The sequence below is a fragment of the Bos mutus genome, chromosome 26, assembly GCF_027580195.1.
Source record: "Bos mutus isolate GX-2022 chromosome 26, NWIPB_WYAK_1.1, whole genome shotgun sequence".
Lineage (NCBI taxonomy): Eukaryota > Metazoa > Chordata > Mammalia > Artiodactyla > Bovidae > Bos > Bos mutus.
Genome location: NC_091642.1, coordinates 8,413,925 through 8,702,282, shown reverse-complemented (window position 1 = coordinate 8,702,282; position 288,358 = coordinate 8,413,925). Strand labels below are relative to the sequence as shown.

The 288,358-nt window shown below is 47.2% G+C and overlaps 2 protein-coding genes and 1 pseudogene across 5 annotated transcripts; 1 reads left to right on the top strand and 2 right to left on the bottom strand.

The window, feature by feature from the left end:
• Window positions 1-56,184: 56,184 nt before the first annotated feature.
• Window positions 56,185-85,253, top strand: GPR26 (G protein-coupled receptor 26). The gene is made up of 3 exons (XM_005895082.2): window positions 56,185-56,852; window positions 67,407-67,520; window positions 81,920-85,253. The coding sequence occupies exons 1-3, from the start codon at window positions 56,185-56,187 to the stop codon at window positions 82,149-82,151; spliced, it is 1,014 nt and encodes a 337-aa protein (XP_005895144.2). The 3' UTR covers window positions 82,152-85,253.
• Window positions 85,254-102,396: 17,143 nt separating this feature from the next.
• Window positions 102,397-107,914, bottom strand: LOC102265232 (polypeptide N-acetylgalactosaminyltransferase 11 pseudogene; annotated as a pseudogene).
• Window positions 107,915-132,803: 24,889 nt separating this feature from the next.
• CPXM2 (carboxypeptidase X, M14 family member 2) lies at window positions 132,804-268,785 on the bottom strand. 4 transcript variants are annotated; one of them, XM_070363521.1, is made up of 14 exons: window positions 268,318-268,784; window positions 257,283-257,381; window positions 235,747-235,856; window positions 213,855-213,994; window positions 175,891-175,975; window positions 174,759-174,909; window positions 166,419-166,507; window positions 157,069-157,192; window positions 155,350-155,546; window positions 154,087-154,266; window positions 146,881-147,178; window positions 141,557-141,696; window positions 139,593-139,692; window positions 132,804-134,138 (listed from the first exon to the last, which is right to left on the bottom strand). In XM_070363521.1, exons 1-14 carry the CDS (start codon window positions 268,625-268,627, stop codon window positions 133,885-133,887), a joined length of 2,277 nt encoding a protein of 758 aa, XP_070219622.1. In that variant the 5' UTR covers window positions 268,628-268,784; the 3' UTR covers window positions 132,804-133,884. The 4 variants fall into 4 exon arrangements, with proteins under 4 accessions (XP_070219622.1, XP_070219625.1, XP_070219623.1 ...); XM_070363524.1 differs by lacking the exon at window positions 268,318-268,784 and adding an exon at window positions 259,780-259,878; XM_070363523.1 differs by lacking the exon at window positions 132,804-134,138 and adding an exon at window positions 134,448-134,584 and having other exon boundaries at window positions 268,318-268,785.
• Window positions 268,786-288,358: the final 19,573 nt, after the last annotated feature.

The following is a 288,358-nucleotide window of genomic DNA, read 5'->3' as shown; positions in this document are numbered from 1 at the left end:
TCCTCGAGGCAGCCCCTCAAGTGTCCGAGTACTGAGAGGTGCAATGACTTGCTTGGATCCTGGGGGTCAATCCACCTTCATCCTAAGGAAGGTCAGGGCAAGCATGAGAATCAAGTGTGTTCCTTTTAGTTGGAGACAGTTGATTTACAGTATTGTGTTAGTTTCAGGTGTACTGTACAGTGGTTTAGTATTTTTGTAGATTATACTCCATTAGACGTTATTACAAGATAATGGGTATGATTCCCTGTGCTATAACAGTATATCCTGGTTGCTTATCTATTTTATATGCTTCTCTAATGGCTCAGAAGTAAAGAATCTGCCTGCCAGGCAGGAGACCTGGGTTTGTTCCCTGGGTCAGGAAGATGCCCTGGAGAAGGACATGGCAACCCACTCCAGTATTCTGGTCTGAAGAATCCCATGGATGGAGGAGCCTGGTGGGCTACTGTTCATGAAGTTGCAAAGAGCTGGACGTGACTGAAGCGACTCAGCACGCACACACGCACACACACACATGATATCTGTCCACGCTATATTTCCTGCTTGTCCCTCCCACCTTCTCTCCCATTTGGTAAACCCAAGTTTGGTCTCAATATCTGTGAGTTAGTCCTGTTTTGTAAATGCATTTTTCTGGCTCCCCACAAAGCAGCTCAATCAGACATCACTTTGCTGCCCAGTCTCTCCACTCTTGGATGAGCCTTTTAAAACATGTGACTGGTAAGTCCTAATCTGAACTTTAGGATTGCATGAGAAGAGATAGAAATCTAGGAGTGAGTGTGAAAAGCAGTTTCCCAAATAAGCAGGACCACTTTAGTTCTTGAGTCTAGAATGGCAGTTGATGGATTCGTCCAAAGGCTGCCTTGGAGAGGAGCATTGGCTTGGGGTGGTATCAGGTGGGATGTTTAGAAAGAAACAGGAGTGTTGGTTAGTCAAGCAGAAGTTCATTAAAAGAGCACCTATTCCATCTGCGAATTCCCAAATAACAGCTCTCTCCTCATGTGCTGTCTTCTTGGGCTGTACTCTCAGCCTCCCCACTGCCCACCGTGCTGGGACTGAGGGCCGCTTTCTCCTGGGCAAACGCCTCTGCTCCCTGGTTCAGCAGACTCCCTCCCTGGGTCAGCTGTGCTTGTCATTTTAATGAAACAATTTATAAAAACTGATGAAATAAGGGGCTTCCTAGGTGGCGCTAGTGGTAAAGAACCCATCTGCCAATGCATGTAGACCTAAGAGATGTGAGTTTGATCTCTGGGTTGGGAAGATCCCCTGGAGGAGGAAATGGCAACCCACTCCAGTGGGCTACAGTCCATGGGGTTGCAGAGAGTCAACACAACTGAAGTGACTTAGCACGCATGCATGATAAAATAAGAAAGCCTGAAAGAGAGTGGTTTCCACAAAAACTAAGTTTAATTCTTTGGAAAGTCTCTTTCTATCAAGGGATCTCACTAAAAATAACTGCAATTGAATTAGGCATGGGCGAGATGGCTTTAAAATATTGAGGAGAGTTGTCTAAGCCTAAAAATATGTGCACTTACAAGACTTTAAGTTCTCATTTATTTTAAAGAAATCAAAATTGGAAATTATAGGCAGTGTGTTTGGGGCAGGCTTTATATAAGAAAGAAGGCTGTGAACTCCCAGCAAAGGGCTTGGTCTCAGAGAAAAGCTCTGGGTATGCCATGAAGTTCTTGGCTAATGAATGATGTAGGTTTTAAGTTAAAATATAATAAACTGTTTAATGTGTTATTGTTTTATGATGGAGGGGAATTGTAAACATCATGATGGGTCATGTACTGCTCACAAAGGAGGTCAGGTTTTCCCTGCGGCAGTGGAAAGCCCCTGGAGAATTCTACACAGGCAGTGACGTGAGTGGTTCGACTTCCCAGGTAGATCGCTGACTTTGTCCCGGGGCTGAATTGCAGAAGGTGGGGGTGCAGAGATCAGAAGAAAGAGATTAGCAAAGAGGCTAGACTCTGGGATGCGTGATGAGTCTTGAATCAAGCAGATGGAGATGGGAAGAACAGGACAGAACAGAGAAATATTTGGGAGGTAGAACAGACAGGATGAGGTGTTTGGATCTAGGCGGTTGTGGGCTGGGTGACTGGAGATACCTCTAATTCATTCTTGGGAGAGATTCCTCTTCACTAACAAGGACCAGGCAAAAATGTGATTGAAGCAAGACAGGAGTTGGTGCGTGCTCTGTGCTGTGGCTCAGATGAAATTCCTCTTCCTGTCTGTCTTCCCAGGACTAGCATGTCCTTCCAGATCCACATGGAAGTGTCCAGTTCTTGGAGCCCCATCCCAAATGGAACTGATCCCCTAGATGGATCTGCAGTCCTCCTCTATCGCAAGCTCTTACATTATAGCACTGAACTTACTACCTTGAATCCTAGAGTTACTGGTTTGTTCATCTCTCTTTCCCACTAAATTGTGAGCCTGAAACCAGAGGTAACATCTTCCTCAACTTCACACCCTTGATTCACAGCCCAAAGTCAAGCACGTTCTGACACCTCAAGCAGCTATGATTAGTCATAAACTAATCAGCAGTTGTCATCTCCCCAGTGATTATTTGAATTATATCGGTTTCTCCATCTACTCTACACATTGCCATAGGTTCTCTGCTGATAGTAATTTTCATCAAAAATTTATCAGTTCTACCTTACCTCCTACATCCAAAAAGGATATGATCCAACGGCATCGGTGGTATATAAAACACCATAAGAGTTTGTTGTTGTTCGGTCGCTAAGTCACATCTGACTCTTTGTGACCCCATGGACTGCAGCACGCCAGGGTTCCCTCCTTCACTCCTGGAGCTTGCTTAAACTCATGTCTGCTGAGTCAGTGATGCCATCCAACCATCTCATCCTCTGTTGTCTCCTTCTCCTCCTGCCTTCAATCTTTCCCGGCATCAGGGTATTTGTCAATGAGTCAGCTCTTTGCATCAGGTAACCAAAGTATTGGAGTTTCAGCTTCAACATCAGTCCTTCCAATGAATATTCAGGGCTGATTTCCTTTAGGATTGACTGGTTTGATCTCCTTGCTGTCCAAGGGACACTCAAGAATATTCTCAGAGTGTTAAATCTGTGCAAACCATGTATAGAGATTAAAAGATTATGCAAAGTTATCAGAACCTAAGAATATTGTTATTTAGCATTGAATTTGTTCTTAAGATTCCTGACTACCCAATGCTAAAACGGCAATTAAGCAATTTTTCAAAATCGTGTTTTACCCAACAGTTCCATAGGATGGCAACAAGCCATGTTAGTGGGAGAGAGAAGACCAGAGGGTACCCTGGGGGTTCTGTTCCCAAATTAGTTTAAAAAGTTAAAGATGGTCTTTTTATTAGAAACCTTCCTGAGGCTTGAATATGTCCAGGCAACATCCTGAATCTCTCGGTGCCAGGTATGGGGGTTGGGTGGGGGGAGAATTTAACCCTTCGTCTTGGCACTTAATTAAATCTCCCAAAATGTTGCTCTATGGAACCCCGGTCTGGGGAATGCTGGTTGAATGCAGGCAGGAACACTGCAGTGTCAGGAGAGGTGGCTACAATCTAATCATTAAGAGCCCTCAGGCAGATGAGCCGCTGTTTCATACGTATGGGCTGGTTAGAAAATTTCCCCTTCTGTTCTGTGCATTCTTTGTCCCTCCATTTTATTTAAGGTACGGTTTTTAAATACAGTAAAATCCCCCTCCCCTTTCATGTTCATTTCTGCCAATTTGGACGAATGCATGCAGTTGTGTAGCCACCATTACAACCAAGGTACTGAGCAGTTTCATCACTCAGCCCCGATTTCCTCGTATGCCTTTATAAGCAAGCCTCCCCCAAGACCCCTGGAAACCACTCATCTGTTTTCTGTCTCTACAGCTTTGCCTTTCTAGAATATCATATAAATGGAATCAGGCAGCATGGAGCCTTTGGAGTCAGTATAATATTTATGAGTTCACATAAGTTTTGCTTCTCAATGGCTCATTGTTTTTACTACAAGTGGAGAGGAACAATCTCCATCGATTATCCGTCTACCAGTTGAAGGACATGTGGACTGTTCTTGGCGATTACTAAGAAAATTCTTATAAACATTAGCACGTGCATGCCCAGTCGCTTCAGTCACGTCCAACTCTTTGTGACCCTATGGACTGTAGCCCACCAGGCTCCTCTGTCCACGGGATTCTCCAGGCAAGGATACTGGAGTGGGTTGCCATGCCCTTCTCCAGGGGATCTTCCTGATTCAGGGGTCAAACCCACATTTCCTGAGCCTCCTGCATTACACTGAGCCACCAGGAAAACCCATAAACATCAGTACATAGGTTCTTAATTTTTTGTGAACACAAGTTTCAAATCATTTGGGTAAATACCTGGGAGTGGGAACGCGTGGGAATGCTGAGTTGGGGATGAGCATGTGTTTAACTCTGGAAGAAACTATTACACTTCTTCCAAGGTTGTAAGCTTCTGTTCCATAGGAGAGCTGGGGGAGCAGGGTGGTTTTTCTGCCCTCTTCCTGCTGTCCCCTCCCTTAGGGAGCCCCACCAAGGAGACTTTTGAAGGTCTCTGGCCCCTAGTCTTTTGTGTGAGCAGCAGAGGAGGTTTGTGGAGGACACCCGACCCGGGTAGGAATCCCCCTTAGGTCTGTGCCCACCTCCCTGGTCATCTATAATTCTTTATTTACCTACTCGGCCTTTAGCAACTACCTAACATTTTAGCTGAATTCTCCTAAATGGTGTCCCTTTACACAGGTGCTCAGAGCGCTGTCTGAACTTGGAAGTACCAGCCTGTCCTCAGATGTCTGGTTAGTTGGTTGCCCTGTGACCAGGGCTCGCTGGTGGGTTCAGGAAAAGATGTGACCCTGCAGACTGCCTAACTCCTAAGGATGGGAGCAAGCCTCTCTCCAGCTCTCTCCATCCTCTATGGAAGCTGGAAGTCCTGCGGGTGAACATCTAATCATGTGAACTTGAACCCTGGTGTACCTTTCTCCTCTGTCTCAGGGGTATTCAGAGAAAGAACAGGTGAAATCTGCTGGAAGATGACTTGTTCATTCAGTCAGTCTTTATTGAGCCCTACTTTGAGCCAGGCGCCGAGCTGGGACTGGAGATTGAATAGTGAATTAAGAGGGCTTGCTTGCCCCCAAGTAGCTTAGGCTAGTAGCGAGGCAGATGCATAGTCAGTGAGGAAAGAGTGATGCAGCGAATGTGGTCCAGAGGGTAGGAAGTGGGAGGTGTCCCAGAAGCTTCCCCAACGTGAACCTGGCCAGGGGGCACAGGGTGGGCTGTATCAGTGGCGAGTGCTGTTCACGTGGTTGGAGCATGGACATGGCATACCAGGGGGTTGGAGAGAGTTGAGTCTGCTGTGCTCAGCAGGCTGATTCATGGAGGGGTCAGAGTGTGGCTTTGGGAGGCAGCTGGGCTGTTGGGTCTGTAATCCTGGCCCTGCCACTTAGAATTTGGGTGGCCTCTGAAACACCACTTAACTTCTCTGTTCCTCAATTTCCCCTTCTTGGAAGTGAAGGTGTGGCAGCACCTACCTGAGACCCTTGTGAGGGGTTAGGGGTGTGATGACCCGGAAGGCACGGAACTCAGGGCTGGGATTATAAGAGCTCCAGGATTAGCCAGAGTCAAGCAGGAGCCAGACTCAGAGGGGTCCAGAGAGCCACCCTACAGTGCTGGGTAGCGTCTTGAAGGAGTGGGGAACACTGGAAGTTTTCAAGCAGGAGAGTGAAATGATTAGATTCACTTCAGAAGATAAATCTGCCTGGAGAACTGGTGGAGGGGTTGTGATGGAAAGATATCAGAGACGTGGAGGGCACTGGGGAGGCAGAGTTGATGGGCATCTGAATCAAGGTGGTGGCAGGCCTGGAGAGGGGAGTGGATGGGTTGGAGTGGATGGAATGTGGATGGAAAGTGGGTGGAGTGGATACACCTGGCGCTTGACTTAAAGAAAATGTGAGGGCAAGAGAGGAGCCAGGGAGAGCCCAATTTTCTGTCTATGGAGGATGCTACATGCGTACAGGAAGGAATAGAGATGCTCTTAATACTCAGAGCAGGCATCATGTCTTCTGAAGTTTTACATTCTCTGAGCCACATGTAGCCCCCAGAATAGAGAATGTTTTAAAAAATCTGTCAGCAGAAGGCTTGCCTTCCCCACTGGTGAGTCATCAAGGTAAACCTAAGTGGAGATCTTTAAACATCTAGCTGGGACCTCCCTGAGCTTCTTTTAACTCATCATTAAATCCCAAAGAGAAAGGTACATGAAATGAAGGGAAAGTACAAAGAAAGTACAATGTAGCAATAAACTTCTCTGGAAAAAAAAAATCCAGCACCTTATAACAAAAATGCAGTAGTTTTCTGCAACTTGCGTCTCTGCCATGACTTTAAGGCATCCTCCTATTTCATGTTGTGTAAAAGATTGTCACTGCTGGGGAAACTGACAAGAAAATCATATCTTTGGAAGTTTGATAAAGCGGATATTGTCTTTCACTTTTCCCTTGAACTTAGTCAAAGAGGTTCCCCAAGACACAAAAGTCATCTTTTCTTTACGTCTCTCCATCTCCAACACCCATTGTTCCCTCTGCCACCCACTCCAGTCAAATATTTCAGCTGTAAAATTGGCATGATTTCAAGGTCAAAAATGGGTTCATTTTCCCTCCGGTGAAAAGTCACACACACTCATTCAATTTATAGGAGGTGATTACGATACTTTGTCCTTCAAAATGCCTTTCTGGCTTATAGTAGCACCAGAAGAAAATTCCTAAACAACCCTCTTTGAAATTCATTGTGTCTGAAGAAAGATCAGGAACAGCTTTTTCCAATAAGACATTTATTCTGCTATGTCTCTTGTGTTCAGCCAGGAACAGTCATGAGTAAATTGAGAGAGAGACAGATACAGAGAGAGACAGAGACACAGAGAGGGCTCCTCTGAATGATAAAGATGAGTGTGTTCTGCCCAGGTTTCTCACTCCAAGTTCCAAGGCTCCTGACGGCTTGTTCTGAGGCTGACTTGTGTCCCACACCAGCCAGGTGATGGAGGGAAACTAGTGTGATGGGCTGTGGGGATCCTTCAGGATGGCCTGCTGGCAGGATGATCAGATGTAGCCTAATGCTGAAGGTGAAAGCAATAAGATGCCATCTTTGTGGAGGAGCCTGGGGAGGAGAACATAAGGGATCAACTGGGACCTCAGAGGAGCAAAGGCGGCTCTCATCTGGAGCTCCAGTGATGTCCCCAGAGGTTGGTGGAAGGACTCCATTCAATTCTCACAATGCCTCTGCAAAACGGATGTCACCATCCAGCTTGCAGATAAAGAAAAGGCGTTCTGAGAGGTTAAGCAAAGGACCCAAATCAAGAGTCAAACTCAAGTCTGTCTTTTCCAGAGCTGTTACTTGTGGTAGGAAGAATAATGGCCTCCCGACGATGTCCATGGGCTTCCCTTGTGGCTCAGCTGGTAAAGAATCTGCTTGCAATGCAGGAGACCTGGGTTCAATGCCTGGGTTGGGAAGATCCCCTGGAGAAGGGAAAGGCTACCCACTCCAGTATTCTGGCCTGGAGAATTCCATGGATTGTATAGTCCATGGGGTTGCAAAGAGTTGGATACGACTGGACGACTTTCACTTTCACAACAATGTCCATATCCTACTCTCCAGAACCTGTGAATATGTTAGGGTTCGTGGCAAAGGGAATGAAGGTTGCAGATGGGATTAAGGTGGCTAATCAGCTGACTCTGAGATGGCAAGAGTCTCCTGGATTAGCCAGGCAGACCCAATGCAGTCACAAGGGGCCTAAAAAATGGAAGAGAGAGGCAGAAGAGAGAGAACTAGAAAGATGGCAACTGGGCAAGGATGTGACCTGCCATCTCTGGCTGAAGATGGAGGAAGAGGGTCATGGACCGGAAGGGCAGGCGACCTCTGGAAGCTGGGAAAAGTGAGGAAAGAGACTCTCCCCTAGGGCTTCCAGAAGGAAGACAGCCCTGCTGACGCCTTGATCTTAGCGCAGTAAGACCCGTGTTGGACTTCTGACCTCCCATGCTGTGAGAAAGTAAAATTGGTACTATATAAGTCACAAAATTTGTGGTAATTTACTGTAATATCAACAGAAAACCAATACATTATGCCACACCCTTCACATGAATTCGTTTTTTAGCATTTCAACAGACATTTCATGCCTGGAGAACCACGGAACTTGAACAACCGAGGCAGGGGAGTCAGGCTGCTTGATTCAAGTCTGTGTTCCACTCATTACTAGCTGTATTACCTTGGGCATATTGTTTAAAATTTTATAAGCCTCCAGTTTTTATTCTGCGTAAAATAGAAATGATAAAAATGCCCTGGTCCACAGTGGTGTTGTGAGGGTCAAATGAGATAATTCATAAGAACGGACTTGCACGGTGCCTGCTGCAGACCAAGTGCTCACCAGAGTGCAGTTATCACATTTTATCATCAACTTCTTCCCCATCATATGATGCATGCCCATCAGATCCCCATCCTCATTAAAGAGTCTCTGTGTGGGGTGGGGGAAGGTACTGGGACCTGTGGGGGTGAGATGCGAAGGGACAGTTGAAGCCTTACCAGCCCCATGTCCTGCCTCTGTAGACATCTCTCTGTGGCATCCTCTCACTGCAACTGGAGCTTCCCCATGGGTTAAGCTTGGGTCTTTTGGAGACAGGACATGCTCTGGGTTGGGTCTGGGGCACGTTGGCAGGCATGTCTTCATGTACACCTCTGAGCTCTGCCCATCTGTAGCTCCTCCCCCTTCCATGCCCAGCCCCAGGGCCCCAGGGACCGAGGCCTTCCCTGGCAGCAGCCCAAGAAGAGGTAGGGCAGAGATGCCTCATTCCACGAAGGGAAACTGAAGTTCAGATTCCCAGAGAGACCGTCTCTGGGGTCTTGCCAGCTTTCTAGAGATGACATAATTGACTCCAAGTCCTTGAGCTTAGCCTCTGTTCTGGCACCACCCCCCACACCCCTGTTCCCATCCCTCACCTCTTGGCTCAAGGCCTCCATCCATCAGGATTCCTGGCGCTGCTCTAGCCAACTGGAGCAGAAAGGGCACCCGATTCAGCAAGCAAGAATTTGCAGAGAATTCCAGGAGAGGCAGTTGGGTTGCAAGGGATGGGAACCACAAGTTCAACTTAAAAAGAGGTAAAGATGACTAGGGGGCAGCCCTGTTAGGGTACCACAACTCCAAGGACAGAAGACCAAGTGAAGCTGGGTCTCTCACACGCTGGAACCAGCAGAAAGCTGCTGGAAGGCCAGTCTCACCTATCATCTCAGACAAAGCAAGTCCTGCCTGCCTCGCTCCTCACTGGACATCTGCTGTAGAGCTCATCACTACTATGCCGTCATTGCTGCTAGGTCACGGACAGGATTGGATATATTAAATCATGTGTTCATCCTGGTATCTCTGATTCAAAGTCAAGGCCAGGGGGCTCTTCCTCACCTTCCACCACCCCAGATTTGATTCTCAACTTCTTTCCCAGTGAGAACCCTGGTTCTCAAGAGTGTCACTATATGTGGTCATCCGCTTCATCCCATGATATACTCAATACATCCAACAGCCTCACCACTAGGCTTAGTGTTAGTCGCTCAGTTGTGTCCAGCTCTTTGCAACCCCATGGAGTGTAGCCCGCCAGACTCCTCTGTCCATAGACTTCTCCAGGCAAGAATACTGGAGTGGGTTGCCGTTTTCTTCTCCAGGGGACCTTCCCAACCCAGAGATTGAACCTGGGTCTTCTGTATTGCAGGAGGATTCTTTACCATCTGAGCCACCAGGGAAGTCAACAGTGTCAGACCTACCACATTGTTACCACTACCAACAACAAACCTGCTTGCTGTTCTTTTGTCGTTAGGATATATTGCAACAGGGGTGTGCGTTCTGGGGACTCTCTTCAAAGGCAAGGGCAGCTTTACTGCTTCAACCGACAAGGCACCGAGAGATCTTGCCAGTCTGCCTCTGCCATGGGTGCCTGCGCACCCTTAAGTTCAAACACAGCCCTGGATGGCATGCACACAGTGCTCCATGGTAAAAACAGAGGGGCCGGACCCTCAGGAAGCTGGGTTAGTCAATGACACTATTTGATCTGGTGTTTGTAGCCAAATAGAGCTTCAGGGGTATAAGATGTCCCCTGTGGTCTGGTCTCAGGTCAGACACCTCTGGAGGCACAAGAAACGTGTCTGCAACAGACAGAACATATAGTTTCCTGAGGGTGTCTGAGCCTGAGCTCACTGGCTGGCAGCCTTGCTGAGCTCCCAAGCTTGGGCCCATTGGAAGCCTCAGGTCTGCACGGCCCTTACTCCCCGCATGCCGAGCTTTCTCCACCCTGAATGGACCTCCACTTCTGGATCTGAATGGATGATCACCCCATGGGGCTACTCTCCAGAAGTACAGAGGGGTCAACGCCTGGAGGGGCAAGTCTGGACTCAGAAAACAGAGCCGGGAGGGTCAATTCCTGCCACATTCTCCCTCCAGGGAATGGAGAGTAACTGCTAATAGACACAGGCTTGCTTTCTGGGGTGATGAAATGTTCTAAAATTAGATTGTATCGATGGCTGCACAACTCTGAATATGCAAAAACTACTGAACTGTACACTTTAAATGGGTGAATTTTGTGGTATGTGAGTCATATTTCAATAAAGCTGTTATAAGTGAAACAGTGAGATAAATATATGTTATTTTTAAAACATATATATATGTATGGACACATACATAAGGTAAGATGTATATAATGAAAGATATATATGTGTATGTACATATATATGTATATATATGTTTCTGTATATATATAGAATATATATATTATATATATTTATTATATCTATTATATATATAAATACATACAATTGTGTTGATTATTTGGATATGAAGAACAACATATATAGAAAGAGGTTACAGCTGTTTATTGTTTTTTGGTTCTCTTCTTCCTACTTTTCTGCAAAGCTTTAATTTTTAAAAATAAAACTGGGGGAAAGTAAACCTGCCATCACAGGACTATGGGGAGGAAACCCACTTTTTTGAGTCAGTCAGTGGTTTATGCCCGGTTAGGACTCTGCAAAGCCATTCACTTGACTGCTAACCATTTGGGCCCTTGCCAAATGATCCCAACCCCAGCTACATGGCTCCACAATTCACAGTCAGAAAATTCAAGCTTTCAAAGCTGGATCCTGCGGGCCTGCCAGTCAGGGCAGCAGACTTAGTGAGGACTCTGCCTCCTTAGAGTCCCCTGGTGCACCTACTAATCATGAGGATCCCAGGGGTGGACCCCCTGCGTTAGAACCTCTGGCCAGATGTCCACAGGTTGAACCAGCTCCCGAGACGTTCTTGTGCCCATTCATGCGGCGAAGCTCTAGATGAGTGGATTGTTCAACGTGCTTTTGCACCTTCGTAGAACGTGGGTTTTGAGGATACATAGCGAAGATTCTAGGTCAGCATAGACAGCTATGGGTATGCCTGACAAATGCAAAATGCAGTCACCCCACCCCACACCACCCCCGGAAACAGACACTGTGGATATTCCCAGAGACACAACTGATGTCACGTAGCCGACTTGTCAGAAAGGATTCTTCTCAACACCGTTGCCTCAGGAAACATCGGGGTTGTCCCCCGGGTCCCAAGGGCATGCCTGTGGAGCAGTAAGAACAATGAGCTGGCAACACCCCAGATTTTATGCCCCCGACTTGGGGCAAGAATGGAACCCGGGAGATGCTCACGGGTCACCGCATGTGTTTCCTCCCACACATCTCCCCCTGGTGCCCGACAGCAGGGGGATGACTCAGCTGCCTGAGGCTGCCACCCACCCACAGGACACAGGTCTCAGGAGGGGCCCTGAGAAAGGATGCCTGCAGGCGGCTTGCTTCCTTAACATCCTGGTGCTTGACCGAGACCAGCCCTGTTTTTCACATCTTCTTTGTCAAGGTATTGCCCCTTCCTTCATACCTACCTCTGACTGCGAGTTTGATTAGTGACCCAAAATATTATCTGTGATGATCTGTAGGCCTCTGACAAGGGTGAGAAAAAATGATCTCATTAAGTCCTCTTTTTTTTTAAATGTTTAAATAAGATCCACTCAGAAGAATTTCAGGTTATGCTCCATTGAATCAGAAGATGAATCTTGGCAGATGAGAGACATTTAAGTCCATTTGCAAAGATTTGTTTACTTGCTGTTGAGATATATACATTTTTTAACAGCCAAGTAAGACCCCAAAGGGCTTCCCTGATGGCTCAGATGGTAAAGAATCTGCCTGCAATGCAGGAGACCCAGGTTCAATCCCTGGGTTGGGAAGATCCCCTGAAGGAGGAAGTGACAATCCACTCCAGAATTCTTGCCTGGAGAATACCATGGACAGAAGAGCCTGGTGGGCTACAGTCCATGGGGTCGCAAAGAGTTGGGCATGACTGAGCGACCAATACTTTCACAAAATCCCAAAGTACTCATTGCTTGAACTCAGGTTTGTGAGAATGGAGAAAGAATCTTCCCAATCAGAAAAAGGAGTTTTGTCTGGATAATCTTACGAAGTTTTTTTGAGGGGGAAAATATTAAAATATAAGTAATTGCTTGTGTAGTGGTATCATTAAATGGCACCAGTGAGGTTCCTGCTGGGCTTGCCCCCTGCTCTGAATTGTCAGGCGACACTCTCCTCTCGAGGTTTCTCCTGGCTGATCACCCGGGCAGGCTGGCTGTCCTGAAGGATAGGCCTCAGAGGAGAGGCAGGTCTGGAACAGAGTTCAGGGCCCTGCCCTGGCTGGAGAACGGGCAGGAAAACGATGGCTGCAGCTGTTTCACTGAGCCTGGCTGCATCAGCGGGACACAGGAGCTGGGGACAGAAGGAAGGCTTTCTCTTTTCCCCACCTGCCTTCTAGGGGGTGGTCAGCAGCTTGAAGAGTTGTTAAGGGGCAGTTGGGATATTTAAATAGAGTGAAATTTGGTGAAAGTTGGATCTAGTCACGTAAATTCTTAGCAAAACAATGTGAGAAGTTTCTCACAAAAAATCTTTGGGTTATGTGTATAAAATCAACCTTACTAGCTACCCAGCACCTTCTCTTTTTTGCTTTTTCCTTCTTCTTTCTTTTCTTTTCTTTCTTCTTCTTCTTCTTTTTTTTTTTGCAGCACTGTAAGGCTTGCAGTATCTTAGTTCCCTGACCAGGGATCAAACCCGTGCCCCAAAAGTGAAAGCACCAAATCCTAAGCTCTGGACCACCAGGGAATTCCCTCCTCAGCACATTTTTAGTAGAGCCAACCTCATCATCAAAATCTTGTCTCCTGCTTCTTGAATCATTATCAGGGCCTGTCTGACTCACAGTGCTCCCTTTCCTGCAGTATATGAAAGTGTTGTCTCTCAAACTATGTAAATTGCCAGGCCAGCTTAGATGCAATTTTTTTCCAGGAAACCCACCATGATTGCTCTATGGAGAAATTGTATCTTTCTCTTTTAAACTCCCATAATCAATCATTCTGATAGCTCTCTCTCTCTCTTTCTCTCAGTACGATTTAACTGGGTGCTTGCTATTTTTATTTTTAGATCACTCTATTACAGTTTATCTCTATATAGGTTATATGTTCTCTACTAGAATCATAGATTAGCATGCTATTTAAATCATCGGCAGTAGCTTTATAGTTAGACAGGCATATGTTGGAATCCTGGCTTTACTACTTAGTGGCTGGACTTTGGGTAGTTTTCTACTTTATATCTCGGTCCCTTTTTCTGTGAAATGGAGAGTTATGGACTGAATATTTGAATATGCCTCCCACACTTGTGTGTTGAAACACTTACCACCAGTGTGATGCTATTAGGAGGTGGGGGCCTTTAAGAGGTCATTAGGTATAGATGAGGTTATGAGGATGGGGGCCCCCACAATGGGACTGATGACCTTATAAGAAGAGACCAGAGAGTTAGCTCACTCTCTCACCCATGTGAAGACACAGTGAGGAAACAGTTGTCTGCAACCCAGGCAGCTGGGCCTCACCAGAAACCATATCTGCTGGTAGCTTTATCTTGGACTCCCCAGCTTTCAGGACTGTGAGAACAAATCTCTATGATTTAAGCCACTCAGTCTGTGGTACTTTGTTATAGAAATCAGAGCTGACTAATACAGGTGTCTAATAAGAGTGCAGACTTCCTAGGGATTCTGTGAGGTTGGATGATGCAGATATGCTTGTGAAGATTAGAAGATGGAAGGGCGCGTAGAAGATGCCCAGGGCATGCTGGTCATCCTTGTCAAATTGTGATCTCCTTAAAGCACAGACCACAGCTTGTTAACTCAGCTTCCACCCTACAATGCAACGCCTATCAGTGTGCCTTGCTCTTAGCAGACATTCAGTGACACCTTGCTACATCAAAGAGTGAATTATGAATTAATAATGAAATGAGATCCTCATCTGCTCTTCAACTTGGCAAGTGTGCCTCCTCCCCAGAAATTCCATGACTGATCCTAGATTTTTCAGCTGCAAGCACATCTGGCTCCTGATACTCAAAAGGAAAGGTTCTCAGTGAAGCTTCTCCTCCACATTCTCTCTGAAGAGTACTTGGACAGTGGCCCAAGGTCATTCTAAGAATTTGCAAAGACCAGGAAAGAGGAAGGGAATGCATAGTAAATGCATTTGACTCTGTTTTGAGCACTGTATATGCCAATTTCTTTATGTTTGTTTCTCATTTCAATCTTTAAGACAGTGTTGTTATTCCTTTTTTGTTTTGTTTTTGTTTTTTGGATAAAGAAACTAGAGCTTCAGGAAGCTAAGCAGTTTATTTAAAGTCACACAGAGATAAAGTGGCAGAGTAGCATTTGATAATCATCAAAGTGACTCCAAAACCTTACTCTGCCTTCATTGTGGGTCCCTGTGTCAGTGACAGGGCCAGCATTGGCTGCCTGATTAGCTAACCCACAATTCACAGCTGAAGTGGCCAAATAGAGATTGAGAGAGGGCAAAGCTGGTGCCTGGAATGAAGGCCAAGACTTGTTTAAATCAGCAGACAACAAGCTTGGTGAATGGTAAGATCCTGCAGAAGCAGGGAAATAGTTATCGTGTGTGTTGGGGGGTGGGGGGTGGAGGGGTACAGTCAGTACCACGGACAGCTCCCCAGTGCTTCCTACTGAGAGAATGTGGGGGTACCCTGGGAAGTTCCAACCCTTCCAGATAATTGTCTTAAGTGGGCTCTGCTTAGAGAGACTTGTGGAAAGAAACCCAGCTCCAGTCTTCCTGGAGAGTGAATCTATCAATTATCACTGAAGACTGATGATGTCTTTACTTTAGAGCTGAGAGTGGGTGAGGGGCTTGGTTGGGCTACTTGGAAGTCAACAGGCTGATTAAAGATTTTCATGGACTGGACTCTCCCCCATTGGCCTCCAGTTCCTCCAGGGCACAGACCACGCTTTGTGCAGCAAGGGGTCCCAACCAACTGCCTCTTAGCCAAGATCTTGGCACATAGAGTGTCAGGAGCTCCTGGGAAATGTCAAATTTTGATTGAGTAACAAAAGAACCTTTAAATTCCCAGACTGAAAGCTGGTAACTGGCTACAGCTCCTTAAACAACATTCCTAAACCTCTACCTGAAATATCCACAAAATTTAGACAAAGATGACCAGTCACAAGAGCACTGAAAACTAAGATTGATGCTATGTGAGCTGAGGCTAAAATCAAAGCAGATGGAGCTCAAACAGCAAAACCTATCGAGGCTTTGCCTAATGGGATAGCAAATCACAGACAGTTGCCAAACTCCCCTACCTCCCACCACACACAAGCCACACATACACACACCTCACACACACCACAGAAAAACCACACACCCTCCTACACACAAGCCACACACACACACACACACATATTAAACACACACCTCACACACACCCCATACTTCACACACACACAAACACACATGAACGTTGCACATATTTCACACAAACCACACACAAACCATACACAAACCATACACACACATTACATGCACACCTCACTTACACACTCTCCATATTATACACACACACTCCATACATCACACACACACCACACATCACACTAACCACAAACAAAGCAAGGAGGGGACTTCAGAGACTACATTTAGGTCATGGCATCACTTATGATTATTACAGAGCAAATTAGTTGAAATGAAAATCTTTAGGTAGCAAGCTAATTCATTACTCAGCGTTCAGCCAGAGCTCCAACTGGAAAGGATGTTGTTTGCCCCACAATTTCTCCTGTTGTCTGAGTTGTACGTTGACAGGTGCTTGGAGTGTGCATATCAAAGTTGGCTGAAATTAGTAACTGAGGCTAAGCATTTCCAGACAGACCTAGATAACAGCAATGACTGGATTTGGGGGTTTCCACTGCATCATCCCCTTCTCTGAGCTCCCTAAGGTAAGAAATTAGGCAAGATATTCCTTGAAGATACTTACACAGAAGAAAATCAAGATGTAAGATGTGCCCCTAGCAGAGTCCCCTGGGGAAGGACAGGACACCCTGGATCAGCCCTTCCCTGGACCCGGATGTGATGTTGTGAGAGTGGCCGCCTGCAGCAGAGGCCAGCCTTGCCTCCTTCTCAGGTAGCACCTTAGAAATTGTAACAAACTAACACAACATTGTTAATTAACTATACTCCAATATAAAATTAAACTTCAAAAAATGAAATTGTGATGTAAATTCCAGTATTTCCAAATGGCTTAGGGATTGGCTCCTAGACTGCCAACGGGGGAGGGCTGCCCTGCAGAGTAGGAGAGAGAGGGGGCAGGGGAGCAGGAGGCTGGGGGCTTGAAAGTGTGTAGAGCTGCGCTGCTGGTGCCTCGCCTGCCTGCTGGGCCATAACAGCAAAGGCACCACATTGTGTTTGGGAGGCAGCCAGGCTTTTTGCATCATGGCCCATCCATCATCTCAGTAACAAATGCTTACCGGGAAGTAATTAGGAAACTGCATTTTTTTCACCACATAGATGAAAGGTGCAGAGATGTGCAGGAGGCCTTGGATACTTGGCAGCCTGGATAAACTTATTAAAAACAGTTTATCCTAGGCTTCCCAGGTGGCTCAGTGGTAAAGAATCTGCCTGCCAATGCAGGAGACCCAGGTTCGATCCGGAAGATCCCACATGCCACGGAGCCCGTGTGCCACAGTACTGAGCCTGTGCTCTGGAGCCGGGAGCCATAACTGCTGAAGCTCGTGTGCCTGAAGACCGTACCCAGCAACAAGAGAAGCCTCGCAATGAGAGGTGGGTGCATGAGTGGCCCGCATACTACAAGGAGTAGCCCCTGCTTCCACAATGAAAGAAAAGCCTACGCAGCAACGAAGATCCAACAAAGCCAAAAATAAATTAACAAATAAGATTATTTTTTAAATATATTTTTTAAAAACAGCTTATTCCTCCAGGAAAAAATGGACAAATGCAATTCTGCCCATCCTTGGAGGTGGTGGACCTCGGAAAAGGCTGCTGAGGTTAGGAAAGGAGAGGTCTTTTCCCGCCTCTTTTGGAACATGACATCCTCTCCTTGGCCTCCACACAATCCTCCACTGAGGAAAGTCAAAGTCATTGGTCAAGGCCAAGAGGCCTGTTGGACATGGCCTGGGAGATAGAGGCTATAGAATCAGGATAAAGGATCTGAACCTCTCCTATTGTACCCTTGCCTGGTAGGGCTTCCCTGGTGGCTCAGACAGTAAAGAATCTGCCTGCCAATGCAGGAGACCCAGGTTCAATCCCTGAGTTGAGAAGATGCCCTGGAGAAGGAAATGGCAACCCACTCTAGTGTTCTTGCCTGGAGAATCCCATGGACAGAGGAGCCTGGTGGGCTACAATCCACGGGGTTACAAAGAGTCAGACACGACTGAGTGACTACCACCCACACACACGTATCTTCCGGTACCCTCACCTGGAAGCACTTCCTCTCTTAGAATTGTGCACTTCCTCTCTTAGAATTGTTCACTTCCGGATTGCTCCTTTATGTTCAGTGCTTCTTTTGGTTTGGAAGCCAGCGATCATCTTCTTAGAAAGACAGGAAGGGACTGGCTGGTGATCAGAAGGAGAGATGCTGTTCAAGGTGCTTAAGACAAGTGGAGGGGGTCCTTGCTGCTTTGCTCACCCAGCCCAGCTCACTAGAGTTGGAGACCAGAGAGGGACCTCAGGTTTCCTCTGCACTCAGTGTTCCAGTGACAGCAGAGGAGCTTCTTGCATTTCTTACAAGGGGTTAGTTTTCAGATCTGGTGCTAAGCCCTTTCCTGGACTCATCATGTAAATCATCAGGACCATCCTCTGGGATGGGGATCCCTGTAACTGTGGGAGGGTCAGGACCCTGGCTCTCCCTGATCCATCACTGGCCATTCTCAGGCCAGGCCATTTCAGCTCATCATTACCTGTGCATCAGGTATTTTTTTAATGGCATTTTCCCATGTCCTTTAAAAAATAATTTTACATATTTACTGGCTGTGCCCTCATTGCTGGCTCAAGGGCTCAGTGGTTGCAGCTCCTGGGCTCTAGAGCACAAGCTGAGTAGTTGTGGCGCACAGACTTAGTTGCTCCATGGTGTGTGGGATCCTCCCGGATCAGGGGTTGAACCCGTGTCTCCTGTGTTGGCAGGCAGGTTCTTCACCACCGAGCTACCAAGGAAGCCCTGGGTCAGGGATTTTAAAGATTAAGAAACTGAAAGTCAAAGAGGCATGGAACACGCCAGGAGCGACATGGACAGTAAGTCAGGCAAGAACTCAACTGAGGTGTGGCTGCCTTCGTAGCTCATGCTCTTTTACCCCAGATTCACTTCCTTACCTTCAGTTCAGTGCTAATCTTGGCTCTGTCACCAGCAACCCCAACTTCTCTCTGACCCCATCACCATCTCTCAGATGCAGCCAGGAGCTCAGTGGTTCATACTCAACCTGCCCCTGAGATTCTCACCCCCAGACCATGTGAACTTTGACACATTAACTGACAGTCTCCTAATCAATAAGTACACAATGCACATTAAATAAAATGATATATGTATAGCCTTCATTCCAGCATCTGATGCAGAATTGATACTCAATATGTTCTGCTGGGGGTGGAGGGGTTATTATTATTACTGCTGCTATTGTTGGCAGTTCTGTGTATCCGGCTTGTCCCGGTCTCACCAGCTGGATGTGAACGCCAGAAAAGCCCCGTCCTGCATCTCTGAGACAATATTACTGAAATAGACAGCTCAGTGATGTGAAGAAATCACATTCCAGAAATCACAGCTTCTAGCTAACCTGTAAGCTACAAAGGTTAAGAACAGTTTAAAAAAAGGAAGAGAGAGGGGAAAATGTCTATTTTTATGTCTTGAGACAGACAGCCTTAGCAAAGTAACAGGTCCTCTGCAAAACGCTTTTTGAAAATAAGTTTCTTATTTTAGCTTAATGACATTCCAGACTGAGCCAAATGATTAAATATTGAAACGGGACTGGCGATCTTGAGTTTCATCCGCTGATCAATTTAAGATGAAGCTGCAAAAGGGGAAAAAAAAACATGCAAATGTCAAATAACCAAATCCAAGTGAAGTCTGAGCCTTTGTAAAATGTCACAGGAGGTACCGGGAGCATTTATACATTATTTTTAACCAGAAGGTAAAACACAGAAGGAAATGATCAGGACTTGCCCCCCCACTCCCGCCCCCACCAAGTTCTGCCTGGGAAGCCAGTGCTGCTGAGAAAGGTCATCCTTGTTGACTAACAGAGGTACACGGTAGAGGATCAGAAAGGCCATAAGTAAAGTCATAGACACAAATCCCGCCTGGACTTCTTTCTGTGAAGCCAGCCAGCGCCTGGCAGGTATCAGAAAATTCAGGGCAGACAAGAGAGGAGTCCACACACTGGGATTCACAGCTGGCCCCTGTGGCTCAAACCTAAGCCCAACTGCATCAGCATTTGGGCCTGACAAACTAGGAAAACCAGCATCACCACCAAACCCCACAACTGTGGCAGTTTTCATAAGAGCAAAAGACTGAAAAAGTCTAAATGTCCGTGGGGTTAGGGAGTTGAAGAAACCATGGTATACTTTTTCAATAGAATCCCTTGCAAAGGAATGAGAGATTCTTTCCACTAAATTCCCTTTTGCACTGTTTGAATTTTTAATGTGTGTTTATATCACCTTTAATATGATAAAATTAAAAAATTAAATTAAAAAATAATTAAGATTAGCAAACAGGCCGAAATCCAGTCGAAAGAAGTCAAGAACTGCTTTTTATTCAAGCTGTCTTCACCCTGCCTTTGCCCCTAGCCTGGGTCTGCATGATGTTGAAACAAATGATTTATTTGGAGAGTTGGATCCAAGTAGTTCAAGAATCAAGCTATGCAAACTGTGAAATTAACTTGCCCAAAGAGATGTCCCAGCAGCCCTGTCTGGACACCTGTTTATGTTAAAACTTGATCAAGCAGCATGCACAGCCCGGCTGCCTGCTGGAGCCACAAACTGGCTTTGGTCCTGCAGGTACAGCAGATGTGAGTCCCTCGGCGTTGACTGGAAGACAGTGGTCCGTCTGGACCAAGAGTGTTGTCTTCTCTAGTTACAGAGGACTGGTAACTAGAGTTAGTTGGAGTGCGGTTTATTTCTTACTTCTCAGCTAGCCGCCTTGCTGGGATTGAGAAAAGAAACATCTGATGCTGTCTGCTCAGCTGATGACAGAGCAAGTTTCTGACATGAAAAGAAGAAAGCAGGATGAAGCCCTCCCAACCCGGCTCAGGAATGAGGGAATGAGCACACAAGCAGTCACATGATAGTCACAGTCTTGGCCTGGCGCAGACCCTGACCGCTTTTGCTGAGTTCCCAAATAAGGCATTGTTCTTTTCTTCACTTCCTGGGAAGGTAACAAGAGATAGCTGAGGAGTAAGTCCAACAGGAATTGGTGCATTTTGGATGAGAGAGCCCCAAAGAGGGTGGCGGGTGAGTCAGAAGGACCCAGTGATGCCTGAGTTAATTCAGTGGTCAGAGGCAGATGCTGCTAGTTATCAAAAAGGAATGTGTTTTCAAAACCTTTTTTTTTGAACTAGTTATAGGTTCACTGCTGCTGCTGCTGCTAAGTCGCTTCAGTTGTGTCCGACTCTGTGCGACCCCAGAGACAGCCCACCAGGCTCCCCGGTCCCTGGGATTCTCCAGGCAAGAACATTGGAGTGGGTTGCCATTTCCTTCTCCAATGCATCAAAGTGAAAAGTGAAAGTGAAGTCGCTCAGTCGTGTTCGACTCTTAGCAACCCCATGGACTGCAGCCTATCAGGCTCCTCTGCCCATGGGATTTTCCAGGCAAGAGTACTGGAGTGGGGTGCCATCGCCTTCTCCAGCAGCTGCAAAAATGTGTCATGAGGTCCGAAGTTCCCCTCACCCCACACCACCAGTGTTGACCTCTCATAGCACTGCAACACAGTAGCACAATCCGGGGGTTCACACTGGGGCAGCCTCAGAACACACCCAGAGTCCACCGGTTTTACAAACTCCTGCTTGTGTGTGCACGTGTGTGTCATTCTATGCAATTTTACCACACATGTGGATTTGTGTAACCACCACTGCAATCGAGACATGGAGCTATCCACCGCCACAAGGCTCCCTCCCCTCAGCAACCTCTCTCTACTGTTATCATTTTGTCCTTTTGAGAAAGTGCTATAAGTGGAATCATACAGGATACAGCCTCCCGAGACTGGCTATTTCCCCTCAGCATGATCAGAAACGGAATGGTTTTATAAGAACCAATCCTCCATATCAATTAACACAAGTGCAACTCAACAAGCCTTGCAGTTTGGCTGTCTGATTTACGGTAAGCTCTTAATAGGGAAGAGGCAGTCAGTCCACAAGTCAACCCACCATTGACTAGGGGGAGATGATTGTAAATAAAGAAGAAAGAGGGAGATGATGCCAGCCCTGATGAGGGTGAAAATGATGAGGATGATGACGGGCCAAAGGCTAGAAGCAGAGAAGGTGGTGCTAATGATGGCAGAGGCGATGGTCACAGCAATGACAGCTATGCCGATAATGAAGGCGGTAACGACCCTGGCGATAATCGAGGTGCTAAAGACAATGTGAGTGGACACAGTGAGGGAAGGATGAGGATAAAGGCGATGATGTGATGAGGAAGACTTTAGAGTTTACAAAATGCCACAGTTTACATTGTCATATTCTCTCAACAAAGCAGTTAGGGTGATTTCATTTCGCAGGTGGGGAAATTGAAGCAAGAATTAGTGAGTGGTTCAAGGCACTTACTGGTAAACATGAGAGCTAAAGGAGACAGACTTCTTGGTCATTCCTGGGAAACCACTTTAGCTCACTTAGATTCTTCCCATGTTCTCCCTCCTGCCTGTGAGAACCACAGGGCTACAAGGAAATGCCTGCTTTGATGATGAGTAATGAACAGGAGAATGAAAAAGCTGACTTAAAACTCAACATTTAAAAAACAAAGATCATGGCATCTGGTCCCATCACTTCATGGCAAATAGATGGGGAAAAGGTGGAAACAGTGACAGATTTTATTTCCTTAGGTTCCAAAATCACTGCAGACAGTGACTGCAGCCATGAGATTAAAAGATGCTTGCCCCTTGAAAGAAAATTTATAACAAACCTAGATATTGTATTAGAAAGCAGAGATATCACTTTGCCAACAAAGGGCCGTCTAGTCAAAGTTATTTCCAGTAGTCATGTATGATGTGAAAGCTGGACCATAAAGAGGGCTGAGTGCCAAAGAATTGCTGCTTTCAAACTGTGGTGTTGGAGAAGACTCTTGAGAGTCCCTTGGACTGCAAGGACATCAAACCAATCAATCATAAAGGAAATCAACCCTGAATATTCATTGGAAAGACTGATGCTGAAGCTGAAACTCCAATACTTTGGCCACCTGATGCAAAGAGCCTACTTATTGGAAAAGACTCCAATGCTAGGAAAGATTGAAGGCAGAAGGAAAAGGGGGCAACAGAGGATAAGATGGTTGGATGGCATCACTGACTCCATGGATATGAATATGAACAAACTCTGGGAAATAGTGAAGCACAGAGGAGCCTGGCTTGCTGCAGCTCGTGGGGTAGCAAAGAGTCAGATATGACATAGCGACTCAACAACGACCACAATGACATACCATTGCAAAGGCAGTAGGGGTAGGGGGAACTGGGATTCCTCTGTCCAAAAAGGGATCATAGCTCAGCTCCACCTCTGCCAACTTTGCACAGATCTCTAAGCCCTTCCTTCTGTCATATCCAGTCTAGAGGACATAGCTCATCTCATACCTCCTCAAAGACCAAGAAGACAGTCATCTAGACCCAGAAGGCAAAAGGCTTCATAGCCACACATGCATTGGTCTGAGAGCCGTGGCTGGTCACAAAGAAGAAATGATCAAACAAGTCAGTAGTTTGTTTCCACAAACAAGGTGACCGAGTCCATGGGGAAGGAGAAGGAAGGGGAGGAGGCGATGGAGAAGAACTGGGCAGTACTCCAGCCAGTGGGTAGACCCAGAGGGAAACGCGGGATAGCGGATGACTCATGAGCCCCAGCTCACCAGGTGATTTTTAAAGCTGCTTTAGAGCATGTCTGCAGGGTTGATCTCAACGCTTGCATCTTGCATTCTTAGTCATCAGTCTGGAGGCTGCCCTTCATTATTTATGAATGCAGCCAAGAAGAGTGTGGTTGTTTGAATTGTGTCTGTGTCCTCAAAATCCAGCAGAGAAGAGAGAGGTGGCCAGGAAGGGGAACCAAAACATGGCCCAAAGCAGATGGTAGAAAATACAGTGCACCTCCCACGCTGTGGGCCCTCAGGGGTGGCGGCGACACGGAATCAAATAGGTCTCCCAGCTCCCCGCCATGTGGGACGTGGTGGGGAGCCACTTGATGCAGACAGGAAACCCACTGGAGAAGGTCCTGCCACCTTGTCTCTCAACCACTTCTCAGGATGTCCTTGCATCTGTAACTATTTCAGCACGTGCACTCAGCCATGTCTGACTCTTTGTGACCCCATGGACTGTAACTTGCCAGGTTCCTCTGCCCATAGAGTTTGCCAGGCAAGAATACTAGAGTGGGTTGCCATTTCCTACTCCAGGGGACCTTCCCAACCCAGGGATAGCCTCTTGCATTGCAGGTGGATTCTTTACCACTGAGATACCTGGGAAGCCCAATTTGTGCTACAGAGTTTCCCATTATCTGGATTTTGCTCATCAAATCCCCATGGATTCAGAAACTTGTTTTTCTGTTAAAGTGGTAGTTAGAATGGGAGACTTTGTCAGATTCTGATTCCTTTTTTTTTTTTAATATTTATTTATTTGGCTGTGCCGGGTCTTAGTGGCTACATGTGGGACTCTTGCTGTGGCCCACAGACTCTTGTTGTGACACAAGCTTCGTTGCCCTGCAGCGTGTGGGATCTCTGTTCCCAGCCAGGGATGCCTTGCAAGGCGGATTCTTAGCCAGTGGACCCCCAGGGAGGTCTCTCTGGTTTGATTCTATTTGGTTTCTTTTTCTTTTTCTGGCAAGACTACTGTGTTCTTCCAGCAGAAAGCACATAATGTTGGCTTTCCCCCATGCTGTGATGTTAGCCATCACAGAGAATCATTTGTTCTGGTTTCAGAGGACAAAGGTAAATTCGTGGAGGACATGAGGAGCAGAAGGGCATTCCAGGCGCAAGTCGAAATGAAAAGTGCATGACCCGTCTGGGACTCAGCACGTTGGAGCAGAGTACGCCCTAGGCAAGGGGGTAGGGGGGAAGCTCAGCAGGGAAGCTCAGATGTTCCAGAGCCTGGACCTTATGTCGACGGATGATGGAGAAGGCAAATGGCCACAGATGCCATTCCACCCCAGGAAAAGAGGAAATGGCTCCTCGTTCGATCGGTTCTGCTGTCATAGGAAGCTAGGGTCACACTTGGCCCACTCAGACCAGCCTCTGGATGGCTGCAAACAGTCCCCTATTCTTACGAGGCCAGGGTTGCTCCTTGGCTAAAACTGCCATGATAGAACTTGTTCCTCTCTCAAAAGCACCATCATCTTTGAGTCTGGCTTAGTCTGCTCGTGGTACCACACCAAAACACCGCAGGCTCGATGGTTTAGCAGAGATGCACTGTCTCGCTAACGCCACTGTTGGCTCCAGCTTCACCATTTATGAGCTCTGTGACCTTGTGCATTTACGCCACCTCTCTCCACCGCAGTTTCTCATTGGTAAAAACCTGAACAAATTTATTTTTAAAACATGGGATTCCTATTTTAAAATCAATTTTCCTAAGGTATCATTTACGTACAACAAATGCACCCACTTCAGTATCAAGTTCGATGAGTTTTGACAAATGTGTATTGCCCAGGCAGCCACCACCACAATCAATATAAAGACCATTTTCATCCTCAACATTTTCCTTGTGACCTTCTATCAATGTTATCCCAAACCCCAGCCCTAGCCAACCCCTGCTGTGCTGTCACTACAGTTTCGGTTTTTTTCTAGAGTTTCCTATAAAGAGAATCGGGCTTCCCTGGTGGCTCAGCTGGTAAAGAATCTACCTGCAATGCGGGAGACCTGGGTTTGATCCCTGGGTTGGGGAGATCCCCTGGAGAAGGGAAATCATGTACTCGTGCTCTTTGGTTTCTTTTACATGGCATAATGTTTTTGAGATTCACTCGTGCTGTTGGATGTCAGCAGTTAATTCCTTTTTATTCCTTTGCAATACTCCAGTAAGTGAATATATCACAGAATGCTTGTTGATGAATGTTTGCAATGTTTCTGCTCTGTGGCAATTATGAATAAAGCTACCAAGAGCATTGTATAAAATATCTGTGTGGACGAGGACTTTGAGAGAAAATTCATACAATTTTATTAATAGTCCTGACAATATTTTTGCATCCAGAACAGTTTTATCTTAATAATAAACACACCCACATTTAAAAGAAATTGCCATAAGATTTAAAAGGACATTTTAGGATTTCCCTGGTGATCCAGTGGTTAAGACTCCATGTGGACTCAGGCTTTGATTTTTTTTGGGTAAAGACTTAACAGTGGAATGGCTGGGTGTTATGATAAATATATTTTTAACTTTTAAAGGAAACTGCTAAATTGTGTCCCAAAGTGGGTGTATCATCTTACATTCTCACTAGCAATAGATAAGAGTTCCACGTGCTCCCCATCCTTATTAATTAACACTTGATATTGGCAGTTTTTTTTTTTCCATTCTGTAAAGTCTAAAGTGGTATTTCAACGTGGTTTAATGTCTGTTTCTTTGATAATCAGTTGACCATTTTTTACGTCATTTATTAGCCATTCATGTATCTTTTCTTGTGAAATTTTTTGTTTGTTTGTTTGTTTATTTTCATTTACTTATTGCCACACTGAGTGGCATTTGGGCTGTTAGTTCTCTGGCCAGGGATTGAACCCATGCTCCCTGTAGTGGAAACACAGAGTCTTAACCACTGAATCACCAGGGAAGTCCTCAAATGTCCTTTTCAACCTTAGGCCCACTTTTTAAAATGTGGGTGTGTTTGTTATTAAGATAAAAGTGTTCTGGATACAAAAATATTGTCAGGAACATTAATACAATTGTATGAATTTTCTCTCAGCATGTGGCTTGCATTTTAAAATTTTTCTTAAAGCTAACTTTAGAAAATGAGTTTTTAATTTTGATGAAGTTCACCTCATCCATTTTTAAAAATGGTTTGTGCTTTTATGTTCTGTTTAAGAAATGTTGCCTACTCCAAAGTAGTGAATATTTTATTTGATGGTTATTTTTTTTTTGTAAAAGGCGTACAGTGTTTGCTTTTAAATCTAGGTCAATGATCTTCAAGTTTAACCTTTGTGCTTGGCATGAGGTAAAAGTCAAAATTCATTTTTCTCCATATGTATATCTGTTTTATTCCCATACAATATATTGAAAAGACCATCCTTTCCCCATTGAACAACCTTGGAAGCCTTGCCAAACTTTAACTGATCACATATGTGGACATATTTCTGAAACCACCTTTCTAGTTTTCTATATATCTATGCTTGGACCAGTATAACAGCCTCTTAGTTATTTTATTACCGTGGTTTTACAGCAAGCTTTGGCTTTGAAATCAGATAGTGCAAATTCTCCAATTTTTCCAAAATTGTTTTGGCTATCCTAAGTCCTTTATTTTACCAAATAAATTGGAACTCCTTAAATGGTTTAGGAAAATATTAAAAGTATCTAGAGGAAAAATATCTATTACCTTCAAAGAATGAAAAAAATTATAACAATGACCCAGTCCTCAGTGGTGAACAGGAAGCCAGGGGGTCAGGGTTAGGGTCTTTGTCTTTTACAAAAAAGGAAGGTGACTCAACTGATCTAATTTTTGAAAAAATTCTTTTTTTTCCAAAAAATCTTAAATCCTCAAAATACTGAGGAATTTGAATCTGTTCACTAATCCTGCGTCCATGATTCTGAATGTTTATATCATAATATATGGTAGCATAAACAGAATTTATATTTTGTGTTTAATGAATATAAATTTGGAATGTGTAAAAATGCTTAACTTTTTAATCTCATTAGCAAAGTAGAAACAATGCTTTTATTATAGGTACTTATTTATCGTTTTATAATTTTTCTTTTTAAATGTTCTATAATCATGGAGTCTTACTGTCCATAGTAGTTAAGGCTTAATTGTTCCCATATTTCTGTTTCTTACTGGGTGCTTTTTTAGAATCACCTCCATCTTAGAAAGATGGACTTTTTATTACGCTCCTTTTCCTGAGTACAGAAAAATTACTGTAGGAAACCATTGTGTCACCAAACTGCTTACGTAAGCTAAATGGAAAAAGAATATATAAGATTTTTCCTTCATATCAGTTGAGAGTTGTGTCTGAGTGGAATGATTGAATGGGATATTTTTAACTATTAAGGAATCGTCAATGGGAAATAAAACATAAGGTTACCCCCCAAAAAGTGAAAGTAATCGGTTAGGAATACATATATATCAGGGAAATACTCATAAAAAGAGAGCTGGAGTAGCTATATTAGCTTTAAACAAAATTAACTTTAAGGCCAGAAGAAAAGAAAAAAAGCATTAAGGATAAAGAAGATCAATGTGTAATGGTAAAAGAAAGGGTTCCCTGAAAAGAAATAACAATTCTAAATTGGTACCTATCCAGTCATATAGCCTCAAAATGTATAATAATAATAACAAACGGAAAGAGCAAGAAACCATCCATCAATTTGGCAAAAGTTTTCATTTTTTCCCCTATGTGGCGGCTAGCTGAAGGAAATATAAGTTTCAATAACTTTGGAAGCAATTCGGCATCATTTACTACAGCTGATGAAAAGAAGCCCTCCAGCCCTGGGTCTGCTCCTGGGTTCCCTGCCAGAACCATGCCCACTTCTGCACATGAGCAAGAACAAGGGTGTTTATTCACCGAAACCTTGCTTGAAATAAGGGGAAAATGCATACTGCCCACGTGTACCTTGACTGGACAAACTGGGATATTCATATGACCGAATAACATACAGCAGCTTAAAATAAGTGAATGGACTGATCTCAGTAACAAGGTGGATGAATCCCCAAAACATAAAGAACCACAGCAAACAGCCATCATTGTTTATTGGGTTGCTTTCCCTGATGACATTTCCTCTGACTGATGGCACAGGGATGGCTGCCTTCCCAGGGTGGGTGATCAGGGCCTGGGCTTGTGGGCACATCGCAGATGCTACCAGTGTGTCCTCTGGAGACACGCCTCCATCAAGCACCGTGCCCCCTCTCTTTGGAGGGCCCTGAACACAACAGCCTGGGAGTGGGTGCTTCTGGTGGGGATGCCCAGAGTAGGTGCCTAGAGAAACTTCCCCTTGGAGATTCACAGCACTGGGGAATGACTTTTTAAATCATCCGGTGCTCCCACCCACATTCTGCAGGGAGAGAGAAGACTGGGGGAGGACGCCGTCAAGGCCAACAAACGCTGCAGAGTTCCTGTCATCAGGTCTGCGAGCAGCAAGCGTGGCTTCCCATGGTCAGGCCAAGGTGGCCTTCACAGCTTCCCAGGGAGGGATCAGACTTCACATTAACACTTGCCAGGTGAATGTGCTGGGCTGAGTTCTGTGTGTTTGCAGTTCTTCCAGACTGGTTCACCTTCAAAAGACATGCAGAGCAGAGACGGGCCTTGATCAAAACCACCCTGCTTTAATGTTTACGTCGTGTTTTCTTAGCCAGACCCCTTGAGACAAGAGTCTATATCTTATTCCTTGTATCATCTATTGGGAAAGTGAGTGACAGTGTTGGTGCTCCATCCTGTCTGACTCTTTGCCACCCCATGGACTCTAGCCCACCAGGCTCCTCTGTCCATGGGATTCTCCAGGCCAGAATACTGGAGTGGGTTGCCATTCCCTTCTCCAGGGGATCTTCCCAACCCAGGGGTTGAACCAGGGTCTCCTGCATTGCAGTCAGATTATTTACCATCTGAGCCATCAGGGAAGCCCAAGCAGTACCTGGCATGGTTGTTGGTAGCAAAGGGCACTCACCCATCAGTGCCTGGTGGTTCCGCGTAAGCTCACGCACATATTCATGCATTCAATTATTTATTCATGGGTTCAATTAATGATACTGAATACCTGCTCTGGGCCTGGCCCTGAGAATGTAAAAATGAAGAAGACATGACTGAATCCTTGAGGAGCAGAGTTCAGCAGAAGATGCAGATGCAACACAATTCTGTGGTGCCAGGATGGATGCTGGAGTGTGATGGTCAGTGCAGTGCAGCTCAAGGAAGGAACCTGGGGAAGGAGTATAGGGCTGAGGGGCTGGGTGTGTGATGAAGGCTTGAAAATGAAAGTACATTTGAGCTGGGTCTTTGCAGTGGGCCAACAGAGAGAAGGAGAAGACTTTGCAATCACAGAGAAGTACGTGAGATCACTGGGGCTTCCCATGTGGCGCTAGTGGTAAAGAACCCACCTGCCAATGCAGGAGACATAAGAGACATGTGTTCGATCCCTGGGTCATGAAGATTCCCCAGAGGAAGGCATGGCAACATACTCCAGTATTCTGGCCTAGAGAATCCCATGGACAAAGGAGCCTGGTGGGCTAGAGTCACAAAGAGTCAGAAACAACTTAGCGACTAAAGTCCATGGGGTTCCAAGAGGGTGGACCCAACTGAAGTGACTTAGCTCGGATGCATAAGGGATCATTGAGGCTTCCCTGGTGGCTCAGATGGTAAAGAATCTGCTAACAATGCAGCAGACCTGGGTTTGGTCCCTGGGTTGGGAAGATCTCCTGGAGAAGGAAATGGCTACCCACTGCAGTATTCTTGGTGAGAGAAATCCATGGACAGAGGATCCTGGTGGGCTACAGTCCATAGGGTCGCACAGAGTTGGACATGACTGAGTGATGAACATTTTCACTTTTTTTTCACAAGAGATCATTAGTTAGTGAACAAATAATTTCATGTGCCTGGAACATGGGAGGAGAAACTGGGTTGACGGAGGAGAGGCTGGATAGGGAGATGAGGCTGGGCCTTTGGGCTTTTGGGTTGGAGCTGCAGATACTGTGCTGAGGAGGTGGGACTCTACTACACAGACAGCAGCCACAGGCATAAAGATTTGTGGTCACAGAGGAGGGGGACACAATCCAATGATGGTGTGGCCAGTGATCAGGAACAGGAGGGACATCAGGAGACCACTGTATGCATCCAGGCCTGAGATGATGAAGTCCTGAGCAGCGATGCTCAGTTGGAAAAGGGAAAGGCGCTCTGGTTGGCTGAAGGATGCTCCCAGACTCTCAACTTGTCCTTTCTTATGCATTATCCAGGGGAACAGTCCTGCTCCACATCAAGCCGGTGATGTTTCCAGACTCCTCAAATCCCACTTGGACTTCCTTCCTCATTTTAGAAAAGAGTGACACTTAGGGGATGCTGAAATCACCCTGAAGGATGACTCATCTCTTGAACTCCCTTGGCCTCTTCAAGTACAAGCTTAGGCTGGCTCAGCTTGACCCCAGGCTGTATTAACTTAAAAGATGAAAAACTGTAGTCATTTACTTAGACAGAGAGGTAGCTTTGGAAACACATTCTCTCAAATTGTGGGTTGACTTTGCATCAGGTTGGTCCCATAATGGGTGATTAATTGAGTTATTAATAGTTATGCGTGGCTGGAAGTGTTTGAGCAAAAATGATAACTGGCAATTTGAGGAACACTTGAGAGCTTTTCCCACTGGGTGATGCTAAATGGGATCAACTCTAAAGCTTGAAAGTCTGATAATTTTGTGATTCTGTTGTCCAGAGAGGAGGTAGAAAAACCTTGCCCTTGATGGGTTCATGTCCTGAAGGCTTTAACTCATGGCTGCAGGGCAAAGTTGAGTTTCTAATAAAGTTTTATCTGCGTGATATGAAAAGCTTCCAAGTGGAAACCAGGGCTGCTGGTGACTCACGTTATTGAAATATCTTTCTAAGCCACAGGAACTCAAGGATGAGACACACAGTTCACTGCCCAGAAGGAGAATTTAAGCAGGGAGAGTCTGTTGAGAATAGCTCCAGTTTTCCCTGTGCCACCTTTGATATATTCTTGCCTTTTCAGCATCCCCTAAGGGCCACTCTTTTCTAAAATGAGGAAGGAAGTCCAAGTGGGATTTGAGGAGTCTGGAAACATCACCGGCTTGATGTGGAGCAGGACTGTTCCCCTGGATAATGCATAAGAAAGGACAAGTTGAGAGTCTGGGAGCATCACCAGCTTGGTCGTCCCCAGGATAACTTGCCTCTACACATAGGAAAGAGGTTTTGCATCATTTGAGTCGAAAATTCCTTGGAAACCAAGTGGAGAAGAATAAAGATTCTCTCCCCATTGGATGCAAGTTTGGCTTTCCTGGAGTTCCACGTTTTCTGGCCACCACAGTGTATCCTGGGATAGAGCAAAACAGTCATAATTTCCTCAGATAATTCGCAAAACTCTTATCTTGGCTTTTAGGTCCACATTCAGAGGGTAAATACAAGGACGACCATCCCCCAATTCTTGGGGGCACTGAGGGGGCTTGACATGTGTCCCCATCCTCAGCAGACACTGTCAGGCCAGTGACTGTCATGCTCTGAGAAGAGAGGGCAGGGCCACCCCATGAGCTCAGGGGACCTGCTCTGCTTGCCCCCAACCACGCTCTGCAACTTGCCCTGTCTCCTTTCTGTTACACCCTTCCTAGGACCTGGTGGGACCACTGCTGTTCCACTCACGCCCCGGCACTTCCCCACCCCTGAGACTCAGCCTCCTTGAGAAATTGACAGTCAATTTCTCAAAAATCCTGTCACTGGGAACTTGTCTCCTCTTGCCTAAGACTCCACAGCATTCACGTGTTTGTCTTTCTTTACACGGAGCCCTCTGCCCCATCCCCACTGTATACCCTTGAACTCTACCTGCAAAGTGCAGTTGAAATGCTACATTTACCCAGAAGACTGGTCCTAATCCTCAGTTGAAATGAAACTTTTTGGGGGGCTCATATAACCTATTCTACCTTTCATGATGCAGTGAAGCCTCTCTGCCCATATTACAGTGACCCAAATACAGGTCCCGTATCTAAGTCACAAGCTCCTTGGGATCATAAACAGAACCTTCTCTGAACTGATGTCTCTAGCCCCAAGCATCGTGCCGACTATATAGTAGATACCTCAGTAAGGAATATGGCACACCTCTGATCCCTCTGGATACCAGAGTGTTCTATTAAGGACAAACGTTACTGTGGACAGGTCCCTCCAAAGCTACGGTGGATTTGCCAATATGGTCATGATCAGATAGCATTCTTTATATACAATCATGGACTTTAAACTTCCTTTTAAAAATCCTATCAAAATGAGTGTCCTTTCAAGTTTATGAAAAATTCATTTTTCCTTTCATGTTATGAAAAATCCATTTAAAGATGATATGCACTCAAGGGAAATAAATACAGCAAAAAGGTCTTTGCAAACACCTCTGGGCTGACATCAGCTTTGCATAAACTCCAGCCCACGTGCTCCAGGCCGTTTGCCTCTAATGACAAAAACAAACAGCCTAATGAAAATAGAAACAGTCTGTCAATTGCATGGTGAGAATTTGCCTAAGTATTTGAAAATATAATTGGGCTATATTTTTACAGGTCTAATCAAATGTTTTCTGTCCCAAGAGCTTTGGCAATTATTGGCCACGAATCAAACACAGGATATCTGAGGAAGCTAAACAGGGCACAAACTTAGTACTTTTCCCTGGCATTAAAAATGGAAAAGGACTGAAAACCAGAAAGCAAAAAGACGCGTTTGCCTGCACTGGGCAAAGAACAGAATCAAGCAGTTTAATCGGCCCCAGAAAAATGGAATATGAGGAATGTTTGCAAAAACTTCCTTATCACCTTTGCCTGCAAATCCCATCTTCTCCCCAGGTTTACTCGCTTCTTCTCAGGCTGGAAGCTCAGGCACTTCTCCAGGAGCTGTGAAAAGTACCCAGCATCTTCCCTGGGGCTGCAACCAGGTGCTCTGAGGTGGGGCTAGGACTGACACGCGCGGACAGCACTCCAGCTGCTGTTGTTCTTGGTGAAGTGCGAGAGCTCCAGCCCTGCGCCTTCCTCTTGCCACCCAAGCAGACCCAAGGGGGTCTACTGTCACTGGTCAGAGCAGAGGTCAGTGTCCTTGCACAGGGCTTTGGCGCTGCGGTTTGAGCTTCTGTCCCTTTGCCTGCCAGGAGAGAGAGCGAGAGAGACTGACATTTACAGAATCCAAGACGATTCCTCCCTCGTTGCTCCTGACAGGCTCCTTTCAGAAGTGAATGCCGAATCCCTATCTTTTAAAAAGAGATTTGGCCCACGCAAAACTCAGGGATCAAGTTGCTGGATGTTTTTACCCCTAATGAGGGAAGTTCAGCTGCTTTAACAGCCAGTTTCTGCACACTGAATTGCCTTGGTCATGCTGTCCATCTAATTTATGCCCTCAGACTGCTGGGCATGCAGGATGGGCCAGCATTTAATATTAGGAGGTTTTCTCTGGATTTCTCTGATCTCTAGTCTGACATGAGGCTCTGTCACCACCTTCCTTAAGTGGGACTGCTGGGTCAGATGACTGCCCACCTGGGGAGAGCTCTCTTGGGGGACCTAGAAGGGCAGCTGAGGTGGCTCCACGTGGCATCCCAAACCTTCAGAAGCAAAGGAAGAAATGGGGGCCTTGCACTTCACCAGCAAACCTCTAAGATACAGAGCCCCGTAAAGACAGCTCTCAGTGTGTGTATAGCTGGGCTCAAGCTCCTGGACACAGGATAGACCCAAGCCATGGAGCTGGCAACATCCTCAACGCCCCCAGATCTTATTGAACAGTTAGCTGTTCTCTTACAAGAACAGGACAGACTGTCAGCTGTAGATGCTCTACCAGGGTCAAGGCTGAGAGGATTTTATGATCAGTTCCAGTCTCTCTCTCACTCCAAGTAAACTTACAAATAACTCGAATGAACGGACAGACCTCAGGAGTGGGGGTTTCGAGTCCTTTAACCTGAGATGGAATCCTGGCTCCACCCCTTGCTAGAGACAACCCGAAGAGGAGAGTTTCAGTGTTAAGCTGTCCCCAACCCCTTCTGCTCCTGTTCACTCCCCCTTAATAGTTTCTGCAAAGGGCTTCCCCGGTGGTTCAGTGGTAAAGAATCCGCCTGCCAACGCAGGAGACACAGGTTTGATCCCTGGTCTGGGAAGATCCTACGAGCAATGGAACAACTAAGCCCATGAGTCACAACTAGTAAGTCTGTGCTCTGCTGCTGCTGCTGCTAAGTCGCTTCAGTTGTGTCCGACTCTGTGCGACCCCATAGACGGCAGCCCAGAAGGCTAGAATACTGGAGTGGGGTGCCATTGCCTTCTCCGAAGCCTGTGCTCTAGAGCCTGGGAACCGAGACTACTGAGCCCGCGTGCCACAGGTACTGAAGTCCGAGTGCCCTAGAGCCTGTGCCCCGCAGCAAGAGGCAACTAGAGAGCAGCCCCCGCTCGCCGCAACTAGAGAAAAGCATGCACAGCCCAGCATAATCAGTAAAGTATAGTTTTTAAAAGTCCCTGGAGGATGCCCCTGGGCTTTTCTGCTCCTGCAGTAGAGATTTCCAGCCATTTTCAGGTGAAAAAAAGGAAAATACAGACCCCAAGAACTTCTGGTAGGTGCAGCCCACCGCCTGGTGACCCAGAGGCAGAGTTATTCTGAAGAGCAGCCAGAGGGGCTGGCCCAGGGCCAAGGCCACCTCCTTGCTGTCCTTCTACACCTTCTGGGGTTCCTGGGGGTGAAAAGGAGAGAGACCGACTCAGTGACCTGAAGGCCCGGCCACTCATTAACATTCTGGATAAAGAGGACTGAGAAGCCGCTTCTTCTCCTTAGCAACTTGAGTGATGCGTGCTGTCTTCTCTTGTGCCACCAACGTCCCATCCACAGACCCCTCCCAGGCCCTTTCTGAGCCTCCCAGCAAAAACACAAATCCTCTTTGCTAAGTGCGAATTCCCTGCCAACACACACCCAGGGAGCCAGGACGCGCGTGTATTTAGCACATGCGAGACACGTGTTGTGCTTTCAACAGGCAGGTGCTGACAGCAGGCGCTGTCGGATAGGAAACTTGGGGTGGGGTGGGGGCGCTTGGGCTGGGGGTTGGTAAGAGGGGACAGGAAGCAGTGTCCCCTTTCCAGGACACTGCAGTCCCCTCTACAGGACAGGTAGAGTTTTCTGTCCTGCAAGTCAGTTTCCTGCCCCAGGACCTGGGAGGCGATAGGAGTGGGCTAGACTGCCTGAGGCACGAGGGTCCCCCTTCTATCTAACACCTGCTTGTGGGGGCCCCAGGATCCTGGCACCCGGGCACGGCCACTCACCAGCCTGCAAGCAGGCTGACCACCTGCCGTGGCTGCACGGGGAGGAGGGCTCCAGTACGCCCACTCGAGCCGCACTCTGCACCCTACAAGGGGCACGACCACAGCCTCGGGCAAGTGACTGACCTTGGTTTCATTCATCACTTAAGACCACGTTTCCTAATCATGAGACGATGACGATAAGTAATGACAATCAATGGTCATCACACCTTCTTTTCCCTGCCTCTACACGCCGCCCCCGCCCCCTCCAAGTATTTGCGCTGGCCACCTCCTTCTGATCTTGTTCAACTTATCTTTGCACTTCAGGGCAATGTAATAAGAATTCCTGGCTTGTGTGTTTGCATACCCATTAACTCTTTGGATCCTTCAAACTGGGAGTGGATGGTTTATTGTTTCTGTGTGACTGGCGAGGAAACAGACGTGGAGAGACTAGGTCACTTGGCACAGGACGCAGAACGGAGTCCCCATAGTTCAGGTTCACGGATCACAAGTCAGCGTTTGTGCTCTCTGCCTCCCCCTGGTGGAGGTGCAGGGAGAGGCGCTGCCGTCGGGAACTGCACCCCACCCTCCATTAGCCGCGCGGTCCCTACGTCGCTGTTGACGATCTGTTATCCAACTCACCACCCACCACCACCGGAATTCGAGCCTCCCAATGTCACGCAGTGTTTTTCAGCAGTAACATCAACATACCTTGTTGTAAAAGAAGCAAAGATACAAGAGCAAGTGGCATTGGAGACCAAACGTCCCTCCTTGGCTCCCCGACCTAACACCTCCCCCATCCAGGCTCCTCTGTGAAAGTTCTAGAACCTCCTTCCAGCCCTTTACCCGAGCATCTTCGCGTATGCTCATGTGTAGGTATCAGTTCACTTCGGTTCAGTTCGATCTCTTAGTTGTGTCTGACTCTTCGTGACCCCGTGGACTGCAGCACGCCAGCCCTCTGTCCATCACCAACTCCCAAAGCCTACTCAAACCCATGTCCATTGAGTCGGTGATGCCATCCAACAATCTCATCCTCTGTCGTCCCCTTCTCCTCCCTCCTTCAATCTTTCCCAGCATCAGGGTCTTTTCAAATGAGTCAGTTCTTCACATCAGGTGGCCGAAGTATTGGAGTTTCAGCTTCAGCATCAGTCCTTCCAAAAAATATTCAGGACTGATCTCATTTAGGATGGACTGGTTGGATCTCCTTGCAGTCCAAGGGACTCTCAAGAGTCTTCTCCAACACCACAGTTCAAAAGCACCAATTCTTGGCTCTCAGCTTTATGTTGTTGCTGCTGCTGCTAAGTCACTTCAGTCGTGTCCGACTCTGTGCAACCCCATAGACGGCATCCCACGAGGCTCCCCCATCCCTGGGATTCTCCAGGCAAGAACACTGGAGTGGGTTGCCATTTCCTTCTCCAATGCATGAAAGTGAAAAGTGAAAGTGAAGTCACTCAGTCGTGTCCGACTCTTAGTGACCCCATGGACTGCAGCCCACCAGGCCCTCCGTCCATGGGATTTTCCAGGCAAGAGCACTGGAGTGGGTGCCATTGCCTTCTCCGTTATGTTGCTAGACACTATCTATTATTCTGAGAACTGACCTCCATAACGTGTCTTTGGAGCCCTCTAAATCCACTGCCTCATTTTTAAGGCCTCTCGTGAACATGGTTGATCTCTGTCTTCCCAGTTCCCCCATGACAGACATTTAGATTGCTTCTTCTTTTTTTTTTTTTTTTTAATTTGAATGTTATAACGATCACTGGGGCTTCCTGGGTGGCTCAGAGGGTAAAGAATCTGCCTGCACTGAAGAAGACCCGGGTTCAATTCCTGGGTAGGGAAGATCCCCTGGAGAAAGGAATGGCTACCCACTCCAGTATTCTTACCTGGAGAATTCCACGGTCAGAGGAACCTGGTGGGTTACAGTCCGTGGGGTTGCAAAGAGTCGGACAGGACTGAGTGACTGACGGACACATAATGACCATTCTAGACAGTGGTTTTGGTGCCTATGAATGAAAATGTCCACATTACACCCGTTTTACAGATGAAGACAGTGAGATGGGATGAGGTGAACAGATTTCCTGGGACCAAAACATGGGTGTCTATAATCTTCCACCAAAGCTCTGTTCTTCAGAGCCCAAAGAAGAGAATTCTGGGACTTTCACAGAACAGGCAGATCTCATTGTCACAGGGCATTGGGACCACGTGTTCTTCCTTCATCCATGGCAGCCAGCCTGAGTCTCTAAAATGTAGCTCCGCTTGTAGCACAGGCTCTTTATTTTGCTCCTGGACACTGCTGTCATCAGTAAGGAGTCCACGGCTCTCAGACGCTCCCAGAAGTCTGTGCGACCCATCACCCCTCCGGGGCTTGACCCAACACTTCATCCCCTTGGGAACAGCCTCACCATCCTCCCCCGTTTCCCTCGGGCTCTCCCGCGCCGCCGCATGGCTGTAGGCCTTAAACTTCCTCTCCTGTGCCGCTGCTCACCTAGTCACCTTCCCTCAGCTCTCAGGTCCCCTTGGCCTGTCACCTCGCCCAGGAACCTCCTAGAGTCCTTCGCAGACTTTACCGCCCCAGACTGCAGCTCTGTGCTTGCCTGCCTGTCCACACCAGCCTGGGAGCTGCTCCGGAGTAAGGACGCTCCCACCGCGGGTTTACTGGTACATCCCTCGAGGGCTCTCGGCCTGATAATGACTGTGGGTTTGTAGCACTAATGGACACACACTTGCATTCATGCCAGAGTCACACTCTGCTCTCTGCCTGGTACCCTCAGAAGTTGGGTATACTCAAGTGTCACTGACACTCCCACTTCAGTGCCTTGGGACAGTCACACGGACACAGAGTAAGGTCACTTCAGTTGGCTTTCTTTTTGCTGCTAGAGTAGCCAGAGGCTCAGGGTTTCCCTCAACAGAAGGGGGAGAGACAGAAAGGAAGGAGACCAATGAAGAGGGAGAGATGATCGGGAGAGGATGTCTCCACTGAAGATGTCTCCAGACACAGGAACCTCGGTGGCTGTGAATATTGCCTACTTAAAGACAGATGTGTTTGGAGGCCATGAAGCAGGGAATATTGAAATGGGTGGAGGCATTGGTGCAGGACCCCCTCCCAGACCCCAGCATGAAGGGAAACAGAAGCACAAGGAAATGTGGTCTCATGATGAGAACCTCCCTGAAGCCTAGATACTGAGAGGACCAGCACCCCGGAGCAACTCTACCTACAAAGACCTGGGAGATCTGACCTTCTGATGTCACTGGCCCATCTACCTGATGCTGGTGGTTCTGTAAACATCAGCCCTAACAAGACCCTTTGAGAGCTTGCTACCCACACACATGTCCCAGTGTCCTCAGCACCTGTATTCAGCATCATTTCTGCAGCAACATAGTCCTGGAACGTGGTTGTCATCATCCGCTGTGCAGTTGAACACTGGAAGTTGGAACTTGGAGAGATGAGCCTCACGCCCATAGGCTCGGGAGGTCTCTGTCTCCTGGCATTGCCGCTGGGTCCTCAGAGTCCACGGAGGCTGCAGACAGAGCCACCACGCCGTTTCCACTTCCCTTCCCCTCCCCTCTCTCCCATCTTCCTCTCTCCTCTGCTATGTTCTGTGCCAAGTTTCGTCCTCGGAGCAGACTCCGTGGGCAGATGTTCCTAGGAACATACTGTCCCCAGGAGAAGACCCGCTGCCCTTGTGGAAGGGTCCGTGCAGCAAAAGCAGATTGAATGCTCGGGGACTGGGATATTTTTGATTTTGAGGCAGGTGGCTGAGGCAGGATAATCCCTAAATTTAGAGAAATGTGTAAAATGTAGGCTTTAGACTCTTCTTGGGGGAAGACTTCCTGCCTGGGAACCGGGCATTTCTGAGTCCCTCAGCTGGCAGCCCAACTCAGCTTCTCACCAGTGAATTTGCAATGAGTTTCAGGGCAATGAATGCCCGTCCTTCAGGAGTGGTTCAAACATTAGAGTCATGCAAAAGTTCCTCCATATTCCAAGGGGCTGGATGGTAGTGTCCAAACTATAGAGGAAGAAACCAGAAGAAAGAGAAAGGCCAACACATCTGAGAGGGCAGAGGGAAAAAATCAGAGAAGAAATTATCTGTCAAGAAACAACCAAAATTAAAGGGAAAAAATGGGGTTATAAGAAAGCCAGGAGAGAGGAGAATAAATTAATGATGTCATAAGGAAGCAGCTGGAATCTAGATGGTGTGTTTGTCTGCAGGGAGCCTGGCATGGTTTCCTTAAGTCTGCATCACTTAACTGGGACTTTGCTGAGATAACGGAGACCTAGAGACCTAGCAAGATGCCCTGAGTGGTTCTGTAGCAAAGGCTGCTTTGGACAAGTCAGCTCTAGAGAACATCATTGGGGCAATCAGGGAAATCAGAGAAGGGTCTGGGTGGTAGATGGCATACAAACATTCTGAAACCAAGAGCAAAGTGGAGATTGTTTACTGAAAAAAAATCAGATTATGAAACATTTTGTGCAGAATGATCTCATTTAGGTGAAGTAAAAAAGGAAGAATATGTACTGAGGTGTTAATGGTGGAAAGCTCTGGGTGGTAGGAATGTAGAAAGTTTCATTTTTACTTTCCCTTGACTATATTTTCCATTTTCTCCAGCACACGGGCAGGGAGATGGACCTAGCCTCTTCAAGCAGTCTGTGTCACTCCACTGAACTAACAGGGACCTAGGAACATAACAATATGCCCTGAGTGGTCCTGCAGAGCTTCTGAAACAATGAAAGATGAATTTAAAAACTAAACAATTTAGGCAACATTACCATGTTAGGTGGCGCTAGTGGTAAATAACCCACCAGCCAATGCAGGAGACTTAAGACATATGGGTTCGATTCCTGGGTTGGGAAGCTCCCCTGGAGGAAGAAACGGCAACCCATGCCAGTATTCCTGCCTGGAGAATCCCATGGACAGAGGAAGCTGGCAGGCTACAGTCCATGGGGTCACAAAGAGTCAGACATGACTGAAGTGACTTAACATGCACGCACGGAAAAGAAGACAGTACCCTGTGCATCTCCCTGGCTTCTGGAAGCTGCACGCCATCCTGGTGTTAAAACACCCCTGAGCTCATGGCAGCATCACTCAAATCTCTGCTTCTATCTCCACGTCTGTCTTCCAAGGGTCTGTGTCTCTGTTCAAATTCCCTTCTACTTACAAGGACACCGGGCGTCAGATAAAGGTCCACCCTTTATCCATCCATCCACCAGGATGACTTCATTGTAGCTAACAATATCTGCTAAGAACTTATTTCCAAATCAGGTCACATTCTGAAGTTCAGTGTGGACGTGAACTTGGGGGAAAGGGAACATCATTCAACTCCGTACAGGTGAGGAAACTAATCACCTACCTGATTTTGCTGTTTGAGCTTTAAATGAGTTAGTAAAGATAAGGCACTTAGAACCATGCCTGGCATATAGAAAGCAGCATCGAAGTGATGGTGATGAGATTCCTTCAGCTGGAATCTGAATCTGCCTGCTTACCCCGCAGATATGCACAACCAGGAAGATATTCAAAGCCGCAGAACAAATAGTCCAATCATAAACATTCTCCCCATTTTATTGCTATGCCTGTTTTTATTCCTTGTGGATTGCACTCCGCATTCCATGATAGCTTGAGCCCCTACGGCAGGAAGTGGTAAAGTTGGAGGTGGGGAGCGGAATGGGGTGATAATGTCCACCAGGAAGCCTCCTTGGTCCTTGGGCCTGCTGCATTTGGTCACCCTCTCCTCTGCAGGCCATGATGTGGCCTAGCCTCTCTGGCCACACCGCTCGGTTCTTACAATGCTGTCACTTCCTGTTGGCATCCTGTCACTTCCTGTTGGCATCCTGTCACTTCCTGTTGGCATCCTGTCACTTCCTGTTGGCATCCCGTCACTGCCTGTTTGCCGGCACAGGTGTCTCGGGTCCCAGGAAGCTCAACTGCACTGAGTCTCCGCAAAAAACAAGGGCCTCCAAAGGGAATTGTAGCTGCCTTCGTCATCCCTGCCACTGCCACACCAGGGCTGTAGGTGATCCTGTTAGAAAAACCACCTCTGACTTTTAGCCAAACTGGAGGCAAATACACTTTACATCTTGGCATTTCCTCTCAGCCCTGTAAGAGCTCCCACTTGAAGTTTTTTATGTGCAAAGCTGATGTAGAGAGAGCAGCAGGGTGAGAGGTAGGAGAGAAGGTGTGATGAGAGCACAGTGGTCCGGATCGGCCTCCAGGTGTCTGTGGGGCACAGTGACTCCCTGACTTGAGGTGACGTGGCACCCATTTCCTGCCAACAGATCTCCCTTTTTGCCAAACTAGTTCAAACTGGGATGCTGCCCATTACAAACAGGATGTCCAGCCTAAAATAATTGGCTATATGCTTGGGACTTGAGGGTAGTCCCTGTCCCCTTGGGATTGATTTTTTTTTTTTTGGAAGAAAAAAAAGAGAAAAGAGAAAACTGAAAAAATAATTCTAGATGTAACCAGAGTTATGAAAAGGAGATACATGGGGGACAGTGTGGTCTGATGCTTGGGTTTTAATATACTCCTTTGGGCTTCCCTGGCTCAGAGGGTAAAGCATCTGCCTGCAATGAGCAAGACCCAGGTTCAATCCCTGGGTCAGGAAGATCCCCTGGAGGAGGAAATGGCAACCCACTCCAGTATTCTTGCCATGGAAAATTCCATGAACTGAGGAGCCTGGTAGGCTACAGTGCATGGGGTCGCAAAGAGCCAGACACGACTGAGTGACTTTCTTTCTTGTTTCTATAGGAAAGAAAACAAAGAAAGAAGTGTGTGTGTGTGTGTGTGTGTGTGTGTGTAAGAGAGAGAGAGGGATTAAACACAAAAACAGCATCCTGTCCACCCCAGCTGAATATTCAGAAATAGTCCCCAAATCTTCAAAAACAACAATGTGCTAAGTCACCCAGGGTTTTATTTTTCAGGTGTTGGTGGGTGACAGGTGTTCTCTAAATCCAGCTCTTTTGTCAACTCCTCAGAGTGTTTCTAACACTATTTCACAAAGTAAAAGACTGGTGATGGAGAGTGGAACGTCCCCCGGGCCAGCCAGGGATGGGGAAGGTGGGGGTGCCACTCACTACCTGAAGGGGCTTGTGCCTGGGGACATGGCCGCGTGTCATGCTGCCCAGGGAGCCTAACTGTGTCCCAGCAGACAGTCTCCAGTTCAACAGGAGCAGAGAGCATCTGTTTGTGCCATTTGTGTGTGGTTAGTGACACCTATCAGCTTAAATCTAAAGCGAGGTTAAAAAGAAAGGAGTGTGGCTCCTTCCCCCTGCAGTGCTGGAGGTTCCTCAAAGGCTTCAGGTGTTCTCACTCTGTGCATTTGCATAAAATAGTCCTTCTGTGGAAGATGCCTTTCCTTGTAGGAAAGTTTCAGGGCTCACCCCAGACGTTATCTGTTCCCTGGGCAGGCGACACATCATTAGCAAGCACCTTGAGTGCCAGGGCTGTGGCATCTTTGAGCTCTCAGTGAGGTCCAGAGGCACTCTGTACTTTATTGAATGAAAGAATGGGAGAATGGATGGATGGGTGGATGGATGGATGGTTGAATGGATGGATGGGTGGTTGGATGGAAGGTTAGATGGATGGATGGATGGTTGAATGGATGGATGGATGAATGGATAGATGGATGGGTGCATGGTTGAATGGATGGATGGATTGGTGAATGGATGCCATGTGGGAAAGTGAATGTGATTGCTTTAAGACAGCTTCTTAGAATTAGCTTAAGGACACAGAACTGATTCCTAAGTCATCAATGAAAACTAGCTGCAAGCTTCTGAAGTGACAGACACTGTTATGGGGCAAGCCTTTCGCAGATTCTCTGGGGTTGATAGCAAAGCCCCATGCCCTGAGGAACCCACTGCAGCCTACATGGGCCTTCCTGTAGGAGCTCTATTTCTTTCATAAGAAAAAAAAGCTTCTTGATTCCCATATGGATGTATATAGCGAGCCTCAGCAAAAAAAAAGATAAAAACCAGCACAACCCAGAGGAACCAAGAGCTCGGGTCTTGTCTCAGCGTTGTGTGACTGGATGTAAGGGTTGGGGGTTCCAGTAGTTGGAAGTTGCAGGGATGGGGTGGGGCCAGTCTAGGATTTCGGGACCATCAAGTTGAAGTTCATTGGCCCTTTGTCTGTTTTCCTGCACTGTACCCACTGATGGAGAAGACGTAACATCTGAAACTGCCTTCAAGTCCCATGTAGATGCAACGCAACGAAACCTGGAGAGAGTGAGTGAAAACTCCCAGAAGTGCCTAGAGGAAGCGGTCAGCAGCAGTGAGCCTGCTTTCCCCCGTTCATGTGCTGACCCTTCTGTTCCCTCTTTTAACTGACTGAAGAGATGGCCTGGAGACCGCTCAGGTGGCAAAGAATGTGGGCTTTGGAGCTAAACAGACTGTGGTCCTATCGATGGACCTACTGATTCTTATTGTATTAATAAACCCTGGGCCAGTTGCTTGATTCCTCCCCAAATCCCTCTGTAAATGGGGATAAAAACGTGCTGTGAAGTGGAAGGATGAAACAGCAGGAAAGACCCTGATGACGCCCCCAGCCCTCGCCACTGTTCTGACTTTATATTGATTAGGGGAAAGGGAGCTGAGAGTGCTTTCCAGAGAGGACCTCGGCTTCCTGAACAAAGCTGAGAAGGGGTCTGAGTGCTGGGGGTGTAGGAGATAGGAAGGCGAGGGATTTTGCAGGAACAGAAGGAGATGGGGGATCCACAGGAAGCCAAGAACTTGTCTCCAGGCTCCTCTACCTGAGCTGCTGTGAGAGGAGCACCCTCAGGAGCTGGTACCGTCTCAGCCAGGATAGCATCACATCCAAAGTGGATATATTTAGTAGATATGTGTTAAGTCATTTCAGTCGTGTCTGACTGTGTGACTCTGTGGACTGTAGCCTGCCTGGTTCCTCTGTCCATGGGCTTCTCCAGGCAAGAATACTGGGGTGGGTTGCCTTGCCCTCTTCCAGGGGATCTTCCAGACCCAGAGATCGAAACCGTGTCTCTTAAGTCTCCTGCATTGGCAGACAGTTTCTTTACCACTAGTGCCACCATTTAGTAGATAAATAAGGAATAAAAAGACAGTCAATATAATTACTCAATACAGAAGTTCAAATTAAAACTACACTGAGATACTTTTGCCCACTATCAGAATGGATATCTTCTAAATCACGGACAGTACCAAGTGCCAGTGACTATGCAGAAAAACTTGAGCTTTTGTACATTTCTGATAGTACTGTGAAAATGTCACAACCATATTGAAAACCAGGGTGACAGTGTTTTATAAAGGGAACATTTCACAAGCCTTTCTATGAGGCAGCATAAGCCTGATACCAGAACCAGACAAAGCCAGTGGAGGAAAACAAAACCATGGGTTGACATTTCTCAAAACACAGATTCAAAAAAACCTCAAAATCTTAGGAAGAAGAATGGTCCACTAGGAATGCAGAGTTGGTGCAGCATTAAAGAGTTAATGAATGCATTTCCTTAGCCTAACATCATAAAGGAGAGAATACAAAGACTGGCACTTTCCCCAAGTTAATCTATGGCTTTGATGTCATCCAAGTCAAAAGTTCAGCATTTTTTGTTTGTTTGCTTGCTTATTTTGGGTTTTATGAACAGTGTAACTTCAATATAAGAGGCTTCCCAGGTAGCTCAGTGGTAAAGGATCAGCCTGCAACATAGGAGACCAGGCTTCGATCCCTGTGTCGGGAAGATTCCCTGGAGAAGGGAATGGCTACCCACTCCAGTATTCTTACCTGGGGAATCCCTTGGACAGAGGAGCCTGGGAGGCAGGGTAAGTTCAATATAAAGAATTATTAACTACAGTTAGGCTACTCGGTTCCACTTTTCACTTTGATGCATTGGAGAAGGAAATGGCAACCCACTGTAGTGTTCTTGCCTGAAGAATCCCAGGGACGGGGGAGCCTGGTGGGCTGCCGTCTATGGGGTCATACAGAGTCGGACACGACTGAAGCAACTTAGCAGCAGCAGCAGCAGGCTACTAGGAAGTAAAGGGAACTCTAAAGATCAGAGGAAGAGTAGGGTTGGTTTTTTTTGAAACATGATAAAAGATTTAATTTCTTTTTCACTTGTGAAGATACTTTTCCCATTAGAAAGTGAGAAAATAAGTTATCCAAATTTATAAACCTGCATAGGAATTTATAATGCCCAGAAAATTGATGTTTCCAAATATCAATTGTTCCCTAATCTCCCTCTATAAGCCAATCCAATAAAATACCCACTTTTCAGCATGTTTTCTAAACACTAAATTGGCAAGCCGATTATAATGTTTATATGTCATCAAAGGACATCTTTAAGAAAAGGAACAGACAAGCCATGGGATAGGAAAGTAGTGGAAGCACATAAATACAACAAATGTCTCCTGTCCAAAGTATATTTGAAAGCTCCTACAGCCCAATAAGAGAAAGATCAACTGCCTGCTTCAATGTTAGCTGCAAAGTAAAATTGTATAGGTACTTTGGAACTCTGTTTGGCAGTTTCTTGTAAAGTTAAATATAAATGTAGGCATTTACTGAAGGGAACTAAAACATACGTATGCTAAAATAAATTGTACAAAAATGTCCACAGCAGTTTTATTCAGAATATCCCATAAAACAGGTGTCCATTGTCAGAATATGGCTAAACAAAATGTGACATATTCATACAATAGATTTCCGCTCAACAACAGAAAGCAATGAACTAGCAAAATACAGAACAGCATGGATCAACCTGAAAACTAACATGCTGAGTGAAAGAAGCTTGATATAAAAGAGCACACACCGTATGGCTCCATTCATATGAAATTCTAGAGTTTGCAGAATTAATCAAGAAAATGGCAGAACAGCAGTTAGCTCTGGGGTGGGAGGGGGTGGTGGACTGACTGGAAAGTGGCCTGAAAAAACTTTATAGGCTAAAGAAACATTATGTATCGTAATAAGTGTATGGATAACAGATGATGTATTTATCAAAACTCATCACTGGTATGTGATTTGTGCTTTCACTATGTAAAGCAAACCTCAGTAAGAAAAAAACTCCTTATAATAAAAAAAAAAATTTAAGTGGATCTTCACAGGAAAAAAAAAAAAAGATGCTTCCAATATTGCAGTCACAGCATACGAACAGAATGACTTAGGAGATCTTATTGGCCACTGAAGTGCCTCACCGTTGGGGAGTAGGGTGAGGGGAGGGCCCAGTCATCCACTCCCGTCTGCCTGGATCAGCCTAGGGGGAGACCCTTTGGTAGGACCCTCAGGCACCAAAGCTATGACATCTGGTTGGGGGAAGAACTTCTGATGCTGACAAGTGGTGTCTGAGAACATGTGGTCAGCCTTGGGTCTGAGGGCAGCACCTCCCTTACTATAACAGCCCCACCCGCACCTCTCTGCCATAAACTGATAGTTTGGTTTTCCATAAAGGGCCCCTCAGTGTTCATACAAAGGAAATAATGGATGTTTCTTGCTTTTAAAATCTTGCTCAGCCTCAGAGTTGTCATTTAGCGAAAGAGATTTATGTCTGCCTCAGTTTCCTACATCCCCAAACCACTTTCCATAAGAAAGCATCACCTTGTGCCAGTCTCCCAAATCTCCCCACCCTCTCCCTCTCCCACAGAGTCCAAAAGACGGTTCTGTACATCAGTGTCTCTTTTGCTGTCTCATATACAGGGTTATCGTTACCATCTTTCTAAATTCCATATATATGCGTTAGTATATTGTATTGGTGTTTTTCTTTCTGGCTTACTTCACTCTGTATAATAGGCTCCAGTTTCATCCACCTCATTAGAACTGATTCAAATGTATTCTTTTAAATGGCTGAGTAATACTCCATTGTGTATATGTACCACAGCTTTCTTATACATTCATCTGCTGATGGGCATCTAGGTTGCTTCCATGTCCTGGCTATTATAAACAGTGCTGCGATGAACATTGGGGTACACGTGTCTCTTTCAATTCTGGTTTCCTCAGTGTGAATGCCCAGCAGTGGGATTGCTGGATCATAAGGCAGTTCTATTTCCAGTTTTTTAAGGAATCTCCACACTGTCCTCCATAGTGGCTGTACTAGTTTGCATTCCCACCAACAGTGTAAGAGGGTTCCCTTTTCTTCACACCCTCTCCAGCATTTATTGTTTGTAGACTTTTGGATCGCAGCCATTCTGACTGGCGTGAAATGGTACCTCATAGTGGTTTTGATTTGCATTTCTCTGGTAATGAGTGATGTTGAGCATCTTTTCATGTGTTTGTTAGCCATCTGTATGTCTTCTCTGGAGAAATGTCTATTTAGTTCTTTGGCCCATTTTTTGATTGGGTCATTTATTTTTCTGGAATTGAGCTGTAGGAGTTGCTTGTATATTTTTGAGATTAGTTGTTTGTTTGTTGCTTCACTTGCTATTATTTTCTCCCATTCTGAAGGCTGTCTTTTCACCTTGCTTATAGTTTCCTTTGTTGTGCAGAAGCTTTTAAGTTTAATTAGATCCCATTTGTTTATTTTTGCTTTTATTTCCAATATTCTGGGAGGTGGGTCGTAGAGGATCCTGCTGTGATGTATGTCAGAGAGTGTTTTGCCTATGTTCTCCTCAAGGAGTTTTATAGTTTCTGGTCTTACATTTAGATCTTTAATCCATTTTGAGTTTATTTTTGTGTATGGTGTTAGAAAGTGCTCTAGTTTCATTCTTTTACAAGTGGTTGACCAGTTTTCCCAGCACCACTTGTTAAAGAGATTGTCTTTAATCCATTGTACATTCTTGCCTCCTTTGTCAAAGATAAGGTGTCCATATGTACGTGGATTTATCTCTGGGCTTTCTATTTTGTTCCATTGATCAATATTTCTGTCTTTGTGCCAGTACCATACTGTCTTGATGACTGTGGCTTTGTAGTAGAGCCTGAAGTCAGGCAGGTTGATTCCTCCAGTTCCATTCTTCTTTCTCAAGATAGCTTTGGCTATTCGAGGTTTTTTGTTTTTCCATACAAATTGTGAAATTATTTGTTCTAGCTCTGTGAAGAATACCGTTGGTAGCTTGATAGGGATTGCATTGAATCTATAAATTGCTTTGGGTAGTATACTCATTTTCATTATATTGATTCTTCCAATCCATGAACATGGTATATTTTTCCATCTATTCATGTCCTCTTTGATTTCTTTCACCAGTGTTTTATAGTTTTCTATATATAGGTCTTTAGTTTCTTTAGGTAGATATGGGGAGGGAGGAGGGAGGAGGGTTCAGGATTGGGAACACATGTATACCTGTGGGGGATTCATTTCGATATAGGGCGAAACCAATACAATATTGTAAAGTTAAAAAATAAAATAAAATTAAAAAAAATAAAGCATCACCTTGATGTCTCTAGCAAATCTTTCTCTCTCTGTCTCTGTCTCTCTCACATGTACACATACATGCACACACACTCACACACACACAAATGCACACACACACTATCTGTGTCCCTGAATGCACACACAGAGCAGGGCTCGCTAAGCACACACAGATCCCTAGGTGTGGTGAGCTGAGCCCTTGATTGTTCTGATCAGGCACAGAAAAGGAATAGAGAATGCCCACCCCAACACAGACCTCCAAAGCTGGAGTGGCTCATGGGCTGTAGCTGCACGGCAGCAGAAGGCGCTGAATTCCAGCCAAACAGGGAAGGAAGGCCCACGGTGCCTGTCTCTCCCTCCTTTCCCTGCCCCCTCTCCCCTTACCCAGTCCCTGGTGACATCCTCATGCAGCCTAGATTCACGTGTGAGATTGCCTCACCTACCCAATTCATTTCAAGGATGGGGAGTCTGAGTTACACATACCAACAGCTAGGGGCAGTGACTAGACCAGAATCCTGAACTCCTGCCTTCCAGGGTGCCGCCTGCTGCATGATGCTGCCAGCCCAAGGTCTCTTTCTCATCAGAGAAGTGGATTAGAAATGCTAACAGGAATTTCTAAAAGGAATGCTTGTTAGATAGCATTGGAAAGTGGTACTCAGATCAAGGGCTCCTACCATGCTGAGGGTATGATGGGACCACTGCCCCAGTCCTGGGGTGGGGGCACAACTAGGGCAGCTTCAGAATCACCAGGAAAGGGTGTCTCCCTTTCAGACCACTGGGAGCATATACCCACAGAGGGCAAGACCCCAGGAACAGCCTGCAGGAAGCCCAGCAGAAGCCAAGTCAGGCCACGCATAGGTCAGGGAGCATCCCAGCATGAGCTCTGTGCTGTGTATGTTATAGGGGCTGCGAGATGGACAGAAGACGTGAAATGGTTTCAAAATATCACACATCTCAAAATGATATGGTGATATAATTCCGTGATCATAAGCATGAGCTTTGGATTCCAACAGACTTCTCTCTAATACAGCAGACTTCTCTCCAAGACTTCCAATACTGCTTCTCAACAGACACAGGGCCATGAGCCTCAGTTTCTGAGTATGCAAAATGGGAGGAAGTGGCCCAGAATCTGCTAAATAAATGAGAGCTGGGCCTGGCTCATTTTTATTTTATTTTACTAATTTATTGGCCGTGGCTGTGTGATTTGTAGGTTCCCAGTTCTCTAATCAGGGATCGAACCCAGGCCCTCATCAGCGAATGCATGGAATGCTAACCACCAGACCACCAGGGAATTCCCTGCATCATTTTTAAAGACGTGACTTCAGAAGTCAATAGACACAGCACCTGGAGGCCAGCGCTGGGCTCCACAGCCAATGTTTCTTTGAAAATGATCAGAGGACAGGCGAGAGATTGGGAAAAGAGGAGCTGTCCACTGTCTCAGTGCTGAACTTTCTGGACTTCAGTCCTTGGCAGGAGCCTCCTGGCTTCCAACTGCTTAGGTCCCCTGGTCCCAGGAAGTGGTTGCAATGAAGTAGAGACAGGAGTGGGACAAGAAGCTTAAAGAAATAGCTCTTTCTGAACATTCTATTCCTGAGGATACATGACAAGCTCCACTGCTCCACTGCACCTCAGAGACAGGAAATGAACAGAGGCTAGACAGCCTTAGAAGTCAGTCCTAACTCCGAGAAGCCATTGTTCATGGACTGGTTCAGCGCCTCACAGCCTAACACTCAGGAAGATCAATCATACACTTTTGTCCTCCTGGAGCCCATGCAGGTTTCAAATAAAGGAGAGGCTGCCGCCACGGACAGGTTTAATGGATTTTCAAGGCAAAGTGCAAGCCTCCCTGGCTGGCTCTGTGGACAATGGTAAGTTCAGTGGGGGAGGAAAGGCCCCATATCTGGGCTAGGCAGACTCTAGCTGGACTGAAACTCCTTCTGTTTTCCCAGCTGTGGGGGCAGCTGTTGGTGTAGGTGGTGGAGCCCTGAGCTAGGTAAGGTGGGGAGGGAATTGTCATTCCAATCTCAGCCCTGCCACAGGCCATGAGATCTTGGGCAAGCTACTTAGCTGGAAGACTGTCACCCCATCTGCAAGTGGAATGGCAGTCCCTCTCCTATGAACCGTAAGGCCTGGCCCACAGGGAGCTCTCAGACATGGTTACACATATCCATGATCACTTACTGACTTCCTACGCGCCCCCCAGGTGGCATGCAGCCCAAGGATCCCGTTTAGAAAGGGAGGTTGAGGAGGGGAGAGTGAGAGTGATGGCTGATCAGGCATCACCAGGAGAGGTAGAAGCAGGGGTGTTCAATCTGTGCATCAGAACAGAGTCATGGTGATTACACACATAGGTGCTGAGTCAGACGGGAATCCCTCCATAGTTCTGACACGCTGGGCAGCCACTTAACCTTTTCAACCTCAATTTCCTAAGCCATATGGTGGGGATAACTGCAGTCTCTGATACAGGGCAGTGGTGGAACTTAAATGAGATTATATAGACAGAGGGTCTGGATGACAACCAGCCTCTGACAGTTGACAAGCATTCCATACATCCTGTGTCCCCTCAGACAGAGGTGGCTCAGCTATTCCCAGGAGATCACCAGGAGAGGCTGTCAGGTAGCTGATTTCTTCCTCCCTTCTCTGGGCCCATTTCCTGCTATGCCTGGACTATGGGGGCTGGGACAACCATGGAGACTGAGAAGTGACAAAGGCCCTGCCCAGAAAGCTAGTTCCTCTGATAACCAGCATGTGAGCCAGAGGCTAGACGATCCCATTGGAAAGACTCTGCTCAGTTGATTCTGCTTGCCCAGCTGGAGGGCTGGACCAGGAGGTGTGCAAAAACAACCTGCCTGGGAAGGAACCACGAGTCTGGGAGTGGGCAGCAGCTGGCAGCAGAGAGAGAGAACACTGGACAGTGAGTCATGGCCCTGAGCAAAGGGAGCATCTCTGGGTCACTCCTTGGCCCCCCGGGGTTCTCTAGGTCACATGAGGTAGCGGGTGTGTAAGTGTTTAGAAAATGCAGACCTGCTGGGAGACTCAGGGACGTGTCCCTATAGCAGTTAGAGGTTTCAGGGCCTGGAAGCTGTCATCTGAAAGGGACTGACATTTCTGTCCTTCAGTCTGGCATTGGGCTGGTGTCTAGGATTCACCGCCACCTGCCTTTTCAGCCTTTCTGCAGGCCTACCTTTGCTCCAGAGCCACAAATACACACCAGGCTTCAGCCTCTGGGCTCACACTTAGGCACCTCCCTCCCCCAGAACACAAGTTTCCAGGCTTCCCCTTCACTTGCAGAAATCCAGAATCCTCCATTCCCCAAAGGGATGTGTTCTCTGTAGCTACTTCAGTGAGACCTCTCTTGGGGCATTGGTGACATTTTGGTGACAGTTTGTATAAACCTTTCCTATCTGTCTCAAGATAGCTGTGGAGAGGGCCACTCAGTCTCTAACATCTCACTGTAATTTATGAGTCATGCGTGTCTGTGTTCAAGCACATGTGTGTGATAAACTGTGTGTGATAAATACAGTGGGGAGAACATGTTTATTGTCCAATAGATGTGGATTCCAATTCACACAATGACTCTACCTTCTTAGTTAGCTTACACTGCCTTATTTATGGGGCTTCCCTGGGGGCCCAGATGGTAAAAAATCCACCTGCAAGGCAGGAGACCCAGGTTCCATCCCTGGGTCTGGAAGATCCCCTGGAGAAAGGAATGGGTATTGATGCCAACTTGGAGTGACCTTGAGCAAATTAAGGACATTTCTGGGTCTCAGCTCCTTTGCCTCATCAAGTTGGGATCATGATATCTGTGTTGAAGGGTTGAGGCAAGGATTCCCAAGGACATGTCTGTATATCTGCCTCCGTGTGGAACTATAGTAAACCATCAAAGTGGGTGAGACTCAACCCTGCTGAGCCCTCCCTCAGGGCTCAATGACAGCACTTAATGACTCATGTTAACACTGTCATGAATATCCCATCACTTCTCTCCAGCTCAGAGAAGCCTGACATGCAGATCTGGCCACAGTGTAGCCTCCTGACAGGCACACTTCAGGCCCTGAAGATTCATCTCCTGGTTATGTGGGCCCCCTTTCCTGAGGAGCAATAGAAACCTTGTATCAAAGCCTGGACACAGACAGGCATCTTGCTTCCTCAGTGAGTGTGACTCATTGCTGGTCTGGAGCTGTCAGACCTGTGCTCAGTGAAGCCCAGCCTGGGAGCTGAGGACCTGGTCCCTAAGGAGACCAGCCCTCCCACAGCATGCCCACCCCCCGCACCTGGCCCCACCCCAGGAGCAGGAAATACTGTTCACAACCAGAAGAAAATGAGCTTCTTTTCTTTAAGAAACTGAGTTAAATGTTCTGAGTGGCTTTCTGCCATTTTAACCTTTCAATATTGCCTTTAAAATCTCAGGAAGCAAATGATTTTCAAAATGATGTATGGTGTGTGTGTGTGTGATCCTTGGTTTATGGCTGCTGCGCCTGGTTACCTGATCACCAAGATCATTTTGATGTTGCAAAGTTGAGATACTTTCTAGTTCCAGACCAAGGACACTCACTTGAGAAAGTGACTGAGGACCTCTGGAATGTGCAGAAGGGGGGCAGCATATGGAGTTAGAGATGATGGCTTCCTCCCTGACCAGTTCTGTCACTTAATCTTTTTGAGTCTCAGTCAAAAATATGGATGAGAAGCTTTTTTTTTTCTTGTCAATGGGCAGGGATGAAATGGAGTGCAATAATGTTTGGACGTGTCTTATAAACTCCACTGTGCTGTAAGAGACTAGTTAACACTTCACTCTGCACTTCCTACACACACTGGTGACCCTCCAGCAGGAACCTCCAGGCCAAAGCATTAGGCCACTGCTGGAGGAAGTACCACGTGATGAGTTGGCATCCAGCGCCCCCACCTGACTGCATCTCCTGGACTTTGCTCCTCAGGGCATGGTCATGGACCACCCTCATCAGTATCACCTGAACAACTCATAAGAATGGTCGGTTTGGGTCGGTCCCAATCCGGCCTCAGATTCGTGACCCAGGAATCTAACTCTTAACCAGCATCCCAAGTTTCCCAGGTGATTCTGATAAACCCTGAAGTATAAGAAGAGTAGACCCAACAGTGCTCAGAGCAGTGTTTAGCTCACGCGTTTATTCCACAAACAGTACGTGGTCACCTGTCTCTTGCTAGGGGCTACTTGTGGGGACAAAGTCTTTGGGAGCAGGGGAGATACGCAATTGACTATCTCACTCTGATGCCAAGTATCTAATGAAGACATATCCAACCCTGAAGTCAGCAGGCCACGTGATGCGCCAAGCAATGAGGAGATGGCTGGCTTCCGGTTCATTTCCTCCTCTGGTGGGCACAGCTCTGCATATACAGTGTCTTAGTTATTTCTTACCAGAACCCTGAGAGGGAAAGAAGGACAATGAGGCTCCTTGAGGTCTGGTAACTTGCCAGGATCCTGTGACATCAGTGGTGTATTGGTAAAGGTTCAGTCATAGGGTAAGATGGGGAGCCCAGATCCACACACCCTCCCCCAAGATCTTTTTTTTTAAGATTTATTTATTTTTGCCTGCACTCGGTCTTCATTGCTGCACGCGGGCTTTCTCTAGCTGTGCCAAGTGGGGGCCCTTCTCCAGTTGCCGCGCACCAGCCTCCCGCTGTGGTGGCCTCTCGTTGCAGCCTGCAATCTCCAGAGAGCAGGCTTCGTAGTTATGGTGCACTGGCTCAGCTGCCCCTTGACATGTGCGATCTTCTGGGAGCAGGGCTTGAACCTGCGTCTCCTGCATTGGCAGGCGGATTCTTAGTCACTGGATCACCCTGGAAGCCCTCCACCTGGGGCCCTGACAGAAACAGGAGGGCCACAGTCGGTGCACTCTTTCCCGAGGAGGAGCTGGGAGCCTGCTTGCTCAGAGTTCTCAGGGTCTCCACCAAGCCACACCAGCCACCCTCCTGCCCTTTTTCTGAAGGGTTCCTGCAGGGTGTGGCATTCAGGTCCCTCACAGACTGGAACCAGCTGCCCCACCAGACCCACAGCACATGGTGTGTGGGCTGGCAGAGGGCCACGGGGAGCCTGGGCTGGGAGTGCTGAGTTATCAGCCACCCCAGGGCTCTGCTGAGACTGGCCTTGGACAAGCAGAACCATCCATCCACCTGTGAGCGCTCAGGGCCAGATAAAGCCCTCTCTGGACTAGGGGATGTCTCAGCATCACCCCAGTAGGCTTGAGGATGCGGCTGAAGCCCAGGCAGAAGGGCGGTGGGAAGACAGCCCCGTGAACCAAGCGCCCCCAGGGGTGTAGCTGCTGCCCCGGGGACAGGATGGGGAGGCCTTGAGAGACATCAGGGGCCAGGGGCTTGATCACAGAGGTTGGAGAGAGGTGTGTTCCTTCCCATTTCGGCAAACGGAGCCCACCTGAGCTCCCCCCGCTCAGCCCACAGAGGGAGAAAGTTCAGCACTGCGAGGCTCCGAGGGACAGGTTGGGCACGTCCACGTCTGGCCAAGCTGGCGCTGGGGCTCGGATGGGTAGCCCTGAGGCATGAAGGTGCCCAGACATCCCTCCCTTTTCTCGGGCAGACTTCCTTGACTCAGCCTGTCTTTGACACACATTCGGGGAGGATTGGGGAGTTGGGGGTGGGAGACAGGAAGCTACCAAGAGCCAATCACCCCGCACCGGAGCCTTCAGGGCTGGTTCTTTCTGAGTGTGTGTGTGCGCGCGCGCTCGCGCGCCTCAGCGGAGAATTTCTGTGATAGAAGCAGCCAGATTCTGGAGTGAGCCAGACGAGAGGAGAGGGAAGAACAAGAGGGGAGGAGAAAACTGGTGAGGGGTGCGAGAGACAGACGGAGAGAACAGCAGTGGGTGAGAAAGCCCAGCAGAGGGGGGAGAGAGAGAAAGTGGAGAGGAAGGCAGAGAGGAAGAGCGAGGAGAGCAAGCAGCGGAGAGACGCGAGGCAGAGAAAGCAAGGTTGCAGGAGGGGCCGCGGAGACCGAGACGGAGCGCGGAGGGATGGGGTGAGAGGCGGCCGCCGGAGCCCGCAGTCCGGGATCCGAGGGCGCGCAAAGCTCCGGGTTCGGCGGCGCAGGGGCGCTTGCCCGGGAGGTGGCGCCGGGCTCCGGGGTGGCCGCGCGCCCTCTCCGGGGGGCGAGGGGCTGGGGGAGCCATGGCGGCGGGGAACGGGGGGCGCGGGGCGGCTGCACGGCCGCCGAGGGGCTGAGCCGGCGGCGGGCTGCGCCATGGCGGCGCGGGGCGGCGGGCCCTGAGCGCCGGCGGCGGGCGCGCACCATGAACTCGTGGGACGCGGGCCTGGCGGGGCTGCTGGTGGGCACGATGGGCGTCTCGCTGCTGTCCAATGCGCTGGTGCTGCTCTGCCTGCTGCACAGCGCCGACATCCGCCGCCAGGCGCCGGCGCTCTTCACCCTGAACCTCACGTGCGGCAACCTGCTGTGCACCGTGGTCAACATGCCGCTCACTCTGGCCGGCGTCGTGGCGCAGCGGCCGCCGGCTGGGGACCGCCTGTGCCGCCTGGCCGCCTTCCTCGACACCTTTCTGGCCGCCAACTCCATGCTCAGCATGGCCGCGCTCAGCATCGACCGCTGGGTGGCCGTGGTCTTCCCGCTGAGCTACCGCGCCAAGATGCGCCTCCGCGACGCCGCGCTCATGGTGGCCTACACGTGGCTGCACGCGCTCACCTTCCCGGCCGCCGCGCTCGCCCTGTCCTGGCTCGGCTTCCACCAGCTCTACGCGTCCTGCACGCTCTGCAGCCGGCGGCCCGACGAGCGCCTGCGCTTCGCCGTCTTCACGGGCGCCTTCCACGCTCTCAGCTTCCTGCTCTCCTTCGTCGTGCTCTGCTGCACATACTGCAAGGTGCTCAAGGTGGCCCGCTTCCACTGCAAGCGCATCGATGTGATCACCATGCAGACGCTGGTGCTGCTGGTGGACATCCACCCCAGGTGAGGACGCGGGGCGGGGGACTCGGTGGAGGCGCGGGGTGGGAAAGGGGGTCCTTGACTCCCCCCACGCTCCATCGTGCAGCTTTGTGCAAGCCCCTTTAACACCGACCCTCCGTGTCCTCTTTGGAAAACTGAGGTAGGGGAAAGGGGCAACGTTGTGAGTCTCAAGACAGGTGCTTAGAGTATCAACCAAGCAGGACCTCCCAAAAGGTGGGTGAGATATGAATGCATACATTCCATGACTCATGGGGATGGAAACCACAGAGAATCGGAACTTTGCTGGGCTTCTTATTTTACATGTGTGGTGTTCACTTTAAGTAACAGCATATATGGGAAGGCAGTGATCTCTGTTCACTGTTGAAGGCCTTTGCATGGCTCTCATCAGGCCCTGAGAGCCTGACCAGGATGCTTGGGGTGCTGCTAAGAGGTCTCAGACAGCAGGGTGATGCTCTGCTGGCTCTTTCCTTTCTCTGGTGCCTGGCACTGCCTCTGTCTCCTGCTTGTGTGTGTCTGTGTGTGTGCGTGCAATAGAGAGAGAGAGGTAGAGGGAGAGGGGGAGAGAGAGAGAGTCCTGGGCGGCCCCTTCCTCTGCGGTCCTTAAAGGAGCCTCTGAAGGGCTCTGGGTCAGGCTGGGGAGGTCCTCCTGTCCCTCCCAGACAACGCCCTCTGGTGTCTTCTGGACTTGGAGTACCTGCAGAGGGAGGGTGTCATCCTGAGACTCCCATGGTGAAACCTGCCCACCCACCTCCATCCTCCCCTGGCTGCTGTTTCTCAGGAAGGCAGCTCGGGGTGGGCAGTGTGGGTTAGGGTGCCTCCCTCTCCCCACCCCTACCCCAGCAAGTCCTACCATCCCCCCACCCCCACCCCCACCCCCACCCCCACCCCCAGCCTCTCAGGGACAGAAGGCGGAAAGACTCAGCTGAGCTGTCCTGAGAGCACCTTGGCTTTCCTTACAAGCAGAGGGAAGTGAGGAGGGAAACTGCTGCTGGGTCTCTGTTCTGTAGACTCTGCTATTTTATGTCCTGATGCTCTGGACCCTTGAAAGGGGGTTTTGGTGTCAAGATGGCATGAAAAGTGAGGCAGGCAGAGAGGACCAGTGCATGGGAGGCCAGGGGCCAGGGAGGGAGCTCCGTCCCCAGGGTGCGAATGCCTCCCGGGCCGGGAAGAAGCAAGCTCCTAGGTGAGGGGAGTCAGTCTGACCAAAGGCTCCTTCAGTTCTGAGTTCTTCTGCGCATGAGCAAAAACAAAGAGAAGACCTTGAGCTTCACGCTGTCTGAACACAGAAGGGCATGTAAGCCTGTGTTCCCTGTTCCCCTCAGGATGGTCCTTCCAGATTACATGCCGGTCCAGAGCTTCTAGTTGCAGAATCTTCCTCCCAGAATCATGTACACTACGTCCCTTGTGAGAGACACCAGGGCGTGTGAACCATGTATGAAAATGTGTGAGCTCCACACACACAGGCTTACGTGCTTGTATGTCAGCTCCCTGTGTAACAGACCACAGGTGTGCACCGACACAAAGACTCGCCTTGCCTCGCAGCACGTGGCCATGCATGGTCAGTGTCACCTAAGGATCGCAGTGCTGTTCCCCTTCCCATCACCCTGGGGTGAGAGGACCTCACTTGAGAAGGTGCGTCTTCCCTAGGACATTCACGGGGAGCGCTCTAGAAGCGGTAGGCAGTGTTGTTGAACTCCTGGCACTTGAATGAGTGAGCCCACTCATTGAGAATCTAACAGTGGAGGAGGGAATCAGCTGGGAAAGGAATCAGTTCTTATTTAGACCAGTACAAACCCCATCGCCACCCTCCCTTCAACTTCCAGAACAGGAGGACGGTGGCTCCTTTTCAGCCCATTTAAGATGCTACTCAGTCTTGTCCATTTCTTTGTGACCCCATGGACTGTACCCTGCCAGGCTCCTCTGTCCATGAAATTTTCCAGGCAAGAATACTGGAGTGGGTTGCCATTTCCTCCTCCAGGGAAATCTTCCCAACCCAGGGATCAAACCTGCATCTCTTGTGTCTCCTGCATTGGCAGGCAGATTCTTTACTGCTGTGCCACCTAGGTCAGGTCCAATCTTGCAGATGTCTAACGGACTCCAGGTCAGACACCACGGAAAGAGGTCCCAGGGGAGTTAGGAGAAGAGGCAGGTGCTCTGCTGGCCTCCGGGCCTCTCTTCCCTCCTCCGCGCCCTTTCAGGTGGATGCTCACTGCTTCTGAGCCCCAGGAAGCCCTGAGGAAACCCTCTTCCCAGAGCCCTGGGGTCCTGCAGGGCCAAGGAGCAAGAGCAGCCTGCAGTAGGGAGAGGAAGGGCTTCTGGGAGATGGTGGGGATGGATTGCCTTCTGCTGATTCCAACAGGCCCTGCTGGCGGAGGCTGGCCAGAGGTTGCAGAGGAGTGGGCAGGCACGACTGCACTGTCCTTTCAGTGACCACAGCCCGCCTTTTTCTATGGGGTCCACTCCCAGAGGGAGAGCGTGAGCGGTGGCCTCACAGGAGGGCACCAGGTCTTGGACAGTGGATCCTCAGGCTTCTTTTTTGAAGGTTCCAAACTCTTCTTCCCCACAAGTGAGAAACGGCAGAGCTAGCTCCAGGGTATCGGAGGAGGAGGCTGCCCCTAGTCCCCCCATCCTCCGGCACTAAGGCTTCAGGCAGCTTCCAGGGCCAGTTGGTCCTGGGAGCTGGGGGAGTCCAGTCCCGATCAGTAGAAGTCAGGCTTCCTTGTTCAGGGTGGCAGGTTATGGTGATTTTGTTCACCAGAAGATTCACTTCACAGCCACCACCCTGCTGGCCTCCTGGGACTTAATTTTGAGTTTTCCCTGAGGCCCAGGGTGGCATTTGTCAGGAAGCTCCCGAGTGATGCCGGCTCTTCCTGCAGAGCATTTGACAGGGAGGATGACGGGCTGGATTCCTCTGCTTCAGCACCACCTCAAGGTCAGGGACTCTCTGCTCTAAGTTGAATCAGGGACCCTGAGAGACCCCCCCTTCTCCCATCTTTCTGGAGTGGTCTCTTGGGTTACTGCTGTCACAAAGGAATTGGGAATTACTAATAGTTTTTACCCACCTGGTCTCTAACCACTCAGTCTACTGGGTTCAGTTCTCCCAGATCACAACTTGGAACCGATTATAGTCAGATCCTATCTCTGGTGCCCTCAGGGACGCCGATGGGGAGCCCTAAGGGGGGGCCCTGCATGGGGGGCCCTGCCTGGGGACCCCTGGTGTTGATGCTGCAGCCCTGCTCTCTGCATGTAGTTGAAGGCACCACTGGCTGGCACAGGTTCATGACTTCAGACTGGACCTTGGGTGAAACATAATGCATGCTTGTGATCAAGGGCTATAGGGTGAGAGCTGAGCCAGAGGGTGTCAGAACTGTGCAAAGCTAGATGGAAGGGCCCTCCCTGTGCTGTTGATTTTGTAGATGAAGAAGTTACGACCCCCAGGGAAGAGGGGGCAGTTGCCATGTTTAACAGATCTAGATTGTGGGTCCACCCCGGCCTGCCCCCAAGGTTTATGGATTATGCGGCAATAGTACAAATGGAGTTTCACAAGCCATCTACGTGAATATTGAGATTTTCTAAATTCAACTTCAGTTCAGTTCAGCTCAGTTGCTCAGTCATGTCTGACTCTTTGCGACCCCATGGACTGTAGCACCCCAGGCCTCCCTGTCCATCACCAACTCCTGGAGTTTACTCAGATTCATGTCCATTGAGTCGGTGATGCCATCCAACCATCTCATCCTCTGTCATCCCCTTCTCCTCCCACCTTCAGTCTTTCCCAGCATCAGGGTCTTTTCCAATGAGTCAGTTCTTCACATCAGGTGGCCAAAGTATTGGAGTTTCAGCTTCAGCATCAGTCCTTCCAATGAATATTCAGGACTGATTTTCTTTAGGATGGACTGGTTGAATCTCCTTGCAGTCCAAGGGGCTCTCAAGAGTCTTCTCCAACACCACAGTATAAAAGCATCAATTCTTTGGCACTTACAAACTGTTAAATGAAAGATGTTCTAACCTTCTGCCTTGAGAAGTACACATTTATAACGCTTTGCAAGGCTGGGTTCAAACTGAGGGTTCTCAGGTTCCTCGGACGTGGTGAGGAGAGCAGAACTGGCTTTGTGCACACAGCCCACCTGCCTCGTCTCCCAGCCTGGCTCCCCCAGCTCAGAAAGGGGCCTCTGTTGTACAAGGTGGACACTGCAGGATCTGCATCCACATGTTGCTCACAGATGTCATGTCTCTGGTCTCCAGCTGAGCACAGAGGTGGCACAGTCCACCCTTAGGAGGATGGGGCCAAGGAGGATGGGGCCAAGGATGGTGCCTGCACACCTTCTGGAAGCAGGACCAGGGCATTTGGGCAAAAAATTCCATATTTCTAGAGTTTGGTCAGGTGGCACTGGTGGTAAAGTACCAGCTTGCCAATTCAGGAGACACAAGAGACTCGGGTTTGATCCCTGGGTTGGGAAGATCCCCTGGAGGAGGAGGGCATGGCAACCCTCTCCAGTATTCTTGCCTAGAGCATCTCATGGACAGAGGAGTCTGGTGGGTTACTGTCCACAGAGTTGCAAAGAGTGGGGCATGATTGAAGTGACTTAGCGCACACACACACACACACACACACACACACACACACACACACAGCTTGGTCTAGGATGGAGCATGTGGGTTCTGAGTGTGCCCATCCCCTTAGCTCTGAACTCTTCATTTCCTGGGGAGGCCTGGATCCCTCAGTATCCAGGGCCCAGGACAGGCCCCCACCTTTCAGGTCTCAGGGCAGGATTGCTCACACCAGTCCTGACCCCAAGCTCGAGGCTTTTCTCCACCATCAGTCAACCTGTTTCCTAGCCTTTTGTTTCATTTTCCAAAAAGCCAGAAGGCAAATCCAGATGTCTCTCTGAGTCCTGGGCCAGCTACTGTCCTCTGGGGGTCAGTCAGGACCCACCCCCCACATGTTTTAGCCACAATCACCTCATGTGCTGACTTTTCAGATATCCCCAGGATAATCCATCCTTCTGCCCCATTCCTGAAGCCTCCTGGGGAACATGTCTTTGACCCCACATGTCACCTGGAGAGCCCATCTCCTTTTGGCTCAAGGGAATACTGTGTCTTGTCATAGCCTTTGGGACCAACTCTGCTCCCCCCGCCCCCCGCCCTACCCAACACACACACACACACACACACACACACACACACACACACTGGCACTGTGCTTGCACTCTGGGCCAATGAACCTGGCCAAGAGAGCTTCGGGCCTCTCACCCTCTGCGCTGCATGGGAGCCCAGACTCAAGCTCAGATCTTACTGGCAACAGTCTGTAGTCACAGTGTGCTCTCTCATAGATACAGGAAGAGAAAGTTTGCAGTGGGAGGGAGTTTGGGGGTTCAAGGCAGTGCTGGGCCGTAGGCATTGTTTCCTAGATACATACTGAGTGATTAACACTTAGGATCCACACTGAGTGAATGCTGACTCTGAGTCAAGCACTGTCTTAGCTCCTTCCGGGCTGTTCACTTAGATAAACTCAATAGGATCCTGCCACACAGGTACTTACCTTGTCCCCATTTTAGAAATGAAGAGGCTGATGCACAAAGAGCTGTGTGACTTGCCTAAAGCCGCACAACAGGTCAGTACAAGAAGCATAGACTTAAGCCCAGAGGTCTGGCTCTGGCGCTGCTTGTGTGCTGACCACTCAGTATTAACCAGAGAGGACTCTCGGCCATGGAAGGGTTCACAGCTTCACATTCTATTGATAAGCCTTGCTTTGTCTGAAAGGCTCAAGATTCTTAAGTCTCAGCTTTAAAAAAAATCTGTGCTAGAGCAGATTTCTACTATCATCACTTTTGATAAGGTCACTTTAAAATAACTGAGTATTAATTTTCTTAAGGGTTGTTCATTACTTCAGATGGCATACTCTCGTTACGTTTTTCTGGGTACAAGATGTTGAGCTTCGTAGTGTGGGAACCCAGAAAAGGAATGTGTCTGTGGAGTGCCTGCTGTTTAATCCTTCTCTCCTGTACAAAGCTTTGCAGGAACAGATAAAATGAATTCCCCACAGGCACAGGTTTTTACAATGAAGAGTGACCTTGATCGTGCTAGCCTCTGAAGGGTCTGTTTTATTCCTCGGAGAGTCCCTGAGATGTTTCTGTTTATCTTTCTGAGGACCTTCAAAGCTTTAATGAATGTCTGTCTTTAAATATTCCTCAAGGCTCGGGGGCAGGATTGTCTGCTGTGGTGGGAGGAAGAGATGCTGCTCTTGGGGAGACAGTTGGGTCCTCAGACCCTCAGCAGGAACCCAAGTGCCCCCTCAGGGGTGGGGTTGGGGGGAGCAGAGGAAGCTTCTCTCTCCTCCAGAGCTGGGTAGCAGATGAGTCACTTAGTCTCTGCTAAGTGGCTGCTCTAGCTATAGGCCTAACTGTGAAATCCACCTCCGATAAATGAGGAACCAGATTCAGAGAGGTTGAGTGACTTCCCTGAGGCCACACAGCTGTGAGGGCACAGCTGGGACTAGGACACATAGCCAGAGCGTGCTCACTGATCAGGGTTACTCTAAAATGTCTGAGAAAAGGAAAACATGGCTGGGGGTCACACCCCGGAGGAGGGCCAGCTTCCAGTGTCACCACCAGATTCTCTGGTGCCCCTTGATGAGTCATTTACGGTAAATGAAAGTGATCCTCATTTTCAAGGAGATGTCCAGAATCCTGTACTCCTTCCAGTGGGTGAGTGTACTGTGATGACTCGGGACTCCTAGCTCAGCCCCCACATCTGCAATTCCTACACTGATCACACTGAGTTTTGAGAGAAGGATTTCATTATTAAAACAAGAGGTCCTGTGTTGTAAAGAATGTACCAGACATGCCACGAGGGTGACTGTTGTTCTGATTTGCCTGGGACTGTGAGGGCTCCCAGGATGTGTGACTTTGAGCCTGAAAATCAAGACCGTTTCAGGCAAACCAAGACGGGCTGGTCACCTCACTGCACCCAGATCTCCAGGGTGGGGACCCGTGCCTTCTCTCCATGCCCACTTATATATGCACAAGTCACAAGAGCCAGAGGTCTTTGCAAGAAGATGCTACAGACACCCAGGTGTAAATGGAAAGTGAAAAGATTTACGATGACTTTTGCTGTGTGACTTTAGGCAAAATCGCCCTTCTGTTCTCTGCCTTCTTGGTTGTATGCTTCAGATTTTCTGAATGAGATGATGTACACAAATCCTCAGGGAGGTGTAATGACCCCAGTGAGTTGGCAGGTGACACTCAGAGTCAGATGACCTGGGTTCAACTACTGCCATCACTTAGGGAGACCAACCATCCTGCGTTGCCCGAGACGGAGAGTGGTCCTCAGATGTGGGATCCTCAGTCTGAAAACCCAGCAGCCCTGTGTAAACCATCCAGGCTGCAGGACTTTCAGTACTAAACCCGGGACAGTCCTGATTACCTGGGGCAAGTCGGTCACCCCACTGCCGCCCTTCTCCCGATCACTGTGCGATCTTGAGCAAGTTACTTAACTTCTCTGTGCCTCTGTCTCATCTGAAAAAGTGAAGATTACAGTTTATCAGTCCTAATCTCATAGGATTGGGATTCCCTGGTGGCTCAGACGGTAAAGCGTCTGCCCGCAATGCAGGAGACCTGGGTTCAATCCCTAGTTCGGGAAGATCCCCTAGAGAAGGAAATGGCAACCCACTTCAGTACTCTTGCCTAGAAAATTCCATGGATGGAGGAGCCTGGTGGGCTGCAGTCCCTGGGGTCGCAAAGAGTTGGACATAACTGAGTGACTTTACTTACTGTATTATAGAGATGTGAGTATCAAATCAATGAATGCAAATGAACCCCTATCACAGTATCTAAGATAGCATATATATTAAATCAAGAAATCAAGAAATGTGGGTGGCTACTGATATGAGTGATTAGAAATTAATTCATGATGTTAGTCATGAGTAATACATTTCAGCCAGTATGAAATCTGTCTGTACTGGGCCAGACTCCAGTTCTCAACTTTCTAAATTCCTGGAAGGATACAGTCAACGGAGGAAAAAAAATCTGCAGGAATTTTAGGGGAGCAGTCCAAAGTAACATAGAGTTGTCCATCTGTGGCTAGAAATCTGACAAAGAAGAGCCGTGATTAATTAGTAAAATGTTGGTTCTTGTGGAGGGAAGGGGAGGCTGCCTTGGTGTCCATGCTGCTCACGAGCCTGGCTCATGAACATTCTCCCCACTCCTTGCTTTCATTGAACAGACTGACCTATTTTGGTATCAGGTCACTGCAGCCTGGCTTCCCAGGAGGCTCAGTAGTAAAGAATCTTCTTGCCAATGCAGGAGACACAGGTGATGCAAGTTCAGTCTGGAAGGCTTTGCGAGGCTGTGTTCAAACTGAGGGTTCTCAGGCTCCTCAGATGCGGCAGGGAGAGCAGAACTGGCTTTGTGCATACAGCCCGCCTGCCTCGTCTCCCAGCCTGGCTCCCCCAGCACAGAAAGGGGCTTCCATTGTACAAGGTGGACATGGCAGGATCTGCGTCCACATGTTGCTCACAGATGTCATGTCTCTGGTCTCCAGCCGAGCACAGAGGTGGCACAGTCCACCCTTAGGAGGATGGGGCCAAGGATGACGCCTGCACACCTTCTGGAAGCAGGACCAGGGCATTTGGGCAATAAATTCCATGTCCCTAGAGCTTGGTCTGGGCTTGCCAGGTGGCGCTAGTGGTAAAGAACCAGCTTGCCAATGCCGGAGACACAAGAGACTCGGGTTTGATCCCTGGGGTGGGAAGATCCCCTGGAGAAGGAAATGGCACCCCACTCCAGTATTCTTTCCTGGAGTATCCCATGGACAGAGGAGTCTGGTGGCTACAGTCCATGGGGCCGCAGAGTCAGACACGACAGAGACTGAACATGCACTCATGCACACATTGCAGCCCTGGCCTGACTTCTGCCAAGTTACCTTTCCTCCTGATGACTCTGTCCACAGTCTGCTTCCCTGTCCACTTCTGCAATCATGTCATTTATTTTAATGTATGCCTGTGGCCGATTCATACTAATGTATGGCAGAAACCATCACAATATTGTAATTATCCTCCAATTAAAATAAATCAATATATTTTTAATTATAAAAAAATAAGTAAAAAGTAGGAACACATGGCCACATTGGGCCTGTGATCTGGAGGACGTGATGCCTCGCTTGTGGAGATGGACAGCCCGGCTGTTGCGCGTGCATTTTGCTGAGGCTGCAGGAAAGGGGTTGCAAGAACCGCTGCTCCCAGCTGGCCTAAGATGTCAGTTCTCGAAAGGTGGGGAGCAGAGCGGAGTCAGGAACAGGGTGTGGTTAGAGGTGCAGGTGAGCATCCTCAGAGCTGTGTCCCTGATTCTCCAGGGGCTTAATGGTCCTGTAGCTTCACCGAGCTTCATCTCTGAAGGAATCAAGTAACTTCTTCAGTCACCTGATAATGTCATGTCTGTAGCCCTGGGCTTGCTGGGGCTTTGGGGTGGAAGAAATAGGGCTGAAGGTGTGGAGGAAAGGAAGCCCGGGCCACAATGCATACAGAGTCCAGGCTGCCCCAGCTGGAGGGTACCTGCCTCCAGTCACCCAGACACGCATTCAAATTCTGCAACCGCTTACCAGCTGAGCAAATCATTTGGCCTCAGTGAACTCAGGGTCTTCATTATAAGGCAGGGCAAGTAACACTTACCTGGCAGGATCAAAAGATAAAGAATTAGAGATAATAATTAGATAAGGTAAAGGTAAGAACTAGAGATACTACCTAGGGAGTGTGTTTATTTGCACTTGCTTGGGCACTGTGCTAATTGCTTTGTATGCTTCAGGCATTTAATTCTCAAAGCAGCCTTTTGCAGCACTTTATTTTATGTCATTTTTTTTAATTGGATAACAATTGCTTTATAATGTTGTGTCAATTTCTGTTGTACAACGAAGTGAATCAGCTATATGCGTACATACAGCCTCTCTCTCTGGCGCCTCCCTCCCACCCCACCCCCATCTCGCCCTCTAGGTCATCACAGAGCACCAAGCTGAGGTACCCCCGTTGTACAGAAGCTTCCCACTAGCTTATCTGTTTAGCACATGGTAGCGTATACATGGACTTCCCTGGTGGCTCAGATGATAAAGCATCTGCCTACGAGGCCGGAGACCTGGGTTCGATCCCTGGGTCAGGAAGATCCCCTGGAGAAGGAAATGGCAACCCACTCCAGTATTCTTGCCTGGAAAATCCCATGGACGGAGGAGCCTGGTAGGCTACAGTCCATGGGATTGCAGAGTCAGACATGACTGAGCCACTTCACTTTCACTTCAGTGTATATATGTCAGTCCTAATCTCCCAGTGGGTCCACCCTCCCTTGCCGCTGTGTGCAGAGCTTTGTTGTATTACTCTCCGTATTTTATAGATGACGACCCAGTGATGTCAGACAAGTTACCCCAGGTCACATGCTTAGAGCCTAGTTGAGCTCGTGTCTCTCTGGCTCCATGGCCAAGTTCCCACTCTCACAGCCACCACCTGCACACGTGAAAGTGAGTCCCTGTGCCTGGCCGCCCGCCCCGTGACTCACCTTCTCCCCCTCTTGTGCGCAGTGTGCGGGAACGCTGTCTGGAGGAGCAGAAGAGGCGGCGGCAGCGAGCCACCAAGAAGATCAGCACCTTCATAGGCACCTTCCTCGTGTGCTTTGCGCCCTACGTGATCACCAGGTGAGCTTGGCCGGCGGGCCCAGAGCTTGGGGCGGCTGGGGTTGGGCGCAGGGCTCCAGAGAGCCACGTGGGCCTCGCTTGGCCACGTGTTTTCCAGAGGGTGGATCGGAGGATGAGAATGAACTTGATAGATGAGGGAGAAGGAAGCCATATGCTTTTGCTTTTCAGCCTCAGATTCTTCTGGATTAAACTTAAGACCAAAAGGTAGTGAGACTCCCCACTTGATTGCAAAGCACATCATTCTAACGTTCAGTCCCCAAACCCAGGAAGCTCTAAAGGAGGAGACAAGGGAGAAGAGATAGGGGAGAGCAGCCTGCAGGGTGTGGGTTCTTACTGCCAACCAAGTGCAGGAGAGCCCCGCCTGGAATCCCCAGCCCAGACACCCTGATCAGCAGGTGCCACCTGCCCAGGGCGCAGGGAGCATGCTCTGTGCCCAGCCAGACGGGCCCTCCCGTCCACAGCTCCAGGATCTGCCTCTGTGAGTCCAGGCGTCGTGGCTTGTCACGTTCTCTCCCTGTCCCCATCCCCCATGCCAGCCAAGGTTGCAGTATGATGGCCTCAGGGCTGTACATTCCAGAAGCCAACCTCCTCCAACTACAGAATTTTCCTTACATGTTGTAGCCAGAAAAAAAAAAAAAAAAAAGTATTACCCGCTCAGTTTTGCTCACTGGAGAGGAAACACCCCTGCACACACAAATTTGTATCCAAAATGGCTTAACTATTTGGGAAGATGAAAACAGAAAGGATTTTGATGTTCTGTTGGAAAGTGGATGTTGAGCCTGGCAAGTAGGAGCTGTGCAGGGTTTTGTGTGCATGTGTGTGTGTGTGTGTGTGAAAGAGAGAGCATCCCCCAGCATCCCTCAGCCTCCCCTCAGCATCCCCAGAATCCCTCAGTATCCACTGCTGCTGCTAAGTCGATTCAGTCGTGTCCGACTCTGTGCAACCCCGTAGACGGCAGCCCACCAGGCTGCCCCGTCCCTGGGATTCTCCAGGCAAGAACACTGGAGTGGGTTGCCATTTCCTTCTCCAATGCATGAAAGTGAAAAGTGAAAGTGAAGTCGCTCAGTCGTGTCCGACTCTTCACGACTCCATGGACTGCAGCCTACCAGGTTCCTCCATCCATGGGATTTTCCAGGCAAGAGTACTGGAGTGGGGTGCCATCACTAGCACCCCCATTATCCCTCAGCATCCCCCAGAATCCTCCTGCATCCCCCAGCATCCGTCAGTATTTTCAGTATCCCCAGCATCCCTCAGCACCCCCAGTATCCCTCAGCAGCCCTCACCATCCCCCAGCACCCCCAAGCATCCTCCTGCATCTGCCAGCATCTCTCAGCATCCCCCAGGACCTCTCATGACCTCTCAGCATCTCCAGTATCCCCCAATATCCCCCAGCATCCTTCAACATCCCCCAGCATCCCTCAGCATCCCCAGTATCCCCTAGCATCTCTCATCATTCCCTGTATCTCCCAGCATCCCTCAGCACCCTGATTATCCCCCAGCACCTTCCTGCATCCTCAGGTGGCTGGGACCTGGAAAGGATGCCCTGCTTCACCATCCCCCAGAGAGGGATGGTGCTCCAGGGAGGAGAGGCTCACTGTGCCCAGGTCCCTCTGTCTCTCCCTGTCCTTCCTCACACTGAGCTGAAGCCTGGCTCCCCATAGTTCCACCCACGCTCCCAAACCTGCTTTCTGCAGTCCAGGAGGATGTCTGTCCCGGGGGACCTGCTGATGGGCAGTGAGCCGGGCTCCCCCTCAGCAGCACCTGTCTTCTCTTCTCCAGACAGCACAAGCCCAAAGCATCTCTCACTGTCTTTTCTGTGGTAGCCACTCCCTCTGGGGGAAGGCTAGTGGGCTTACCTCTCACTTTAAACATAGGACATCAGGCTGTCTGCAGATCTCTGGATGAGTCTGTCCTGAGCAGAGCAGATCCATCAGTTCTACCTTCTAGAACTACCCACGAGACCTCAGCCCTCCTGACAGTCTGTGTTGTGAGTGGGGGTATCCTGTGCATCGTGAGATGTTGGCAGCCCCTCTGTCATCTACCACTGCCCACCAGCAGCACCTCTTCCCTCCTGCTCCCCGCTTTTGACAACTAGAAACATCTCCAGACACTGACAGATCTAGGCAACCTGGGGACCAGAAACACCCCTGGGTGGGAGCTCCTGGTGTAGGTCTGCCATATCTAGCCAGGACGTCAGAACTTGCAGAGATGCGGGTTTCTGTGGGACACGAAGCCCAGGCAGAAACACAGGAGAGTGGGTTTCCATTGCTCTCCGAGGGTGGGCTGCAGAGTTTGTCAGCTTGGGCTCTGGAGTTCAAACTCCAGCTCCTCTACTTCCTGCTTGCTGCGTGACCTTGGGCCAGTGATATTGCCTCTCTGAGCTTCCAACCTGTCATCTATAAACCAGAAGTGAGCAGTGCCTGCCCCTTAGGGTTGTTGTAAGCGTTCAAGGGCTTCAAGCCTGGGGAGCGTGTGTGTCACGGGCTTGGTCTGGATGTGTCCACCCTCCCTTCTTTACATACCGCACCAGCCACAGTGCCTGGCCTGGGACTGGCTGGCGTGTGAACTAAAGGGGCCTAGATAGAGCAGGGAGAGATGAATCAGGAAGGGAGGGCATGCGGATGCCCCTTCTCTTAGCTCCCACAGTAAAGGGGACTTGTAGGCTAATGAGGTGAACTTGAACCCTCAGAGGACAATAGGTAATTCAGCTCCAAATTTAAGCTATTGGATTTTTCCCTGGCTTAATCGCATTTCCCCACAAAATTTTCCTTTTTTCTGATTATAGCTTGCTTCCCTCTAATGGTGCCCAGAAAAAAAAACCGTTTCAGTGAAATTGACAGTCGGTTCACAACTCAATATGTTCTCTCCAAATGGACATGGTGCATTTGGACTTTAAAAAAACACTCATAAAACTGTTCATCTTTTGTGGGGACAGATGGCAACTTACAGGGGAGGAAAAGAGATGCTTAGGAAACCTCTGCGAAACCCTCCCCACCCCCACTGCCACCACCCCATCTGGCCACTGCCTTGACTTTCCTGTGTGCACAAAGGAACCATCCTAAACCAAGCTCAGAAAACATGCAAGGTCAGCTCAGTTGCGTCCGACTCTGTGACCCCATGGGCTGCAGCACACCAGGCTTCCCTGTCCATCACGAATTCCCAGAGTTTACTCAAACTCATCGAGTCGGTGATGCCATCCCACCATCTCATCCTCTGTCATCCCTTTCTCCTCCTGCCTTCAATCTTTCCCAGCATAAGGGTCTTTTCAAATGAGTCAGTTCTTCACATCAGGTGGAAAGGCTGAAAGTATTGGAGTTTCAGCTTCAGCATCAGTCCTTCCAATGAATATTCAGGACTGATTTCCTTTAGGATGGACTGGTTGGATCTCCTTGCAGTTCAAGGGACTCTCAACAGTCTTCTCCAACACCACAGTTCAAAAGCATCAATTCTTTGGCGCTCAGCTTTCTTTATAGTCCAACTCTCACATCTATACATGACTACTGGAAAAGCCAAAATATGCAAACATCCCGTCATTTCATTTTGCCACGCGTTTCCCCAGCACCTTCTCTGTGCAGAGCCAGAAGGACACCTGCAGGGGAGGCATGGCCTGGTGGGGCTCTGCAGGAGACCTCCTGTGAGGGGGGCACGACCCTGTAGATACGGCGCGCCTACGTGGATGGAGCGCCCTGACGGGGCATCTGATCGGGAAGTGTCTCAGACTTCCAAGGCATGACCGAGTGAAGTGGGCGTGGCTACACAGGGGGCAATCCCAGCAGAAGGGACATCGGGGGCCAGGTCTAGATCCCCACAGGGGAGCCACCAGCCACGGGTCCCACTGAAATACTTGAATATGACTTGTCCAAATTGAAATGTGCCGTAGGTATGACATGCATGCTGGGTTTCCAAGACTTAGCATGACTACACACACACATACATATTATATATATATATATATATGTACACACACACACACACACACACACACATATATATATATAAGATTCCTGGTGGCTCAGCAGTCAAGAATCTGTCTGCAATGCAGGATACACAGGTTCTGTCCCTGGGTCCGGAAGATCCCCTGGAGAAGGAAATGGCAGCCCACTTCAGTATTCTTGCCTGAAAAATCCCATGGACAGAAGAGCCTGGCGGGCTACAGTCCACAGGGTAGCCAGAGTCAGACACGACCAGCTACTAAACCACCAATATATGTATAGTTAAAACTTTTCATATCAATTCCATGGTGAAATGGTGCTATCTTGGATATATTGAATTACATAAGGTTTGAAGTTAACAGAACTTCACATGTTTCTTTTCACGCCTGAGGCTCACCTTCTTCTTCTGTCGGACAGTGCTGGCCTCTAGCCAGAGACTCTGGGGTCCAGGCACACCCGTGTTCTTACTCCCAGCTCCCTCATCCCCTTTACCTCTAGATCGTTCTTTTCTGAGCAGGAACACCTTCGTTCCTGGGATGGTCCTTCTGGCCAAGCTGCCAGAGTGCTCAGAACGCCTCCTGCCCTGTCCAGCGCCCTGCTCAGCGCTGCTCATCTAGACGGGCAAGAATGAGCAGTGGCTGACTCAGTGGCTTCCTCTGAGGGTCAAGTGCATCGAGGCAGGGGTCCTCGAGGGTCTGAATGAGGGGACGTCAGGTCCCAGCACAGAGTAACAGTAGGGACTTTGTGGCCAGCAGATCCTTGTGGCTAATCCTCTTGAAATGACACCCATCTTGGAACCACCTTCCCCTGCCCACGCCCTACCCCCATGCCCCTTCCATGACTGAAGACAGAAGAGATTCCCACAAGGGGCCTAGCCTTTGTGATAGCAGGGGCCCCGGCACACCCCAGGGAGAGGGACACATGTGAACTTGCTCATCACATGCAGGGGACCTTCTGGGCTCCGGCTGTGTGCTGGGTAAGTCCAGGGTCACACCTGAGCTACCCTTCCCGTGCCGGGGCAGCAGAACTGCTAAAAGAGGTGAGGTGGGGTAGACCGGGGGTGGGGCAGAATTTGCTCTGACCCCCACCTCCAAGGAGCTGGACCCAAACTCTCCCATCGTACACTGAGTCAGGGCTGAGAACTGCACACTCATTGTGGGGAGAAGTCAGACTCTAGGAAGGAATGCATAAAATACCCATGCACGGCCTTCCTCGTAGTGTACCTCCCACCATCCCCAGGACCGGAATCAGGGCCGCTCATATTTTTGGTGGCAGTTGATTCTTCTGCTGTTCTTCCCAAGCTGGCTTCCGAGTGTGGACATAATCTCCCTGGTCTCAGAAGTGAAGTCAGGCTCTGCTCTGAAATGCAGCTGAGAATTTAACTTCTTGCAGATGATTCCCCATGGAGAACCTAGAGCCATGGGTTATGGAAATGGTAGTTTCTCTAGCAGCCGCTCATCCAGGGAGAGTGAGCTGGTTTCAGGCCAGTTGGGATCCACTGCACGTGGCAAGCCAGCACAGTTGTTGAGATGGATTCTGAGGCCAATCCTGTGAGTGACTCAGCCAGGGTTCCTGCCAGGGTCTGCCTGGAGCCAAAGCCCACCCATGGGTCCCCTTGCCCTGCGTGGAGGCTTCTCCTTCCTCCCAGAGGATATAGGAAGACACTTGGTGCCGTGACCCACTCAGAACCACAAAGTGCAGCTTCTGCGATGATTAAGATCAAGTTGCTCGAGTGGTACTTAAACCCCTCATTGAGCCATCAATACAGACACTACTATTTCCGGTAACTCCACAAGGACAACCTCCGTCTAAGCAGCCTGCATTACTACTTCTCCCCCTCCGATCTTATTGGGGGAAGACATGTGCAAGCCTGTGGGTTGATGTTAGATCAGCCGTGGGAAGCGCTGGGAGCTAGCAGAATCAGAACATCAAGAAAGAGAAGGGGCTTGTGCTATGACGTCTGCCCCCGATTTGAGCTGATCAGGAAGGTCCAGCTGGCGGGGGGCAGATCCCTGCTCCTTATCCACAGTCTGTTCACATCTGCCTGATAACTGTCTCAGATTGGGAAGCACCATTCTTGGGTTAAGAACCACTCAAGTCTTCAAATAAATTCTCAGACTTCCCTTATTGGAGGATGTGGGGTCTCTATAACCATGCATGTGTGCTAAGTCGCTTCAGTTGTGTCTGACTCTTTGTGACACTATAGATTGTAGCCCTCCAGGCTCCTTTGTCCATGGGACTCTCCAGGCAAGAATACTGGAGTGGGTTCCATCTCCTATTCCAGGGGATCTTCTCGATCCAGTTATCGAACCCTCGTCTATTATGTCTCCTGCATTGACAGGCAGTTTCCTTACCATTAACGTCACCTGGGAAGGCCCTTTATAACCATACCTATCACTTATTCATGAGAAATGCTGGGCTGGAAGAAGCACAAGCTGGAATCAAGATTGCCAGGAGAAATATCAATAACCTCAGAAATGCAGATGACACCACCCTTATGGCAGAAAGTGAAGAGGAACTAAAAAGCCTCTTGATGAAAGTGAAAGAGGAGAGTGAAAAAGTTGGCTTAAAGCTCAACATTCAGAAAACGAAGATCATGGCATCTGGTCCCATCACTTCATGGGAAATAGATGGGGAAACAGTGGAAACAGTGTCAAACTTTATTTTTGGGGGCTCCAAAATCACGACAGATGGTGATTGCAGCCATGAAATTAAAAGACGCTTACTCCTTGGAAGGAAAGTTATGACCAACCTAGGTAGCATATTGAAAAGCACAGACATTACTTTGCCAACAAAGGTCTATCTAGTCAAGGCTTTGAGTTTTCCAGTGGTCATATATGGATGTGAGAGTTGGACTGTGAAGAAAGCTGAGTGCCAAAGAATTGATGCTTTTGAACTGTGCTGTTGGAGAAGACTCTTGAGAGTCCCATGGGCTGCAAGGAGATCCAACCAGTCCATTCTAAAGGAGAATAGTCCTGGGTGTTCTTTGGAAGGAATGATGCTAAAGCTGAAACTCCAGTACTTTGGCCACCTCATGTGAGGAGTTGACTCATTAGAAAAGACTCTGATGCTGGGAGGGATTGGGGGCAGGAGGAGAAGGGGACGACAGAGGATGAGATGGCTGGATGGCATCACTGACTCGATGGACGTGAGTCTGAGTGAACTCCGGGAGTTGGTGATGGACAGGGAGGCCTGGCATGCTGCGATTCATGGGGTCGCAAAGAGTTGGACACGACTGAGTGACTGAACTGAGTTGAACTGACTGATGACTTATTCAACACCTATAATGTAGCCAGGATATACCAATACCTGCCCTGTACAGCTCTCCTTCAAGGTGAGTGCTAGAATCTCCATTTACTGAGGATCAACAAGGTGAGATGAGTGGCCCATGGCCATAGCAGTAGCAACTGGCAGATCCAAGGGTTCAAGGCCAGTACCAAGCCTGTTGGCAAAAATTTAGCCCTGTGACCATGTTACATCTCCAAAGCCTGTGGACCAGGTGCTGAAAATATAGAAATGTTTGTCCACAGGCTTTTGATCCAACTTCTAGGCCCAGGCATCTTGGCATGAACCTAAACATCCAGACTCCTGTGGGTAAACGCCAGGCCGGTGAGTGAGTCCTTTCACTAGAAGCAGCAGTGTTTGCATGGAGTCACCTCTGACCTCCCACCAGACTGACAGCAGCTTGTGCAGACCTGGAGTCGGGCCCAGAGGTCATTACTACTGGCAGCTGGAGTCATCAGCAGATTTAGGTGGCCCGGCGCTGACCATGCATCCTTACTTCTCAGATTCCCACATTGCACCAACCAACCAAAAAGCCCCTTGCACCTGGATTTTGGGGCATGTCAGATGACAGAGGAACGCACTGGAAACCTCCACCCTCACTCTTTCTATTTGTTTGGCTGCGTTGGGTCCTAGTTGTGGCACACGGGATCTTCTGTTGCAGTGTATGGACTCTAGTTGCAATATGTAGGCTCAGTAGTTGGAGCACGCGGGCTTAGTTGCCCTGGCGTGGCATGGGATCTTAAGGCGTGGTGTGTGGGATCTTAGTTCCCTGGCCAGGGATCAAATCCATGTCCCCTGCATTGGAAGGCAGATTCTTAACCACTGGACCAGCAGGGAAGTCCCCCCCACCCTCACTCTTAATAAGGGTCACTGCCTTCTATTCACACACTTACACCAAAAGCCCCAGTGGGCCAAGTCTGGCTTTTTGCAGAGTGTGTGAGCAGGGTGCGAGGATCTGCAACAGATTCTCATCCAGAAACTCGACTTACACTTTTTGGAATTAAAATGCACTTTTTAGAAGCATTTGTAAGGCTATTGTCTCCCCAGCGACATATGCTTACAAGTAATTATGATTATCTCAGATCATCGGAGTGGGGCCTCGAGGCCTTTGTGGATCCGACAGCAGCATTATCGTGGCTTTTCAGAGTCATGGAATTATGACAGCAGAGGGCTTTAATATGCCCAGTGTTAATATTCTATTAATCAAAGGCCTTTTCCCTGCTAGTGGCTCATGAACATTTAAAGCTCAGCTTGTTGTTTAGTTGTGTCCGGCTCTTTTGCGACCCCATAGAACATACCCCATCAGGCTGGCTCCTCTGTTCATGGGATTTCCCAGTTAAGAGTACTGGAGTGGGTTGCCATTTCCTTCTCCAGGGGATCTTCCCGACCCAGGGATTGGATCTCCTGGATTGCAGGCAGATTCGTTACCAGCTGAGCCACCAGGGAAGCCCAGCCTGTTACTTATGTATCTTCAAATACACAGACCAGATTCTCCAGAAGTCTTGAGAAGACACCAGGCTTGCTTCCCAAAGGATGTTCTGTGGCCCGTGTTGCACTTGGTGCACAGCATGTGTGTGTGTGTGTGCATGTGTGAATGTGTGTGTGAGTGCGTGTGTGAGTGTGTGCGTGTGTGAGTGTGTGTGTGAGTGGGGGAGAGATGATATCATGGAAGTGTGAAGAGGGGGCACCAATTTACCACTTTAAATTCAAGGGTTGAAAGTGAAGGCCTTTTCTAACCTAGAACTGACTCAAGGAGCTGGGAGGTGCCGCCTGGCACCCACAGTCCAGGTTCAAATCCACCCCCCACGCCCAGGCCACGTGGCCTCAGCCTGTCACTCTGCCTCAGGTCCTGCCCTGTCGTGTGAAGGGCAAGGGACGCTGCCAGGGGGACTTGAGACCCTGTTTGTGAAAGTGGCTGTCAAAGCCCCGAGCCTCTGAGGACCCAGAAGAGAAGCTGGGTCTGGGATTACTGGTGTTACCGGTCTTCTTCTCTCCCCCAGAATTTAGTTACTTTGCAGATTCCCATCATCGAGCAGAGCTGAGACACTGGTTTCTCCAGGAGGAGGGAGGTTGGAGACTGCCCAGGAGTCCTGGCAAGGGTATCTCCATTCTCCTCCCGGGACCAGGGTGGCCAGGCTGCCAGGTGGGGTCTGAGAGCCCTGTGGGTGAAGGCCGAGGGGGCGGCTTCCCAACTGTCAGCCCTCTGCTGTGACAGCCAGCACAGAGACCTCCCTGGGACCCAGACCAGAGGGCCTTGTGCCCAGAGAGGGGAGATGCTCCCTGGAGGGGTCCCCCGGAACAAATACAGAGCAAAGAGGATCCAGAGGTGGGGACAGGCAGGTAGGTCAGGGCCACAGGTGTCTGCTCTGGGTCACCTTGAGTCAGGTAAACGCCCATCTCCACACTCAGCTTCCGACTTGGCAGCAGCAACATCCTGCAGCATCTCACACCTCCCACCCCAGCCAGGCTGTGCCCCAGGACCCCCAGGGGCTCACTGCCATCTCTGAGCCACGTGAGATGCTCAGGAAAGCGGACTCCTGACCTCCCCTCTCCCTTAGTCCCCAGCCTGACCAGCCGCCCAGCTGTTGCGCTCTCGGCCCAGGGGCTCCTCGGGGGAGCTGTGTCAAGGTTGTCCAGGACAGGCTGGACATTCTAAGCACAGAAGTGTAAATGTTTCCCCGGCACACTGCCCGATGGCAGAGGTTTCTTGGGCACATGCCTCAGGCGGGACCTGGAAAGTCACCTTGGTGCTTACTGGACAGTGGGGGCAGGGGGCAGGGAGCCCTGCTTTGTAGGGAAAACACCCTTCTCCCTGGAGGGGAAGGGCCAGTGCCCTGCTCCGGGGGCTGTTGACCTCTGCTGACCCCAATGTCGACCCTCGGTGCCCACGGGCTCCAGGAGCTCCAAAGGGTTTGGTGCCATGTTGGTGTTATGACCAGGGGCCCATGAACAACCAGATCCTGCCTAACACCCTCTGCACAGCCACAGGCTCCTCAGTGACGTGGGTCTGTTTCCCAGCCCTGCCGCTGTAGCTAGCTGCCACTCACTGAGCGACTTCAACAGTAGAACTGTGCAGCTTCAGTTAGAGGCCGGAAGTTCAGGATCAAGATGTCAACCGGGTGGGTCCTTCTGAAGCTGCCAGGGTGCTCTTCCAGGCCTCCCCACTGCCCCCCTAGAGTTTCTGATGATTTACGTGCCATCTTTAGTGTCGCTTGGCTTCATAAGCATCACCCCATCTCTGCCTTCATCTTGCAGCATTCTCTCTGCGTGCATCTGTGCCCAGACTCCCCACTTTTGTAAGGACACGGTCATCACATGGGCTTAGGGGCCCACCTTCTCCAGCAACTGATTACACCTGCAACAGGCCTGGTTCCAAATAAGGTTCCACTCTGAGGTGTTGATTGGAGAAGGAAATGGCAACCCACCCCAGTATTCTTGCCTAGAGAATCCTGTGGATAGAGAAGCCTGGTGGGCTGCCCTCTATGGGATCACACAGAGTCGGATGCAACTGAAGTGACTTAGCATGCATTGGAGAAAGAAATGGGAACCCACTCCAGTGTTCTTGCCTGGAGAATCCCAGGGACGGAGGAGCCTGGTGGGCTGCCGTCTATGGGGTCGCACAGAATCGGACATGACTGAAGCAACTTAGCAGCAGCAGCAGCAGCTGAGGTGTTGAGAGTTAGGACTTCAGCCTATGAATTTGGGGAGACATAGTTCAACCTACAACAGGGGGCTAGGGCGAAAGGAAACCAAGTCCCCCTTAATTAACTAACACCTGAGCCAATAACCCCTAAACTCAGGGCTCTTGGGCCAGACCTGCGGGCAGGGGCAGGAGAGCGGAGCTCAGTAATCCATCATGTGCAGTAGCAGAGAGGAGAGGCAGAGCGTAGCAGGCCACATTGAGCACGTGGTGACCCTGCTCACGAGGAAACTGTGACTGATCAGAATAATAATGTCCCTTTCCTGGAGGGGAGGGTGTTCGGAGGAGGTGGCTGGACCTGGCATGAGAAGACGGGCTGGAGCGTTCCCTTGCCCAAAGGTCATCTGGGGACCACGTGGCCATCCCCTGCCCAGATGTGAAATTAGAAAGAAGCAATTGTAGCAACACAGAAACCCCTGCCCATTCCCCTAAAGCAGTGGGGACTTGGAACTGTCAGAGCTGGAACAGAACAAAGCCAGCCACGGTGGGCACATGGCAGGGGGGGTCCCCATGCACAGGAAAACCAGAAAGCAGGTCAGCCAGCACATCTGGTCACGGAAGGTCCTAGGTTCACCTTGCCCGGGGGCCCTGTGGGAGCAGTGCCCAGGCCCAGGCTGATCTGAAGCATCTCTTTGCCTGGAGGCCTTGGGAAGGCCAGATGCTGGCTTTTCGGAATAGAAGTCCTGTGCACTGTGGACCGGGGGTGACCGAAGTGCTGGGTGGCACATAGCAACTTCACAGAAAGGGAGTTCTCAGGGCCGGGAGGGACCCCAGGATTCACCCTGTCCAATCGGCGATGTGGAGATTTGAATCCCAGCGTGGCACCCAAGCAAGACGTGGGTCGCAGTTAGATGCAACTGGGCTTCCCATTGAGGAGATGCTGGCTCGCTGCACAGTCCCTCTGAGCCTTGATTTCCTCATCTGTAAAGTGGGATGAATGACACCCATTCTGCAGAGGGTAACCGTAAGGTTAGAGAGTGTGCACATCTCATATTTGGCCCAAAGGAGATACGCAACTGGGAGTTGTTATTACTGAGCCAGGCATGTTCAGACTGGACATAAAATCTCGGAGAAGCAAATGCAATAGATTTTACCTCTTAATTATCTAAATGGTGAAATTTTAAATTGTCCTCAATAACTTTATTCTGTGAAATCTACAGAACCTGCAAATAATGATTTTGATCTTGCTGGATGGTTTGATGCTATTTGGCTCTTAATAAGTTCTCCTACTGCTGCTACTGCTAAGTCGCTTCAGTCATGTCTGACTCTGTGCGAACCCATAGACATCAGCTCACCAGGCTCCCCTGTCCCTGGGATTCTCCAGGCAAGAACACTGGAGTGGGTTGCCATTTCCTTCTCCAATGCATGAAGGTGAAAAGTGAAAAGTGAAAGTGAAGTCGCTCAGTCCTGTCTGACTCTGAGCAACCCCATGGACTTCAGCCTACCGGGCTCCTCCATCCATAGGATTTTCCAGGCAAGAGTACTGGAGTGGGGTGCCATCGCCTTCTCCGAATAAGTTCTCCTAGGAGAGCTCAAATGCTCAGACTGAATTTATCTATATGGAGAAAACTAGACATTTTGGAAAAGCAACCGGGCCTTGCATAGCAACAATACATTGGCATTCAGCTATTTCATTGTTATTATTAGGTGTGAATTCTAGACTTAGGGGTTTTGGTTCCCTTATGCTCATCACTTCCCAACATAGATTTCTTAAAAGTACAGATTTCCCAAATGCCAACAGCTCCATTTTTCCCCATTCAGGCTTCCAAGGAGAAGAGCAGATCATTGGCCACATTTCCCCTCAGGATGGGAGGGCAAGGGCAGAAACAGGATGCCAGATAGAAGGGCCTTAGAATGGAGACATCAAGGATCTGTTCAAAAAGGGAATCATTGCAACAGGGAATCTCACCCCATCAGCGTCCTTCCTCCTCCTTCCCTTCTTGAGCTCGTCCTCATGACCTAAACCCAAAGAAGCCTTCAGGAAAATCACTCAAGTTGGCAACACAGGGTCAGCCCAAGCTCGGTGATTTCGGTACCTGGGTTCTCACCTGGGCAGCCCTCCATGCTGAAAGCCACCCTGCCTTCCATCCTGCCGACCCCTCCCTCACCCCACCTCCCAGGAAGGATACAGATGCCAGATTCCAGTCTGAGCACAGTTAGTGGATCCTCCTCCATCACGGACTTGCTGTGTGATGCTGGGCAAACTCTTTCCCTCTCTGGGCCTTGATTTCCTCATTTGACAGTGGGTGGGGAGAGGGTAATTATTTCCAAGCTCCCTCCCAGTTCTGTGGCCTTTCGTACCTTCTATTAATGCTGGTTAATGTCCAAATATGGCCAAAGGTTCTGGACACATTTGGAAGAGAAGAATTAATGTCCTGATTTGGAGGGAATTCCCTGGTGGCTCAGACAGTAAAGAACCTGCCTGAAATGTAGGAGACTTGAGTTTGACCCCTGGGTCTGGAAGACCCCCTGGAGAAGAGAATGGTTACCCCACTCCAGTATTCTTGCTTGGAGAATCCCATGAACAGACTCTGCAGGGCAGGCTACAGTCCATAAGGTCGAAAAGAGTCGGACATGACTGAGCAACTGACAATTTTACTTTCTTTCCATTTACATAGAGGAAGGCTGTCACTCCCTCACAGCATGACCTTAGCACTGTTGAATGGAGTTGTCGGATGGGTTTCAGAACCGAGCCCCTTTGACACAGAAGCCGCCTCTTCCCTCACCTCCTCCTAAAGAATGAGGTCACGTTAGGGCATCCCCTACTGCTGCTATTGCCAGGGGCCCCCAGATCCCAGCCCTGGAAAGAAGCCTTTCTCACCAGCAGATTCTTCCCTGCTGTGAGACATACTTTGAGCTTTGCCGAATATTTGGAAAATTGTTCTCAGCCCTTCCTCCCAGGCAACCTCCCTTGGAAGGCAGAGCTAGGATTTGGAGCAAAGAATCCCATCTCTTCTGGCTGCAGTGATCATAGAGATGATCTTATCCGACTTCTCACTTTTCATGTAAAACATCCAGGCCCCAGGAAGGGAAATGACTTGCCCAGGGTCACAGAGCAAGTCAGCAGCAGAGTCAGCGCCAGTGGCCAGGATGCAATGAAATCGAGTGCGTTTCTCAGATCACCTTGGGTTCCCGAATCAGACACACCTGAGTTCAAATCCTGCCTTTGCAGTTTACTGGCAAAGTCCCTAACGTCCTTGGATGTCGATTTCCTCACCTGTAAAATGGAGCTGTCTGAACTTCCAGGGTTCCGTGACTCACGTGTAATATGTGTCACTAGCACAGTACCTGGCCTAAAGGAAGTGCCTGGTGGGCGGCCACCGCGTTAATGGTTGTTACTGCTGTTGTCATTGTCACTGGAGGAGGCAGCCTCAGAGACTCTGAAGCTCCGACAGGAAGCCGGGGTCAGGGGCTCAGGCCGGAGCGCCGCATCGCCCCGCTGTGCTCTCATAACCCGACATCCTCCCGGTCTCTGTCCACAGGCTGGTGGAGCTGTCCTCTGCAGTACCCATCAGCTCCCACTGGGGGGTGCTGTCCAAGTGCTTGGCCTACAGCAAGGCCGCGTCCGACCCCTTCGTGTACTCCTTACTGCGACACCAGTACCGCAAGAGCTGCAAAGAGATCCTGAACCGGGTCCTCCACCGGCGATCGCTCCGCTCCTCCGGCCTCACCGGGGACTCCCACAGCCAGAACATTCTGCCGGTCTCCGAGTGAAGGACGTTGCTCCGCTGGAGAGCTTGGAAGGAGGCGGCTGGTGAGAAGAAGGGGAGGGCGGGATCGGGGCGCCTGGGTGGACACCGCCAGCCACCACCACCTCCAAGCCTAGGGATGCTGGACCCCCGGCTCGGGGCGGCGTTGAAGCCTGGTTCCTGGTGCCTGCAGGGCAGACATTGAACTGCCCCTGTTTATCACCAAAGGATGACCAAGGCACGTGCTGTGTGCTCTGGCTTTTCTTTCTGAGAAGCTCCTTTGAGCTCTGAGACTCAGCAGAGACTCCCAGGAGTCACTCCCAGTGCGGTCATGATCAAGGACTCATAATGCTGGTGGCAGGTGGGGAAGCATGGTGTCCACCGGCTTATGCACCCCAGGACCATTGGGCTCCATGCTGAAAAGAAGCGGCGACCTCTGTGGGCCATCGGTCACCCCGGGAGTGAGGTTGGCAGTGGCCATTTGGGCCCAGGTCTGACATGGCCACATGCTGTGGTGGCTGCTGTAATCCAAATATCATTCCGCTGGTACTAACTCAGTTGTGCTCAGCTGGGACCTCGGGCCCCCAAGCCCAAGGGGAAAATGTCTAACAGCTAGTGTTACCCAGCTGTGGCTGACAAGTTGCATTAGACATAGTTCTATTGGATTCACCTTTTTTCTCTCTCTCCCCTCCCCCTTCCCCAAAGCTAACATGTGTGTGCGTGTGTAGACAACCTTAGCATGAAAATGGTTTTCAATAGGCAGGTACTACATGCAATGATGTTCTTTGAAGTCTGACCCAAAGTCACCTTCTTCTGATTCACATGTCATAACTATTGGAGCCAAGGAGAGGGCAGAGGAACGTGCCTGGCAGGTCCCCAAACCTCAGTCTGTGACTTGAACTCGCAGGAAGCGTTTCACCTTGTCTCACGTGTCTTGTCGGGCATGTTCTTTGAGGTGATTGGAGAAGAACAGACCTGAGCAGGTTTTTAGCCTGATTTTAAAGCACCTGGTTCCATCATCCCTAGGGTTCAATATCTTAGTTTCTGTAAGTCATGAACAGACAGTAGAGGCTTCCCAAGGTGATCCAGAAAGTGCTCTGGGCCCATGATGGGACAGTGAATTTTTACCGAAAACCATAACTCAGAAACTATGCCAATCCACTAGCAGCCGCCATCTTGTTCTCATCAAAACAAGGCGAGTGGGCCAGGCTCTGCCTGTTTGCCTTTTTATCATTTCGAGTGACTTGTGCATGCTGAGAGCAGTTATTTTTCCATCCTTCACTCTAACAAGTGACTCCTCCAGGGTGGAAAGATGGGAGCAAAAGGCTCAGAGGGCTCATTCTCCCCTTCCTTTTCTGGGCACAGCCTGACTTTGGAGATGTAGAAGGGAGGACCCTGTTCCACAGGGACCAGCCAGGAGGAACCTGATGCTTTTCACTGCTGAGTGGCCCCAGTATCAAAAAATAGCCAAGTGTGTGCATGTTTGAAAAGATGGTGTCTTACTAACCGTAGCTCCTCATTTAGAAAACAAGTCACTGAGCCTGGCCTACTCTTGTCTCGATTCTAAGTTTCCATGGAGACCGATGTAGCCTTGGAAGCCTTGACGCCTCCCCGTCGCAGCTGGAGGTATGCTCACACCTGCTTAGAGGAGCCAGTGGCACACAGCCCTTCCCAATTCCGTGTTCTGGGACATCACCTTGGTAGCTTGAAATCAGCCACAATGGGCATATTTATACCGTGAAAGTCAGCAAAGGCTACAAACCAGGCCCTTTTCTCCACTGAAAACTCATTGCTAAGCAACTCCCAGCACATCACTGCCCATACGGGACTTTGTGTGCTCCCGAAACAAAATTGCTCTGGTTCAGAGCGCTTTTGGCCCCTCAGGTTTCAATCACAACAGGTATTCACTTTTGTTGCGCTTTCCTAGCATCAAGCAGCTGTTCCCCCTTCGCTGTCCCAACCCCCAAAGCATCAGTGAGGTTGAAGACAGGCAAAGAGCCAGGAAAATGTGCATCATTGAATCCGACCGTCTCTCTTTCACACAAATGCTCTTTGGGCAGCGAAGGAGTGGTGACCCAGTGGCTGAGGTCAATAGTCAGATTCAAACAGTCAAATAAGTTTTCATCAACATCAGGTTGGAGGAATAACTGTCAACTCCTCTTCCTGCTTGCTCTGTGCAGGCAACAAATTATACTCCCAGAAGCAACTTGATCCCTTCCACCTCTTCTTTAGCTAAAAAACAAGATCTGTCACCTATAACGCCACACACGTTGAGAAGAGGCATTTCGTAATTTATACTAAACCGTAGGACTGCCAACAAGCCAACAGAACCAGTTGTATTAGCATCATGGTGACAGTCCCCCAAAGACGCCAGCTGATTGGGCACTTCCGTTATTATTAGGACACAGGTATCAAAACCCAAGGAGAAGTGAGAAGAAGATCACTTCATTAGTGACCAATAGCCACCAACTCTGCTAGGATTACCTTGAGATAAATGTTTATATTCATCTGTATACAGTCTATAAAATTTCCCCAGCTTCATTATTCCCAAGAGAATTATCTACCTCGTTTGGTAATTTATCAAGTGTCACATGGATTTCTCAGGTAAAACTTAGGAAGGTCCAGATCAGCATCTCTGTGAAGGGCCTGGGATGACTTCCTTGACAGCAGCCCAGCGGAAGGCTTGATGTTGAAGGCCTGAGCTCTGGTGGACAGCTGGGCTGAGTGTGAAAGCGTTTCAAGAAGCTGGAGAACAGAGCCTAGAATGGAGAGGATCTCAAATCCTAAACCCACATACAGGGCTCAGTTCCTAGCCCAGCGTGCTCTGAACTTATAGGTTTAAACTCCGCCACAATGTCTTTCTCAGTCACTCTGCAACTCCAACTTTTCTTTGTGCTGCTTCTTGAAGGAGGGGATTTCCAAGCCCTGGGACCCACAGTGGGTGAGGGTCATGGCTTTTGGGGTTTGTGTGTCTCATGGTCAGCTGACCTCCCAAAGATGTTTCCCTGACAGCCTGCCTGTTTTTCCAGAGAAGTCACAGCAGCAGGGGAGGAGGGGAAGTTGCCTTGACTCTTCTCACACCGACTGTACCTTCCTTCTAGAACTCAGCTCAGCCTTCTGTCACCGTGAGCAATAAACCTCTGTCCTCATGTTTGTGAAATTAGTTTCCTTTCTCATGATGCCTTTCTTTCTGAGAGAGGATGGAAAGATCAGGCCACATCCAGGTCCTGGTTGCGCTCCTTTTATACTTCTGTGCCCATGGATGATGTCTTTGCAGGACTGTACTGTGACCCTGTGGGGGTGGAGTGGACCATGGGCTGTGCATATTTAGAATTTACTCCAATTCAGCATCCACTCATTTACCTATGATTTTAATGAAGATATTTTATCAGGTGCCAAAAATTCTTGCATGCGCTCGTGTCCTTTGGACCACAGGCACCAGGGGGAGGAGAGAGGTCCTGGATGTATTGGGGGCTCCTGCTACTTTCCTAAAAGATCCACAGCATCTGTAATGAAGTCCTCAACGAGCTAGCCTTACCTCTGGCCAGCTGCCTTTGCCCTGTTGGTGGAAGGAAGAGATGTAGGGACCTCAGTCTCACTCCTGCCTCTCCAGTTGAGATGCAGCCACAAAGTCAAAGCCCTCCTTCCGCCTCCTTCCACACATACAGGTCAAAGGAGCAGGCCCTGGGCATTTCTGGGAACCAGCTATCTAGGAAAGAGGAATCCCCATGAGTGGAACTGCCTGCCTTCCCAGGTAATTGCATCAGGAGGGGAAAGTGGCTAGGACGTGAGGCCCCGCTCAGCCTGACCTGGACGGATCACTGTTCAAAAGCAGTGGCCTGCAAAGGTCCAGGGAAACCGAGTTCTGGAGAGGTTGGAGAGCGGCCCACAGCAGCCACGGATTCCAGCCCAGCACTGCAGGAATGCCCGCCTCTCACTCTGACATTTACAGAGCACCCTCTGTGTGTCCAGCCCTGGGCTGGGTCAGGCTCTGGGGAGACCGGGATTACTCTAGAGAATGGAGGCTGAGGCTGCGCTCGTGGGTTGTGCACAGGGCCAGGGGCACAGTGGGAGGGCTGTCACACTGGACAGTGGGGAAGGAGGGTTTGGGAAGGTTTCCCAGAGGTGGTGACACTGGCCTGAACCTGCACTGGGGAAGGTCATGTGACAGGACACGAAGGAGGCGTGAACACATCTGGTGTGGAGTTTGGTGGGATGAGAGCTAGACGTGTGTCCAGGAATGAGATCACGTGTGTGCTGAGGAGGTGACGTGCCTCCTGAGACAGAGTGCACGTGATCTGTGACCCAGGGGAGAGTGTCGAGGTCTTGAACTTGGGAGTTCCAAAATTAGAGCTCTTTTAGAAAGAAGACATGGGGGGAAATCCATATAATTTAGCTAGTGAAAAAGAGAAGGAAGAAAGAGAAGAAAGGAAGGAAGGAAGGGTGGGTGGGAGGGTGGGAGGTGCTGAATTCATTGCATTTCTTTTGTGGAGCATCCACGTTATACAGTGAATTGGGGGCCAAGCAAGATTCATTCTTAGGAAGCCAACCTCGTTGACCAGGCGCATCCGCTGATAATACACCTGAGAGGGAATGAGGCTATGTCTTCAGAAGGGTATGTACACATTCCTTAATGACACAGGGTCCACGTGGGCAGGGCCCATAACCCCTGGGGACAACTGGAGGAATCCACAGCAGAAACAACCAGATTTGCAAAAGTTACCCTTGTGCCAAGTAAGTTTGGCCACCCTTCCACCCTTCACACTCACACCCGTCACATTCACACCCGTCTCTGGGGGCGGAGCGAGGGGGTGTTCAATTTGCTCATGTGGTGTGTCATGTAAATATGCATTTAGCACTGACATTCCAACATTAGGCATCTACTCAGTCTTAGCAGTGTGATGTTGTTCAGTCGCTCAGTTGTGTCCGACTTTGCCACCCCACGGACTGCGGCACGCCAGGCTCCCCTGTCCTTCACCATCTCCTGGAGTTTGCTCAGAACTCATGTCCGTTGAGTCGGTGATGCCATCCAACCCTCTCATCCTCTGTTGCCCCTTTCTCCTCCTGCCTTCAGTCTTTCCCAGCCGTGTGAGTTTATCACATATACCCACATGTAAGGGACTTTTGAAATAATGTAAGTTTTTGACTCAAAAGACTGTTTTTGTGCCTTTTGGAGCACATGCGCTCTTAGGAACACTGACTTGGGGGCATTTCCTGTATCCTTTCTCTTGGAGGCCCAGTGACTATAGTCAGTATCATACTCCTTGGCGTGGAACAGTGGTTGCACATGTGTGTTTTTAATACGTTTATTAATTTACATATTTAATACTCATTTATTTATTTTTGGCTGCGCTGGGTCTTCATTGCTTTGAGGGCCTTTTTTCTCCGGGTGTGGTGAGAGGGGCTTCTGTCCTTTTGTGGTGTGAGGGCTTCTCATGGCAATGGCTTCCCTTGTGGAGCACGGACTCCAGGCACACAGGCTGCAGTACTTGCAGCACATGGGCTCCGTGGTTGTGGCTCCCAGGCTCTAGAGCACAGGCTCAGTAGTTGTGGTACTCGGCTTAGTTGCTCCACAGCTTGTGGGATCTTCCCAGATCAGGGATGGAACCCATGTATCCTGCCTTGACAGGTGGATTCTTTACCACTGAGCCACCAGGGCAGCCTGGTTGCACGTGTTTAATAGAACCTGAAGTTCACATTTCGAAGAGTCTAAAATCTGTTATTTGGAGACAGGAATCCCACACTGAATCATTAGAGTCAGATTAGAGTCATCAAGGCCTCTGAAATACCCCCAGATGATTCATAGGGGCTGTATTTAGGGAGTATCAGATGCTACCACAATGGTGCACAATCGACTGATTGACCTGGGCCAGTCAAATTCCCAATGGCCAGATCAGAGAGATGGCTCCCGCCTGCCTAAAATACCAAACAACCAGCCCCCACAGGCTCAGTCCACCATGGCCCAGCATTCAAGCCATGTATGCCAAATCTTTGCTTGGATTATCAGTAACCAAAGCTCATGCTGTATTCGAATGCCAAGTTCCCTTGCAAGTTGAAATCGTTCCAAACCTCAATGACCCTGTTTTACAGGTGTGTAAACACACTTCGTCAAGTATGGAACATTTGAGGGACATTTAAGGAGTTTGGTGTCTCGCCAACCCCACCAGGATTTCTTCAGGGGAAACCTTGCAAGTCCAGGGACAAATAAAAGAGCTGCCTTGCCATACCCTCATTACCAACCGGGGCATTTTTATAAACACTGGGATAGGCCAGTCTGTGTTTTCTTAGGCTAGTTTGCAAGAAGGAATTCAGATCTTTGCTGTTTGGATGCTCATTGTCTATTGTGCTGAGGCAGCTCCTTGGAGGTCATAAACCTGTCCCTCTGCTGTGGTGTCCTGTGGAGCGGATGCCAGTGGACAGTTTCAGCCACCCTATTCCCCGGTTGCTCCGCCTGCAATGCAGGAGACCCAGGTTTGATCCCCAGGTGGGAAAGATCCCCTTGAGAAGAAAATAGCAACCCACTCCAGTATTCTTGCCTGGAAAATCCCATAGACAGAGGAGCCTGGTGGTCTACAGTCCATGGGGTCGCAAAGAGCTGCACATGATTTAGTGACTAAAAACCACTGCCCTGTCTGAATATCCACCCTCCCTAATGGAGCACGGCCATCTCCCACACACAGGTTCATCCTGCCCCTGTCCAAATGGGAACCACCCACCTTCCTGCAGTAGGCTGGTTAGATGCTACCCTTGGAATCCTGGTAGCTCCAAGTTATGAGTGCACCCAAGTTGAATTCTTTGCTTTCCTTCACTTTTCATGTGTGCGTTAGTCACTCAATCGTGTCCGACTCTGCAACCCCAGGGACTGTAACCCGCCAGGCTCCTCTGTCCATGAAATTCTCCAGGCAAGAATACTGGAGTGGGTAGCCATTTCCTTCTCCAGGGGATCTTCTCCACCCTGGGATCGAACCTGGGTCTCCTGCATTGTAGGTGGATGCTTTACCATCTGAGCTACTAGACTTCTTTATTTGGGAGGAGGCGGGGGTTGTGCAAAGTGAGGTGGGAGGACTTACACTATCCCTAGCTTGCGGAGGGGAGGGGGGGTTGTCCAGAGAACAGAAGGGAGCCTGCACTCAGGAAGCCTAAGGTAGGTGCCAGCTAGTTCAGCATTCCACATGGAAATGTACTTTATCTTTAGATGCTTCAAAATACTTTTGGAAACTGGGATTTAGAAAGACTGAAGATATTTTATTTTAAGGGGACAGAGGGAGCTGCAAATGCCTGGCTCCTGTACGATGTTCTGTCTCTGAAGTTAAACCTATAAGAAAAGGGGTAGACATCTGCATGCTTATGCTGGACCAAACATGCCCATCACCATGTGCCCCTGCGACTCTGCTTCCCTGCAGGCGTGCATATGGGCAACTATTCACCAACAGCTGCAACCCGAGCATAAAACAAGCGAAGCAAAATGTTACCGTCCTCTGTAGTGTTTGTCTCCATCAGAGTTTTAGCTTTATTTTCTCCTTTTATTAAACAGAAATACAGCTCCATTAAAAATAATTACCAGACGCCCTCCCCATGTGGCACTGTTAACCTTTCCTGCGATACACTTGCCAACAGCTGCTTTCTGCTGCAGTGGGACTCAGGATTGGAGAATCCAAGGCCAGTGTTGCCTGCTGTGTTTACAACGGCTTGTGTTTAGTGCATACATATCAAACTCTGTAATAAATTTTTATGAGAGAATTGAGAGTTCCTACAGGGGAAAATATGTATTGAGATTCTGTCCAATAAAGCCTCCTGTTATAAAATCTCATCCACACTTTGTTGACCTGGTATGAATGTAGTTTTTATTACACACAAGTAAATTGTCAGAAATGGCAATTTCATAATTTCGTGGTGGGAGATGTTTATATTACTTTGTATTTACCTTTCTGTCTTCTATTCTGCATCCTCTTTTCTCTCCCACTGTCACCACCTCAGATGCCCCTCGCCCTCACACAGCCTCCCAGGGATAGCACTCATCCTTTGGGACCATTTCGTACCTGTCCAAGCCCCCAGCAGCTACCCCTCCCGTACACACCTGCCCACACCTGCCCAGGGACTGACTGCCTAACCCTGGGAGACCTGTTCCCCACCCCCCAAAATATTCAATACCAGGCAACCTTGGCCACTTTTGACCCAGTTACTTAGGCTTTGCTCGATAACTCGTTGCTGCTCAGACTCCAGAAGGAGAGCAGGAAGGACCTCCGAAGGGAAGAAGCCCCTCATCTGATGATCGCCTGCAGTGTGCTGGGCCCTGTGCCAGGCACCTACCACACGCTGAATGTGTGTTCCCCCAGAATTCATGGGGTGCTTCCCTGGTAGCCCAGATGGCAAAGAATCTGCCTACAATGCAAGAGTACCCGAGTTCAATCCCTGGGTCGGGAAGATCCCCAGAGAAGGGAATGGGTACCCACTCCAGTAGAGTCCTGGAGAGTTCCATGGACACACAGAGCAGAGGGGCCAGAAGTCATATGTTGACCCTAATCCACGGTGTGATGTCACGAGCAGGTAATGAGGGTGTAACCCTCATGAATGGGACTGATACCTTTACAAATAAGACCCCAGGGAGCTCTCTTGACCCTCAGCCACTGGGGGACACTAATGTGAACTCGAAGACACTATCTGTGAACTGGAAAAGCAAGCTGTCACCAGACTCTGAATCTGTTGGTGCCTTGATCTTGGAATTCCTAGCCTCCAGAACTATCAGAAATAAATTTGCACTGACTTACTGTGTGACCTAGGGTGGCTTAATTCTTACCCCTATATTTCAGTTGAGGAACTGTGATGGTTAGTTTAATGTATCAACTTGGCTGGATCATATCCAGATATTTGGCTAAACATTATTTTCTGGTAAAGAAACTCCCTACAATGCAGGAGACCTGGCCTCAATTTCTGGATCAGGAAGACCCCCTGGAGGAGGAACTGGCAACCCACTCCAGTATTCTTGCCTGGAAAATCCCATGGACAGAGGAGCCTGGCGGGCCACAGGGTGGCAAAGAGTTGGACACGACTGAGCGACTACGTGATGTGATGTGGTTATTTTCTGGGTGAGTCTGAGAGTGTTTCTGGATGAAAGTAACATTTGACTAGGTGGGCTCAGGCAATTGGTTTACCCTCTCCAGTGTGGGTGAGCATCATTCAATCCACCGAAGGCCTGTGCTGTGCTATGCTTAATCGTTCAGTCGTATTAGACTCTGCAACCCCCATGGACTGTATGTAGCCCACCAGGCTCCTCTGTCCATGGGGATTCTCCAGACAAAAATACTGGAGTGGGTTTCCATGCCCTCCTCCAGGGGATCTTCTCAACCCAGGGATCGAACCCAGGTCTCCCACATTGCAGGTGGATTCTTTACCATCTGAGCCACGAGGAAAGCCCACTGAGGGCCTAAATAGGTCAAAAAGGAAGAAAGAGAAATTTACTCCTTCCTGCCTGATAGCTTGAGCTGAGACATGGCTCTTCTCCTGCCCTTGGCACCCCCCTGGTTCTCAGGACTCTGGACTTGAACTGAATGACACCACCATCCTCCCTGCTTGCAGATAGCACACTGTGGGGCCTTTCCAGCCTCCATAATTGTATGAGCCAATTCTTTATAATAAGTTTCCTTTCATACATACAAAGATACGTGTGTGTGATTCTATTTCTCTGGAGAATCCAGACTGACACAGGAACCTACAGGGGTGGATCAGCTTGTGCGAGGTCACAGGGCTGCTCCATGAAAAGCCAGCTCCTCCTCTCCCAGTCCCAGCAGAGTCCCCCAGCATCAGTATCCTGCTACTCTTCACTGTGTCCCTTTTTGCTGACTCCCAACAGGAGTTAAAAATGAGTATTTAGCAGATAATGAACAGAGGAACCTGGTGGGCTACAGTGTGTAGGGTTGCAGAGTCGGATGCGACTGGGGCCACTGAGCACGGGTAGCACAACTTTTTCTCACTATGGTTGGTGGCTGCCACTGTGGGCAGTGTTGATATTGCCAATGGAAAGGAAAACTTGAATAAAAATGAAGATTTACACAAGCCACATTCCATCTTGACCCCTAGCTTATTTGATTCGACCTTGTACAAGGCTTTTTCCTCTCTCAGCTCTAAATTCCCAGGAGGCACAAGTGGTAAAGACTCCCCCTGCCAATGCAGGAGACGTAAGAGATTGGAGTTCGATCCCAGTGTTGGACACAACTGAAGCGACTTAGCATGCACGCACACGTGGTATAAGGTTAGACGTATGTCAGTGGAAAGCATTGAGAGTCCAGAGATAGACCCCACGTATATGGTCCACTGACTTCAAAAAAGGCGCTAAGAGAGCTCAACAGGGAAAGGAGAGTCTTTTCATCAAATGGTGCTCAAAGATCTGAACATTCACGTGCCAAAAGAAATAATACACTTTTGTTCCATACTCCATCCTGTGCACTGTGCATGCATGCAAAATCGTGTCCAACTCTTTGCGACCCCATGGACTGTAGCCCGCCAGGCTCCTCTGTCCATGGGATTCTCCAGGCAAGAATATTGGAGTTGGTTCCCATGCCCTCCTCCAGGGGATCTTCCTGAAATAGAGACTGAACCCTCATCTCTTGTCTCCTACATTGGCAGGCAAATTCTTTACCTCTGGCTCCACCTGGGAAGCCCTGAAACACGTTATCGACCCAAACATAAAATTTACAAATATAAAACTTCCAGAAGAAAATGTAGGAGAAAATCTTTTTAACTTTGGGGCAAAGATGTCTTTGATAGAATACAAAAGGCATGACCATAAAATAAAAATCTGATGAATGGTCTGCATCAGAACACCATTAAGAACATGAAAACAAGCTACAGAATGGGGAAAATATTTGCAATACATGTGTCTAGCAAAAAAAAAAAAAAGGTATCCAGACTGTATAAGACAGCCCAATAAGAAAGGGCAAAAGAGTTAGACTCCTCCAAAGAAGTCTCTCATGACTCACAGACACAAAAAGACAGTCAGCGTTATTAGCCGTCAGGACAGTGAAAACTAAAACCACGATGAGAGGCCAGCACACAGGGAATGGCTGAAATTAGAGACCGAGAGTACCCAGTATTGGGAAGAAGAGAAACCACTGGGGCTCCCATACATGATTGCTGGGAACGCAGAATGATGCAAGCTCTTCGGAAAACAGTTTGGTCATTTCCTATAAAGGTAAACATACACTTATCACATAACCCAGTGACTCCACACCTGGATTCTTTCCTAGGATAAATGAAAACACGTGTCTACAGAAAGACATGCCAGTAGTGTTCATAGTAAATTTGTGATAATCCAAAACTTGACACAACCCACACATTCATCAACAGGCGGACAAGCAGTTGGGGTATATTTTGTAGGATTCCATGTTTATGAAATGGTTGACTCAAAAAAGACAGAACTAGTCTATAGTGGGAGAAGGCAATGGCAACCCACTCCAGTGTTCTTGCCTGGAGAATCCCAGGGACGGGGGAGCCTGGTGGGCTGCCGTCCATGGGGTCGCACAGAGTCGGACACGATTGAAGCGACTCAGCAGCAGCAGCAGCAGTCTATCTAGTGACAAAAAGTAAGTCGACATTTACTTATGTTTGGGGTAGTGGACGCAATAAAGAGGCACAAAAAAACATTTTGGGAGTGATAGAAATACTGTGTATTTAATTGTAGTGGTGGTTCTCGGGTATATTGTCTTAACTAATCAGACTGCATGCTTCTAATTGGTGCATTTTACATAACAACGTGAGTATGTTTAACACAGCTGAACTGTACACTTGAAAATGGTTAACATGGTAATGCTTATGTTATTTGTTTTTTTGCCACAATTTTTAAATAGTGAGCATATGGTAAAAAAAAAAAAAGATGCATTTTATTTCATATAAATTAAAGCTGAATAATGTCAATTTAACAAGTGAAGTTATATATCACTAGAATCTATTCTAGCTCCTGGAAATATTGACAAATACTCAGATTTTTTTTTTACCATTATTGACAATTCTTCACTTTTCCACAATACCCCATTTCAGAGTCATCTTAAGATGACTTCAGAAGTGGAATCCTTAAAGTTTAATGTACGGCGGACTTGTTGGCAACCTGCGAACCCTGTGGGCTCATCCAAATAACATTTTTTAAAACGAATGAATACACAATATTTTGAAAGAAAACAATCATATTAAAATTTTGCCAAAATATTTTCATATATGTTTGCAGTATAGTGATATATGTGCTTTGCTATTAACACATTAATAACAAGGAATAGTGACAATCTCAGAATTTACTATCATTTCAAAAGATGAGCCCAAACAAGATTTGGAATATCTGTGTTGCGGTTTTTCAGTTGCTCAGTTGTGTCCGACTCTTTGCAACCCCATGGACTGCAGCACACCAGGCTCCCCTGTCCTTCATTGTCTCCCAGAGTTTGCTCAAACTCATGTCCATCGAGTTGGTGATGCCCTCCAACCATCTCATCCTCTATCATCCCTTCTCCTCCTGCCTTCAATCATTCCCCAAATCAGGGTCTTTTCCAGGGAGTCAGTTCTTTGCATCACATGGCCAAACTACTGGAGTTTCAGCTTCAGCATCAGTTCTTCCAATGAATATTCAGGGTTGATTTCCTTTGGGACTGACTGATCTCTTTGGAATACCCGTATCAACTGTAAAATGATGTGAAGTTACCTGTGATTTCCATTGGTGATAAAGTTATAGGCTGACTAACACCCCCTATAATCTAGTAACTGAAGGTAATGCTTAAATTTTAGTGAAAACAAGGACATTTTCACCCAAATTCATAGACTGGATTCTGTCTATGAAATGCAGTTTGGGGGATGGGCAACAAGGGCATGAGGAGGGTTCATCTAGAAGTCTCATGGAGGGCTGGTTTAACCTCCCTTCTCTTTTAAGTAGCTTCTCAGAAATGGGGTACAATGAGGGGGGGGTGGGTCTCATGGACTTTCCCTACTCTGGAGTGCTCACCTCCTGCAGAAACTTGAGCACTGGCCTAAGGATGGATTGGCTGAGTTCAGAGTGGTGTGAACTGGTGTCCAGGCTCTCCTGGAGGCAGGCTGGACACAAGGCAGACCCTCCCTCTCGCCTCTCACACGGTTCCAGTGCCCCCAGGTGGGTTACATCACAATGGCAGGACAGGACCACCCCCAGAGCCTTCCCCCCAACAGCTGCCCCTCTGGCTCTCCCTGCCCTCGAAGGTGGCCTCCACCCAGGGCCCTTGGCTTTGCCTTCAAAGTGCTTTGCTTTCTGCCCTGAAAAATTCCCCAAGGAAAAGAAAGACAAAGTGGTGGTTACCTGCTGAAATTCCTGACAGGTTTACCCTGGACTGAGGCCCAGGGAGGGGAGTGGACCCGGCTTGGGTCACCAGGAAGCAGGTGAAGGGGCTGGGACCTGATTCAGGTTCAGGCTGGCCCGCTCTCTCCTCCCCTGAGACGTGGGTGTGAAGGAGGCCCAGCATCACAGCGGGCTCCCAGGTAGCCTGTCTCTTGATGCACAGGTGGTTAGAGGTAGGGCGGGCCTTGGAGATCACCAGACATATTTTATAGATGGGAGAAAGGGAAGGAGGAGGAGAAGGGAGGAGGCGCCAGACTACACTACCAGCTGGAGGTGACAAAACACGACCTTGGTCCTCGGTTAGTGGTTCCCAAGCCTGACCAGGTACCAGAATCCCCTGCAGCAATTGTTCTAAACACAACTTGTGGGGCCAGTCCCAAACCTGCACGTCAGAACCTCTGCCCAGGGGCCTGGCGTCTGCCATGTTGCTAAGCAACCCAGGCCCTCCAGTGTGTGGCCAGGATCAGGGACCATAGCCTTGAGCCATTCCCCGCTGTGCCCTTGAAGGGGCTGGGTGGGGACCTCTGCAGCCTGCACTGGGCTTTTGTGGTGTGGTGGGCAGACAGGAGGGCAGGAGAATGTTCTTCCCTTGGGGCGGGAGAACGGACCTCAAACAGGTGCTAGTTCAAGGAAAACTGTAAGCCTTGACCCTTTCCTTTTCATTGGGAAAATCTAGACCTAAGGGATGCGGGGCAAGGGAGGGGATGGCAGGGGGACTTCCTTAGGTAAAGCATCATTTTAGCTCTCCGATTCTCTCTATTAGGTCCAAAGAAGGTCACCAGCTGCATCTTATTCATTTCTATATCCCAAGCGCTCAGCCCAGAGCCAGGTACACAGCAGGCACTAAATAAATGCTCCTGCAATTGAATTTCCATTATCAGCTATACTGCGTGAGAGGCGCTTTCATGACAGATTTTTTTTTTTTCTGTCACCTCTTGAGTTTCTGCAGACACCGGGAGCCACTCAGAAAGCTGCATTCCAAGTCAAAATACTCATTATGACACATGCTGTTTGCAGTTTCCACAATCCCAGTCATTACCCCATAATGTGCATGAGAAAACAAGCTGCTCTCGGAAACACAGCTGTGTGCCCGAGGTCAGAGCCTTGCTGCCACAGGCAGTGACCTTTCTGGGCGTTTATCTGTTGACCATGACCTGGCCAGTGGATCTTCAGCCAGTCAAGAGCCAGTTATGTAATTGACCTTGCCAGTTACATCTCGGGAAAGGTCAAGAAGCCCAAGGACCCCAGGGGCGAGAATTACCACCCTCTAACCCCTACATATGACCAACCTAGACAGCATATTAAAAAGCAGAGACATTACTTTGCCAACAAAAGTCTGCCTAGTTAAGGCTATGGTTTTTCCAGTGGTCATGTATGGATGTGAGAGTTGGACTGTGAAGAAAGCTGAGTGCCAAAGAATTGATGCTTTTGAACTGCAGTGTTGGAGAAGACTCTTGAGAGTCCCTTGGACTGCAAGGAGATCCAACCAGTCCATCCTAAGGGAGATCAGCTTGGGTATTCATTGAAAGGACTGATGCTGAAGCTGAAACTCCAATACTTGGGCCACCTCATGCGAAGAGTTGACTCATTGGAAAAGACCCTGATGCTGGGAGGGATTGGGGGCAGGAGGAGAAGGGGACGACAAAGGATGAGATGGCTGGATGGCATCACTGACTCGATGGACGTGAGTTTGGGTAAACTCCAGGAGTTGGTGATGGACAGGGAGGCCTGGCGTGCTGCGATTCATGGGGTCGCAAAGAATCGGACACGGCTGAGCAACGGTACTAAACTGAACTGAACCCCTCCCTACATATGCTAATTGTAGCCTGTTTATTTGCAACGCTGGGGACCCTTTCAGTCATTGGGAGCAACATAGAAATCCCTCTCTCTGACATTTTATCTCATTAAAAAAAAAAAAATAGCTGCACAGAACAGAAGTTTGCTCCTGGTCTCATTAGCTGCCTTCTCGTAATTGCAGGTTTTTAAGCAAGCTCAAGGCAGAGCCTCTGATGGGAATTAAACTCAAAGAGAAAAAGAACAAGAAAAACGCGTAGGAGTTGGATAATTGCATGCCTGTATCTCTAGCGGTGGGCCCAGGCAAAGAGAGCAGCAGATGGGGTTTAAATTGAAGGAAAAATGGAAATGAAGCTTAGCTCAAATGGTGATCAGAGCAAGTCCTGAGAACTATTCTGGGCAAGCCTCTAGCTCTCAAGCTAGTGTTTGGTAACTTTACCTGTTGATGGATTGTCTGTGACTTTTCCCCCCACCCCGGGACCGCCTTTCTCTCCTCTTGGCCGGGAGAGGGTTCTGGCACCTGTTCCCAGGGCTGCAGGTCACTGGACATGAGCCAGGGAACACTTGGCCTGCACTTTCCCTCCCTGCCTCTCCCGTCAGCTGCACTCACTTTCATCCAATCAGCTGCAAAGCTAACCAGGACATTTGAGGGCTCCGGACTCTCATAAAGCAGGTGCTAGATTTTTTTTTAACCTGGAATCCTGCTTAGCTTGTTCTTCAGCATGGGCAAGAGGAAGACTCATGGACTTTGGAATCAGAATGACTTGGTGTGGAATCCACTCATTGCCATCTTTGGGACTTTTAACCTCTCAGAGCCACCATCAGTAAAACGGTGATGAGAACACCCAAACTGTTAGAAAGAGCAAATGAGCTATCTCTGGGAAGTGCTGGCACACAGTAGGGACTCCATGTATGTCAGTTTCCTTGTTGTTCAGTAAGTCATGTCCAACTCTGCCACCCTATGGACCGCAGCGCCCCAGGCTTCCCTGTCCTTCACTATCTCCTAAGGTTTGCTCAAACTCATGTCCATTGAGTCAGTGATGCCAGCCAACCATCTCATCCTCTCTTGCTCCCTTCTCCCCCTGCCCTCAGTCTTTCCCAGCATCAGGGTCTTTTCCAGTGAGTCAGTTTTTTGAATCAGGTCCTTCTAATGAATATTCAGGATTGATTTTCTTTAGGATGGACTGGTTTGATCTCCTTGCTGTCCAAGAGACTCGCAAGACTCTTCTCCTGCACCACAGTTTGAAGGCATGCATTCTTCAGCGCTCAGCCTTCTTTATGGTCCAACTCTCACATCCATACCTGACTACTGGAAAAACCGTAGCTTTGAATATACGGACCTTTGTTGGCAAAGTAATGTCTCTGCTTTTTAATACACTGCCTCCGTTTATCATAGCTTTTCTTCTGAGAAACAAGCGTCTTTTCATTTCATGGCTACCTACTCAGCCTCCAATTTCCGAGAACTCCACAATGTCCTCTGAAGTGATGGTCAGATTATTGGGGAGTTTGCAAATTGCTAGTGTTTCAGGGTTGTCTCTCTGGAAGAGACAGAGTGACTCAGTGGGAGGAGACCTGTGGGTTTGAGTCCCCTGTGACCTTGGTCATGGTCCCAATCCTTTTGGGTCTCCATCTCCCTGGTGCCATCACAGATGTGATAACACTGTTCCAGGCCAGAACTGCTCAGCAGACAAGGCTGAGTTCTGGGGAGTTAAGGTGTAAGAACAAGCTCTAGAAACTGATAAAAGGAGACCTTTACCAATAAAGCAAATCTTTAAAGTAAATGGTATCTTTAAAGTGAAGTAAATTTTTAAAGTAGATGGTATTTAAGTAAATCTTTACTGGTAAAAGGAGATCAAATTGGTCTTTTATGGGAACAGGTAACTCTGGAAACCCACAGAGGAACAAAGTTCTCAGGACTTTTATTGGAGACTCCGCGTGGGCTGGTGGCATGACTTTGGTGTAGCTGGGATGGGAGGGGCTACAGCTTTGCAGCTTGAAGAATCTTGCGGACACGTGCCTGCCGTGTGACTTTAGGCAAATCCTTACCCGACAGTGGCAAACAGAAATGCCTGTGGTAATGGATGTAAATGCTCTTTATAAACCGCAAAGCACCCACCCACCTGTTAGCTGTTTGGTCTTCCTCACTCTAGATCCAAGGATACTCAGCTCAACATCACGTACTGGTTGGTACTTAGTTTAAAATCCCTGTAGAAGGGAGGATACCCAGCCCCTCCCTCAAAGCCCATTTATGTCCAAACAGTCTTTGAAGCAATTAACCTCTACAAGATGGTATTTAATGCAGATCAGTGTCTGAGAATAATGGTTCCCTAAAGATAATCCCTGGAGCCCGTGAATATGTTACTTTACATGGCGTAAGGGACTTTGCAGATATAATTGAGTTGGGGATCTTAAGACAGGAATATTATCCTGGATTACTTAGAGAAGCCTAATGTAATCATAGGGTCCTTAAAAGATGGAAAGAAGATGGAAGTGGGAGAGTCAGGAAAGGACAAGGAAAGCAGGGGTCAGAGCCAGAGAGAGACTGAAGAGGCTGAGCTGCTGGCTTTGAGTGGAGGAAGGAGCCCTGGGAGGCAGGCAGCCTCTGGAAGCTGGAGAGGGCGAGTGGGTTCTCCCCTAGGACATCCAGAAAGAACGCAGTCCTGACATCTGAATTTAGCCCATTGAGACTCACTTTGGACTTGGGAGTGACACATCTAGAAGACAATAAGTCTGTGTTGCTTTAAGGTGCCAAATTTGTGCAACTGGCTACACCAGCAAAAAGAAAAAGATACACAGGTAAATGGGAAACTTCTGCAGCTTGCATACAAAAATCCAAAAGCCCAGGCCCCAAAAGGGAGAAACTTGTCAGCAGCTACGCTGCAGAACAGAGCTTAATGACTAAATGTCATCAATGTGGCCCTGGTCACAATGGCAGCTTTGGTGTTGAAGTTTTTTTTTTGTTGTTGTTGTTTTTAATGACAAGTAGAGTAACTCGCATGAGAGAGGACGTTTTGTATTCACTGAGGTCATTGGGTCACACAGAAACAGTGGGTTCAGTTCAGGGAAAGACAGTTCCAAGACAGCATTACAAACTGGCTCATCTCCTAACCATAAGAGACAGTAGGCACTCACTGACCTTGCTGGTGGAGAGCACACTGTTGCACTTCATTGGGTGGCAATTTGGCAGCGTGCATTAAAATTTTAAATGCACATATCTTTCGATCGAGCAATTGCATTGCTCTAATCCCATGGATGGAGGAGCCTGGTGGGCTGCACTCCATGGGGTCGCTAAGAGTCAGACACGACTGAAGCGACTTCACTTTCACTTTTCACTTTCATGCACTGGAGAAGGAAATGGCAACCCACTCCAGTGTTCTTGCCTGGAGAATCCCAGGGACGGGGGAGCCTGGTGGGCTGCCGTCTATGGGGTGGCACAGAGTCGGACATGACTGAAGCGACTTAGCAGCAGCAAACTTATCACACCAATAACCTGCACGAAAAGGGGTATGCAATGCAAGGATATTCACGGTTGATTCGCTTGCAGGAGCAAAAGATTGGAAGCTACCTAGTGTCCATCAACAGGGGACTGGTTTAATGAAATGAGGTTTTAAAAGAGTCAGGTGGGGCTTTAAGTTCTGATGTGGAATCATCTCCAAAATTTATTATTAGGTTCAAGAAAAGCAAAGTGCAGAGAATAGTGTATGTCATACTTTTGCCTAAAAAAATAATGTGTATACTTTGCAAGTGCATAGAATTCTCTTGAAAAGATAGGAAGTGGTAACATGACTGTCTCTTGGGGGAGGACTCCAGAGCCTCGAGGTCTGGCTTATTTGCCCTTCATCTTACTTTTATACTCTCACATGCCTTCATACTATATTAAAGAAAAAGAAAATTAAAGGGAAGGAAACAGAGGTCCCTGACACCAGCTCATGGGTGGGGCTGTTAAAAGAACTGGAATATGTGCTCTGTGCGGAGGGCAAGGCTTAACCCATGGAGAAGATTGGTCTCTGAAATAAGGAAGAATTTTCCAACACCAGAGCAGCCTGAAGGAGAAGCAGGGTGCCTCGGTGAGGAGCGAGTTCTCTGTAGCTGCTGGGCTGAAGAAGCTCAGGCTACAGGAATCTTTCCTGTTTCAATAAAAAAAATTGTGTTCATTTATTTCTGGTTGCACTGCATCTTCGTTGCTTCATGTGGGCTTTCTCCAGTCATGGCGAGTGGGGGCTACTGTCGTTGTGGGGAGTGGGCTGCTCGTTGCAGTAGTCTCTCGTGTGGGCCACGGGCTCTAGGACCCTCGGGCTTAGGTGTCCCGTGGCACGTGGGCTCATCCAGGCCAGGGACTGAACGCACGTCCCCTGCACTGGCAGGTGGATTCTTGACCACTAGACCACCAGGGAAGTCCCTGCAGGAATTTTTCTTGCGGGGCTGTAACAGGGTCTCAGGTTTTGGAGGACTTAATATAGTGCAGGAAATTTCACCTAGAATATTTTTTAGTAATAAAAACCACTTCCCTGGTGGCTCATCCAGTAAAGAATCTGCTTGCAATGCAGATGACCCAGGTTCAATCCCTGGGTTGGGAAGATCCCGTAGAGAAGGGAAAGGCTACCCACTCCAGTATTCTTGCCTGGAAAATTCCATGGACAGTGGAGCCAGGTGGCTAGAGTCCATGGGGTCACAAAGAGTAGGACATGACTGAGCAACTATTTATTTTAGTAACAAAAAGGATCCTTTAAATGCAGATAGTCCTATAATTCATCACATAATTTATAATAGTTAACTGCCTCTTAAATATAATCTTATAAATGATGCCTTCTGGAGTTGAAGGTTATGTGAATGCAATCTGTTTAAAATTATCTATTTAGAACATGATAATAGAAGTGAAAAAATGTCTCCTATGAAGTCTTCTAAGAAAGGAAATCATAACAATTTCTGATCAGATAAATGCCCTTCCATTATTAAAATGGATTTAAATAAAGAAACATAAATAGATTTGAATAAGCATGTCAATTTCCTGGGTTTTGTCCTTCTCTACAAACTTGACTCTTTATTGAGTTGAAATTGTATTCTGGTTTTCTGTCATAAGCAAAAAAGTTCCTTAACAGCAGCTCAGAAGTGACTAACGTCGTGGTGAAGCCTACTTCTTCAGCTCCTGGTGGTCCCTCTGCGCTCCAGTCCCCGGTGTAGCTGCTGTCTTGCCTCCACTGATCTTCTCAGGCACCTCTGTCCAAGGAGGACAGGTGTGATGAATCACCATTCCAGCCACAGTGTCCACTTTAACCCTCCAAATGCCACCGTTCTCAGGAGATGCCAACACAGCAACACAGCCTTTGTGACTCAGGAGATCAACCACTCTCAGGCACTATCCAACTGACTCCTGGCACAGCCAATTATTCTTCCCAAAGTCAACTGCTGGGCCCCTCCTGACCCATGACACTTCATGAGCCTCCTGATGAACGTGTTTCTGACATATCCAGCCAAGGGAGATTATTTAAAACCAATCCATGCTCTTCATTATAAATTCAGATCAGACTTGGGTCACCGTAGCTACACCCCTTAAGCACTCCTAGGCCTTCTTCCTGACTTAGGCAGCCCTGGGTCACCAGACACTCATCTGGAGGTGATAGAGCTTCTCCCATTGAACAGCTTTGGGGGGTTCTGCCTTCTATTGATAAAATTGGGTTGCAAGGGTTTGGCATGGGGCTCAGATATATGCATCTCTTGATAAACATTATCCAAATATAACTGAAGTGATTTACAACCCAACTTCCTCCTCAATTCAACATGCTTATTGATACTTCCAAAGCTTTTGGACCCCAGGTCAGGTCTTATGGAAAAGTACTGCTTCTCATATTCATCCAGCGAAACATGAACCAGTCTCCTCATGCATGTCATGATATCCTGACCTTCAGAAGAACCATATGGTCGCCTTTTTCCAAATATGTGTCCAACTTTAGAGCGAGGGATGAAGAAGAGTTGGCCTCCACCATCCAAATCTGACGTGGTATTTCTAAATTTTCTCCTTCCCAGATATTTGTGCCATTGTCACCGTCCAGTTCAATGAAATAGTTTCTGTTCAAGGCAAACAATTCTCCGGCAACTGTAGGTGATTTCATTGGTAAAGTAGCTCCTGCTGGTCCTCCAAGCTTGGAGAAGGGAATGGGATCCCATCTGAAGGGTAGCCCCCAGTTGACTCCTCCCCACAACACTGGAGATTGAACTGAGGTGAGTGTCAACACTGATGGTGTTGGTCACCAGGCACCCAGTCCTCCTGGACGACAGACAGCAAAGGCTCAGTCACATCACAGTTGCTCTGGTCCTTTCATCCTCAGATCAATCCCCCCAATAACTCAATCCAAGGAGTTAGTTTTGAACATACTCATCTAGTTCTTCATCCAAATTGCTGTTCACAGGAAAAACTTCCTAAAGAAGCTGGGCTGGCATGTGGTCTAGGAGGCTGCCGATGGCCCAGGGCCAGGCATACAGATTTCATTGTAGAAACAAATAACACGGCCAGTCGCTCACAAATCCACTGAGTCAGACTTGTCTTTACATGCTGTGTTCCTTGTATGTGGTACGTCTCTGCAATAGCCAAGACCTTACTCAGAAGCTTACTGAAGGCATGTTTCTGATAACCCAGGTCTCTCAACAACTGATCACTTTCATTAAAAATTGTACCCAATGAAGAAGAGAATTTCACATTATCTTTCTTCTGGATCTTCAATGTGGCTATCTATGATGTAAACGATTTTGTTTGCTTTGAATTATCATTCTAATATTCAACTTGGACCTGGACTTAAACAGGGATAGAATTTGGGCTGGTGGGGGTGTGGTGCAGAGTGATCCATTGGAGCCAGACACCTTGATAAACCCATTCTTGAGTGGCTGAGTCACTTCACTGAGGTTGAAATAAACTAAAAGGAAAACCATCCAGGTTGCAGTTATAAAAGGCCATCCACACAGTGATGCTTCCCTCTGTAGACATAGTGTAGCTGAAGGGCCTCTTTCAACGTCTTGGAGCAGAATCTGCTGGAGCTGTAACCTGGTGCTGAAGGCTGGGCCTGGACTGGCGCGGGAGTGAGCAACTCTGGGGATGCAGTCTTAGGCTGGGGGAGGTCATGCTTCTGTGGTTTCACCTCGAGAAGCCTGGCTCCAAACCGCATTACATGAGGAATTTTACATCTCCCCAATGCCTTCTGCCTACCAAGACCGACTAAATCACAGCCCGGAGTCTGGGCTCCATTCTGGCCACATCCACACCTGTCCCATGCGAAGTTCAGATTGTCTAAAAAACTCCAGTCTGATCATCTCGCAATCCTTCCAGAACCGTCCAATGGTTTTCCACTGTAATTAGGACAAAGGTCATGTCCTTTGAAGGCCTGAAGCCCCTCTGAGTTCTGTTCTCCACCGGTCTTCTTTTTTAATTTATTCATTCATTTGTTTTTGGCTGTGCTGGGTCTTCAGGGTTTGCGTGGACTGTCTCCAGTGGCGGCGAGCAGGGGCTCCTCTTCGTTGTGTTGCTCAGGCTTCTCAATGCAGTGCCTTCTCCGTTGTGAAGCTCAGGTTCTAGAGCTTGTGCTCAGTGGTTGTGGCACATGGGCTTAGTTACCCCAGAGCATGTGGAATCTTCCCAGACTAGGGATTGAATCCGGGTCCCCTGCACCGGCCGACAGATTCTTAATCACTGCACTGCCAGCGGAGTCCGTCTCCACTCATCTTGCCCTGTCATTGACTCACGTGGATGCAGTCCAGCTGCCCGCCACCATGAACTTACCAGAAGCACAGCTAACACATTCACTGTGCCTCTAGACTGCCCCTGGTTATTATTTTCCAGTTTGATTAAAAACGCGGGTGCACATATTACCTCTTTCAGGTATTATCTAGGGGCAGAGACAGCCGCTTATCCCATTACAGAAATCATGTGCCAAGAATAATGATCGTGTCTCAGAGGAATCTAACTACATCACTTCAATAAAGTCAAAGCATTTACATTGCTCTTAAGGAAATCGGGTGTGAACAAGAATGACTGACTTGTTGTTAGCGGAGGTGCCAGTTCTGGATGGAAACTCTGCCAGCCGTGATCAAGAGCACAGGGCTGGGAATGATGGGTCTACTGTAAATACGTCAAGTCTGAGATTCAGGAGGACAGGGTTGGGAATGATGGGTCTACCGTAAATATGTCAAGTCTGAGATTCAGTGTGCAGTTGGTTGGATGATTCTGAAGAAGTGGGGAGAGTTCTAGGATGGAGACAAGGCTTCAGAAGCATCACGATTTAGGAGGTGGTTCAAACTATTTGAGTGACAAGGTCATCCAGCAAATGGGTGTTCAGTGGATGTTTCTGGGGCAGGTGGAGAGAAACAGAGAGAAGGTGCAGAGAAAAGACCGTGGGAGCCTAAACCAAGGAGTGGAGAAGTTTAGAGAAAGAGTGTTGCTGCTAAGTCGCTTCAGTCGTGTCCGACTCTGTGCGACCCCACAGACGGCAGCCCACCAGGCTCCCCTGTCCCTGGGATTCTCCAGGCAGGAACACTGGAGTGGGTTGTCATTTCCTTCTCCAATGATGAAAGTGAAAAGTGAAAGCGAAGCCGCTCAGTTGTGTCCAACTCACAGCGACCCCAGGGACTGTAGAACCAGGCTCCTCCGTCCATGGGATTTTCCAGGCAAGAGTACTGGAGTGGGGTGTCATTGCCTTCTCCTCGAGAAAGAGTAACAACGTGGCAAAAAAAAAAAAAAAAAAGACGAGTAGGAAGAAGCCATCTCAATAATCCAGGCCGGAGGAAGGAGGAGTCTGCAGAGACTGAGTCAGGTAACATTTGAGGACCAGGATGAGGTGGAAGTCAGAGAACAGAAGACAGAGCTGACCGCAGGGCCTCAACAGATGAAGCGGCTGCACCCCTCTGCACATTAAATAAAGCTAAAAAAAATAATAAAGACTAGTGTCCCTGTTTTCTAGCTCCTCTCTGGCCCACAGGCTTCTTTTTCCAACCTCATAGTGTGTGAGGTGCATGCGTGTGCTGTTGAAGTCACTTGGCTTTCAGATGCTTGCCTTTCATCTATTTAAAGCAAAAAAAAAAAAAAAAGGGAATGTAAAGGCATCCGGTATCAGCCAGGGTTCTCCGAGGAAATAAAACCAAGTATATGAAGAGATTTATTTTAAGAAGTTAGAGCATGTGATCACGGGGGCTAGTAAGTTTGAGTTTCACAGGGCTGGCAGGCCAGAAACGCAGGCAGGAGTTGCTGTCACAGTCCTGAGAAGAAATTTCTTCCTCTTAAGGAAACCTCAGTGTTTGTTCTTCAGGCCTCCTGCTGATTGGATGAGCAACCCCTGGCCTTACTGAGGGCAATTATCTCCTTTATTTGCGGTCATCTGAGCATAGATGTGAACCACATCCACTTTCCAGAAACACCCAGGTTAGCGTTTAATTAAATATCTGGCTGATGAAGACGAACCATCTCACCTCCCAAATCATGAAAACTGCCGGTCTCCTGCTCCAGGCAGACTTCTGATGAATTGTAGCATTTCTTTGATAAAATACTGGAAAATGGAAGGGCGTGAGGGTCCTCCTGGTGTGTGTGTGTTCAGCTGCTCAGTCGTGTCTGACTCTTTGTGGCTCAATGGATGGTAGCCCGCCAGGCTCCTCTGTCCATTAAATTTTCCAGGCAAGAATACCAGCATGGGTTGCCATTTCCTACTCCACGGGATCTTCCTAACCTGGGAATCCAACCCACATCTCTTGTGTCTCCTGCATTGGCAGGCAGATTCTTTACCACTAGCACCAATAAGGTCCCTCAAATAAGATGTGAAAAACCAAAAGAAGCTGAAATTCACTTTTTCAGACTCTGTTTTTCATCTCCTTCAGAATTCCACCCTCTCCTCCTCCCGCCACAGCCTGTAAGATACAAGAAACCGTCTTATTATTTATCCTGCAGAGTAGCTGCAGAGTAACCTCTCTGGGCATGTTAGCAAGCAGACACCTTTACAACCACAAACCGTGGAGAGCTGATCACTCCCACGCTCTGCTCTTCCGATGTATTTTACAAGACTAAATCGGTCCTCCGAGCTGGCTGATTTTTCCCTCCCTTCTTCTCCTGTCAACCAGTCAGTAACATGAGTGGATGAAAACTTGGGGTCTAACCTCTACCATCACAAGGGTAGTGAGGTCCCCTGAAACACCCACACAGCCACCACTGAACGATCCTCTTCCTCCCAACAGCATATGGCTGATCCAAAGTGAATCCAATTGCAGGGCTGGTCTGCAGTTTGAGTCCTTGCTTTAGGTTAGGATGGAGGGTGCAGGAAGTTGAAAGGGCGTCTCTGGGATTCAGGTGGCACTAGAGGTAAAGAACCCACTTGTTTTCTCCTCTAAACTGCAGGAGACATAAGAGATGCAGGTTTGATCCCTGGGTCAGGAAGATCTCCTGAGGAGGGCATGGCAGCCCACTCCAGTATTCTTGCCTGGAGAATCCCATGGATAGAGGAGTCTGGAGGGCTATGGTCCTTAGGATTGCAGAGTCAGACACAACTGAAGCGACTTAGCATGCATGAAAGCAGATAAATAAAAACAGGAAGCTTACCACCCAGGGCTGGGGCGAGGGTGAGGCTAGTGAGGTGCTGGGGGCCACAGGAATTTAAAGAGGTGCTCGTTTTCAAATCCATGACGGTATTGAATTAGCACCTCAGAGTGACTCTTTCCTGAAAATTTACGCCCTAGGTGCCTCACTCTAGCCCTGGCCCTGATACCAGCAGAATATCCCCATCAAGGAACTTCTCATGGATATGCAGGTTTGGGACTGGTCCCCAGAGTCATGTCTGGAATGATCACTGCAGCTGATCCGGGGGCCTGGTTAGGCCTGGGAACCACTATCCTGGGACCAAAGTGTGTGTTTTCACCTCCAGCTGCTGGTGTTGGCAGCCCCTGTGGGTCACAGTAAGGATATTGACCTTTACTCCATCTACGCAAAGAGGGAGCCACTGAGGGCCTTGTGGAAGAAGAATGATGTGGTGTGACTTGGATTTGAAAAGAATCGCTCTGGCTGTTTGGATTGAGAAATAGATGGAGGTGGGGCAGAAGTAGCAAGAGTAGCAGCCACGGCTAGACATGAAGTGATATTTGTCCATCAGACCCAGAATTGTCTGGAAAAGAAGCACCAGTGAGGTGAACTTGGGGGTGGTCTGGGGGTGAGAGAGAAAGAGGGAATCAGGCTGTACGACTCCAGGACTTTTAGCCAGAACAACCAGAAGGACGGGCTCTCCACTGACCTGTTGTGGGGAAAGCTGTAGGAGAGGCAGGGGTGAGGCAAGGTCAGGGCTCGGCTGGCTGAGTCTGAGATGCCCAGGTAACTCCTAAGTGGGAATGTCCCACAGCAAGGAATGGACGGTCTGAGTTCAGGGGAGCGGTCTGGATATAGACACCAATTTTGGAGTCATTAATGGTGTGAGATGAGCAGAATTCGAGAAAGGAAGGGGTCTAAGATCTGATTCCTGCCCCCTACAGCCCCCAATCTCAATGATGAGTGTGTGATCCAATAACAATGCATGGATATTGGTGGGGTCTTTTAAAATCAGAGATCGTTCACATCCGCTGTCTTGACAGATACTGGGTGAATGCTTTTTATGTGGCTGACTACAAGGCTCCACAGTCCAGTTCTAAGCCGTGTCCCCTGGGGCCACCCTTGCCAAGCCTCCTCCAGACTGATCCTGGTTGTGCCATCACACTCTGTCCTCTGCATATTCCCTTTCCTCTCTTTAAAGAGCTCTTCCCATTTCTCCAGCTGACAAGTCCACCTCACTCAGGAACCAGATCACAAGTCCCCCCCTACATTAGCAGATTTTTAGGGGCTACACGTATCAGGAGACAGCCCCAATCTAGGTTGGGGAAAGCAGTGGGAACATGATGGGCTTCAGTTGCTAAACCACAGTGGGGAAGATAGAGGCCAGGCCAGAATGAGGGACTCTGAGGAGGGGTAGGGTCCATGGAAAGTCACATTCCCCACTCCCTGCGTATTTGAAGCAAAATGGGGAGTTTGACGGGTCTCTTCAAAATGCACCAGACTTTCCCGGCCCTGGGCAGGGAGGCGGCTCTGTTCTCTGGCTCTGTAACCCTTTGCAGCTTGTTTGCTCTGATTCCTGGTTTGTTGTCAGCCTCCCGGTGTAGACTGTGAGCTGGTGGAGGGAAAAAGTTGCATTTACTGAACAGCGTGTGAATCAGTGGCCAGAAAGCAAATAGATGCTCAGTAAAGAGAGTACAGTGAAGAAGGAGACACAAACTCTGAGATGGAACAGGTGTCCCAGAGACACACAGACTCTCATCTCTGCTCCCAAACCACATGCATCCAGGCTCCAGGAGACCAAATTCACAGCTCCCACCTTTGCCTCTGGAAGACCAAGTGCTTGTCCAAGCTGTTCACATCCACGTAACTGAAACTGTGATGCAGTCTATCCTCTGACATTAAAGATTAGGAAATACCAGCTACCCAGTAGCCCAGCCAGCCTTCGGCAGTGGGACTCCATTAATAGGAGGATTTGTGGTCAGCTGTCCTGGAGATTTCTCCTATATCATCCATGGCACGCATCGTGACTTTTCATTGTGATTTCCAGGAGTGCATGTGTCTCTTAAGAGGCGATCACTTGTGCACTCGTGGATATAGAATTTCACGTCTCTAACATACAAGTATTTGTATACACAAACACACACACACACACACACACCCCTCCCTCAACACAGAAGATGCATAAGAACAAGGACTGCCAGTCTCCTGATTGCATGGGAAGGTGCTGAGTCTTCCGAAGCTACCTCTGTCTGGAACGCCATCTCCATGGAAACCTTGAAACCAGACAGGACTAGGCCAGGCTGAGTTATTTGTCTCCTAAATAAGCAGCCACAGCAGAGTCCAGACCCCGCGGCTAAGAGTTAATAAGATGACAACCTTTCAAATAGACAAGCACTACACTTCTCTGCCTCTAAATACTGGGTCGCATAGAGCAGAGACAGTCCTTCAAATAGAGCCAAATGCACTTCTGCGTGAATATAGTCTGTGCTAGGACGAAATTCAGGCTGGTGTCTTCAGAGACAGGAATATCAATTCATATGATATAGATACTGTTCAATAGCACTAACAGAAATAAAATAATAATAGCCATCCATAGATGAGCATTTACTGTGTGTCGGGTACTGGATGTAATGGTTTACCTAAAATTATCTCCCGTAATCCACACAAGGATAGACGTCACTACGGTTACACAAACACCCTCAGGATTCCCAGTCCAGTGGTTGCCTGCCTCTGCTGGGGTCCCCGGACACCCAGTTGTAGCTGACTACTGCGTGGATCTGCTCTGCCCCACTCCACTGCCCTTCTTCTGATAACACACTTTGGTCTTCCTTGGAAAGGCACTTCCCTGCTCTCTGTCTGGGTTGACAGGCAGAGCTGACTGCCTCCCAGTTCCAGGGATGGATGTATGGCCCAGATCTGGCTGGTCAGCACCTTCCTTGGCCACGATCATACCAGTTCATGGATGGACACTTGGCCTGAGTCAATCCTGTGAGGATGTAGGTTTGGAACTGCTAGACACCTGTTTGGCTTGCTTATTGCTATATAACAAGCCACCCCAAAACTTAGTGGCTTAAAGCAACAACCATATTATTATCTCTCAAGATCTTGTGGCTCTACTGGGCTCATTAGGGAGGTACCTCTGTTCCACGTGATGATGTCTGGGCTGTACTCACCTGAGGGCTCTTGTTTACCACCCAGGGCCAGGGTGAGGGTGAGGCAACTGAGGTGCCAGGTGTTCAGTCGCTCAGTCGTGTCCAACTCTTTGTGACCCCATGGACTGCAGCACACCAGGCTTCCCTGTCCATTACCATCTCCCGGAGTTTGCTCAAACTCATGTCCATAGAGTCAGTGATGCCATCCAACCATCTCATCCTCTATTGTCCCCTTCTCCTCCTACCTTTAATCTTTCCCAGCATCAGGGTCTTTTCCAATGAGTCAGCTCTTCATATCAGGTGGCTGAAGTATTGGAGCTTCAATTTAGGCATCAGTTCTTCAAATGAATATTCAGGGTTGATTTCCTTTAAGATTGACTGGTTTCATCTCCTTGCAGTCCAAGGGACTCTCCGGAGTCTTCTCCAGCACCACATTTCGAAAGCATCAATTCTTCGGTGCTGTCTAGGTTGGTCATAGCTTTTCTTCCAAGGAGCAAGCATCTCTTAATTTCATGTCTGCAGTCGCCATCCCCACTGATTTTAGAGCCTAAGAAAATAAAGTCTCTTTCACCTTCATCAAGAAGCTCCTTACTGAGCTAGAACATCCAAGATGGCATTGATGTTGACTGTTAGTAGAGAGATTTCTATAGGAAAAGGGAAGCAGGAACTTGGGGGCACACTGAAGAGTCCCTAGTTCTCCGGTTGGGCTGCCTGCACCTGAACTGCTGGATTGGGACAGTGGAGTGTGTGATGAGGAGCTCTAGCTATGGGCTGGCTCTCCTGCAGGCATTTAGGTGCAGCCCAGGGCATGCAAGCAGTGGGTGTCTTTGGGGGGATGCTCAGCAATAGACTATCCTGCTTGGGGACCCCAAATTATGTCCATTTGCCCCAGGGAAGTCTGGCCCAGCCAGTATCCTCTCTCCAGTCTTCCTGGACTGTAGCTTTTGGCTGAAAACTAACATGGCATCCGTACTGTCTGTTGATCATCCCAAACCACCTCAGCCTCGAGCTCACCTGTGGATCAGCTGGTTCTAAAGCACAGGTAAAGACAGGTCTCCCTGCTCTAGGATATCTGACTCCAGCAATTTTTCAACACTGCCAAGACGTTTCCATGGAGATGATGCAAAGTCATGTCCCTGGTTTCTAAAACTGAATTTACCCTTGGTTAGGTTCAGGGTCAGGAGACGAGAAATCAGCAGGAGAGTGGAGAAGACAGGATGACCAACCATGCCACTCAGGACTGTGCTTTTATCCTTCCCAAGACTCTCAAATGACATCCTTGTTCAGGCCCTCCTGTACCCTGATCCACAGTTAGAGCCATCTTGACATTGCAAAGTACATTTACGCAAAAATTCCTCATTAAAAAAGCAAACCCACAGCCTGAGTTTTGATGGCAGAAAGGTACTATTACAGGTTCAAGGGTTCTTCTCTTCCTCCTGTTGTCTCAGATAGTCAGCAAAGACACTCCACGGGTCATGCAAAGGCTCATCAGTAGATCAAGGGGATTTGGAAAATATACGCTAATAAGGTGCAAATGTGAATTGAAGTGGAAGCAAGACCATGGAAATCCCAGAGAGCTTCTGGCCAGTGAGCACATCCATGTACTGGGAGGGTAGGGTGTGCCAACTCCGCAGGGACCAGAACTCATGTGCTGGGGACCCTTCCAGACCTCTCCTTACGTATCTCGTCATCTGGCTGTTTATCTGCATCCTTTATCAGGTGGTTTATAATGTAACAAACTGGTAAGTGTAACTAAATAGTTCCTTGAGTCCTGGGAGCTTATGCTAGCAAATTGTCAAATCCAAGGAGGAGATTGTGGGAACCCCAATTTGTAGCCAGTCCATCAGAAGTACAGATGATGACTTGGGACCTGTGAGTGGCCTCTGAAACGGGGGTAGTTTTGTGGGACTGAGCCCTTAACTCCAAGTAGATAGTGTCTGAACTGAGCTGAACTGTAGGACATCTAGCTGGTGTCAGAACTGATTGGCATGGAAAAAAATTACACATCTGGTGTCAGAAGTATGTAGTAGGAAGGTAAAGGAAAACGGTGTGTTTTTCCTTGACACAGGTCAAATTTGAAGAATCATGGTCAATCCGAATGCTTTCTTGGAGTTACTAGGGAAAGGATCTCTCCTCTCTTGGTGCTAATCTGGTCAAATGAAGGTCTAGCACTGCTAAGGCTCATCTCTGATAAAACATGTTGAGAACCTTCCCACTATGAAGCAACTTCAAAGAAAATCAGAGACAAGTTATGAAGATAGGTTCCCCAAGACCCACACCCAGATCCAGCTATACCTGATGTCCCACTGACTCCGTGAGTTTCAGCTGCATTAGTTAAGGCTTTTCTTTGGACCTTAAGCCCATTTCAATTGCTCTCTATCACATGCAATTGAAAGAGCCCTAACGTGTCTCATGGAGATGACCCTATGCACCCGCTTCAAATGGAGATACCCTTGAGAAGCAAAGTCAAGGAACAAAGCAAATCCTTTTCCTCCACTGGACCTCCACTTACACTCAGACCACTGCCAGCTGAGTTCTCTCCTCTTCTCCATCCCCATAACTAATGCTACTTCCCTTGCCCCATCTGCACCTCACCTCAATGCCCAATATCCCGAGTCCTTTTCCTTTGTCAGCCCATTTTGGGGAGCCATTCCTCTCTCTGTCCTTTTCCCTCAGAGTCATTTTTGGTGCCAGGAACCCCGACTCTGGGAGAGGCCTCTCACCTAATCTCCTGACCCCAGAGGACCACTTTTCCTTCCTGTATGCTTGCCAGGAGAGAAGAATCATGTAAAAGCAACACGTGTAGCCAAGTAGTATATCAGGGAGATTTCCACCTAGAGAAATCAGAGTAGAGAACAGTCTCCCAAGGCCATGGATTTAAGTTGGCTGGAGCAGAGGATTAGACTAAAGGAATAATAGTCAATATAGTTGGAAGATCAGATTTGCGTTTAAATCATGATTTCTGAGGAGAAGGCAGTGGCAACCCACTCCAGTACTCTTGCCTGGAAAATCCCATGGACGGAGGAGCCTGGTGGGCTGTGGTCCATGGGGTTGCGAAGAGTCGGGCACGACTGAGCGACTTCACTTTTCACTTTCATGCATTGGAGAAGGAAATGGCAACCCACTCCAGTGTTCTTGCCTGGAGAATCCCAGGGACGGGGGAGCCTGGTGGGCTGCTGTCCACGGGGTCGCACAGAGTCAGACACGACTGAAGTAACTTAGCAGCAGCAGCATCTTATTGGGGCTTCCCTGGTGGTTCAGCAGTAGAGAATCCACCTGCAATGTAGGAGACCCAGGTTCAATCCCTGATTGGGGAAGATCCTATGGAGGAGGGCAAGGCTACCTATTCCAGTACTCTTGCGTAGAGAATCCCATGGACAGAAGAGCCTGGTAGGCTGCAGTCCATGGGGTCGCAAAGAGACACAACTGAAGTGACTAAGCAGCAAAAGCATTTTATTGAGCTTTTCTAGGACAGAAAAGCTGTATATATTTAGCTTTTCCTTTAGTAGATTGGTAGACAATGGGGGTAATAAACAACTTTAGAAGACAAAAGTGCCTTTATTTGAATTGCTTGAAGACAATGTTACTTGTTCCCCCAAAAAGGTTAATACAAATCACCTTAAAAGTGATCTTGGTAACCTCACCTCCTCTTAGAGATCATATTTCCCACTGACAATGTTTTGGGGACTGGCTTAGGCTGTAATTGAGTTAAATGCTTTGAAAAGATTGAATCAGACTCTAGAGTTCAAACAAAGACGCCTCTTGTTTTCCAGAGTTAATATGCTCAAGTTCTTTGGGGTTGGGCTGGGGAGGAGGAAAGGAAAAGAAACAAAAATGTAACATAGCTGAGTCAAATCAGAAGTCATAAACTCATCCCCACAAACCCCAGCCATTATTTGTATTTAAACTAGTGACCAACATGTAAGTCCCACAAAAATCTCAATTTTGGACTTTTCTTAAAAATCTAGCTGAGCTGGTGCCTCTGGGCACCTCTTGGTGGTGGTGGTGTTCAGTCGCTCAGTCGTGTCTGACTCTTTGTGACCCCATAGACTGCAGCATGCCAGGCTTCCCTGTCCTTCACCATCTCCCAGAGTTTGCTCAAACTCACGTCTATTGATTGGTGATGCCATCCAACCATCTCATCCTCTGTCATCCCCTTTTCTTCCTGCCTTCAATCTTTCCCAGCATCAGGATCTTTTCCAGTGATTCAGCTCTTCGCATCAGGTGGCCAAAGTATTGGAGCTTCAACTTCAGCATCAGTCCTTCCAATGAATATTCAGGACTGATCTTTAGGATGGACTGGTTTGATCTCCTTGCAGTCCAAGGGACTCTCAACAGTCTTCTCCAACACCACAGTTCAAAAGCATCAATTCTTCAGCTCTCAGCCTTCTTTGTGGCCCAATCTCACCCATCTGTACATGATTACTAGAGAAACCATAGCTTTGAATATAGGGACTACTGCTGGCAAAGTTATGTTTCTGTTTTTTAATACACTAAGTTTGTCATAGCTCTTCTTCCAAGGAGCAAGCATCTTTTAATTTCAAGGCTGCAGTCACTGTCCACGGTGGTTTTGGAGCCCAAGAAAATAAAATCTGCCACTGCTTCTACTTTTTGCCTATCTATTTGCCATGAAATGATGGGACCGGGTGCCATGATCTTAGTTTTTTGAATGCTGAGTTTTAAGCCTTCTTTTCCATTCTCCTCTTTCACGAGGCTCATCACGAGGCTCTTTTGTCTGTCTTCACTTAGTGTTGTGGTTGGTGATTCTGGACTGGGTGTGCACACTGCCTGTGTCCTGTTCCTAGCCTGGCATATTTGGCTGCTACCCTGTCCTGCATCTTAGCCTGAGTGAAAGCAATATGGCACCTCCCCTCACAAAACACCACCCCTGGGAAGCCAGCCAGTTAAGGCACAAGGATCCTATGCAGAGTGACCGCAGCCTTGGCGCTGGCAGGAGAAGGGTGGCAGCTGTTCCAGCAAGACCCTGCCTCCCCCTGAATCTCTTTGTCTCTTGAGGGTCTCCCCAGCCTCCCTCTAGGCTTGTCTCCTCCACCCTACTCCCCCCTGCATGGGCTGGTGTGGCCACACACTTGGGCTTGAGAAGGTAGGCCTGCGTGGGGTCAGTTAACCCCAGCCCTTCGGGAAAGGGTCTGGGGCTGGCTCAGACACCACTCTTCCTGAAAAAGGGTTCCAATTAGAAGATGGATATTGGGAAGTCCTTTTTTTGGGGGAAAAAAAAAGTTTGGCGTGGACATTTTAAAAGTCTTTGTTGAATTTGTTAGAACACTGTTTCTGTTTTGTTTTTTTGGCCATGATGCATGTGGGATCTCAGCTCCCTGACCAGGGATCGAACCCATACCCCCGGCCTTGGAAGGTGAAGGCTTAACCCCTGGACCTTCAGGGAAGCCCTAATTCAAATCAGTATTCTAAAAGTCTTCAGGAAAGGAAGCCCCGATGACCCTGTGGGGTAGCCTCCAATCAGAAGATGGGATGGCTGCATTTCTGCAGGTGGCTAGGTGGTGCTGGTTGTCCCCAGGGGCTGGGCATGCAGGGGGCATTCCTAGGTTGGCACTGCCTTTTGTTGCCTCTGTGCCTGTGTCTCAGCTTGAATAAGAGCAAGATGGTGCCTCTTCTCACAAACCGCTGCCTAGTCCGGGAACCTGCCAAAATGGGCAATGATTCACCTTTCAAGGAATGCATGAGAATTCGTAGAAATGACTCTCTGGCCTGGTCTCGCACCAACGCCTAGCTCTCCAGGGGCTCTGGGGTTTAGGAGGGCAACTCCTCGTGGCGTGAAGGCTGCAAATTGTCAAGTGGTGCCCACGAAAGGACACCCCTAGGAGAACCTCCCATTTCTCTCGCCTACAGTTATTTTTCTATTGCCTGATAAATGTTACATCCAGAGCTCATGTCAGGAACAAGAATGTAAATCAGCCTCTGGCATTTATGCTGAGTGGGATGATTGATAGTAACTTAAATGTGTAAGCTGATAGCATTAATTTTTCAGTAGATTGACGCATCCCCAGGAAAACGCATAATGTCTTTGCAGAGCACAGATACTTCCTCCCCGCAGAAGGTACATTCCTTTTTCATAAGGCTGTGATGTGTGCTCAGTTGTGTCTGACCCTTTGGACTGTAGCCCGCCAGACTCCTCTCTCCATGGGATTTTTCATGCAAGAACAGTGGGGTGGGTTGCCATTTCCTCCTCCAGGGGATCTTCCCTGAGTAGGTTGGTGATGTTACTCAGTCGTGTCTGACTCTTTGGACTTCACAAGGATATTAGGATATAAACAGTACATGATCTATAGGATGTAAAGATACTTGAACATACAAGGACTCACCCTTTATCTATTAGGAAGGCTTGAGATTTGCTGGCCTCCTATCTGCCTCTAGAAATTCACTTATTTGGATGAAGATGTTTACATCCTGCAGACCTCTTTGTCCTTCCTGGATGACTTCAACCTGCATAGTAGCTAAGCACCTCAGTCCATTTGACAAGGAATTACCGCACCTGACTTCCTGTACCTGTGAGCTCAAGGATCGTCTTCAAGAGCACACTCACCAGGACACCCAGAAGAACACTTGGAAAGAGTCATTTCCATGAAGACAGAAAGCAGCTTTTGGCAGAGAAGCACTCTCTACAGGGGGCCCCCCACTTTGCCCTGTCCCTAACTTTAAACCGGGTACCCCCCATATTCTACTCATCTCTGGCCCAGGCCCACCTTTCAAATCTTTTGATCACACAGTTCCTTGCCTAATCTGTTGGCTCTGTCCATAGATCAAAGAAGTAGAAATGAAAACCAAGTAGTTAACAGATGACCAGATCTCTTCCCCAGCTTCCCCTTCAGTAATCTCGAGAATAAACTGTGAACAAAATAGCAGCAAAACAAGAAGTCAACAAGCCTGTACACAAGCCTGCACACAGGCCTGCATGCAAACCTGCACACAAGCCTGTACACAGTGGGAGATGGTGATGACTCTGACCCCCATCTCCATGATTAGCTGAGATGACTCCCCTGTTTCCTTTTGAAAACGATCACGACCGAGCAGCATCTTCGGAGGTGGTTTTTGAGGGACACTAAGTCCACCGTCTCCCCACATTGCCGACATTTGGATTAAAAGCAACTTTCCTTTCCACCAACATCTCTCTTTGATTTTTGAGTGGCGAGCAGCCAGACCTGATTTGGTAACGTGTCCTCCCCTGCTGTACCCCTGGGCCTGGGCACAGTGTTTGGTGAGCAGTAGGCTTCAGTCCATCTGTTGCGTAAATGAGTCAGTGACTAGAAATGCCCAGCCCAGCTCCAGCTCCCTTGCTACCCTCCGTTGGATTACTATGCATCTTACATCCTGAACACGTGGATGAAAGAACAGAATGTTCTATGCATAGACAACCAGCAGTCTAGGATTTCTTGTAACCAGAAGCATATCAGACAAATGGGAGGGCAGAGATCACTGGGGTCTTCACGAGTGCAGGGCATGGAGGTGCTCAGGTCGGAGCATCTCCCCCTAGTCCTCACATGGACAAGTCAGGCTCCTGGTCCCGCCTCTCACATGTGCTTCTCTCAGGGATGCTTCAGTGACCAGTGCCCTTAGGTCCGTTCACCTGTCACCGGAGCTTCACACTTACTTCCTGCCAGCAGTGTCCCCCTCAAGGCTCTGTGCCTCGTGTCTCACACCCAGGCCCTTCTCTGATACCCAGGAGCCCACCAGGCTCACACCAGCTCCAGCCTCCTGTCGCTCTCACAGATGATAGCGGCTGGCATCTGCCTGCTTCTCAAAGATGCTGGGGGCATGAACTGCCATTGCCAACAACAGCAGCCTTACCTTGGTGTCTCCTTTCTGCATCACTTACCCAGCTCCTTCACCTCTGCTTCCTGGGAGCAGCTCCCTAAGAAACTCCCTGCACCCAAATTCTTGCCTTAGACTTTAACTTTCACAGAGCCCCAAACCAAGGCATACAGTTAGACAAAATATCTCACTGTGGACCTTTTTCTGTTCCCATCTTGCAAACCTTTTAATTATCTATCCTTTTACTAAATGCTATTCCCTCAGAATTTCTGCTTCTCGATAAACTGAAAAAAGCTTAGGGAAGCTCCTAACCATTCCCTGGCTTCATTTCCTCAGTATAATGGAAATAATTACACCAGTCTTCCCATTTCACTGCTGTCTTGGGGGAGAGTGCTGGGAAGCTGATCCCTGCAATGCTTACAAAGGCACCAGATTCACCAAAATTAGGCTTGCAATTAGATCCTAAAGCTTGTCCTGCAATTTCTTAATTGAAAAGAAAAGAAAATTGTTTCTTTCTTAAGAATTAAAGAGTTTTTCCACTCCATTTATTTTTTTAAAAGGGTTTTTGTTTGTTTGTTTGTGTTTTTGTTGTTGTTTTTACTAAGCAAATGCTGTTTAATCTTTGTGGAGGAGCCAATCAATATCAGCAGCTAAATCTCTATTAAACCAGCCAAACGCTACTAAGGACCCAAGGTTTTCTTGCTGTCCTGTCTAAGCACAGTACTGTTTATTTTGCCTTCTTTCTCTGTCTCCTTCTGAGATGTTCCTAAAGTCAAGATGGACTACGTGCATATTTTGTTTTCCTTTTAAGGTAGATGAAGCAGAAGATCAACAAAAGCCCAAGACACACTTGTAAACTGAAGGAGCCACTCTGAAATGTTTCCATTACTTCTCAGCAAGAAGCATGCTCCTGCTCTCCTGTGTTTCTTGGAACCATCTGTGTGGTCTCTGCTGAGCTCCCTGTGGGCCTGGAGCACCCCCGAGGCTCTGCTCAAAACCCAGTCCCACATCTGAGGCCTGGTGCCATCCTCCCTGCCTCCTCTTTGCCACCATCAGCTTCTCCTCATTGTAGATTGCTATCCCTTTCTCAGGTCAGATCCTTTTCTAGTTCCTCAAATACAACACACCGGTGTCTGTCTGGCCTGTTGCACAAACTGTCCCCTCCCCCTGGAGAGACCCACACTTTTCTTCTCTTGGTCTGTCAGTGGGACCGGTTCATCTTCCAAATACACATATCATTGTCTGAAGGCTTTCAGTTCAGTTCAGTTGCTCAGTTGTGTCTGACTCTGCGACCCCATGGACTGCAGCATGCCAGGCCTCCCTGTCCATCACCAACTCCTGGAGTTTACTCAAACTCATGTCCATTGAATTGAAGGCTTTCAATCCTAGACAAACACTCCCATGAGCCAAGCTAATGTGTTTGGGTTGCCTCTTTGTAGTAAAAGGGCTCGGGATGGGTAGGAGCCTTGCACAGCTGCTCCTGCAAGCCCTTACTCACGGGCCAACCAACCAAGTCAACCCTAAGGTGCTCTGACCCCTTCCCCCATTTGTATGTATGCATGCGTAGTTGCTCAGTCATGTCCGACTCTTTGTGATCCATGAACTGTAGCCTGACAGGCTCCTCAGCCCATGGGGATTCTTCAGGCAAGAATACTGGAATAGGTTGCCATTTCTTCCTCCAGAGGATCTTCCTGACCCAGGGACAGAAACTGCATCTCCTACATCTTCTGCATTGCAGGTGGATTCTTTACCGGTTGAATCCCAGGGGAAGCTCCCATCATTTGCATAATGGAACCAATAACAACTTCCCCCTGGGCATTGCTGGGAGGTTCAAATAAAACAATGACTGTACAAGTCCTTTGTAAACTACCAGATGCCATGTAAATACATTTTTTGTTTTTACCCTGTATTCACCTGATGCAAAGGGCCGACTCATTGGAAAAGACCAGGATGCTGGGAAAGATTAAAGACAGGAGGAGAAGCGATGATAGAGGATGAGATGGTTCAATAGCATCACTGGCTCAATGAACATGAGTCTAAGCAAACTCCGAAAGACACTGAAGGACAGGGAAGCCTGGTGTGCTGCCGTCCATGGGGTCGCAAAAAGTCGGACACAACTGAGACACTGAACAACAACAACCCTTCAAAGAGAAGAAAACCCTGAAGGTAATAGAGCTGATTCCTAGGAAGTGATTTTCATAAAGCTGAGGGTCCCTCATTTCCTGCAAGCCTGTTCCTTCTGAGTCAGCCTCAGGCAGGACGATTGTTTCATCACCTCCTTTGGGATCACTGAAGGGACTCTGCATGATCGTTGTTGCTGGCCCATTATGTGGGTGAGAACACTGAGTCTGAGCAGGAGCAAGTGACTTTCTTAGAGTCATATGATAGCAAATGACACTCTGAAATCAAATCCACTTTTCTCTCCTTCCAATGTCCAATCTCTCTCCTGTGCAATCGGTGAAGACCACCTACATGAGAACTAGCAGGGGCTATTTTTTTCAGAAGTGGCTCTAGCAGGGAGGCAGCCACTACCTTTTGCATTTTGGGAGAGATTCAAAGGCAGGCAGAAGAGTAGAAAGCTTTCTAGTGGAACAGGGAAGACTCCAGGTGTGCCCTCACGGGAGGCTGTTGGCCTAGAGAGGCTGGAGGTGAACTAAAGAGAAGCAAGCAGTTTGTGGGATTGGCTAGGGAGCATCCCAGGGGGCTCAGTGGTAAAGAATCCTCCTGCCAATGCAGGAGACACGGGCTTGATCACTGGGTGGGAAAGATCTCCCGGAGGAGGAAATGGCAACCAACTCCTGTATTCTTGCCTGGGAAATCCCATGGACAGAGGACCCTGGTGGGCTATAGTCCACGGGATCACAAAGTGCTGGACATGACTTAGGGACTGAGCACACAGGAAGCATACTGGACTGTCTCTGGTTAGTTCCAACTTAGAAGCAGGGACAGAAATTAGGGAAGGTGTCTGTGATTCATCAAGTCCTGCCTATTATGGGTTGATCATTTACAGGGGCTTTTGTTTGGTTTCCTAATTATTATAAGAGATAGCATTCTGACTTCCTGTGAGTCTGACTTAGAGCAGGCTGGTTGCTGCAAATTGTGAGTCAGATCCAGTTTTTACATATGCTCTGACTGCTGTGCCTTCATATATTCAGTTTCTCATGGCCCTCTACCACCTGACTCAAAACCCGATCTTTCTAACAGGACGCATTTCTTTACTAGGGTTTTAGGAGAACACAGATAATTTAATCTCTGTTAAAGTAACTGAACAAGCGAGCAAACACTCTAGGGTGACCCTTGAAACTGAAAGTGTTAGTCCTTCAGTCATGTCTGATTCTTTGTGACCTCATGGACTGTAGCCCACAGGGCTTCTCTGTCCATGGAATTTCTCAGGCAAAAATTCTGGAGTAGGTAGCCATTCCTGTCACCAAGGGGTCTTCTTGAACCAGGGATTAAACCCCAGTCTCCTACACTGCAGACAGATTCTCTACTGTCTGAGCCACTGGGGAAGCCTTCCTTTCTGTTAACCAAAAGAAATATTTTGAAAATTCTTTATCTATTGATCAGCTAGAAGGTTTGAAGCAGTGTTTTGAAATAGTATGTTTCTATTCTTCGAACTGGCAAAATGATCCAAGGTCACTGATACAGATTCACTGTGCTGAAAGTTCCCACTCAAATATGTGACCACAGTAGCATCCACGGCTCCATCAAGGTCAGTGAACTGAAGCATTTTTACACTCCAGAGTCCTTAACAATGGCTGCCGAGTTAGGGGGTGGTGCCCAGCGACAGCTTGAGAAACATTAAAAATAGCAGGCAATTCTGTGAGGTTGTCCACAAAGGACCTTGGTGCATAATGGAACATCTGAACAGAGGAGCTGAAAATACCCCTGCAACACAGTTATTCTTTTTAGTCACCATTTAGCATTTTGGCTTTTGGTTTCTGAAGCTCCAAGGCAGACTAAATTAGAAAAATATATGCAAAAATGTTCCTGAGTTCAGTGTTGCTGAAGGGTTGGAGATGCTAACTTTCCCATCAGAGAGACCTGAATTTGAGCCTTGCGTCAGTTAGGATAGAGATCTGCTGCGTATAACCTAAACCCCCCTGACAATGCAGGTGGAAACGAGGCAGGTGGGAGATGTCCAGAGGAAGACAGCTGGGGACTGATATGGTGGCACTTCAGTGTCTCCAGGCCCCAGGCTCTGCCATCCTCAGGGCTTGGTTTCCATCTTTGAGGCCAGTACCCAAGATGGTTGCTGGAGTGCCAGCCTTCATGTCTCTGTTCCAGGCTGACAGAAGGAGGAAGAAAAAAAGAACAAAAAAGCAAGCCCTCCTTTTAATTGCACATTCTGGAATTCTCATTTACACCTCATTATCCAGAGCTTACCAACATGGTACTATTCCTGCCCTCAAGGACAATTTAGAAATGTAGCCTTTTCCTTGTCCATATTATTAACCATTGAAAATGCCCTTTAAAGAAAAAAGAAAATGGCCCTTGAATATACTCAGGGTTCAGTTACTAAACAGGAAGGAGATATTAAGTAAACACTTGGGTTGGATTTTCCAGAAGCAGCTTCAGAAATGTGGATTTCTGTGAAAGGGATTCATTGGGAAGTGAGTCCAGGAAAACGAGGTAAGAGTGTGGAGACTTGGATCAAGAATGAAGGGTTCTAAGCAAGGACATGAGAAATGGAGTATTCCTGCCATATCAGTAAACAAGGATGTCACAGTCATTGTGATTACAGCCCTCCAAATGTGAATTTCTGAGACCTAAGGAAACCAGGAAGGAAAACAATACCTGTGATCCAGCAGGCGTTGGGCTGCAGCCACTCCTTATGGTGAGCACTGAGAGAAACCCAGGAAAATGGCCCCAGACAGCTGAGATGCGCAAGAAAGAAATTATTTCAGTGAGCCCAGACTCTTGCATCTTCCCATACACAGAAAAGCACTAAATTCCTTAACTTGGGATATCTGGTTTTCTTTAAATAACAACAATCTTTTGATGTTCTGACTACCTGCCCTTTGTTGTAAGATTTCTATATAACCTGGCTCCTCCCCTTGCCTCCTTGGAAGAATTCTCTCAGATGCTGTCTCCTGGGCTTAAGTCCTAAAAATTTCTGCTGAATAAAACATAACTCTCAACTTCTAGGTTGCAAATATATTTTTACATGGACAAACGTGTTATAAGCCAAGTGCCATCAAGATTGACCTTGACCAGCCCCTCTGGGACTCCTGGGGAGAATACACATTCAACTCAAGGATCAGGCAGTTGGAGTAATTACACACTCACACCTACCACTCAATGGGGAGGGGATACCCAGCGGAGAAAATGTCCTCACTATTCTGGCTCTGCAAATACAAGCAAAGTGAGCCCTAAAGCTGGAGGGTAGCCCCAAAGGTAGAAAGATCATTGCTGGCTGCTGGAAGTAAGATCTCACCTACAGTCTTTTATTTGTCATCTGTATATTTTGAATGCAAATCAATTAAGAATTGTATGTCTGCTTCCATGGTGGCTCAGCTGGTAAAGAATCCACCTGCAGTGTGGAAGATGTGGATTCAATCCCTGGGTTGAGAAGATCCCCTGGAGAAGAGAAAGGCTACCCACTCCAGTATTCTGGCCTGGAGAATTCCATGGACTGTATAGTCCATGGGGTCACAAAGAGTCAGACATGAGTGACGTTCACTTTCACTTTCTTTTCAGGAAAGGCAACAGCAATTTTCTATTTGAACCTGTGAGTTGTTATGAACAGTGGCTAAGAAGGTAGTGTTGAAGCTGTCAGCCCTCTATGGATACCTATGTCCGTATCTGTAGCTCAGAAAGAACTTTACCTTTAATTGTGTATTGGATGTTTTCCTATCTTCAGAAGCTGTTAATAAGTAAAATTACAAAGTCTCTGAAATGAAAGGAGCAAGGATCTGATTGGTTTATAGAGATAAACACTTACATAAATTATTTCATACAATTATCAGAAAAGAAGGCAATGGCAACCCACTCCAGTACTCTTGCCTGGAAAATCCCATGGACAGAGGAGCCTGGTAGGTTGCAGTCCATGGGGTCATGAAGAGTTGGACACTTACTGAGCGACTTCATTTTCACTTTTCACTTTCATGCGTTGGAGAAGGAAATGGCAACCCACTCCAGTGTTCTTGCCTGGAGAATCCCAGGGATGGTGGAGCCTGGTGGGCTGCCGTCTCTGGGGTCGCACAGAGTCGGACACGACTGAAGTGACTTAGCAGCAGCAGCAACAAGGACCTTAAACTTATAATTCTTTAATATGCTGGCTAAAGCTAACTTAGAAACATTTTAGGAATCCATACAACTAAGGTAAATCTTTGGCAAATGAGACTAATTTAATGATTTTGACTTAATAAATGCTGCTATGTCTTCTCTAATTGATTAATGCTATGTATAATAGGGGACTTTTATTCTAAAGGGTATTTTTCTTAGACTTATTCTCTTCTACTTATCAAAGATGCTAATGTTATTCCTAGTTAATATTACAGGCTCTGAAAAATGTGAAGTTTGTGTTCAACTAAATTGAATCATTTTTCTGACAAACTCTACATTTCAACAGCAATTGTGTTTTGTAGTCTGTCAGCATGAAGATATTTTCCAAGATCTTTAAGTAATTTAAACCCTGGGACTGACAGTAAATTGCATTAACTAAAGGATAATCACTGGATGCCTGGATCATTTCTAAGCAAGATGAATGCTGAAATGATTACTAAGCACAGTTTTGCATTGATAGAACTCTGCTTCTTATTTTTATGTTCATTGGGCTATATTAATGAACATGAACATTTTTGCTACTTTTAGAGATTGTTTTAAGGGAGGTAGGTGCCCACAGAAAGTTGTTATATTGATACATGAACTCTGCTAGTTGCTAAAATGCTGATGAGTGACAAGGTTCTCAATTAACCACCCCACAGTTTTCTGGATAAAAAAGAAGTTGCTTACTTTGGTTAAAAGTTATAATGGACACAATCAGTTAAGACTATACCAGAAGCAACAGTGATAGGGAAATACAGCTGTGTACATGCTCCTATTTTTCAAGGAAAAGAGTAGCTTTGCCCTAAAGCAGCCTGTTCTCTAGTGGAGTGTCAGTTTACTCCAGAATAAGGAGGAGCTAATGAAGAATAGACTTACAAAGTGAATTTTATTTGTTTTAATTTTTAACAGCTGAATTCAGAAACTTACTGAGTCTCCCTATTTTGAATGGCTCTATAGTTGTTTGCATGGCTTTTGTAGGAACCTGGTCTCTTTCTTACTAGGATATAATTGGAAAAATTACTTATGCAACCAAGGTCTTCTCTGGAATGTCATATGAGAAAATGATCTGGGATGACCTTTTTTTTTTTTTTAACAGCCTTATTGAATATAATCTGTACCATACAATTCATTAAAGTGTACAATTAAATGACTTTTCAGATATGTGCAGTCATTACCACGATCAACTTTAGAACGTGTTCATAACCCTCTAAAGAAACTCCACACCCCTCAGCCATTACCTCCACCCAACCTCCTGATCCCTGCAGCTCTAGGCAACCACTAATCCGCTTTGTCTTTATGGATTTGCCTATTCCAGACAGCTCACGTAAATGAAATCGTACAACATGTGGTCTTTCGTGACTAATGTGTTTTCACTTGGCATAACGCTGTCCAAGTTCATCCACGTTGCAGCGTGGACCAGTATTTCATGCCCTTTTATGACTGAACAATGTTCCATTGAACTGCTAGGTCACGTTTCATTTATCCACTTAGCCGTTGATGGACATTTGGCTTGTCTCCACTTTCTAGCTACTATGAATTATGCTGCTGTGAACGTTCCCACACAAGTTTTATGTTGACAAGTTTTCATTTCTCTTGAGTATTTACCTACGAGTAGAATTGCTGGATCATATGGTAACTCCATGTTGAGCGTTTTAAGAATTCTGCCAGACTGTTTCCTAAAGCGGCTGCACTTTTCTCTAAAAATAGTCCTTTTTTGTTGCTAGATCTTTTGGATGCTGAAACTTCCAAACATTTTAAACACATTAACATTGACTGACTCTCCACGGTATCTGTAAGCAGCAGGGATGACTAAACCCGTTTAAGAGGTGGGAGATCTCAGAGAGATAAAGAAGCTTGTTAAGTGCCTCTCAGATGGCCAGAGCAAGGATTACACTTAAGCCCGTCCCCCAAAGCCCCATCCCTTCCCTCTCTATTTCATTGCCCCCCTCCCAAGAGGGGCCATGCCTCGTGGGAGGGCTCTTTCCTTCCTCTGCAGGCCTGGGAGTGCCAGCGGAACTTTCTCCATGGGGTTCAAAGGTCCCACCTTTCTTCTTGCCCTGAAGAATCCCCCTGGCCCTGTGCGGTGTGTTCTGATGAAGCCTGCTGAAGGCACAGAACCAGAATCTGATGTCCTGGAGTCTCTGGACTTTCCAGAGCTTGACGGGGACAACACCCGGAGGACAGCGGCCACTGCTGTGTCCCCGTCTGGGAAGCCTGACAGCTAGAGCACATGTCTGGAGAGAACGGTGAGGCAGACTCAGACAGGAAACTACAACTCTCAGTGAAAATTCCTTAAAAGCTGATGCTATGCAGTAAGTATTCTCCATGGCCAGATGTGCTTCTATGGCTCCGGGAGTGTCTGTCTCCTCAGCTCAGCTCTTCCATCTGCTCCACTAATGCAGGTTCCCAGAGCAAATCAAGGAGTAGATCAAGATGGCTGCTTCCATAGTAGTGATTAACTTAAAAAAACAAAAACAAAAGTTAAAGTAGATGATCCGGCTATACTTATTTACTCCGGGCCTCAGCCTGAGTTTTCTCATTTGGAGAATAGGAATGATACTTATCTCTAGGTGCAGCTATGAGGATTAAGGAGAAGGAATGGCAACCCACTCCAGTATTCTTGCCTGGAAAATCCCCGTGGACAGAGAAGCCTGGTGGGCTACAGTTCATGGGGTCACAAAGAGTCAGACATGATTGAGCAACTAACACTTTATACTTTACGAGGATTAAAATTCATACTGCACGGTGCCCGGGACATAGTACCTGAATAAACAAATACTTAGCTTCTTCTCTGCCTCTTAAGTGGCATTAGTGGTAAAGAACCTGCCTGCCAAAGCAGGGGACATAAGAGATGTGGTTTCAAACCCTGGGTCGGGAAGTTCTCCTGGAGAAGGAAATGGCAACCCATTCCAATATTCTTGCCTGGAAAATCCCATAGATAGAGGAGCCTGGTGGGCTACAATCCATGGGGTTGCAAAGAGTCAGACACGACCAAAGCAATTTAGCATGGTTTACACTGCCTCTTAGTGCCTGCAGTGTGCCAAGTGCCAGCCTAAATGCCCCCCAAGGTGGACCCTCACCACACACAGGTGACGGAGGTCCTATTATTACACAGATTCTACAGATGAGAAGACTGCATCACAGAGGTTATATCATTTACCCAAGGTTGGCTAGGAACTTGGAGCTGTATCTATGTGGCATAGGATAGATGGACAGAAGGGAGAACTCTCATAGTCTAAGAGGCAGGGCTGGGACTACAACCCTGATTGGCTTCAAGAAAGATGCTTTTAAACATTTTGCTCTAAAATGAGTCAGAGGTGAGTGAGAGAGGCTTGAAGAGGCTTCTGGAAAGAGGTCCTCCCACAGATGCTGACAAATGGACCAGATGCAGAGTCCGCTAACACAGGCACTAGTGAGCGTGAGTGAAGCCTGTGTCCCTTCTCCATCAGGTCTGTTCTCATGATAGAAGAGGCAACAAGGAGCGCCAGGGTGATGCGCTCCTCGGGGAGAGGACGAAGCTGCGGAGGACCCAGAGCTGCACCCCCAGTGAGCATCACTAACCGAGAATCAAAATGGGGCCGGGAGTGAGGGCAGCATCCAGCTGTCAGGCCGTCTGAAGTGGGCAGAGCACTCTGACGGCGAGAAGCACCCAGAGTCAGGCCCAGCAGCTTCTTCGGGGCTGTATTGCACATTCATTGGCTCCTCAGCAACAGTTACCCCAGGCGAGCTGACCAGACAAGGGTTCCCATCTTCCCTCCTCTGATTTCCCAAGTTCACCCCAACTCCATCGCTTTCTTTGCACCTAGGAAAGGCCGAGAGGCACAGAGCGCAAGGCTACTCTGGGACCTAATTATGGCATTCCAGGAGGGCAGTGGAAAGAGCATTGCTCTGAGAGTGCGGCCTCTGCTGTGAACTGACACACAGCTTTGGATACTTCGTGCCTCTCCCTGGACTGTGGTTTTTCCATTTATAAACCCAGGGGGATGGGACTATTTAAGGATGGAAACGTGGGCCATCAGTGCTGTCACCCCTTCACATACCCAGAGCAGACATAGCTAATCAATTGTCGCATTGCTTCCCACTGAGCCAGGGCTCTGCTTCAGAATCTTTCTCAACACAGGGCTCCAAGCAGCTACTTACTGATGCATCAGAATTGGCCTGCAAGGGGACACGTGGTTTCCACCCCTGGAAACCTCATTCATCTTGAGGTGCCCCCCGGCTCTAAAGACCTGTCATTCTCCTCCATACATACCAGCAGGCATTGGAGACTCTATCCCAAGGGTTCCATTGGTCTGATTTTTTTCTAACTTTTTCTGGACACCTTGTGTCTTGGCTAGGAACTTGGAGCTGTATCTGTGTGGCAGCAGATAGACGGACAGAAGGAAGAACTCCCATAGCCTCAGGGGAGATTGTTCCTGGTACCCAGAGCTCAGCTGCAGAATCTGGCTGCGGGGAGCTTGTCTCTGGCCAGCTTTCTGTTTAGTTCTTCTAGGTGTGGCTTTGTGAGTGGCAGTGACCCCAGTCACTGTGACTCCCCCATTGGGCATGGGGGTGTCAACACGAAGTGGGGTGGGAATGTGAGCTTCTCCAGGCTGGGTGGTGACCTCCAGGACCAATTATGAACCTGAAAATCTGTGCTACTTTTCTGGACCAGCCACCCAAATAGCACGTAAATATTAATAAAACATCCTTTATGCTACATCATGACTTGGACATTAACAAAATGTTGTAGCTTTAAAGTTGTTCATTTGGGATTAGCAGATGTAAGCCTGTATACACAGAATGGATAGACCACAAGGTCCTACTGTAGAGCGCAGAGAATTATATTCATTATCCTATGATAAACCATAGTGGAAAAGAATATTAAAAAAGAATATATATATGTGTATATGTGTGTGTGTGTATATATATATATATATATATAACTGAATCACTTTACTGCACAGCAGAAATTAACATAGCATTATAAATCAACTATACATGGACTATACACAGTCCATGCAATTCTCCAGGCCAGAATACTGGAGTGGATAGCCTTTTCCTTCTTCAGGGGATCTTCCCGATAACCCAGATCTCCTACATTGCAGGTTGATTCTTTACCAGCTGAGCCACCAGGGAAGGCCATATATATATGTATGTATGTATGTATGTATGTATGTATAACTGAATCATTTATTGCACAGCAGAAATTAACATAGCACTGTAAATCAACTATACTTCAGTAAAAAAAATACTGAAAAAAAAAGTTGTTCTTAATATCTTTGTTACACAAAGACTAGGTAAATCTCAGGGTTTCCTGTTAAAGTCATTGAACTGCTACTGCTGCTACAGTCGTGTCCGACTCTGTGCGACCCCGTAGACGGGAGCCCACCAGGCTCCCCCATCCCTGGGATTCTCCAGGCAAGAACAGATGCAATCCCTGAAGGATCCTGATCTGAGCAGCTCCTTAAATGCCCTTTAACCAAAAACACAGGTGACATTGAAAAGAGCAGGGCTGCAGTGGCCACCTGGGCCCTGAGTGGGAGAGTAAGGATAAATAGAGGATTTTCTGCCAGAAGCAGATGTTTTGTGTTGATTTTACTCTAAAGAAAGACGTCCAGATGGAAAGCAAAACCCTTCTACAAATCTTTAAAACATGTTTCTATTCAGTCAAGTCTTACACTTACCTATAAAAGTGAAGACTTTTGAAGAGGTAATAACATACTGAATAAATCCATGTTACAACTTTTCAGTTTATGAAATCACATCTTAACTTTTAAGGGAATCTTACAAAGCAGCACACGGACTTCCCTGGTGGTCCAGTGGTTAAGACTCCGTGCCTCCATGGCAGGTAACACAGGTTCGATCCCTTGAGGCGGAACTAAGATCCTGCATGCTGTGCTGTGTGGCCAAAAACATACAACCAAAAAGCAGCGCATGCACAAGGCTAGTTCAGTTCCACACGTATTCACTGAGCACGTGCTGTGAGGAGGAAGCTGAGCCAGCCATGTGGGGCAGAGACCCAGGGTGACATCATTCTTGCCCTTGGGGAGATTCTGGGACAACAGCCAGGAGAACCAGCCATGAGACGACTCCCAGTGGAAAGGGGTGGACAGCCAGAGGCCCTGAGGGCTCAGTCCATCTGTCCCAACGTGTCCGTGCTGTGAGAGTAAGGAGGCTTCCTGTAGGAGGTGGCATTTGACAAAAGGCTTTGAGAGGAGCAGGAAGGTTTCCAGCTGTGGGGAGAGACAGGGATGCAGAGGCCCAAGGCCACCTCTTAGGAAGATCCAAGAGGGGTAATTCTGGCTGGAAAATAGGAGAGAAGTCCAGCTGGAGAGAAGCCCCAGGAGCTAGGTGAAGGAATATGGTCTGGGCTTGGCTCAGCAAGGAGAAGCCGCTGAATTATTACGGAGCCAACGGGGAGCCCACCAAAGCGGATGAGTAGAGGAGCAGCTCTAATAGACCAGAGTGTCAGGATCTGGAATGTCACCTCTCCCCCAGAGATCAGGGGACATCACAGCCCCATAGGCCTTCACAGTCCTCAAGCCCATGGGCTTACTCCACAGGAGCAGAGGAGAGAACGGAGAGGCTGCCCTGCCCGAGATCACACACCAAAGGGTGGTGCCAGGCCTGGAAGCCACAGCTCCAGCCTGCAAACCCGACACCTGTGGATGGGCTAAGTCTGAAGATACGCTTGCAGAGGGTTGAGAATTGCTGAACGAGGCAGATGGTGAACCACAGCCTCATGGGTGAGAGATAGACACTGGCAATGAGAGGCATCTCGGTGCCAAGTGCAGGGACCAGGCTTCCCAGCAGGATGCAGCAGGGATCTGCCAATCCGCCGTCTGCCAATGCCCTTGGAATGCTAATCCTTCTGAACTGCAGGGCTCGTTGATCATTTCAAGGGTTTTCTAGTGTCACCTGTCACAACTAACGCTGCCAGGGTTTTCCTACAACAGGCTTCTTGGAGAGCTTCATGGTGAATAGCTATATGACTATAGAAAGTTAAATTCATTCAAATTATGTAACTAGAAATGCTTTCCCCAAGTTGTACGAGTCACATTCCAAGTGCTCAAAGGCCACATGTGGCTACTGGCTGCTGTGTTAGGTACCACAGAATCAGACATCTCCATCACCGCAGAAGGTTCTAGTGAACAGCAGGGGTCAGCTAACAATGCCCCAGACTGCGGTCAAACCCAGCTGCAACAAGTTTTTATTTTTGGCCTCCTTGTCGGATCTTAGTTCCCCCACCAGGGATTGAACCTGGTCCACCACAGTGAAAGCATAGTGTCCTAACCTTACTGGACCTCAGGGAAGTCTCTGCCACATGTTTTAATGAAGCTTTACTGGAACAAGGCCACACCTGCTTGATTTATGTATGGTGTATGTCTGCTTTTGTGCTAGAATAGCAGAGCTGAGTACTTGTGACAGAGACTTTATGGCCTGCAAAACCTAAAATATTTACAATCTAATCCTTTATAAGGCTGCCGATCTCTTGTGTAGATTCTCAGAAAGTGACATGAGACTCTTTTCTGGGAAGGCGCTCCCTGGCATCTCCAGGACTTACTAGTGGGTCCCAAGTGTCAGGATAACTTCACCCCAGCACAGGCGCCCCCATCCCCACCCTGGGGCAGGAGGGAGGGGACACAGAGCTGGCCGCACCTCTATGGACCTTGATCCGGGTACAAGCTGCCCCTCTAGAACAGGCGCCTTCTCCAGGGTGACCAACTGCAGAGAGAGGAGGTGGGGCATGGCATCTGGGTGGCTGCGAGTCTACCCGAGAAAACCACACGACTAGAAGGATCTCACCACTTGCTTTATTTTTCTCTTCTTCCCAGGTCAGTGAGGCAGCAACATTAATAAAAAGCGAGACGAACTGTTCTCTTGCACGGAGATTCAATAACCCTTCCCACACCAATGCTCCCTGATAACTCTAAGAGCTTTTCATCAAATGGAGTCTAATCTGGATGGCCCAGCATCCCACACACCAAAAATAACTGCCAGGGTGATGTCAGGCCAGCTTAGGAGTGCTCGCTTCCAGGAAAGGAGGACTATATTGAACAGGGAGGGCTGACGGTCAGCCTTTTTTGCTCAAGTCCCAGCAGGTCAGAGAGCCAGACTAACTGCTCTGGTTCCTTAGGGAGGCTGGCGCCTCCTTCTGTCCCTGTTTAGGGAGCCCCCAACTGCAGCAGCGGGAAGTTTTGGGGGTTCTGTGTGGGCCCCACTGCACACCACTTGACCCAATGCACGCCTGCTGCCCACATTCACTCTTGAATTATTTCAGCCTTTTTCTCCTTTTATGAGCATGATCCTTTGTTGAAAGGGGAACTAAGCTAAATCAAGAGGCAGACTGAAGCTCACTTGGTAATGTCTCTATTGTCAACAGAGTGCAGGATTCATCTGCAGCAGCTCAGAATGTCCTGGGGCCAGACAGGGTGGGTTCTTAGAATGCTTGTGAGCATCTCAGCTGGTAACATTTGGGACAGCAGAGCCCTGGGGATGCTGCCACTGTCACTGTGCAAACTGCAAATGCACCAGGAATTCTTGCTGTCACGCAGACAGGAGAAGCACCGGTTTCCTTTCCTGTACAGCCCGGAGACCCTCAACAGGCAAGCTCCTCCCTCTCTCTCTCTCAGAGTCTCAGGTTGGCTTGTTGAATTATTTCACCTCTACCAGCCTTCCTCTGCTGCTTTGCCCAAGTTATTTGGATAAATGGGAACAAAGAAACTATCCTAAGTCCCATGCTGGGGACCGGCCTTGCAGTGCACACATACTCCCAGGCCTTCATGAATTACAGAGAAAACAACAAGGAGTGAGTCCTCTATGGAGCTACAACCAAGGCGGTTTAATTTGCAGGGGTCCAGGACCCGACTCAAGAGTTGGGAGGTCACCCGCGCTGTCGTCTCTTTCGCCCCTGCAGCTTCAACCGCCTGGCTGGCAGGCTGACGGGCTGCTTTCTGAACTTCTCCATGATCTCTCTGATCCTGGCCAGGTTGGTTTTGCTGAGCGTGAAGTCGCACTGCGTGGCCCCCATGTCATAGCCAACCATGCAGTTCTTAGTGGACGAGGTGAAACCTTCTGCCTTGGCTGTGACCACATACTCTCCAGGGTTGAGGAGGCGCCAGTAATCCCCGTCGCTGGCTGTGAAAAGAAAACAGGAGAATTGAGAGCAGTCCCTTCTAACAATGATACCAACCAGCCCTGTTATTCCAAGACCAGTCTCCTGGCCAGGGAGAGACTTGGAGACAGGCAGTGTGGAATTCGAGCCCCGGCAAATGCAAATTCTTAGTACATTTTGGACGCCGAGATGTTTTCCTTTTGGGACGTTACCTTAATGGTTTTAACAGGAAGGGGACTGGGGTGTAGGCTCCCTGCAGTGTTAATACGCATGAGCAGAGATGGAGACATGATCCCTAACATTCCTTTCTCTCTGACAATACACACCATTCATTATGAACTTGAACTTCTAAACCGTATGCCCTTGCCACAGAATGCCATCTTGAAAAGCCATCTGTGCCTGGTTTCCTGGCTTCCCTTAGCATGGCTATAAATATAGAAGAGTCGTATGAGGGTGGGGCTCTTCACTTCTGAAAAAGAGAAGGAAAAGGCTACAGAGGACTTGGGCCAAATGACCTGGAAGGAGGTACCAGATGTCTGCACCTCATTCCATGGTCTTCCATGAAGAACTGGAGCTTCAGGGGCAGGTACATGTTGCAGGCAGTGTCCCCTGCCTCCTCCCCAGCTCCCCTCAGTGACACCATTGAGCAGGCATCCAACAGGGATCTGACTGGACCCGTGTCCATCCTCAGCTCGCTAGATTCTTGTTGAATAAAGCAGGGTCTAAGGCCAAGGCCACTCCTCCCCAGGGGACCCACACCTGCTGAGATCACTAGGACCCCTGACATTAAGGGGGCTTCGCGATAGAAAGTTCAGTTCAGCTCAGTTGCTCAGTCATGTCCGACTCTTTGCAACCCCATGGACTGCAGCACACCAGGGTTCCCTGTCCATCACCAACTCCCAGAGCCTGCTCAAACTCATGTCCATTGAGTTGGTGATGCCATCCAACCAACCACTTCATCCTCTGTCAGCCCCTTCTCCTCCTGCCTTCAATCTTTCCCAGCATCAGGGTATTTTCCAGTGAGTCAGTTCTTTGCATGGGGTGGCCAAAGTATTGGAGCTTCAGCTTCAGTCCTTCCAATGAATATTCAGGGCTGATTTCCTTGAGGATTGACTGGTTGGATCTCCTTGCAGTCCAAGGGGCTCTCAAGAGTCTTCTCCAACACCACAGTTCAAAAGCATCAATTCTTTGGTGCTCAGCTTTCTTTATGGCCCAACTCTCACATCCATACATGACTACTGGAAAAGCCATAGCTTTGACTGCTGCTACTGCTGCTAAGTCGCTTCAGTAGTGTCTGATGGACCAGAAAGGAAATGTCAACTCTGACACGGCCCACAGAAGGAGGAGACAGGTGCCAATCCACCAGACCGACCCAGTCAAGCTCGTGGTAAGCTGTGTGACAACCTCCATTTCTACAGGAGTAACTGGACGCCCAGGGAAGTGTCACATCTACACAAGGTCACACAGCTAGTGATCAGCTGGTCTTCCAGGGCCAGGTTTGTTCTCTCTGTTAGGACAATCTGTCCTGTCCGGTCTAAAGAGAAAAGGCCGGATTTGATCAAGTGCTATGTAGGCCTGGGCAAGGTTTACTTGTCTGAATGAGTCCAGAAGTCCTCAAATGGATGGACGAGAACTCTCTGTGTGAGTGAATATGTATCTTACACACATACACACATAACACTCTAAAGCACCACGTTTAAACTGACATCACAAATCTCTGTTTATCTGAGACATCCCATGCAATGCGTGCAGTGAGCTCATGAAAGCACAAGATGTTGTGAAAAATGAAATACGCAGGCAATTGTTCACCACACGCTCGCAGAGTCTGCTACCTGGTAAACAGGCCTCAACATGAGAGCCCCGGGCATATAACACAGGCGGGTGGCTCCCTGTCTTTCTCAGCACCTGTATCTTTCTCCAGTGAAAATGCAAGGTTCTCAACTACATAAAATGCCACTTCATGGTTTTTCAGAGACCAAGAGCCACGTCTGGCCATCTCTGTCCAGTTAATCAGATGGCCCCGACCTCCTGGGCAGGGCAGGCATCCCCTGAGACATTCCTCCAAGCTCTCAGCTCCCAGACACACCTGCCAGGGGCGCCTCTGCTCCTCCAGACCTCATGACTGGAGTGTGAGTAGCTTCCCTGTCCTGTCCTGGCCCCATGCTGAGCCCTGGGCTCCATAAGACCTGTGCTTCCTCTTTCCCACTTAACACTGGGTTTCAATAGTGCGTCCTCCAAGCATGCCAGCTGGATTGAGTGGGATGAAGACCAACAGTCATGCAAACGTGAACCCAAATGTCCTGTTCCTGCGAGAAGTTGAACACCTTACCTCTCAACTACTGTGGGTACTTTCTCCCCACAAACGCAGGGGTGGGTTAGTTAAGATCAGGAACTGGCCTCCTGCCAACGGCTGCCTACCCTGATGGAGGCCCTGGAGGTGAGACCTCTCAGTGGGAGTGTCTACCTCAAGGACACACGGGAGGGCAGTTTAAAATCCCCCAGGGAAGGGGCAGCCCAGGTTCACACCAAGGGAGGTGCTCAGGGAGCCAGAGGAGCAAAAGAAATCCACAAATAACACACACTTGTCAGCACTACTAATTCAGATTTATAAGATGGCTTTGGAATTCTTTTTCTCCCAGCAACAGCAGCAGGCTCCCTCCTCACACCCTCCTCAATCCACCTGTCTTTGGTGTGCCAGCCTTCTTATCGTGCCGCCCCGCCAGGTGTGTGCCTGGGGGGAGCATTCTGTGGGGCTGCATGGGGAGGTTGGCACCCAGCTGGCACTGCCCGGCATAGGTGGATGGAAGGGACAAGCCAGGTCCTAACGGAGGGCCATTCGTTAGCAGGTTGGGTTAGTGTCTCCCGAACAAAAGACAGTCACGTGGCATTCTGAGCTTGCTGTTGGGCCAGCACATTTGCATGCGTTCAGAAAGCATCCTTACTAACTTCACTCCCTGTGGAATTCCATTGCATACGCCTGCTTATTTTATGCAAAATCCCTCCTGGAATAAAATTTGTCAGATCACATAAGCCTCAGAGAGAAATCAAGGCAGATTCAGAGCTTACGTGACGTACGGGAGGACCCTGAAACCAACACGATGAAGAACTGTCCGTGACACATGGGATTCCTCTGTAATGAGAAGGTGCTGGGAGATTATTTGGGGGAATAAAGGGAGGGCGAGCTGAGTTTCCCATTAGCTCATCGAAACTCTCCTTGATGACAGGGGCTTGAAATTCCGAGCTCATCAGGCAGAGTTCTCTCTGCTGTCTTGTGGGGCCCCATGGGCGTTTTATCTCCCACTCTATTTAAAACTCTCCTTCTCTCACATTGCCTACAAGGCGCTAATGGTCCAAGGAACATTCCAGGCTCTTTAACGAATCACTCTTTTTTCGGAGCTCATTAATAATGTTTAAAATACAAGTCCTGGGCAGAACCAGATCAGACAGCCCATTTGATCCATAAGGATCACCCGTCCCTTACGTGTCTGGCCCATGACAAGTTTACAATCTGCATCTGTTGAATGAATGAATAAGTGAATGAATGAATGGATCAGTGTGTGCCCGTCAATGTGGGCTCAGTTCAGTTCAGTTCAGTTCAGTGGGGCTCCTATGTACCAAATGCCACGCAACCCAGTGTGTGGCCTCGTGGTCAGTAGCTATAAGATCCTGGGGGACAAGTGGTATGATGCTCAGGAAATAACGGCTGAGTGAAGAAACAGGTTAACTACCTTGAGAGAAGGCGATTCAGGGCATCACACCGTAGACCACTGCTTCATGGCATTTCAGATGCGTGGCACCCATTGACACGATATTTGTCCCTGTATGTCAGGCATGTGAGCGGGCAGCCTGGCATCGAAGAACACCTGGGCCAGGGTGACAGTCTTTACATGTACTGAATCCCAGCCTCTCCCTGCCCAGAGCCTCTGCTTCCTCGCAGGTCAAATGGGATCACTTCGGGGAGGACAGTGTCTCCATGCATGTGATCGGCTAGTGGGGAAAAGGCCCCTTCTCTCCTTAGGGAGGAACAGTATGGACAAGGGAAGGGCCCACCATGGAGAGTCTCAGTCCCCGGTTCAGTCCCAGCTCAGCCTCTCGCTGTGCGTCTGGGAAACGCCGCATCGTGGCCAGGGTGGCTGGCTGCCTGGGCCCAGGGTAAGCTCCCAGACCCCAGGCACAGGCCAGGGCAAGTCCGTGGAAGTCTCATTTCTCCAGTTCAAGGGTGTTTGCGACTGAAGAAGTCTTTTTTTTTTTATGACAATCATTTCCTTCCTCTTGCTGATGCTGCATCTGTTCCCTACACCTGGGCAGGATCTGCCCTGGGTCCAGTGATGCCGCCCGCCCCACCCCCTACCCTCCCAATGGCCCACATCCTACTACCCAGGACCTGTGAATTGATCTTATTTGGAAAAGCGGTTTTTGCATGTGTAATTCAGGCTCTTGAGATGAGATCAGCCTGGATTACACGAGTGGGTCCTAAATCCAACGATCTGTCCTCAGAAGAGACAGAGGAGGAGGAGCAAGGAGGAAATGGAGGCAGAGACTGGAGTGATGCAGCCAAGGAAGCACAGGATTACCCAAAGCCACCCGGAGCTGGAAGAGCCAAGGGGGAACACTCCCGAGGCTCCAGGGAAGCACACCCCGCTGACACCAGGACTGCAGACTCCTGGCCTCCGTAACAGAGACAGAATACATTTCTGTTTATTTAAGCCTCACCATTTGTCATGGCAACCATGGGAAGCCAATGCAGGACCCTGTGCCCTGCTCACTGCCGCTGACAGCAAAGCGTCTGCCTTGCAGACTCAGTGGCCTCTAAAGTCGCCCCCACCCCTACAAAAACCTCTGCGTGTCAGTTTGATCGTGTCTGTGGGCAACCATCTCCAGCAGAACTCTTGCTGACAATCTGAGTTAGGCATCCAAGCAATTCTCTGCCACGCACATCTGTCACTGCCTCATGGCACCAACGTTGTCCATAGAAAGTTAAGGTCTCTGTTTCATATTTCCCCCTGAACACACCAAGTGCATCCCAGGTGATGGGAGTCCTGGGGCGCAAGGGAAAGCCTGGGCGTGTTTTCACCTCACTTTCTGATCAGCAGAGAAGAAGGCAGCTGGTGGGCAGGTGCCCGGTGTCTGCAGGCTGCCCTCCCGCCAGCTTGGGAACTCTGGAACCAGCAGGGACACAGCATGCAGCTGCTCACACACCTCAACCCAAGCCCCACCCACCTCCTGAACCTTCAGTGGGTCCTCCAGCCTCTTGGAGCATCTGGCTTCCACCTGAATAAGGGACAGAGAGAAGGCAGAAAGCATAGGCTGAACACCTGGCTTCCAGGGTCTCCCATGGAAAGTTGGAGGAAAGAGAGGATAAGGTAGAGCAGAGGAGGAAGTTTCTGGACCTCACCTTGTGGTTCTAACTCAAGTCAAACGCTTCAAGAATAAGGGTATTTGCTCCTAAGAAACGGTTCACAGACACTCGCAGTTACCTGTTCGGATGTCATGGTTAACGCCTTCCACGGAGATAATAGCATTTGGAATTCCTTTTCCATGCGAATCCCTCACCAGGCCTTTGATGCCCCGATGGACCTACTCGGTGAACATGAGGAAACAGAGGGGCTCACAGACCATCCGGAATAGCAAACGTACCTATAAACCTACTGCCAGCCAGGGCTACCCAGAACCCCCTCAGAGCCACATCTGGCTTGAAAGCTCCCCAACTCTGTGTAGATTTGGTGTGTAAATTTCTGTATTCCTTTCTACTGGAAAGTCTTCCACCGGAGTTAAAATGTTCCAGAGGTTGAGAAAATATTAGGATCTGAGATGGTTCATAAAAAACACATCCTGTAAAAAATGGAATTTAATTTTTACAGGCATATTTATTTTGACTTTCCTGGACTCTACAGACTTAAGAAATAGACTCTAAGAATCAAACAGGAGAGGAAAGACTCAAAGAGGCTCCTGTAAAGTATAGTTCAGTCCCCAGGGCCCTCCCGTTGATGAGCTGAGTCATGTGATGCACACCGATTGGGTTTCCCCATCTGAAGATCCAAGGTGACATACCATCACTTTCAATGACACTCTTTACACGCACTGCTAAGCCTGGGCATTTTATTCATAGGAGGTTCTTTGGCTAAACTGGGATCATCATGTTAGAATGACTAGGGTCTTCTTTGTCTGCGTACATAAAATGAAAAAAGAGCCTTCCCCCACAGAATTCCAGAGTGGGGATGGAAAGTGTGCTCATGGCTTCCTAAGAAGGGAGAACAGGTTCACAGCCTTCTCTACCATGAATGTGTACTGTGGGCTGCACTGACCCTCCCAGGACTCATGGATCAGATGTGGATGCTATTGCTATAAACTGGTGCCAACCTCTACCACCCATGCGGAGGTGCAGGTATCAGGAAGCTGGCAGCCCAAGCCCTTGGCTAAGATGATGCCTCTGACTCATCTACAGCCACCCATGGAGGAAGGGCAACCTCCCAATACAGCCTCAGCATCTTACTTCCTAATGAATGGGAGTCATGGTAGAATCATCTGAAGTTCAACATTCATTTTTATCTCTCTGGTTTCTGTGAGTCTATTCCTTACTGGGGAATGGATGCTACTTGGCTAGTTTTAGTACCAAACGAAAGCCAGTTTGCCCAATACTATGAGACAGGTGTGTCACTGAGAACAGAAGAAAAGAAAGGTGTGGGAAGGTCCTAGCATACACGGCAAGGCTTCCTCACTGGCCACAAGCAGATGCTCACCAGCTCCAAGCAGAACCTAGCTGGTATGATTTAGAACTGTTCCCAGGTTGCACCCGGCTACCTGCAGCAGTTAGTCCTCAGCCTCTGAGCTGATGTTATGGGTTGAACTGTGTCCCCCACAAATCCATATGTTGAAGTCCCCACCCCTCCAGTACCTTAGAAGGTGACTGCTTTTGGAGACAGCATCTTTAAAGAACTGATGACACCAGAAGAGTGGGCTTTATCGTCTGACTGATGTCTTTAAAAGAGGAGGAAACCTGGACACATAGGGACGCCAGCAGTGTATGCACACAGAGTAAAGAGCATGTGAGGACAGTGAGAAGGTGGCCATCCACAAGCCAAGAAGAGAGGCTTTGGAATGAAACCTGCCTGCTGACACACTCATTTTGGACTTCCAGCCTTCTCCTGTTTCCCAGCCTGCGTGTTTTGTTATGTTAGACCTAGTTGATGAAGACAGGAAGCCTGGGCATGCTGGCTGGACACAAATCACCCCTCCCAACAGAGCAGCGATCTGGAGTCTCACTCACCAAGAACCAGTGGGAGCGACTGACATTGACACAGAGCTCAGAGACAACAGCTCCTTCCGACACTGTAGTCACCAGCCCAGGATGATGGTATTAATTCTGATCTCAGGCTTTCGGCCATCTTGAGGGCTTTGCTCCCTAGCGAGCCCCCATCCCTGCCGAGTGCCCGCATCATACCTGCTCCATGAACACAATCAAGGATTCCCGATTGTTCTCCCACTCCTCGGGCAGCTCGCTCTCATGTGGGTATTTATCACAGCCCACGTAGATGGACAGCTCGAAGCAGTTTGTGTGAAGGTAGCTGAAATCGTTGAGACCTGCCAAGCCAACCAAGTAACATTTTAGCTTCACGGTGCTCAGAGGGGCACGAGAGACAGCAAGAACACACGACTCCGAGGAGTTCATCTGAACAAGGAGGCATCCAGTATCTACTCTACACAAAACATTAATTAGAGCAACTGCAGGGGAACAGAAAGCGGGGTGGGGCGGCTGTTGAGAGAGAGAGACAAGATGCAGCTGGAACATCTTTATGGGGAAGACAGGCATGTGCAGAACATCTCTGAGAAAAGGGGGACTGAAAGAAGTGTCTTCTAGATAAAATCACTTTCGTTTTATTGAACTCAGTTTAATACTATTTTTAGGATAGCGGTATCACTTCTTTTTCTTGTGTAACTTTGTTGTGATCATTTTATTTCTTTATTTTTTGGCTGTGCTGGGTCTTTGTTGCTGTGCAGGCTTTTCTCTAGTTGCAGTGAGCAGGGGCTACTCTCCAGGTGTGATGCGTGGGCTTCTCACTGCAGTGGCTTCTCTTGTTGCCGAGCACGGGCTCCAGGGCCCAAGGGCTTCAGCAGTTGTGGCTCCCAGACTCCAGAGCACAGGCTCTATAGCTGTGGCCCATGGGCTTAGCTGCTCTATGGCAAGTGGATATTCCTGGATCAGGGATCAAACTTGTGTCTCCTAGATTGGCAGAGGGATTCTTTACCACTGAGCCATCAGAGAGGCCCCACTTTCTTCATTTGTTAAATTCTTGTCTCTTTTTCTTTTGTTCTTGTGGCTTTTTACTTTGCCATTTTTTAAGGTCTCATTAATAATGCGCATTTTTAGTGTTTAAATTTAGCTCAGTCGTTATGCTGCTCTCACCAACAGCTCTGTAACTGTGGAATGACACGTGTAGTTGTCCATTCTAACATAAACACAGCTATCCATCTCACCCTTTATTGAGTTCCTACATAAGCCAGAACCCGTCTTTAGCGCTCTACAGCCAAGCTCACTTTCTCTTCACCACAAACCAGCAGAGAGGTAGGTAGTTGTAGCCCAATTTCACAAATAAGAGAATTGAGGCAGAGACTGGTCCAGGAATGCATTAAGGAAAGTATCCAGAATCACACATCTGGACAGAGTTGGGGTTTGAACCCAGGTGTGTGTAATGCCTGCCTAGAACTTGCTTATCATTGCTCAGGGACTGTAGGACAAATGCCCTCACCACCCGGCTGGAGAGCAGACAGCCTCTTGCATCCTGACATGCCTACAACAGGACTTGGTCCCTGTGTTCATTTCTTAGGGTTGCTGGTATCAAGGATCACACCAACTGGGTGGTCTAAAGTAACAGAAACATATCCTCTCATAGTTCTAGAGGCCAGAAGCCCAGAATCAAGGTGCTGGCAAGGCCACACTCCCTCCGAAGGCTCTTCCCTGTTTCTTTCAGGTCCCGACGGCCCTTGGTTTCCTTGGCTTGCGGCTGCACCACTCCCAGCTCTGGCTCTGTCTTCACAGGGCCTTCTCAGTGTCTGGGTCTTCTCCCTGTCTACCCCTTACAAGGACATCTGTCACTGATTTTAGGGTCCATCTGGGTAACTCATGATGACCTCATCTTGAGATCCTTAATGACACCTACAAAGACCCATTTTCCAAATAAAGTCACACACACAAGTTCCAGAGATGAGGAAGTGGACATATCTTTGGGGGCCCCATCCCATTACAATACCCAACATTTGCAAAATGGACAAATGAATGTCAGGTGGCATGAAGTTCAGGGCCTGCCTGCCCAACATTTTCAGTTTTGGGCAGCAGGGTGATTAGCAAGAACACAGTGCTACTGTGCCCCAAGTGACAGCCAGGCGGACTCCCCCCGCAGCAGGTGCCTCCACCAAGCCTTCCCTGGGTTCTGAGAGTCAAGACCACAGAGAGCAGGAGTCGGCGGGGCTGGTTCGTCTGCTGAGTAGGGGTAAAAGGTCCTCCTGTGCGTCCACCAGCCTCACCTGTCCCATCTCCCCTCCCTCCTCCGAGTGCTCAGTGGAGCATCCTGAAGCACAAAAGTCTATTTAAAAATCACGGCTTTGGGTGTTAAGAGCAATTCTGTATCAACCTGCTGCCTAATCAGTCAAGTCACAAATAAAATGGTGCAAAACATACGGCCTCTCTCTCCCAGATTCCAGATTTGAACCATTCACGTGTCAGCAGCCACGGACCTTTGATCACATTTGTGATAAAATATGGAAAGTGACAGCAGGGGGATAAGCAGGCTGGAACAATGTCAAGTTCATGGAAAATCCCTCGCAGGGCCTGGTCTGGCTGAAAGAGGTTGGTCAAAATGCCAGGCCAGCTCATTCAGTGGAACCTGAGGTGTGGAATCACAGCCAGCGCAGGGAGGCCTGCGGACCGTGCACGCAGAGCAGCATGACAGGCAGGCCCTCCTGGGTCGCAGGACTGCTCCAAGCACACACACACACACACACTTCTCATTACCCCAACCTTCAGACCTTGTTAGTACTAAAATAAATAAATGTGCTATTTAAAACTCTGAGGTGGGCCTGCCATTTTGCAGTAAGTGCGTGCATGCATGTATGCATTTTAAGTCACTTTACTTGTGTCCAGTTCTTTGCAACCCTATGAACCGTAGCCTGCCTGCAGGCCTCCTCTGTCCATGGGGATTCTCCAGGCAAGAATACTGGAGTGGGCTGCCATGCCCTCCTCCAGGGGATCTTCTCAACCCAGGGATCGAACCCACGTCTCTGATGTCTCCTCCAATGGCAGGCGGGTTCTTTACCACTTGTACCACCTGGGATGCCCCTTTGCAATGAGTGTATCTTCAACAGCACTGGAAGTGCTTGAAGAATTGGCAAAATGATGAGAAACCAGAAAAAGGGTGGAAAAGCCTGAGCCAAGATATGGTTAACACCAAATTCCAGTCCTTTAGTGAATGTGGTGCAGCGGAGAATCCTGGGTAAGAAATGGCTTTGAAAGTGAAACATGTGGGCAGAAGGTGTGGGGCAACCCAAATAGCACTTCCCAAGCCTCGGGTCCTGGCTGGGGACGGCGAGACCTCCTCGGTGTTCTCCCTGGGCCTGGCATCCTGCTCTTGACATGGCTTCAATACGGGAACACAGGGCAGCACAGTCCTTAGAGCGCCGTGTGCCCAGAGCTGTCATGTCTGCCTTCCTCGTCGGGGAGAGGACGCAGGACGGCAGCTGACACAAAGAAGGGCTCAGATCTCTTTGGAACCAAAACACACACACGGCAAACGATGTGCCTTTTGAGCAGGACTGGACCCTGCTCCCAGTGGCCCACTCCCACTAGCTAAGACCTGTTGGTCACCGCTAATGAGCCAGCAAGACCCGAACACAAAGAAGGAGTGGAGGGGCGGGGGAAGGAAAGGAAATTAGAAATCGCATCTCATTAGTCTGCAAAGAAATGAATCTGCAGGCTTCATCACACTGCCTGCAGGAAGGATGATTAAAAAGGCTCGAGCCACCACATGGCTCTGCCACAAAAGTCCCCGGCATAATGGAAAATATAATGGATAGAAACAAATCAAATGCTGCCAGTGTGATTAGATAGCAACCGACTTCTCAGAACGGTGCTATTGACCTGCTGCTGACAAATTCCGCAGTGTCCGAACCTAATTTAGTCACAGTGGCCACAAAAACTAAGCAGATGCTTCTCATAAAGATTATTGCAGGTTTTTAGGACTAGAACTGAACAAACAAGCATGCTTTTTGCTATTAGGATATTTTTCTTGATAGACAGGGCTAGGGGTATTGATAGTCAATAATTAGGGTTTTTTTTTTTTTTTTTTTACTTTGAACAGAGCAAAGCCATGATGGAGAAAAAATAAAACAACTCTGCTTGGTTTGTAACCAAGACAAAAATGGCAAGCTTTCTGCATGTTTTATTTTTTCTTAATGGCCAAGGGAACAAATATGCCTACTCTTTTAAAAAAATTTTCCCCCAGAGTGGAAACATACCTGAAAAGTTTGTGAAGGCTGAATCTCTAGCAAAGGAAAAATAATATTAAAGTGAATCAGTAGAGTAAAACAGAGAACAGGGATATGCTCATAAAAGAGGCTTCATGGTGAGCACTTTCCTAGAAGAGGGGGGAGAGGAGGAATGGGAATTTATAACACAGTGCTGCTGACAAGCAAGACAAAGAACACACATCCACCGTCTCTGTCATCCTCACAACAGTCCCAGGGTGCCCATCATCATTGTCCTTATCGTCGCCATTAACATCAAGCCCATTTTACAAATGGAAAATACGGGGGTTCAGAGAGGTAAAGTAACTTGTCCAGAGTCACACAGCATTTACGTGATGAACTAGGTCCATCTGACATGGAGTAGTTTGACCAATCTTCACAAAGTCAAGAAAATAAGCAATGAACGTTACGTTTGGGGTCTTGCCATCCCAATGCAGAGACACCTTAGGGAATGTGATGTCTTCAACTCTCCTCACTTGAGAACTCCAGGCCAGGAGCAGCCCTGACCCAGGAAACAAAGGGCTGATCCTGAAACTTGGACCACGAGGTCCTCTGGCTGCTGCGAAAGAATCCCTGAAGTCTCTGCTGGGCTTCCTCTCTGTCTTCAGTGCATGCTGGGGACAGGACATCACATTCCCTGCATCACAACAATGGGAATTTGACCAGACGCCCTGGCGGGATGGTGGGGCTTCCAGTGAATGAGCGATTTGAAAAAGTCTTGAACATGGGCTCACTGCTCCCCCCACCGCCTCCCTTCCAAGGGCTGGCAGCACGGGGTGTCTCCCACTGCAGGGATGGCTCTGGGTACAGCACCCTGGCTGTAAAGCACCAGTGTGCTCTCTGCCCCTTCGCTGGGTTTGCTTTTCTGGCCAATAATTCCCCTAAGACTATGCTTACCAACTCTGATCTTGTAACATCCAAACAGCTCGGCGGCTAAGAGTAGACCACAGTATCAGACAGATCCTAGTTCTGCTCCTTGGGGGTTTGAACAGATCCCTTTCCCATCTCAAAGCCCCGGTTACCTCTTTTATAACAAGGGGAGTAAGCCACATCCGCTTGAAGACTATTGTGAAGGTGAAAGAAGAGTCTAGGCAGAGTGCTCGAACCTTATACATGGTTAATTACGGTAGTTATTCTGCTGAGAACAAGGATAGATGGAGAGCCGGACCAGAGGGTCCCCCCCAACCTCCATCCAGCAGTCCATTGTCACTGGGCCCCACGATGACAATAGGGCCATCAGAGACTTACTTCCAGCCACAGTGTGCCAGGAAGCCCCATTGACGGTCCCATCCTCCTTCTGGAAGTCTTCCGTGTGGCACACCCTCCTCCTGGCGTCCGTCATGAGGCGGTGAGTGGAGGCGTAGGAGTAGGCCAGCCAGCGGAAGACATGGTCGTCGGGCGTGGGGGTATGCTCCTGGGTCTTCCACAGGGACCTCACCATGTCGTAGGGGTAGGCCACCACCAGCTCGCCCCCCTGCAGGTTGCCACCCAACACGAAGGGGATTTTTTCCATCCAGGCTATGACTGCCCTGGTCTCTACTGCCACCTGTGAACATGCCCAATTTTAGCACATTTGAGAAATAAAAGCAGAAGGAAACTGACTTCTCTCCTGAGCTTTCCAAAGAGGGACATAGTTGAAAAAGCAGTCATTTTACGGCATCATCAGAGCAAAATTTAGAATCTCAAAATTTGTCTAGGGAAAACTGGCCACTGTGGAAGTAATGGATAAAAAGAAAAATCCAGAAAAATTTCTTACTGGAGGAATACTCCAGTTAGTATGCAAAGAGGGAATGACAGAATTAAAGGATCAACACTTGGCAACTTCACTGAATTCATGGGTCAGTCAATGAATTAATGTTCATCAGTGACTCGATGGACATGAATTTGAGTAAGCTCCAGGAGTTGCTGATGGACAGGGAAGCCTGGTGTGCTGCAGTCCATGGGGTCGCAAAGAGTCGGATACAACTGAGTGACTGAACTGAACGGTAACAAACAGCATAGAGAGAGAGAAGCAAACACAATTATCTCCGGGATGAAAGAACACACACCTAAAAATCCATCCACCTTGTGTGTGAAGAAGCCTCTAGTGCAGGGGTCAGCAGACTTTTTCTATTAAGGGCCAGATAGGAAATAGTTTAGGCTTTGAGGGCGCTGAAGTCCTTGTTGCAACTACTTGAGTCTGCCAGTAGCAAATATTCAACTCTACCCTGGAGCAGTGAGGTCCCTTGGACAATACCCAGATGATGAGCATGGCTGCGTTCCAGTAAAACACCATACAGGAACAGGCCTGGGCGGGGCGTTACCAACCCCTCCCGAGTCTACATGGCCGAGCGGTCTGAATCTCACCGCTAATTTATAAGAAACACAGAGAACTATGTCACATTACATCACGAGAATACAGTTAGTAGCACCCAGACAGGAGAAAATGCTGGACGAGAATCTAGTTGCTTATATTACAGCTGTTACAAGATAAACAACAACAGAATTGCAAGAAAAAAGGGAGAAAGTGATACAGGAGAAAAGTACAGTTTAAAGAAGGGTTGAAAGGCTTATAAACTAATCAAAATGAATGGGTTTTCATTAGAGCCCACTTAAAACAGACTGTAAGAGAGAGAGATGGGAAATGATTATAGGAGAAATGCAAACACTGATTGGATATTTTATATTAAGAGATAGCTTATTTTGATATAATAGTAATTTATGGCTTTAAAAGAGAGATCTTTTAAGGATACTTAATGAAATATTTACAGATGAAATGACACGATGTCTGGAATTTTCTTCAACAGTCTTGGAGAGGATGAGAAAGTGACTGAATATGTAGATGAAATGTGAATTTATAAATGTTGACGTTGACATGGGTACATGGACGGGATTCTCTACAGCTCCCTCTCTAATTTTGTATGCTGAACTTTTTATGATTAAAAAGTTAAGAGAAAAAAAGGAAGGAAAGAGGGTTAATGGCAGGGAGGGAAGGAAAGAAGGAGAGAAGAAAGCCAGGAAACAGAAGGTAAAACTGGAAAGCTTGATATGATCAAATACTGATCAATGAATCAAATATTTGTCATAAGTTACTGATATCTCTGAAGATAATTTCAGTAGAAAAAAACCCCTAATAATGGAAAAGAAGTAAACATTAGAAATGGCCTAACTTTGCTGTATAGCAAATTGATTAAGGAATGAAAGGAACCTGAAGGACTCATTAAGCTTTGCTTTTCTTCCTAAACACATCAGGGCCTTGGGTTGGATGAAGCATAGAATTCAGCTCACAATGCAGGATCACTGTGGATCCATGCTTCATCCTCTTCTTTCATGTTTTGATATAATAAACACCTGTGAACCTACCATCCATCCCAATGGTCAGCTTTTATTGATCGTTTCTACACACATCTGTGATTCCCTCTGTCCCATCCTCCTGCTTCTCACTCAGAGGTAACTACTACACCCTAAACAATGATTCTGAGTCTCTTTTGTTTAACTCCATACATGTATGCATAAGGGTTCAATCCCTGGGTCAGGGAAGATTCCCTGGAGGAGAAATGGCAACCCATTCCAGTATTCTTGCCTGGAAAATCTCATGGACAGAGGAGCCTGGTGGGCTATAGTCCATGGGGTCGCCAAGAGCTGGACATGACTGAGCGACTGAGCAAGCACGCACATATGCCTAAGTATGTATTACTTGGCTTTATTTTCTTTTGATCTAAAAAAAGGGTGGGTAACATACTATTGTCTTCTGTAAATTTCTCCTCTTAACTTATGTTTGTAAGACTAATCTGTGTTGTATAAAGCTAAATTGTTCAGTCTTTCCACTTCAATATGAAGATTTCATCGTTTATCTGTTCTTGTTATGATGGACATGTAGAAAATTTTCCATTTTTGCTACAGTGAACAGCACTGCTTTTAACTTGTGCTGTCTTCTGATGGGCTGTGCTAAGATGTGCTTAATCGCTCAGTCAAGTCCAACTCTTTGTGACCCGCGGACTGCTCTGTCCATGGGGATTCTCCAGGCAAGAATAATGGAGTGGGTTGCCATGCCTTCCTCCAAGGGATCTTCCCAACCCAAGGATCGAATCCAGATCTCCTATACCTGTGGTGAAATTTATCTTGCCTAAATCGCCAGAAGTATAGCTGCAGTCATAGATATATACATATTTCACTTTATAAAATAATCAAGTTATTTTCCAAAGTTACTGTGCTAATTTCAGCTCTCACAATGAGTAAGAGATCCACTGTCCCATATCCTCCCCAATGCTTGGCTACTGTTAATCTTCCCAACCAATGGGTGTCAAATGTTCTCTATCTGCATTTCCTTAGCACTAGTAATACCGAACATCTTTCCCTGTTTTCTGACCATATGTTTCCTCCTCCATGAATTGCCTCTGTGTATCTTTTACCCATTTTTCTGTTGTTTCTATTTTTCTCATTTGTTTTTCTTTATTCTTTTAAAAATTCTAGTTCTTTTCCAATTAAATAATTTTCAAATAACACTTCAGTTTTTAACCTGCTCTTATGATAGTTTTGAAAGTCTTCTGATGAATGGGCTTTCTTATTTTGATGTAGTTGAAATTAACAATCTTTTATAATAAATGCCATTTAAAACTGTTCTCACCCTGAGGAATCATTGCAAATGTTAAATTTTATCAAATGCTTCTTTCTGCAGACAAATTATTGGTTTTTTCTATCATGTCATTGATTTCTGCTCTTTTTAATCAAAATCTTTCTACATTTTGGGGGCTTCTTCTGTTATCCTTTTGCTTACTTCTTACATTAGTTGATGTTCAATCTTTCTTCTTTTGACATGTAATCATTCAAAGGTATAAATTCCTGAAAGCATTTTTTGCTGTACTCCACCAATTTTGAAGCTCCAATACTTTGGCCACCTGATGCGAACAGCTGACTCAATGGAAAAGACCCTGATTCTGGGAAAGATTGAAGGCTAAAGGAGAAGAAGGCAGCAGAGGATGAGATGGTTGGATGGCATCACCGACTCAATGGATATGAGTTTCAGCAAATTCCAGGAGATGGTGAAGGACAGGGAAGCCTGGCATGCTGCTGTCCACGGGGTTGCAAAGAGTCGGACATGACTGAGAGAAGGAACAACAGCCACCAATTTTTATATTTAGTGTTCTCATTATCATTAATTTCTACTTATTTTAGTTGCCAGTGTGAAGTTTTCTTTGACCCACTACTTAGAAGTTTCTTTTTTTTCAATTTTCTAACTACTTAGAGTTCTTTTCATACTGCCTGCTCGTTTTATTGTATGGAGGTGAAAGAATCATGGTCTGCCTGTCTCTCATTTTCTGAACTTTGCTGAGGTTTCCTTTATAGCCCAGAGTGCCATTAATTTTTGAAATTGCTCCAGGGAGTACTCAGAGCAATAAATACTCCTACTTCTTGTAGAATTCTTACAGTTTCCTATGTCAAGGCTGTTAGTTGCTATTCAAATCTCTATCTTTGCTGATTTCTTATCTATCTCAGGGGGTTTCCTTGGTGGCTCAGACAGTAAGGAATCCACCTGCAGGAGCCCTGGGTTTGTTCCCTGGCTTGGGAAGATTCTCTCCTAGAAGGGAATGGCTACCCACTCCTGTATCTTTGCCTGGAGAATCCCATGGACAGAGGATTCTGGTGGGCTAGAGTCCATGGGGTCACAAAGAATCAGACATGACTGAAGGGACAGCACTTTCATCATCATCACTTTATCTATCTCACCTGTCCGTAACTGAGAAAGGAATTGGTGATGGCAGGGTTGTGTAATTCTCCCTGTGTTTCGAAAGAACAGGCTCAAAAACTAAATTCTGATCTTAATGCAAAGACTGAAATTCATGGACTTCCCATCACTGTGCTAAAATAATTCTCTCTTAGCACCTCAAGGCTAAGAAAGCTGGCAACCATGTTCCAATTTTGGTCCAAGGGTTCCCAAATTATAACATCCCTTGAATCCTCAGCTTTGCCAGATGTCACTAGTACGTTAGCTTGAAAAAGAAGAATTCTAGGATGGAATTAGGACGTGAGAAAGGATTTGGAAGACCCAGAGGGTCCAAGCCCTTTATCCCCCATAAGCCATCCTTGGGCATCCTAAGTACTGTCTGTCCCCATCATTTGCTTCTTGAGAGACCGGATGACACCATCTGGGGCAACACTAAATGAGGCAACCAGGCTGGCCCTCCTCCAGGAAGTGGTACCCACGTGTGACGTGAGCTGGAGCTCTGAGAAAGAAGAAGAGCTGCCCTCTATCTATCCATCCTTTCTCCCTTGATTCCTCAAGAAGAGAAGCCAATTAATGATTCTTTTTGAGACTGCAAATATGCTTGCCTAAAATGTAGCATTCACCAGCCTTCCCTCTGGTGCACCGATATCATGTTTTGACTAAATTTTGGCCAATAAGATTTAAACAAAAGTATTATGTAGGAATTCTAGGAATGCCTCTTAAAGTGCATTGACTTATCTGAGAGGAGGAATTTTTTTTTTAGCCTTTTCTCTCCTCTTCCTCCAAAGGCATGACAAATTGCCATCTTGGATTATGATGACCCTGAGAATAGAAGTCCACCTGCTATCATGTGGAAGCAGAAAGACGACCTCTGGTTTCCTGATGATCACAGGGCTCCTATCTGTCAGGCCCTAAACCATCTGCCTCCAGGGCTCTTTATGTGAAAAGAGAAAAAAAAGAGTCTACCTCGCTGTTACTGTTGTTCAGTCGCTGTGTCATGTCTAACTTGCTGTGACTCCAGGGACTGTAAGATGCCCACCTTCCCTGGCCTTCACTATCTCCCAGAGTTCATTCAAATTCATGTCCATTGAGTCAGTGATGCCATCCAACTATCTCATCCTCTATCGTCCCCTTCTCTTCCTGCCCTCAATCTTTACCAGCATCAGGGGCTTTTCCAACATGTCGGCTCTCTGCATCAGGTGGCCAAAGTATTGGAAATTCAGCTTCAGCATTAATCCTTCCAATAAATATTTAGGGTCAATTTCCTATAGGATTGACTGGTTTGATCTCCTTGCTGTCCAAGCGACTCTCAAGAGTCTTCTCCAGCGCCACAGTTTGAAAGCATCAATTCTTCGGCACTCAGCTTTCTTTATGGTCCAATTCTCACATCTGTACATGAATACTGGAAAAGCAATAGCTTTGACTATATGGACCTCTGTCGGCAAAGTGATGTCTCTGCTTTTTAATATGCTGTCTAGGTTTGTCATAGCTTTTCTTCCAAGGAGCAAGAGTCTTTTAATTTCATGGCTGCAGTCACAATCAGCAATGATTTTGGAGTCCAAGAAAATAAAGTCTGTTACTGTTTTCACTTTTTCCCCACCTAATTGCCATGAAATGATAGGACTGAATGCCATGATCTTCAGTTCAGTTCACTTCAGTCGCTCAGTTGTGTCCAACTCTTTGCAACCATGGACTGCAGCACACCAGGCCTCCCTGTCTATCCCCAACTCTCGGAGTTTACTCAAACTCTTGTCCATTGAGTCGGTGATGCCATCCAACCATCTCATCCTCTGTCATCCCCTTCTCCTCCCACCTACAATCCTTCCCAGCATCAGGGTCTTTTCCAGTGAGTCAGTTCTTCGCATCAGGTGGCCAAAGTATTGGGGTTTCAGCTTCAGCATCAGTCCTTCCAATGAATATTCAGGACTGATTTCCTTTAGGATGGACTGGCCATGATCTTAGTGCTTTGATTTTGAGTTTTAAGCCAGCTTTTTCACTTTCCTCTTTCAGCTTCATCAAGAGGCTGTTTAGTTCCTCTTCATTTTCTGTTGTTAGAGTGGTATAGTCTGTGTATCTGAGGTTGTTGATATTTCTACCTCTTTAAGCCACTTTCTCTGTTGGTATAGCCAAACCTAACACTCACGTATACAGCAATCAATGCAGACCTTTTTAAAGAGCATATAGGGCCAGAGACTAAGGGTATAAGAGAATTTACAGTGAGCAGAAGAGACAATAAGAGGCATGGGAAATTTTGTGAAGATTATTTATTTTACAAGATACTTTTTGCTAAGACCTAAGAAATGTGGGGGAAATATTTCCCATCCAATTGCATTTTTCTTTCCAAAGAAGCACTATGAGTAATAAATCCACAGGGACTCATGAAATAAAAAGAAGATATCTCAAGCAATCAGTGAGGTCTAAGGACAATGTCACTGAAATTTCACAGCACTGCCAAACGTAAGGGTAATAATGACATTAATGAATATGCACAATTCAGGTGAAGGTTTGTTTGGTTTTTTTTTGGAAGTACTGCAAAGAAATCTAATTAAATGATTTCTCTTCTGGGAAGAATCTGCTCACATTTCAATTTAATAGGTAGTTATTATCTAGCACACTTCCCTAGTTTTGGAGAAGACCTGAAAAGGAATAAATGATTTCGTCTTGCTCTTAAATGTTACATCCTCTGCCAGCGGCAGTGGGTGTTTGCTTTGGCCTCCTCTGCTCTACAGATTATGGGTATTTTTACTCACCGTGGCATTTTCAGACAGAAACCACTCGGGGATGGCGATATAGTGATTGGGAACTTTCCTTGGGATGTTCTGTCGGTCCTCCGCCTCCCAGAGCAGCGTGTTTAAGTCAGGAAAGTTGTTGTTGATGTCAATCCCGTCATGGGTCCAACGGCCCAGGGACCAGCCTCCCAGCTCGGAACCCTGGGAGACAATTCAGAATGTGAGGGACCCACAGACCTCTGGACCCCCCTGTCTCTCACACACAAGACCGCTCCATGTCGGCCTCCATCTGGGGTGTGCCTCGAAGCCTCCAAACACCCTCTGACACAAAGATGACATCCAAGGGAGACTATTTGGCTAATAATCTGTTACTGTTTGGTGGGTGATGGATAATGTAGTCATTATTGTTATTATTCCCACTCTATGTAGTCATTATCATTCCCACTCCCAAGAGGGAATGTACAGAGTCATCCTGCCACAGAGCAGTCCTCAGAAAAGGGTTAGTTCTCTCCTGACTCGTCTGCCTTCACCTCTTCTACACTGGTTGAATGAAACTCCAAGCAGTAATAAGTCTAAGACTCTCACTGCAAAAATCAAGAGTTGCCATATTAATATGTTCAGCTGCAATTCTGGCTCACGATTTAGCAACACAAATCTCTAACCAACTATTTGCACCAATAAACAAAAGCAAAAATCTGTAAATCTGCATTTGATGGGCACCATTGTTTGAAGTATAGTTTGCCATTTTATTCCCAGATGGTGTGATATATAATTATGAATATACAATACAACATTATACTAACTGTAATCTCTACATAATTCTATATATATATATTCCATATATAACTATAACCTATAAATTCTATATTATAACCAGAACATAAAACATAAACCATGTATCAGGATAATAAAAACAGCTGTCCTCAGAAAACTGATGAGAGGATTTATAGGTAATCATCAAGGTTAGAATATGCTTTAAGTGTTCAATTAATGTTAGGTGTAATTATTATTCTGTCTTATTGGCCCCGTATATATAACAATATTGTTTTTCGCATCCTTTTCTTCAATCTGTTAGTGTGTCCACTTCTCAGGGTCCCCATAATTCTCAATTAGTGCAATGCCTCTTTCATAAACCTTCCGGGTTCCCCCCGACTCAGCAGAAAGACACTGAAAAAGAAAGCTGGTGATGCGGAATTCAGGTCAACTCCTGGCTCAGTGCATCGTGCGTGTGTGGGCAGGGAGCGGGGGCGGCTGCGGTGCTGGGGGAGGGAAGCCATCCATTACCCCCTCGTAGGCCTTCTCGTAGCCGTCGGGGTTCAGGGAGGGGAGTATGTGGATCCGGGTCTCCTCCACCAGGCGGACGATGCGCAAGTTCCCCGCCAAGTACTCCTGGCACAGAAACTGCATCAGCAAAAGCGTCAGCTCCCGGCCCAACACCTCGTTGCCATGGGCCCCGGCGATGTAGTGGAACTCGGGCTCACCTTTACTCAAAGATGGGAAAAAACAGACGATCGTATCGGATGCTTACAACAAAACAGTCCTCAGCACATTGTATTAGGAAAGAAATCTCTGAATAACAGCAACGTACAATTTTATCTCTTCTTGCACATCAACTGAAGCTATATCAGTACAATTTTTATTAGCTCCCAGATAGGCATATGAGAAAATGTGTAAAAAAAACCTTAGACGGTAACAGCCACAAAGCAACTTATTTGGCAAGAATAGATAAAATAACACAGGGTTTAGGGTTTAAAGGTTACAAATTAAACACAAATCGTAGCAATTATTTGGGGAGCTAATTCTTTTTCTTAAAAGGACTTTGTATTTAGTTTTATAAAGATGCGGAGATAAATAAATGCAAGCAGAAAACAGTGTCATGGGAAGTCAGCAATGACTCAGTTTTGTAAGGGAGCTGTCTTTGCCCTTGTTCTTTTCAAAGCTCAGCTTTTCACTTGGATTTATCAGTGCTGGGCATGAGCTGACAGCACTTCTGCCTCCCTCACTGGCCAAGCTACTGCTTTTGAGGAAATGTGACTTTACCCACAGATAAAGCCCTCACACTTTAAAAGACATTCCTGAGAGAAACTCCTAGAATACTGATGAACATTCAAGTCAAGAGAATCAGACAAATCTCTACATTTAAATTCCAGTGGATCTCCAACGGGCTCACAATTTTAGCAAAAAGAAAAATCTTTCACCCATCCCCACCCTGACCCTGCATCCCCTAACCTGTAGGAGAACACAGGTTTGGGAGTGATTAAATGAGAAGTGGCTAACAACAGGAAATGCTTGAAAATAGGATGGAAATTTAAAAGAAGATTAAGGGAATCACCTCTAATTCCAACCCCTAATGACCAGAGAGTCCAGAATTTTCTCCAGAGAAAGCAGTCTGTCTTAAGCATCTCAGCCATTTTCCTTTTTGGTTAGTGTGACTGGTCTCAGAGAAGAACAGAATTAAGTGTGGTCCATTTGGAGAAAAGTAGGGTACTTCCAGCTTAAATAATCTGACAGCCTATATCATACAATGTGGGGTAAGAGTGTTAGTCACTCAGTTGCGTCTGACTCTTTGTGGCCCCATGGACTGTAACCTACCAGGTTCCTCTGTCCATGGAATTCTCTAGGCAAGAATACTGGAGTGGGTTGTCACTCCCTTCTCCAGAGAATTTTCCCAACCCAGGGATCTAACCCGGGTCTCCTGCATTGCAGGTAGATTCTTTATAGCCTAAGCCACGAGGTAAGCCCCAAAGTGAAAGTGTTAGTCACTCAGTCGTGTTTGACTCTTTGTGACCCCATGGACTGTAGCGTCCCAGGCTCCTCTGTCCATGGAACTCTCCAGACAAGAGTATACTACACAGAACCAAAGTTGGCAGAACCTGTCTGCGAGAGTGGGTGCACAGCCAGCTCCTGCCCTGCTTCGTGAATGTTCTCAGAGTGACCTCTGCCTCGCTCTTTAAGAAAGCACCAGACTCAAAGGGCCAGGGCACTGCAGACGGGCAGCCTCACCGACTTCGTGCTCCCCGGGGTGGTCGGAGATCTCCACGGCATACAGCTTCAGGCCCTGGTGGCTCTTGCCGATGTTGTAAATCCTCGTGATGTTGGGGCACATTTCATTCACGACCTTCATCAACTGCAAAATCAGACGAATTTATGGCTCTGAGCCATGATGGCTATGCGCCATAGTGGGCAGAGCTCTCAAGGAGACAGCCCCCTCCCACGGCCCCCTGCACACCCCCACCCTCCCATACACCATGCTCTCACCCTGCCTGGAAGGGTCCCCTTCTGCTCCCCCTGCCCTGTCTCTCAGCACCTCTGGCTTGCGCTTATCACCCTCCTGGGTGGTGGTATCACCTCCCTTGGTGGCTTTATTACCTAAAGACAGCCTGTTCTCTCTATGCTGGTGGTAGTGGTTTAGTCCCCAAGTCCTGTCCGACTCTGTTCAACCCCATGGACTGTAACCTGCCAGGCTCCTCTGTCCATGGGATTTCCCAGGCAAGGATACTGGAGTGGGCAGCCATAGCTCTGCCTAAAGTGGTGAAGTGAACTCGCTCAGTCGTGTCCAACTCTTCGAGACCCCATGAACTGTAGCCCACCAGGCTCCTCCATCCATCGGATGTTCTAGGCAAGAGTACTGGAATGGGTTGCCATTTCCTTCTTCAGGGGATCTTCCTGACCCAGGGATCGAACCTGGGTCTCCCACATTGTGGGCAGATGCTTTACTGTCTGAGCCACCAGGGAATCCCTTGCCTAAATAAGTATTTATTACTGAACATCATGTTGTCTTATACTTTAATGAGCATTTATGACATCAGGCTGCTCTGCCCTCCTGGAGCCCACAGCACGCAGCAGATGGAGTTGGACCATCGCCACTTCACTGGTGCCAAGTAAGGGGCATGAGGTAATGGGAGCCATGCTGTGAGAGGGTGGGGGACACAGGCTTCCACAGAAAAGTCAAATCCATACATGCCGTTTCCTGAATTTTGCTTTAATAGTTGAGCTTGTCAGACAAGCTTCCAGAGGAGGGGATGAGGGTCTGCTAATGACAGGGGTGAAGGACAGAGACACACCCACCAGAGGTTGCCACACCTCCATCTCTGAGCAGGAACCTGTGGGTAAGCTGGTAAGCTGCTTTGACTCTCTCTGTGTGAAACCCCTGTGCCATCCCCAAGGGAAAGAAGCTCTGATTCAAAGGACATTCCTGCCAGGCACCAGACCAGCCACACTTCCCCATGGTGGCATCAGGAGAGTACATGAGTTTTACAGACCAAGAGGGAAGCTTGGGTTCCATGCAAGCAGTGAGCGAGGGCATTCCAGCCTGGGCGTGTGCCCACCAGGGAGAGCTCCATCCTTGTTCAAGCTGAGCAGGAGCCGTGCTAGCGGTGACAGAGCAAGGGCGTGGCTCACAGAGCGGCAGCGTGGGCCTGGACGTGCTCGATGCACCTTTCAAATCATTCCTATCAGCCAAACGATCTATAAAATGTCCTGGCAAATTGTACATAGACAAATCTGCTGCAAACATTATAGTAGGTTGAAAGCTACGAGAACTGGAAAAATGGTATCAGGTAGAACTTCTATCGGAGTGCAGTGACATCACACTGGTTTGCCTTTCTTGCATTCTGCAATTTCTTTGCATTTCTTGCCTTTCTTGCATTCTGCACTGATGTGTGGAGGGCAATCGCGGGGTACTGGGGGGGCATCCCCAAAGGAGCGGAGGATTCATTGCTGCTGGAGCTTGGCTCTCATTACACACCTACGAGGTGTTACAACTGCAGCCCTGGTCAGGCATTCAAGGTCTGATTTTCTCACCACTCCCGCAAGGGGGAAACATACTTTGATTTATGATAACTCACTTTGTGTTTTAATATCTAGGTGAGAGAAAGAGAAAGACGACTGTAAAGGACTCTTGTCCAACCATGGCAGAGATGGAAACCAACCACCCATAGAGAAACCACACGCAAGCAAGGCTGATCTAGCGTCACAACTCTCACTATGAGGAATACACTGCAGGGCTGAACAGGAGCCATGGAGGAGTGGCACCAAGTTTTAATAAGAGACTTGGTATTGATGTCATTAGTCACAGCAAGTTCTAGTTCTCTACTGAGTCTTATCATGACAAACACCAATGAAGTAGATAATCAAAGGGGCCCGAACCCATTCTACAGATATGGAGACTGAGGCTCAGAGAGACCATTGAGGGATTTGCCCGAGGTCACCCATCTAGAACCAGGTGGAGCCAGGGCTTTGGACTCATGGGTCCTTATCTGTCCAGGTTGTCATTGTTGTTGTTTGGTCGCTCAGTCATGTCCAACTCTTCGTGACCCCTTGCACTGCAGCATGCCAGGCTTCCCTGTCCTCCACCATCTTCCGTAGCTTGCTCAGACTCATGTCCGTTGAAGTTGGTGATGCCATCCAACCATCTTGTCCTCTGTCATCCCCTTCTCCTCCTGCCTTCAATCTTTCCCAGCATCATCTTTTCCAGTGAGTTGGCTCTTCGCATCAGGCCAATATACTGCAGCTTCAGCTTCAGCATCAGTCCTTCAAATGAATTTGCAGGGTTGATTTCCTTTAGGATTGACTGGTTGGATCTCCCTGCAGTCCAAAGGTCTCTCAAGAGTCTTCTCCAACACCACAGTTCAAAAGCATCAATTCTTTGGCACTCAGCCTTCTTCATGGTCCAACTCTCACATCCATACATGACTACCGGAAAAACCATAGCTTTGACCATACGGATTTTTGTTGACAAAGTAATGTCTCTTCTTTTTAATACATTGTCTAGGTTTGCCATTGCTTTTCTTCCAAGAAGCAAGCATCTTTTAATTTCATGGCTGCAGTCACCATCCACAGTGATTCTGGAGCCCAAATAAATAGTCTGTCACTGTTTCCATTGTTTCCTCATCTATTTGCCATAAAGTGATGGGACCGGATGCCATGATCTTTTTGAATGCTGAGTTTAAGCCAGCTTTTTCATTCTCCTCTTTCACCTTCATCAAGAGGCTCTTCAGTTCCTCTTTGCTTTATGTCATAAGGGTGGTGTCATCTGCATATCTGAGGTTATTAATATTTCTCCCGGAAATCTTGATTCCAGTTTGTGCTTCATCCAGTCCAGCATTTCACATGATGTACTCTGCATATAAGTTAAATAAGCAGGGTGACAGTATACTCCTTTCCTGATTTGGAACCAGTCTGTTGTTCCATGTCCGGTTGTAACTGTTACTTCTTGACCTGCATACAGGTTTTTCAGGAGACAGGTAAGGTAGTCTGGTAGTCCCATCTCTTTAAGAATGTTCCAGAGTTTATTGTGATCCACACAGTCAAAGTCTTTAGCATAGTCAATGAAGCAGAAGTAGGTGTTTTTCTGGAATTCTCTTGCTTTTTCTATGATACATCAGATGTTGGCACTTTGATCTCTGCTTCCTCTGTCTTTTCTAAATCCAGCTTGAACATCTGGAAGTTCTCGGTTCATGTACTGCTGAGGCCTAGCTTGGAAGATTTTGAGCATTACTTTGCCAGCACTCTGTCCATGAAGGAGTAAAGCAATCAAAATCAACCCTGCCACCTCCTTTGTCTGCTCTACATGGGACCGTTCTGGAGGATGGCCCGGCGCAAAGCACTATCTGACCGGGCCTCGCACACCTGTCCCTGCTGACCACAGTCATTCTCTGCTACCAGTGTGGGCCTCCCCAAACCCCAGTCAGCTGGTGGTCCCCTGTCCTGCGTTCAGATCAGTGACCGGTTCTTCAGACACAGAGCCACTCGGCTCATCCTTAATTAGGTGATCAGCACAGAGCCTGGCTGCCATTTAATGCCTACCCTCCTTCCCCTTTCAAAGAGCTGCCTGAGAACCGGGCCCCCTGTGCTGGAAATCTCCACCTTGACATTGAAAAAAAAAAAAAAAAAAGACAAATGGCATATTCCCTAGGATGAGCAGTCAGCCAGGGACACAGCATCTCAGGATGGGATGACTCTCGACCATGAGTCATCAGAGTCACCTCTTCATCCTCCACACACCACTGCAGTATTTTTATACCAGTCAGGTTTTCCTCTCAGTGTTTTGATATCACAAGTATCTTTTCTACAGACTGGAACAAGAATACGGGCGTTTGGAGACTCCCTTTAGGAAGTTTTAGTGAAAGTCGCTCAGTCGTGTCCGACTCTGTGCAACCCCATGCTCCATTCAGAGGAGCCCACCAGGCTCCTCTCTCCATGGGATTCTCCAGGCAAGAATACAGGAGCGGGTTGTCATTTCCTTCTCTAGGGGATCTTCCAAACCCAGGGATCAAACTCAGCTCTCCTGCATTGTAGGCGGATTCGTCACCATCTGAGCCAACGTTTCTGGGGGCCACAGGCACCATCTAAGACTCAGCTGGTGATCCATCTTGCTTATTTCTGAAAAGAGTCAAAAAGGACATTCTGGAGTTTGAGTCTTACTGGTAAATGTTTGGGTCTTGAAGTTTAAAGTGAGAGGAAGAGACAGAATTTTCTTGATGGCCTTAAAAGCATGCATCCTCAACAAGGGTGACATCACCCCAAAGGAAGTGAAAATTGGTTCTCCCGGGGCTAAAAATCTTAGCTCTTACAAGCTTTATGACCCTCCAAAGTGCAACCTTACCAAACAAAATCTTATTCCTTAGTTTTATAATGGGTAATTAGGAAAAGTGTCTAGAAAGGGCCAGTAGGGAAACATTATCCTTGAGAGAAGCGGGTTTTGTAAGATGTTCATTATCCTCAAGACTCTGTTTCCTCATCTCAGAATAAATCATATCCTGGGAGCTACTGAATCCCCCCGTCTCTGTTGTTTCCCTCTTGTCCTGAAGGAGACAGAAGAAAGAGCCCCTTTCCTGGTAATTCAGTTTCTAGGGATACATCAGAGGAAATTTTCATAAAGAACGTGGTAAGTTACATGCATGATGACACTGGCTGTAGCCTGTTTCATCCTCTCTCACTGTTCATTACAAGTGTGGTGCTATCCTGAAGCTCCAGAGCAGGAAGATAGCTGAGGAAATTCTGATTCATCCTGCAGCATTTCAATGACAATTACGAAGCCAGCATGAGACATGGCTAACGATCCAACATGACGTGAGACAGTCTGGGCAAAGCGGCTAACCATAGTCTGATCAAAACTGCATGAATTCTGTGAACATAGAAACGCAAACCCTGGAGAGAAATGGAGTGGGGATGAAAGCCATGGGTTCATGGAGGATTAACCTTGAGATTTTTGGTTTGCATTTGATATGGATCCAATGTTGTTTATCCAATGGATTTTTTAAAAAATAAAGAAAGAAGTGAGAAGAGAAAAAGTCCTCTTCTATCATCTTAACTCATTTGCTTTGTCCGGATCAAGTGAAAAGGAATTCCAGAGGGAGGAATTCCAGAGAGAGCCAATGTAGGAGGTGTCCCATGGGCGCGAAGCTGGGCTTGCCTGTGGTCCTGCCCTGGCTTGCTGCCACCATCACCACCCCCATGGTCAAGAGCTCAGCGGTCCCACAGCCTGCTGCCCAGGACCATCCTTAGCTGCCCTGGAGATCAAAACCAGAAGAGAGTTGGTGGAGTGCCAACCCTCCCACCTCCATGGTCCTGCTCCCCGTCCTTGCTGCTGGGACCCCCCTCCTTCTGTCTCTTTCGGCCACAGGCCCTGGACCACAGCTGACCTCACCTGCAACCCCATCCCTTCCCAACCACGGCCAACGACGCCAGCCACCTCTCCCTCCTGTCCCCCACATATCTCCCCGCAACAACAAATCCCATACACTTTATGGATTTAAGACGATTGAGTGTCTGCTCTCATGGTCCCAAATGAAGGCGAAGGGTAAAGTCCATGCAGACACAGAGATGACAAAGCGATTATAAATGGTTACATGAGGTGTGAAGTCCTCTCAGTGCTGAGAGCAATTAACTCACTCTGCCTCACAGTATCAGTGTTCGCGAGACTGCCTCCAGCCTCCTCGCTCCCCTCCCCCTCTCCCCTCCCAAGCCCCCTGGGGGCTCCCTTGTGGGGAGCACAGTGTCTTATAAGCCAGTGCTCCAGAAAGAATTCCTCCACGAGTCGCTCACATTCTCATGATTTTCCCCTCCAAAGCAACAGCTGTTCTGTTTTCTCTTTTCACTCCCTGCTCCTGCGTCTGCTTCTCATTTTTATGTTTTTTGCAAATGTCTCTCTCAATACTAGGATAAACTAACATTGTCCCCTCACTTGAAGTAGAAAGATTTCTGCAGTCGTTTAGCAGACTCCCTACAGGGTATCGCTAAAAGTGCTGGCTTCTCTCCCATCCCCAGGAACCAGGAATCCAAATGGCAAGCCACTCTGGCCTGAACACTTCGGGATTGATAGATGCCCCCCCCCAGGACAGTTTCCAGTTGCAGGGTCCAGGAACCTCGGAGTGGTCACCTACTGTCCCCTGCAGGGGCCGGTTGCCTTCCCAGGTTCCTCTTAGCTCTGATACCTACCAAATGACGGGGACCAGAGTCCCTCAGGGTAATGAAGCACAGCCATTAGCTCTTTTGTATGAGAGGAGCCCTCATTCTCCACGTGGGACAACTGTTTAAAGATACCAGACTCTCTGTGCAGTGAGCTCGTTTTACAATGCATTTAGATAGGTTGCTTTTGACATTAACTGTACCAGCTGAGTTGTTATTTGCCTCATTTCTGGGCACAAAGATATCCTGTGATGCCCACTGAACAAAGCTGAGTCAAGACACAAATGCTTCATAAAATGGAAGGTTGAGCGGAGTCACATCAACACCCGAAGATGGAGAGTGGCAGGGATGACTCACAGACTCAAGTCCGAGCCTATTAGCCTCACTTCTGCAGAGCCAGACAGCAAGACAATCTCCTTAGCATGTCCCACCTCCACATCTGTGCTGACAGGTGTCTGGAAGCTGTGTGAGGATCTCAGATTAAATGATATCAGGACGAACCCAGGTTTGTTGATTCCCTGTGTTGAGGCAGAGGGCCCATGTGGCGCAGCCTAATTGCTCCAACCTCAGGGAAGTCTCCTGCCCTCGTGCGGAGGCTGGCTCCCTCCCTTGCACCTTTGAGCCCTCGCTTTGAGCCATGCTCTCTTGGCCTTCGGTGAACACTTGTTCCTTAAACACCTTTGTGAGTCTATTTCTCTGCTCTGTCTCTTCAGGCAGATTCTTCGATATCTAAGGACTTCTCCATTTGCCAGCACTTCCCTGGGCTTTCTAGCACGAGGCTGGGGGAATGCTGAACAGGGGTTTCAGACAAAGCATGACAGCACTGGGCTGCTGTTTCAGCCCCTCCTACTAAATGCTTGGTCCACTCTCCCTTCCATACCCAATGTGCAAATGCTGTCAACAGCTCAGGAGTACCCGGTTTCTTTCTTTCTTATTTTGCTTTTAATTATCGTGGAGATGTTTATTTTTTTAATTACTTTTCTTTTTTCATAATTTTTATTTTTAATTGGAGGATAATTGCTTTACGATGCTGTGCTGGTTTCTGCCGTACATCAGCGCGAATCAACCACAGGTATACACATGTCCCATTCCTCTTGGACCTCCCTCCCACCTCCCACAACATCCCATCCCTCCAGGCTGTCACGGAGCACCAGCCTGGGCTCCCTGTACTGTACAGCAGCTTCCCACTACCTGTCTATTTCCCACATGGCAATGTGTATGTTTCAATGCTACTCTCTCAGTTCGTCCCACCCTCTTCTTCTCCACTGTGTCTGTAAGTCTGTTCTCTATTGAGTCTCTATTCCTGCCCTGCAAATAGGTTTATCAGTACAGCTTTTCTAGATTCCACATATATTTATCATATAGTGTATGATATTTGCTTTCCTCTTTCTGACTTACTTCTGGAGTACCTGGTTTCTGTATCTATGTTTGAGGACAATTTCATCTGTAATGTCTTTTCCTCCTAACATTACTAAAGCACTAACAGCCATAAAGGTATCAACCAGCTGTTCTGAAACCTCCCTGTATATTAGAATCGCAAGCAGAGCTTTCATTAAAACTTTAGATCCCTAGTCCCTTTTCGTTCCAATTTTAGTATATGTGCTGCCGAAGCGAGCACCCAGTCCCTTTTCCTAAGGATTCTACTTCAATTGGCCTGAGGCAGGTTTCAAGTATAGGTATTTTTTCAGATTTCTTCCAGTGATTCTAATACTGAGAATCAGAGAATCAGAATAACAAAGGGGTGTTATATATTCCCTCAGTGACTCCATTTCTCCATCAGTAAGATAAGGACAACAATAATCTTGCACTCCCAGGGCGGTTATAGAGAGTGACCAGGTTAACACACGTAAATTCCTAATGGAGGGAAATAGATGGAGGTGCTGTGTGAGAGCTTCCTGATCACTAGTGTTGTTCTAGATTCTTTTTCTTCTTCCGCTCTGCACATGACTAATGTCCTTGAACCAGTGTTACCTCTCAAGCCCACAGTGATTCTTCAGAACTACAGTATCTTTTTAATTAAAGTATACTTGACTTACAATATCAAGTTAGTTTTAGGAGTACAACAAAGTGATTCACTTATACATACATACATATATATATATATATATATATATATATAATATATATGTTATTTTCCACTATAGATCATTACAAGATACTGACTGTAACTCCCTGTGCTATCCAGTAAATCCCGTTGCTTATCTGTTTTACATACAGTAATTTGGATCTGCTAATTCCACACTCCTAATGCATCCTTCCAACCCTCCCTTTCTCCCTTAGTAACCACAGTTTGTTCTCTATGTCTGTGAGTCTATTTTGCATATAAAATCATTTGTGTTATTTTTTAGATTCCATATATAAGTGGTGTCATACATAACATTTGCCTTTCTCTGCCTGACTTAACTTCAGTAAGGATAATTTTTTCTTAATTCATCCATGTTGCTGCAAATGGCAATGCTCATTCTCTTTTTATGGCTAATATTCCATTGTGTGTGTGTATATATATATGCCACATCTTTTAAAGCCAGTCATCTCTTGATGAACACATGGCTATGAACATTGGGACACATGAATCTTTTCAAATTAAAATTTTCATTTTCTCTGAATACATACCCAGGTATGGGATTGCTGGGTCATACGGTATAGCTCTATTTTTAGTTTTTGAAGGAAACTTCATACTGTTTTCTTGAGTGGCTGCACCAACTTCCCACCAACAGTGTGGGAGGAAGAGCTACAGTACTAAATCAGAAAGTTTGGGTTCGAATTCTGCTTCAACCCCCTGCTGGAAAGAGAGGCTTCCTCTGGGCGCCCCCAACCCCAACAAGGCATTCTTAACCTTGAAACCACAAGATTAAGTGTGGCCTCAACAAACCACAGAAACACAAACACCTAAATGCTCCTGGGCACAAGACAGATTTCCCTCTGACAAACACGAGTCTTACCTGACGCATCTCCTTGTGGTTGTGGTGCTTAAAATCCAGGTCGTCGGTGGTGGTCATTTCATTCCGCCGGTGGTAATAGTTATTCGGATCTAGGGACAGAAATATGGTTTTGAATTCATCCACATCACTCCTTTACTTATAGTGGCTCTGTTAGGGGCCTGATTCACGTGGGGACATAGCCCAACCTCCAGCTTCTAGCATTCGCACAGAGGTTAAAGAGCCAAATTTCAAGAAGCATTTTATGAGTCAGAACCAACCTAGTGGGGAAAGCACAGACCTGGAGCCAGAATGCCTGGGCTCCAATCTCTGCTCTTGTACTCATGAGCTGCGTGACCTTGGATAAGTCACTAGAGCAGTTGTTCTTTAGTGTTTTCACCCATAAACAGGGGAACAGTGGTGCCTCCCTCACTGATTCATTGTTAGTATTTGTTGTTCAGTCACTCAGTCACGTGTGACTCACTGTGACCCCACGGACTGCAGCACGCCAGGCTTCCCTGTCCTTCACCATCTCCCAGAGCTTGCTCAAATTCCTGTCCATTGAGTTGGTGATGCCATTGTTATTTTATTAACAATGTTAATAAGTTGCTATTAACAATTTATTATAATATATGTATTATATATATTAATATAAAATTGTTAGTATTAGTGTCTGGCAAACTCTCACACTAAATGAAAGAAGGGATAGTGAATGAATGAATGAATTCATGAATGAACATCACAACTGCATGGAAATTTTTGGAAGTATGGTGGACGCTATCAGTTGCTCACCCAACATGCAGTCCACTTCCATCCTTCCTAACAGGAGCCCTGTGTTGTTGGGAATCCCCGCTTCTCCACTTCTAGGAAACTGACTTCATGCCCTCAGCTGCAGGGGTACAACATGACTGGTCTAAGCCAATCAGAGCACAGCACCCCTGGCCACTCTTACTAGTCTGGACTGAAGGGAAGACCTTTACTGGCACAGAGGAGAGAGTGAGAAGAGAACCTCAGTAGTTACCTGAGGGTAACTGAACCAACCCTAGATCCCCATCAACCTCCTCTGGGACTTTCAGTCACGTGAGACAAAGAATTTCCTGAACTGCTAAGCCAGTGGGGGCTGTGCTTCTGTTGCTGAAGCCAAAGCACCCGAACAGGCATGATCAGGATGCATTAACAGTGGTGACCTCTGGGGACTGGGGAGGAGACGTCTATTCTTGACTTGATTCTCTTCTATATAAACTGACTTCTTTCTTTCATTCTTATAAGCTGATACTGCTTATATAATTCCAAAAAACAAAGAACACTCAGAAGAAAGGAGGGAAGAGGGAGCAGGAAGAGCTAGAAGAAGGATAAGGGGGAAAGGACCATCCCGTGGGCTCTAAGGACTCCTTCCTGACCTGACAAAAAGTTGCGAGATCTACAGAGCCTCAGCCAGGCTCACGACCTCCACCTCCATCTCCATGCAGCCAGGAATCCTCAACAGCTTAGGTCTCCTTGCAATGTAGACAGACAGGTCAACCTACAAACTCAGGAACCACGTGAGCAAAGCTAGAACCATAGCAGGCGTCTGATCCAAGTGGCTCCAAGGACAGTTTGCAGGTGGTGGCCGCGGCAGGTGATGGAAGGAGGATCACTTGCTCCCAGTGGGGCCAGGAGCAGAGAGTCCCAATTCGTGCCACCAAACAAGGCCAAGACCAGCAACACCAGCTGCTTACAAGATCCAGCCTACGCCTACTGAATCAGAATGCACGATTTTAAAAAATCCAGAAGTTTGAGAAGCACCGTGTTAAAGTACTGAGGACACTGCCAGCAATATCACACACTGAGACCACCTGCGCCGGCTACCTGTCTGCATCCCACGGCCGCAGGGTGTGACTGCCACATGGAACCAGGGGTTCCCTTAAAGGCTGGCAGCAGGTTGAAAACCACACACAGACCTGAAGGCCAAAAAGACGGCTTTTAATGATCACAAAAGGGTTTCCAGTAACACTATTAGAAGCAAATAATGTATGCAGGGGGTGAGGATGGGGGAGGTGGGCGGCAAGCTGGTATTCTGTTCAGAAAAGAAGCAAAAGCATCTCAGGTTTAGCAAAGGCCCCCAGTTCTGTTCCAAGCTTTCTCCTTTGGGGAGGGCCGGCTGCCTGCATTCTCTGGCAAGCCACCTGCCCTTCGATTTCCAAACTTGTCGGTTTCAAAGTCAAGGTAAAGCGCATTTTTCACACGACTTGACCCTGAATGTACCCACAAGCTGATTCCTAAGAGCTATTCACCACCCTCCAAGTCCCCAGAACCTCTTTCTAAAGCTCTTTTTGAAATGCCCCTTTTGTCTTCAAACACAAGTTATGCCTTCAAGGTTCTTAAAAAGGACTGAAGAAAAGCCCAGAACTGTACATATGAAATATCTTCATGTTTGGTAACTTCCTTCCCTGAGACTAACCAATTTGTCTGAGGATATGGGTCCAAGTTGCAGAATTGTCTTGGAACCCCAGGTGAGCATTTTTCACAACTTTCCACCTTCCACCTTTTGTACAAATACTTCTTTACTTGTCTGCTTATTCTGATTGGATTAAGTTTTATGGAGACCCTCTTAGGAGCTCAACACTGTAGGTAAGTGAGAACCAAACTCAGCTGCCCCACCCTGGGGCCCAGAGTCTGCAGGCACACCCTGTTATTCAGCCAAACCCACTGTCCTCTTTTTCCTTCTGTGGATAAAAGAATCCCTATCTCCTGTGCAGAATCTATCCCAGATGCTTCTGATGGAACAGCCTCGCCCAACACTCACGGGGATGGGCATGTGACCTAGGTCCAGCCCGTGAAAATACACATGTTCTGGCCACAGCCACTGGCTCAGAGATGATCCCAGGATACAAGCTGGGCGCATAAGATGATTTTCTCTCCAGAGCCATAGGAGGAGGGCCTCCTGCCGGAGTCATCTCACATGGTGGATGAGCTTGGGGTGTTAGTGGCCAAGCTCCCCACCTGCAAGCTGGTGAGGAGGAGAGCCCTGACTGCACCAAGAAGACCCCGAGATTGTCGACCCTTTCTTGCTTGAAGCCAGAGTCACATCTACCTCTGGAACTTTTATTCCTGTGAACTAAAATTTTCCTTTTCTCCCCCTCCTCACTTCAGCGAATTTGAGTAGGACTTCCGACGTTTGAAACAGAAGTCCTGATTCAGTCTGCAAGATCTTATTCTCACAGATGGTGCCTTGGAGAATCAGCCTCCTGCTTCCTTTCATGTGGCTGGCTTCATGCATCAGATGTACTGAAAACCAGCTTATTCCTTCTGGAACACCTTAGTTATGGGAATAAACTCACTCCAGATGGGGATCCTGGTGTCTACAACCTCCTCCCCCCTTCACTTCTCTTACTCGACAACTCAAAATCCTGCTCCATCCCAACAAGTCTACTCATTCAGCCCGTTTTGGGTTGAGTGATGTCCCCACCCCAAAGAGATATGTTGGAGTCCTGACTCCCAGGACCTTAGAACATGACCTTATTTGAAGAGAGGGGTTTCACAGAGCTCATTGGGTATAAATGAGGTGCTTAGGGTGGGCCCCATTCCATTAGGACTGCGTCTATCCAAAGCAGAAAGGTGAGCGCAGAGAGAAGCACTTGGGGAGACCATGTAATGATGTAGGCGGCAACGGGGGCGAGGTGCCCACAAGCTGAGGAGCATCAGAATCAGACAGCAAACCACAGCAGCCCATGGGAGAGGCAAGAACAGACGCCGCCGCTCGGCCTCTCAAAGAAACCGCCCCGCTACGCCTTGATCTTGGACTTCTCGCCTCCAGAACTGAGATGATAACTCTGTTATCCAAAGCCACCCACTTCCTGGTACTGAGTTATGGCAGCTCTGGAAATGACTGCACACCCTGAACATCCCTGGCTCCTCACTGACGTGGACACACGCTCTTCTCCCAAATCCAGCACCAGCTCACTCCACAGGACGGTCAGAGTCGCAGAAGAAACCCCATTGGTGGCCATCCAAGGGAACACCCCAGCTCTCGGACCATTCCGCTCAGCTGTTTGCTGCTCTGGGGGCTGGGATCTTGCTTGATGGGAGGGAGTTCTCAACTGGGAGAGGAAAGGGTACCTTTACTGGACCAGGGGCTCACTGCTATCTGCAGTCCCTGAGCTCATGATGCACTTTATCCAGAACAGGTGACTCCACAGACACTGCAGGTTAGAGGTTACCCAGAGATGGAGGAAGGGGATTTCAAAGTGATTACTCAGTGAGTCCAGGGTGTTTTGGGGTCCATGACAAAGTTCTGAAAACCAGAGAGAGCCAGCGATCACATCGTCTTGTGAATACACTAAGCAGCACTGAACTGTAAGCTTTAAAATGCTTTACTCCATGTTACATCAGTTTCACCTCATTTAAAAAGGAAAACAACGGCTGACCTCAAAGTGCTCTCTGAGGACGAACAGGACACGAGGAATGCAGCCACTGCAGCCCTTTTCCTTCCCTGCCACGAGGCCAGCCCCTCACCCAAGGAAATGCCCACTACCTATGGCTTCCCTGTCTGCAAGGCAGGAGACCTGGGTTCAGTGCCTGGGTAGGGAAGACCCCCTGGAGGAAGGCATGGCAACCCACTCCAGTATCCTCGCCTGGAGAATCCCATGGACAGAGGAGCTGGCGGGCTGCAGTCCATGAGGTCCCACAGAGTTGGACGCGACTGAGTGACTAACACTTTCACTGTCACTCACGGCCTTTTGGTCACCCTAAGCCCTGATACCTCAACAGAGAGCCTGAGCAGAGATGACCTGGCAGCAGCACAAACAGGACCAAACCCCTTCTGCAAGGTGCTCGGCTCCCTAATGAGGAGAAGCTGCGCTTGTCCAACCCCATGTGACTGTTCTTGTGACAAGGTCGCTCCAAGAGGAACAAGGGGAGACGTGGACCCCTGGCAGAGCTTGTTTTGATCCCAAGTCATTACTGTGAGTGAAAACATCAAACCCACAGCTCCACGTGGCTCCAAGAAGGGGGCAGCCTGACGTTCGTGTATCTTCCGCCCCATCTCCTGTAACCTGACCTTGCAGCACCTGCACTGAGCCGTCATCCGTGCTTATCTTCTGCCCCATCTCATATAACCCACCTCACGGCATCTCCACCAGGCTGCTCGCCCAAGTCCAGGAAACCTTCTGATTAACCATGCTCAAGAGTATAGTTAAGTAGCATTACATAAATTCACACTGTTGTGGAAACATATCTCTAGAATATTTTCATCTTACAAAACTGAAACTACAACCATTAAACAACCCTCCTCCTTTTCTGTTAGTTTGGAGCTTTTTTGTTGTCTCTGTGGTTCAGTCACTCAGCCGTGTCCGACTCTTTGCATGTCAGCATGCAGCATGTCAGGCTTCCCTGTCCTTCACCATCTCCTGGAGTTTGCTCAAACTCACGTCCATTGAATCAGTGATGCCATCCAACCATCTCGCCCTCTGTCGTCCCCTTCTCTTCCTGCCTTTAATCCTTCCCAGCATCAGGGTCTTTGCTAATGAGTTGGCCATGTATAGGGTAATTCATGTTCCAGTTCAAAATTTTTAGAAACATTATTCATGAAGACTTAAAAAGCATCTTCCCCTTCCTCTGCCCCAACCTGAGGGTTCGCAGGGAGACTGAGTACAGAACAAAGAGAAGCAGAAGCAAAGGTAAATGAATTTTTCATAAACAAGAGTTTCGGGAAGAACAGACGCTGGGCGGTTGCATTACCAGCACAAAGTCATGCTGGGCTGAGTGACTGACTTGGTCGGGTCACCTCTGCCTCTGGCCTCATTAACTTGCACAAAGGAACCATGTTGACAGAAAGGCAACTGAACAAGACTTATCACCCACGTGGCCGTGGGGACCCCTGAGCCACCCCAGGACCTCAGATGTGACCACCACCAGTGGCATGTACAAAGGCCAGCTCCCCTCCGGGCAGACTGCTAAGCAACTTCTAGAAGAAAAACGGCCCTAAATATTTGGGGTTGGAAAATAGAACCATTCCAAGGCCATACTTGAAACCCATCCAGATTTCACACAGTAACTCTGTCTTTGTATTTAAATTGCCCCCAGGACCTGTCTTCAAACACACACACCAAGAATAACTTCACAGGAAAATATTTATTTCATGAGACTCTCACAGGCTGCCCTTTGCCCTCAACCGACAACAGATGAATTCCTGCCCTCAGAGAGAAACCGTGACCCTGCCCTTTAAAGCAAGCAGAGACAGGCCGTGCTGAGCAACCAGGCACAAAGCCGGCCTCACGGTCCCCTGCCTGGGTCTGTGTCTGCAGACGCAGTGAGCTCAGCAAAGCCCAGCAGGACCCCGGCAGCAGCGGGCAGGCCCTGTGATCGCCACCCCAGGATGAATGAGCCACAGAAGGGGGCCCGGGTCCCACACTGGGAGGCCTTCACATTTTCTCTGGACCCACCTTGAACACACACACTGCTTTCCCACCAGCAATCCCACCTCTTGCTGTTGTTCAATTGCTCAGTTGTGTCTGACTCTGCGACCCCATGGACTGCAGCACGCCAGGCTTCCCTGTCCTTCACCATCTCCTGGAGTTTGCTCAAACTCATGTCCATTGAATTGGTGATGCCATCCAACCATCTCAACCTCTATCGTCCCCTTCTCCTCCTGCCTTCAATCTTTACCAGCATCAGGGTCTTTTGTACCATCATCTAATTTAAGCAATAATCCCATAATTCACCCAATAATTTTGGACATGCACAATGACACAGAAACGAAGATGTCCACTGTGAAATTCTTAAGAATCAAACTGATTTTCCGACTGTATTTCCAATTTTCCAATCAAACAACTGAATTTCCAACTATAAGAGGCAGTTTGAAAACCTGAGATATGGTGGATAAAAACACCCACAAGATAGATGGTCTCCAATAGTGTTAGTGACGTGAAAAAAGCTTGTAATCTAGTAAGTACAAGTAAGGAGCCAAGAATCTGTCTGGTGGGAAGGTAAGTAGATAGCAGGTGAGCAGACTTGTCTTTCTCACCAATAGAGTTGGTTTTGAATAAATTCATACTTGGCGAAGCAAGATCATGAGGGTTGAGGGAAAAGCAATGAATGATGTGAAATACACTCTGAAAACTCAGTAAGTGTAAGTTCACGGTGGGGGGTGGGATGGCTATAGAAGTAGCATGATGGATATAGAAGCACCTGAGAGCATCAGAGCTGGCGGTGCCCCTCCTCCTGGCAGGGGATCCAGAGATAGTAAGGCCTGAGTTTCAGATAAGACAAGAATGCTGAGACTTCCCTGGAGGAGGAAGGACAGGAGAGTAACCCAAAGCTGTGCTTCTTGCTTGCCGTGGCCTGACTGTGGGTGGACAGGAGGCGGAAATTCCTAGAGGCTCTGGTGAAGGGCCTTAGGAGTGTTCTGGAGGCCAGCTTCCTGCCCTGGAGATGTCTGGTGAGGATGAAGAAGCCGCCACAAAAGGCTCCAGTAGCAGTGTCAGCAGCTCAGTTGTGTCTGACTCTTAAGGACTTTAGCCCGCCAGGCTCCTCTGTCCGTGGGATTTTCCAGGCAAGGATACTGGAGTGAGTTGCCATGCCCTTCTTCAGGGGATCTTCCTGACCCAGGGATTGAACCTGGGTTTCCTGCATCGCAGGCAGATTCTTAACATCTGAGACACCAGGGAAGCCCACAAAAGGCTCCATACAGACACAAATCCCTAGGTTCTGAAAAGCCGACAGAGCTGCAAGCCAGACCGGATTAGCTTGTCCAGAGCAGACACCAGCAAAGCTCCACATGCAAAAAGCGCATGTTAATTCAAGCCCTTTATTTCCTTCCATCCTGGGGTTACACCCAACTCCATCATGTGAAAACAGGGAAAGGGGAACACAAGCCAAAGGAACAAGCACCCAAAGATTCAGGCAACCAAGTGGAGCTACTTAAACAGAAAGAGGCTTCACTATGTAAGCAGAGCGAGACTATGTACACGGTCAAGTTTGAAACTAAGTTCCGCCACGTCCTGTAACCAGTGTGGCAAGAGCACTCAAGGGCAACTAAACACGTTACCAAAAACATTTTATGTAATTTTTTGCCTGCTTCTGAGCAGCAGCGCTGGGTGAATTTTCAATCTTGAAATAAGCATCATCTTAAAGTCCCAGTGGGCAAAACCACAGCTGGCATGTTACCTTAATACCCCAAATGCTCAGAGTGTTTCTGAGTGTTGTTCTAGGAGATTTTCGTTTTCTTTTTGTTTACCTGTGTTTTCTAAATATTCTGCAATAGATGTGGTAATTTTCTTAGATGAGAAAAAGACTGTGTGGCTTATTTTTATTCACGTTGCTGGCTAAGCACCTGTCTTCCACCGGCGTTCCCTCCCTGCAGGAAGCACAGAAGGGCAGACCCACCTGGCAACGGGCAGCCAAGGATCTCCATCCTCATGCAGATGCTCCCATTATCGAACCAGGACTGGGGGTTTATGCGGATGTAGCGTGCCACCATGGGGACGGGCAGCTCGTTCAGTACAGGGATCTCCTTTTCACTGTTTCCTTCAAATATCTATTTATGCACAAGGGGGAAAAGGAGACTCTTTTAGAGCTTGATTATCAAGTCATGAAAGAGTCAGTAATTCACTCAGTCCGCAAGATTTCATTAAGGCACATCTAAATGTGAGGTCGGCATTTGGTGGGGGGGATGGGGAGGAGAAATGGATCAGGCCTGGACCCTGCCCTCAGGAAGCACCCATCTAACGGGGGCGGAGCTGGGAGGAGGAGGACGGTTAAACTTAGACATCGTAGGTGAAATCTATTGGTGTCATGGCAGAGAGACAGCCACAGAGCTTTGGGATTTCTGAAGAAGGAAAGGACCAGGTGAAGCTTTGGGGATTAGATGCCATTTGAACTGGCCTTGAAGGAAAACTCGAGATGCAGGAACGGGAGGGATGCTAGAGAAAAGGAAGTGATGGCTGGAGGAGCTCAGACATTGGATTCAGCGGAAGAGCAGCCACCTCACTTTTACTGGAACACAGAGGAGTGGGTACAAGTCGGGGGTGGGGCTGAGAATGGGAACGAAGGCCAAAACAGAGGCTGCAGGCAGGCTGTGGGAGGCACTGCACCGTGATAGGAACTCGCACTTGAGAACCCGAGGAAGAGGGCAACAGGGTCAGAACTGGCTAGCTTGGAGGGAGGCATGGAGCTGAAAGGCCAGGTAAGTAAAGTAAGTTCAGGAACTATTTTAACTGAAGAGCCGTGTGGGCACCAACATAGCCCACATCCCACTGGTCTTCCAGGGCTGACCTGTGACCTGCGGAAGATACCACATCGCAGCAACTCTGACTTTTACACGAGCCCTGAATGTGGACCCCGTGGTTCTGAGCATCAGGACATGGAAAGGGGGGTCAGCATCCATCACTCTGGATGGTTGGTTTGAGTTGGCACAGAATCAGCCAACATCCAGGTGCAATTCTGGCTGGGTGTCCACCGCCTCTCTCTGGAGAACCCTGACAGCCAGATCCCCAGGGCATGGTTAGAGGGGACTCACCATGTCTCCAGATCCATTCTTAACAGTGACCCATGTATGGCTGTCATTGCTCACCATGACCTTATAGGAGGTCACCCAGTCACTCCTAAGGAAAAATAAAACATCATTGGGACTACGCGCTTAAGAAAGTTTCCTTCTTCCACACAGAGGTTCAGCAATAGGCAAAGGGGGTCCCAGAGGTGGACAGCGTGGGGTCACAGCCTGGCCCAACTCTCACCCTCCCTGTGGCCTTGGCTAGTTAAGTGACACATCTGTGCTACAGTTTATTCACCCATGAAATGGGAATCATAAAAGCACCAAGCTTAAAATATTAATGTAAGCAGTAAATGCTTTCATACCCTTTAAATACTTAGGACAACGCCTGGCCCCCAATAAACATTAAAAGTCTGTCACGCACATAAAGATTCACAGATACTTGCTTGTTTGTTTATATGGAACACTGACATCACACGTAGTAGCAGAGTTCCACATGGAAAAGTAATCTCAGTAAAAGTGGAAAAGTCAGTCTACAAACTTCGTTTGGAAAACTGATTTGGGAATGTAACAAATGAGATCCCACCAGCCACAAACACAGCAGCCCGAGTCTCTGAGAGATAGTAGGTTTCTCCTTGGCTGTCAGAGCCGGGCAGACAAGTCCCTGACCCCACCTCCAGCAATAATCCAGAGATATCCAGGCCCCAGGCCAGATCCCTGTCACCACATCCTACTGCACAGAAATTACTGAGGGAAAAAGAGCCAAAATATGACTTCCCAGTGTGGAGGTCAATGTGGTAGGCTAGGCAAAAAAAAAAAAAAAAAGACTTTTTCCCCCTTTGCCTCAGTTTTTTATAGCATCATGTATTAAAGCAATGGAGGAAAGTCTTCCCGAGCATCTTCCTTTTTAAATTTTTAAAATATTGGAACTAAAAGCACCAAAGGACTAATCTCTTAGAACATTCCACCAGCTGAAGCATTTGGAATCCTTGTTTTCTGACTGTGAAATCTCCTTGGACTCAGGATCCAGATAGATCGCAAGAAGGTTCCCCTTGTCAGGCTCCTCTGTCCATGGGATTCTCCAGGCAAGAATACTGGAGTGGGTTGCCATTCTTTTCTCCAGGGGATCTTCCTGACTCAGGGATCTAACCCTGTTCCTGCATTGCAGGCAGATCTTTACCATCTGAGCTACCAGGGAAACCCAAAAGTTATTATTCTTAGGTGCTTTTATACGAGCTTGGGAACCAATCTTCAGCTGAACCTTCTGCCTTCTTCTTTCACCTGCCCACCAGCTTTGTGTGAGTACCTGCTGGAAGCCAGGATTTATCAAGCAACACGCTCCTCCTAGGGAGGTTAAGGACTTGGGCCCATGTCTGTGTGGGCCCAATAAGGGCCCAATAAGCAACCCTTCTGAAAGGCACTTCAGCAAGTGCTCAGATCCTTTGCACTGGGAAATTATCTTCACCCCAAATAGCAACCTGTTTCCCACATTCAAATCATTTTCCAATGGCTTGCATCCTTAGTTCCTTGGCCATCTGTTTTTCTGCTGATCACGCCCCATGGCGATCCCGCCAGGCAGGCGGCAGAAGTAAGGGGTGTATCCTGCACAGTGGAGATGATGAATTCAGGAAGCCTCTCAAAAGAAGCTGGGCTTCCCAGGTGGCACAGCAGTCAAGAATCCGCCTGCCAATGCAGGAAACACAAGAAATACGTGCTCAATCCCTGGGTCAGGAAGGTCTCCTGGAGAAGAAAATGGCAACCCACTCTGGTATTCTTGCCTGGGAAATCCTATGGACAGAGGAGGCTGGTGGGCTACAGTCCATGGGGTTGCAAAGAGTCAGACACAACGGAGCATGCTCAAAAGAAGCACATGAACAAAAAGAGAGGTATGGAAAGAAAAATTCAAACAAGTTCTCCAAAGAAAAGGAGGGAGAGAAAAAAAAACAAAGGTTGAAAACCAAAGAACGATTTCTCAAACTTAATGAAAAGAAAAAATAAACACGAACCAATTCAACACTTGCGTTCGGAGGGTGATTAATTGCGTATGTGGTTCAGCCCTCTCTTCTGACCCGCAGACCTGCACCGTGTCCTCCTGCCTATCCGACCCTCCACTTAACGTCTCAGCCACGGCCAAACTGAACCTGCACTCAAACCAACTGATTCACTTCGTCCACTCTGTGCCCCGACTGGGGAGCCCTTGCCCCAGGAAAACACTGCCAGCCACCCAGGGCAACAAAATCCCAGAGTCCTCTTGGTTCCCCACCCTCCCTTTCTCCCTGATAGTGTATTCATCACCAGGTTTTGTCAATTTTACCTCCCAGAGCTTTCTAGAACCTCCCACTTCCCGCAGCTCCACTGCACCATCCAGCCCTTCTCTCCAGCCAGGACTACTGCTGCTGCCTCCAAACAGTCTTGTAAATTTTAAACTGCCCTCCAGTCTATCCTGCAGTCAGAGGCTTACTTTTTCTAATGAAATATTACCACGTCACCCCCTGCTTAAAGTATCACTCTTATCTTAGCATTAAGACCAAATTGCTCACTGTATTCTACAAAACCCTTGCTTACCTCTTGTTTTCCACGCCTTTCTCTCAATCCCTGATACCGATTACACTCTCTCTTGCCTCAGGGCCTTGGCACACACTGTTGCATTTGTCTGGACTCCTCCTGTCCTGTCCCCTGTCTGCCTCTAAACTATTAGGATTCAGTTCAAAATATGAATTTCAGTTGTGATTTCTTCTTTGACCATGAACTATCTAAGAGTACAATTTTAAATTTCCAGGTACTAGAGGTTTTCCGGTTATCTATTTACTGCTGGTTTCTAGTTTAATTTCATTGTGAACAGAGAACATACTTTGAATCATGTTGATCCTTTGTTGAGACCTTCTTTATGGCTCAGCATGTAGTCAGCTTTGGCTAATGTTCTATGTGCACTAAAACTCACTGCAGTTCTGTGATTGCCGTGTGCAATGTTCCACACATATAATTTTGAACAAATGTTGGGCTTTCCTGGTGGCTCCCTGGTAAAGAATCCGCCTCTGATGCAGGAGAGGCATGAGACATGGGTTTGATCCCTGGGCCGGGAAGATCTCCCATAGGAGGGCACGGTAACCACTCCAACACTCTTGCCTAGAGAATATTATGGACAGAGGAGCCTGCTGGGCTACGGTCTCTAGGGTCGCCAAGAGTAGACACGACTAAAGCAACTGAGCGCGAGCACGATTAACTATGTTGTTCAGGTCTTCTGCATCCGTGATTTTTTGTCTGCTTTTTCTAACAGTTATGGAAAGAAGTGTGTAAAAAAGATGCCAAACTGGCTGTGAGTTTATCTGTTTCTGCTAGTTCTCCCACTTTTGCTACATACACTATGAGGCTATGCTGTTGAGCACATACAGATTTGAGGCTGTGATATATTTTTTGTAGATTGACTTTTATGATTATGAAATATGCTTTTTAAATCTCTATCAATGCCTCTTGCCTTACAGTCATTTTGTGTAATAGTAGGAGAGCTAACCATGCTTTGTTTTGGTTAAGATTGATATATTTCTTAATTCTTTACTTTTAACCTCTGACATAGTTTAAATTTAAACTATTTAAACTGTGTCTCTCATGAATTTTTTTCTTAGGTACAGTATGATAATATTATTCTTCTATTGGATAATATAGTTCATTTAAATGTAATTAGTATTATATTTAGATTTATATTTACCACCTTACTATTTCTTTTATAAGAAGAAATTTGTATTTTGTAATGAAATAGATTTCATTTTCCTTTTTGAATTTTCATTTTATGATCAAATATTCTTACTATTCCATTTTTTTCTTTATTAATTTACTAGTTAAATATTCACACTATTCTTTTCGTAACTAACCTAGAGATTACACATGTATCCTTGAATTAGTAGTCTTATTCAAATTTTAATTTCTAACACTTTCATGATAATACCAGAACCATACAATAATTTAAGTCCATTAATCCCTCTGCTTTTTGCATGATTTCAGAATTTATTTTTAATTCTATAAATTCTTTAAATTTTCTAAGATATTTACTACTCCTGCTTTGTATCATTAGTAATTGTAAACCTACTTATTTAACCTTTCTGCTAGCCTTCATTCATTTTTGCATTTTCATATTTCCATCTGGGAAAATATTCTTTCTGCTTGAAGAACATCCTTTGATATCCCTTTTAAAGCTGATACGTTGGCAATAAGTTTTTAGGTTTTTATTGTCTGAATCAGCTTCGTCTCACCTTCATTTTTGAATGATATTTTTTTCTGGGAATTCTAGGTTGACGTTTTCTTTCAGTACTTTAAAATATTTGATTTCATTTTTTTTATTTCATTAGCTTCTGAGGCATTGCTTCATTTGCACGCACACATTTTGAAACTACTGCTGTGACATTTAGTAAAAGTACAATGAGAGTGGGAGTGGAGAAATGAGCATGAACCATTTTAGCTTAAATCCGGCTTTGTTGTTTACTAACTACATACACTTGGCAAGCTGCCTAATCTTTCCAAAAATAATAAGGCTACCTACCAGGAAGTTATATATTTATATATTCATTTATACGCTGAGAGAGGCTATACTACATTGATTAAGGCCTCAGGCTTTGAGGTCAAGAAGCCCAAACCAAACTCCTAGTCCTTCCACTTAGCAACTGTGACCTGCATGAGAGTCATGTGATCTCTGAGGCCCAGCTGCAAGGCGACTGGAAGGTCACTCTACGCCTTTGCACAGTGAGTAAGGGATGAATGAGGTAATGCATGTCGAGTCCAAGGCAACTGGAAGGTCACTCTACGCCTTTGCACAGTGAGTGAGGGATGAATGAGGTAATGCATGTAGAGTCCAAGCACAGCGCCTGGAACATAATAACTGCTCCATAAATCCGAGCTCTTCATATGAACAATGTATCATAATTAATATACTGCCCAATGCTATGCCAGCATCTAGGACTATCAATTGAACTGTAAACGTAACTCAGATGCTCCCTTCAGACACTTTCAGAGAACCACTGATATCCAAGCCTAACCCTTCAGGCCCTAGTAATGATAATAATCGGGGCTGTCACAGCTATAAAAAAAAAATTAAGAATTAATTACTTTTAAATTAAATTTAAGAAAGTTGATAGTCCAGGGTAATAGAAGAGAAAGATTTGCCAATCAGTAATGCTGGGGTGTGGAAAAGGAAACAGCAACCCACTCCAGTGTTCTTGCCTGGAGAATCCCAGGGATGGCGGAGCCTGGCGGGCTGCTGTCTATTGGGTTGCGCAGAGTCGGACACGACTGAAGCGACTTAGCAGCAGCAGCAGCAGCAGCAGCAATGCTGGGGTGGGATTGATTTGTGTCTAAAAGTTCTATCTGCCCGAAAAGATTAAGACAACGTGGAATGTGTTAAATCCTGTTTCTAACCCTGCAGCTACTACACTGCCAATACAATTCCAGCCTCTGAACTACAAAGACAAAGCCTGCACGATTTATTTACTCAAGATGTTTACAGGTTAATGAGGCAGAAGGGGAAGTAAACTAGAAATTTCAAGAGACTATGATTAAGTGCTGTGATGAGGTGAGTGCAGGAAGTTGTGGCAGGGCAGAGAAAGGGTGTGCAGCCCAGAGGAATGAAGGAGGCAGGGCGTAGGTTAATGAAAGCAACATACTCCTTATCGAAGGTAAAAGTCACATATTTCATCCTTTGTGACAGACACATCCATGCGATTAGAGATACAGCTTTAAAAATCAGAGCTATAATGCCCAGTGCTTCCTGGTCTCCTAATCCATGGGGAAGGCTTGAAATTCACAGCACTTTGTGGCTTTTTTCCAGTTCCCTCAGAGAGGTTTTCCACATCACAGAACCACCTTGACATTTAATTCTCTGTGACTGGAGATTTCAACTACAAGCAAAGCAGCCCAAGTAAAGAAGGGTTTAATGTCAAAGACTTCCCGCTACAGAAAGACTGAGAAGCCACGCTGACTCTCCTTTGGGCTCCAGCCACCTCCCTCACTTAGAATAGAAATTAAAAAAAACAACGCCCCTCCCCCCAAATCCTATCCTTATATGAGATTCCCACCAAACCAGCCTTCCTTCAGATCAGGAAACAGGAGGTGGGCTACAAAGGAAAAAAACTGGAACACATTCAGATAATTAACTTGATGTTAATTTGGTTGAAATAAAAGCCAAGAACGTCCATCATCTAAATACTTACACAGCTTTCTACTTCAGTACAACTAGCTGCTGGTTACGTTAAAACAACTGAATGTTTTAAAACATCAGAGTGCTAGAAAGCAAGTCAAGGAAATCTCTAAGGGGGAAAAACAAAAACAAAAAAAGATCTGTGAACTGAAAAAAAAACATGAACAGTAAGCAAAGAAAAAGAGCAGAGTTGCCCCAGAGAAAAATGGATATAGCAGTGCTGGAATCAAAACAGTAAGCCTGGGGACAACAAAAGACAGGAATGCTGATTCAGGGACTTTTTCCTGGGCTCTCAAAGGGGGCTGAAATGGCTTCAAAACATTAGCATCCACCTGGCTCCCCAAAGAAGCACCCATGAATCCTCTCTAAAGAAAAGAATCTTCAATTTAGGTTCTCAACAATTTCACTAAGTTCCATTACATAGACACTCACAATTAAAAAAATATATATATATCATTATATATATCATTATATATATCATTAAACACACAAGAAAACATCCTCCATGGGAAGGAAGTAACAGAAGCAAGAAGCAAAATATTCAGATCCCAATGAATTTACCTATCTACAAAGAAAACTCAAAAGAAGCTAGAAAAGTTATTAGATCTGATAAGAGAGTTCAGCAAGATGACTGGACATAAGGCAACTATACAAAAATTGACCACAGCTCTATACATCAGCAGCCAAAAATAAAGTACCTAGAAATAAAATAAACAAAAGATGTACAGGGCATGTGTGGAGAAAACTTTATTGAAAGACATTTTAAAAGACATAAATAAGTGGAGATTTATATACTATGCCCATGAAGAGAAAAGTATGTCAATTCTAAGCAAAACATCCCAATAGCATAGTAGAGAAACTTTGACAAATTGATACTAAAATTTACATGGAAGAAAATAATCAAGACTCTTTATAGGAAAAAGAAACAGGGTGAGTGGGAATTGCCCTATTAAGATATTAGGATTTATTTTAAAGTTTTAGTAATTAAGACACATTATAAATGGAACAAAACTGAGAGTCCAGAAACAGACCCATTCCTTGACAGAGATGTCATATATCAATGGGAAATGCGAAAGTGAAAATCACTCATTCGTGTCTGACTCTTTGCAACCCCATGGACTATTGAGTCCATGCAATTTTCCAGGCCAGAACACTGGAGTGGGTAGCCTTTCCCTTCTCCAGGAGATCTTCCCAATGCAGGGATCAAACCCAGGTCTCCTGCATTGCAGGCAGATTCTTTTCCAGCTGAGCCCTAAGGGAAGCCTAAGAACACCGGAGTGGGTAGCCTATCCCTTCTTCAGGGGATCTTCCCGACCCAGGAATCGAACCAGGGTCTCCTGCACTGCAGGTGGGTTCTTTACCAACTGAGTTATCAGAGAAGCAATGGGAAATAAACTATTACAAAACCTGTCTGAAGGCAACTGGGCTATTAATATAAAAAGAAGTTGAAATTGGACTGATATTTCACATCTTTTACAAAAATCATAACCAGAAGTATCAACTATTAAATGTGAGAAGCGAAACTTTAAAAAATTAAAGAACATATGGGAGAATCACTTTGTAACCATGAGGTATGAAAGGATTTTCTACATGATACAATATAATCATAAAATACAAGCAAATTGAACTAACTAAAAATAAAAATTTTTTACTTTTCAAGAGACATCATAAAGAAACCAGTAACAGAAATCTTAAGCTGGGAGAATATACTTTGACACATTTAATTAACAAAAGGATTAGTATTCAGAATATGTATTTTTTAACTCTATAAAACAATGAGACAAAGGAAAAAAAACAACATAAACAGCAAGCAACATGGTAGGTACTTCACAGTAAAGGTAACAAAAAAGCAAGTAAAAATGGGAAAAGAAGTTCAACCCTATTAGTAATTAGGGAAATGAAAGTTAGGACGACAAGGGAAGATACTGCTTTATATTGAAAAGACAATGCTTATATTGAAGATTTAGGAGAACAGCAATACCAAAATGCTGGTGAGAATGTAGAACAACAGGAACTCTAAAACACGACTGGAGAAGAAGAGGCTACTTGGGCAAGCACTCTGGAAAATGACTTGTCCTTATTCCATTAAACTCAACATTTACACACTTTCCACCTCAGCAGTTCTACTCCAAGTACATACCACGAAGCTGCCCTCGTACATGTGCTCCAAGAGATATATATAAGAATGTTAACAGCAATATTATTTTTAAGACCAAAAAAATGTATAATAAAATAATAAAAAAACTGAAAAGGAAGCAATCCAATCTCCATGAAGGAGAGTGGATAAATGGTGGCATATGGTCCATCCTAAAGAAAATCAGCCCTGAATATTCATTGGAAGGACTGATGCTGAAGCTTCAATACTTTGGCCACATGATGTGAAGAGATGACTCACTGGAAAAGTCAATCATCATTTTCCTGATGCTGGAAAAGACTGAACACAAACAGAGAAAGGGTGGCAGAGGATGAGACGGCTGGAGAGCATCACTGACTCAGTGGACATGGATTTCAGTGAACTCCAGGAGATGGTGGAGGACGGGAAAGCCTGGCCTGCTGCAGTCTATGGGGTCCCAAAAAGTCAGACATGACTTAGTGACTGAACAGGAACAACAAATTTACAAGGTCAAACACAGAACAAATTAACGAACTACAGTCATAGGCAACATGAATGACCCTCTGAAGCATAAGTTTGGGGGGAAGACAAGTTTAAAAAGCTAAATAAAGAACAAAATCATTTTTATAAATCCCCCCAAAAGAAAACTGTTTGCATGTGTGATACATGATAAGACTTTTTTAAAAGGTAAGGAGATAATAGATAAATAATAAAGAGAACAGTTTTACTTCTGGGAAGAAGCATCTAGGCAGGATGAGGAAAGAGCACATAAATAGTTTCAATAGTATTGGCAATGTTCCAGTTCCTCAGGTGTGCAGTGGGTTTGTGACTGTTGGTTTTATTATGATGAAAATGAAATGTTAGTCGCTCAGTCATGTCTGACTCTGTGATCCCACAGACTGTAGCCCACCAGCCTCCTCTGTCCATGGGATTCTCCAGGCAAGAATACTGGAGTGGGTTTCCATTCCCTTCTCCAGGGGATCTTCCTGACCCAAGGATCAAAGCCAGGTGTCCTGCATTGCAGGCAGACTATTTACTGTCTGAGCCACCAGCTGCTGCTGCTGCTAAGTCCCCATAGATGGCTGCCCACCAGGCTCCCCCATCCCTGGGATTCTCCAGGCAACACCAGGGAAGCCCTTTATTATGATACCACCTTCAGTAGTAGGGGCTTCCCAGGTGGCACTAGTGGTAAAGAACCCACCTACCAAGAGACTTGGGGTTCCTAAGTCAGGAAGACCCCCTGGAGGACAGCATGGCAGCCCACTCCAGTACTCTTGTCTGGAAAATCCCATGGACAGAGGAGGCTGGTGGGCTACAGTCCATAGGGTCGCAGAGTCAGACACAACTGAAGCGACTGAGCATGCACGGACCTTATTACATCAATGCTTTTGTATCCATCAAACATTACACAATGACAAAGACAAAATATTTATTTGAATGTTATGGGCTAAGCTTCTGCACAGGAAAATGGCCCAATCATCTCTTGGGACAGGATGTAGGTGAAGATGCTACATTCACCCTTGAAAACATATTTTAAGGAAAAAACAAAAATACTTGCCCTGGTAATTTCCTATAAGGGGCTTCCCTGGTGGCTCAGTGTTAAAGAATCCACCTACCAAGGCAAGAGACACAAGATCCCCTGGAGAGGGAAATGATAACCCACTCCAGTATTCTTGCCTGGGAAATCCCATGGACAGAGGTGCTTGGGCTGCAGTCCACAGGATTGCAAGACTCGAACACGACTTAGCAACTAAACCATTGCCACCAACTTTTTATAAATATACAGTTTTCCTCTTCTTTGAAAGAGCAACTATACTAACACTTCCTAATAATAACTCGTACGCCCCCAGCCTTCAGTTTACAAACTGTTTCCACACACGTGGCCTTACTGTATCTCAGAAGAACAAGTCGAGTGTCTCAGCAAGGATGTGGCTGTGAAGTGGGAGGAAAGGGTCAGATTATGTTCATTCCTGCTCCTTCATCCTGGAAGCTCCAGTCTCCCATTCTTTGGTTTTCGTCATACTCCTCTTTTCCCTTGGCTCTGGGTGCAGAATTTTAGTACCCCCAGATCAATCACCAACCTGATCTCACCTGATCTCATGAGTCCTTCCCAACATCTTTCACTTTGCTTCCAAGAAACACGGAATGCAGTCAGAGAGCAGATCAGCATCATCACTATCCTCTAACAACTGTCATTTATGAAGACTAAATGAGCTCGCGTATAGATATGCATCAACTCCAGTGCTCAGGAACATAGCAGATGTACTGGAAGTATAATCCCATCCTCTTCTGAACCTCCTGATAAAAATAATAGGACCTGACAAGGAATGTTAGGTACCAAATTGGAACAGATATGTCTGGATGATGGACTGCAAGTAACAGGATATAAAGCTTTCCAAGTAGTCTGGAACTTTGGTTTCTGCCCAGAGCAGGCCAAGTCTCTCCAGCTTGCAAAGCTCTGTATTCTGGCCAGTACAAACATGCCCACTCACACCATGCATACACACACACACACACACACACACACACGTCTAATAGATCCACAATTATCACATGAATCAAAGGATCCATGTTCACTCTGAAATGTCTGCTCCCAAGTCCCCCTGCTTTGGGCTTTATGCTCACTGGACTCTCATTTTGACCTCTAGACTTTGAGAGTTATGTCAGTTTCCTATGGCTGCTGTAATAAATTACCACATTTATTAACTTAGGACCACAGAAATATACTATTGCACAGTTCTGCAAACTACAGGTCTCACTGGTCTAAGGTCAAGGTGTTAGCAGGGCTGGTTCCTGCCTGGAGGCTCTAGGGAAGGACTTTTGTGTCCTCGTCTGTGTCAGGTTCTAGAGGCGCCCACTTTCCTCTGCTGGTGGTCCCCTTGCTCCATCTTTGAAGCCAGTGGTGTTGCATCTCTGTAACCACTGTCTTCTGTAGTCACATCTCCTCTGGCCACTGTTGGAAAAGGTTGAAGGCAGGCAGGAGGAGAAAGGGCCAACAGAGGATGAGATGGTTGGACGGCATCACTGACTCGAGGCACATGAGTTTGAGTAAACTCCGGGAGTTGGTGATGGACAGGGAGGCCTGTTGTGCTGCAGTCCATGGGGTCGCAAAGAGTTGGACATGACTGAGCGACTGAATTGAACCCATATTTTGCTCGGGCCATGTGAATAGCCCAGAACACTTTCTCCATCTTGAAGTCCTTGACTTAATCACATCTGCAAAGTCCCTTTTGCCATGAAAGGTAAGAGATTCACAGGTCCCAGGATCAGAACGTGGACATCTGATGGGGGGAAACCTGCTCACCATGAGGGCCCCACTTGGATTGTAGCTCCATTCTTAGACTCATTCCAATCCTTTCTCTCTTCCCCAGGCTTGTGGGTCCAGGCTTGTTTTATGCCAACAGGATAAAATAACGGTTCCCTAGCTGCATTCAATGAATGGGAAGCTCAGGGCTTAGCCAGAAAACTACAGCCACCGAAATCTAAGTCATCCTGCCCATCTCAAAACATCAGTCTCTCTCCCAAGGTGGAATCAGAATTCAAATCAACACTCAGGAAATTCCTTCCCATCTGACAAATCAATGTTTAACTTCATGGTTCACTTACCAGAGATGAGTTTCCTGGTATTTCTCAAAACATTCGGTTCCTTCTATGGGATGTTGGAAGCCATGTGCCAGAAACACGCATGCTCTGTTCTTTACCCATCATGAGCCCAACTAGCAAGAACAAGCAGGTCATCGTATTGGCACTGGAGGCTTCTGGAAACGCTTTCAATTCCAGCCCAAGACCCGATATGCTCTTCTGAGCACTCCACCCACCACATGGGTGGACCCGCACTGCTCTGGGGAATGCCAACAGGCCCTGGGCAGTGCAGTGTACCAACTGTATGTGTCTGGGAAGAGACCTCAAGTCTGCACATACAGCAGTGGTTCTCAGTGGGGGGTGATTCTGCTCCCCGGGGGGCATTTGGCAAGGTCAGAGACATTCCTGAGCGTTATGACTAGGGGGTAGGGGGTGAAGTCGGGGGCTACAAGGCGGGGCATCAAGTGCATAGAGTCCAGGATGCCACTCACAGCCTGAAATGCACAGAACAGATGCCTAGAGTGAAGTTATCCAGCCCAGAACGCCAAGAGTGCGGAGGCCGAGAAACCCCACTCCAAACAAGTCAAAAACGAGATGGCAATTCTCCATTTGATTCATTCAAACTATTTTGAGATAAACACTACTGGCAATTTCCTAACAAGGAAACTGAGAAGGGGTTCATGACAGTTTAACTACCAGGATGGATCAGATCAGATCAGATCAGTCGCTCAGTCGTGTCCGACTCTTTGTGACCCCATGAATCGCAGCACGCCAGGCCTCCCTGTCCATCACCAACTCCTGGAGTTCACTCAGACTCACGTCCATCGAGTCAGTGATGCCATCCAGCCATCTCATCCTCTGTCGTCCCCTTCTCCTCCTGCCCCCAATCCCTCCCAGCATCAGAGTCTTTTCCAATGAGTCATCTCTTCGCATGAGGTGGCCAAAGTACTGGAGTTTCAGCTTTAGCATCATTCCTTCCAAAGAAATCCCAGGGCTGATCTCCTTCAGAATGGACTGGTTGGATCTCCTGGCAGTCCAAAGGACTCTCAAGAGTCTTCTCCAACACCACACTTAAAAAGCATCAATTCTTCGGTGCTCAGCCTTCTTCACAGTCCAACTCTCACATCCATACATGACCACAGGAAAAACCATAGCCTTGACTAGACGAACCTTTGTTGGCAAAGTAATGTCTCTGCTTTTTAATATGCTATCTAGGTTGGTCATAACTTTCTTTCCAAGGAGTAAGCATCTTTTAATTTCATGGCTGCAGTCACCATCTGTAGTGATTTTGGAGCCCAGAAAAATAAAGTCTGACACTGTTTCCACTGTTTCCCCATCTATTTCCCATGAAGTGGTGGGACCGGATGCCATGATCTTCGTTTTCTGAATGTTGAGCTTTAAGCCAACTTTTTCACTCTCCACTTTCACTTTCATCAAGAGGCTTTTGAGTTCCTCTTCACTTTCTGCCATAAGGGTGGTGTCATCTGCATATCTGAGGTTATTGAGATTTCTCCCGGCAATCTTGATTCCAGCTTGTGTTTCTTCCAGCCCAGCATTTCTCATGATGTACTCTGCATATAAGTTAAATAAACAGGGTGACAATATACAGCCTTGATCTACTCCTTTTCCTATTTGGAACCAGTCTGTTGTTCCATGTCCAGTTCTAACTGTTGCTTCCTGACCTGCATACAAATTTCTCAAGAGGCAGATCAGGTGGTCTGGTATTCCCATCTCTTTCAGAATTTTCCACAGTTTATTGTGATCCACACAGTCAAAGGCTTTGGCATAGTCAATAAAGCAGAAATAGATGTTTTTCTGGAACTCTCTTGCTTTTTCCATGATCCAGCGGATGTTGGCAATTTGATCTCTGGTTCCTCTGCCTTTTCTAAAACCAGCTTGAACATCAGGAATTGGTGAATAAAACTTGCTCCACATTCTCCTGTCAATTTGCCTAAATACCAGGAAGGACTCAGAAACACATACATGACCGAGGAAGAAAGTGGTGGCTGAGTGAGTTCACGGAAGGTGGCTAGCTGCCTGACAGACACCTGTGATGAACCGAAGCTGTGATGAACAGATGTTCAGTGAACAGAAGCTGGTTTTCTTTCAAGTGGTCTGGAACACCCCTGAACGAGGTGACACTGTGCTTTGCTTATCAAAACTTGTCTTTACAGACCATGCCCACCTCACCTCACACCATGTTCATCCCAGCAGAGCTGCTACCCGTGTTCACTCGAGCACCAAACATGCATGAGCCCCAGGAAGAGGAGGGCGCCAGGCGCTGCACCAGAGTCTCGCCACAAACCCAGCGCTGGCCTCGGGAGCTCACAGTCTACTGGGAAGACGCAGACTGCAGAGTTAACTGCACAATTACTTATTAAGCTGCAACCTTGAAGTTGTTCAGAGGAGAAATAAAGAAAGCACTTCTAAATGGAGGGCCGTGCTGACTTATCTAAGGCTGGATGGAGAAAGGGCTTCCGGAAGGTGGTGCCTGAGCTGAAATGTGAAGGATGAAAACGAAGTAACAGGGTGAAGAAAAAAAATCAATACTAGAGATTCAGCAAGCAAATAATAATTTTTAAAAAATTGACAGGAGACAATGAAGATAGAATAAAAAGGAAGAGGAAGAAGAAGAAGGCGAAGAATTTCCCAGAACTGAAAAATACAAATTTCCATACCTCAAGATCGCATCAAGCGCTAGCTACAGGGAATTCCCTGGGGGTCCCGTGGTGAGGAGTTGGTATTTTCAGCGCACAGGTTCAATCCCTGGTCAGGGGCCTAATATCCCACAGGGCACGCGGTGCGGCCAAAAACTAATGAAGAAGAAGTGCCAAGTACAACATGGCATAACACTGAACAGTAGTTAGCACAAGGGATATAGAAACAGTCCTAAAACTTTACTGAGAAAAAGAATTCAAAAGTTTTAAAGTATCAATATCCTCAGCTCTTTATAAAACTAAAGATAAAGAGGAAATGGAAAAAATAAGGGATAAGAAGTATGGAGTCTGTTTTGGGGACAATGAAATGTTATAGACGAATGTTGTGATGATACCACAACTGTGTGAGTAAGTTAAGCACAATGAACTGCGTACTTTCGATGAGTGAATTGTACAATGTGGGGATTATCTCAGTAAAGCTGTTAAAAATTGTGAGAGAAAATTGCTTCCAAACTACTAGTCAAGAGTGAGGTCAACAAAAACGCATTTTCAGACACTTAAGGAATCGAAAATTCTATCTCCCGAGTTCCATTTCCAGAAGCTATGTACCACTAAAATAAACAGAAAAACAGAGAGTCCTGGGATCTAAGAAACAGAGACTAGAACTCAGGAAACACAGGAAGAGAATTCCAACAAGCATGGTGAAGGGACAATGCGATAGGCTTGAAAACCAAACAAATTCAGATGCCAGCAGAGCCCAGATGGCTTCAGGAAGGATACCTCCAGGAAGGAAAAGGGAAAGAGTGACTTGTTCTTAGCATGCACATATTCAGAGGAGGTTTTCAGATCTATCAGAAGATTTTAGAATTAATTAGCAAGAGGTAACTAGAAAACAAAGGAAGCCATGAAAAAGTATGATTATCACCTCCAGTAAAAGCAAAAACGTTGCACAGGAAAGGAAATTTAATAATAGCATACCATGTGACCTAGTTATAAATAACAGCTCAACAATGATCATGACACAAAATTTAAATGTTGATTTACCTAAAATTGATAATATAACTGGAGCTTCCCTGTAAAGAATCCGCCTGCAATGCAGGAGACCCTGGTTCGATTCCTGGGTCAGAAAGATCCCCTGGAGAAGGGATAGGCTACCCACTCCAGTATTCCTGGGCTTCCCCTTGTGGCTCAGCTGGTAAAGAATCCGCCTACAATGTGGGAGACATTTTAGCTAAATGTTGATTTAGCTAAAATTGATAATATAACTAACTCTTTTGGGAGGAGAGAGAGAGAGATACAAAGACAGACAGAATGAGAACGTGTGTGTGTGTTAGAGCCAACTCAATAAGAGACTTAAATTCTCCCCTTTCATAGTTGAAAGTCAACACATAATAAATAATTTAAAAGAATCAAGAAAGAGTACTAAAACTATTTTGTTCAGAATACACAGGGTTTAAGAAAAATAAAATAGGAGAAAGAGCTAAAGGGATTGCAGTAGTTACATTAAGACAACAGGACCCAGGACCAAGAGGTATGGGCACATGGGCAACTATGTTTAATTATAAGTAGTGCTAGTTGATCTTTAAATTACACACATGATTTGTTAATTACAAAATAAACCCCCATATTTATTTCTCATTTCTGCTTCACTCCTCTGGCACTTTCTCAGTTTTTTTCCACCCAGTTCAGGGTCATTTTCTTCCAACGCAGGCATGAATTGAGGCCAATTTGTATCTCAGCTATAAACTGAACGCAGGATTAAAAAGCTGAGTTTCTTTTTTCTTTTTCTTTTAAGGGTTCGCATTTTACTATGTTACTTTGGAGAGAAAGTCAGTGGAATTTGACGTGAGCAAAATTGGAAAGCACTTTGCTTTTTACTTCCCATTGCCCGCTTTGTGTTCTAGATGTATTATTGCCAATTGACTACTCTGTTGGCCACACTAAATGTTATTTTTCAGACAGACTTTAAAGAAAAACTGAAGATCAGAAGGTTACTGAAAAAGAAGAAAAATAACGACTGCTTTGAAACTGAGCAAAGAGTTTGACTTTTAAAAATGCTTAGAAAAATCATGGGTTCAACCTTCTCTCAACCTGAATGGGAGCTAGGGAAGAATGAAAACTCCCCTCCAAATAAGAAAGGTCTCTGTGGAAAACAGGAAGAATCCTACAAGGCAGGAGAGAGGGTATTGAAAAAGCAAAATCCACAAGAGACCGGTATGTTCTCAGTCTCACCCAGAGCATGGAGAGGGAGCAGAGACATCTGAGGACAATTCCTGATGCTGGATGGCAGCTTGGAAACAAGAACTGGGCTCACAGACTCACTTGGCCATGTACTGATCATGCCACCTCTGGCCCTTGCAGTTCTCTGCAAGAGTAAGCAGATAAATGCTGACTGCCAGGGATGCCATAAGAAACAAAGTTAATGTACAATATATTTACTACTGAAGCAGCTCAACACGAGGTAGACATTTTCGCTGTGACTGTTTGAGAAAGAAACGTGACATCTTCCAGGGCTGAAGGACACTGGGCAGCGAGGACTCGGGCGCTCAACTGTCATTCGCTGGACTGACCGGAAGGGACGGGGTCAACGCAGAAGGCCCTGCACCCAGAGGAATCGTGTCTTTGCCTATGTGAAAGTCTCCTTTGCTCCCAAATCAAAACTACTAAACATGGTTTGGAAACTTCTGCTGAGATGCTTGGACACCTACCAGAAGTTCCAGGAAGACCAGAAGCTTCTGGGTAGAGGATGATGATGGGAAAGCATTCGTCTTCTGGACCTACATTGTGCCTTAACCACAATTCGGAATGGATTTCATAATGTGGAGAATCCACTGGCAAGGCTTCATGAGGGCCTATCATACCATGTGTTCCACACAGATATTCAATGCGTGTACATGGAAGATACTCATTAGAAAGGGGGCAGCGATAATGCATAAAAGGCCCGAGTCATTTTGGTTCATACTTGATGGTTTTCTAGCATTGTCCATGGTTGAACCACCAAGTGACAGCTACCAAATGGAAGACACACCCACTCAACTGAAGGCAGAGGCCACGGAAGTTTCCAGCACGGTGTGCAATGCCCACCTTCCTCTGCTCAGTTTGGCCACGTGCTCTGACTTGGAAGTGCTGAATGCATGTTTATTTACTATCTTTGTTCGGAAAGAGTATGCAAAAGATAACCACCCGGAGTCTTCGTCTCTGGTCTCACATTTCGCCAAAGTTTGCAGCTGTGAACCTCCCTACTTGCCCTCAGATGATAAGGCCCATGTATCCTTGTCTCCATGAGCATAACACAGTATTCCCCACCCTTCCAAGCAACTTTGTGGTGAAAAGTAGTGCCCTTTAAGTATCTGAACACAGGATGCAACATATCTTTAGCTGTGCTGATATTTTTATTAGGATTGTTGTTGGTTTCAGTGATGTTCTGGTTCCAAGTTACTTTGGTTTTGTGAGGCCAGCCCAAATAAGCTCCATTAAGTGTACAATTCTGCAAAATATGAGGTCTTTACAGGCTGATGTGTTACTGCAGAAAGGGCTCTGCGGGGTGAGAAGGGTGCCATGGCTTCCTAACCGCTCTCAGCTGCAATTAACACAAACACCTTCTGTGATCCATCCTTTGCACCATAAAGCTTCGTCCAGTTCCAGTAATCACGATCACTACGGTGTAACTACGAACACCTATGGATGCTGACTGTGGACCAGACACAGCTCTAACAATGTTAATTATTTTATTCCATTTAATCAACACTACGTGTTAAGTGCTATTTTCTTCTTGTTTTACAGAGAAGGAAACAGAAGCACAAGAAGTCATCACTCACTGCAGGTCAGACGGGAAGTGGAAAGTTCTCCTGCCTCTCTCTGGTAGGTGTATGGTCTCCTCTGCAAGCGCTCCTCTGCCTGGCCTCCTCTCCACCGGCCACAGAGTTTAAGAGGATTCCCCATTCACTTAGAGGTGGGATGAGACCCCACACCCAGGTACCCTGGCTCTCTTTAACCTGCCCTCGGAGAAGGCAATGGCACCCCACTCCAGTACTTTTGCCTAGAAAATCCCATGGACGGAGGAGCCTGGTGGGCTGCAGTCCATGGGGTCGCTAGAGTTGAACACAACTGAGTGACTTCACTTTCACTTATCACTTTCATATATTGGAGAAGGAAATGGCAACCCACTCCAGTGTTCTTGCCTGGAGAATCCCAGGGATGGGGAAGCCTGGTGGGCTGCCGTCTATGCAGTCGCACAGAATCGGACATGACTGAAGTGACTTAGCAGCAGCAATAGCTGAAGAAGAAGGGTAGTTAAAAGATACTAAAGGTAACAAATCAGGCAGTAGAGTTTAGGAACATTTAATAGGCAAAGGTAAACACTAAGAAAGGTAATTAGCTAAAATTGGAAGGAGTTAGAGGGTGAGGATAAGATATGAAGAATTACATAAATTTAATTATTGGTTCATACTGCTACTACTACTAAGTTGCTTCAGTCGTGTCCGACTCTGTGCGACCCCATAGACAGCAGGCCACGAGGCTCCCCTGTCCCTGGGATTCTCCAGGCAAGAACACTTATTGGTTCATAACAGGGTGTTAACAGATAGTGTCTGGAGATATACTGTATTAGGAACATTATATAAAAGTGTAATCAGCCAGAGAGCCACTGGAGCTATATTATAGAAATTCTTAACTATCAGAGGAAACACAACTCTGTGGATATACACAAGAGACACAAAATGATTCAGCAGGATTGAAACAGAAGTATGGGCACAGAAGTATCAGCCAATGCAAACAGAGAGAGCGCTGAGACAGCAAATGCAAAACCTGGAGGTTGAATTCACTGAGAAAAGGGTATTAAACCAGACAAAGAATGGCAATACATGATTCCAAAAGATACGGCTCGCAATAAGGCATTAAACAGTTATCCACCAGACCACAGCATCAACATTCAGTTCAGTCGTTCAGTCGTGTCCAATTCTTTGCGACCCCATGGACTGCAGCACGCCAGGCTTCCCTGTTCATTACCAACTCCCAGAGCTTACTCAAACTCAGGTTGGTGATGCCATCCAACCATCTCATCCCCTGTCATCCCCTTCTCCTGCCTTTAATCTTTCCCAGCATCAGGGTCTTTTCCAATGAGTCAGTTCTTCACATCAGGTGGCCAAAGTATTGGAGTTTCAGCTTAAGCATCAGTCCTTCCAATGAATATTCAGACTGATTTCCTTTAGGATGGACTGGTTGGATCTCCTTGCAGTCCAAGGGACTCTCAAGAGTCTTCTCCAACACCGCAGTTCAAAACCATCAATTCTTTGGTGCTCAGTTTTCTTTACAGTCCAACGGTCACATCCATACATGACTACTGGAAAAACCACAGCTTTGACTAGATGGACCTTTGATGACAAAGTAATGTCTCTGCTTTTTAATATGCTGCCTAGGTTGGTCATGGCTTTTCTTCCAAGGAGAAAGCATCTTTTAATTTCATGGCTTCAGTTACCATCTGCAGTGATTTTGGAGCCCCCAAAAATAAAGTCTCTCATTGTTTCCACTGTTTCCCCATCTATTTCCCATGAAGTGATGGGACCGGATGCCATGATCTTCGTTTTCTGAATGTTGAGTTTTAAGCCAACTTTTTCACTCTCCTCTTTCACTTTCATCAAGAGGCTCCTTAGTTCTTCTTCACTTTTTGCCATATGGGTGGTGTTATCTGCGTATCTGAGGTTATTGATATTTCTCCCAGCAAGCTTGATTCCAGCTTGTGCCTCATCCAGCCCAGCATTTCACATAATGTACTCTGCTTATAAGTTAAATAAGCAGGGTGACAATATACAGCTTTGATGTACTCCTTTTCGTATTTGCAATCAGTCTATTGTTCCATGTCCAGTTCTAACTGTTGCTTCTTGACCTGAATACAGATTTCTCAGGAGGCAGGTCAGGTGATCTGGTATTCCCATCTCTTTCAGAATTTGCCACAGTTTGTTGTGATCCAAACAGTCAAAGGCTTTGGCATTGTCAATAAAGCAGAAGTAGATGTTTTTATGGAACTCTCTTGCTTTGTTGATGATCCAATGGATGTTGGCAATTTGATCTCTGGTTCCTCTGTCTTTTCTAAATCCAGCTTTAACATCTGGAAGTTCATGGTTCACTTACTGTTGAAGCCTGGCTTGGAGAATTTTGAGCATTACTTTACTAGCGTGTGAGATGAGTACAACTGTGCATCAACATTAATGAAACAAATTACTGGAGATACAAGGAGAGAGAGCAGGTGTCGCTAGGCCATGATGGATCATTAATAAGAAGGAGGCTAAATACTATAATCAATAATGTAAATCTATTATACATAAAGTTCTGTAGTCTGGAAACAAAAATAGTCTTTCTAATCAAATATTCATGGAGCTTTAAGAGAAAAATTGTCTCCAGTTTAAGTCTCAAAAGAAACTTTCAAAACATCATGAAATTAGAAAGTAGAGATGACATTCATATACAATGAGAAATGTATAAAATTTAAAATCTCAAATCCTCTTTTCTCAGGGAAGTTAAATCAGTCTCCTGAATGATCATTGATGAAAGAGAAAATCAAAATTGAAACCGCAGAATCTAGAAATCAGTGATAAAACCATTTTATATCAGAACCCACAAGATAAAGCAGAAACACTACTCAGCACAAGGTTCTCAACCTTATAAACATATCACTAAATAAGAAAGAAAAATAAACTAAGAGTTCAACTCAGGAAGTTAACAATAAAATAAATTCTTACATAGGGAAAAAATCGATCTAAAAAAATAAGGAATTCAAAAACAGAAAAATAGCAGAACTAATAAATAATTACAAGGAATACTTGCTCGTTAAAAAAGGGAAAAGAAATAATAGGCAAACTATTGAGTAAGAAAAAAAAGAAATTCACAAATACTTTAAAATACTGAGAAAATAATAATCAAACAGAAAAAAATGTTTAAAAACCCTTAAGACAATCCTGGGATTTGCTGAATCAAACACAAATATATTTGAAAACACAAATTTTCTAGGACAAAAGAATTTATCAAAACTAATGGAAAAGACAAAATCTGAACAGCCTGAGTGCTACACCAAAAGAGGGCCAGTCATCAAAGAGCTTCCTACCAGCTCCCTCGAGACCTCACGTCTGGATGTACTCAAAGCATAGAAAAGGAAAGAAATATTCCCTCATTTGGAAGACTTGATACAAAAAGCAATAAATATTGTTCACAGAAAGGAAACTGTAGCCTAATGTCACATCTGAATATTGATGCAAAAACCCTAAATAAAATATTAGCAAACAATGCCATTCACAACTGCTCATGAAATTCTTATTATTAAGTGCAAATTAATAAAACCTGTATAGAACTTGTATGCTAAAAATTATAAAGTGCTGATAAAAGAGACCAAAATAAGATCTAAATAAATTGGAAAACATTGTATTTGTGGAATGGAAGACTCAACATGGTAAAGCTGTCAATTCTCCCCAAGCTGATACTCAACATGGTAAAGTTGTCAACTCTCCCCAAGCTGATACACAAGCTGATTTCTATCAAATCTCAGTAAGATTCTTCTACAGATATAAACAAGATGGTTCTAACATTAATGTAGGAAGGCAAAGAAACTAGAATAGCTAAGACAATTTTAAAAAAGAATAAAGTGGTTCCAAACAAGAAAAGGAGTACGTCAAGGCTTTATATTATCACCCTGCTTATTTAACTTATATGCAGAGTACATTATGTGAAATGCTGGGCTGGATGAAGCACAAGCTGGAATTAAGATTGCCGGGAGAAATATCAATAACCTCAGATATGCAGATGACACCACCCTTATGGCAGAAAGTGAAGAAGAACTAAAGAGCCTCTTGATGAAAGTGAAAGTGGAGAGTGAAAAAGTTGGCTTAAAACTCAACATTCAGAAAACTAAGATCATGGCATTCGGTCCTGTCACTTCATGGCAAACAGATGGGGAAATAGTGGAAACAGTGGCTGACTTTATTTTTGGGGGCTCCAAAATCACTGCAGATGGTGACTGCAGCCATGAAATTAAAAGATGCTTACTCCTTGGAAGGAAAGTTATGACCAACCTAGACAGCATATTGAAAAGCAGAGACATTACTTTGTCAACAAATGTCTGTCTAGTCAAGGCTATGGTTTTTCCAGTAGTCATGTATGGATTTAAGAGTTGGACTATAAAGAAAGCTGAGTGCTGAAAAATTTATGGTTTTGAACTGTGATGTTGGAGAAGACTCTTGAGAGTCCCTTGGACTGCAAGGAGATCCAACCAGTCCATCCTAAAGGAGATCAGTCCTGGGTGTTCATTGGAAGGACTGATGTTGAAGCTGAAACTCCAGTACTTTGGCCACCTGATGTGAAGAGCTGACTCATTTCAAAAGACCCTGATGCTGGGAAAGATTGAAGGCAGGAGAAGGGGATGACAGAGGATGAGATGGTTGGATGGAATCACCGACTCAATAGACATGCTGCTAAGTCTGCTGCTAAGTCACTTCAGTCGTGTCCGACTCTGTGCGACCCCATAGATGGCAGCCCATCAGGCTCCTCCGTCCCTGGGATTCTCCAGGCAAGAACACTGGAGTGGGTTGCCATCTCCTTCTCCAGTGCATGAAAGTGAAAAGTTAAAGTGAAGTCACTCAGTCATGTCCGACTCTTCGCGACCCCATGGACTTCAGCCTACCAGGCTCCTCCATCCATGGGATTTTCCAGGCAAGAGTACTGGAGTGTGGTGCCATCGCCTTCTCCATGAGACTGGGTAAACTCTGGGAGTTGGTGATGAACAGGGAGGCCTGGTGTGTTGCGGTTCCTGGGGTCGCAAAGAGTCAGACACAATTGAGCGACTGAACTAAACTGAACTGAAAGTGGGAAAAATCCATTTACCCTATTTCAAGATAGTATATAGGTACAGTAACCAAGACTGTACTAATTATTAGTAGAGGGACAGACACATTGATCTATGCAAGTCATGTCCAACTCTTTGCAAACCTATGGACTGTAGCTTTCCAGGCTCCTCTGTCCATGAGAGAGAACCCAGACATAAATCCATATACATATGACTGACCAACCTTTAGCAAAGTTGCAAAAGCAGTTCCATGGTGGAAGGACAGTCTTTTCAACAAATAACACTGGAACTATTAATATGTATCTATAGACAATCATATATCATTAGTTTGCAACATGTATGATTAAACTTCACTAAACCTAACACTTTATATAAAAATTAATTCAAAATGAATCACATATCTCAATGTAAAACACAAAACTACAAAACTTGAGAAGTTAATAAAGGAGAAAATCTTTGGGATCTAGAGTTTAGTAAAGTGTTCTTATACATGACACCAAAAGCACAATCCATAAAGGAAAAAAAAAGCAGTCAACTGGACTTGATTGAAATTACAAGCTTTTTCTCTGAGAAACCAGTGTGAAAGCTAGTATTTAGAAGATAAAAGAGAAGCTGCAGACTGGAAGAAAATATTTGCAAACCACATTCTCTGACAAAAGACACATCTAGAATGATGAAGAACTCTCAACACGTTAGAGTAAAAACTCAAACAAGGCAATTAGAACATAGACAAACGACATGAAGAGACTTTTCACTAAAGAAGACATAGAGACGGCAGATATGTACACGAAAAGATGTTCCCCACCATCAGCTATTAGACAAATGCAAATAAAGACCATGAGGAGATGTCACTACGCACCTATGAGAACAGCTAAAATAATAAAAGAATGACAAGACCAAATACTAGAGAGGATTCAGAGAACCTGGATCATATACATTGTTTGGAAAATAACACAGCATTTTTTTTTACAAAACTAACTGTGCAGTTGACATAGAGAACTACTAGGGGGAAAACAGTTTTTAAAAAACACAGAACAGCACAGAGTTAGAAAGGGATATGTACAAGGAAAAAGCCATTTAAGAGGAAGACACTCTGATCTTGAGGATGCCAGTTAGAAGGGAGCACAATTTTAGTTAAGGCATTCCCCTCTAAGACATCACCCAAAATTCTTTTTGGAGATAATCTGGACTTACTGCAAAATTCATATGAAAAGAACATGGCAAGAATAGCCAGGAATACTCTGAAAAGATTAATAAGGAGGAGGAACTAGATCTGGGAAATAGTAAGAGGACATGCTGTAGTAACGATACAGCATTGTGGTACTGGTACATAGAGACAGCAAAGAGACAGAATAAAAAGTCCTGAAGCAAACCCCATAGACGACAAGAATTTAGAATATCATGTGGAGGCACTTTAGGGGATGTCTTAGTCCCTTGAGGCTGCTGTAACAAAGCACCATAACCCAGGGAGTAATGAACAACGGTGTTTATTTTTCACAGTGTGAAAGTCCGAGACCAGGGTGCCAGCACTGTCTGGTGAGGGCCCTCTTCTGGGTCACAGACTTTATGCTGTGTCCTCATGTGACCGAAGGAGCTGGGGACCTCTGCGAGGTCTCTTATGAGAGCGCTAATCCCAACCATGAGGGCTCTGCTCGCATGACCTAATCACCTACCAAATGTTCCACCTATAAATACCATCACATCAGGCATGAGAATTTAAATTTCGGGAGGACACAAATATTCAGATCATAGCAGTTGGAGATAATATGGAAAATAATGTTGGGACATGTTAATGGCCATCTGAAGGTATGAAGAGCCTGATCTATTACGTATAACCTACATTAAAATCCATTCCACACAATTTAAAATGTCAATGTAAAATTTGCAGTCCAAAAATACTAGAAGAAAATACGGGGAGGAATTACTTATATTGTATTGTCAGCAGAGACAAGGTCTTTCTAAGCATGACATCAATCTTAAGAGAATGATTACAGTAACCATATAACAATTCAAAATTTTGGTACATGAGAAGGTCCTCTAAGCAAAATAATAAGAAAGAGAATAATCAGGAAAAGCATGAGTAGCTCAAATCACAGTCAAAGGACTAATATCAAGTGGATGTAAGGTAAGATCTGATGGTGCGCACTGGGGGTCTATCACACCAGAGTTTCAGGGCAATTGCTCTTACTAGTCAGATTGTATTCAGTGGAATAACTGATGCTCAAGTTGAAGCTCCTGATACTTTGACCACCTGATGAGAAGAGCTGACTCATTAGAAAAGACCCTGTTGCTGGTAAAGACTGAAGGCAGGAGAAGGGGACGACAGAGGATGAGATGGTTGGATGGCATCACTGACTCAATGGACATGAGTTTGAGCAAGCTCTAGGAGATGCTGAAGGACAGGGAAACCCTGTGTGCTGCAGTCCAGGGGGTCGCAAAGAGTCAGACATGACTGAGCGACTGAACAAACAAACAAAAAACCAGATTCTTCTCTCCCTCCACCTCACAAGAGATAGAATCTCCCCAAACCTTGAAAACAATCATCAAGAGCTTCAGCACACACCATCTGATTAGGTAAATGAGCATCCATCAACTCATTCACTCCGCTGAGAATAGCACTGGGTGCTGTCCACTTTCTCATACAAGGGAAAGTGACAGTGTTAGTCGCTCAGTCGTGTCCAACTCTTTACTACCCCATGGACTGTAGCCCGCCAGGCTCCTCAGTCCATGGGATTCTCCAGGCAAGAACACTGGAGTGCGTTACCATGCCCTTCTAAAGGGGATCTTCCTGACCCAGAGATTGAACCCAGGTCTCCTGTATTGCAGGCAGATTCTTTACCGTCTGAGCTAGGGAAGGCCAAATCCCAAGTAGGGAAAGCACGGTTAAATCCCTTTTCTCTCCTAGTTTTTATGCCAATTTTCTGTTGGAAGCCGGCAGCTTCCTCTTCCTGTCCATCACCTCCTTGACAGAACTTAGCAGCCTCAAATCCTGGCTGTGGCCCAGCTATAACTCCAGGCAAGACCACTACTCCCCAGAGGTCTAACCTTGCCTTTGTGACTTCCAGAAACAATATGGGAGGAAAAGGGCTATCTGGGGGTCTACAGCAAGCGTGGGCACACCCAACACTCAAGAATGTGAGTGATACTGACTCTCATTTCTCTTTCTCTCTCTCCTCCTCTGTCTGCTGGAACCACAGTCACACAATTAAATGGTTCTGCCACATTCTCAGGGCAGACAAATGTTAGACACTGAGAAACCAGCCCATTGATTTATTAGATTTTTTCACTTCAGACTGGTTACCACGGCTATTTGAGAATCCAGACCATTGGAGGAAATGTTATAAACTTAGAAATATTATCTATTTTCCATTACCTCCAGTAAAAATTGTCTACCAGGAAAAGGGGGGAAATGCCACTTTGGGGGCCAAGTCCAGTAAATCTGGGTGAAGAGGGAGGTAGTTCCTAGTTAAGCCCCACTGCAGAGAACTAAAAAAAAGAAAAAAAGAAAGGTATTTAAATTCCCCCAAATTTGAAAGAGACGCTTGAAAGATCGAGAAGAAGGGAACCAAAGGAACAGCTCACAGGAAACCTAAAGAACGCAGAGGGGAGGACTGGCCCCAGTTCTGCTGTGATATCATGAGTGGAGCATGACGGCATGACGCTGCCTGGCAGGCACGGTCCACAGCTAGAGGTCCCCACCACGGCCTCACACCAGAGAAGCATGGGGCACGGGGCAGCCAGGGCATGGGAGGGATCTCGTGGTCTGTGGCTACTTCTGCCCCAGTGGATCCATTAGTTTTCTGGACCACTGTCAATTTTCTGCCAACTCAGTGGTGTACACACAACAGATTTATCAGCTTACGGTTCTGGAGGTCAGAAGTCCTGCAACAGCGGTGTTCAGCAGGGCTGCGTTTCTTCTGGAAACTCTAGGAGAGAATGTTTCCCCACCTTTCCCAGCTTCCAGAGGCGCCCACGCTCCCTGCTTGTGGCCCCTTCCTCCGTCTTCCCAGCAAGCAACAGGGGGTCCTGCTCACTCACGCAGCCAGCTCTCTGGTTCTCTCTTCCCCTCATTGCTCCACTTTTAAGGACCCTTAAGTGTCAGCTTCCCTCATAGCTCAGTTGGTAAAGAACCAACCTGCAATTTGCAAGAGACCCCCCAGTTCGATTCCTGGGTTGGGAAGATCTGCTGGAGAAGAGATAGGCTACCCACTCCAGTATTCTTGGGCTTCCCTGGTGGCTCAGCTTGTAAAAAAACTGCCCGCAATGCAGGAGACCTGGGTTTGATCCCTGAGTTGGGAAGATCCCCTGGAGAAGGGAAAGGCTACCCATTCCAGCATTCTGGCCTGGAGAATTCCATGGGCTGTATAGTCCATAGGGTCTAAAAGAGTTGGACAGGACTGAGCAACTTTCACTTTCATTTTCATGAACACATTGGGCCCACCCAGATAGTCCAGGGTCATCTCTCTATTTAAAGATCTGCTAATTAGTTACCGTGATTCCATCTGCAACCTTGAGTCCCATTTGCTATAAAAACCTAACATAGTCAAGGTTTTGGGGACTCGGTTTTCAACATGGAGGAAGAAGAGATCCCTTCCTCTTTAAAATAAAATAATTTAATCATATTTTATGACTGTGTGTATGTGTTAGTTGCTCAGTCATGTCCAAATCTTTGCGACCATCCATGGATTGTAGCCCGCCAGGCTCCTCTGTCCACGGGATTCTCCAGGCAAGAATAGTGGAGTGGGTGCCATGCGCTCCTCCAGGGGATCTTCCTGACCCAGAGGTCGACCCGCTTCTCCCACATTGCAGGCAGAGACGCTTTACCGTCTGAGCCACCGACTGTATTGATATAAAGATGAATGTATTAACATTACATATTAAAACATTTTCTTTGACCTGAAAGTTCATTTACTTTCTCCAGATTATTGAAGAATTTCAATCCTTTGCTGAGTCCCTAAGGGTCACAAGGTCCCAGGCATGGTGCCTGCTGTGTCTGACAGCTAGGTCAGCCTTAGGGGCAGCCATTCAATGTCCCTTGATACAGTGCTCAGAGGAAGTACACCCGAGCCACTCACGGGGCTTGAGGCCTGATGAAAAGTGTGATAGCGGAGGAAGGAGGCAGCAGAAGGGACAAGCATTACCACAAGCTCTCCAAGCCTCAGTTTACTTATCCACAAAATGGGGACAAGAAAGGGACCTTGTTCCAGGCAGAGTCACTGAGACACCACGCGAGGTAACACAAACTCAGCTGCCCCAGGCTAGTTGCTTCATTTAAAGGAATTTCCTGCTGACCAAAAGTGTCCAAAAAAATACAGATGAGTCACAAGAAGAATTCCACAAAGTGTCAGACTCTCCTCAGCTGCAATAGGATTGGTTTGGATCCGTAGTCTTTCCTGGTGCCCTTGGGGGCACCGGGTCTCTGGAGGTTCAACTCTGGATGGTTGAGGGGCTGGGGGCTTGGAGACGGGGAGGGGTGCGATGAGGCCGCTTCATAAATTACAGTAGCCATGGTTCCTTGAGCATCTGCTGGGTCCAGAATGTGCCAGGACTTTCCATCTGTGTCTCGCTGAAGACTCAAAATAAGCTCTTCTCACTGACCAGGAAACTTGAGGCTTGGAAGGCTAAGAAGACCACCAGGAACACCCGTACCCATTCAGGTTCCCCGCCCCCCTCCATTAACGTCTCTAAGACCACACAGAGGGAGCAAGGGCCATCGTGGAGAGGAGAGACAGCAAAGGCCTGACTAGAGAGGAGAAAGAGGGATGGGGGGCTGGGGTGGAGGGGAGCGTGTGAGCAGGACCCCCCACCAGAGAAGGGAAGGGATCCTAAGACACTTGTCAGGCACTCACCATGTGCCAAGGATGGTCTTTACAGCCTGATACACATTGAAGTGAAGTGAAAGTCGCTCAGTTGTGTCCGACTCTTTGCAACCCCATGGACTATACAGTCCATGGACTTCTCCAGGCCAGAATACTGGAGTGGGTAGCCATTCCCTTCTCCAGGGGATCCTCCCAACCCAGGGATCGAACCCAGTTCTCCTGCATTGCAGGTGGATTCTTTACCAGCTGAGCCACCTGGGAAGCCAGAGAATACTGGAGTGGGTAGCCTATCTGTTTCTCCAGCAGATCAGCCCGACCCAGGAATGCAACCGGGGTCTCCTGCATTGTAGGTTTATTCTTTATGAACTGAACTATGAGGGAAGCCCACATTAACTCATTTAATCCCCACAGCGATCCTATGTGCCAGGCACTATTATCATTTCCATTTTACAGATAAAGAAACTGAAGCACAGAAAGGCTCAGAAACACACTCAAGGCCATGCAGTTGGGAGCCTGGAATCCCAGTCTCACTGGAGAATCTGCACTTTTATCTGCTCGACTACACCAGGTGGCCACGGAGACAGGGACACCAAAGGAATACGACAGCTGCGTCCTCACAGGGTGTGGCTTATTTTCTCCTGGCAGTCTGTTCATTAAAGAGCCCCCCTGTGGTGGGCAGACCCTGGCTTGGGATCAGAGTTGCTGGCCAGCCTCAGAAGAGGAGAGAATCAGGACAAACTGCTCTGAATGATGGAATGAGGCAGCGCATGGCAGGGTGTACCTTCGGGCAGGGGGGACAGCAGGGGCAAAGGCCCTGAGGTAGGAGCATGCTGGCTTATCTGCAGAACAAAGACAAGGCTCCTGGGCTAGAAATGAAGGAGCAAAGGGAAGGAGGTCAAACGGGCAATGGGAGTCAGTCTGCACAGGCCCTGTAGGTGCAGGCCTGTGAGAGCATTATGTGAGCCCAGCTGGGGAGGGTGCTCACTCAAGGGGACCCTGGCCACCAGGAAGAGAGGAGAAAAAAGGTGAGTGCTCCCAGAAACCTCCTAGAGGGATTCCCGGGGAGTGACAGCCAGGGGACAAGAACCCTGGAATAAACCACGGTGGAAGCTTCATCTCCAGTGCTGTTTCCTTTTCAGAGATTTTACCTTCTGAACAGATTCCTTAGTCACCTGGCACCCAGGAAACCAAGTATGAGCCATTGAGCCACAAGAGAGAGCTTTACTCGGTTCAAAATAACGCTCCCTGCATTGCGGGAACAAAACACAAGTGGAGATACGATGGCATGCCTGGCCTTCTACTTGAACTTGGAGATGTTGTCATCGAAACCCCTCCATTTTAGCCAAACTCAGCAGTTCAGAAACGGATGGTTTTCAAAGAGGTTAGAGAGGAGTTTGGAAACTTCTGTCTCCCAGCCCCCACAGGCGCCAAACATTTCATTTTGCCAGTGAGGGAGGAGACGCAAAGGGACACGTCCTGAAAACATGCACAGGCTCTCTCCCGAGAAGACGTGCCGTGTGCCGTGCTAAGTTGTGTCCGACCCTCCGCGAAAAGATGAGCACGTGATTCACAAAGCGCAGCAGTGGCCCCATGAGCCCTGCCTCCAGGGGCTCCGCGCTCCCCGCCCAGCCCGGCGCCCCTTCCCTCTGCACCCTGGCGCGCTGCTGCAGGGCTGCGGCCCGACTGCCAAGGCTCAGTCCTCCGGGAGTGGAAAACCAGATGAAGTTGAAGAGACAGGGAGGGGCCGGGTGAATACTTCTCACTGTGGAAACCAGAGGTCCAGCCCCTGGGCAGAGCCCCAGGCCAAGCCAGCTCTTGGGAAGGCTCCATCTCTCTCCCTGGTCTCTGGATGAACGTCCTCCAGCGGCCTCTACACAGGCCTCTGTCCCTCCTCACCTTCATTTTCCTTCCCACACAGACCCCGCTGCCTCCTCAGCTGCCTCTTCATCCCCCCTCCTGATCTAGGGTCCAGCGCGTCTTGGAGATTCTCCCAACACGAACAGCCCTAAGCAGCCAAGCCTGCGACCTCAAGATTCCCAAATGTCTGCCCCTCTCCAGCCCCACTCCCTGACCCCAGTCATCACCTCGACTGCCCCCGTGGAGTCCCCAGATGGTCAGTGTCCTCCCCTTCCAAGTTTCTGTCTTTTCTGAAACCTCATCTCCCCCAGGGGCTCTGTGAACTTGATCTTAACTTCCAGGGAATCAGCCCTCTGGCTTGGACTCCTTCCTGACCAGCCCTGGATCTCAGCCTCACAACCCTTCACTCCTAACGCGCTTCGTCCTACCGGGTCCTGCGACGGCCTAGCCCCAGGGTATCAGTTGCACTGCCACCAACTCCACCACCCTCAAGTGGAGAAAGCATCAGTGGTGCCTAATGCATACGTGTGGGCTCCCCTAATGGCTCAGACGGTAAAGACTCTGTCTGCCACGCAGGAGACCCAGGTTTGATCCCTGGGAAGATCTCCTGGAGAGGGAATGGCTACCCACTCCAGTATTCTTGTCTGGAGAATTCCATGGACAGAGGAGCCTGGCGGGCTACAACTGAGTGACTAACACTGGGGAAATGCATGAATGCGTGCATGCTCAGTCTTGTCCGACTCTTTGCAACCCTATGGGCTGTAGCCCACCAGGCTCCTCTGTCCATGGGATTTCCCAGGCAAGAATATTGGAATGGGTTGCCATTCTCTTCTCCAGGGGATATTCCTGACCCAGGGATCGAACTCACATCTCCTGAGTTTCCTGCATGTGCAGGCAGACTCTTTACCACTGAGCCCATTACAATTCCCTGAGCTTGGGAGGCCAGCCAAGCCCTTTCTCTAATGGGACAGCGAAGCTCCCTGTCCTTACATCTCCAGTCCCTGAATCTGTCTCACTCACTGTCTGCAGAGGACCCTCCTCCTACTTCATCAAGAATAGAAAACCCTCCAGTGTGAAGGCTCTGAACCCACTTCAGCACTTACTTCCCGACTCCCCAGCTCTGTTCTCTCGGGACAGGTGGACTCCCTCCTTCCAGCTGAGCCTCTGCACCCCCATCAGCCCCACTGCTCACCACCACCCTCACCCCTCGGGGACCCGCTCCATCGGCCACCTGTCCTTCCCAGGACCACGGTGTGTCCAGGAAAAGAGCAGGCAACAGGCCTTTCCTTGACCTTGTCTTCGTCTGGCTTGGGTACCCCATCTGCTCATTTTCTCCACCCTCAGAATTCTCGAAGGGGACGCTCACATTCAGAATATCAGCCAAGATTCTGCACCGACAGACTGAAAGCCAGCTTCTTCGGGCTGCGGCTGTCTTTCCTACCATCTCTGGGTTCTCAGCCATAAGCCATTCATCCTACTTAATTAGTGGAACTGCTTTTAAAAAATTCAGCCAACCAGACAAACTTTCCCCAGCCCTCACCTTACAAATCCATCAATCAAATGGCTGCTTCTCTTTAAGGACACATTTACAGACTCTCAAGAGAGGATGAGAATTATCCTGTTTATGAAATAAGTAAAGTCTAAACCATTTGGTTGTTTTAAATTGCCTGTATTTCACCCAAGTCATTAGACGCATCTATTCACCTCAGGCAGAATAATTAACTTTTCAGTCACCATATTGGTTATAACTGTGACATTCACACATCTAATATACTTTCTGAAATCAGCAAAACAAAAATTGGCTTTTTCTAGCATACTAACATTCCACTAAACTGCAATGCAATGGGAAAGAATCATTTATATTGGTGAAAAATGTAAGTTATTCAGTATCATGGAAACAATTATGTTTTATTACTTTCAAATAGCATGAATTATTTGAAAATTATCAAAACTAGAATCATATAGTTTTTCATCAACTTGGTTATGAGCTAGTCCCAGATCATGGCTAAGCATCACCATCCCCTGCATTGCCCTTCACATCGGAATCACAGGTCTGAGAACAGCGCCCCTCTTCCCATCCTACCAGCCTGGACTATGCCAATTCTAGTGGATCTGTCAACATATCAGGTTCTTCCAGGCTGAGAGCTCCCTGCAGGCAGGCCACTTCTTGTACAGAGTGTTCAGATCAGAGTGCTCAATAAAGAGATGAGTGAAATCATAAACACATAAAGAGGAGGTCAGGAACAAATAAGATGATGGATGACCATTTTAAAATACCAACCACAAAAGTTTTATGAATGAAAAATATTACAGAGTTCTGATATTAATACTCCAAGTTCCAGGAGTTGGTGATGGACAGGGATGCCTGGCGTGCTACAGTCCCTGGGGTCACAAAGAGTCGGACACGACTGAGCAACTGAACTGAACTGATTAATACTCCAAAGTGCTTGTGCAATCTAACAATCAGATAGGCGCTATTTACAAATAACAACATCCGTTTGGCCAACCTGAAGGAGCCATCACCCCATTCTCCTTCCATTTCTAAAACATCACCAACCAAATGCAACACTCTGAATTAGTGGACGTTCTTCCTGTTTAACTGGAAGAAATCAGACTCTAACTCCAACTCTGCCATTGCTTGTTTTGGTCTGAGATCCACATCCGCCTGTTACCCGGCTGGAGTCAGGAAGAAGCAATCGGCGCTTGGAGGAGCTGGCAGGATTGTAACCTACAGAGAAGCTCCCTGTGTAGCATGCTTGTTACACAGCGATCCTCGGATGGATACATCCTCCAAGGATGCGCCTGTGAGAGGGCGAAGGCAGGGCCCGGCAGGCAACGCTCCCCCCTGCCAGATGCACAGGAAGCAGCTTCACCTCTCTGTATTTTTTCTTTGTTTTTGGTTTACTTATCTGTATTTATTTTTTTCTTTTTGGTTTATTTATTTATTTATAGCTGCCCTGAGTGTTTGTTGCTGCGTCCGGGCTTTCTCTAGCTGCGCCGAGTGGGGGCTGTGCTCCAGGTGAGGTGCGCAGGCTCCTCACTGCGGTGGTTTACCTCGTTGCAGAGCACCAGCTCTAGGGTGCTCAGGCTTCAGTAGTTGTGGCCATGGGCTTAGCTGCTCCGAGGCACGTGGGATCTTCCGGGACCAGGGACTGAACCCGGATTCCTGCACTGGCAGGCAGATTCTTTACCAGAGGACCACTGGGGAAGTTCTGTCTGTGTTTTCTACATGTTTCCAAAAAAGACTTTATAAGAAGGAAGATCTGTGACTAAAAATAAGCTTGAAAACCACTGTTCTAGATAAACCCAAGGAGGTGCAAAGGGAAGAAATTCCCATCTATTGAGCACTTATTATGTGCTGGGTAATTTTGAAACATCATTAACATAATTGCATTTAACTTTCACCACATCTTTATGAGCTAGACAGTAGTTAACCCATTTTAAAGAAGAGCATACTGAGGTTCAAAGAAGAAAAATCTCATAACCAGCAAGAGTCAGCCGTGATGTAATCCCAAAGCCACGCTGTTTCCCCTGCTTTCATCTCTAAAAATTCTCATCACCCCTCAACTAGACTTTCCACATCCCCTCCCCTCTCCCCTTATAATTTAAGCCTGCCCTCAGTCATTTTCACTCATAAATTAATTAACGCATCAGTATTCGGTGTGAATGGTTCTTTGCTAATTTGTTACTTCCTTACAGTGTTCATTAAGAATCATTCATTGAGCATCTACCAGATGCCTGGTACTAGGCCAGGTCCCAGAGACACAGACTATCAAAGCAATGCCTCTATTGTGTCCATAGACTAGTAGGGAGAAATATGGAAACCAATAAACAAAAATATTAAAAGTCATATGATGACCACAGGGGAACAGCTCAAGGATAGCCTGGGAGAGGGAAAGAAAGATAACTACTGCCTTCTTTACTATGGGTATTTGCTGGTTTCTGTTGTCGGCAAGTTTTCTGCTCATAATAGAACACAGCTAATGCTTCCAGCATTACTCATGCCTCTGGGAGAAGGGGCTCAGGTACCAAAATGTACTCTTGACCATTTCCTCCTCACTCCTTAGTGCACAGTCCTATTCCAGGAGGTAAGATAAACTGAAACTCATTGGATTTCTTTTCATTGTCCTTGACTTGAAATACATTTAGACATTAAAAGACTGACTCTTAAAAGCAATTCTATCCCTTGCCCTCCCTCTAGATGTTCCTGTCCCGGGCCAAGTCAAAGAAAGATATTGTTCTACTGTAATTTCTTATTCACTCCAAACCCTCTTGTGTTTCCAGCTGAAATAGAATGTGAGCGGCACTCCTACCCAGCTCTTTCTTTCTGAGCCAATAATAAACCAACTACTGCATCTCTAATGATAGTGATTAGACAGCCTAATATCCAAGCTTAAGGTAAAGCCCTTACTCTCATCCCTACGGATCATCTCAAATCAGTCTTTCTTTCTGAGTTTCTATTCTCCCTGAGCAACTTGACTTTGCTTCTTCTAAATTCCTTGCCTTTTAAGAATCTACACAGTGAAAACAATAGTTATGGTAATAAGCCACTGATTGAGCAAAACACACACCGCAGAGCAAACATCAGCACAAATGAACACACACAGAAGTGTTACTGGAAGGTAAAGTGGATAAAATCTGGTACGCAAAGTAGCACAAATACATAACCCAACATCATCAAAATGCACAAATTATCCCTGCCCTGGAAATTTATTTGAAGGAAGTAATTCAAAGGAAGAAAAAAAGTATGTAAATGCTCTCCTGAAAATTGATGTATGATAGCAGAAAATTGAGATGGTGAGTGAGGCAAAGCTGAGTAAATTATAGGCTATTAACAATGATCATTATGAACTCTGAGTCACAGCATGAAAATGTTATGGATACATTTTAAATTAAAAATAATAATCACATAGGTAATATGATTACAAACATGTAGAAAAATTCTGTTTGCCTAAGGACACTGGAATCACCAGTAATGTTTCTAGACGTTGTTAGTGGTTACAGTCTTGTCTTTACAATAAAAAAAAGATTCAGACAAAAACAGGATGAGTCATTGCCTGACAACTGTCATCTAATAAGAAAGTCCCGTTTACAGTGACAATGAGAAGCATTTAAATGCCAGGTTCCCTTCTCTTATCCTGGTTTACTTATGAATGTTGACCTTTCTAGGAATTAAAATTAATCTAATCAACCAATGATAGATTTTATATGGCTGTCGGTTTATTTGTTGAGTCCTGTCTGACTCTTTGTGATCCTGTCCATGGGATTTTTCAGGCAAGAATACTAGAGTGCGTTGCCATTTCCTCCTCCAGGGGATCTTCCTGACCCAGGGATTGAACTCACGTCTCCTGTGTCTCCTGCATTGCAGATGGATTTTTTACCCGCTGAGCCATCAGGGAAGCCTGGTTGCCAACCAGTAGTCAGTAAAACCGAAAGGGGTCAAGACATGGGATTTGAGTGTGCAGACTGAGCAGGCAGAGGGCGCCAGGGCAGAACGATGCTTGGCTAACTAGGTGCACAGTTTCCCAATGTCTAAGTGTGGGGTGTTTGTGCTCCTGGCTTCTCAGTATAGAGACAGATGCTAGAGGAACCGAAAATTTCTTATTTAAATTCAGAAAACGCCCAGGGTCCTGCAGCCCCTCCTGACTCTCGCCCAGCCCCCAGTCTCCACACGTTTGCTCTGGACACAACTTGAGCCACAGAACAACCTCACAGATACTGTCCTGCCTCTGTCTCTACCAACAGCCCTGGGATGAAGTTGAAGGGTCTAGGATTTTTTTGTTTACTGTAGGAGAATATACATAGCACAAAATGCATCACTTTAACCATTTGGAAGTGTGAAATTCTGTGACACCCTCACCACCATCCATCTCCAGAACTTTTCATCACCCTCAACTCAACTCTGTACCCATTAGGTAATAACGCCATTCCCCTCCCCTCCAGACCCTGGCAGCCACTGTTTCCTCTCCTTTCTGTCTCTATGACTTGACCTGCTCTAGGAACCTCAAGGAAGTGGCATCATGCAGTATTTGTCCTTCTGTGTCTGGCTTATTGCCTTGAGCATAATGTCCTCAAAGTTCATGCATATTCTAGTGTGCGTCAGAAGCCCCTTCCTTTTTAAAGCTGAATAATATCCCGTTGTATATATCCACCATGAGACTGGGCTTCCCCGGTGGCTCAGTGGTAAAGAATCTGCCTGTGATGCAGGAGACACAGAAGATGCAGGTTTGATCCCTGGGTTGGGAAGATCCCCGGACGAGGGCATGGCAACCACTCCAATATTCTTGCTGGGAAAATCCCACAGACAGAGGAGCCTGGTGGGCCACAAAGAGTCGGACATGACTGAAGTGATCGACCACAGCACAGCACCATGAGACGAAGCATTGTAAGGGACTACAGCCCACCTCTCTGGGGATTACCATTCTTACTGACCCAGCCCTGATCTCAAGCTCCCTTCTGAGCAATGGGATTCCATCTTATTCTCACTGGTTCATCCTTCAATTCTCCTCCTCTTCTAGAAGTTCTTTATTCAGGAACTTGCCTGTGCTTCCTCTTTCTTCCCAGGATCGAGAAGATTCATTCCTTCCACCGCAGGACAGTGGGTGGAGGCAGCTACCAGTTGCTCACTGAACATCTGCTCAGCCCACCTGTCAGGGCACCAGGGACTCACCCCACATTCCCAAAGGCAGCTACTTGCCAAAGAGTACCTTTACCTCCTCAGTCTAACCTGCGGATCCCTCTCTCTGCTCCTGTGCTGGGGAAGATGTTGACCAAAAGATGCAGCTTCCCAAGGTGTCCACAGCAAGGCCAGCCTCCCGTCTTCCCTGTAACCTTCTTCCCTTCTATTGCCGGTCACCAGATTCTTCTCTGCGACTTCCCTGACTCTGTCTGAACCCTAGAACTTCAGACCCACGGCCCAGAGCCTAAGCACGGGTCCAGCCACACTTACAGCCAGAGTGAGTTCCTCCCTTGCGTGATGACACCCGTGAACTTGGTCAGTCGTCTGGCGTCCACTTCAATCCACTGGTGCAGGTCATTCCTCCCCGCGCACCATGCCCCATCATAAAAATCATTTTCATTAATGCCCGCCTGAAAAGAAAGAGAGGGGTGTTCTTCAATACTACATATAAAACAGACAACCAACGCGGCCCTACTGTGTAGCACAGGGGACGATGCCCAGTACCTCGCAATAATCTATAAGGGAAAAGAATCTGAAAAAGCTATATCTGAAAAGATGGAGCTGAATCACTTTGCTGTACACCTGAAACTAACACAACATTGTCAATCAATATACTTAAAAAATGGAGAGGGACATGGCAACCCACTCCAGTGTTCTTGCCAGGAGGAATCTCAAGGACAGAAGAGCCTGGCAGGCTACAGTCGTAAACAGACAGACATCGAGTCATAAAGAGTCAGACACGACTGAGTGACTGAACACACACACAGATACTTTTAAAAAAAAGAAAAGGGAGGGCATTCTTCAGAAAGACCCAGCATATACTCAAAGAAAATGTAGACAAGTTTTTTTGTGACATTTCTAGGAAGGTAGGTGGGAGGGATAGAAGAGAATGAGGAAGTACATAAAGAAAAAAGTCACTGTGCTCTGAACTCTTAATTCCAAATCATAAAAATGAGCTGCTTGTTATTAACAAGTTGGAAATATTTCAATATGATAAGTCCTCCTCTTGCCCAGTGTGAAAAATGAAATTTAATGAGTTCTCCTGTTACTCATTCATCCAATAGACACAGAGCGTCTCCTACGTACCAGCCTACACACGCCAGGTGCTGGGAGCACAAAGGTGAATCGTTTCCTCCTGGAACCTCAAGATCCAGGCAGGAAGAAAGACATGAAAATAGATAAGTGAGAACACAATAGGGCAGGTGTTATTTCAGGAATAGGAACAAACTGCTTTGGGAGTGTTCAAGGACAGCACAGTTAACTTGAGCTGGGGAAGATGATGGACAGAAAGCCCCCAGGCTGAGGAGATATTTGAACCGGATGTTAAAGGTTAGGTTTATCTAGTGAAATTTACTTATTAGCATTTAAGCCATTTGATGGGTCTGAGTATCAGTTGCTTTTGCCACCAGGGATTCTCCTGATCTGAATTTACAATGTGGATGAATTTCTGTTCTAGAATTTTCCCTATGTTATCCCCATTTGAAGAGACAACTCCCTGATGTTTAAAAAAAAAAAGACAAAGGAGTCAGGGGAAACTTCCTAATTTACTAAGACCCTTTCTGCATTAATCTCATTTTCCGATGCCTATTTCACAAGTACATAATCATATGAGAAAAAGTCTGAATGATACTCAAGAGATGAAAATGACAGGCCAGTCCATCTTCCCTACCTCTGAGCACTTTTCAACTCAAATTCTGTCAGCCTTATTTTAATGGCCAACAGTGATGTGGAACTCAGACCCCAGCAATAGCAGAGGAACAGCTTGGCAAGGGGTCCTATTGACAGAACTCATCCAGCACTGCACTGGATAACATAAACCTTGTATCAGGACCAACACAGAGTATGCATTCCCAGTCCACTCCTGGAACAATCCTGAAAGAGCTCTGAGAGCAAATGTTGGAACACTAATGTACCATGGTCATCTACTCTCGCCTGGGAAATTCCATGAACAGAGGAGCCTGGCAGGCTATATCCATGGGGTCAAAGAGAGTCAGACACCAGTGAGCAACTGAGCACCAGATGCTCTTTTAAAAGCGCACCCATCTCAAATGAAGGTGAATAAAATGGCTGTTAGTCAACATTCTCCAGAAACCCACGCTCTCAGTTAACCAGCACCTCTGTGTCTGAAGGCACACAGGGTGTCTATAATAAGGACCTAGAGGTGCTGCAAGATTTTGCCTTCCAGAGCCACCAAAGAAAAGCTCAATTTTGCAAGTGTGCATGACTTGTTCTACCTGTGCTTCAGTGAGTTTTGTTAAAGCAATGCCGACTTTTAAATATAATGTCTCATTTCCCAGGACTGCCGGTCATCAGGGAGATCACCAACCCTGTCTGAAGGCTATAATTACACAATTGTTCCCTTTCTTCATCTATGGCACTTATCCCCCCAAAAGAAGAGACCTGCAACCCATTAATGACTTACAGTATCACAATTCATCTTCTTTCAAGAAACCATAATATACACTGAGTTTTTGTTGAGGTTCCTCTCTTCTTGTAAACCACCCATGAGACTGGTGCTTAGAACAGTTTCATTTATTTATTGAAATTAACCTTCACCTTGCCTCTGCTATTTGCCAAGTTGTGGTCCAGGCAGGAGGAATACAAAGGTAGACAACATGGGGTCAGACCTGCCTTCCCAGAACTCAGAACAGGCAGATGGACTAAAGTCCCCTCACGGCATCTTCTGGTGTTAGCATCTCACGATCAACCACTGCACAGTGGGCTGATTAAGAGCTTGTGCTCTGAAGCCCTAGCTGGGTGTCACTCTCAGGTCTGCAACCTTCATACGGTACAAGTTCAGGCAATTTGCCTAAATTGCTCTGTGCCTCGGTTTCCCCATCTGCTCAAGTGAGAGCAATGCTCATTTCTCCCTTAGGATGCTAACTGTGCTTTCAACAGGGGCTGGCACTTGGTTAACATGAATGCCAAAAGAACTGAACACTCAGCTAACACTAGTTATCAGTACATCTGGGCTTCCCTGCTGGCTCAGGGGTAAAGAATCCACCTGCCAAGCAGGAGACACGGTTCGATCCCTGGGTCGGGAAGATCTCATGGAAAAGGAAATGGCGACCTGCTCCAGTCTTCTTGCCAAGATAATTCCACCAACAGAGCAGACTGCCTGGCACGGGCTACAGTCCATGGGGTCTCGAAGAGTCAGACACAATTTAGCGACTAAACAACAACAAATCAGTACATCTAAAACAATGAATATTTGGTAAATCGTGAAAATATGGATGTTTTAAGAATTAGTTCACATTTGGAAAAGTCTAGGGAATTGCAACACTACTCCAGTCAACTGGTGTCATGGTGTTTACAACATCAAATATCCAGGAAAGAATCATAAAATCTGAAAACAGAGGAGGTCCACTGTCTACAGTTCTCAGCAGGAGGCCACGTTGCCTCCCCCACGGGATATCCGGCAATGCTTGCAGCCGTGTTTGGCTGTGACAACGGGGGGCAGCGTGTGCAACTGGCAACGACAGACAGAGGCCAAGAATGCTGGGAAACATTCTACAAGCCGTGGGACAGCCCGGCCACAAAGAGCTGCCCAGCCCCAGACGTGGATCGTGCAGAGCTTAAGCATGCCAGCTCCTGGGCTAAGCACACAAGAAAGAGCTGCCATACAGCTCGAGATGTTTACCCCTCCAAGATCATGAAAGCTTGGAGCAGCTGTCCTCATGCCATTCAACCAAAGCCTGCTGTCTGAGAGCTGACATTTGATTTCCTGTTCCTGGTTTTTCTAGCCTGGATATCCTGCTTCTGCTGCCAATCTCAGCTCTTCCTAAGCACACCAGACAGTCAATTAAGTGTAATAAGGTGTCAGGGGATTGAAGAGCCCTGCGCGAAGCTGACCCTTTGGGACATGACAGTCACCTCTGCAAAATCAATTATAAATTGATAAAGCAAGAGTCCAGGAGAATTCAATGCAAGAGGAGGTACCAGTCTCAGAGATGTCACCAAATTACACCAGAGGGCCAAAAATGATATCAGTAACATGTCTGAGAAACCAAGAAACATTCATCCCTTTTTGTTTAATAATGAAGAGAAGTACTTCATCAATTTTGGAGAAATTTAAGTCAGAAATTGTTGAAATGGAAGGTTTGATTCCTTAAACTTTAAGGAAGCTAGTCTTCAAAATACCACTTACATAGAATGACTGTTTATTCTAGAGTACCAAATAAATTAGGAATTAATGTAATTTTCTCAAGGCAATTTTTATATGCATCATTTTTTCCCTTAAAAATCCCTATCAAGACATCTAATTGATGAAAGATTTTGCTTAAGATAAAAGGGGGAATTATTAATTCCATAACAAAGAGAAAACCTGACACTCTCCATTTAAGATCAATCAAATGGGAATTGTCTGTTTCAAAATGATGGAGTAAATACGTTGGTTTCTCCAGGTTCTTCTCTCACAAGTTCCCCTAAACAAAGAAAACAAGATAAAGAAACACAACTTTGACCACTGATAGAACTAGGAGATGTTTATAAAACTCAGATCACAATATATGAAGATAGAAATGAGACGAAGGGCTCTTGAATAACTCAGTAAGAGAAGAAAGTGCTAACTTCCAAGGGACACACCAATGGGAAGTAAGCCACACAGAATTTAAGAAAGCTCAAAAACTGGATTCTTAGATATCTTGAAAGGTGAGAGTGAGAGAGGACTAAAAATGGGGAATTGATTCAAAATGTAAATCAAAAAAAATTAGATTCTCACATCTGCCCCACCACCCCAGCCTTCAGCTCAGTTCAGTTGCTCAGTCATGTCCAGCTCTTTGCGACCCCATGGACTGCAGCACGCCAGGCCTCCCTGTCCATCACCAACTCCCGCAGTTTACTCAAACTCATGTCCATTGTGTTGGTGATGCCATACAACCATCAGGGGATCTCATCCCCTGTTCTCCCCTTCTCCTCCCACCTTCAATCTTTCCCAGCATCAGGGTCTCTTCCATTGAGTCAGTTCTTCACATCAAGTGGCCAAAGTATTGGAGTTTCAGCTTCAACATCAGTCCTTCCAACGAACACCCAGGACTGATCTCCTTTAGGATGGACTGGTTGGATCTCCCTGCAGTCCCTGGGACTCTCAAGAGTCTTCTCCAATACCACAGTTCAAAAGCATCAATTCTTCGGCACTCAGCTTTCTTTATAGTCCAACTCTCACATCCATACATGACTACTGGAAAAACTATAGCTTTGACTAGATGGACCTTTGTTGGCAAAGTAATGTCTCTACTTTTTAATATGCTGTTTAGGTTGGTCATAGCTTTTTTTCCAAGGAGCAAGTGTCTTTTAATTTCATGGCTGCAGTCACCATCTGTACTGATTTTGGAGCCCCCAAAATAAAGTCTCTCACTGTTTCATTGTTTCCCCATCTATTTGCCATGAAGTGATGAGACCTGATGCCATGATCTCAGCTTTCTGAATGCTGAATTTTAAGCCAACTTTTTCACTCTCCTCTTTCAATTTCTTCAATTTAAGTCTGAATTTGGCAAGAAGGAGTTCATGATTTGAGCCATAGTCAGCTCCTGGTCTTGTTTTTGCCGACTGTATAGAGCTTCTCCATCTTTGGCTGCAAAGAATATAATCAATCTGATTTCTATATTGACCATCTGGTGATGTCCATGTGTACAGTCTTCTCTTCTGCAAAAACTTGATTGTTTTTTCTCTTAAAAAAAGGCAACCAGAGAGACTAGATTTGAAAACCCTGGACACAGAGGAGGGAAGATATGATAGACAAGTACAGGCAATTCAGTGGAAATCATCAGCATAGTGAAGCGTGAGATGACCCACCTCTGTTTCTCCATGCAATTCTAGAACACAATGCAGCCAAGTGTAGAACAAACAAAAAATAAATAAGCTAAAAATATACTGGAGAACAGGAAAAAACCTCAAAGACACTATAATTATGATCCCTTGAAAGAGAAGATCTTGTTTGCATGAATCAAAAATAGGATAGTCTTAGGGAGGAAATAGTAGTACACAAGAAAGAACTCTTGGAATGTGAAAATTCCAGTAACAATAACCATACCAGAAAAAGAAGAAGGGCAGAGTGTAAAGTCAGAGATTTTTTTTTCCAGAGGAAGAAATTGCAAAAAACTATTATACGAAAATGTCCCAAATCGCTATGGCTTAAGTCTCCAAAGAACTAAGAATATGGGACAATGATTCAAATAAGAACCACACCAAAGGATATCATTGTGAGCTTTAAAATATCAGAAATAAAGAGAAGATTCTAAAAGTTTTCAAAGAGGAAACAATAAAACAGAGAGGGGAAGGGAAAATTGGGAGATTGGGACTGATATATATACACTACATACACTACTATAATATACATAAAACTGGTAACTAATAAGAACCTACTGTACAGCGCAAGGAACTCTACTCAATACTCTGTAATGACCTTTAAGAATCTAAAAAAAAAAGACTGGATATATGTGTATGTGTATGTGTAACTGATTCACTTTGATGTACAGTAGAAGCTAACACAACATTGTAAATCAACTGTACTCCAAGAACAATTAATTTTAAAAAATAAAACAAAATAAAAGATTAAGAAGAGTACCAGAATTCTCAATAACAACATCTGAAGCTAAAAGAATGAAGAGATGACTCCAAAATTCTGAAAGCAAAGATTTTTCAACTTGGAATTTTATACATAGACTATTGATCACAAAAAAACGGTGTTCAGATTCACAGATCCCCCCAAAATTTCTCTCGTACCGTTTCCATGAAGCTACTAGAGGATATGCTCCACATAAATGAAGCAGAACACCAAAAAGAGGAAGTCAGATTGAGAAATCAAAGGTTCCAAAACAGGATGATGGTGAAGAAATCCCAAGATACAAGTGATGCAGAAGATCCAGAAACACAGCAGGTCAAAGGGCTCCTGAAAGGATGTCTACAGAAACACAAAAAGCAAAAGTCACACTCAAAATGGCTGAGCAGATCTGACCTAACAGAAAGTTACACTGAAGGCTGTTTTACAGACCCAGACTATTGCCGGGTGTGGGATGGTTTTTTAAAACATGAGCATTTCCAGGAAAACAAAAAGTCGTCAAGAAGTTATATAATGGGAATTAATTCTTGACTTAAAACTACAATAATTCTTGGCTCAGTAGTAAGCAGTATTTATAGTCATAACAATGAAAACCTCCAATGTAGGTTTTTGTCCAAAAGTTGAGATACAATTTTGTTGGAAAGATTAAATAGGGATGATTAGAAATGAGCTGAAATCATCATCTTCCATAATAAAGATTCAAATGATAAAGTCCAAAAATTATAAATCAGTATATATCAATACATGCACATTATTTAGAAATTAAGATTGAAATTCCCAAAGAAACAAGTGAAAAAGTCTGGAAGTAGTTGCCCCGTTCACAGCATTTGATGGGGGTCAGGGAGTAGGGTGGAATGCGGAATGCCTCTACAGGGACCATCGCTTTGTTTTTATTTTTGTCTTTTCCAACTTTATTAGGACTAATCGACAGATATAATTATACATATGTACAACTTGATGATTTGATAGGCATATACATTACAGAAGGATTACCAAGATCAAGATAATTAATACAGCCATCACCTCAAGTGTTAGCTCTTTTGTTTGTGTGTGTGGTGAGAATGCTTAAGATATATTCCTCAACAACTTTCAAGTATTACACAATACTGTATTATCGTTATTATTAACTATAATCACCATGCTATATATTAGATCCTTTGAACTTACTCTTCTTATAACTCAAAGTATATACTGTTTAACCTACATCTCCCCATTTCCTCTCCTGCTCAGCCCCTGGCAACAACCATTCTATTGTTTATCTGATATAATCCTTTAATGTTTTGATTTCTTTAACTACTTGCTTATAAAACTGACTAAAATAAAAGGAAAGGAAAGGAGATGCACAAATATAGATAGATAGATGCACAAATACAGTTCAGCTCAGTAGTGTCCGACTCTTTGCGACCCCATGGACTGTAGCACGCCAGGCTTCCCTGTCCATCACCAACTCTCAAAGCTTGCTCAAATTCATGTCCATCGAGTCGGTGATGCCATCCAACCATCTCATCCTCTGACATCCCCTTCTTCTCCCGCCTTCAATCTTTCCCAGCATCAGAGTCTTTTCAAATGAGTCAGTTCCTCATATCAGGGGGCCAAAGTTTTGGAGTTTCAACTTCAGCATCAGTCCTTCCAATGAATATTCAGGACTGGTTTCCTTTAGGATTGATTGCTTTGATCTCCTTTCAGTCCAAGGGACTCTCAAGAGTCTTCTCCAATACCACAGTTCAAAAGCATTAACTCTTCAGCACTCAGCTTTCTTTACAGTCCAGCTCTCACATCCATACATGACTACTGGAAAAACCATAGCTTTGACTAGATGGACCTTTGTTGGCAAAGTAATGTCTCTGCTTTTTAATATGCTGTCTAGGTGGGTCATAGCTTTTCTTCCAAGGAGCAAGCATCTTTTAATTTCGAAGACGAATATGGACAAATGCACAAATATGATATACAACCTATTTTTTAAACTATTCTTTAATTTTCTAGGTGTCTACATGAGCACCTACTATGTGCTAGGTACTATGCAATTTGCTTTATGGCATATATAGAAAACTGTGAATCTCAAAATCACTCTGCTGTCATGAAACCATTAATCTGCACTGTTCATACTTCATGATCATGGGCTGCCTTAGTACAGAAACATCTGGAAGCAAATTAAAAAGTTATATCCAAGTGAGTGTAACAATTTAGCAATTCAGCAATTCCCAGATAATTGACCCAGCTGCCACTTTGTAAACATAACCCAGGGCTATTTGGACTGAAACAGAATAAAGTAATAGTTCTTTTAAAATCTTTAAAAAAAAAAATTCTTAGAAACAGAGGCTGAAACTTTATAGTTACCAACAAGTTCCCCTTTTGGAGGCAGCGATTACCTAAAAATGTTAGCTGTGATATCTGATTAATATAGGTAAGTAACTATTCTCCCAAAAGAGGCCATAATGCTCTCTGAATATCCACCTTTGGTAAACCTCTGTGATAAACTTTTGATAGACACATAACACTGCCTGGGTGCCAATCAGCTGATCCTTTCGCAAATAAGCAGAGCTTCCTGCCGCTTCAGACCTTAATCATCAGTGTTGTTGTTGTTCAGCCACTAAGTCATGTCTGACTCTTTGCAACCCCATGGACTGCAGTACACCAGGCTTCCCGGTCCTTCATTATCTCCCAGTTTGCTCAAATTCATGTCCACTGAGTGGGTGACGCTATCTAACCATCTCATCCTCTGCTGCCTCCGTCTCCTTTTGCCTTCAATCTTTCCCAGCATCAGAGTCTTTTCCAGTGAGTCAGCTCTTTGCATCAGGTAGCCAAAGTACTGGAGCTTCAGCTTCAGCATCAGTCCTTCCAATGAGTATTCAGGGTTGATTTCCTTTAGGATTGACTAGTTTGATCTCCTTGCAGTCCAAGGGATTCTGAAGAGTCTTCTCCATCACTACAATTTGAAAGCATCAATTCTTCGGCGATAAGCCTTCTTTACGGTCCAACTCTCACATATGTACATGACTAATGGAAAAACCATAGCTTTGACTATATGGACCTTTGTTGGCAAAGAAATGTCTCTGCTTTTTAGGTTTAGTACTTTGGCCACCTCATGTGAAGAGTTGACTCATTGGAAAAGACCCTGATGCTGGGAGGGATTGGGGGTAGGAGGAGAAGGGGATGACAGAGAATGAGATGGCTGGATGGCATCACTGACTCGATGGACATGAGTTTGGGTAAACTCCGGGAGTTGGTGATGGGCAGGGAGGCCTGGCGTGCTGCGATTCATGGGGTCACAAAGAGTTGGACAAGACTGAGCAACTGAACTGAACTGATCTAGGTTTAGCATAGCTTTCCTTCCAAGAAGTAAGCAGCTTTTAATTTCATGGCTGCAGTCACCCTCAGCAGTGATTTTGGAGCCCAAAAAAATAAAATCTGTCTCTTCTTCCAATTTTTCCCCTTCCATTTGCCATGAAGTGATGGGACTGGATGCCATGATCTTAGTTTTTTTAATGTTGAGTTTTAAGCCAACTTTTTCACTCTCTTCTTTCATCTTCTTCAAGAGGCTCTTTAGTTCCTCTTCGATTTCTGCCACTAGAATGGTATCATCTGCATATCTGAAGTTGTTGATATTTCTCCTGACAATCTTGATTCCAGCTTGTGATTCATCCAGCCCAGCATTTTACATGATGTACTCTGCATAGAAGTTAAATAAGCAGGGTGACAATATACAGCCTCGTACTCCTTTTCCAATTTTGCACCAGTCCATTGTTCCACATAAGGTTCTAACTGTGGCTGCTTGACCCACATACAGGCTTCTCAGAAGACAGGTAAGCTGGTCTGGTATTCCCATCTCTTTAAGAATGTTCAACAGTTTTTTGATCCACACAGTCAAAGGCTTTCGCATAGTCAATGAAGCAGAAGCAAATGTTTTTCTGGAATTCCCTTGCTTTCTCTATGGTCCAAAGAATGTTGGCAGTCTGATCTCTAGTCCTCTGCCTTTTCCAAACCCAGCTTGTACTCCTGGAAGTTCTCGGTTCACATATACGAGCTCATCTTCAGGTGTCATGTGTTTTTGCCTTTTCATAATGTTCACGGGGTTCTTAAGGCAAGAACATGGAGTGGTTTGCCATCCCCTCCTTCAGCGGACCACATTTTGTCAGAACTCCTCTCTATGACCTGTCTGTCTTGAGTGGCCCTGGATGTCATGGCTCATATCTTCAGTGAATTATGCAAACCTCTTCGCCACAACAAGTCTGTGATCCATGAAGGGGTAATAATCAATAAAGTTGATTAAAATGAAATACTTATTGCTTTTAAATCCATTTTTAAACCCAAAATCCATTTTTTAAAAATGTCTTGCACTAACTAAGGAAAACAATAAATATCTCAAGTTTGAAATGAAAAATGATTGAAACAAAATCTATCAGGGAGTTCCCTGATACAACTAAGAATCCACAAGCCAAAACAAAAGATCCTGCATGCCACAGTGAAGATCAAAGGCCCTACACCTTGTGCAGCCAAATAAATAAATTTTTTTTTTAATTTTACAAAGTGCACTCATCCAGGTACCCACACCCAGATCTAAATGTAGAACATGACCAGCATCCCCAAAGTTCCCACCAGTGGCCCCACCCAGGCATTATCTTTCCCCTAACATAACCATTGTTCTGACATCCATCTGCCTGGACTGATTTTCCTGTTTTCTTTTTTCTATAAATGGAACTTTCTGTGACAACTCTTTTGTGCCTGGCTCCTTTTGCTCACTGTGGTATCTGTGAGATTCATCCATATTATTACAGGTAGCAGTAACTTATTCCTTTTCACTGCTGTATAGTATTCCACTGTACACATATACAAATGACTTATCCATCATACTGTCTGATGGACATGGGGATTACTACCATATTGGGAGTATTATGAATAACAATGCTATGAACCTATCTGTACATGTTTTTTGTACATATATGAATGCATTTCTTTTAGGCGTAAGAAAGAATTTGTTAGATTAACAGGTACAAGAATGTTGAGTTCAGTAGATACTGCCAAACAGGTTCCAAAGGTTGTGCTATTTCATGATCCCAGCACTATATAAAATTTCCTATTGCTCCGTATCTTTGCCCACACTTAATATTGTTCTTTTTTTTTTTTTTAAGCCATTCTGGTGCCTACATATCATTGCGATTTTAATCTGTATTTACTTAATGACTAACGATAAAGAGCACTTTCTTAGGTTTATTGGCCATGATATTGCTCCATAAGCACAGCACAGGTCCACTCACACCGGCTTTGCTTTAGTTCTTCAAATATAACATGTTCCCTCCACCATGGGGCCTTTGCACACACTGTTCCCTTCAACTGGGAGTTCTCTCCTGTCCCCTCTGTCAACTCTTTGTCTGATAAACTCTTAACTTTTAATCCTGCTTCAAACCTTGTAGCCCATCCTCAGGAAAGTGTTCCAGATCTCCAGATTGAGGCAGGTTTGTTGCATATAGAAAACCATGGTGTTATGGGTTGGATTATATCCTCCAAAAACATAGGTTCAATCTCTTATCCCTGGAACCTCAGAAGGTGATATTATTTGGGAACAGAGTTGTTGCAGATGAAATTAGCAGATGAAGATGAGGGCCTAAACCTGATGGCTGGTGTCTTTGGAAGAAGGGGAATTCTGGTTACAGAGACAGACACACTGAGATGAGAGATGATGTAGGAGAGAGACCGCCTGTGACCACAGAGGCAGAGACTGGAGAGATGCCACTACAAGCCAGGAACACCCATCCTGGGATGCCTGAGGACTGGCAGCTGGAAGAGGCAAGGGAAGATCCTCTAGTAGTAGCTTAAGAGGGAGCACAGACCTAAAAGCACTTTGATTTCAGACTTCCAGCCTCTGGAATTGTGAGAGAATAAATTCTTGTTGCTTTACGCTGTTTGTGACACTTTGCTATGGAAGCCCCCAGAACTAATGTACCTGGTCCTCTCCTTCTGTGCATTCATCACAGATTTCCACTGGGCAATCTCACCCATGAGATTTTTTTCAAAATAATTTCATTTCCCCATTTCATGACCCAAGGCCAAAATAACACTGGAGGAGGCATCCTGGACTCCTCTTTTTCTCTCTCGCACCCAAACCTCATTCTTCTCCTCGTCAGAAAAGCCTGCTTTCAAAATATCCAAAACCCAACCACTTCTCGCCGCTTCTACACCCCTGGCTTGGCTGGAGCCAGCATCACCTCTCATGTAGGGTGCTGACGTCACCCCTCTCCAGCCCCCTGCTTTGACTCCTGCTTCCCTAAGTCAACACAGAGACTGGGTTACTCCTTCACATTTGCAAAGCAGAGCATGGCGTTCCTGCACCCCAAACCTTTCCACGGCCCCTCAGTTGGCTCAAGAGTCAAAGTCAAAGTCCTCCCAGAGCGATGTCTGGGCTGACGACTCCCCTCTGTACTCCTAGGGCCCAAGCCACCCCGCTCCTTGTTAACTGATGATGTTCAGCCTGTTGTCTCCACAAGACACTCAAGTCACTCCCACTGCCGGAATGCTCCTCCCATAGCTACCGGATCCCCTGATGATCCTTAAGCCAACTTGGCCTCAAACCTGACCTTGATCACTTTTAACTATAACCTGACCCCTCCCCAGAGGTGGCCCTCCCGACCCCACTGTTGGCTATACATTTGTCACATTTATCACCTCTGAAATACTATAAAAGTCATCCTGTTATATTTTTCGCTTTTATGTGCCTCCTTTTGGCCACTTGATGCAAAGAGCCGACTCATTAGAAAAGACCCTGATTCTGCGAAAGATTGAGGGCAGGAGGAGAAGGGGGCGACAGAGTATGAGATGGTTGGATGGCATCACCAATTCAATGGCATGAATTTGACCAAACTCTGGGAGATAATGACAGACAGGGAAGCCTGGCGGGCTGCAGTCCACGGGGTCAGACAACAGTCAGACACCACTTAGGGACTAAACAACTCCCACTAGATTGTAAGTTGTCAGATGGTGAGGATCTCTGTTTTGGCCACGGAGGCATCCCAAGGACCTAAGACATGACCCAGCACACAGAAGGCCTTCCTTAAATACTTGCTAAAAGATTAGAGAGCGTTTCTGGTTTTGTTCATCATTGTCTCCCCAAGACGTCTGACAGTGTCTGCCTGGCACCAATAAGGTTCCCAGGAGGCGGGGTTTTGAATGAAATGAGTGAAGACGAGAAAAACTCTGTTCTGATCTGTCTTTCGCGCCTCCTCTCCCCTTCCTTGTCTTTCATCCTCTCTTCACACAAGTCTTCTCTGCCTGGGCAGTGTGTGCTGTGTCCACTGAAACCTTAGCTCAGAAGAACGTGGACTCCTGGCTCCCAACTGTATGTGCCCAGGAGACAGTGTGGCTGGGCTGACAGCCCAGAGGGCCCATCTTTATAAGCCATCATTTGAGAAGGCACAGTGGGTTCTGCCAGCTGAATGGACATGAGGCCCCATGGGGATGACTGTTGACACCCCTCAAACTTCTCTGGGTCCTGCCAGGATGGTACTAGGAGGCTCAGTGGTCAGGGAGATGAGTCAGAAGATGGGGTGCTGGAGGAGACCATAAGCTGAACCTTCCCGTGGGCACCTGATGTGCAAAGAAAGGAGCACAGAAAACCCTTCCCTCTGCATCTCAGCTCTGCATTTGCTAGGTATTGGGTTAGGGCAGGTCACTCAGCCCGACTTCAGTTCCTCTTCTCTAAAGCAGAGTTTCCCTCTGAGTACACTGAAGATGAAATGGAATAATAATTTAGTGAAATTTAGTAAAATAGTAAAGAAAAAATTCAGATGGCAAGTGGCGCAGGGTCCACTTCAGCACCAGGGGGTTAGTGGTTTCAGAACGGTCTGAGACACAGGCCTGGCGTCTCTGCTCCTCGGGGCTCCCTTGTCCTCCTTACTCCTCCTCCCTGCTCTACGCCTAGCTCTTCTCACTGCACTTGCCTTCAGGATGCGATCGAGAATGACAACAGCACCTCAGTCTCACTATGGTAAATTCTCACTTTGAATTTTCCGAAAGTCATGATTTAAAATATTTGGTCCTGTTATTCCCATAAAAATCCAAATACCCCAAATTCCTGCATCCTGGCATCTGGACACTGTGTCCCAGACCGTTTCTTGAAGCCAGACGCAGAACAAAATCCCTTTATGGGAACGAGCATGACATTCTTGGGTTTGGAAACTATACCCACTGTGATGATTTTTGCCTCTGCAGCACCCAGCATGTAAACAGCCCCCAGGGAGGACTTGCTGACTTACAGCAAGGTTTTGTGCAACCAGAAAGAAACGAGAGGCTGCCGTCCAGAGAACTGGGATGGAGTGAAGGAACAGACAGGCTTTGGGGTCAGAAGACCCTGAGTGCAAATGATTCCAGGAACAGGCAGGAGTCAGGGTGCCCAGGGCGATGCCTGAGAAAATGGTGCTGCCCTGGGTGGTGTCCACAATTTAAACGTGGTCTCCATTTTTGGCCAGATGGGGCTTCCCAGGTGGCATTAGCGGTAAAGAATCCACTGGCCTGTACAGGAGATGTAAGAGACGCAGGTTCGATCCCTAGGTCGAGAAGCTCCCCTGCAGAAGGGCAAGGCAACCTGCTCTAGCATTCTTGATTGGAGAATCCCAGTCAAGACAGAGGAGCCCGGTGGGCTACAGTTCATGGGGTCGCAAAGAGTCGGACATGACTGAAGGGACTGAGCAAGCATGCATGCATATTTGGCCAGGGTGGGGCACCAGGTGCCATCAGGGCCAAATAGGACTGGCAGACAGACATGTGGGATGTGCTCAGGCTCCTGAACTTCAACACCAGGATAAAAACTTGGTTCAGTGCTCCATAACCAACTCCCTGTGGGTATATCAGGCTTCCCTTGTGGCTCAGCTGTAAAGAATCCACCTGCAATGTGGGAGACCTGGGTTCAATCCTTGGGTTGGGAAGATCCCCTGGAGAAGGGAAAGGCTACCCACTCCAGTATTCTGGCCTGGAGAATTCCATGGACAGTCCATGGAGTTGAAAAGAGTTGGACACGACTGAGCGACTTTCACTTTCACATATCTGAAGCCATGGGCATCGACCATCTTCATGGCTTATACCTCATTTCAGGTAAAAAGATGATCAGAACATTGGCAGTGGATTCTAATATCAGGATCTGGATGCTCTGTAGAATCCCTTGAATGGAATGACTCCCAAGAGGAGCTGGGTTTCATTCCAGCGGTGCTGAGAAGTGGCTCAGACAGATGCTATTATTATAACTAGACTTCCTCATGAAAGACAGCTAACACACACAAGTCATGGGCCAGAGAGAGTCAAATGATGACCGGGCATCGCAAAGACATCTGATGGTGTTAATGTTGCATGTTTTTCCTTGTGACCTCAAAACATCAGCTCTTTCTTCAAAACTCCGATCAGAATATCACCCCTCTTACATTCCTGATTATCAGCGGGAATCATGATGACATCCTGAGGTCCAATCAAGCTCTTGGTATTTCGTTTCTTCGCCTCACATGTCAGGCTTATACTTACCATCATTTTAGAGTCTTAAGAGTGAAACTGAAACCCAGCCATTTGAAATGCAAGTGCTGCCATAAGCTGCTCAAGGCTTTGCTCCCCATAACAGTGGTGGTGGAATAAATCGAAGAGTAGCACTGTCTCTGACACCACCTTGCTGAATTTACGAGCCATGGAAAATCTCTCAGGGTCCTTAGAGGATTCTGCTGGGCCAGGACAAGCAATGGCTACTGTTAAATGACCCACCTAAATACAGGGCTATCTCCTAAGACCAAGCACAGGCAAACAAATGCTCCGAGGGTGATTTTAGAGGTCATTACCGAAACTTTTTCTTTGAGACCTGGGATGTTAATTTCCAATCTGCCTGTGACTGGTCCCAGAGTAGAAGCCAATGACTGTTTCTAAATGAGACCAAAGACATCCTCACAAGTAAGTTAGTAGAAAAGGATCCTGGGACACTGCGAGGATAAACCTGGGTGAGACTATCCTGATGAACTGGACCCCTCCCTTGAATTCCTAAAGCTCTCCCTTGCCCAGTGTACCTGGGAAACGTAAACCTGGGCTTCTCTTCTGAGCTTATATTATTAAATTGACACAAGCAAAACTCCACTTGCAAAAAGGAGAATTTAGAAGTTGAATTATAAGCTGCTTTTAGTCTATCAAAGTCTTATGCTTAAAATGAGGACAAAAGAATGCTACAGACTGAATGCATATGTCCCCTCAATATTCATATGTTGAAACCTAATCTCCAAGGTGATAGTTTTAGGGACCTTTGGGAGGTGATTAGGTTACAAAGGTGGAGTCCTCTTGAATGAGATTGCTGTTGTTCAGTCACTAAGTCCTGTCCGACCTTTGCAACCCCATGGACTGCAGCACCCAGGCCTCCCGGTTCTTCACTATCTCCCGGTGTTCACCCAGGCGTTGAGATTAGTGCTCTTCTAAAAGAGACCCTGAGAAGCTCCCCTTCCACCTCCTGAGGACACAGAAGATAGTCATCTAGGAACCAGGAAGCAGGCCCTCACCAGATACCAAGTATGCCAGGACCTTGATCTTGAACTTTCCAGCCACCAGAACTGTGAGAAATAAACCTGTGTTGTTTATAAGCCACCTGGTGTATGGCATGTTTTTATAGCAGCCCCCAACGAGCTACAGCTCAGTTGGTAAAGAATCCGCCTGCAATGCAGGAGACCCCGGTTCAATTCCTGGGTTGGGAGGATCTGCTGCAGAAGGGATAGGCTACCCACTCCAGTATTCCTGGGCTTCCCTTGTGGCGCAGCTGGTAAAGAATCCGCCTGCAATGCGGGAGACCTGGGTTCAATCTCTGGGTTGGGAAGATCCCCTGGAGAAGGGAAAGGTTACCCACTCCAGTATTCTGGCCTGGAGAATTCCATGGACTGTATAGTCCACGGGGTCACAAAGAGTCGGACACAACTTGCACTGCATTGCACTCTCCAATGAACTAACACAGAGACAGGTGTTTTTGCTATAATGTGGAAAATGCAATCCAGTGAATGCTTACAGTCTGCAAAATCTTGCACTCATAAAAACCAAGCTCACAGGAAAAAATAAGGTTCAAAATCTATGCAGCTCTGTAATCAGAAGAACAAAAAAAACTCAATCAATTCTAAAAAAAAAAAAAAATTAGTTCTGGTAAGGAGACATGTTAAATTACTAAGAAAAAAATTTTAATACATTTTTAAATTAAAAAATTTTTAATAAATTTTACAGAACTTGACCTTAAAAAACACGGTGAAAGCAGTATGATAGAAGAGGGTGTCGGGAAGTATGGAAGCTGGTGGGTTGTGGGCACAACCGCTAAATGGGCAAAGGACCTGAGCAGCAAATGGCCTAGGATGGACCACATGGCCACCCTGAGCCAGAGCAGCACCGAGTGACGAGCACCATGGACAGGACTGAGCTCTTCGGAGGCTTCTGCCTGCAGCTGTGTGGACAGTGCCCTGGGGTCAGGGCTGGCACCTGGTCCCGTAAGACACTGATGTACTGGCAAAACTGGTACACGGACCAATGCCACCTCTGGGTCATAATGCCCTCGTTCACGGCAGCCACAGTGCCTTTGGCATTGCAGCACGCATACACATATGTGCAGACACGGTGCCCACACAGTGTGGGAATCTCGGACAAACATGATTCACCGACCTGAGGAGGGTAAGCCCCCAGTAAATCAGCACGAGACAAAGGTCAGCAGAGAGACTCGCACACGGCTTAATAAGCATCCAGAGGGGCACAGAACACTTTAGTCGTTGGTTAGGGCCGTTTTATGGTGTCGTTGGGAGCCACAGCTCCGGGATTAAAGCAGCTTGGAGTCACATCCTTCCTCTCCTGAGAAACCTTAACCAAGTTACTCTACCAATCCGTGTAGCTGCTTTATTAGAGACAGAGGTGATAAAAATAACAGTCCTTGTCTCACGTCAAGGAATAAATGAAACAGGTAAAGCACCCAGCACAGCACCAGTAACTATCAGAGCCGATTCCTGGTCTCCTTGCTGGAGACCGAGGCATCCTGGGGAAATGGAATAAGCAAGAACTTTTCTGCTCTGCTTTTTTTTACGGCCACCCAGTTCTGGTGCATAAAGGGCACTTCGAAATGGTGAGGGAACGGATCTAATGAATGGTCAGGTGAGGGAACGGATCTAATGAATGGTCAGGTGAGGGAACGGATCTAATGAATGGTCAGGTGAGGGAACGGATCTAATGAATGGTCAGGTGAGGGAACGGATCTAATGGGAAGGAAAGTGGCATCTGAGAATCGAGGAGGACAATTCTCTTTCTTCCTCCTTTAATCTTCATATTCTGAGAAGTTAGCCAAGGGGAGCATCTTGCCTAAAGCCCCTCAGCTCGTTAGCAGGAAGACCAGGGTGCATGCCGAGCCTGCGTTCTGAGTGGACCACGTTCTGAGTGGACCACACTCACGCCCACGGAGCCAGAGCAGCGAAGGGCTGGACTGACCTTGCTCACCTCCTGCGCTAAATGCATTTAAATATAGTTTCTAATGCCAAAACCTTGCTGTTTCTCACACATAAAATCCCATTAGCTTGACACGCCTACCAAATACTCAGATGTGAGACAAGATGTGGTTATTTTTAAACTGCATTCAACCTCCGTGTGTGGGAAGACGCATTCCGGGGCACCTGTCGGGATGCAATCATGCTTCGTGTGGCACTGATTCTGGAAAGTGGAACCCGCCAAACGGGGTCCTCGCAGCTTCTGCAGAGGAGTGAGATGATCCAGTAAATGCTTTAAAATTGTTGCTGTTGTTGAGTTGCTAAGTCGTGTCTGACTCTTCGAGACACCACCGAGCCCACCAGGTTTCTCTGTCCGTGGGATTCTCCAGGCAAGAATATTGGAGTGGGTTGCCATTTCCTTCTCCAGGGGGTCTTCCTAACCCTGACACAGGGATCAAACCTGTGTCTCCTGCACTGGCAGGCAGATTCTTTGGCACTGAGCCACCAAGGATAGATCACACTTAACTTCACTGACTATAAATCACCCAATTTCACTGTTCAAGGAATCCAGGAGTGCTATGGGCTCCCATGTTTCTGATGAGACAACTGAGGCTCAAGAGACGTGAGGTAGTTATTTCTAAGGTCCCCAAATCTCTAAGTGTTGAGGCCAAGTCTGAACTCAGCCTGCCTGACTGGGATACGCTCAACCTGTCCACTCAGCTCACTGGGAAGCCCACAGCTTCCATCCTCCACCCTCACCCCACAAATTTAGGACTAGCTGGGCCTCTCCACTTCTCATCGAAAGCGTAGATCAACGCGAACATTGGTCACTCAGTCATGTCCGACTCTTTGCGATCCCATGGACTACAGCCTTCCAGGCTTCTCTGTCCATAGAATTCTCCAGGCCAGAATAGTGGAGTGGGTAGCCGTTCCCTCCTCCAGGGGATCTTCCCGACCCAGGGATGGAACCCAGGTCTCCTGCATTGCAGGCGGATTCTTTACCAGCTGGGCTATCAATGTGAACGCTTCTTCTTTAATGAAGGATGACTTCATTTCTAGAGAGGGAATCAGAGACACCAGATGACAGCTCCTCTGAGTGATGCAGGAGGCAGCCCCACTCCCATCTGGATGTAGCCTTGCTTGGGTCTGACTTTATTTACTTGGAGGGCTTCGGCCCATGCAAGGTATTGGGGGCCCTCGAATTATTAACAGTTACTCCTACTTAAACTTTGAAAGTTCACCCACTGGTAAAACAGTGTTCAGCTGTACACACCCAAATATTTTAACAGCTGTTTGGGTTTTTTTAATGGATATTTTTTAAACAACTTTAGATTTCATGAAAGTTCATATTACCGAATCTGTCTGAACTGAGAAGCAGTGATGCGGCCTGATGCAGTCAAGAGGAAGGAAGAGAGCTTGGAGTCAGAGCTCCACTCAAATGTCCCCCCATCAAGCCCAAGGGCTCCCTGGGAAGGCGGCTCATCCACTCTTGCATGGCAGCCACCTGCAGCACGCTTACAGTGACCACTGGGGAGATAAGAGGTCAGCTCTGCCACCTGGAAGCTGTGAGTGCAGCCTTGATGGTCTCCCACTGTGGGTGTGAAAGGAATACCTCCCTCCCAGGAGGCTGGCTGAGATGGTACATCTACCAAAGGGTCTGCAAACCACCCACAGTTACACATCAGTTGGGGAAAGACTGCAAAAATATTAGGGAACTATGTTCCTGGAGAAACACACAGGATGGCATGGGACCCAAATGCCAAGGTGAGAAGGGGTGGATCGGCTGGAGTTGGAAGAGGAGGGAAAAGGCAGCTGAGATGGGTTGGCGGAGTGATGCCCCCTGCCCAACAAAGATGTTCACATGCTCGTCCTGGAAGCTGTGAATCCTCAAGGTTCTGTGACAAAGGGAAATGAAGGCTGCAGATGCAGCCAAGGCTGCTTGGGATTGGGAGATGGTCCTGGCTTATCCAGATGAGCTCAATGTATTTATAAGAGTCCTTAGAAGTTGAAAAGACCCTGATGCTGGGAAAGACTGAAGGCGGAAGGAGAAGGTGACGACAGAGGATGAGATGGTTGGATGGCATCACCGACTGGATGGACGTGAGTTTCAGTAAACTCCGGAAGTTGGTGATGGACAGGGAGGCCTGGTGTGCTGCAGTTCATGGGGTCACAAAGAATCGGACACGACTGAGCGACTAAACTGAACTGAAAAGTGGAAGAGGGAGACAGAAGAGAGAACCAGAGAGACGGCAGCCCGAGAAGGACTCGGCCTGACATCGCTGGCTCAGAGGAAGGAAGGGGCCATGAGCAAGGGATGCACGCGCCTAGAGAAGCAGGACCAGGAGAAGAAGTGATTCTCCCCGAGAGCCTCCGGGAGGAATGCAGTCCTGCCCATACCTTGATTTGAGCCCAGTGAGATGTCTATCCTCCAGGACTCTAGGAGAATAAATCTGCGATGCTTAATGGCTACATGTATGACGTTAGAGAAGTGCGAGCATGTGATGCCATGGATGAACCAGGGTTTACCCTGCTTGGACAAAGTGGCAGGCAGGGAGCTGCAGGCAGAGGCCCTGCTTGGGAAAAGGCTTGCAGCCCAGAAATGCACGGTGCACAGAGGGAGGCAGGACGACCCCACCTCCAGGACCAGGACTTGGATAGCACCGAGGGCCAGGGTTACAGGGGCCTTTGAGCCTCAGGGTGGGAGGCCAGACACGATGAGCACCACTAAGGGCTTGAGCTGGCAGAACACGGCAGAAGGAGCCACAGAAGAGCCTGGAAGAGGCGTGAGTGGTGGAGAAACACGAGCAGGGAGGTGAGAGAGGACCAAGGTCACTGCCTGCCCACGGTCACAGGCGGCCAGCGTCCCCGCATGTCTTTTCCGCACAGATCACATGGAGGCGGTCCAAGCTGGGCCCAGGAACCGGCAGCATCCTTTTCACTAACCAGTCTCTGGAGAAGACACGTGTCCTGAGACTCAGGACTCTTTCTCTGTAAAATGTGGATTAAGCAGCAAGCTCCTCCCTGTCGTGAGAACTGGAGCTGATTCGTGTTAAATGCCAGGCACGGAGCCTGCCCCAAGCTCAATGAACCATCGCCATGTCGGTGGCCAGAGCCACTAGCGGTGCAGCCCGAATCCTCCCCTCCATGTGGGTACCTGGATGTTGAGTCTCCCCCGATGGGCCCCCAGGCCATAGCGCTTGGAAGTGGATGCATGGAGCTGGAAGTCTGTGATTTTTAAGGTTTCCAGACCAAGAGGTGGGCAACCTGGAAAGGACAATGCTCATTAAAAACAAGGACAGATATGGACAGAAACGAACTTGCTGATTTTGAAAAATCTGGCCACCTGCTTCTCTGCCTTTCCCCTAAACTCCAGCTCTGTGTCAGCCCCACTCACTGGTGTTTCTGGACAAACACTATTCAGCCGTCCACGTTACGCCAGCTTTCTTTCCTGTAGGCATTTCCTCTCTGGGTGTTTCTGCCCTAATATTCCTCTGTCTGATGTTCTCCATGCTACTGTCTGAGGCTGTTTCCAATTAAGGATCCTTCCGCTGAGTGACTCAGCCAGGGAACATTATTGGTTAGAAATTTCAGAGCGATTCTGTGGCTGAGTTCTGCAAATTAATCAGAACTTGATGGTTTTGCTTCAGCAACTCTGGCCTTTGTATCGTGCATACTAATGAACACAGCAATAGAAAGAGGGGGAAAAAAAAAATGAACCCTACTGCCTTCCATTCCTGGCAAAACTGGTAATTCTGAGAATGGCTACTCAACACAGTTTAGTCCAAGCTGCTCCTAGAATACGACGCTGGCACATGGGCAGCTCCTTGGCCATCGTCCCAGTCCAGCCCATTGTCCCTGCGGATACGAGCTTTAATAGCAGCTCTGGGGGCCTCCTGATTCCTGGGTTGCTTGTCTCACCGCCCACCCTGCCATAGGGCTGGAATTGACCAAGTGGTGCTCTCCCCTTCATACCTGACTCCAGGGAAAGGAAAGAAACACTTGGAAGTAGAAATGAACAAAGTCTGCTTCCACAAGAAGTATCAGAAATCCCTGATGTAACAGAACAAATTTAGAAAGCCCCGTGGGTCACTGCTGAGATGGGAGTGCCTCCTGGGGATCCCGGGAACTCCTGGGGACACAGGGGTGTCTGTCCATCCATGACAGACCCCTGCAGGGCAAGGCCCTTCTGGTCTTGGATTGCTGAAGGAGGCTGGCAATACACCGACCCCAGGAGATGCTCTGAAGGTGCCAGGTAAGGAAGTGTGCCCATGCACTGCAGTCAGAGGAATTCAGGCCTGCCAGGACCTGAGATGCCGTCGAGTCCTCCCCTTGAGTTTTCAGCAGAGGAAACTGAGGCCCCAAGACTTGAGGTGAACCATCCATGGCATCCTTGCCAGCGACAGAGTGCACCTCACATCCTAGTCTCTAGGTTCTCAGCTGCAGGCTCTGAAGCGATGCCACTCTGCTCCTCTGCCCGTATCTACCAGGAGGCTTGGTAGAGACGCTTGGCACAGAGAGGAAGAGTACTAGTGACCAGCGAGGTAAAGAGCATGAGGGAGGTGACATTTCATCACCTGCTCCATGCTGCCTGAGGACTCGGAAGGCTTCAGGTGGCCCTGTGGTGATTCTCAAGATTTTTGGCAGGTCTATGTAACATCCAAAATAAGCAAAAATAAGCTGTCCCTCCCCACTGAACTCACTCAAAACATGGAACAATAAGGGGAAAGAAAGCAATGCAGATGATTAAGAAATCCGGCCAGCAGCAAGGGCTACCTCTTGGTCCTTGATGGGATATCTATGGGACTTCAGCCACTCAGTTGCTGCCTGGACCTGGACACAGTAGGAGATTTCTGCTAACACATCCCAAAGGCAGTAAGTGAACAGCCAAACAAAACCCACAGGATGAATCAGCAATCTTCAAAGGGGACTCCAGAAGGGCAGAGGGGACAGAAAGGAACTGAAAGGCCCCATCCCAGCCACAATTCCTGTCTTGTCCATGACTCCCCAGAGATTAGAGAGTGACAATCATCCTAACATGGGGCTTCTCACTGGCGACTGCTGGGACAAAGGCCGCGGGAAACCCACCATCTTTCAACAATCAAAAGGACATCTTCATAAATCAACAGAGAAAGATAAATATTGTATAACATCCCTTATATATGGTATCTAACAAGAAATGATACAAAGGAACTTATTTACTAAACAGAAGCTCATAGACAATGAACTTATGTTTACGAGAGGGGAAGGATGGGGGGAAAGGATAGACAGGGAGTTTGAGACGGATATGTACACACGGCTATATTTTAAATGGATAACCAACAAGAACCTCCTGTAGAGCACAGGGAACTCTGGTCAGTGCTCTGTGGCAGCCTGGATGGGAGAGGAGTTTGTGGGAGAACGGACACAGGTTTATGTATGGCTGAGTCACTCTGCTGTGCACCTGAAACTATCCCAACATTGCTAATAGGCTATACTCCAATATAAAATAAAAAGTTAAAAAAAAATCCCAAATATTGTCCTGCCCCCGCCTCCACCAAAAGAAAGGGCATCTTCAGACAAGTGCTTAGAAAATTTACCCACCTCCCATCATAAGCTCAGATTCTTGCAAAACACACTTGGAATAATGTGACAGACATACAAACACACACACACACACACACACACATACACTATGCAATACAGTAAGAGCCGGGTACCCTGTGCAATGACTCTCCCCAGAAGGGCCCAGTCTACTCGACCCACCACGGAACTCCATAAGCAATGCGAAGCTGAAGCAAGAGGCAAGAATTCCTCTGGCTCTAAATTCTCAAAGATACATTCGGCTCCATCCAAAGAGCTGTCAATCGTGAAATCAGCACACGACAAGCAGGACTTTCCTCCATCTTTAGAAAATATTTCTGAGGAAGCCAGGAGTGCCGCCTTGAGGATCGAATAAATGGAGGAGACACTAGTGTTTCCAAGCCTGATTTAAATCTCCACCATCAGAACCGAGGCCAGGCAGAACGCTGGCATCCTGGCTGGAGTGCAACATGTTGGTATTATCATCAAGATTATAATGTCGATGGAGGAGGTAATTACCAGGTTTAAAGAGTGCTTGAAATCAATGGGAAATGCACTCCCAGCTCTTCACCCTGCCCCTGTGATCTAAGGCCCCAGCCAGGCTGCACTGAAGTGTCTCTGACCGTAATTCAGTCAGGATTCCTGGGCCAGTTCATTCCAGCAGCAGCCCCTGAAGAGCCCTCCAGAAAGCTCCCTGCTCCTCCTCCCAAAACAAACAACACCCTTTGTCATCAAATCACATTTGTGTTATTTCTAAGAGGAAAAAGACTCTCATCCTAAGAAGCATGTGGGTGAGGAGAACATGAAAAAAAATTAAAAAGTGTGAAAAGAACACTTGAGGAAAATATTAATTAGAGACAGGAGATGTGTCATAATCTGGAGGGAAGAGTGACAGTCATCCGAGATGACTCGACTTCTCTCTTGCAGGCAATGCCACTCTCTGAGAACACCCTGTGCCGAACGGGGGGGCCCTGCCTCCCAGGCCTGCGCTCCACGCACAGGAGGTGGGGGAAGAGGGGACCCTCCGCCTTATTCTACACCTCCCCTCCGACTAGGGCACATGCGTTCAATCAAATCTGTCCCTAACTAAAATTCTCTGCATTGCAGCCACTCTACAAAATGGGCATCACCACTATGGCATGCTTCCCAGGTGGCGCTAGTGGTAAAGAACCTGCCTGCCGATGCAAGAGACGTAAGAGACGCGGGTTCTATCCCTGGGTCAGGAAGATCCCCTGGAGCAAGGCCTGGCAACCCACTCCAGTGTTCTTGCCTGGAGAATCCCACGGACAGAGGAGCCCTGCAGGTGGGCTACCGTCCATAGGGTCGCAAAGAGTCAGACACGACTGAAGTGACTTAGCACGCATGCACTATGGCATAGATTCATTATTATCACCCTGTCGATTACCACATGCACACACCAGCTCTCCAACAAATCAGAAGTGCTCGTGGCATTTAATCTGTGACCTAGAAGTTACAGGGCACAGTCAGATCAGAGTGTAGAAGCTGGAATTCGGAGTCGGGCACATCAATCCCAACATCCCACTCCCAAGCCCTCAATCTGTCTGGAGGGAAGGCCGTTATGAGAGTCAAGTCAGAAAAATTATTTCAAAAGGATAGTGACTTGGGGAGCAATGCAAGCAACCACCGTGAGCCAGAGCCTCTGCAGACACTCATCTAACCTTCACAAGGACCATGAGAGATGGCCAATACCATTCCCATTCTACACATAAGCCAAGACTCAGAGAAGCTCACAGAGTTAAGCAGCTCCTAAGCGGCTGGACTTCCCAGGTGGCTCAGTGGTAAAGAATCTGCCTACCAATGCAGGAGATGCAGGAGACACGGCTTCGATCCCTGGGTTGAGAGAATCCTCTCAAGGATGGAATGGCAACCCACTCCGTTATTCTTGCCTGGAAAATTCCATACACAAAGGAGCCTGGCGGGCTACAGTCCAGGCGGTCGCCAAGAGTCAGACAGGACTAAGTGACTGAGCACATAAGTGCCTGAGTTAGAATTTGAAAGTCAAGTGTGACCTAAAATGCCAGGCACAGTCTTTGCACCAGCTCTCTTTGACTTGGAAACTCAAGAATGTCATACAAATGCAAGTTTCGTGATGGCATTTGGGGTCACATGCAAGACAGGAAGTAGCGCTGAGACAGGCTTCACCAGTTGGCAGAGGGGAGCTGAGTTCGAAGCCTTCTGGCCTGCAGTGGTGTCTGCTGGAAACAGAGCAAAGAATTCTCCAAGACCTCGAGGGCACTGCCAGGGGCCAGCTCACAGCCATCCTGAATTTTGCTTTCGTGGTCGCCTATAAACCGAATAGCTCTGACTTAGGACATTCCTTTCTTCGCCTTTCTGAACCTAACATTCCCTTTGATCAGCGAGAGTGTGGAAGCCCTGCCTGGTGCACTGGAGAAGAAGTGTTTGCAGTGGCTCTTTGCCTGTCTCAGAAGCCACTGACTTCCCAAGGGGGACGCTTCCCTCGGAGTCTTGCAAAGGCACTAATCCCAGCCTTATCTAATCACCCTTAGAAAGCTCCTCCCTGACTTTTGGACTCTTCAAGACTGCAGTTCTCACCCTGAGCCAACACCAGAATCTTCTGCGTTACTTTGCTCCGTAAGACAGACCTATTTGCAGGGCAGGAATAGAGACACTGGACACAGTGGTGGCAAGAGAAGACAGGAAGAGAGAGTCGCACTGATACACACATTGCCGTATGTAAAACAGCTAGCTAGTGGGCAGCTGCTGTGTAGCTCAGGGAGGTCAGCTCAGTGCCTTTCCTAGAGCGGTGGGATGGGAGGCGGGGTGGGAGGCAGGCTCCAGAGGGAGGGGATATATGGATCCTCATAGCTGATTTGGGCTTCCCTAGTGGTTCAATGATAAAGAATTTGCCTGCAGTGCAGGAGACTCGAGTTCAATACCTGGATTGGGAAGATCCCCTAGAGAAGGGGATGGCAGCCCACTCCAGTATTCTTGCCTGGCAAATCCCATGGACAGAAGAACCTGGTGGGCTACCGTCCATGGGGTCACAAAAGAGTCAGACACGACTGAGTGACTAAAGAACAGCAAACAACATCACAGCTGATTCACACTGCTGCACAGCAGAAGCTAACTCAACACTGTAAAGCAATTGTCCTCCAATTAAAAAAAAAATCCTATGACTATGAAAAAAAAAAAAACTTCTGGGGGGAAAAAAGATGCCCAGACCACTCCCCAGAGACTGTGATCAATGGGACTATAGAAGGGCCCAGGCCCTAATTTAAAGTTCCCAAGTGAATCTTCTGATACCCTCGGAACCTGGTTGGCTGGTGTCTCTTTCCTGTCGTTGTTCAGTTGCTAAGTCGTGTCTGACTCTTGGTGACCCCATGGACTGCAGTACACCAGGCTCTCCTGTTCTTCACTATCTCCCGGAGTTTGCTCAAACTCACGTCCATTGAGTCAGTGATGCTATCCAACCATCTAATCCTCTGCTGCCCCCTTTTCCTTTTGCCTTCAATCTTTCCCAGCATAAGGTCTTTCCAGTGAGTTGGTTTTCCTGTAAGGCTACACAAACCCAGGATTCTGTTTCCCAGGCCCCAGGGGACAGGCAGAGGAAACTCTCAGGGAAAGGGTTATCAGCTCACACTGGTGGAAGCCTCTCACACCTGGAGCCTGCCCAGAGCCACAGCAGCCTAGAGGCTCCCACCTCGGATCAGTGGTGGCCCCACTTGCAAAGCCTCCAGAGACTTCCTCTCCCAACACCTACCCCTCTCATCCTAAAAAAGGTACAAACCACACTGAATATCACAGGGCAGAAACTGTGAGTTCTCATCACTGAATCCCAAAGCCCAATTGATGTTTCCTGTGTAAATGAATGAATGTGTATTACAATCCAACAGAATTAACATCACTGTGTCTTCATTGTCATGGAAAATTAAGAGCCTGCTCTTTAAATATCGCTTGTAAAGCCAAAAAAGAAATTACTGGTTTGAAAAAGCATTTCTCAAACCTCAATCTTCATGAATCTTTCTATACATTTTATGCAGGTCAAGAAGCAACAGTTAGACCTGGACATGGAACAACAGACTGGTTTCAAATAGGAAAAGGAGTTCGTCAAGGCTGTATATTGTCACCCTGCTTATTTAACTTCTATGCAGAGTACATCATGAGAAACCCTGGGCTGGAAGAAGCACAAACTGGAATCAAGATTGCCAGGAGAAATATCAATAACTTCAGATATGCAGATGACACCACCCATATGGCAGAAAGTGAAGAGGAACTAAAAAGCCTCTTATGAAAGTGAAAGTGGAGAGTAAAAAGTTGGCTTAAAGCTCAATATTCAGAAAACAAAGATTATGGCATCTGGTCCCATCCCTTCATGGGAAATAGATGGGGACAGTGTCAGACTTTATTTTTGGGGGTTCCAAAATCACTGCAGATGGTGACTGCAGCCATGAAATTAAAAGACACTTACTCCTTGGAAGGAAAGTTATGACCAACCTAGAGAGCATATTGAAAAGCAAAGATATTACTTTGCGAACAAAGGTCCATCTAGTCAAGGCTATGGTTTTTCCAGTGGTCATGTATGGATGTAAGAGTTGGACTGTGAAGAAAGCTGAGCACCGAAGAATTGATGCTTTTGAACTGTGGTGTTGGAGAAGACTCTTGAGAGTCCCTTGGACTGCAAGGAGATCCAACCAGTCCATTCTGAAGGAGATCAGCCCTGGGATTTCTTTGGAAGGCATGATGCTAAAGCTGAAACTCCAGTACTTTGGCCACCTCATGCGAAGAGTTGACTCACTGGAAAAGACTGTGGTGCTGGGAGTGATTGGGGGCAGGAGGAGAAGGGGACGACAGAGGATGAGATGGCTGGATGGCATCACTGACTCGATGGACGTGAGTCTGAGTGAACTCCGGGAGTTGGTGATGGACAGGGAGGCCTGGTGTGCTGGGATTCATGAGGTCGCAAAGAGTCAGACACGACTGAGTGACTGAACTGAACTGAATTTCTACTTACGTCAAGTAATTTTAATGGAAATATGTAATGTCAAAAGAAATTTCATTGCTACAAAATAACACAAGAAAACAAATTCATGATCTTCATGTACATTAAGAAATGGTTTAAACATAAAAGTAAGAAAGGAAATATTGATGATTGTTCTACATCAAATTTAAGAAGATCTGTTACTCAAGAGACATGAGTACTGAATGAAAAAGAAAGCCAAAGAGTGCAAAAAAGGTATTTACTATGCAAACATGTCCCCTTCATGGATCACTGCCTTGTCTTGGAGAAGGGGCTTGCATAACTCAATGAAGCTATGAGCCATGCTGTGCCCAGCCCCTGATGCTGGGAAAGACTGAAGGCAAAAGGAGACTAGGACAGCAGAGGATGAGATAGTCGGATAGCATCACTGAATCAATGCACATGAACTTGGACAAACTCTGGGAGACAGTCAGGGACAGGGAGGCCTGGTGTGCAGTAGTCCATGGGGTCACAAAGAGACACGACCTAGTGGCTGAACAACAACAATGCAAATGTATAACGAAAGACTCACATCCACAATATTTTTAAGAAAAGCAAACAGACAAAAAAAAAAAAAAAAAAAAATTATTGATAAGAACAATGAGCAAAAGACCTGAAAAGGCATTCACAAAAGAAGATGTCTTAATGGTGAGTAAACAGGAGTCATTAGCCTTCAGGAGAATACTGAAGATTAAGATGACAATGAGATATCAGTACATACCCAACAATATGAATACAACTAGAAAGACATGAGACATCTAGACAGCGTATTAAAAAGCAAAGATATTACTTTGTCAACAAAGATCTGTACAGTCAAAGCTAGTTGAACAATAAAGAAGGCTGAGCGCTGAAGAATTGATGCTTTCGAACTGTGGTGTTGCAGAAGACTCTTAAGATTCCCTTGGACCTCAAGTAGATCAAACTAGTCAATCCTAAAGGAAATCAGTCCTGAAAATTCATTGGAAGGACTGATGCTGAAGCTGAAGCTTCAGTACTTTAGCCACTTGATGAGAAGAGCTGACTCATTATAAAAGACCCTGATGCTGGGAAAGACTGAAGGCAAGAGGAGAAGGGGACAACAGAGGATGAGATGGTTGGATGGCATCACCGACTCAATGGACATGAGTTTGAGCAAGCTCCGGGAGATGGTGAAGGACAGGGAAGCCTGGCATCCTGCAGTCCATGGGGTCGCAAAGAGTCGGACTCGACTGAGCGGCTGAACAACAAGAAAAACATACTATCAAATGTTGGTGCAGAAATGAAGCAAGACTGCTGGCTCAAGTGTTATCTGGTACAACCAACTTGGAAAACTCTCTAGGAGTACTTACTCCAGGTGCTCATGCCCTGTGCTGTATCCAGATACTCAGTTATGTCCAACTCTATGTGACCCTACAGACTATAGCCTGCCAGGCTCCTCTGTCCATGGGGATTCTCCAGGCAAGAATACTGAAGTGGATTGCTGTGTCCTCCACCAGGGTATCTTCCTGACCCAGGGATCAAACCCACGTCTCTTACATCTCCTGCACTGGCAGGTGGATTCTTTACCACTAATGCCACCTGGGAAGTTCATTACAACATATTAATACAAAGAAAGTGAAGAGGAACTAAAAAAGCCTCTTGATGAAAGTGAAAGTGGAGAGTGAAAAAGTTGGCTTAAAGCTCAACATTCAGAAAACAAAGATTATGGCATCTGGTCCCATCACTTCATGGGAAATAGATGGGGAACAGTGGAAACAGTGTCAGACTTTATTTTGGGGGGGGCTCCAAAATCACTGCAGATGGTGACTGCAGCCATGAAATTAAAAGACACTTACTCCTTGGAAGGAAAGTTATGTCCAACCTAGATAGCATATTCAAAAGCAGAGATATTACTTTGCCAACAAAGGTTCGTCTAGACAAGGCTATGGTTTTTCCTGTGGTCATGTATGGATATGAGAGTTGGACTGTGAAGAAGGCTGAGTGCCGAAGAATTGATGCTTTTGAACTGTGGTGTTGGAGAAGACTCTTGAGAGTCCCTTGGACTGCCAAGAGATCCAACCAGTCCATTCTGAAGGAGATCAGCCCTGGGATTTCTTTGGAAGGAATGATGCTAAAGCTGAAACTCCAGTACTTTGGCCACCTCATGCGAAGACTTGACTCATTGGAAAAGACTCTGATGCTGGGAGGGATTGGGGGCAGGAGGAGAAGGGGACGACAGAGGATGAGATGGCTGGATGGCATCACTGACTCGATGGACGTGAGTCTGAGTGAACTCCGGGAGTTGGTGATGGACAGGGAGGCCTGGTGTGCTGCGATTCATGGGGTCACAGAGTCGGACACGACTGAGCGACTGAACTGAACTGAAGTCTATGTATCCAGTTCAGAATTATGCTGAAAGGATACCCCCCCCAAAAAAATGTAAGCTGTATATTATACGATTCCATTTATCTAACATTATTTAAAAAAAACAAAATTACAGAAAAGGGGCACAGATCAGCGGTTGAGGAGTCAGGGACTGGGGGAGGAAGGGTGTGAGTACAAAGGGGCAGCACCAGGAAGCACTAAGGTGACGAACTGTCTGGATCTGCGGCATTCACTTCAGTGAAAGTACACACGCACAACTGCACCGGACCACACGCACACACATGTGTGTGCACATGTATAACTAGCAGAGTCCGAACACGCTCTGTGGACTGTAGCAATACCAATGGCCAGATTTTGTTATAGTGCCAGTTACACAAAATGTCAGCACTGAAGGTTGCATAAGGCCCATTTGTTTGCAGCTTCCTGTGGGTTTATAATTATTTCAATTAAAAAGTTTTTTAAGGGATGTCAAAAGGAAAAACCTTTCGTAATGTGTTCAGGGTTATTTACTGATAAAGTCACCAGCTGTACAGGCATCAGAGACTTGGGGGAACTCTAGCTTAAAATTTTGCAACCTCTCCCAAACCCATCCTAAAAACCTATAAAGATGCAGATAAGGAAAGGCCCCCAACAATGCTTCAACCTAATGCCAGAGGTGGAAGGACATTCACCACATGTGAGTGCAATGGAGACAATTGAGAAAAAAATGGAGATGACCAAAAGAAGGGCAGGAAAACCCTTCAACCCTCCTGCATGCCTCTATTCATGAAACCCAGGGTCTGCAGCAACTAGAAAATTGGACACCTATCTCTAAAGCCCAGACGTGGCTTTCTGAGGTGGCCAAGTGCTCACCTCGCCCCCTAGCCAAGTTTCCACAACTGTTGGATCAGAAATCCTTAAAACACAACTGGACAGGATGCAGGGGCAGGTGTGACGGTCTGACAGTGTGGGGACAAGAACAACACTGATAACAGCATATGGAGGTGACTGTAATTCCCCGTGAATTCCATCGGGTCAGACTGTCTATGAAGCAGCGGTGAGGGAAGAAGCTGGCGCCACAGAAGAGCAAAAGTATGTGAAAGAGAAAAGGCTGCTAGAAAGAGGAAACTGTACTGGGAGTCTGCACGCTGACTTGGCCAACGTCTCCAGATCTGAGGAAAGGCTTAGACTGTCTCCAGGGAAGGAAATCCGACTGGATACTGCTTCATTTGAAGCTGACTGAAGAGCAAATACTAACTTTTAGTCTGTGAAGAATAAAAATTCCACACGAAGAACATTAAAAGAAGTACACCATCCAAGAAACTCCAAAAGAAATAATGTGATTTGATGTAATAACCAGGAAAATGTTTTCCCATAAATTGTTCATCCTACGTATAGTGCAAGAGACAAGGCCTGCATTTGCCAAAAAAAAAAAAAGATATGCTAGGGGGAAAAAACATAGAAAACTAAAAATCCAAAGACATAATTAAAACATACAAATAAGGAGCTACTATTTTTGAACTATGGTCTTTGCCAATGCAGTAGGGGGAAAATAAATAAAAACCTTTAAAAATGGAAAAGAGTAAGAAAATTGTCATTATTTAGTATATACTGATTTTTGTACCCAAATCTAAGTTAATATACAAATAAATTTATAGTTAATAAGATTTTAGCAAGGTTACCAGGTATAAAATCAACATTCAAAGATCAATTGTACTCCTGTAACACTATCAATAAAGCATTAGAAAACTGAAATTAAAAGAATCACAGAAGAGCATCTAAGAAGAAATCTATTAAAAATATGGAAGACCCATATATTGAGAAATATTTTAAAAGATCTAAGAAATAAGAAGATATATCATGTTCATGGATTAGAAAACTCAATGTAAATTGTTAATCCTCTCCAAACTGATTTTCTGGAATTAATGCACCTCGAGTCTAAATTCCAGGGAAGGTTTTAAAGAGCTTGACTGAAAAAGTGAAAGTGTTAGTTGTTCAGTCGTGTCCAACTCTTTGCCATCCCATGGATTATAGCCTGCCAGGTCCCTCTGTCCATGGGATTTTCCAGGCAAGAATATTGGAGTGGGTAGCCATTCCCTCCTCCAGGGATCTTCCTGACCCAGGGATCGAACCTTAGTATCCCACATTGCAGGCAGATTCTTTCCTGTCTGAGCCACCAGGGAAGCCCAAAGAACTTGACTAGATGGTGCAAATATCTGTGTGCAGACACACACTCAGTGAATCAAGAGTAACCAAAACTATTGAAGAATAACAAAGTTCTGCTCTATCAGTTATCAAGATTTATTATGAAGGTATAATAATGATATTTTTATGAATGAGTATAAAAATGAATTAATGATAAAAAACAGAACTGAGAGCCCAAAACAAAGCCAAGCATATATAGACTCTTGATATCCAGCACATAAGGGTAGCACTGCGAAACAATGGGGAAAGAATGACTATTCCCTTTAGGTACCTACAAGAAAAAAATTAAACTGAACTTCAATCTCATATCACAAACAAACAAAATCCATTCCAAGCATATAAAGACCTAAATGAGAAAGAGAAAAAAGGTATAAGAAAGCATTAGAAAGCAATATAAAGAGTAGCAACCATAAAGAAGATTGATACATTTGACTACATCATAGTTAAGAATTTCCATTTATTAGAAGAGTCCATAGGAAGAAAAATTAAGCCAGAAAAGAAAGAATATATTTGGGACAAACAATATAAAGTCAAAACTCATACTTGAATGGATAAATTTATAAGAAAAAATTGAATAGGAGCTTCATCCAAAAAGATATTTAAATGACAAATAAATATATGAAAAGATGCTCAAACTCATTAGTACTTAGGAAATGGAATGAAATCACAATGAATTACCATTATACACCCAGTAGACTGGGCTTCACTGCTGGCTCAGTGGTAAAGAATTTGCCTGCAATGTAGGAGATATGAGTTCGATCCCTGGGTTGGGAAGACGCCCTAGAGAAGGAAATGGCAACCCACTCCAGTATTCTTGCCTGGAGCATTCCAGAAACAGAGGAGCCTGGCAAGCTATGTTCCTTGGGGTCAAAGAAGAGTCAGACACAACTTAGTGACTAAAAAACAACAACAGACTGGCAAAATATTAAAGTATGATCACACAATAGTTGTTGGGGATGTGGAACTACGGCGGCCCCACGCCATGCTGATGGAAAACGAGGATGAAATGATCGGTGAGGAAAGCAACTGAGCATTTGTTCAACAGCCAAGTTGAACCCAGTCTTTCCACGACTAACTGTACACACACCAGGAGAAACTCAAGCCCACAGGCATCAGGATGTGTGTGTAAGAGTTTTCACTGGCAACCCTTTTCATAAAAGAGAGAAACGGAAATATGTCAAATGTCCTTCAGCATTAAAATGGATAAAGAAATTGCTGAATATTTCTATGATGGAATAAAAATGAATAAACCAAAAAAGCTGAACAGTGATAGAAATGTACACAGTATGATTTCACTGAGATAAATTTCAAAAACAGGCCAAACACACCAATTTAGAAATACAAATATAAGCGGGAAAACTACAAAGAAAGCTGAGGAAATGTTAACAAAGTTGGGATGGAGGTAACCTCTAAAGTTGAAGGGTTAAATGTTGGATAGGGAGACTGACAATGGTTTGACTTCTGGAGCCAGGTGATGGTTACATAGGAATTGGTTTTATAAATACTTGTTAATGGAACATATAGTTAGTGGACTTTTTCCGTAAGTATGTATTATTTCACAATAAAAGTAGGAAATATTCTACACAAAGTAGTATGAGCAGAAATACCACTGCAGAAAATTATACCAGTGATAGTGATGTGGTAACAAATGTGTAAAGTGCATATTGAATGGACAAAAAAAACCCTGAAAATACACAAAAAAAAGGGAGGAAGATAACACTGATTTTTTTTTTTTTTTTTGGTAAACCAGGGTACTATAGAAGGGACAAAACTCATTATAAGACTAAACATACTCTTATCACGTGATCCAGCAGTCACCATCCCTGGTATTTACTCAAATGAGCTGAAAATTTATGCTCAAGCAAAAACCTGCACATGAATATTCATAGCAGTTTTATTTTTAATTGCCAAAATTTGGAAGCAACGGAGATGTCCTTCAACAAATGAATAAGGAAATGTATGTGGTGCAGCCATATAATGGAATATTATTCCACGATCAAAAGAAATAAGCTCTCAAGCAAGCCATGAAAAGACATGGACGAACCTTAAATGTAAATTGCTAAATGAAAGAAACCACTCTTTAAAGGGTACGTACTGAATGAGGCCAACCACATGACATTTTTGAAAACACAAATCTCTGAAGACATGGGTTGCCAGAGGTCTGGAGGAAGGAAGAATGAACGGGATGAACACAGGAGACTTCAGGGCAGTGAAACTATTCCGTTACACATGGCAGTTACTTGTCATTATGCCTTTGTCCAAACCCACAGAATGTTTAACAAGAAGAGTAAACACTAATGCAAACTACAGACTTTAGCTAATAAGAAGGTGGGTGTGTGCTAAGTTGCTTCAGTCGTGTCTGATTCTGTGCGACCCTCTGGACTGTGGCCCGCCAGGCTCCTCTGTCCATGGGGATTCTCCAGGCAAGAATACTGGAGTGGGTTTCCATGCCCTCTTCCAGAGGATCTTCCCAGCAAAGGGATCAAACCCACGACTCTTAAGTCTCCTGCACTGGCAGGGACATTCTTTACCACTAGTGCCATACTCTACTCAGTTGTAACAAATGTACCACATGAATGCAAGGTGTTACTATAATAGAAGCCAGAGCTGGAGGGGAGGTACATGGGAATTCTTTCCTCTCATTCTTCTCTAAGTGTGAAAAAACTGCTCTAAAATAAATGAACAAATTTCAAAATATATATTAATATAATATATATTAATTTCATATATTAAATTTTATCTTGAAAAATCAAGATATCTTGATTATCTTGAAAAATATCTTGAAAATATACTAAAACTTTCAGTATAAACTCGAATGAAAAACCTGATAGATCAAGAACCATGAAAGAAAATGAAAATTATCAAAGAATTATCAAATTATCAAAGAAAATGAGCATTATCAAAGAATTTTCTCTATGGAAAGTGTCCAGCTCAGATGAATTTACAGCCTAGTTTTTTCATACTTTCAAGGAACAGATCATTCTATGTTCCTACATGGTTCCAGGTCTTTAAAAAGATAATCCAAGTTTAAACAGATTTTTCTAAATTGCTATAAAGTTTCTTTAATGTCACACAAAATAGATTTTTTTAAGTCAAAAAGTAGTCATTTAAAGAAAATCAATACACAATAGAAGAAAAAAACAATTCTTCATGAAGACAAAACAATTTTAAATTTGTTCTTATTATTCAGTCGCTCAGTCATGGCCGACTCTTTGCAACCCCATGGACTGCAGCACGCCAAGCTTCCCTGTCCTTCACCATCTCCTGGAGCTTGCTCAAACTCATGTCCATTGAGTCAGTGATACCATCCACCCATCTCATCCTCTGTCGTCCCCTTCTCCTCTTGCCTTTCATCTTTCCCAGGATCAGGGTCTTTTCCAATGAGTCTGTGATACAAAGAAAATCCTCAAGTTTCACACACACACACACACACACACACACACACACACACACACACACTACCTCTAAGCATCGTACCTGGTAGAGGCCTCAAATCTCACCCAACCCAGGCCAAAGGCAGAGCGCTGATGGTGCTCCATTCACAACATGTACTGCTTTGCAAAACCTTCCATCATGGTGGGAAATGAGGCTTCTTTCCTACAGATCAAAGAGCACTTCCTGTGCAGGGCCCATCCTGCTGATGTGGACCATGGACAGTCAGCTTCAGCATACATGGAACACCTGTTCTCTACCCTTGAACACTAGCTGCGACCCAGTGCAGGGTGCTTGATAAACAGGTGTGATCAAAGGGCTTCCCTGGTGGCTCAGACAGTAAAGAATCTGCCTGCAATGCTGGAGACCTGGGTTCGATTCCTGGGTCAGGAAGATCCCCTGGAAGAGGGCATGGCAACCCACTCCAGTATTCTTGCCTGGAGAATCCCATGGACAGAGGAGCCTGGCGGGCCACAGCCTATGGGGTGGCAAAGAGTCAGACACGACTGAGCGACTAAGCACAGCATTCGGATCAACAGTGGCTTCTTCCAGCACCTAAGGGCATAGCCTTAGGTGAATCAGACACAGATCCTGCTCACAAGCATTCACAGCCTCCCAGGACAGAAGAGTCAGGCACAGGAATCACTGTGGTGTGAGAGAGGAGAGGACCAGGAGCATGAGGAAGAGATACAGGAAAGCAAAATACAGGTAACCAGGACAGGCTTCCTGGAGTCAGCATCAGCACAACTGTCAAGTTCTAAGAAGTCCCTTGGACAGCAAGGAGATCAAACCAGTCAGTCCTAAAGGAAATAAACCCTGAATATTCACTGGAAGGAGTGCTGCTCAAGCTCCAATACTTTGGCCACCTGATGCAAAGAGCCAACTCACTGGAAAAGACTCTGATGCTGGAAAAGATTGGAGGCAAAAGGAGAAGGGGGCAGCAGAGGAAGAGATGGTTAGATAGCATCACCGACTCGGTGGACATGAGTTTGAGCAAACTCTGGGAGATGATGGAGGACAGAGGAGCCTGGCGTGCTACAGTCCATGGGGTCCCAAGGAGTGAGACACAACTGAGCAACTGAACAACAGCAACAAGTTCTGAGGCAGAATCCAGCAAGCTACAGTCCATCAGGGCCAAATTCAGTTCACCATCTGTGTCTATATGGCCCAGGAGATAAGAATGGTTTTTATATTTTTTTAATGGTTATTTAAATACCAACATAATAGTCTCAACTTTGCTTGCTGGCCAATAAAGTGTGTAATATTTACGATCCTTTAAAAATATCTGCCGACTCCTATAACTAAGGCATGAAAAAAATCCCAGGACAGCAAATAAAAATCACAGCTAATGTTTTGTGAGAGCCTACTGTGTATGCTCCACTCTGCACACATTATTTCATCTCCACAAAAACGCTATAAAGGAGATATTATCCCCTCTTTACAGAGAAGGAAACTGGGTCATAGAGATAGTAACTAGCCCAGAGCCTCACAGTCAGTGAGGGTAGAGCCTGACCCCAAAGCTGCTTCTCCATCACCAGCTGAGATGCCTGCCCAATTCCCTTTGGAGGAAACACATGATTGAGCTTTCAGCACAGAGCATGTCTGAGAAACAAACTCTTATCTGGCTGGGAAAAAGGGAGATAGAGGCCAGAAACAGGTCAAATCATGGTGGGCTCTGAATGTCAGCCAAGGAGCTATTCTGCAGCCAATGCACGGTAAGTTCATTGCAATACTCCTCATTCAGTAGCAATATACTGAAAACAATCTACATGTCCATCACCTAGAGTTCAAATAAATTATGGAACGTCCATTCAATAGAACACCATGCAGCTTTTTTTAAAGTGCGGATCTTCCTTACTGCATCTGTCAGCTACTGCTGTGCAACAAGCCACACAAGCTCCCAGGGGCACATAGGAAACACTTGTTTCTTAGTTCCTTCAGACCAGCTGGGCTCAGCTGGTAGCTCCAGGCTGCAGGTCGGACCTGTATCTGCTTCACTCATCTCCTAGGCTCCTTGGACCAGTGGGCTAGATGCGTGTATTCTTCTCATGGAGATGGCTGGGCATAAGGAGAAAATGAAAACGAGCAAAGTCTCTTAAGCACTCAGCCCAGAATTGCACTTTTTCAGTCCACCTTATTCTATTTGCCTCCACAAAGAACATGGACAGCCCACAATCAAGGGGCTTTCAACTTTTACAAAGGAAACTGCAAAGTCAAATGGCAAGGGTGTAGATTTATAGAGATGTGAAGGCTACACCAGTAATTCAACCACTGCATACGCTATTAAAGAACAATATCCAAGATGTATTTTGGAGACTTGCCACAGATGACGCTAATCCTTAGTCACGGTGACAGCCATGTACGTAATCTCTCCCTTAAAACTAAGACTCTCTCAGGGTGAGTCCGAAACAGGAGGGAAGGGAGCAGGGCACAAGCTTTAAAAGAATGACATAGCCATTGTTGTTGTTCAGTCGCTAAGTCATGCCCAACTCTTTGTGACCCCATGAACTGCAGCACACCAGGCTCCTTTGTCCTCCACTGTCCCCCAGATTTTGATCAAATTCATGTCCATTGAGTTGGTGATGCTACCTAACCATCTCATCCTCTGCTGCCCTCTTCTTCTTTTGCCTTCAATCTTTCTCAGCACTAGGGTCTCTTCCAATAAGTCGGCTCTTCCCATCAGGTGGCCAAATTACTGGAGCTTCAGCTTCAGCGTCAATTCTTCCAATGAATATTCATGGTTCACTTCCTTTAGGACTGACTGGTTTTACCTCCTGGCAGAAGAAGGGACTCTCCGACAAAAATTGGTTAGAACCAACCAGGTACAAGATGGCAGAAGTCAACTTCCAGAGGACCTTGAAACTCATCATACTCTCCTTGTAATTTGTTGTTTCATTGCTAAGTTGTGTCTGACTCTGCGACCCCATGGACTGTAGCCCACCAGGCTCCTCTGTACATGGAACTCTCCAGGCAAGAATACTGGAGTGGGTAGCCTTTCCCCGCTCTAGGAGATCTTCCTGACCCAGGGATCAAACCCATGTCTCCAACATTTGCAGGCAGCTTCTTTACCACTGAGTCACCAGGAAAGCCTGTCCCTGTAACATATTAGTTGCTAAATGACACAACCCAGGAGCCGTGACAGTTCTGAGGCGGACCATAAACCTCCAAAAAGTGGGGGCTGGCCCAATTCCTGGAAATCTCAGCCCTCTTCTCCAAAACAATTGGAATAATCCTCCCACTCATTAGCTTATGAAATTACCCAGGCCAAAAAAACTAACCACCCCGCATTTTGGGGCTTCTCACCTTCTGAGATGGCCCACACTCTGTCTGTGCAGGGTATTCCTCCCAAAGCCCTTCTCATTTTTTGAGAGAGACCACACTCTGTCTCTGAAATGTGTGTCTCTCTAAATAAATCTACTTCTTACCTATCGCTTTGTCTCTCACTGAATTCTTTCTGTGATGAGACGTAAAGAACCTGAGTTTCAGTAAGCCCTGAGACAGGACCTGAAAGCCAGTGGGTTCAAGCCCCAATCTGGGTTGTGTGGTTTCAAATCCACATCTGACCCGAGCCCTTTGATGCCATCCACTCACATAGCTCAGTGTGCTTAATATCTGCTCTGCCCACCACCCTGAAAATGAAGCAAATGCCATCTGTTCCACCTGCCACCTTGGACATGATGTAGATGACAACCATCCTCCCCACCCCGTCATTCTGCCACATCTTCAGCAAGGCCTCAGCACGACCAGAGGAGATGCTGAGAGAATGATGGACAGGGGGTCCTGAGCCTACCCAGCTGCCCATCTGAGGCCCTGTTCTGCCCAGCTCCACCTCGAGGTGACCCCTCCTGGTCCAGACCCATGTTCCCCAATGGCTGTGCCACCTGCCTCCTGCACACGACCTCCCCTCATCACCATCCTTCTCCCTCCTGTATCTGCACATTAGGGCCCCTGCAGCTTTTCTTCCCTCCAGGGTTTTCCTCAATTTCTCAATTTCATTTTAATAAAAGAACATTATGAATAAAGTCCACAGGCCAAAATCACATCTAGGACACTCAGTGAATCAGAGCCAGAAAGGCTGCCTTTGAGAATGGGGTCCCAACTGTTCAGACAGGGCTCTGAGGTTAAGGTCAGGGGAACAATCCTGTCATCCAGAGTGGGAGACGGGGAATGGGCGTGTGGCAGAACAGGGGACAAGTTCAGACTTCAGTGTGCGCGTGTCTGTGTGTGTGTGTGTGTGTGTGTGTACATGTATTTGTGTACAGAAATGGGCCTTGAAAAGTCTTTGTGATAAACAACAAAGCAAGATTTTTTAAAAATTCTAAGTGATCTTTCTAAACACATGGTCTTTCTGTACAGTATATGGAACTATTTTCAGCATCATGTAATAAACCATAATGGAAAAGAATGTGAAAAAGAATATATATATATTTATGTGTACGTATGTATAAAATCACTTTGCTGTACATGATAAACCAAAACGACATAGCGAATCAGTTATACTTCGACTCAATAAATTGAAAAAGAAAAATCTTTGTGAAAATGCCTTTCGAATTTATAACAACTTCCAACTCTGGTAATGAAGAAATATGATTATTCAAACCAGCCCTTGTGCTAAAGCTACTAAAAAATAAATCTGGAAAAATATTTTTTAAAATACTTTTGAAAGCATCAAAGAATGAACAAGACAAGAAAGAACTCTCTGGTCCCAGATCTGACAGCAACAGAACCCAGAGAGGGAAGGCCAGACCAGAAGCCCCTCTAGCCCCGTGGCTTGTAATCTGGAGAAACAGCTGGTGTTTTATCAGCCTGTTGGGGCCAAGGGACAAAAAGTCATGCCGAGGCCCACCCAATGTGGGAATCTCATTACCACCCACAGAGTGGAAACCCCAAAGGACTCCACTCTCAGGGCAAACCCACAGAAACACAGCCCCAGCACCCCTGAGTCCTCCACACCCCCTCCGGACATGCTGGGTCCTCCCAAGGGCGATGAGCCCAGGGCTCGCCCGCCCACTTTACGACAGAATAGAATTCCCATATATTAAGTGGTTGCAGAAGTTCACTGCTGTGGAACTTCTGTTTTTATTTTAGGATGTGCTGTTAGTCCTATCTATGATTTCTTTGATGGCAAATTCTTGGTTAGAAACCCAACCCCAAATCATCACAATGTGCCTAAGGGAACATACAATTCCCTTTGTGACAATCAACTCTGTTACACGGTTTATGGGCTCACATGGCAGCCAAAAGCGGATCCTGCCTCTATAAATGTAAATTTGTGAAATGCTCTATATATGTCAAGCAGCTGTGCTGCTAAGCAGAACGCTTAGAATCAGAAAATCTGGAGTTCAAATCCTTGTTTTACAAACTGAAGGCCACATAACGGTAGGCAAATGACCCATATTACTGAGTCTCATTTTCCTCATCTGTGATATGATGACGGTAATAATAACGATAATAATAAGACCATCCACAAGACTCAGAGGGACATCAGGAGATGTGAAGTAAGAGGCCCAGTGCACAGCAAGTACTGAGAGCTCAAGTGCTTAGTACATGTTCAGTATCACGAATGTCAGCAGAAATGTCTTGGGAAATACCACAATTCAGAGTAACATACAACAGTGGTGATGGTTAATAATAATAATATTAGCCAGAGCTTGTCCGTGAGTCTAGAACAAATGGCTTTGACTATCCGGAAGTAAGTAATTGAAGGACTAATATTTTTACATGACTGTAAAACACCAGGCCTAGCATCACGTGCTTTGGGAGTTGAAGACTTGACCTCTGACCCTGGAGGCTCTGGGTTTTGTTGGGTGATAATAAATGTATACACAAGGCTGTGGGCAGCTATGAGGCCCCACAGGAAAGGAAATGAGGTTGTCTTCAAGGGAGAGGAGGTGAGGGAAGAGCAGAGAAGGCAACCGAGAGCTCCAGGAAATTCAGAAATGACCTCAGTCAAGCTGATGAGTTTGAGTTACTCAATGACTGTGTAGTTACTGTACACGCAGAAGAGAAGGGATGTGCATGTCTTCATTCCTCACCCACGAATGGTTCAGAAGAGGCAGACGACCCCAGGCCCATCCCCCTCCACTCAGAACTTGGCTACTGTGTCCGGGCCCGTGTCCTCCCAGGGCCAGAGACTGAGCTGGGGCAGAAGGCACATCAGGGACCTCACTCACCCTCTCGGACAGCGTCACGGGCCAGGGGGACGCCGTGATCATCACTGGCAGCCTTCTCAGAGCTCTTGGTTCTCATGCCTTTTCTGTTGATATTTTTACCTTAAAAAATAAATGAGAGAGAGAGAGAGCAAGAGAGATGCCTTTACTTTCCCATGTATCAGAGTCATCCCAGAATGGTGAGACTCAACCATCTTCTCCTGCAAAGCAACCATCTCCACCCTCTGCCTCCCCAGACCCTAGTGATGGCACCTTGAACTCTGAGAGGCTGGTGGTTACAGGAAAGGAAGTGTGTTATGGTGAATGCCCAGGGAAATAAACACGGTAACAAGCAAGGCACATCTGCAGGTGGCCGCTATTCAGAGGCTGCAAAACGTCCTGTGGGGGTACTTTTGACCCTCCCTGGCACTCCAGGAGTAACACTACATTTAACTGATGAAATGGATAAAACGGAGCTGGAACTTCAGGCCTCTGAGCCTGGAGCTAGATTTCCTACCATGCTGGGCTCCTCCCACCTAATTCTCTCCAAGGCCCCAGTTGAGTACCTGGAGGGGCTCTCTCTCTGCTCACAAACACCAGCTTCTTTTCAGCCTTCAGATCATATTTTCTGTCCACCAGAACTCAGTATATGTTGTTTCTCCTCTGCAGCATCCTTCCATTCACTCTTCACCTATTTCACTTCCTCTGATCTTGCAAATCCCAGCTCAACCATGCCCTCCTTGAGATGGCCTTCCTGAACTGCCCACCTAGATCACTGCCTCCTTTGATGGGCTCTGACAGCACGTGTCTCTGGTCAAGTTGCTTCTATGCGGAGCCTGAGGCAGGGGTTCCGTGCATGTAATGTACCAAGGTGGGGTCTAAGGAGAAAACGTGGGAGGAAGCAAAAGATGAGGTAGAGGCAGGAGCTAAGCTAGGCTGGGCTCCCAGCGAGAATCTGACTCAGCCTGACGCCACGGGGAGCTCTGGAGCTGACACTGCACAGAGTGTTGGTCCCACCATGAGACAAGGGGCCACCTTTCCTATGCTGGCTGGTCTCTGGCTACAGACTGATCTACTGGGGGTAGGAGAAGTCACCTTCCAAGGGTCAAGCTCCAGAGAACGGAGTAGCTGTGAGTCATCACAGCCAAGCCCCAGCAGCTGTGGGAGGGGCATGCCTGGGTGGGAAGAGGACCTGGCGGGGTGGGGGGTGGGGCGGGTGTCAGCAGCCCCCACTACAGCTCTGCTCCCCGGTCTGGGATAACATCATCACACACATACAACACATGTTGTTCTGTGCATGGAGGCAGGACCTGCGTCTGATTTTGCTCATGCTCTCCCTCCAGAGTCTGGTTAAGCCTGTGATGAACAAATGATCATGAATGATTATGAGTCAGTGAATGACCAACGAGGCAAAAATAAGGGGAGGGGAGGGTCTATGGAGAAAGATACTTAGTTTGGACTTTGAGAAACAAGCTGAAATACCAAAAACATCAAGTGGATTGTGCCAATTAATGAAGTCATTTCAGATTAAATTCTAGAGTCACCAAAAAAAAGAAGAGAGATTTATCAAGAAAACATCATCAAAAAAGTCAAGGGTGCATCGTGCCTGGCCAAGGGCAATTCTCTTTCCATCATATTCTTAGGTGATACCTGCTGGGTGTATCTTTCATTTGTAATATAAGCTAAAAAAAAAAAATCACAAAATTAAGAGTCCTCCTTGGGTCAGGGAAATCAAAAAACCAAAACACTCAGAAAGGCCAGAGGAGGAAGGCTGCCAACCCGAGTATAGCTGATGACATCAGCCTGATATCACCTGGCGTCTGTCCCATTCTCGTGGGGAGGGATGTCACAGCCAGTGATCTCCAAAGACGACTTCTTCCGAAAGAGCCTGATGGTGAGTCGGTAAAAATCTTGATTGTTTGGAAAATTGGGCGCCATAACTTTTGAGAAGGAAGAGTCTGATCTGGCAGAAAGATAAAATGGTGGTGGCGGGGGCAGGGGAGGGGGCGGCGGGGAAGTTTTACACAATGTAAGAGGAAAAAGCCAAAGTTCTGGGGAACAACATTCCATCCAACATTTCCCAGAAGCCGGACATTCATCGCAGGCCCTCCCTCTGCCAAGTCACCCTCTCTGGGGCCATAGCGGACAACACGGGAGACGGAGTCAGAGAACGCGGTCCTGCAGACGCACTCAGCCTCACTCCCCTGGGCTGGACCCTCGCCCTGCACTCAGCTCTGGGAAGCCAAGAACAGCCCAGATGTGGGGCAGATGTCCTGTTACCCCTGAGATCAACATGTGGGAAACAGAGTCCCCACAGGGAGTGGCAAAGAAGCAGAAACAGGCAGGGCCCCTGCCACCTTCTCTAGGAAGATCTACTTCTGGGATAGTTACCTACAGATGTGATTCCAGCCCCAGGCAGACAGGCTCTGCCACTGCACCGACCACATGTGTCCTCAAGGAACCCACCTCTCCCCTCCTATGCTCCATCCCCTCATCAGTTTGAAATAAGGAGACATGCTACCTGCCTCGCTGGAAGTCATGGGGCGCACACGGACGCCATATATCCAAGCACCTAGGGCAGTGCCTGACCGGCGGTGACCAGTGAATAAAAGACAACCTCCCTCTTCTCATTGTTCACATGAGTCCCGAGTTCCCACGGTCACAGAGCACCATCCCAGTGGCTGGGCAAGTAACAGCCGACACGTGGCCCATGAGTCACAATTTACAAGGCATCCTCTCATAGATTAGGGCTTCCTCTGTGGCTCAACGGTAAAGAATCCGCCTGCTGACGCAGGAGATGTGGGTTGGATCCCTGGATCAGGAAGATGCCCTGGAGGAGGAAAGGGCAACCCACTCTGGTATTCTTGCCAGGATAATCACATGGACAGAGGAGCCTGGTGGGCTACAGTCCATGGGCTCACAAGCAGTCGGACACAACTGAGCAACTGGACACACATATAGGTTCTCATGGATTGAAACGTTCCGTCTTGGCAGATACCCATTGAGGGCAGGAAACTCGCTGTGAACATTACCCTACAGATGGGAACACAGAGGCTCAGAGGAGAAGAGACCCTCCCAAGGTCACTGAGAGAGCCAGGAGGCGGCAGAGTGGGAGCCCTATGCCAGGCCTAGGCCCTTCCCAACCTCTTCTCTTGCAGCGAGAAAGGCAGCATATGGTCTGTAGAGATGAAAGGAGAGAAGTGGAAATAGTGCTCAGAGGAGGAGCCGGAGCCAAATCAACATCTCCATCTGGGCTGCATGACAAAACCGAATTCCTTAAAAGTAGCAAACGGAATTGCCAGTGGGGGCTGCATATTCTATTCTAGTCCATGGTGATAAATATCAAGCTTCTTGGTTGATAGGAAACTATATTCCCCCCTCCCGATATACAAGGAGCTTACAGTAGCAGCCCCAGAAACTGAAAAAATTCTTTGCTGCATATTTGCATTTTCCCCAGGAAATTCCAGCCCGGGAGCATCAGCACTCTTTCTCTGTCCTGAAGGATGCAGCCCTGAGCCCTGAGCCCCTCACCAGCTCTCGGGAAGGACCCCACCAGGGGAGGAAGGTCCTGGCCCCAAGCCACTGAGGGTTCTCGAAGCTCCCCAGAGAGGCCACCTCGCTGCACTGTGACAGACGATAATTTCACTTTCTCAAATACCACAGGACCAAGGAGGATGTTGCAGGAGGACGTGAAAAACCCAAACTAAGCGGTTAGAAACTGGAGCTCCCTGTGTTCGTTAGCAGGAAAAGGCTCGACACGGGGCGGGGACTGCCCTGTGCCCTCTTCCAGATCCCAAACCTGAGAGAGCCAAGGTCCTGGTGGGAACAGGTTTCCCAGGGATCAGGTAAAAGCCTGGGGACCAAAAATTTGAGTGGAGGAAGGATGTGCTTGCTTCGGTTAACTAGCGACCTGGAAGGTCTGAGCTGGAGACGGAGGCATCGGGTGTAATTTCTCAAGTTTTTTTTTTTGTTTTTTTTTTTAACCAGGACTGGACCAAAGTCTATCGATCAATCAACCAACCAGCCAATCAATCCCTCACAAGCGCTTCTTCCCACCCATACCCCCATCCCCCACTCAGCCTTGTCTTCCCTGGGAAACCTTCGAGTCAGCCCCTGGCCCTCTATGGGCCGGCCTTTTGTTCAGACGACTTGGTCTCCACCAGGGTCCCTGGGGCAGAAGGGACAGCCCATCCCAGCCTCTGGGCAGTGGCAGCTACTTTGCTGACGTACAACCAAGTAAGAAGCCCTCAGCCTTCAAAGAGACACTCCCAGAACAGCAGCAAGGTGGGTGTGCCAGGCCCTGCCAGGGGCACTGCAGGCATCTGCAGTCTCAGTTTGGGTTCTGCCTGGAACCAGCCGGGGACAAGGCTTTGTGCTGCAGGAGTGACCGGGGGAGGTGATTATTTCCTGAATCACAAATGAAGAAGGGAAGACAGTGAGACTCGAAGAAGGAGATGCCAACAACCTGAGCTGCAATGCTGGCAGGAAGCCATCAGGACTCAACGTGGCTGGGGCACCTGGAGACCCTGTGTCGAAGCTGCCTCTCACCCATCCCTCAAGAGACTGGGAGGCTGTGCCTTGACCTTCTAACCTCACACCACCTCAGGAAGCTTCTTGTTATTACTCCCCGTCACAGTGATGAATTCAAGACGTGAAGATGTCACCTGTGCCCACGAGTGGCACAGCCAGATTCTGAATCTCTCTGAATCCTGAACAACCTCTGCCAAACCCTTACTCGTGCCTCTCATGAACCAAGTATTCCATAAAAGTCTGACGTAGAGCCTTGAATTAACACCTGAAGGTGTCCTGTGTGGCTCTGACATTCCTATGATGCCCAGATCAGTAGCCAATGGGATGCCAATCAGTTACAGACACGAGCCCTTCCCGTGGCCATTCCAAGGCACCCTGATTTTATGGGTTTCATGATCCCAGGGAAGCAAGAGGAACCTCAGAAGGCCAGAGAGGGCAGAGCCACTGCTGGAGACACCAAGCCTGAGAACTCAGGCTCCCTGACCACCTCGGGGACATCCGGAGAAGACCCCCACCTCAGAATTCCAGGTTCCCAGGGACTTCCTTGGCAGTCCAGTGCTTAAGGCTCTGTGCTTCCACTACAGCAGGCAAGAGTTCGATCCCTGATTGAGGAACTAAGATCCTGCACGCCATGAAGCAGGGCCAAAAAAGAAAAAAAAATCCGGATTCCAGGGCCCAGGCTGCTGTTGCCATGAGACCTAAGACACTGTCCTCCGTGAGAGCCGGCAGTCAGGGATGCTCAGAGCACACAGGAAACACAACGGCTATCTTCAGAAGCCAGGCCTCCAACCCAGCTTCTCCAAACACACAGGTGTCTGCCCCTTCATCACCCACACACAAGCCTGGGTTTCTACAACCACGGGCACAGTGGGGAGATGTGCCAGCATGAAGAGTTGACTTTGGAAAGCATGTTGGAAACAGAGGTGGTGTCTTAAAGCTGTTTGCTGATGTACATGAGAAGAAAGACCTTTTCTATAAAAAGTCCTTTCCCTTGGAATTCTCTAGGAAGTTGATCTGGACAAAAAAAAAAAAATGGATTTAACTCTTCCAGAGAGCATATAATACCATGATGCAAAGATTTCTTGCTATTTGTTTAGGTGTGCCTATAGCCTTGTGATTGCTTTTAAAGTATGCAGGGAAACATTTACAAACACATGCTCCTAATCCTCACACTCCAGCTTGGCCCAAGAGATGGCATTTCCAACCGAAGGGCGAAGCGCGCAAGAAGCCCTGAAGGGTGCTGAAGCAAAAGCTTAAAAGTGAAGCTCTTTCCAGCAACTAGCTGGCAATGCATAACAGAAAGGACTTTGTTTACAACCAAATATGCTCATATAACAGCTCTCTGATTATCGCCAGCCCCTCCCCTTCCCGGGCCAGAGTAGAACACAGGACAAAGTACAAACTTGCCAATTCTGGGCACAGACACACCAACAAACGTGGCTCGCTGCCCACTCTGTGAATTCCACGGGCTCGAGACAGAGGGTCAGAGCCATGGGTGTGATGCAGGCGAGCGTGTGTTCCAATAGACGTGCATGCTCCCCAGCCCTTGAAGGAAGCAACCAACATGTAGGAACCCAAAAGTTCAAGGCTACTTCCAGCCCAAGGGAAGAAGGAGAATAAAACATCTTCAAATCACCTACTGAGTCTTGTTTATGAACTCATCTGTTTTTCACGACCTCTTGGGACAGCGAGCAAAGCGAGTCAGTTATGTAACTATGGTTTACTTCTCTGATGCCTATTTTTTCCCTCTAAGAGGAGTATGGTTCCAAACCAAAGCCATCAATTTGAAGATGACATGGAAAGTACACCCCACATCCACTCGCATGCCCAGACTGTGGTCCCGCATCTCACTCTTCACCCTAGGATGATGAAAACGGGGCCCAGAGACTCATTCTTTGGACCTCCAACTGCAGGGGTCTAGAAAATATTGAATTTGGCGAGAGACAGTTGAATAAATGGAATTAGAGAAAAGCAGCTTGCCAGGTCCTTGTGAGGAAGAACATTCTAGCAATCAGTACTATTTATCCAATGAACAGGCAGCCTTTCAAGGTGGTGAGCACCCGTCAGTGGAAACATAGGCGCCTAGACCAATGTAGAAGCCCAAGATGGAGCTGCTTTTGCCCACGATGCCACATTACCAAATTTAAACTTACATAAACTTCTTGGCACGAACAATCCCTTCCTAACCAGAAGTATCCAGTTAATTCCCAAATGCCAGGTCAACTCTGGGTCTTCTCACCCCAAACAAAGTTGACTGTGTCACCCCAGCCAACCAGATATTTTCTATTTTCTTCTCCTTGCTCTTTGTTCTATAAAAACTTCCTGCCTTCTGCCCCATTTGCCATTCCCCACACGGAGACTGCCTGCCCACTTCATGAACTGCTAAAGTTAGTATCACCTAAATAGTCTTCTTCAACCGATTTTTAACACCAAGTAGCCTGCTGGCAGGAACCTTGCAATGAATAAGAATTTGCTTACAATGAACACTTAGGTTCCTTGAAGATCTACAATTCTGGGATTTGCTGATGTTCACAACGAGGGCCTCAGAAACTGTACGAGACTGAGTCCTACTCAATCACAGACAAGGAATTCCACAGTCCTGTATCCTGATGGGGTGGGGGTTGGTTCTGTGAATCTATAGACGTGAAACAGTGCAGAACTACACACACAGACACACACTCTCATACACACACCCCCGCATACACACAAAAGTGCACACGAAAACTGGGGAATGTCAGGTGATGCTAGTGGTAAAGAACCCGCCTGCCAACGCAAGTTAGACGTAAGAGACACAGGTTCAGTCCCTGGGTGGGAAAGGTCCCCTGGAGAAGGAAGTGGCAACCCACTCCAGTACTCTTGCCTGGAAACCAAGGCATGGGCTGAGGAGCCTGGCAGGCTGCAGTCCTTAGGGTCACACAGAGTGGGACATGACTGAAGCGACAGCACATCCTCTGAAAGTTAAAAGTATTGTACCAATGTCATTTTTCTGTTTTGATACTGTATATAGCAGTGATCCTTAGCCCACTGGTGACATGTGACAATGTCTAGAGATATTTTTAGTTGTCACAACTCGGAGGAGGGTGCTATTAGCACCTTGTGGGTCAAGGCCAGGCATGTTGCTAAACATCCTACCATGCATAAGACAGCCTTCCACACACACACACACACACACACACACACACACACACACACACGGCAACGCCACAGTGTCAATACTCCCAAGGTGGAGAAATCCTGTACTGTAGTTCTAAAAGGTGCTATCATTGGGGGAAGCTGGAAGAAGGGTACACAGGATCTCTCTGCACTATGTTTACAATTTCCTTCCTGTCTATACTTATTTCCAGGTAAAAACCTTAAAAAAATGTAAGATTCCACTCTATTTGGTACATAAGGGCTCTACTCTGGAATCCATCAGTCACTCATGGAAAAATGCAATACTCTCAATTAACCAAAAGATTCAGCTATCCAAGCCACTTCCAGGAGAATGTCGGCCCATGAAAGCCATTGCACATTGGTGGCATGAAAAAACAGCCAAGAGTCAAAGCCAAACTCACATCAAGATTGAATGCCCAATGCCCTTGGCCCCTTAAGTAAACCTTCCTATGGGATTCAGACAAGACTCCCCCTAGACCCAGAGACACAGAGCATCTACCTCCCATCTTCTCTTGAGCCCAGCCTTTATGTACGATACAAGCTATGTGGCAAATATTTTATCATCTGGGAAGACAAAGCACATGAGAAAATTCTCAATGAGCAGTTATACATGCTCTTACATTCTTCTTCTCTAAATCTAACCCCTCACTCCCACCTCAGTGCCTAGACAGTGCACCACCCACCCAGTCCAAAAGCTCACAGTAAACATTCCCACTGTGGCCCCTAAGAATACTATAAGTGCCGTCCTAAGATATTAGTGCAATCCGCTGATGAAATGGTCCAACACAGAGATGAATGCTTCTGTTACATCACGTGTGTTGTTGTTTAGTTGCTCTGTCGTGTCCAACTCTTTTCGACGCCATGGACTGTAGCCCCCCAGACTCCTTCGTCCATGCGATTTTCCAGGCAAGAGTACTGGAGCCCAGGGATCAGACCCACGCCTCCTGCACTGGCAGGTGGATTTTCTACCACTGAGCCACCAGGAAAGGAGCAGTACCTGTATCAAGCCACCCCTTAAGGGAGGCAAAATCATTTTCTCTTACTGTAATTTCACTGCACAAAACTATCACTCAGCAAAGTGATTCTTAACCAGACTCTCTGACCTCTCTGACTTCAGGTTCAGGATAGAGGGTTCCACTGGTCAAGGGCCAAAAAGATGAGGATGGGGAGGATCAGAGCTAAAAGTATTGGATCAAGGTCACATTTTGCTTGTCAGAGTTGGGCAGGGGGAGTCTAAAAAGCCCCAAACTGTTTATTAGAAACACACCCTGAAATGGTAGCAGGCCTGGAGGTTGAGTCTCTGGAGCTTCCTGTGTTCAGTTTGGGGAATCAACGACGCTGCTCTCGACACACCTGCAACTACCCTCTGAGCATCCCATTCCAGAGTGTTCCAGGAGAGTGGGGCGAGGCCTTTTTGCTCTCCCCTCCCCCAGGGCCTCACCCGGCACCTGATGCTGAGCAGGTTCCTGGTAACGACCTGCAGAATAACGAACAGCCCAGAAGGGACCAGAACAACCGCAAGCTGACACACGACAAGCTTTTGTTGAAAAGCTCCTAGGACAAGCGACAGAGTAAAGCGAGGCAGCCGTCACGTGCGGAGGAAGATGCTGGGGTCAAGAAGCTGAGTACTGAGCCCCAGGACTGGGATGCAGTGCAGTCCTCGGACTCTCAGTCAAGCCTGGGGCTTCCCCCACGTCCGCCTGGCCACCCCCCAGTACGTACCAGAACCTAACAGATGTGTCTCCCACCCAACTCGACCCACCATGCCCAGCGCCACACCAACCACATGGCAGATGCTAAAAAACAAAAACACATCCCAGCTTGATTCACACGACCAAACAAAAAAGCCCTTCAGTTAAAAGCACAGGAGAAGGGCCTCCAGAGCTGCCACACCACCTTGCGAGTGACCCTGAGCAGACTGCTGACACGGTCAGAGCCTCAGTTTCCTCATCTGCAAAGTAACAAGAATATCCACCCCTCGGAGCCCGTGAAAGAAATAAATGAGATGGTTGCCCATAAAACTCCTAGCAGGGTCACAGCGAATAGTCTACAAATATGACTGCCTTGTCCCACTTCCATTCCTATTATTAAACCAGCGTGGTTTTTACAAATCTTAATAGGCATAATTGCCCAGAAAATATGGGGAATGCTGGCTCTGTGCAGGGTGAAACAACTCACAGAAGGGCCTGCAGGTTCACAGTCACCCACAAACTCAAATCCCTGGAGAAGGAAATGGCAACCCACTCCAGTATTCCTGCCTGGAAAATCCCCTGGGCAGAGGAGCCTGGCAGGCTACAGTCCATGGGGTGGCAAAGCGTCAGACGCGACTGAGTGAGTGAGAACACAGCACACTAACTCGAATATGGCAGGACCCCTCCCGCTCCAGGTAAGTGCAGAGTTGCTGCTGCGATGGCCCCCACGACTTAGGAGTTCCTGACCCTCATCTCTGCTCCTTCCCCACGGCCTCCTGCTATCCTCAGTGAGGAGTTTAACCAGACAAAGGTGATGCGCTCCTGCCAGGAGCTGTGTAACGGTGCCACCACCGGCACGAAGCTCCTTTCAAGGGAGGCCGTTCCAAGGCCGGGGAGCTTGGCCACAGTCCTGCTCTCACTCCTCAATCCTGAAATATTAGGACCGCAGCCCTTTGCAATTTGAGCCCAGGATACAATTAAGAGAAAGTCCTCTATTCACAAAGAGTGTAAGAAACTGAATGGAAGCTATTTCCCCAAGACTCGGCAGGCAGAACATGGGGGTGCGTTTGAGAGGGGTGGGAGGGGTGGGTGGGTCCGAGGGGGCCTCTGGGCTTCCTGAAGTCCAGCAGCCCGGGCCCTCCTGGGGCTGCAGCCCAAGGCTCCCCAGCAGAACCGCTGCCATCCTAACCGCTTCCTGGGCAGAGGATTCAAGGGACCCACAGAAAACAGGATGGGGGGAGCTTTCGAGGGGACCTTGGCTGGGGAAGGGCCGGCCAGCTGAGTTCTCCCCAGAAGGCCACTATGCCAAAACAGACCCCCACTGGTCACATTACCAAATTGGAAATTCACTCTCAAGAAAACGTCCTGAGAGAAGACTGAAGAAGTAGGCAGTAAGATCCTTTTCCCAGTAAATCTCAAACTTGGCGCTGAGGGACCCGCTCCCCAGGCAGCTGAGAAGGGCAGCTGGTCAGGTTTAAGTTCTGGGGCGCTAGCACGGGCCTCGGGACGCGCGGTCAGTGCCTAAGGAGGTGGGGGCCGCGATGGGGGCAGTTCGCGGGGCTCTCTCATCCCAGACACACGCAGAGGGAAGCCAGCTGTCGCCCCAGACCCGGCAGGCCACCGCCGGGACAGGCACACGGCCACGGGCGCCCCCTCGGGCCGCCCAGCGCCGCGAGTTACCTTACCTGGCCGAGGCGTCTGCGGAGCCAACTTCTCCCTCTTGGGAGCTTTCTTGGGCTTAGTCGTCGCCTTCTTGGGCGGCCTGGGCTGGGGTGGCCGCGGCCCCCGCTCCCCCGCCCCGGGCCCCGCGGGCAGCGGCGGCGAGAAGGGCTCGGGCTCGGGCTCCCGGCGCGCGTAGGAAGGCTCCAGGCTCCAAGTCTCCTGCACGTCGTCGTTGGGGTCCTCGACGGCTGCGCCCCGGGCCCCGACCCTGGCCGGGGCCACCGCCAGGAGCGCGAGGGCCAGCACCAGCGCGGCGGCCCCCCGGCGGGCCATGCCCGCTCCGCCCCGCGCCCCGGGCAGGGTCGCGGGCGCCGGGAGCGCCGGGCGGGCGGCGGGCGCGGACGGCGGCGCGGGGCAGGGGCACCGGGCGCTCAGCAGCACAGGGTGCGGAGGCGGCCGGCCGGCGGCGCGTGTGACCCGCCCGCCGGGTTGGGCTGGGCTGGGCTGGGCCGGGCTGGGCTGGGCCGGGCCGGGCCAGGCGGGCAGGGGCGCGCCAAGGCTCGGGGCGGGCGCAGGGGGGCCGGCCCCGCCCTTCCCTCCTCCCTGCCTTTCCTGCCGACCCCGCGGTGGCTGGCCCTGGGAACCATCCATCCCGTTGCTGCTGCTAAGTCACTTCAGTCGTGTCCGATTCTGTGTGACCCCATAGACATCAGCCCACCAGGCTCTCCTGCCCCTGGGATTCTCCAGGCAAGAACACTGGAGTGGGTTGCCATTTCCTTCTCCAATGCATGAAAGAGAAAAAGTGAAAGTGAAGTCGCTCAGTCGTGTCCGACTCTTAGCGACCCCATGGACTGCAGCCTACCAGGCTCCTCCGCCCATGGGATTTTCCAGGCAAGAGTACTGGAGTGGGGTGCCATGGCCATCCCGTTAACTGTCTCCAAACCGCTTCCCTTCCCCTCACCTCCCTCAGAAGCCGGCCGGTGCTGGGAGCCTGCTTCCCCAGAGATTCCAAGGAGTGTCCATCCGAAGGGGCGCTCCAGCTGCCTTACAGGTTGGGGAACTGTGACCCCCGGTGGCCCAAGGTCCTAAAGCAAATAGAGCCCTGAGCCTAGCCTCCAGCTCTCCTGACACCTGCCTCTTCCCTGGTTCCACACCAGACACGGGTTCCCCACTGGCCAGACAAACCTTTCCCCCTCACCTGACCGTGATCTTATTTCAGGCACCGTGGATGGTCCCCAGGTCCCCAGGGTTCCTTGGAGTCAAGTTAGTCACCGCGGGGCCTAGCATCCCTGGAAGTTCCTGTCCTTAAGTGCTAGACTCAGTCGTGTCAGACTTCTTGCGACCCCATGGACTGTAGCCCTCTGGGCTCCTCTGTCCATGAGATTTCCCAGGCAAGGGTACTGGAGTGGGTACCCATTCCCTTCTCCAGGGGATCTTCTCGACCCAGGGATCGAACCCAGGTCTCCCTGGGAGATTCTTCACCCTCTGAGCCACCAGGAGCCCTGATCTGGTCTGAGAAGTGACTCTGCTGGCTGGGGAGAGAGCTGGAACCCTCCTAGGACTGCCATCCTGGTAGCCACAGGGCACATTTGGGTCATCAGGTGAGCAGATTCCTGCTCCAGGGCCCACCAGGCTGGCAGGGAGCTCACTACCTTTTGAAAAAAGTACCATCCTGCCCCCAGTAAAACTCTGTGTTCATCCTTCAGGCCGGGATATTGGGGAAGTGTGGCCTGCACTGGCTGCCTATTGCGGTTGTAACAAATTACTACAAGTTTAGTGGTTTAAAACAATACATACTTATTACGGGACAGGTCTACAGGTTAGAATCTGAGTGGGCGTCCCCAGGCTAAAATCCAGGCTCCAGTTCACAAGCTGCCTTCTCTAGTGGGGCCTCCAGGGAAGAATCTTCCAGGCTCACACGGGCGCTGGCTGAGGTCAGTTCCCAGAGGTGGTAGCCCTGAGGTCCCATTCACTGGCCGGTCTTCACTCCGGGGAGCTGCCTGTGTGCCTTCTCTTGCCGTCTGCGAGGAGCTCCTTGCAGCCTCTCTCTCTGGTGCTCCCACGTGTGCCCTGCATCTCAGAGCCAGTGCTGGCATGCTGAGTCACTCCAGTGGCCCCAGCTGTCTCCCATTCTGCCACATCTTCCCTCCTCCCAGCTGGGGAAAATTCTCTACTTGAAGTGGTCCTGTGATCAGATGGGTCCACTCATAATCCAGAATAATTCCCCTCTCTTAAGGTGGTGACGTCGTTCACATTTTGCCAGGTAACCTACTCGATTCACAGAGCCCCAGGATTTGGGCAGGAGTGTCTTTGGGGGCTTTTTCTGCTGACCCCAGGGACAGCCTGACCCTCAACCCTTGGTTGGGCTGTCCACTGCCAGTCCCTGGGATCCTGCCATTCCAGGGTGCCACTGAGCTGAGTCTGGGCAGCCAGGCAAGTCCTCCTCTTTTCTTTGAAGCTATACTTTTGAGCCCACACTGTGGGCAGACTTGGGCTCTCCTCTGCCTCTGGCCTCCCTCATTTACCAGCTCATTTTCTCTCCTTGTCCCCACTTAGAGCAATGACCAGGCTGCCCTTTAAGGCAGGTCTTCTGGGCTTCCAGGCCTAAGCCAAAGCAGAATGGCTGCGGGGTGGGAGATGCAGCTAAAGTGGGCCCTGCCCTATCTCCGAGGGTCGGGAGTCCCTGGACCTGGTTGTCGAACCCCTCAGAACATTCTGGAACACAGAGCCAGCAGAAGTCTCCAGAGTGAGAGAGGAAGAAGGCCTCCTTCCCCCCTCCACTCTCCAAGTGGCCTGGGCTGAGCTGGTCCATGACCCATTTCTGGATGCTTGCCCACCCTCCTCTGGAATATATCTCCCGGGCTCACTCAAGGGGCTCTTTTATCTACAGCCAGGCACTTCAGACAAAAAATAAGTCCACACAGAGCTTCATTGGCAAAAAGTCAGCAAGTGATACACCCAGAAGTTCCAGCTAGCCGGCTATACAAAGCACAAGCAAGAGAATCGCCTGGAATCCTCCATCTAGGCAGGGTTGCCCCCCTGCACTGCCTCCACCAGGGACCCCAGAGCTGGCTAATATACAAGCCCCACCCCAGACCCACAGGGTCTCCTGGGGTGGGATTGGCCACGGCCATGTCTAGAAACTCCTCACATGATTCTGATACAGTTAAAGCTTGAGACTAACTTTCTCCCTCCCATTCTTCAGGGAAGGAAACTGAGGCCCAGAGTCACCTACACATGCAAAGTAAACTACTGCCAGTCAGGTTAAACCCTGCTTTCCTGCGTTAATCCAACAGCTAACGTCAGACACCCTGCATCTTGATGGACGCAAACCCAAAGGTTTTGAAAATATGTTACTTTCATGGCACCCCTTAGGTAACTAAGATAGCATACACCTACTCTGTGGCATCTGGTAAACTATCAGAGAGTGTCCCACTCAAACGTGATTCTCAACACATCCCTCAATCAGGAAATGAATCCCACTAATCGCTGTTCTCTGCGTTATTGCTTGCTTGTTTGTTTTCCATGGAGAAGCACATAATTAAAGCAAGCAGAACAAATAGAACAAGAATTGGCACTGATGCCAGTTCTCCCAACACGTAGCAGCCCGCTGTGCGGTTCCTGGAGCCGCCTTTGTCTTCCTCTGATTCTCCATCACTAGGGCTGACTCGCCTGGAAATGCTCAGGGCACAGCCAGAGTTCATCAAGTTTAGGACGAGGGGTGGCCAAGCTGACCTCATTCTCCTGTTCACCAAGTCTCATCCTGCTTCTCAACCCCAGCCTGTCTGTCAAGGAGGAGTCCTCATGCTTCAGCTTCCCAGATGAAGACTTTGCCCCATCTGTACTCTACCTGCTAAGACAGCCCACGTGTTTCCTAGTCCTGTTGATTCTTCTGGGACATTAATCTTCTCTTCCTCTCTTCCGACTGGCAGTACCTGGTCCATTGTTCAGCACCCCATCCCAGATTACCGGAGCACTTGCTTAGCAGGTCCCCCTGCTTCTGGTCTCTGTGACGTGCTGTTCACCCCACATGAGAAGCTACCAACTTTCTCCCTGAAACACCCATTTATAATCTTGCTCTCCTATTGAGGAACCCAAACTGCTTACCCAGCCCGTAGAAACCCAACCCCTCTGTGCACGACTCACATACTCATCTCAGCTTAGCTCTCCCAGAACACCAGCCGGCAGCAAACACAGGAGCGCTCTTCATCGTCCCTTGTACAGAGTCTTCAGCTCAGTTCAGTTCAGTCGCTCAGTCGTGTCCAGCTCTTTGCGACCCCATGAATCGCAGCATCCCAGGCCTCCCTGTCCATCACCAACTCCCAGAGTTTACCCAAACTCATGTCCATCGAGTCAGTGATGCCATCCAGCCATCTCATCCTCTGTCATCCCCTTCTCCTCCTGCCCCCAATCACTCCCAGCATCAGGGTCTTTTCCAATGAGTCAACTCTTCCCATGAGGTGGCCAAAGTATTGGAGTTTCAGCTTTAGCATCAGTCCCTCCAATGAACACCCAGGACTGATCTTTAGAATGGACTGGTTGGATCTCCTTGCAGTCCAAGGAACTCTCAAGAGTCTTCTCCAACACCACAGTTCAAAAGCATCAATTCTTCGGTGCTCAGCTTTCTTCACAGTCCAACTTTCACATCCATACATGACCACTGGAAAAACCATAGCCTTGACTAGACGGACCTTTGTTGGCAAAGTAATGTCTCTGCTTTTCAATATGCTATCTAGGTTCGTTATAACTTTCCTTCCAAGAAGTAAGCATCTTTTAATTTCATGGCTGCAGTCACCATCTGCAGTGATTTTGGAGCCCCCAAAAATAAAATCTGACACTGTTTCCACTGTTCCCCCATCTATTTCCCATGAAGTGATGGGACCAGATCCTATGATCTTAGTTTTCTGAATGTTGAGCTTTAGGCCAACTTTTTCACTCTCCACTTTCACTTTCATCAAGAAACTCTTTAGTACCTCTTCACTTTCTGCCATAAGGGTGGTGTCATCTGCATATCTGAGGTTATTGATATTTCTCCCGGCAATCTTGATTCCAGTTTGTGTTTCTTCCAGTCCAGCGTTTCTCATGATGTACTCTGCATATAAGTTAAATAAACAGGGTGACAATATACAGCCTTGATGTACTCCTTTTCCTATTTGGAACCAGTCTGTTGTTCCATGTCCAGTTCTAACTGTTGCTTCCTGACCTGCATATAGGTTTCCCAAGAGGCAGGTCAGGTGGTCTTCAGAATTTTCACAATTCTGAATCTCTTTCAGAATTTTCCACAATTTATTATGATCCACACAGTCAAAGGCTTTGGCATAGTCAATAAAGCAGAAATAGATGTTTTTTTGGAACTCTCTTGCTTTTTCAAAGATCCAGCAGATGTTGGCAATTTGGTCTCTGGTTCCTCTGCCTTTTCTAAAACCAGCTTGAACATCTGAAAGTTCACGGTTCACGTATTGCTGAAGCCTGGCTTGGATAATTTTGAGCATTACTTTACTAGCATGTGAAAGGGATGCAATTGTGCGGTAGTTTGACAGAGTCTTTAAACTCTTTATAAACTGGTAATTATTGAAATCTTATTTTGCATATTCCACAGACACAATAGAGTACAAGAAAGACAGAAAATTCTCAATAAGTCTTTGCTGCATGACTTATCCTGGCTGAGGGCCTTTCATGGCATTGGGAAAGAGTGCTTCTTTCTGAGACCTTTCTGTTCTTAACCTAATAAAGCATTTATTTAACTTAAGTCTAAGACCCTAACAAAGGGCTATTATCATCTCCCAATAGTGTAAGCAGAGCTCAGTAAAGTGCTAACTTATCTTGGATATTTGCCAAGCTATAAGAGCAACCCTTCCAGCTGGGTGTAATAGCTGGAGCAAATTTGGAAATCAAAATGGCAGCTCAGGATTCCTTCTGTTCTCTGAATTCTTCAAATGGTATTTTGTTTGATTTTTTAGGTCAACTCATTGCTTGCTTCAGCTGGGAATCTGTTATGTGTATTTCTGTTAAGCAAGGTAAGCCAATGTTTATTCATTCATTCATTCCTGAGACTCAGGATTCTGCTAAGCCAATTTCTGTCCCACAACATAAATCCGTACTTGTCAAATAATCCTCAAACACCTTACAGAGCTAATCATTTTTCAAATATTTATGAACCCCACAGAGAAGATTTATATGTTAAGCTGCTTGACAAGGAACAATAAGAGTATACAGGTCCAGAGAACATTCTGTTGAAGCAAATGTTGTCAACACATCAATACTTTTACAGCATTTTCATAACGAACTTTCACACCTGCTCATTTCCCTAATTATCCCCTAGACGTTTACACTCAGAGAGAACGAAAATGAAATTGTTTTTTTTTTTAAGATCAGTAATTTGAAAAAGTATCCGCTATATAAAGAAAAATACACGTTCAGGCACAGTCATTGCTAAAAATATAGTCTCAAGATAGCTGCTCACAAAGAGAGATACTAAGTTGTTATGGCAACGATGATTATAATTACAAAGCTGGAGGGTTTTTCCTGCTCATTACTCTGTTGAGATGTGGTGGTTTCGATGCCAGTGTCCTTTGTAATGTCCTCAGTCTCATTACTGCATAATTACCCATTTCATATTTAATTTTCAACATGCTTGTTCTCACTCTTAGGCTCTAGATTCGGCGTCTTTTGATAAGCCTTATTCTGAGCTCATGGTTCCTCCTCCCCTCTCTGCTCAGTTTCTCTCTTCAGTACCGCCTTTGCTTTGTGATTTCAGCTTTAGTTTGACCTGGGGAAACTTGCCTTGGCTTGAGATATTCCACTTGTAAGCATTAAGATGCTGTTGTCAAAACTGTTAAGAAATCATGCCAACAGACACCTGGGGAGACATTGAACTCAGATTAGTCAGAGGCTGCTCAGCATTCCTGGAGATTCAGCATTTCTTGGTCAGCTACTACGTACAGGACAGTATGTTAGATATGACACCTCTGACCTTTGTGAGGGTTTCACTGTTTGTGTATCCCCTCCCATCTCCATCCCTCTTGGTGAGTCTCTGGTCCGGTGGTCCTTTGTCTGCATCCTGCTGGAGTGAGCTCCTTGCCCTCTGATTTCTGATTGGTTATGGTCAGTGAAAGGTGTCAGCAGGAGATAGGAGGATGGGAGAGAGAGAGATGTAGGTACTTCTCCCCCCAACCCTTCCACATCCCTCCCCACTTTGGTCCCAGGGGTGCAATTGGTAGCTGCATCTTTGTGTTGCCTGGAAGCCTCTTCCTCTGCTCCTGTTCTGCAAGCTGATGGGCAGTAATGACTTCCTGTAGATCTAAGCCTGCTCTCACTAGTCTCTGGCCCATCACATGGTCCACAATGCACTTAGGCACAGGCCCCTGGTGCTGGTCACAAAGGATTCTTGGGGTGGCTTCGGCCACTAGCACATCTTTAGCCCCACCTTCCAGTGGAATTGCTTAGGATCTAAATTCCTCAAATTTGGAAATTCTGGAGCTGCTCCTATGGTCACCTAAAGCATGAAACCTTAAAGAGAAAGAGCATTAATCTCTGCGGAATCACTAATTGCATGAAAGGGCGCTCACTGGGGACTGTGGTTGAGATTCTGTGCTTCCACTGCAGGGGGCGCGGGTTTGATCCCTCATTGGGAAACTAAGGTCCCGCATACCACACAGCCAGAGAAAAGGAAAGAGAGGGATGCTCAAAGTTGTTAGTAATCAGAGGAACAGAAATTTAAATGATGAGGCATCCACTGGCAGCTATTAGTGGCAGAGAAATGAGAAAGCCGGAGAGTGCCAAGTGCTGGTGATGACGCAAGGTTATAAGACCCCCTCCCCAGCTTTGCAGGTGGGCATGGGGGCAGGTGACCTCCATCTGGAAGGCAGACTCATTTTCCCTGATGCATTCCTAATGAACTCGTGCCCACCGTGCCTGTGTTGTTTATTTGTACAAGAGAAGACATTAAAGATTATGGACCCAATGGAAAAGAAAAATTTATCTGGGAAGTATTTTTTTAAATCCCTAAAATGCTTGTACCAACAGAGAATACTGTATTAACCAAGATGCAGATTACAGAAACAATGTCTACCTTGCCATTTGAACACAGAATACCAGCTTAACTGGTTTTTTTCTTTTCCACCAAATTGAATAAACCAATCAATTATATGGCACCATCTTCTAGAGTCAGCCAAAATTAATGATTTGGTAATGCCAATTAATCTTTTATTCTTCCATAACTTTCTAGTGACTTTTAGGGAGTAATAGATATAGGAATAGGGCAATATTCCTATAAAATAATATTCCTAAAAAATAAAAAGTGTTTGTAATATATACCCTTTTGCCATGCAGAGACTGTATTATATAAGTAACCCTGAACAAAAAAAAAAGTAGATCCTGTTCTCAAGCTACAGTAACCTGATTGAGATCACAACACTGATCATATATCCAAAGAAGAGCAGAGTAGTTTTTTTTTTATTATTATTATTCAGTTTAATTACATCTACCCTTAAGGGCACAATCAGGAAACACAGTTTTTTAAAAAATCTTAGCGCATTCCTTCACACCTGGGTTTCACTGATGACTCAACCCAAGCTGTAAATCACATGCTGAAAGGCAGAGTGCTTTAGAGGGGCTCAGGCGTAAAGGATGGAGCTCCTGGGAGCCACGAACACTTCTTTCCCTTCCCCTCAGCACGTTTTCTCCTCCATGTGGAAAGGAGGGTAAGTCGTCACATCCAGTTGTAAAGTCTGTAGCTAAGAATCCATTTCTACTTCTAAGAAGGTTGAAAATCCGATGCTTTGTGCATCCAGCCAAAATTGGCAGCCGCTGTAACGACCTGGATAAAATTCTTAAATCTCTTTTAAAACCAAGCTTCCAAAGTCCAGTGGATAAAACAGAAAGCCTGTTTGTTTATTGTTTCCATTCTCCATCCCAGGGGGTGAGGGCTGTTCAGTATTCAAGTGTTTAAATTTCATATGTATAAACAGCCTCCAAACATGATTACCTGTCCAGGAGAGGCCCATCTGAGGACCTGCAGCCCGGGGCACTAATAGGTAACCCATCAGAGGCAGACCAACCTGGGCCTGAGGTCCTGGCTCACCCTGAGTCTACGCCTCACTAGCTGGAGCAGGGGCTGACTGTGCCATCCTGGCCTCAGTTTATGCATCTGTGAAGTGGGAGAATCTGATCCTGACCTAATAGAGAATCGTGGTGAGACTTTAATAATATGATGCACATAACTGCTTAGCTTGAAGCTTGGCATGTAGTAGGTGCTAAGGGAGGGTAAGCTGCTGCTCTTAGTTGCTGTGTTTATCTTGTCGTATTGGACATGGCGCATGCTCATCACTGTCTAATGGAGAAAGGAGACCCCATACCGTACACTCCATCTTTCCTGGTGTGATCCTCCCTCTGACTTTTGCACAGATTTTGCCACCACCTGGATGCTCTCTGGCCCTTCCTTTCCTGGAAAACTGTTTGTACTCCAAGATCCCCTCCTGGGGAAGCCCTCCCTGACTGCAGGTCCTCTCCCCTCCCGCCAGGCTCGCACAGCACCCTCCACGTGGCTCCCACGACCCTCAGGCAGTTGCGAGTTACCCACTGCCCAACGAGCTCCTCTAAGGAGAGGGCGCAGAAAGCACTTGGCTTGTCTCCCACACGCAGAAGGTGCCTGGTACTTGCTGGCTGCATGTCTATATGAAAAGCTCTTAGCAGCATAAAAAGCCTGCTTGTCCTCTGGGTCCCCTTCAGTACCTGTCCCAGTGCCTGTCGTACTGGAGGTGCTCAGTAAGCAGTCATGCAATGAAATCGACTCTCGAAATTCATATCATCCGGACTGCATTTTTCTCCGAGTGGCCCATCCAGCCTTCCAGTGCAGCCTGGTACCTGAGACACCCACCTATCTTTTACCATCTTTGCCACCTTTGTGCCACCCAGCCCTCTGGTCCTCCGCTGACGTGGGTGAAGCCCTCCTAGGGGTGGGTGTGCCCATGTGAGGAAGAAAACCCTGATACTTCTGCAAGACCAGAGACCAGGGAACCCTCCTCCCTGTCTCCCAGGGATGGAGCTCAGGAGCTGGGGGAGAGGCTTCGCTGTGTACAGAGAGCACTCCCCAGCTGTCCTGGCCACTTTAAATTTTACAAGGGATCTTGTTCTTGAAGGAGGAAGGGAGGAAAAGCCAGAGCCAAAGCAATAAAATTTTTAAACACCCCAGAGATCCAAATTAAACAAGGTTTGCCAGACACAGCTACAGCTTGACAAAAATAGGAGATTTTAGGCCTCTGACATGGGTTAGCCTGGCCAGACCTGTCCATCGCCCATTGATTCTCACACAGTTAGAGGAGCTTCATGAGTTTGTCCCATCTCAGCTAAAGCGGCTCTCAGCTACTTCTTTGTAAAAAAAAAGTTAACGAGGCTTATAAAGTGAAATAAAAATAGCATAGCAATTAAAATCAACGTACAAGCTTTTCTTCTTCAAATGAAACCTTTATAGATATTAGTTGTATAAATGAAATCCCTTTCAGCCTTTAGGTCTTGGTTAAATGTCACTTGCTCAGGGAGCCTGTCCTGGAAAATTCAGTCTCATGGAGGACTTCTCCCCTCATTTCCTTCTTTTCCTTCACGGCACCCAGAACACCTTGTCACTGTTTTCTGATGGCTCTGGTTCTTGAGTCAGTAAGAGAGAGGCTGACTGAGAAAGTGCATCCTGGATCAGTGGACATAGGAGACGTGGGTTCAGTCCCTGGATCAGGAAGGTCCCCTGGAAGAGGAAATGGCAACCCACTCCAGTAATCTTGCCAAGATAATCCCATGGACAGAGGAGCCTGGTGGGCTACAGTCCATGGGCTTGCAAAGAGACAGACATATCTGAATGACAGAACACACAGACATACACACACACACACACATATAACTGAATCTCGTTTCAGCACACCTGAACCATCATGAATCAATTATATACTTCAATTGAAAATGTATAAAGAAATAAGGGTGGTGGGGGAGGGTTGGATTGGGAGTCTGGAATTAGCAGATGCAAACTATTATATATAGAATGGATAAACAACAAGATCCTGCTGTATATATAGCACAGGAGACCACATACAATATCCTGTCATAAACCATAATGGAAAAGAATTTTTAAATTATAAACAAATCAAATTAAATAAAAATAGGGCCCACCTCACAGATCTGTGAGGAGTAAATGAGTTAATTGGTGTAAAGTGCTGAGTTTAGGGTCTCACCGTGGGAAGGATTAGATTATGTCCTTGTCACCCCCACTGTTAGCCTCTCGGTTTCTATTCACTAAGGGAGAGAGGCTTTCAGGCTTCCTGGTTGCCCCCAGGTCTAATCTGCTTCTCGTCTGCCCTGGCCATCGCATCTGGCTCCTCCCTTCCACCCAGCGACCCCCTCCCCTGTACCTGTGAACTCCAGTGTCACCATCACAGCCCCTCCTGCCCAGTGAGCTCCCTGATTTCACCCCCACCCTGCCTCCCACCCTCAGCCTCTCCCCACTCCATCCTCCATCCATCCGGCTTTGAGACTTCTCTCCCTGAAACTCAAATTTCCCCACCTTCTCAGCCAGCAGACAAACTCACACCCTCTGGTACTTCCCGGCCATTCACAGGACAGTGCCCAAACCCCAGGGTCCGCGTGCACCCGGCCACCTCCCAACACCCCCCTACTTTCCATCCCACCAGCGATGTCCAGATACAGAAATGAGGTCACATCATCCCCAAGGTTCCCCCCCATTCCTGCTCACCCACGTCCCCAGCCAGGAACCATGTCACCAACTGCAGGAAGTGTCCCCCAGCCAGCCCCTCCACCTGCTCTTGCTCCAGACTCCCATATCCCCACATTTCATTCCAGAAGTCTCTTCAAAAATGTGGAAGAAAAGGGGAACATGGACAAGAGCATGGACTTATCTCATTTAACTCTACTGAGCCTCAGTTTCCTCATCTGTAAAATGGGACAGTCATGCCTACCTAGCTCAGAAGAGAGCTGGAATAAAGATGCTTCATACCCTAGAAATCCCACAGAAATGTCAGGCCGGTGCCAAGACAAGGCTCTCATCCCTCCTGCCTGCCCGCAGTAGCCCTCCACACTCCAGCAGATGTAGCAGCTCTTAAACCAAGCAGCTAAGGATCCTGAGGGGTCTGTCAGATTGCCTCTCTCCAAACATTCCCGATATAAATCATGTCAGCCTCCCTCAGCTGTCTCTGAGCCTCTGGGCCCATGTGCATGATTTCAAAATTGTCCAAATTAAATCCAGAAACTCCAATACTTCATAAAAGTCACACTGCAAATACCCCTCCATGGATGCCAACCCCCCCAAAATACTACTAAATAAATACTACATTTTGTGCCACGGGCACTGAATTTCCCCCAGCTTTGTTCCCTCAAAGACTGGGGCTCTTCCAAAGATAAGAAATCTCTGCAGGAAACCTCTCACATTTCCCTCAGAATTCAATTCATTCCCGAGCATTTTCTAGAAGGAGAGCGCGAAGCAGGGTCCCAAACCAGCAAGAGCCAGAATGATGAAAGGAACCCCAAATGGTGCTGGGGGGGCAGAGCTAACGTGGCGGCCTCCCCTGCAACAACTAGCCCTTGTTTTCTACTGGAAGTTTCCGACTGCCCAGCAGCTGCTGGATGGAAGTCTGCTAACCATCTGGGGCTCACCAGCAGGATTTATGAGTTTCTGCCCCGGCAAGTTCAGCACAGTGAACTTCATGCTGAGAGACACCTGTGAGAAGCCCTAGAAAGGTGTGTGCATGCGTGTGCTTGTGTGTTCCAAACAGCTGGACTTCCAGAGGGGAGGGCTCCCCTCTGTGTTGAGTGTTTACAGGAGGCAGCCCAGACGAGGTCGGATACCTGTTCCCTCTGCCAAAATGATTTGCTAATGTAATTAACATTCGGGCTGAAACTGAAGATGGTGGTTCAAATCACAATGACTATTTTTAGAGGCCTCCTAATGGAAAACTCTTTTCCTTTCAAACCATCAGCTTTTCTATCATTAGCACAGAGGCTATTATTCAAGTCAGATCTTTTCTTTCTCTTCAAATCTCTGTGTTTTATATGATGTTATTATCAAAATGCTCTTACTTGGGATTGACAAGACTCTGAGCAAGTCACGTCACCCAGGCAGGTGTGAGCAGGGTACCTGCAGTGTCCTTGGCCACCGCATGCAGCAGAGGGAGGCCAGTGTCACCACCACAAGCCCCCTGGCCCCACCCCATGGCCCACCCTGACCCTGCCGACGATCACAGGGTGACATGGAGCCATCCCTGTGCTTTTGTCTGTTAGGATCTCCTTGGAAGAAAAGCTATGACCAACTTAGACAGTGTATTAAAAAGCAGAGACCTTACTTTGCTGACAAAGGCCCATATAGTCAAAGCTATGGTGTTTCTAGTAGTCAAGTATGGATGTGAGAGTTGGACCATAAAGAAAGCTGAGCGCCGAAGAACTGATGGTTTTGAACTGTGGTGTTGGAGAAGACTCTTGAGAGTCCCTTGGACTGCAAGGAGATCCAACCAGTCCATCCTAAAGGAAATCAGTCCTGAATATTCATTGGAAGGACTAATGCTGAAGCTGAAGCTCCAATACTTTGGCCACCTGATGTGGCCTCATGGGAAAAGACTCTGAAGCTGGGAAAGACTGAAGGCGGGAGGAGAAGCGGACCACAGAGGATGAGATGGTTGGATGGCATCACCAACTCGATGGACGTGAGTTTCAGTAGGCTCCAGGAGTTGGTGATGGACCGGGAAGCCTGGCCTGTTGAAGTCCATGGGGTTGCAAAGAGTCGGACAGGACTGAGCAACTGAACTGAATCGAAGCATCCCTGAGAGCACTGACGTGACTGGAAAAGGGATTTTTAAGCGTTCTTCCACCGTCCCGGTGATCGCCCCATAGATACTCTCCCATAGGCTCGTTTGTGCACTCAGAAATAGTTCGTGAGTGTTGGCTTGGTGCTGAGGCGGCTTGGACCCTGGAAGAGTTTAGGGCAAGGAGCACCCCAGCCCCTCCTCACTGCCTGAGAATTTATGTTCCAGAGGGGAAAGGGATAATGTCAGTAAACCAAAACATCAACAGAACACACAGCTTTGGGTAAATACTTTAAAAAGAAAAAGAAGGGAGAGGGGAAATGAAAGGTAGGATGGGTAATGGATAAAGGAAGAAAAGAGGGCGGAGAGGGTAAGGGAAGCCCAGGTGCTCCAACAGGAAGAAAAGGAATGAGTCCAGTCTGGGATGAGACTGGGCGGGGAAGCCCTCACTGAGAAGTCTCAGGCCCACCAAGTGCGTCTGCCCGAGGCGCCAGGGACACTGCAGGGGGACCAGGCAACCGAGTAGAGTCCTCCAGAACAGCTGGAGTCCAGCAAAATCCATCCCACCCAAATTCTGTCTCTATAAATTCAGACTGCAGTCCACACTAGGCTCAACTTTTTTTTTAAAGACCATCTTTTGCTAAAGCACTGAATCTGTGCTGAAGAAAGTGACTCGCTGGTGCCGTGCCCAGAGAGCAGCGGTGTAATTTACGTTCTGTGCTGCTACACTGGATAGAGCGAAGCCTGTGGACCCACCACTTGCTGCCTTTCCCCAGCCATTCACTTGGTTCTAAATGCCTTGGTCCGGGGCTGCTTGGATCTGATGAGGTTTAATTGCTGGGTTATTCAAAGCCCCCAGAATATTTCTCTTCCCAATCGCATGTTATGAAATCTCTGCTGACACATCCCCAAATGCAGAGGTTGACGGTCAGTCTCTGATGTCTACAGCATGACTCAAGTGGAAATCCAGTAAAAGCTCCCCATGGAACAGCTTTCAGCAAAGCATCTAATTTCATTTAGAGTCAGCCAAAAAGGCCAAGCACAAGCCACTGATTTTACCAGTCTTCTCTCCACGCCCCTCCCCCTCCCCCTGCCCCGAGCTATCTGATCATGGCAGGAGTGGGGGTGGGGGGGAGTGGGGAATGTGGACCTTTCTCCTTGTCCAGGGATGGTACCACCCAGGAGGGCCATGGGGAGGTCAGTAGACAGGACCATCTCAGACCCACTCTGCAGACCAGCCTGCAGTGCCTGGTGGGTCTCTGAGAACTGTATCCCATGAGCTCAACCCCGCCACATTGGCCCAACCACACAATTGAGCCCCTGCCTTGGGAGAGTTCTTTGACTCCACTTCCCTCTGTGCATCCATGGCTTTGGATGTGGGGTTCCTCTTAGTGACTGATGAAGACCATGAGCTCTTACCCTCAAAGAGCCCTCCAGCGTCATCTCAGCATTAATCAAAACTGACCCACTCCCCGCCCCGTAGGTTCTGGAGATTGGCCCCCTGGCCCCCAGCCCCTGCCTCACCTCAGAGCCAGGCCCGCAGGTGGGGGCACTCTCGCAGCTCCCTGATTCCACAGGCTCCGGAATTTTGCATCTCAACAGGCCTCCCGGAAGTGCCCACCAGATACAAGCACTGGTTTGGCTCAGGAGAGTCAGTGACGAATATTAGAGGAAATGGCCTAGACTGTGACAGATGCAAGGCTCGGGTACCCACGGCTTCTCATCCACCGGAGCTCAACGCTCTGACTCACCACGGGCCTTGTGTTAGTTTCCTGGGGCTGCTGCTTTGCAGTACCACAAACTGGATGACTTCAAACACGTTGAGTTTACCCTCTCACAGATCCAGAAGCCAGAGTCTGGGACCAGGGTGTCCCTGGGCCACGGCCCCTCCAGGCACTCCAGGGGAGGGCGCCCTCTTGCCTCTTACAGTGTCTGCAGCCCCAGGTGCTCTTGGCTGGGGCTCGGCCCCCCAGCCTCAGCCTCCACTTCACATCACCATCTGTACCTCTGTGCTTTCACATCCCATTCTCCATGAGTCCGTTGCTGCTGCTGCTGCTGCTAAGTCACTTCAGTCGTGTCCAACTCTGTGCGACCCCATAGACGGCAGCCCACCAGGCTCCCCCATCCCTGGGATTCTCCAGGCAAGAACACTGGAGTGGGTTGCCATTTCCTTCTCCAATGCATGAAAGTGAAAAGTGAAAATGAAGTCACTCAGTCGTGTCTGACTCTTAGGGACCCCATGGGATTACAGCCCGCAAGGCTCCTCTGTCCATGGGATTTTCCAGGCAAGAGTACTGGAGTGGGGTGCCATTGCCTTCTCCACCGTGAGTGTGTATCTGTGTCTAAATCCCCCTTATCTTACAAGGACTGCATTTATTTGTGCTGGGTGGAAGCCCATGCTAATGACCTCCCCTTAACTAGATTAAAGCTGCAGAGACCCTATTTCCAAATAAGGTCGCATTCATAGATACTGGGGGTGAGGCCTTCAGCATACCTTTTGAAGGGACACAATCCAACCCATAAGAGATCTGGATGACTTTTTCCCCTTGATATTTACCTAGCTGGGTGACTTTTTCATGTATTAATGCATTGAACAAGTATCTACTGAGCACCTACTGTGTTCCAGGCATCATGCTACTTGATAGGGCCTCTTGGCTTCCAGGCCTCTCAGTCCAGTGGACAAGGGAGCAGATAATGGAAGTGAAGTGTAACTCGGGGACACTCACTGGGGGCAGGGCAGCTCCTGCGCCAGGCAGGGCTCCTCTCCCAGTCCTGGAGCATCGAAGCCACTTCTCAGGAAGAGATGATGGCTCTGAGAACTGGGGCAGATTCTGGCTCCCCAGTCTGAGAGGTCCAGGAAGCAGGAGTCTCAAGAGCCCAGAAATGGGAGAAGCTTAGAGTCTTTAGCTTATGATTTTTCCAGTAATCATGTATGTGGATCCATCCAGTAGTCATGGATGTGAGAGTTGGACTATAAAGAAAGCTGAGCGCCAAAGAATTGATGCTTTTGAACTGTGGTGTTGGAGAAGACTCTTGAGAGTCCCTTGGACTGGCAAGGAGATCCAACCAGTCTATCCTAAAGGATATCAGTCCTGAATATTCATTGGAAGGACTGATGCTGAAGCTGAAGCTCCAATACTTTGGTTACCTGATGCAAAGAACTGACTCATTTAAAAAGACCCTGATGCTGGGAAAGATTGCAGGTGGAAGAAGGGGACGACAGAGGATGAGATGGTTGGATGGCATCACCAACTCAATGGACATGAGTTTGAGTAGACTCTGGAAGTTGGTGAAGGACAGGGAGGGCTGGCATGCTGCAGTCCATGGGTTAGCAAAGAGTCCGACAGGACTGAGTGACTGAACTGAACTAGCATCTTTAGGAGACTCAGGGCAGATGGGAAGGCTGAAACAGAGGTGGAGAGCAGGGAGGCTGTGGAGATGCTTGGCGAGCAATTCTAATTCTGAGGTGCTCATGTTCACTATAGCAGGGCTCCCAGAGCCTCGGATAACAGGGACCACTATCGCCCACTTGCTGTGGGCAAGCTCTGCAGCCACTGCCTCCTGGGCACCCCCCCCCTACCAAAGAGCCCTGGAGGGGTTCTCACGGCCACTGCACACGTGAGGAAACAGGCTCATCACTGGAGGTCCCCCAGGAGCAGCGGAGGCTGGACTCTAGGACTCTGCTCCAAAGCCCAGGTGACAGTCCTGTGCCTGCAGACATTTCCCCAGGGAAAAGGAGGGCCAGAGTTTGTTTGTTTTCACCTTGACACCCTCTGGGGTTTCCCTCTTTGGGAATCACTGCCTACCAGGGGTCAGGAGCCCCAGTTCAACCCAGCCTGCAAGGTGCTAACTCCCTTCATGTCGGGCCCCCCGAAACAATCCGCCCTCGCCATTCCCTCCACTTGGACCTATTGATATATTCTGTGAAAACATCCTTAATCTACTGGACCCCCTAGTCCCTTTTGTCTCTAAAGTCAAACAGCAGGTTCAGTCATTTTCCGGTTGTGGTTTCATCTGGCCCCACAGGTCCTAAAGGGCCCTTGTCTCTTTATCACCTTCTGTAGCTAACCCTCAACTCTGACAAGACCAGTCCACACTCAGCTGCTTGGTGGTCCAGAAATGCCCGCCTGCTGGAAGATTGCTTAGTGATGGAGGTGGTCCCAGGCTCAGCACCGGAGAGAGGAAAAACTCTAAATCCACGTGCTTCTTAGACTTGTCAGCTGCTGGGCTCTCTGCCCTGAATTGATTAATGAGTATAGCGTTTGGCAGAGCCATTCTTGGAAGAATCTGGATTGGTTGTGTATATACATAAAATAAAAGATGCGCTGTGGGTATTTTTAGCTGAGCATGACGAATTGCTGTGTTTATTAAAATAGGAGCAATCAAACCCTGGCTGGTTTAAGTTATACTCAAATATGCCAAAGAAGTGCTGCCTCATCTAAATGCAGGTCTCAGGATAATCTACACGAAACTCCTTATATTTCAAGTAGCAGTTGTTGAATGACGAGGCTAGAATGCATTTCCCCCACTCTTGATTCTCTTCCTAATAACCGTTTGGGTAGCACTGACTTGGAAGAAGAGCTCTGGAATTACTGCGCTGTGAACGTGTTTATGTGTGTAGGTGGGTATGTGCAGATGTCTAAATGAATATTTGTTTCTACCTTATTCCCACAGGAGACGTTAAAGGTGGCTAACAAAGCTACACAAAATAGAACGAGTAAAAACAGACAAAGAAATCAGGACAAGTGAGATAGATAAATCAGAGATAGAAGGTGGAAAATAAAAATAGAGGGAGGAGAGGGAGTAGGTGTCAGGACAGGAAGGAGAGAAAAATGGGAGGGGGAGGGGGAGAAAAGAGAAGAGGAAGTGGTGAACAGAAAGCTTCGGTTTCCATGGTGACCAGCAGCTTCAGGTCCACAGAGATAAAGCTCCGGAAGATGCCATAGACTACTTAACCGGATGCAGTGGGAACACTGCCAAGCGTCGATCCAGCCTAGGAAGCAGCATCCTCCTGACGCTGGAAGCTGGGAGTTGCCTTCAGCCCATGCACTACACCTCTCCCCAGCCCTGGACCACACCCGATGGGCCTGGGGGAACCACTGCACATTCTCTTACTTGGGGGTTTAGAGTTCAGGCAGTCGGTGTCAGCTGGTGGCTGGACCTGTGGATGCAGCTTGTAACCCGGGAGGAGCTCTAAGTTTCCCTGCAGGCTAAGAAGCAGGGAAAAACGATTTTGGTCAAACTGAAGGTGGAGGCCATTGACCTTTTGCAAGATCAACCATGGACTCCATGTAGCTAAATTTGATTGTCCTCTTCTTAGTCACTCTCTCAGAAACATTGGACATGGAGAACCATGGCTTGTTTCCCAAAGCCTCTACCACAGTGGATTCCAGAATAACACACTTCTTCAGTTTTCCTCCCACCACCCTGACCAGGGTGCTCTTCTCTGTCTCCTCATCCTTTATGGACACCCTAGGGCTTCCCTGGTGGCTCATATGGTCAAGAATCGGCCTGCAATGCAGGAGCCCCGGGTTCGATCCCTGAGTGGGAAAGATCCCCTGGAGGAGGGCATGGCAATCCACTCCAGAATTCTTGCCTGGAGAATCCCCATGGACAGAGGAGCTTGGTGGGCTACAGTTCATGGGGTTGCAAAGAGTCAGACACAACTGAGCAACTAACACTTTCACTTTCAGGGGGTCATGCTCTTAGCCCTGAGTGGCCCCTTCTTCCTCCAGCTCCCCTCCTCTCTCTACGGGATCTCTTCCTCTCCTGTGGGTTCAAATACCACACACGACCCTGCATCCCAGGTCCGCGTTCCAGTTCGGTTTGTCCACAGCCTCCTGGATGTCTCTGCTTAGATGTTGCATCAACATCTTCCGTCCTAAATGAGTTCCCGATTTGCTCCCCCAAACCTGTTTCCTCCTCTCAGTAAATAACACCATTCTGTTGCCAGCTGGTGACTTAAGCCAGCTTTTTTCCCACACCCGCAGGAGAGCATCATCAGTGTGTCTTGTTGATTCAGCTTCCAAGATGAACCATGAGTCTGTTTTATTCTCTTACTCTCTTCCCTGAGAGCTCAGTTGGTAAATAATCCACCTGCAATGGAGGAGACCCTGGTTCTATTCCTGGGTCGGGAAGATCCTCTGGAGAAGGGATAGGCTACCCACTCCGGTGTTCTTGGGCTTCCCTTGTGGCTCAGCTGGTAAAGAATCCACCTGTAATGTGGGAGACCTGGGTTGGGAAGATCCCCTGGAGAAGGGAGAGGCTA

Excerpts from the sequence above, each read along its gene's own strand:
- GPR26 (XM_005895082.2), top strand. The coding sequence starts at position 56,185 with ATGAACTCGTGGGACGCGGGCCTGGCGGGGCTGCTGGTGGGCACGATG. Across the intron at positions 56,853-67,406 it reads CTGGTGGACATCCACCCCAG|TGTGCGGGAACGCTGTCTGG; the intron begins GTGAGGACGCGG and ends TCTTGTGCGCAG. Across the intron at positions 67,521-81,919 it reads GCGCCCTACGTGATCACCAG|GCTGGTGGAGCTGTCCTCTG; the intron begins GTGAGCTTGGCC and ends CTCTGTCCACAG.
- CPXM2 (XM_070363521.1), bottom strand. The coding sequence starts at position 268,627 with ATGGCCCGCCGGGGGGCCGCCGCGCTGGTGCTGGCCCTCGCGCTCCTG. Across the intron at positions 166,508-174,758 it reads CCTTGGCTGCCCGTTGCCAG|ATCCGAATAACTATTACCAC; the intron begins GTGGGTCTGCCC and ends TTCTGTCCCTAG. Across the intron at positions 139,693-141,556 it reads TGATTGTGTTCATGGAGCAG|GTCCATCGGGGCATCAAAGG; the intron begins GTATGATGCGGG and ends TTCACCGAGTAG.